General features: G+C 43.8%; 2 protein-coding genes across 8 annotated transcripts; both read right to left on the bottom strand.

The window, feature by feature from the left end:
• Positions 1 to 9,522: 9,522 nt before the first annotated feature.
• LOC117359413 (fatty acyl-CoA hydrolase precursor, medium chain-like) lies at positions 9,523 to 120,654 on the bottom strand. Its single transcript, XM_033942146.1, has 13 exons — positions 120,274 to 120,654; positions 86,333 to 86,537; positions 75,733 to 75,871; positions 70,404 to 70,537; positions 67,308 to 67,461; positions 57,197 to 57,310; positions 51,090 to 51,188; positions 40,671 to 40,811; positions 40,070 to 40,150; positions 26,539 to 26,686; positions 22,884 to 23,033; positions 10,200 to 10,272; positions 9,523 to 10,079 (listed from the first exon to the last, which is right to left on the bottom strand). Exons 1-13 carry the CDS (start codon positions 120,329 to 120,331, stop codon positions 9,911 to 9,913), a joined length of 1,665 nt encoding a protein of 554 aa, XP_033798037.1. The 5' UTR covers positions 120,332 to 120,654; the 3' UTR covers positions 9,523 to 9,910.
• A 16,038-nt stretch (positions 120,655 to 136,692) lies between these two features.
• On the bottom strand, positions 136,693 to 185,073 carry LOC117359812 (fatty acyl-CoA hydrolase precursor, medium chain-like). 7 transcript variants are annotated; one of them, XM_033943100.1, is made up of 14 exons: positions 184,933 to 185,073; positions 174,402 to 174,606; positions 171,935 to 172,136; positions 170,987 to 171,125; positions 169,684 to 169,817; positions 169,337 to 169,490; positions 155,449 to 155,559; positions 154,058 to 154,162; positions 148,727 to 148,867; positions 146,488 to 146,565; positions 141,777 to 141,924; positions 140,016 to 140,165; positions 137,209 to 137,281; positions 136,812 to 137,080 (listed from the first exon to the last, which is right to left on the bottom strand). In XM_033943100.1, the coding sequence occupies exons 2-14, from the start codon at positions 174,421 to 174,423 to the stop codon at positions 136,894 to 136,896; spliced, it is 1,644 nt and encodes a 547-aa protein (XP_033798991.1). In that variant the 5' UTR covers positions 174,424 to 174,606; positions 184,933 to 185,073; the 3' UTR covers positions 136,812 to 136,893. The 7 variants fall into 7 exon arrangements, with proteins under 7 accessions (XP_033798988.1, XP_033798991.1, XP_033798987.1 ...); XM_033943096.1 differs by lacking the exon at positions 171,935 to 172,136 and adding an exon at positions 183,952 to 184,036 and having other exon boundaries at positions 184,933 to 184,958; XM_033943099.1 differs by lacking the exon at positions 184,933 to 185,073 and adding an exon at positions 183,952 to 184,103.
• Between the last annotated feature and the right edge of the window lie 38,893 nt (positions 185,074 to 223,966).

Genomic DNA, 223,966 nt, shown 5'->3' with positions numbered 1-223,966 from the left:
AGAAAGGGAGAAATGGTGGACCCCCCTCCTTTGCGGGCACGCAGCATGGGTTTGGCGCCAGTGGCGGTGATTGATCTTACGCTTACAGAAGTCCTGTGAGCATCCCACACTGTGCGTCAGCAAAGGAGGGAGTAAGTATCTTAATAAAAAATTAGGCCCACGACTTAGCCTGCGTTTTAGATTTCAGCCCTTTATGTGATTTGTGTTTGACACCCCTGCCCTAGGCTATTTAAGACACCTGTGTGCAACTCTACTAGGCTGTCCTATACATATATATATATAAGCAACAGAATCAAATTTTAATAAAAACTTGAAAAAATTGAAAACTTCTGATCTTTGTGGAGGTGTGAGAAGGTCAGTGAACACTGGGGAGAGCATGTGGGGGTCTTTACTTCGTATCTGCAGTGGTGATCTGGTCACTTTGGATACCTTTTTGGCACTTATACCTATTTTCACATTGTCTAATTCACAACATCTAAGTTTCATTTAGGATGTCTAGTAAAAATTTTGATTCTCCCTGCAGGTCGTCTTTCTAGGTCGGCCCACATCCCGCCCAAATACTGCCCTGACCACTCCTCCAGCTACGCCCCTTTCAGCTCTGGGCACACAGTGGCATTCAGAGGCATAAGAAGTCGTACTACACGTCCAGAAAGTCGGTTTGATTTAATCGGCAGTTGGATGACCTGTCTATTAGGACGTCAAAGTGCTGACTTTTAGATGTTTTAAAGTTTTGATTATGAGCCCCATAATGGACCAAATTCTATAAACAGCATTGAAAAAAATGCACCAAGTGCTAGTTTATAAACCGCACGCATAAATTGCAAGAACACCCCTGATTTGCCCATGCAGTGCTGTAGTAAAGGGGACGGGAAATGCCTGGGGCACCATCTTCACGGGGGAGGGGTGTCGGTGCCTCTCCTCCTCTCTGCCCCCCCTTTGCACCTAACATAAGAACATTAGAATTGTCACTGCTGGGTCAGACCAGTGGTCCATCGTGCCCAGCAGTCCACTCACGCGGCAGCCCTTAGGTCAAAGACCAGCGCCCTAACTGAGTCCCTACGTACATTCTGGTTCAGCAGGAACTTGTCTAGCTTTGTCTTGAATCCCTGGAGGGTGTTTTCCCCTATAACAGCCTCCAGAAGAGCATTCCAGTTTTCCACCACTCTCTGGGTGAAGAAGAACTTCCTTTCGTTTGTCCAGAATCTATCCCCTTTTAACTTTAGAGAGTGCCCTCTCATTCTCTCCACTTTAGAGAGGGTGAACAACCTGTCTTTATCTACTAAGTCTATTCCCTTCATTATCTTGAATGTTTCGATCATGTCCCCTCTCAGTCTCCTCTTTTCAAGGGAGAAGAGGCCCAGTCTAATCTCTCACTGTAATGCAACTCCTTCAGCCCCTTAACCATTTTAGTCGCTCTTCTCTGGACCCTTTCGAGTAGTACTGTGTCCTTCTTCAAGTATGGCGACCAATGGTGGACGCAGTGTTCCAGGTGGGGGCGTACCATGGCCCGGTACAGCGGCATGATAACCTTCTCCGATCTTGCACTGGCTGCTCATGCTGGCCTCGGCTCCCTTCTGATGTCACTTCCTAGTCGTGGGACTAAGACATGACGTTAAAAGGGAGCCGAGGCCAGCGCGAGCAGCAGGTGGAAGATGCTGCTCACGCCAGTGAACATTTCAGGCAGCGGGGAAGAATTGGGGGGGGAGGGCGCATGGCCACTGCTAACCTCCCTCACTACGGCACTTTGCCCACACCTCCTTTTTGGAACAGCACGTAAAATTTATGCATGGATCCTGGTGACTAAAAGTGTGTGTGTAAATTTTAAGTAAAGCCAAGTATTGCCAATAATTGATATATTTATATCAATTATTGGCACTATTTATCTTGTTAGTCAGTTAAATTGCATACAGAAATGAATCTCCACATATAATTTTTAGCACCATATGGAGCATTAGACTACTTATGATTGATATAGCGCTGAAAGGCATACACAGCGCTGTACATTTTAGAGACGGTCCCTGCTAGGAAGAGCTTACAATCTAACTTGCACAGACAGACATGACATAGAGGGTAAGGGATGCAGAACCCAAGGTGAGAGGAGTTAGGAGTCGAAAGCTTGAACACTGCCCAAAACAGAGCCCGCCATAGGAACTCGTAGATCTTTTTTGATCGCTAGCGGCAGCAGGAAATAGAACAAGTTTACTCTTATCCTTTGTTCCCCCGACCTTGAGAAAGACTCTCGAAACGCGTCGGGAAGAGGAACCGATAAGGATTTAAAAGATAAGTTATCTAATTTTATAAATAAGTTAATAAGAGTTTAAAAATTAAAAAATTTTCACTAATAATATGGAATAATGAAGAGTACCACTACCACCGATTCTGTTTGAAAAGGTGGAATCTGAATTTCCATTCAACAAAGCACTTGGTTGAGTGTTGATTACTGTCTGGGAGCCATCCATCAGCTAGGCAGCCATCCATTAGCAAACTGGCCTGAATCAGGAGCAAAACAGCTAATGCAGGGCAGATTCTGGCAGTATTGCCAGTCCAGGTCATGCCCAATGTTCCCTCGATGGCACACAAACATTATTTTCTTTTAGCAAGCTCTCTCATCACCCTGATGCTGCTTCTCCAGACCAGCAGCAGTGGTGGCAAAACAACATGATCCTATCATGGGGCTATAGGCTCTGTGCTGGAAGCTGTTGGTCATGCCTCCTTTAACATTGCATGCCTGCTCTGGGGTAGAGACTGCAGTGGTGTATTGCTACTGGTCTAGAGAACCAGCAACAGTGGCAAGAGGAACATGGGGAAAGGAGGAGATAGAAAGAGGAGGAAAATACTGAAGACGGGACATAGAGGGCAAAGGTTGGATGTAATGGGGGTAGAGATGGAAAGGGAAGAAAGAAAAAGAGGATAGAATTAAGAGACTAGGGAATAAGAGAAAGTGGAAAAGGAGCACCAGGATGAGGGAAAGATATGAAAAGCTGTAGGTAGACAGTAGAAATAGAGCAATTGAAGGCTGGATAGGAAGGATGAATTAAATCTGGACTGAGAGGCAGAAAAATAAATTGAAGAAAGCTGAAAGGAAAAGGAGGAAAGAGAAAAATGACAAGTTCAAAAAAATCCTGGCAAGAGAGTTGAGAACACAAGGAAAGCAGAAACCAGAGACCATAAGCAACTTAGAAAAGTGAATGGCAAAGTAGAAAAATGTATTTTTTACATAGATGGCAGATAAAGGCCAAATGGCCCATCTAGTCTGCCCTTCCGCAGTAACCATTAGCTCTTCCTCTCTCTAAGATATAGTGTGGTATCTCTGTCTATAAAGATGAATACAGTAAATATAATACAAAATGGCAATAAGGTGACATCTTTTATTGGACTAATTTGATTAACTTTCAAAAACCAAAACCTCCTTCCTCAAGCCAAGACAAGATACCATAACTACTGGAAGCAGGTTTTGGTCTCTGAAAGCTAACTAAAAAGTATATTAAGTTAGCCCATTAAAATATAAAAATAGTTATTTGCCATTTTCTTTGGTTAATTTGTAATTTATTGATTGGTATATGTCAGTCTGTGAAATTTAAATCTATATCTTTATATTTTGCACAGTACAGAAGGATATGCATCATCAGTGTTTCTGTTGCTCTGGTGTTGCACTGAATATAGACTCTGGCTTCTTGGGGTTCAGTTTAATTTTAGTCTACATATTTCTATGCTTAGTTTGTGGTTATTCTATACTGGGTAAGGATCTACAGTGTTCTCCCTAGGGCCTTTTAGCCGTGCGTTCCGCCCAGCTAATTTATATGACCACCCAGCTATCATCCGCTCGTGAATTCTGCTGCTGCCCGCTGCTCAACATTAAAAAAAAAACAAAAAACAACGGCTTGGAGGTTTCATGTCTTAGCCTATAGCGAACTTATGCTCCGGGGCTCTAACGTGTGCATGCCGGCTTCCCTTCTCTTCCCTCCGAAACCGGAAGTTTTGTCCGGGGGGGGGGAGAGAAGGGAAGCCGGCACACACACGTTAGAGCCCCGGAGCATGCGTTCACTACGGGCTAAGGCGGCACTAGCCTGCAATTTGTATTTAGTGTGTGTATGCGATGGGCGGCTCCCGTTCCCGATCAGGAAGACGGGCCTGGGGAGGTAAAAAATTGCTTTGGGGAAACGCAGCACCAGCATGTTTCCTGCCTTCCTACTTCTGCTATCATTTTCTATTCTCTATACCTTGGACTAGCAGCAGCACTGCTCTCTCCTTATTGTAATTTGCCTGACAGCTGCAGTAATGTTATCGAATCGATTCCCTTCTGCAGCCTTGGGGATTTTGCTAGGCCGCTCCACCTCCAATGATGTAACTTCCTTCTTCCTCGGAGGCTGCTGGAGGGAATTTACTCGCTAAAGCTACGGCAGCAGTCAGGCAAGTTACAATTGAGAGCCTGTTAATCGGGAGGGGGGAGTGGTGTCAATGGACCTGGGAGATAAGAGGGAGGGGTGCTGATAGAAGGAGAGGAAAAGAGGAGAGGAGGGAGTAGTGCTGCTAGACCTGGGAGGTGAGTGGGTAAGTGAAGGGAGAGGAGCCCTGCTAATCAGAGAGGAGAGGTACTGCTGGCCCTGGGGGTGGAAAGGAGAGGTGCTGCAGCTAGTCAGTGGGGGAAACAGAATTAGAGGGGGGAGAGGTGCTGTTGGAGCTGAGTGGTGGAGGGAGGTGAGAGGGAGAGGTGCTGCTGGATTGGGAACAGAAGAGAGTGCTGCTGGACTTAAAATGGAAGAGGGAAATCTGCAGCAGGACTGAGGGGAGAGCAGTGGAGGAGGAGAGTGGATAGGGGAAGGGGGAAGAGCAGTGGAGGAGGAGAGTGAGAGGGGATGGGGAAGGGGGAAGAGAAATGCTGCTGCTGCTGCACCCAACTGGGGAGAGAGAGGAAAGGAAGTAGAAGGAAGACCAGGAAGGGAGAGAAGAGGAAAGAGAGATGCTAAAACCATGGGAAGGAGGGAAAGGAAAGGCTATACTAGACCATGGAGGGAGAGATGTCAGGGCATGGGGGGAGGAGGGAGATGCCAGACCAGGGGACAGGAAGGAGGGAGGGAGAGAAAGGAAGGAGAGGAGATGCCAGATAATGGAGGGGGAGGGGGAGAGGAGAGAGATGCTAGGGCAAGGGGGAGGGAAGGGAAACTAAGGAGACAAATGCCAGACCAGAGGGAAAATAAGGAAAGGAGGTGCCAGAGCAGAGAGTGAGAGATAGGAGAGGAGAGAGATGCCAGAGCATGGGGAGGAGGGAAGGGAAGGCGATAGAGATGCCAGCCCATGGGGTGGAGTGGGCAGGAAAGAAGGAAAGTAGAAGAGAGAGATGCCAGAGCATAGGGGAGGGAGTGGAGACAGAAAAATGGAGAGGGGATGAAGCTGAAATGAATCATGTATAAAGTAGAGAAAGGGCACAGGATATAGAGTTTATTGAAGGGACATAAAAAGAGGGAAGATGCCGTATTGAAGAGAGAGAGGGCGGACACTAGATGGAAAGGGCAGAGAGAGGGTGGACAGTGGATGGAAGGGGTAGAGAGAGCAGAGGCTTGGTGGAAGGGGCAAAGATAGGCAGATGTTACATCAAAGGGAGAGAGGACAAACGCTGTATAGAAAGAAAAGAGCGAAGAGAAGATGATTAAAGCAGAAACTACAAAAGGTAGAAAGAGATATTTTTTGTTGCTTTACATAGAATCAAGTAGTATTGTAACTGTATTGATAAAACTTTATAAATAGGAAATGGAAATAAGGCTATTTCTTTTGGACTAAACCCCTTTCCTCAGGTCAGGACAGGATATCATAACAGCTGTATACTGTACTGTCTTGAAGAAAGATTTGGCCTCTGAAAGCTAACTGGAAAATGGATTAGTCCAATAAAATTGTATTTTCTTATTTCTTGTTATTTGTTTTATTTCTATTTGTTTTTAAAGTGGTGATTGTTATGTATCAGTTTTTTTCAAATTTACATCTACTGTCTTTATATTTTGTACAGTATTAGGGGACATGTGTCATTGTTTCTGTGGGGTTGCATTAATTTAACTTTTGTCTACATATTTCTATTTTTAATTTGTGATTATTCCATATTGGGTGAGGGTGTTTCTATGTTCTGTGTGTATGAAAAGGACATGGTTTCCTGTTAGCACTGACTGTACAAAATCAATTGACTGTGCAGGATCTGACTTGTTTAGTTTTACAATTCGTGTGTTGGTGCTCTAGTGCAGTGTTCTTCAACCGCCAGTTAGTGGAACGGTGCCGGTCCGCAGAAATTTTCTGCCAGTCCGCAGGGCCGGCACCTCCATCGGGCCCAAGACAGTGTTCTGCAGCGATCAACGCGGCGTCTTCGGGCTGGCTCCCTGAGTGCTGCAGTGCACAAAGCCATGGGAAAAGGTTCCTACCCACATCCTACACCTCAACTGGAAGCCTTCTCTCTGTCATATATACTAGGTACACCACTGGATTTAATGACCCTATTCTAACCACCAAAATTTCCTGTCCCACCCTACCCGGTTACTTTTTCATACCACCCAGCTGGAAAAAAATTCTGGGGAGAACACTGATCTATCTGTGTTCTGCCTGTGGTGAGACACGGTTTTCTGTTAGCACTTTGTAGGATTGAACTGTGTTAATGTGGCTTGTTTATGTGTATTTAGGGTTGTCATATGTCCTCCTTTTGGATTTCTTCAGATATATCCTTCAATTTTGGAGAGAAAATATCCTCAGTTTCTTTTATGTGCCTATGACCAAAACACCTACCCACATAATGAGTGAAACTGTATCTGGCCTATTACTCAGTCTGGACACAAGTGGGTGCTAAAGAGTGAAAGGCATTGCTGATTTCTCTGTTTTAGTGCTGGTTGAATCTCTCAAAAAGATTTTGTTCTAGTTCATGCAGTATGACTTTAAGCAGGTCATGCAAAGACATTCATGTGTACCTCAAAATCCAGACAAAGTTGCTGAGGGATATTCTCTCTGCTGATAAGTACACTTGGGCTGAGGTTTGCTCACACTCAAATCCATAAGTTTTTGAAAAGTCTAGGATTACCAGACATCCAGATTTACATTTTAGATGACATGTGCAGACAGCTTTTCAAAACCTAGCACTTGTCTGGGTTTTGAAAAGCTTCCAGCTAGGAACTGCAGCAGGAGGGCATCCTTGCATGCATGGAGGCAACGCAGTGACATCACACACATGCATGTGACATGTCAAACCTACACGTGCACAGATGCCCTCCCGACACAGCTCTAAGCAAGACACTAGGTTGCGGGTGGGTCTATCGGTCCAGATTTTACAACAGTAAAATCTGATAACCCTATTTACAACTGAGTTGGAGTTAGGAGTTAAAAGAAGCCTTGCATAAGTAATCTTTTAGCCTAAATTTGAATACTATCATACCTCAAATTTGAATACTTCTATACCTTTTCAAGTGCTTTGCCAGCAGCAACTCAACCAGTACTCACATGGGCCCAGAGCTTTCCCTCCGACACTGCCCGTTTCCTCATAATTGGTACATTCAAACGTGAGCGGTTGCCTGGGGAGCGGGGGTGGAGAGAAGGCAGATGGGATTTTTGAGCCCATCCACGCTGGGCTCAGGCCCACCCAAAATTGAGTGACTGGCTATGCCTCTGGTTACAAGGTCATTTAAACATCTTAATAGACAACGTAGGTCCTCGGCTGTCTAGTAAGATATTTTAATATGCATTTTATTGACAAGATAGATTCTTGCGCTATGGATGAACGTCAACGTTTCCAGCCCTTTTCTCTGGGATTTTATTAAAAATTGTACTAACTGACTTTGGTCAATTTTAAATTCTGGCGGCAATGTTCTTTCCCTCTACAATTCAAATGTGACCAACCAACTTTCCTGCCAAAATTCTAAATTTGTTACCAGACTTTCCTCCTCAATCGCCACAAGTGCCAGCCAATCAGGTTGAAGGACCCACTTTATATAAAGACACAACTGCAGACCTCACAGCACAGCCTGAAGAAAGCCATAGCACGATGGCTAAAATGTCAGTTCTACCTACCCAGACAACTGCAATCAATCACCATGTAGGGCAATTGTATAAGAGGGTGCCAAGAAGGAGCCTATTCTAGAAAGGAGCAAAGGTGCTTCCCTTATAGAATACTTATCTAACCCAGTAAAGACACACCTATAACTTGCACCCAGGTAAGGCTAGACTCAGTTAGGGCACTGGTCTTTGACCTAAGGGCCACCGTGGGAACGGACTGCTAGGCATGATGGACCACTGGTCTGACCAAGCAGCGGCAATTCTTATGTTCTTATGTTCCATCCTACAGCTGGTGTTGTGTTGGCATTTAGGGCTGGAGATACATGCATCACTTACAGTATTCTGTAAGGTACCTATGTGAGATCCTGCTCAGGTCCCATCCATGTGTACAAATATATGCTATGTAAGGCGAGTAAACACATGCGGACATATCCACCTATATACAAGGCAAAATATGGGCAGTTTCACATGCCAACTACTTCTATATAGGTAGATATGTCCACACATGTGTGTATATTGACACCTATGTGATAGAATTTGCACTATTCTTAGGAGGCTCAAAGGAGGCAAGAGTGGCAACTTTATCTTCTTGGAAAGGACAGTGGCTAAGCCAGTGGGTGTGTCTTGAAGACTAGAGATTGAGAACACCTAGTCCAGTCAGGTTTTCAGGATACATTGAGGAAGGTGTGGCCTAGTGATTAGAGCTACAGCCTCAGCACCCTGAGGTTATGCGTTCAAGCCTTATGCTGCTACTTGTGGCCCTGAGCAAGTCAGTCACTCAATCCTCCTTTGCCTCAGGTATGTTAAATAGAATGAGCCCACCAGGGACAGATAGGAACAAATTACTTGAGTACCTGAATGTAAACCCCTTAGACAATTAATAGGCAGTATATAAATAACTAAAATAACTACGCATAAAGAAATCTACATCACCACCTCCATTGTATGCAAATCTCTTACACATTCATTATGGGTAGGGTTACCAGATGGCTTTTCAAAACCCAGCACTTTGTCCAGGTTTTGAGAAGCTTGGAACAAATCACTGTCGGGCAGGAGGACATCCGTGCATGCGTGGATGCCACGCGATGACATCACATGCAAGTGCCATCTGCGCATGCCTTCCTGCCCGACAAGAGCAAGCAGAAGGGGTGGGGCTAGGGCAGGATTGGGGGGTAGGTGGAACTGGGCGGGCCTGGGGGCAGGTCTAGGGGGACCAGATTTTCAAAACAGAAAATCTGGTAACCCTAATTATGGGTATTCTGAAAACCTCATGGGCTAGGCGTGTCCTGAAGATTGGGTTGAGAACCACTGGGTTAAAGTGAATCAGCTTCCCTGCAGACACAAAAAGTTCAGAGGATGCCTAGCAATTGGGAAGTCGAGTAAGAAGGGGGATTTGGGGTACTGTAACAGAGTTAATATGCAGGCTGAATGAGCCTTATACTCCGTCCGCTAGCACACACAGTTTCTATTATTAAGGATATAAATAGAAATAAAACAAAGGAAAAGGAAAGAAAATGAGATAACTTTATTGAACTAACATCTTTTAATTATATTTCAATGGCAATATCTTCTTCAGATAAGAATTGAGTAAATTTCATATATCAGAATATAAGTGAAACAAAATAGGCTTTGATTCAGCTATGTGGGAAAAAAAAAAAAAAGATCTGAACAGTTCCGTGGAGAAAAGCAGACTGAGGTAGTCCCATATAACAAGAGTGCATGCTCCATGAGAAGCCCAAATACTCCTAGAAAAATTCCTTGAGGTACAGTTCCATGTCATTGCCCATACTTTTCTTGGAAAACAAAAGCTGTACCAACATTGTAAAATTAAATTTGGACAAAACCATTTGTTCTGCTTTTACCAAACTACACGTGTGGCAGGTACTTGAAATTAGAGCTCAGAATGTTGTCTGGCTTGTAATTTTTCAGGCAGGATCTGAAAAAAACTCACACGATTATTTTTCAGTTTTGCTCCCATCTTCTGCTTTAAGTTTAGCTCCAAATATTGTTCTTTGTCATCATAGACTGACCACTGCACCAAATCATTGCTATTTGGGTTCCTGGGGAGAAAAAAAAAAAAAAAAAAAAAAAAAAGCTAGCTTAGAAAAATTAGGGTCTAAATTAGAGCTCAATAATGTTACATTCTAAGATCATAAAAGCATGTGTGCCTCTATTCCTACCCCCGTCGAGCGAAGTTTGCCCAGTATTTCATCATTTTTCTGCTGAGGGTTTTCTCTTCATCTGTAGCATTACCTGAAAGAGCAGAGTTTGTATCATAACATTAATGATTATGCTCCACCAGCACTCATACTCAAACTAGGAGCATGAGAAACCGATAATGCCAAGTACGGCATTTCACAAGCTCAAAGATTTAGGGGTCCTTTTACTAAGGTGTGCTAGCCAATTTAGTGCATGCTAAATACTAACACGTTCATTATATTCTATGGACATGTTTAACACTTAGCACGCACGCTAAATTGGGTAGCACACCTTCGTAAAACAAAAAAGAGGGGGTGAACCGATTCGAATCGTGAATCGAGCAAGCACTATGGAGAAGGGCAGATGTGGTCCCTGTCCACAAAAGCTGAAGGAGAAGGTGGGAACTACAGGCCGGTCAGTCTGACCTCTGTCCTAAGTAAATTAATGGAAATTCTTCTAAAACAGAGACTAGGAATCCAGTGGGTTTCACCAGAGGCAGGTTTTGTCAGACAAATGTGGACTTTGATTTTAGCAAAGCCTTTGACACAATTCTGCAGAGACGGTTGAAACTGGAGGAATTTTGATTATGAACTATTTTGGACGTTGATAACAAAGATCATGTCGTCTTGAGGTTGATGATTCATAGGACATCAGCATAATGTTTGCGGGGCTGAAGATATGGGTGTATAAGGGCATAGAGAGGGACAGATTCTTCAAACTTTCAAAACATAAAAGAACAAGAGGGCATTCGGAAAAGTTGAAAGGGGACAGATTCAAAACGAATGCTAGGAAGTTTTTCTTTACCCAGCGTGTGGTGGACACCTGGAATGCGCTTCCAGAGGACGTAATAGGACAGAGTACGGTACTGGAGTTCAAGAAAGGATTGGACAATTTCCTGCTGGAAAAAGGGATAGAGAGGTATAGATAGAGGATTACTGCACAGGTCCTGGATCTTTTGGGGCCGCCGCGTGAGCGGACTGCTGAGCACGATGGACCTCAGGTCTGACCCAGCAGAGGCATTGCTTATGTTCTTAATGTTTGAAGATTTACTTTATACAAAAACAGAATAATGATTTGGTCCAATAGCCATGTTAAAATTTTGTCATTGGTAGGAAAATAATACATTCATACCAATTGTATGTTGGTACGTTTAGTGCAACTTTCCTGGTCTTACTCCAAAGTTTTGTAATGTTTGAAAGCAGCAATAATTGTGGTGTTTGATCATTTTTTTTTTTTTCAAGTAAACTATTAATACTAGTGTTGCTGGATTAATGTAGATAAATTGTCTGGATAGGAGTTACCACTAGTGTATAACTACATAAAACAAAATTGTGAGCAGGTTCCCAGTCCAGAGGCCTCATCCAGGGAGTGGGGGGGCCAGTGATAGCTCTAGGCCTCTTGCAGTTAAGAGCCAGTCCAAGGCTGGTCTTGAGGTAATGAACAGTAGCAGATATAGAGTAGGCAACTATGGTCCAAGAAGGCCCCAACCCATTTGGGTTATCAAGATTTCTACAATGAATATGCATGAGAACCATTTGCATACATGCATATTCACTACGGAAATCTTGAAAACCTGGCTGGGTTGTGGTTCTCAAGGGAAGATATCCAAAGTAACAAAAAGAACCAGTTCCTGAAGTCCCAGGGATATGAATTTTAATATTTTAATAAACATTAAGTTTTAAGTGCAATAGTTTGTCATGCAATGCAATAGTACAACATATGTCAGAACAAAATGAAAAACTAGACCCTACATGAGCTGTGTTTTGGCAATGAAATTACCTTCCTCAGGGGTTCTGTCTCACATGGAGATTACCAATTGGACTTGAAGATTTTGAGATGCTCTTCAAGAGTCCATTCGATAATCTCTGTGTGAGACAGGACCCCTGAGGAAGGCAATTTCATTGCCGAAAACACGGACTGTGTAAGGTCTAGTTTCCAGTTTGTTCTGACATATGTTGTACCATTGCATTGCTCATAGACTGTTGCACTTTAATATACATTAAATGTTATGTATCTTTTCAGAATAAGAATTTTCCTTTTTTTGAGCCTAAACAGCTTATAGAATTTACTGAGTCAAAAGAAGGGCTGGTAACCATGCCTAATGATATATGACTTGCTATTCGGCTGTAGGAAAAGCAATCTATTGCCGTTACTCTAATATAAGATACTTGATAATTATTGGAAGTTAATTTCTTTTCTTGATCTCCTATATTGTGGACTAAATATGTTTGTTTATCCCAGGACAAGCAGGCAGCTATTCTCACATATGGGTGACTTCATCGACGGAGCCTGGATGCGGACGCCTCACAAGCAGACTTACTTGAAGAAACTAGAAATTTTGAGTTGCCCGCACTGCGCATGTGCAAGTGCCTTCCCATCCAGCGTAGGACGCATCTCCTCGGTTCTCAGTTTTTCGCGGAGCCGAGAAGTCCGTCTTTGACTCTCTGCGTTAACTTCGTTACTTCGTGCCTTCTCTGAACCGCGGTTTGTATTTTTTTCCTCACGAATCGCTGTTCTTGTATTTCTTTCATTTTTAGTTAAAAAAAAAATTTCTCATCTTCCGTCCGTTTGCAAGGACAGGCCGTTCGGCCTCAGCCCATGGGCTTCGATCTTGCGGTGGCTATCTTTCCTTCTATGTCCCGGCCTGTCACGGGCTTCAAGAGGTGTAGCAAGTGCCAGCTTATGATTTCTCTTACGGTCTCTCACCGTTGATGCCTCAAGTGCCTTGGGCCGAAACATCAACCGCAGTCATTCCTGCGCTATGCTACGCTACAACCTCGAGCCTTCAACCGTCGTTGTATTTTGGTGGATAAGCTCTTCGGGATGGATTCTTCCTGACCCCTCGACTTCAAAAGTGACTGAGGCCCCTCCTGCTTCGACAGCTTCCACCTCGAGCCTCATCAGACCTTCGTCGTTTGCAGCAGCTCTCTCTTCGATAACATCTGCTCTATCTTCCCCTGTTTCCTCAGGTCAGCTAGCTCAGCAACCACTTCCACTGGTAGTGATTAAAGTGCCTAAGACTTCCAAGTCGAAACACAATCACACTACCTCGGTGGAACCTCCAGCCAGAGTAGGTGGTCCGGTTTCAGACGCGGATCCATCCTTGCCGGCTTCCTTCCAGACCATGTTGGAGAAGCAATTCATTCAGTTCCTTACTAATATGGGACCGAAGCTTCTTCCTCTCATCCAGCCTGGGCATTCAGCAGACTCCCACGAGGTCGAGCTGCTTCCTTTGCCTCAGTCTGAGCTTACACACTCTTTACAGGGAGCAGAGTCTCTGCGAGTGTCTGGTCTGGCATCCAAGCACGTAAAGCAAGGAAAAGAATCTTTGCAAGTGCCTCGGCAGGAATCCTCACATTCTATACAAAGAGCAGAGTGTTTGGGAGTGCATTGAGGTTCCTCCACCAAGCCTCCGGAGCTTCGATCTACAGCCTCCAGTCCTATCCATTCTTTGATAGCATTGGCTGCTTCTGTCTCCGAGGTGAAGTCTCCTCGATCTTCGAGATCTGCTTCCAGACACAGTTCTCATCGACGATCGAGGCCTTCATCGAGGCATACTTCCAGGCATGATTCTTCTTCTAAAGAACGACCTTCTTCAACTAAGCCTCATTCTCTTCTTTCTTCGACACCGACTCCTTGATCAAGGTCTCCAATGCCGAACCTCAAGGATGCAGTGGTTTCGATTGCCTCGTCTAAGTCTCCGTATTCTTTTGATACCTTTTTTCATGCCGAAGCTTCATCTTCTACCCAGGCTGCCTCGACGTCCTCGAGTCCTTCTCGAGGCAAAGCATTGGCAGATCAGCTCTCTTTCTCATCTTTTCTTCGTCAGATGGCTGTGGACTTAGATCTTTGTTTAGATACTGGCTCAAAATACTCTAAGGAGTATCTAAGTCATGCATCTTCCTCAACCTCCGGCAGAGTCTCTTAAGCTTCCTCTTCATAAGCTTTTGGATCAGACTTTTGGTCAATGCCTGGAGACACCTTATACCATACCAGCTGTTCCAGGAAAATTGGACTCTAGGTATAAAACCGTGCATCGCAAGGGCTTTGACAACTCACGGTTATCTCATCAATCCATGCTTGTCGAGTCCTCCTTGAAGAGGTCCCGTCAATATCCAGAAGGGAGATAAATCCTTCTTCAGATATATCAGTGACAGAAGTAAAAACTCAGGCGGGATTGTACATCTTAGGAAACCAGATGGAGACTATGTGGAAAAGGATTCGGAAAAAGCCCAACTGTTAAATAAATACTTCTGCTCAGTCTTCACCCGAGAAGCGCCGGGGCTTGGCCCTCAGCTACAGACAAGGGTTGACTCAGTTGACCCGTTTAGTAACTTCGAGTTTACGCCCAGCAGTGTCTACGGTGAGCTGTCAAAGCTCAAGGTTAACAAGGCAATGGGGCCTGACAACCTACACCCCAGGGTGCTTAGGGAGTTGAGTAAGGTCTTGGCGGAGCCACTGTCCGCGCTCTTCAATCTCTCCCTTAGTACAGGCAGCGTCCCGTTGGACTGGAGGACGGCTAACGTCATTCCACTCCATAAGAAAGGCTCAAAGATGGAGGCTGCAAACTACAGACCAATGAGTCTAACATCGATAGTGAGCAAACTAATGGAAACCCTAATCAAACGCCAATTGGATAAGATCCTGGATGAGGAGAATCTACGGGATCCCCGTCAACATGGATTTACTAAGGGGAGATCATGCCAATCCAACCTGATCAGCTTCTTTGATTGGGTGACGGGGAAGCTGGATGTTGGGGAGTCCCTAGACATCGTGTACCTGGACTTTAGCAAAGCATTAGATAGCGTACCACACCGCAGGTTGCTGAGCAAGATGAGTTCTATAGGATTAGGTGACACATTGACAAAATGGGTTGGGAACTGGCTTGGAGGTAGGCTTCAAAGGGTAGTGGTGAATGGCACCCCCTCCGAAATGACGGAGGTGATCAGTGGAGTGCCACAGGGCTCGGTCTTGGGCCCGATCCTATTTAACATCTTTATAAGAGACTTGGCAGAAGGGCTTCGAGGTAAAACATTATTCGCCGATGACGCCAAACTAAGTAATGTAGTGGGCAAATGCACAACGGACGAAAATTCAATGCCCGACAACATGATGCACGACCTGCTCCTACTGGAGCGCTGGTCTAAGAACTGGCAACTCAGTTTCAATGCCAAAAAATGCAAAGTTATGCACCTGGGCAGCCATAATCCATGCAAGACTTATACCCTTAATGGCGAGATCCTAACAGAGAACGGTAGCAGAACGAGACTTAGGGGTGATCGTCAGTGAGGACATGAAGGCTGCCAATCAAGTGCAGCAAGCTTCATCCAAGGCAAGACAAATCATAGGTTGCATACGCAGGGGTTTCATCAGCTGCAAGCCGGAAGTCATTATGCCATTGTATAGATCCATGGTAAGGCCCCACCTGGAATACTGTGTGAAATTTTGGAGGCTGCATTATCGCAAGGATGTGCTGAGACTGGAGTTGGTTCAGAGAATGGCCACCCGGATGGTCTCGGGACTCAAGGATCTCCCATACAAAGAACGGCTAGACAAATTACAGCTATACTCTCTCGAGGAGTGCAGAGAGAGGGGGGACATGATCGAGACATTCAAGTATCTCACGGGCCGCATCGAGGCAGAGGAAGATATCTTCTTTTTCAAGGATCCCACGGCAACAAGAGGGCATCTGTGAAAAATCAGGGGCGGGAAACTACGTTATGACACCAGGAAATTCTTTTTCACTGAAAGGGTGGTTGATCGCTGGAATAGTCTTCCACTGCAGGTGATTGAGACCAGCAGCGTGCCTGATTTTAAGGCTAAATGAGATCGACACATGGGATCTATTCACAGGGCAAAGGTAGGGGAGGGTCATTAGGGTGGGCAGACTGGATGGGCCGTGGCCCTTATCTGCCGTCTATTTCTATGTTTCTATCTCAGATTTCGGGTGGGGAATCTGCATTATCAATACAGAGCGCTGCTCTTCGGCCTGGCTTCATCTCCCAGAGTGTTCACCAAGTGCCTCGTAGTGGTAGCAGCAGCTCTAAGGAACCATGGTCTTCAGGTATTTCCCTACCTTGACGACTGGCTCGTCAAGGATTTGACATCTCAAGGGGTTATTATAGTGACTCAATGGACTAACTGGTTCCTACAAAGTTTGGGATTCAAAATCAACTTTCCCAAATCCCAACTTCAGCCCTCACAGAATCTACAAGTCATCGGAGCTGTTCTGGACATTGTCCAACTCAGAGCATTCCTCCCACAATGTCGTCTGGAAGCTCTTCTTCAACTCTGTCACACAGTGTCTTCCCGGTCTTTCATCTCAGCGAGACACATGATGGTACTCCTAGGTCATATGGCCTCCAAAGTACACGCGACTCCTTTTGCCAGACTTCACCTCAGAATTCCTCAGTGGACCCTGGCATCTCAATGGACGCAGGTTTGCGACCCATTTTCTCAACACATAACAGTCACTCCTTCATTGAAGCAGTCTCTCCGTTGGTGGATGCTCTCTTCCAATCTCTCCAGAGTCTTGCTTTTTCAAACGCTTCCCCATCAGAAGGTCCTCACGACAGATTCTTCGACCTACGCTTGGGGAGCTCATCTCGATGGTCTCCATATTCAAGGCCACTGGACCAGTACGGATCGTCAGTGTCATATGAATCTGTTGGAACTCAGAGCGATCTTCTAAGCTCTCAATGCTTTTCAGCATCATCTTTACAACCAAGTAGTCCTTATTCGGACAGAAAACCAAGTCGCCATGTATTATGTCAACAAACAGGGAGGGACGGATCTGCCTCACTTTGTCAAGAAGGTCTGAAGGTTTGGGACTGGGCAATACGCCACACCACCTTCCTCAAAGCTGTCTGCATTCAAGGGGTAAAGAATTGCTTGGCGGACAACTTGAGTCGTCTTCTGCAACCTCACGAATGGACTCTCCATTCCTCACCTCTTCATCACATTTTTTCACAGTGGAGAACGCCTCAGATAGACCTCTTCGCAGCTCCCCACAACTACAAACTGCCTCAGTTCTGCTCCAGGATATACTCTCCTCATCGCCTCGAGGCAGATGCTTTTCTTCTAGAATGGACGAATCTCTTCCTATATGCATTCCCTCCATTTCCTCTCATTCTCAAGACTCTGGTCAAGTTGAAGAACGATCATTCTACCTTGATTCTAATTGCTCCTCTGTGGCCAAGACAACCTTGGTACTCCCTTCTACTTCAACTCAGCAGCAGGGAGCCATACCTACTACCAGTTTTTCCTTCTCTGCTTACAGAGTCAGGGATCTCTGCTTCATCCCAACCTGGAGTCTCTACACCTGATAGCTTGGTACCTCTCAACTTAACTCCTCTTTGGTTTTTTCAATTTGTAAGAGACGTTTTAGAGGCTTCTCGGAAGCCTACCACTCGAAAATGCTATCACCAAAAATGGACTAGATTTTCTACATGGCGTTTTTCTCATAAGGAGCCTCAGCATTCCTCCTTATCTTCTGTTTTGGATTATCTTTTGCACTTGTCCGATTCTGGCCTCAAGTCTACATTGATCAGAGTCCATCTCAGTGCAATTGCGGTTTTCCATCAGCCTATTGAAGGGAAACCCCTCTCTGCTCATCCGGTAGTTTCCAGATTCATGAAAGGACTTTTCAATGTCAAACCTCCTCTCAAACCGCCTCCTGTGATTTGGGACCTCAATGTTGTTCTTGCTCAACTGATGAAGCCTCCATTTGAACCAATTGACCTCCCCCAACTAACCTTTACATGTTGGTCGGCTGGACGGGTCTTGCTGCCGTCCAGTCGACGGGCCCGCCTCGTGGAAATGAGACGGGCCCGCCCCTTCCCGGCCCATCCCCGCTAAATCTAAGGCCTGATTGGCCCAGGCTCTAGAAGCCTGGACCAATCAGGCCTTAGGCATAGCGGGTCCGCCCATCCCCACTAATCCTAAGACCTGATTGGCCCAGGCTTGCCAATCAGGCCTTAGGATTAGTGGGGATGGGCGGACCCGCTATGCCTAAGGCCTGATTGGTCCAGGCTTCTAGAGCCTGGGCCAATCAGGCCTTAGATTTAGCGGGGATGGGCCGGGAAGGGGCGGGCCCGTCTCATTTCCACGAGGCGAGCCCGTCGGCTGGACGGCAGCAAGACCCGTCCAGCCGACCAACATGTAAAGGTTAGTTGGGGGAGGGAGGTTAGTTTTGGGGGTGGGGTCATCGGGCTTTCAGGCAGGAGGACTGGGCATCCTCCTGCCCGCGATTACCAGTTTGGAGGGGAGGGGTTTCCAGGGGGGTTCCGGCAGGAGGACTGGGCATCCTCCTGCCCGCGATTACCAGTTTGGAGGGGAGGGGTTTCCAGGGGGGTTCCGGCAGGAGGACTGGGCATCCTCCTGCCCGCGATTACTAGTTTGGGGGGAGGGGGGTTCCAGGGGGGTTCCGGCAGGAGGACTGGGTATCCTCCTGTCGACGATGGGACAGGCGGCCGCAACCACGGCCGCTATACTTATTGCAGCAGGGAGATCCCTTGCTGCCATAAGTATAGCAGCCGCGTCTACTTACAATATAGACCAGCATTTTGCTGGCCTACATTTTAAGCTTCTTTTCCTCTACTAGGGAGACGCGTAGGGCCGCCTAGGTTCGCCTAAGGCCCTTAGGCGAGCTTAGGCGTCTTGCGGGTCTCCCTAGGCTCCCGGAGGCGCCTTCAATATAGGCGGCCTGCCTGGGGAGCATTTTTTTTAAAAACGTGCATCCCGATTGGCTGATTAGACAGCTGTAGGACGCCTACAGCTGCCTAAAATCGGGACGCACTTTGGAGAATCAGGCCCTAAAAGTCCTAAAAAAAAACAACCCGACAAGGAGATAAGACTAATACAAACTAATTCTGGAATAAAATTTCTTAAAGAAGGATAAATACCTTGAAGAGCTCAGCATCCTTTTTAGATCAGGCCACACCTTTACCTCTTCCCCTTTCACCTGTTACTCAGAAAATATAAAATAACCTGGACTTGTTTTCACCATAGCCCAGAAAGACGAGCACCAGAACTCAATTTGTTTGCTGTGAACTAGAAATTTTTCAATTAAAAGCCTGGATGTGGGGAGCTCAACGATTACCCGTCCATTCCTTTGCGCTGTCAAGCCATGCCCCTGGAATAGAATTTCTTAAACACTACCTGCTGCCTCAAATAACTCTACTACAATTATGACCAGCTGGAGCACAATTGATCACACATTGGATTCAACGCTACCTCAACACTAGAACTTCCAAAACCTCCCCCTGGTTTACCAAAAAGAAAACCAAACTTGACGTAAACTTGAGGCAATGGCAATAAAGTAACTCACCCGAGCATAAAGCTGCCTGGAGAAAAGTGATCTAAGATACAAAATCAATATCACTGAAGCAAGAAAGACAAACCCTATTACGCTCAAAGTAGAAAACCATGACTGGACTCCCTGAACTAGGACTCTCTGAACGCAGCTCACAACCAACCCTTGCTAACTTCTTCCTAAACAAAGATAAAAACTGCAAATAGAGGTTGAAAAAAACAGCCATCGCTGTAACTCCAACGCATTCACCACCCCTGATAACAACCGACCCCCACACTACTGACCACTTCTAGAACATCTTTATGCCTTTAACTGCTTCTGACAGTCAAACTCCTACCAACCACTTGTAGCAGCATCCTAGATAAATTGTCCCAGCCACCTATTAGTGGCCGCCTCAAACCACATCTATAAAGCTTACATATGATGGATTAGATCAGATTGCTCCTTTGAAATTTATCAGGACAGAAACTTGATGGCAGATAAAGGCCAAATGGCCCATCTAGTCTGCCCATCCTCAGTAATCATTATCTTTCTCTCTGAGAGATCCCACTTGCCTATCCCAGGCCCTCTTGAATTCAGACACAGTCTCTGTCTCCACCACCTCTTCCGGGAGACTGTTCCATGCATCTACCACCCTTTCTGTAAAAAAGTATTTCCGAAGCCTATCACCTCTTAACTTCATCCTATGCCCTCTCATTGCAGTTTCCTTTCAAATGAAAGACTACTCATGCACATTTACATTACGTAGGTATTTAAACGTCTATCATATCTCCTCTCTCCCGCCTTTCCTCCAAAGTATACAGATTGAGATCTTTAAGTCTGTCCCCATATGCCTTATGACGAAGACCACATACCATTTTAGTAGCCTTCCTCTGGACAGACTCCATCCTTTTTATATCTTTTTGAAGGTGTGGCCTCCAGAATTATACACAATATTCTAAATGAGGTCTCACCAAAGTCTTATATACAGGGGCATCAATACCTCTTTTCCTACTGGCCATACCTCTCCCTATGCAACCTAGCATCCTTCTAGCTTTTACCGTCACCTTTTCAACTGGTTTGGCCATCTTAAGATCACCACATACAATCACACCCAAGTCCTGCTCTGTCGTGCACATAACTTCTTCACCCCTAAACTGTACCGTTCCCTCAAGTTTTTACAGCCCAAATGCATGACCTTGCATTTCTTAGCATTAAATTTCAGACCATTCTTCAAGCTTCGCCAGGTCTTTCTTCATGTTATTCACACCATCCAGCATGTCTACTCTATTGCAGATTTTGGTATCATCCGCAAAGATGCAAATCTTACCCGACAACCCTTCAGCAATATTTTTTATAAAAATGTTAAAAACTGACCCAAGAACAGAACCTTGAGGCACACCACCGTTGTAGATCTGCTTCGTTATTCTTTTTAATACTGCCTTCTGTTAAAAAGGAGTCCAATCTAAGGGTCAGGTCAAGGTTTCTACCTCTTATAGGCTTGTTTTAAATATCTTAAATACAACTGCTTGTTGGCTCACTGCTCATTTAGAACCACCATCTGTAGCTCCAACTCTTTTGAGGGGCTCCAGTTATCCGATAACTAGCTTTAAATATTTGGGAATTATTTTAGATTCTTTTCTCATTTTTAACAATACTAATGCGGTTTTTTAAGAATTTTCTTTTTGTCATCTTAGGACACTTAGACCACTGCTTACTACATAAGCAAGTACATGTTTTTGTTATCTCTAAATTGGGATTAAAGCAATCTAGTATATGCAGGATTATCAGCATGTAACCTTAAGCAGTTGCAAGCCTTTCAAAATGCAGCCATATGCCGATTCCTCTATATCTGCAGTATCATTGGTTGCCAGTTCAATATAGGTCTCAATTTAAGTTATTGTTCATCATACTTAGCATGTGTGATGGTTCTATATGTTCCAGGGAGGGCTCTTAGGTCCATTATGGCACATAAATTTGTGATACTTCCTCCTTCTAAATCACGATGGAGTGTACTAGACAAAATACTTTTTTTTTCTTTTGATAGATCTTTGATATAAGGGCAGAACATTTTAAGAACTTATAAAGATTACAAAAGACATTTTATGCATGCTTTTGGATTAGAAAGAGTACAGGTTGTTTGGTTTCGGTGGAGGAAGTTATATTTTGGTCTTGGGATGTTTTAATGCTGTGTATCCACCTTCTAAATCTAATCTAATCTTCTATTTGTGCGTCGCATGTACCTATACAGGATCAAGGTGACAAAGAGCGGAAGAGGGTCGGGAGGAGGATAGGCAAGAGGGTGGAAGTGAAGAGAGGGAGAGAGGAAAGGGGAGATTGTGTCGAAAAGATGGGTTTTCAGTTTCTTCCAGAATATGGTGCAGTTGGGTTCTGTTCATTTCTGTGAGGTTATTCCAAGCTTTACTCCTAGCAAGTTAAGTATGGAGTGGAAAACACATTTGTATTGAAGATTTTTTGTGAATGGGAGATTTAGTAGAATCCTATTGAGGGTTCTGCGAGAACTGAACCATGCAATTGAGAAGAGTTAGATGAGGGGAGCTGCTGAGTTTTCATGAAGCATGTGGTGAATGATGCATGGTATTTTGAAAGGTGTCTTCTGTGTCTGCATTTGCATGGTTTTTTCCTATAAAATTGGAGTTATTTTCTAATTACTTTATTGTAATGTAAATCACCAATATGTTCTTTGGTTAATAGTATAGCAAATTTTAAATAAACCATAGATCATTCAGGCTAAGTGCAAGTAAACATATACTGTATATTTGTTTGGAGTTCAGTTAGCTCTATTGATCTTGGTGAACAAAATTCTTGGCCGGACATGATTCCTTTTATTGGAGCATAATGTTATCTAAAGTTGGTGATCAGCATGAACTTCTAGTGTTAAGATGAAAAACTTATCTAGTGCACATCATAAATCGGATAATTTTTGGTATCCTGAAAAAGGTTAACAAAAATTCAGTGGACTTTGAAGTACAAAGTAGAGAACACCATGGTGACAAATTTTTCCTCATCCCTGCAGGAAGGAACTCAATTTTCCCATCCCTACGAGTTTTGTCACAGTCCCTGTCCCATTCCTGTAAACTCCGTCTTAACCACACAAGCCTCGAACACTTATGATTTTTTTAAAGTGTTTGAGGCTTGTGCAAATGAGGACAGAGCCAGTGGGAATGGGAATGGGGCTGGGGCAGGAAAATAAAATTGCCGGGGTTGGGAAAATAAGTTCCTTTGGGGACGGGGAAAAGATTTGTCCCCGTGTCATTCTCTACTAAAAAATTCATAGAGGAGAGAGATTTCTTTTTAGTTTAGGAAAATATGGTGTCTAAGAAAAAAAAAACCAACAACCATTATTCCTTACCAAGTACAGATACATCGCTATCCAAGAATGGGCCTCCAAACACAAAGCCAATCTCATCCGTGTGATCTGCTTTAACAAAGTCTGGTCTAGTTTGCGCCATTATACTTGGCCGATGTTGAAATTCATACAGGTAGACTGGAAAGCCAGCATCTGATAAAGAAAACATTCCACTGTGACCAGGTGAAACTTATTTCTATATTAATCACTTTCCTGGAAGGTATACAGTAAAACAGCCTGTTTAATGAAGTACTAATGACTTACTGTACAGTTAGGTCACTGAATCTAGAATAAAGGTGGCACCTAGCAGCCAGATGCACGGTCCAGACTTTCCATGTTCCAGGAGGAGCTGTAATCTGTGGCTCCTGGGAGGTGACTGTTGTGATAGCTGGGCTATGCTGGGTGGGGGGGAGGGTTTGAGGAGGAGTGAAAAATAAGAGTAGAAACTACTAAGCCAGGAAAAATAAACTCTGGTGTCTAGCTCTAGTTTAAACACTGAACTTGTACCCTGTAAGTATGACCTTGTGCCAGTGTCTAATTTGGGTGCACATTCTTGATTAGACTATACCACTGCATGCAAATTTTAGGAATGCCCTGACCTGCACATTCACCTCTCATAGCCATGTCCCCTTTTTGTTAGTGTGTTAGGGATTTCAGCACACACCGTTAGAGTAATGCATAGCAAGAAATCTGTGCAAAAAATTGGTGTCAAGTAGCATCCAATTATTGATACTCATCGACTTGTTAGCCAATTGGGTGCACAACTTAAAATCAGCACCCAATTTTGGGTGCCTTATATAGAACCTGTGGGATAATTTACAGTATTCTATAAGTTGTGTGTGTAAGTGGCATCCCTGTCTACATTCTACCCCTGTGTACGCCCTCTTACATATAGGTAAGATTCAGTGGCATGCGGCAAGGGCTTTCAAGGTCGTGAATCCCCAGCTCTACAACCCTGCTTTTATTTTTTGTTTACTTTTTACTTGATGCAATTCTTGATTCTCTGAACCCCCTGACAGTACTGATCTGAATTTGATTGACTGATCAGCAGCTGCCTATTACTTGCTCAACCAATCAAATTCAGAGCAGTACTGTCAGGGCCTTTAGGGGGGTGGGGCAAATTCCCTGAAGGCCTCGACCATGCCACTGGTGCCATTCCACCTAGGTGCACCCATACAAAAGCTTGGGGGGGGGGTGCATATCAATATTTGAGCACATGCACACACACAGAGGCAGTATCTATACTTTTAGAAACATAAGGGTATATTCTACAGTATATGTCACCAACTGGCACCTAAAAGATCAGTGCTCAGCATGATTCTACAAACCACTGCTGGATTTAGATGCAGGCATTTATGCCAATGAAACCAGTCTTAAATGCCTGTACCTAAGTTGTGCGTGATCGGGCATATTTAACAGGGTACTTCTTTAGATCCATGCCCTAGAACTTGTGCACATCACTTTATAGATTATGCATAGAAAAGTTGCATCCATAAATTCTAATTAGTGCCAATTATTACTTAATTGGTAATCAGCATTGATTGCTTTATTAAATAATAAAAGTTCACAAATCAACGTGTACAGATTTGCATGTGATTCTTTGGCAGCATTATACAAAATGTGGCCCATAATGCACAAATAAATGTAAGCCACCATTATCAAATTGCCTTCTTGAAGTTTCAAAAATATTTGTATAGCAAGTACACACTTTAGACTCTCATGAGAGATGACAAAATATACATGCAGCAGCAACGTTGCCCAAGCATGTATATCCTTGCAACACTTGGAAGTATTTTATGTAACATGAACCCGGAGCATTCCTTTAAAATATCTCTGTACCTCAGCGCCATTTACTAGATCGATACCTTCATCCCTGAGGAAGGCTTTTTATTTGAAGCTGAAACACGGACTATGTTGGGTCCAGCAGTAAAGGCAACAAACTTTGTATTATACCGATATCTATATATGCAATATGTTTTAATATACAATCATTTAATAAACTTTATTTGTTCCCAAGGCTGATGTCTACATCCATCTTTAGCATAACATTCAGCTTTCTTCCATTTTTCTGCTCTCTCAAAATCTTCCTACTTTTCCATCTCATTCCTCTCCCTCCTGCAGTCTGGCATCTCTCTCCCCTCCTTCCCTTCTGTGGTCTGGTATCTCCCTCCTTCCCATTCCAGTGGTCAGACATCTTTCTTCCCTCCTTCCATCACCCTTGTCTGGAATCTGACATATCTCCCTTTGAGTCCATCTCTCTTCTCTCCCTCCTCTTCACCACTATCATGTCCAACAATTCTTTTTCTCTTTCCAACCCCCTCCCAGCCCATGCAGCATCTGTCCCCTCATTTCTAACCCCAGCCCCTCCCCCCCTCCCCTCAGTTAGATCCTGTGGTACAACCTCTCCCCAGTTCCCAAATCCCCCCACCTACCACCTCCCTGCCACTGTAATTTAAAGTCTTCAGGCAGCCAGCGGCACAATGAAGTGAGCCTCCTGTTGTCATCCTGCCCCAGAAGTGCCACTGGCTGCCTGAAGATTTTAAATTACAGTACATTATATTACATTAGTGATTTCTATTCCGCCATTACCTTGCGGTTCAAGGCGGATTACATAAGAATTGTCATGAAGTTACAAGACATATAGGTGGATTACATAAGAATTGTTGAGAAATTAAGGTAATTAGAACATTTTAGATTTGATAGGAGTAGACAGTGTGGTAGGTGGAGCTTGGGAAGGAACTGGTCGTGTTAGATACGTTTTATGTATTTTTTGAAGAGTAGAGATTTTGTTTATTTTTTGAAGGTTTTGTAGTCTGTGGTCGAAGACAGCAGATTGGTGATTTGTCTGTCTAGTTTTGCTGCTCTGGTGGCCATTAGGTTGTCATATAGTTTTCTTCATTTGACATTTTTGGTTGGCGGGTGTGTGAATAGTGAGTGGGTTCTTCTGTGTCTGGTTGAGGTGGCTTGAATTAGTCGGTTGTTCCAGTAAGTTGAGCTATCTCCGTTTATAGCTTTGTATATTAGGCAATAGAATTTGAAGTGTACTCTTGCTTGTATTGGGAGCCAGTGTGAGGCGTGGTATGCCTCTGTGATGTGGTCATATTTTTTTCAATGAGTAGATGAGTCTTAGGGCTGTATTTTTGATTGTTTGTAGTTGCTTTATCATGGCCGCTGGGCAGGGGAGGCATAATATATTGCAGTAGTCTATTAGTCCAAGGATAAGAGATTGTACCAAAAGTTGGAATGTGGAGAGGTGGTAGGTGGGGGGGAGTCGGGAGAGCCATATTTCTGATTGGCAATTTTTGGGGCGGGGCGGCATCGGTGGCTACTCCCCCTTCCCTTGGTTTCAATGCCTATGACTGTAGGTATTTTTTAGCCTATAAGTTTGTAACCAAGGCAATAGAGTGTTAAGTATTACAAGGAACTGCATTGGGATGTGAACTGGGCTTCCCTGGTGCTCAGCTCACTATTCTAACCATTAGACAAAGGTAAGTTGGAATGAGGTTTTAAAATTCATCAGGACACTGGCTTTCCTATAACACAGGTGAATTTCAAGACAGCTTAAAAAAGCTGCTTAATTTGTTACTAACATTTCCTTTCACTCTCAGTCTGCTAGAATTGGACTTGTTACCCTACAAACACTGTAGCTGGAACTTACCTCTGTGATATTTGGCAGTTTTAATTGCTGGCATAACGAATTCTATATCTCCCATCATTTCAATAAACCGGTCTTGCAGTTCAACAGGGTTCTCTGTATCTCCCAGATACTCATCAATTATCACATCTATGAATTTTAAGACAGAGTCCTAGTGGGGGAAGAGGGGTTAAATAATTTAAGTTCAAACATTTTTATTGATTACAACTGATACCGCATAACAGCATCCCAACAGATATTAGATAATATAACCAGGGGGTTAAATAATTAAAGCTACTACATTAAGGGTCTGATTTACCAAATTGTACTTCCCACAGCCTTAGTAAATCAGGCGCTCTGCATTCTAAAGTTACCTAGATTCACAATAATTCAAGATGCATTACAAAATTAGTGCCTTGATGCATTTATGCATGCAAAATGCACAGAACCGTAAGCACCCAGCTACAGAATTACCATTTGAGACAGACAGAGAGAGAGAGAGAGAGAGAGCAGATGGGCTATTTGACCTTTCAGTCTGCCCATCCGCAGTAACCATTCTCTCTTCCTCCCTCTAAGAGATCACACATACCTATCCCATGCTTTCTTGAATTCAGTCTCCATCACCTCTTCTGTAAAAAAGTATTTCTTTAGATTACTCCTGAGCCTATCACTTCCAACTTCTGAGCCTGGAATGATAGGGCATAGGATGGAGTAATCTAATGAAATAGCTTTTTACAGAAAGGGTGGTAGATGTATGGAACAGTCACCAGGAAGAGGTGGATAGGCATGTGGGATCTCAGAGGAAGAGAGAATGGTTAATGTGGATGGGCAGACTCGATGGGCCATTTGACCTTTATCTGCCATCATGTTTCTATGAGCATTTAGGCCATGTAGGTATTTAAACGTCTCTATCTCCCCTTTCTTCCAAAGTATATACATAAACAGTGGTACCTTGGATTACGAGCATAATCCGTTCCAGGAGCATGCTCGTAATCCCAAATGCTCGTTTATCAAAGCGAGTTTCCCCATAGGAAATAATGGAAACTCGCTTTGATACGTTCCCACCCCCCACCGAGGCCAGCAGCGCTGCTTCCCTGCCCCCCCACAATAACCAGCATTGCTCCTCCTGAAGGCCCCGCGATCCGGCACCCCCCCCCGCCGCGCTCGGGCACCCCCCCCCCCGCCGCAACCTGAAGTCCCCCAGAGCCCTCTTCTTACTTTAATATAGCACTGGCATGTCGACCTCCTCTTCTGTGCTGGCCTTGAGCATGTGCGCATGCTCAAGGCCTGCGAGTTTACGTTCTCTCTGAGAATCTCGGAGAGAACGTGAACTCGCAGGCCTTGAGCATGTGCGCATACTCAAGGCCAGCACAGAAGAAGAGGCCGACATGCCGGTGCTACATTAAAGTAAGAAGAGGGCTCTGGGGGACTTCAGGTTGCGGCGGGGGGGGGGGGGGTGCCCTGGTTCGCGGGGGGGGGGGGCGCTCGCAAATCAAGGCACGCTCGGTTTCCGAGGCGCCAATTTTGCGAATGTTTTGCTCGTCTTGCAAAACACTCGCAAACCGATGCACTCGTAAACCTAGGTACCACTGTATTGAGTCTATCCCCATATGCCTTATGATGAAGACCACACTCCATTTTAGTCGTCTTCCTCTGGACTGATTCCCATCCTTTTTATATCTTTTTGAAGGTGTGGTCTCCAGAATTGAACACAATATTCTAAATGAGGTCTCATCAGAGCTTTATACAGGGGCATCGATACTTTTCCTATACATCCTTCTAGCTTTCACCATCACCTTTTCAGCCTGTTTGGCCACCTTAAAATCGTCACATACAACCACACCCAAGTTGAGAGAGAGAGAGATACCCTTATATAATGTATTGCCTGGCTCTATGAAGTGCTTTACTGGTTGTCTACCAGTTAGCTGAACTCAAGCTTCCTGATCACCCTACTTCGGGAGCTGAAACTAGCTGTGTCTAGGGCAAACCACCACCTTACTGTGGCTCAAGCCCCAGCCTATGCTGTAACTGTTGTAGTAGTGATTCATTGCACTCATTTGCAGTTGTTATATAGAGTAGAGAATGATACGGGGAAAAATTTGTCCCCGTCACTGCCCAGTCCCCACGACCACTGTCCCTGCCCCGTCCCCATAGCATCCATACAAGCCTCAGTACTGCAATATTTTGCTTATTCCTTCCTTATAAATCAAAGTTCTGGCTGCTGAACTAGAGAAAGATGTTCAGCTGGCAGGGCTTTGTTTATAAATTTTTACCAACACAACTAATATACTACTTTATCCTAAAGCAGGGGTAGGCAACTCCTGTCAGAGAGCCAAAGGCAGGTCAGGTTTTCAGGATATTTACAATGTCCATATACCATCCCCATGTATGTCCCCTTTATGTCTCTGTCCCTATGCCCCCATGCACATAATTTCCCCTCTGTTCCTGTGTCCAGATTTCCCCTCTCTTCCTCTTTCACACCAATGTGTCTCTTCTCTCCAACCCCCATCTAGCTTCTTTCCCTCTTTCTAACCCCCCCCCTCCCTTGCTTCCAACATCTGGCTCCCCTTTCTTTCCTACCTGTGGGTTTAATATCTCTCTCCCTCTTCATCCCCTTGGCCCTGCATCTCTTTCCCTTTCACTCTCTCCTTCCAAGTGTGAGGGAACATGCGCAATCACAGATCGCGCGGTCCAGCAGCCCCCCTCCCTCCACCTTACCTTAGGTGCCAACTTTAATTCTTCTCTCAATAATCCGCGTGTGCACAGCTGCTTGAATTGTTGAATCTCCTCTTCTGACGTAACCGGAAACAGGAAGTTGCACCAGAGGAGAAGATTCAACAACTCAAGCAGCCGCGTGTGGCTTATTGAAAGCGTGTGGCTAGGAGAAGAATAATTAAAGTCAGCACCTAACCTCAGGTGAGGTGGAGGGAGGGAGATGGTAGGACGTGGGATGTGAGGATGCTGGATCGCGCGATCCGCGATTGCTTCACTGTAGAAACAAGACCATTCACCACTCCACGGGGCGGTGAATAGCCTTGTCCCTGAACTTGCAGCGACCATTATTTTTTTCTCTCCCCAGTTTGGCGGGCTACCCGCAGCTAGCCAGGGGTAACAACCACCATGTCATTCTCTAATATAGGGCCCTTTAGGGTGCTATATAAAAATAGTAAAAATTGATTATGTACAAATTTTAGTTTTAAAAAAACAAACAAACCAGGTGGTTAAATCCTTCTCCCTCATCTGGCTTGCCTTTCTTTTTTTTTCTTCTTGGTTTATTTTGTCATCTCGACTGAAAGGTGATATCAAGTATAATGAGCCATAAACAATCACTTTTATACTACTAACATAAAAAGCTAAAACCAATCATATACCATTATTTGAACCAGGCATTATTACACTACTCCTGTATGTTAATACATTAAAAAAAACATTGGGGTTGATAGTCAGTAGCAAGCAATGTGGCAATTGCCTGTTGACTGGCATTGAATATCTGGATTTTTTTTTTTTTTTAAAGGCAGCTACCTAATATTCAGCACTAAGACCCAGATTCTGTATAGGACGCCCGGAAGAGGTGTCCTATACAGATTCAGGCCTACACTAACCCCGAGTCTGTAACCGGCTTCCATGTTAGACACCGGTAACAGAATCGGGTTAGAGGAGATGCGGCCGCTACACTTATCGTGGCAAGGGATAAGTATAGCAGCCGCCTGTCCGATTGCCGACAGGAGGGTGCCCAACCCCTCCTGCCGGAAAGCCGCACCCCGTCCGGAACCCCCACGCTAACGACATCCCCCCATAACCTCCCACCAACTAACCTCTAAATTGTTGGCCAGCCAGCCGGGTCTTGCTGCCGTCCAGCAGGCAGGCCCGCCTCGTTGAATTGGCCCAGGCTCTAGGCGCCTGGGCCAATCAGGCCTTAGGGTTAGTGGGATGGGTGGACCCGCTATGCCTAAGGCCTGATTGGTCCAGGCTTCTAGAGCCTGGGCCAATCAAGCCTTAGACTTAGCGGGGATGGGCCGGGAAGGGGCGGGCCTGCCAGCTGAACGGCAGCAAGACCTGTCTGGCCAGCCAACAATTTAGAGGTTAGTTGGGGGTGGGGAGGTTAGTTGGGGTAAGGCTTTCCGGCAGGAGGGGTTGGGCACCCGTGGCCGCTATACTTATTGCGGCAGGGAGATCCCTTGCTGCGATAAGTATAGCGGTCGCGCCTACTTATAATGTAGGCCAGCGTTTTGCTGGCCTACATTGTAAGCGTCTCTTCCTCTACTAGGGAGCCGCGTAGGTCCGCCTAAGACTTTTAGGCAAGCTTAGGCATCTTGCGGGCCTCCCTAGGCTCCCGGAGGTGCCTTCAATATAGGCGGCCTGCCTGGGGAATGTTTTTTTTTTTTTTAAAACATACATCCCGATTGGCTGATTAGACAGCTGTAGGACACCTACAGCTGCCTAAAATCGGGACACACTTTGCAGAATCAGGGCCTAACTGACCATTGGATAGCGCATAAAAATAAAGACTGCATAAATTGCAGTCCTATCTATGCACTAACCTAGTTGGTTAATTTTTCCCTCCATTCCCCATTTTTTCTAATTTTATCAAATATAAAGAGACTCTCTGTTGTAATTACACCACACCAGCTGTGCACCAGAAAAGTCTTTCAAGCGAAAGAAAAAGCCTCAATAACTGGAGAGGTGAAACCCACACTCTACCACCCATACATCATAGGCAAAAAATACTTTCGCTGATAGAAGACAGTGAGGTGAGAAAAAAATCATGAGATTGGTTACAAACTAGCAAATCAGTGAAACCAAAAAAACTAAATACTGTAACTGAATAGTTGCTATGAACAATGTGATCACAAGACCGAAATCTGTCTATATGATACACCTGACCATAAGATGCACGTATGTGTAGAGGAGGAAAATCCAAGGGGGGGAAGAAAAACAAACAAAAAAGTTTGGTTCAGAATTGTATTGGTTTTTCCTCCTTTACACGTAGGTGCATCTGGTGGTAGGTAGCCCGCAACCCCCCGTCCCCCCCCCCCTTTTTTTTTTAAAATGGACGGTGATCCCGTGCGGTCTCGCCAGGAGCTTTCTGCGCGCCTGCTGGACAGCTGCCTCCTTTCTTGCTGCAGAGCAGGTGCAAAAGGCAGGAGCGTGAGCATTTTGCTTCCTACCTGGACCAGCGCCACTCCATGAAAGGAGCGGCGCAGGACCAGGCAGGATGTGGAAATGCTCACACTCCTGCCGTATGCTCTGCAGCAGCAAGAAAGGAGGCAGCCATCCAGCAGGAGCACGGAAAGCTCCTGGCAAGACCGCACAGGACCACCAGCATTTATAAAAAGGTACTGGGGGCAGGGGGGAGATGTTAACAAAATTGTATTCACTCCATAAGACTCACCCACTTTTCCATCCACTTTGGGGTGGGGGGGGGGGAGTGTGCATCTTATGGAGCACAATACGGTAGTTGATTGAACATTTTTGTAAGAAAAATAGATGTTATATATATTTTAACTTGTAAACCACTTGGACCTTTGTGGTTAAGTGGGCTATAAATGTGGAATTAAATTAAGTTGTCCAGTCAGCACTAAATATCGGGGCATAACTTGACTCTGCTTTAGAATGACCCCCCCCCCCCCAATAGGTGGTTAATAAGTACTGTGTTCAATGGAGATAACTTGTTATCTCCCACTGAATATTTGGGGATAGCTGGCTAAATCTGCAATTTAAAAAAAGTCAGCCACCATTGCCAACTGGTTAAATCATTTTGAACATTAGGGGCGGCTTGTGTTTTAGTGCAAAATCTATACAGCTTGGCAACATTCATGATAATATTCTGTTTTGTGGTTTACTCCATTAACTGTTAAGGACTGTTGAGCAAAGGGGCTCTTAATCATGCCTATGGAGATAACTGGGCAGAACTGATTTCCTTTTAAGAAGGACCAGCACAATAGAACCAAGTCCAGAGTCTGCTGAAGGAACAGCATTATTCCTTGTCATGAGATTTAGGGCTCCTTTTACTAAGGTACGCTAGCGTTTTGAGCGCACGAACAAGATTAGCGCACGCTATAGTGTGTGCTAGCCATAAAATTACCGCCTGTTTAAAAGGAGGCGGTAGCGGCTAGCGTATGCTAAAACTGCTAGCGTGCCTTTGTAAAAGGAGCCCTTAGTGATTGAACTGGGTTCAAATCATACAGATTGGGCCTTATCAAACAGGTACCTAAATGGTTTACAATAAAATATATCTTTAAAACAATGAAAAGTAAAAAGAGATTAATAAAAAAGAGGAATGCATGACAAGACAGACATAAGGGGAACAAAAAGGGAGAGGAACTTGGCAAGGTCAAATACATAGATACTGAAAATAAAAATAAAGGGGGGAAGGGGTAAATACAATATAGTAGGGCTTGCTTTAAAAGTAGTGATTTTTTCCTTTTGTGAAGTCCAGTTAATGTGGAACGGGGGAAAAAAAGGAAGAGCAGTCCTAAGTTAATTGTTTAGCAATCTGGATACCCAGATGACTGCCTAATATTCTGCCAGTTTTGGGATTTTTAAGAAATTGGGGTTTCTGCTGTTCATATGTTATGTTGGTTTTAATGTCAGGGTTTTATGTTTTGACTTTGTATGTTCTCTGTTACCCGCATAGATTTTCGTATATGCAGGATTTAAGAAAACAAAAACAAAACGACGAGAGCATTGCCGATGATTGGTCGGGAGGTGCCACGTGCAAGGTTAGAGCAGGCAGAGTCAGACTGTATTTAGCGAGCCGCTCGAGCCCCCCCCCCCTGGAATGCACACTGGAGGGAAAGCTGTAGCTTCACGGAGAGACGGTAGGAGATGCTGGCTGGGGAGCGATTGGGCGATAAATGCTTGCTCAGGGGGGATAGGAAAGAGTGTAAGAAATATTAGCTAAAGGGGACAGGGATGAAATTCTGACTGGAGGGGGGGGGTGTACACAGGGCCGGATTAATCAATAGGCCCATTAGGCACATGCCTAGGGCCCAAAACTGTGAGGGGGCCCGCTGAAGGAGGACGACTCGCCTTGCCATCAACGGGCCCCCCCTCCCGGCATCAACGGTAACGCAGCCTGATCTGTTACTGGAAGGTCCCACAATGACTGCTTCTGCCGGTCCATCCCCCTCCGACGTTGCTTACTTGCTCCAGAAGAAGTGACATCTGAAGGGGATGGACCGGCAGACGCAGTCATCGCGGGACCTTCCGGTAACAGATCCAACTGCATTGCGGTTGATGCCGGGAGGGGGGCCTGTTGCTGTCAGCTGTTATGCTGCTTTCGGGCAAAGGAGCTCAGAGCTGGCAGCAATGTTTGGAGGGGGGGAGAAAGGAGCATGGAAGGGTGATGGAGGAAGAGAAAGGGGACAGGGTGGTATGGAAGGGTTGTGAGAAGGAAGAGAAAGGGGGTGGGGTGGGGTGGTATGGAAGGGTGGTGGAGGGAGAGAGGGGGCAGATGCTGATGGAATTGTGTGCAGGGAAAGGGAAGGATACTGGATGGAATTGGGTTGGAGGGAAAGAAAGGGGGCTGATGCTGATGGAAGTGGGGGGAGGAAGGGAGAGGAGAGAGTGAAATGCTAGACCATGGGGGTGTGGGAGAGGGAAGGGAAGAAGAAGAGGGGAGAGAGATGCCAGACCAATGGAGGAGGGAATGGAAGAAGATGGATGCCAGACCAATGAGGGTGAAGAGAAAGATGGAAGGGGGAGACATACAGTTTCTGGAAGTGTCACAGGACAGAAGATGAAAGGAAGAGAAGATGTGGAGAGCAGAAACCAAAGAAGACAAAAAGGTAGAAAAAAAATTTCTATTTATTTATTTTTTTGCTTTAGGAGACATGCATCGCTGTTTTTGTGGTGTTGCATTGTATGCAGAGTCCAGCTTCTTGGTGGTTTTATTTAACCTTTGTCTACGTATTTAAATTTTATCCCTCCTTTTACAAAACCGTAGAGCATTTTTTAGTGCTGGCTGTGGCCAAAAACCATACTACAGTTTTGTAATAGGGGGGAAAGGTTAGTTTGCGATTACATATTCCATACTAGGCGAAGGTGTTTTCTGTGTTCTGTTTGTATGAAAGACATAGTTTTTTTGTTAGCGTTGACCAGCCTTGTTTGGCGAAATGCATGAGGCATGGTTCTTGGGAGCACCTTGAATTAGCCTGATTTGAATCTCCTTATTTTCTGCCAGTCTTCTTTTGTTTCATGTTGGATTCTTTGGTGGACTACTTGCCTTGCTGTTTTGTTGCAAGTTAACATACATAGAGTGAAACGTACTAGAGGAGTTACAGATTTGGTTGTTTATACATACATACATACATACATATAGGTTAGAGTTGGTTAATGTAGAATGAGGCAGTTGAGGCATTAAACTTGGTTATTAATATAGATTTATATTTCGGATAGTATTACTGCTTTGCAAATATTTGAACACTTATATATGCATGGAAAAGGTTCAGAGTTAAAGTCCTCGGTAAGTAGGTGGGAAGGGAAGGAAGGGGGATTTGTTCAGAGATGTTTGGGGGTTGCATAGAAGAAAAAAACTGTGCACTGGTATGCTAATCTTTGTTTGTTTTGAATTAAAAAAAAGAAATACAAATGGAAATAAAGTAGTAAATAAGAAAACAGATAAATGGGGCGGGGCATGGGCACCCAGTGTACTTGTGTGCATAGGGGCTCTCGAAGAATTAATCCTGCCCTGTGTGTACAGCTTACTGGGGTGTACAGGGATGAGTGAGAGATGCAGACTTGATGGGGTATGGGAGAGATGCTGGCACACCAAGAAGAACATAGCAGAGAAGAGATTCTAAATGGGGACCGAGTGTAAATAGAGAGACACTGAAGTAATGCTGGGCACAGAGAAGGACAGACATGGAGAAAAATGCTTGATGGGGAGAGAGAATTGAGACGGGAGCATAAAAAGACAGCTAGACATAGGGACATTGCTTGAAAAGGGGCAATTCTTACAGAGGGATGATGGAAGCAGGGGAATGGAGAGGAACAAAGGAGAAAAGCTCAGGATAAAGATGGGAGGGGGAGAGGACAGATGAGGAAAAAATGTAAAATAGATGATCCTGGGAAGACAGTTAAAATAAAAAAAACAAAAAGAAAGAAAAGCAGAAAAGGGAATCTGGGACCTAAGTGAAAGGACTGAGCATCCTTCCTGCCAGGGGATATCTAAGAGGGGGAGTGGTGGCAGGAGGAATAGGACACTCCTACTGCATACATTCGGGGTGGGGGGCTTTGTGGGGTTCTGGCAGGAGGGACTCTGCTTCCCTCCTGCTAGTCATCTTCAGAGAGGAGGGGGGGGGGGGAGAGAACAGGTTCCCTGCTGCGGCCGCTAAACTAATCGCAGCAGGGAGATTCCAGCGCAACCGGTGCCTGTGACATGGACACCGGTTAGAGAATCCTGGTGGTTAGGCAGGCTTAAGCATCTGTCCATGAGGACAGACATGATTCTATATAGGACGCCCATGTGCTATTTTCTAAAGCTGCTTAGGCAGCTTCCGAAACTGGGCATTCTGTACAGAATTCGGCCCGCTATGTCCAGAAGTTTGAAGAGCTTTTAATTTTGGGAAGGACTTTTACATTAAGTGTTCAGTTTTATTGTGTTGAATATTTTGTATTTGAGTTTTGGTCTTTTGTACAAAACACAAAAGGAATTGACCCCAAAATATCCACAAAGAGAAAGATGGCGTCAGGAGCAGGACGCTGAGAGAAGCACTCCCGTCTTGAAAGGGAAAAATTTCTTTATTCTACTTCTAAAACGACAATTTCATGCCTAAAAGAAGAGGGAAACCGAGGGGTACCCCTCCACCTACCCCGGGCTTCTCGACGCCGAGGCAGACTGTGATAACAGCATTCACAGTCCCCTCTTCCATGTCGGGCGTTTCCGCTGCTGTGGAATCGGGAACCCATAGCTTGGACGGCGAGATGTCGCTCTCGTTGAGCCCGCGAGGACCGCATACCCCTCCCAATCCCGGAGAATCTTCGCTGCAGCGGAGCTGGCGGGAGGGCTCCCCCGGAGTGTGGGGTGAGGCTTGCTCTCTCTCCGAAGTTGACCCGGAAGTGGAACATGCAGCAGACACGCTGACCCCGACGTTGGAGAGGCAGCGTTCTGGGGGAGAGGAGCCGTTGGTGACCGGCGGTGGGGAGATTGCAGGAGCCCAGACTTCCATCTCTGGAGCAGGAGCCGTGCTTGGGTCGGCTGGAGTCCCCCTCCTTGGACCGTTGGTAAAACCACAGGCTGTTACTCTGGACTCCATTTGGACTGCAATTGAGAATCTTCACCTGGTATGTTCTAACTTTGTTACTATGACCCAGAATTCTACCTCCAGGATAAGCTCCTTAGAGACTATTACTCAGCAACACCAAGTGGAATTAAAAAACTTAGATAAAGCAACAACAGAGACTAAGAATCTAATTACTAAACAAACAACAGAAAAAATGATGATTTTGAGGAAGATTGAAAACCTGGAAAATCAGCAGAAAAATTTAAATTTGAGGATTCTTAATTTTCCGGTTGCCAAGTTTATGTCTCCTAAAGAACTCTTTAAGAACTTTATGTTGAATGTCTTAAATGTACCTGAAGTAAGTCTTCCCCCGATACAAAGAATTTACTATATAAAACAAGTGCAGAAAGAAAAAGCTACAGCAGATGAAAATGCTCAATTAGATGTTTCTGATATTCTGCAATCTTCTGACATTGAAATTCAGGGAAGAGCAACTTTATTGGTCTCGTTGGTATTTCTTCAAGATAAAGAGATGTTGCTGAAATTATATTTCAATTTAAAGCAGATTTCCTATTTGGGGGAAAGGGTATATATATTTCCTGATGTTTCAAGGTGGACGCAGTCCAGAAGGAAAGAATTTCTGTTACATAGATCAAAGGTGATTGCTTTGGGGGCAAGTTTTCAGTTGCGATTTCCTTGTAAATGTTTTATTTCCTATCAAGGAAGTAAATATATATTTTTCGAACCTTCCCAATTAGGTTTTTTCCTTGAAGGTAAAGGTATCTCTACACAGTCCGAATGATACAGGTTAATAATGCGGTTAAGTTTATTTTGGATAGGTAAGATCTGACTGCTCTATTTCTTAAAGTTTTTAGTTTCCTTTGTATATTCCCCTTTCCCGAGGGGTTTTACTTTCATCTTGTCTCTTCTCCTTAAGTTGTGGACTGTATTATATGATTTATATGGATGTTTAAATTTCAATTCTTGGTATGTAATATGACTAAGAGAATAATATATTTCTGTATTTCTTTAAACATCTTGTATAGGATGCATTAAAATGATAAATAAATAAAAAAATAAAAAAAAAAAAAAAAATCCACAAAGAAGAAAATTCAGAGAAAACCAAAAAAACTCTATGGAGTGACGATGTTCCCAAATGGACTTTATTTGAAAGTATCAAAGTTCCAAAGGTACACTAAAATCATCCACATAAAATAATTCCATCCACATAAAAGTAAATCATCCACATAAAATAATTCCATCCACATAAAAGTAAATCATCCACATAAGAGCCTTAAAGGACCTAGTCCGCTAGGGATACAGGACCCAACATGGTCCGCGTTTCGACAAACAGTCTTCTTCAGGGGTCCCTGGGGGTCCTATAAAGGTGAGTACGTGGGAAACAATTGTGTGGCGAGCCGGAAGTGAGACACTGCTTGCATTTGCCATGGACAGATGCTTAAGCCTGCCCTAACCACCATGATTCTCTAACCGGTGTCCAAGGTGCAGTAGTTAAAGAGTTACAGCCCCAGCACCCTGAAGTTGTGGGTTTGTCACTTGCTGGCCCTTACAACTCTGGGCAAGTCACTTTAGAGCAAATTCTACAAGAAGCGCCCAAAAGTTAGGTGCCTATATAGGCACTAGTCAGCGCAATTCAAGTAAAATTGGGTGCTGTTTAGTGAATCACGTTGGGCGGCACCTATCTGTGCACCTATTTTGGAAGCGCCCATTAAATAGGCCGCTCTAGGCACACTTAAAAGTTAGGCGCCTAGCTGATCGCTTAAGAGCAGTGATTCTATAAGAAGGCGCCTAAGACATAGCCACACCCATGCCTAACATGCACAACGCCTATTTTTTTAAAGGCCACCTAAATTTTTAGAGGTGCCTTGTTACAGAATCGCACTTTCTTGATAGGCGCCTCTGTTTCAATCAGTGCTGATTAAAAAGCCTAATTGGGCTTGTTATTCAATTTAGATAGGCGCCTCCGAAATAGGTGCCTAACTTTAGGCGCTGGTTACAGAATTTGGGCCTTCTTCCCCCCCCCCCCCCCCCATTGCACCCAGGTACACTAGAAAGAGTTTGAGCCTGCTGGGACAGATAGGGAAATATGATAAAGTACTTGAATGTAAAACTACTTAGTATATAAGTGGTATATAAATAAAAATCTAACTTTAAAAAAAAATAAAAAAGTGATACTGTCCCATTGGGTAGTCTGGGGCTCAGGCCCACCCAAATATATATAGATTTTTTTATCTCTTTTGGTGTGGCTGGCAGGAATTTCCAAGCCCTACTAGCCAAAAGGCATTCTCCCAGCCTAAAGAGCTTGCATGTTGGGCAGCCATCGACACTTGTCCTATGGCTACCACTGCTGCCAGCCATAGGCCACCCCTCCCTCCACACGCTTAGCTTTCATGCTTGTGTAAAACTTAGCATATGTGTGTGTGGAAGCTGACAGCAGTGGCTCCAGGATAGTGCCACCCAACATATATCGGCAGGGAGGAAGTCTTTGGCTGGCAGGACTTGAGGATCCATGTTAGCGCAGGCATGCAATCTGGACAGCGGCTCTACAAGCACGCGTTTCAGCCAACATGGCCTGCATCAGGAGCCTGAATTGTTTCTTCCTCAGCTTGGCATAAGTCCAGCGAGGTTTAGCTTATGGGGCTGTTCCTGAGGCAGGCCATATTGGCCAAAACACGTGCATGTCAAGCCACCACACAGATTCACATGATTGAAGAATAAAGTTGGCACGCCAACATTACTAAATTTCTCCACTGTGGTTAGTTCGCTTTTGCTTGGATTGTGGAGTTTTCTCCGGGTTTTTCTGAATGTTATTGGCAGGTACATAGTGATTCATAGAGGTAAACCTGTCTGTAGTAGACTGCCCTTCCTCAATGTGTCCCAACAGTAGGGTTGCCAGATTTCACAATTGTAAAATCTGGACACTCTAGACCTGCCCCCCCCCCCCATCTCCGCCCCACCCCGCTGTCTGCTTTGGTCGGGCAGGAGGCAATCTGCGGATGCACGGTTGCTGTGCATACGACATTGCATGGCACCCATGCATGCATGGATTGCCTCCTGCCCGACACGATCGAGAGGAGGCAAAGTGCTGGGTTTTGAAAAGTCGTCCGGACCCCCAGACATGTCCGGGGAATTCTGGTCGTCTCATAATCCCAACAGTATATAGGCCACATTGAGAAGGGTTCCCAGGGATGTGTTTCGGTTGTGTGGGGGAGGAGAGGTTGTGATGTTTCCTCCCAGTGCTGATGGTTTTGGAAAAAAAAGTTACCCCTTTCATTCACAGAGACCAAGCGTGGATCATAATCACATACCATTCTAAAAATACTTTGATGCAGTGATGTGTCTATTTGATATCTATCCATGCCATTCGGGAAACCAGGAAATTGAGCTACCTTCAGAATAAAAAAAAAAACAAAACAAAACTACATTTTAGTTTCTACATTACTTGCAAAACTGTTTAGCAATACTTCAGTGGACTGAAAAGTTGGCGCTTATGAAGTTGTTCATATTAACAGCATTACATTTTCTCCACTGTGCAAATTCATGCTGCGCCCAAGAGTCCAGAAAATTCTCAGTAGAGTTAAATCAAGGGCCCTTTGATTCAGCTGAAACCATTAGAGCATTCTGCACTCTTAAACATCAGCGCTATTCCGGTGCTAATTGCCTCTAGTGCTGGCATTAGGTTTTGAGCATCAGCACACAAGAAAGGGGCACAGAAAAATAACGTGGGTGATGCAGCATATTCCCTTATGTAAGACAATTAACAAAGGAGGAGAAACTTGTTCAATCCAGGGGGGGGGGGGAGAGATTTGCCAATTCAATTTAAAATAGATATGTCCTAAAATAGATATGTCCATATTTTATCATGCATTTTTAGTGACTTTGCAATACAAAAAGTCTGGCTAGTCTTACATTTGAAAGCATCCAGCCTAATTCATGGTTATTAACTCCAAGCATATAGGGGACAGGGTTGAATTCTTTATTTGCCAGTAGCTCATTAGGGTGCTTTGGAAGAACGACTTCATCCATAACAAAAAGCATCGGAAAAACATTCTGGAAGAAGAAGAAGAAACAGCAGCAGTTATGGACAATTCCTTCTCTAGCACAAGGCATTAGCAAGAGTCTAAATAAATGGGCAGGCACAAAACGTCACCCCCCACCCCCATCCCCCCACATCACTTTCTGATACCCCCTATGGTACAGTCTCCCAGCCCACTCTCTTCAGCTTTATCAGGAGTCTTTCTGGTGGCTAGCAGCTGGGGCAGGATTGATCTGCAGATGCTCTGCTCATGAGTGTCCAGGTTTAAAAATGGTACTGTTGAGCCCCTTGTGGTGTTCAGGTGAAGAATTGCAATATTTCTGTAGGCAAACAAGACAGCATTTTGTGTCAGAAGATCTTAGAGAATATCCATTGCTGGAAACATACCAACTGCTATAGCTTAGGGAAAAATATTCTGAAGCAAGGTTTGCAAAATTAATTTGATTGTGTACTTGCAAATAAATTTGCATATACCCAAAGTAAATATGCCCAAAAGTAAAATTTTTATTTTAACTTTACATGCTTTCATTTGGAAAATCTGGTAGCGAGAGTCAGGGCATTTTAAATAATTTGTACTTTCAGAGCCACTAGAAAGATAAGCAGCAACACTGTCGAGCATATTTATTCACCTTCTGTACATTTAATTAACCAAGGGTAGAGTTAAATGGTCATTTGTCTCAATGGAGGAGAGCAAACAGTGGAGTGCCTCAGGGATCTGTACTGGGACTGGTGCTATTTAACTTATTTATAAATGATCTGGAACTTGGAACGATGAGCAAGGTGATTAAACTATTCAAAGTTCTTAAGCAGGATGCGGATTGTGAAAAATTTGCAAGCAGACTTTAGGAAATTGGAAGACTGGGCATCCAAGTGGCAGATGAAGTTTAATGTGGACAAATGGGAAAAAAATAAATAAATAAGTGATGCACATTGGGAAGAATAACCCAAGTCAGTTACAGTATGCTAGGGTCCACCTTGGGGGAAGCGCCCACGAAAAGGATCTGGGTGTCATTTTAGATAATACGATGAAACTTTCTGATCAATGTGCAGCAGCAGCCAAAAAATGCAAACATGATGCTAGGAATTATTAAAAAAGGGATTGTTAAGAAAGAATGTTATGTCTCTGAACTCACCTGGAGTATTGCGTTCAGTTCTGGTCTCATTGAAGATATAGCAGCACTAGAAGAGGTTCAAAGAAGAGCAACCAAGATAAAGGGGATGCAACTCCTCTCATATGAGAAAAGACTAAAAAGATTAGGGCTCATCAGCTTGGAAAAAAAAAAAAAAAAGACGGCTGAGGGAAATATGATTGAAGTCTACAAAATCCTTGAGTGGAGTAGAATAGGTACAAGTAGATCGATTTTTCACTCCATCAAAAAAATTACAAAGACTAGGGGACACCAAGTTACAGGGAAAATACCAATAGGAAGAATATTTTTGCACTCAGACAATAGTTAAGCCAGAGGTTGTGGTAGGAGTGGATAGCATACTGGTTTTAAGAAAGGTTTGGACAATTTCCTGGAGGAAAAGTCCATAGTCTTGTTATTGAGAAAGACATGAGGAAAGCCACTGTTTGCCCTGGATTGGTAGCATGGAATATTGCTATTCTTTCGGTTTAGGTCAGACACTGGTGACCTGGATTGGCCACCAGGTTTGGACCATTGGTCTGACCCAGTAAGACTATTCTTATGTTCTTAGCTGGTTTAATTTATTCCAGACTTTGCTGGCCTAAATTAGACCACTTTGAGGGGAAGTCAAAGGGCTCCAAGAACATTAGCGTGTACTAACTGCTAAAGACACCCATTCAATTCCTATGGACTTCGGTTCATTTACAGCAGCAGCATCGCTTCTGCAGCTTTGTACGAGACCCCCTTAGCTTGCTAACAAATTTCAGAGTGGTTTGCAACATAGTAAAATAAAAGTAAAAACATGAGAAAACAAAAAACCAAGACATTGGAGCCTAAGCACACTATAAGCTCATCTTTAGCATGTTTATGAAGAGAGATTGCATCCTTACCTGATATCGTTTCCAGTAGATAGACGAGTCATTCTAGACAAGCGGGGATCTCTCCCAGTGGCTGCAAGCCATCCGCAGAAGCAATCTACTTCTGATTTTTTTTCTCCAGCTCATACTTCACAGGGAGCTCTGCTGCCACCTTCAGTTAGTACCCAAGCATAAAAAGCTCCATTGACAGTAGATGAAGTAGGGACACCCATGGGGAATTGTCCCAAGAATCAAGTCTAAGAGAAATGTGCCTTTCAAAAGTCTTGCACAGAGCCATAGTGAGCACGGACAGGACCATGTTAAGGTCCCATGAATGGAAAGGTGACTTGATCAGTGATCTAATATGAAGAGCACCCTTCAGAAATCTGTCGATATCTGGATGGGACGCAAGAGTAGGTGTACAGTCCTGAACTCTGAAACAAGAAAGCCCAGTGATCTGGACCCAAAGGGAAGCTACAGCGAGGCCCTTGTCCATACCCTCTTGGAGAAAGGCAAGTACCACTGACACTGGAGCTGGTCACTGGCGGTCCAGAGGAGAGCGACGAAAATGATAGGAGGCTTGCGCCAGAAGACGTATGAGGAGAGACTGGAAGCCCTGAATATGTATACCCTAGAGGAAAGGAGAGACAGGGAGATATGATTCAGATGTTCAAATACTTGAAGGGTATTAACGTAGAACAAAATCTTTTTCAGAGAAAGGAAAATGGTAAAACCAGAGGACATAATTTGAGGTTGCGGGGTGGTAGATTCAAATGCAATGTTAGGAAATTATACTTTACGGAGAGGGTAGTGGATGCCTGGAATGCACTCCCGAGAGAGGTGGTGGAGAGTAAAACTGTGACTGAGTTCAAAGAAGCGTGGGATGAACACAAAGGATCTAGAATCAGAAAATAAGATTAAATATTGAACTAAGGCCAGTACTGGGCAGATTTGTATGGTCTGTGTCTGTATATGGCCGTTTGGTGGAGGATGGGCTGGGGAGGGCTTCAATGGCTGGGAGGGTGTAGATGGGCTGGAGTAAGTCTTAACAGAGATTTTGGCAGTTGGAACCCAAGCACAGTACTGAGTAAAGCTAAGAAGAAAAAATTTAAAAATTTAAATTGAATCAGGTTGGCAGACTGGATGGACCATTCGGGTCTTTATCTGCCATCATCTACTATGTTACTATGTTACAAAGTTAGAAGTCTTCCAAGTCTTAGCATAAGCAGAGACTGATGTCAACATCCCAAGACTTGTCGCAATGACCACATCAGCATAGCATTTTTCTTCTATCACTGCACACTCAATAGCCATACAGTTAAGAAAAAAAGCAATTCAGATCCTAAGCAGACTGGACCCTGTGACCAGAGGTTGCATACTTTGGAAAGACGCATCAGATCTGCATACTATGTTACTATATATGTTACTATGGCCTATGAGGCCAATCTGGAGCCACCAGTCCAGAATGACACTACCCCGATATACTGCAATCCCCCGAATGACTGCCTATCAAACATACAACAGAATTCCAAGATCACTGCCGGATTAGAACTTCTAGACCCTCACTTCTGGGCTCAAGTCTGACTGAAGAATCAGTCTTTTTACTTGTTCTATGCTGTTGCCATGAGGTCGAAGTGAGGATGACCTGAGCACCGAACAATTGATTGAACCACCTTCAAGGACAGCGTCCACTTGCCTGGACCTAGGAACTATTGAGGAAGTCTGCTTGAACATCGACAACCCACTAGTTGCATGGCTGAGCGCACCTGGAGATAGTCTGCCCAGAGGAAGAGCAGATGAGTTTCCAGAGCCATAGATGCACTCCCTAGTACCTCCTTGGTGATTGACATATGTCATCTGTCACATTGTCAAGAGAAGACTGACCGCTTGGCCCTCCAGTCTCTTCTGTAGTTGCACCAGAACAAATCAAGTGGTATGCAATCTGTTGATTGACTGTTTCTGTGTGAAGTGGGCACTGATTACAATGGGCTCCCCAGCCTCAGAGACTGGCATTGGGAGAGACTACCACCCAGGAAGCGATCTGCAGAGGCATACCCATGGAAAGGATCCAAGGCTGTAGCCACCAACTCATGCTGGCTCAAGACTCCAAGTTATGCACTTCTGTAGTGTGTCTGCAGGGACCAGTAGGAGAGCAGTGTATGCTGCAGGTGGCACATGTGAGCTCTTGCACAAGGCACAACATTGAATGCAACTTCCATGGATCCCAAGACCTGGAAATAGTCCCATGCCGACAGAGCTGCCTTGTCCAGGAGACAGGAAATATGAGAGCATAACCTCTGTCTGCATGCTTTAGGTAGATAAATATGGCCAACTGCCATATTGAACACCACACCCAGATACTCCAGGGACTACATCAGTGTCAAATGGCTCTAATTCACAAGCCATCCCAGGTCTTCCAGGACTCAGAGCACCTGATCTACCATTCTGACCCTCGGAGAATGGGGGAGCCCCAATCAGCCAGTTGTCCAAGTAGGGATGGACTTGTAAACACATCTTGTGCAGGTAGTCTGCTACTACCACCATCACCTTGGCAAAGTGGCAAGGAGTCATTGCCAGGCCAAAAAGAAGATCTGAAAATGATTTTCCAGCACATGAAATCTGAGAAATTTGCTGTGGTCTGTGAAGATGGGAATATGCAAGTAGGCCTTTGTTAGATTCAGAGAGGCTAGAACTTCCTGGAGGGGAACCACCACTATGGCCGACTAAATTGTCTCCATGCAGAAGCACAGCACTCCAAGTGCTGCATTAACATTCGTAAGGTCCAGAATGGGACTCCAATAGTTTGAGCCTTTCATTGGCATGATGGAGCCCAAGTCTTTGGGTAGGATCAGCTTTATGGTCTGAATGTCCAACAATCACTGGACTTGGCTAGCACTTTGACAGTCTTTTTCAGGCATCCTACTGGAAAGCCTACAAGCCAATCTGTCAGAGGTCAGACATATGGCAACTTGTAGTCTTTCAGAATATTGCAATTCTCACCTTTTTCTTGTTTGTTCAAGTTTCTAAACATCTTTGAATGCATTAGCCACCTTAAAAGATACCTTGTAATTTTAAGTTTGTATTTTAGTCAATGTATGTTTTGTGATTACTGTACACCGCTTAGAAGCCTGATTAGGCAGTATAAGAAATTTTAAATAAACTTGAAACTCACCGGTCAGACAAAATTCAGACCCAGGCCTTAAGGAACACCAAGAATCTGCTCCCTATATAGAGCAGTGCAGCCCCCACCAGTTACTGTGATTTCTTGGCTGAGGGAGCCACTCGAGAAGTGGAGGACTGGTTACATCTGGGTCCCAAGAATCTCTGCCTGTAGCCTGGGGCAGCTCTCTGCAACGTGGAGCTGGAATACTGTTGAGATCACCTGGAGCCACAAAAATTAGACTGCCCTGAGCCCTAGATATTTTGGGTCCGCTATCTGACAAGGTCTTTGGATGAATTCATAAGATCATCCATGCCCTTGACAAACTGTCCCTGTAAGGGAAGTTTCGCAAGAGAAGCTGTAGAGGTGAAATCGCCAGCCCACTATGATCCAGAGCATTCTGTGAGCAGAGCTTGATAAGCTGATACTGTATCCAGGACCCGTAGAATATCATACAGGGTGTCGGCAACAATCCATACTAGATACAAAGGTGGAGGTGGCGACTCACCACCTCAGACTCCAAAGTACAGTCTGACAGTACAGTATAATCTCATTATAACAGATTCGTTTATAACGGAACCTCGCCTATAGCGGATGAGGTCCGCTGGTCCCAGCCGAGCGCCATTATAAAAATATAGAAAACCATCGGATTTAGCGGACTCGCATATAACGGACTTTCAGTTATACCAGACAACTTTTTGATCCCCAGAGCCGCTTTTAGCTGTAGTTTTATTCGGCTATAACAGACATGCAGGCTCCGCCTACAAGACACGTGGCATGCCGGTGATATAGTATCAAAATGCAGCCCAGAAAAAAAAAAAAAAAAAAGACAGTATTTTTCTTTCCATTACAGTGTTCTGGTTTTGCAATCATTTTGTGCCATACCAACGTTTTGCTGAGTTTTATTCTTGATGTTGCTGATATGGTTGTGCAGTGACTGTTCATCGATTTATGTTGTTTCAAGTTGCCCTAAATAAAGTTTTTTAAAAATGCAGCTCTGGATAGAACTGACTCTGGATATAACAGACCATTTTTCCAGGTTCCTTGAAGTCTGTTATGAGATTATACTGTATAAGCATGTGGGACATGGACACCGCCAAGGCAGCTTTGACTCCCAGAGCAACTGCCTCGAAAAGCCTTTTGAGAATGACATTGATCAGCGATCCTGCATGTCCCTGAGCACCATGCCACCTTCGCTCAGAAGGGAGGTGCACTTTGCAACTTGAGCCACCAGGAACTCGCTCTAGGCCGACTAAAAGCTGCTGTCACTCCTGTGCCATAGGATACAAATGGGACATGGCTCTTGCCCCTTTGAGACCCCCCCTAAGGAACATCCCACTGCTCTGAAATGATGATTCCAATATAGGGATACCAGGGAAAGACTGCAAACTGAGCTCTCACTCTACACATGAAAGAGGTAGAAGTAGCTGGCTGAGTACCTAAATGCAACTCAAGCAGGGACTCGGATAAGATCCAGTAAGGCCGCAGACTAAGTACAGAACCAAAAGGACCATCCCCCAGTTGCGAGGCTAGAGTAGGATCCCGAAAGTCAGCATATGTTCTCAGGTTCCCAGGCACAAGAACATTCAATCCTCCAAGTATTTGGGGAGGGGGCAGCATTCAGACTCCCTTCTCCTGGTCCAATTTCAATTGCTTTATGCCTTTTTGTTTTGGAGCTTAAAAGGTCAATTGGGATATCCAATTCTCCAACTAAATCAGGAGCTATCAGTTGAGCAGAGGGTACTACAGTAACCAGTGGCGTACCTAGGGGGGGGTCGGGGGGGGGCGGGCCGCCCCGGGTACCAGCCCTGAGGGGGTGTTCCCGGCCTTGCCGCTCAGTCCCCCCCCACGCCCGAAGGACCGCTCGCCCCACTGACCTTGCAGCACACCTATGAAGCAGCCCGCAGCAGGATCGCGCCGTCAGCAATCCCTCAGCTGCTTGGGCGCTGCTTCCTGCGCCGCGGTCCCGTCCCTCCTCTGACGTCAGAGGAGGGGGCGGGACCGCGGCGCAGGAAGCAGCGCCCAAGCAGCTGAGGGATTGCTGACGGCGCGATCCTGCTGCGGGCTGCTTCATAGGTGTGCTGGAAGGTCAGTGGGGCGAGCGGTCCTTCGGGCGTGGGGGGGGCAGTAGCTTAAGGTAGCCCGGCGCAGGAAGCAGCTCCTAAGCAGCGCAAAGATAGCTGACGTCGCGATCCTGCTGCGGCTGCTTCATAGGTAGTGCGGGGAGGCCAGGGGGGCGAATGGTCCTTCGGGGTGGGTCGGGGCATCAGGCCTTCAGGGTGGGGCGGGCGGGCGGGCAGGCAGACTTTCAAGGGGGAGGGGGGTGACAGGCAGGCAGGCAGGCCTTCAAGGGGGGGTGCAGGTCTTCGGGGGGGGGGTGCAGACCTTCAAGGGGGTGCAGGCCTTCAAGGGGGGACAGGCAGACCTTTAAGGGGGGACAGGCCTACAAGGGGGTGGGACAGGCAGACCTTAAGGGGGGATAGGCCTTCAAGGGGGGACAAGCAGGCAGGCCTTCAAGGGGGGGTCAGGCCTTCAAGGGGGGGGGACAGGCCTTCGGGGGTGCAGGCCTTCGGGGTGGGTGCAGGCCTTCGGGGTGGGTGCAGGCCTTCGGGGTGGGTGCAGGCATTCGGGATGGGTGCAGGCCTTCAGGGGGGGACAGACCTTCGGGTGGGGGGTACAATCCTTCGGGGAGGGTGCAGGCCTTCAGGGGTGGGGTTTAGGCGTTCAGAGGGGGACAGACCTTCGGGTGGGAGGTAAAGTCCTTCGGGGGGTGCAGGTCTTCTGGGGTGGGGTGTAGCCCTTCTGAGGGGGGGACAGACCTTCGGGGGAGGGGGGTCCTGGTGTAAAAGTACACAGAGGGAGAGAGGGAAGGGGGGGTTCAAAGATACGTGCATATGCCAGACTTTGGGGTTAGAAATAATGGGTCTAAAAACAGAGGAGTGGGAGAGAGATGGTGCATAATGGGATTTAGGGAGGGAAGGAACAGAAAGGGAGAGAACTTGGAAACAGGGGATGGTGTGGAGGGGGGATAGAGATACTGGATAGGAGGATAGTTGGGAACAGAAAGGGAGAGATGGTGGATCCTGGGGTGGTGGGGAGTTGAGAAAAGGTGAATCTGTGGATGGAGACAAAAAAAAGGAAAGATGCCAGATCTCCGGGAGAGGGAAGGGAAACGGAAGGGGAGAACAGAGATGGCAGACGGATGGTTAGCACGGAGAAAGGAGACCCTGGCAAGCAAGACAACAAGAGCCTGGGACCAACAAGATTTGAATATTGATCAGAGAACAAAAGGTAGAAAAAATAATTTTATTTTCTGTTTTGTGATTACAATATGTTAGATTTGAAAAGTGTACATGAGACAGCTTGAAATGGGAACTTTTCTATTTTTGTGAATGGCAAGGCTGAGTTCAGTTAAAATATATGCTTTATAAGAAAATATAATAATGTGTTTTATAAAGTTTATAAGCATTGCTGGCATACTCGGTGAGGTGTTCCTAGTGTTGGTGGTGGTGGTAGCATGTCAGTGTGTTGAGAGGAAGAGGTAGTCTGGGAAATTCTGCTGAGCAAACTCTGGGCCCATTTCCACCCCCAGTTAGTCCACTCCACTCAACTGGTTCACACACTGAGTGGGTCTTTGGGTGTTATTTCTGGGTAGTTGTTTTAGAATCTCTTCCAGTGGTTTGTCAGTATCTCCTTCTGGTCCAAGGAAGGAAACTTTGTCAACCTTAGCATTGACCTTCAGAATATGTTTGTAACAGCGCTGCTTGTGTGGCATTAGGCTATGTAGTGATCGAAAGAAAAAAACAGACCTTTGCACATTTTTGCACTATATGGTGGGTGTATGAGGAGATTCACATTTCCTGCACAGCTAAGTCCATGTGAAGTTACCTTGTGCTGTATTTGACATCTAGCAAGGTCTCTGTTTGAAAGGAAAGATCTAAACTTAAAAATGAAGTGGCCAGAAGTTATGGTAAAAGCAGATAGTGTAGCTGGTTTTAAGAAAGATTTGGACAAATTCCTGGAGGAAAAGTCCATAATCTGTTATTAAGACATGGGGGAAGTGTCTGCTTGCCCTGGATCGGTAGCATGGAATGTTGCTACTCTTTGGGTTTTGACCAGGTATTAGTGTCCTGGATTGGCTACCATGAGAATGGGCTACTGGGCATGATGGACCATTGGTCTGACCCAGTTAGGCTATTCTTATGTTATGTTCTCATCTGTAGGGGCCTTTGTTTTCACTTCTTATTTTAATGTATTTTTTCCTGGGAACTTATCAGTGTTTTTTTATAAATGGGAACAAAAATGGAAGAGAATTAATGTGTGTGGAAATGGGGGGGTAACTAATTTCTTCAGCTAAATAATTCAATCCACTTCAAACAGACATAGGAGAACTCACGCACCATTCACACACCCTCCAACCAAAAACGTCAAAAGAAAAAAAACTGTTCGACAACCTCCTAGCCATTCGAGCTGCAACACTTGACCCCCAACTCTACAACCTATTGACCTCGACCACAAACTACAAAACCTTAAAAAAAAGAAATAAAAACCCTTCTATTCAAAAAACACATAAAACCAAACTAACATAATCAGAACTGTCCCAAGCATCACCTGCAACTACTCCATATGTACTTCTGATGTCATGACAATTCCGACATAATTTATGTTATGTTATGTTTGGAATAATGGTTACATAAATGAGGTTCAATAAAAGAAAATTTTCACTGCCTGTTTCTATTCTGACCATTTATTCCATTTCATGGTTATTGCAAAAAAAAAAAAAAAAAAATTTTTCCATGAGGGGGGGGGGGGGGGTGTCAAAAAATGATGGGCCCCGGGTGCCACATACCCTAGGTACGCCACTGACAGTAACCCATACAGAAGACAATCTGTCTATCATTTGCTGGAGACAGAGAAATGCCGAGTATCTGAGGCTGCACAGTGCCTTTGAGGTAAAGCATGCATGGACTTTTCATCCACTGGTCAACAGACAACTCACAGGTTCTGGAATGGTCTGGTAAGCACAACGTAAAATGAATTTATATTATGAAGGGGGAAAATGCAATACACTTGTCTGCCTAAAGCACACCAAAGAATTAATCCTATCCTATAGATTACTAGTTTTTAATGAACAAAAACTGTACCTACCTGGTTGATAATGTTAAGCATCCCTTCTTCAGTTTTCATCCTTAAGCACTCAACGAGTGCAGCAGAACTCGCCTTGCAGCAAGAGACATTAGCTATTTTCTGCAGAAAACAAGTACACAGACTGTCACGCTCCAATAAATTATCTGTAAGACAACGCGTTATGTGATCTAGTAAATGTGGATTCGAAAACCACCTTTGCAAAGTTGCATTTGTGCTTTGGCAGCCCTGCAAGTGTTTTATAGCTTTGGGGAGTTTTCTAATGCAGAAACTTAACACATATAAAGCATTCTCCATCAGATATTCTGTGCTATTTAGCTAGTCTAGAACAGCTCCTGGCTGTCTAACCACCAATAGCCAACTATCTCCCGCTGAATCTCAGTCAGTGGCTAATATTCATTAGCTGCCAGATAGACCTGCTATTTAGGCATCTATCTTTGGCTGCCGTTACCTAGCTGGCCAGTTGATGAACTTTGGTTTGGCTAGCTTTGCCTACTGTGGCTCGACAGACCAGAAATTCAATGCCTGTGGCTTCGGCGTTGAATTTCTGGGGGTTCACTGCTACCATTAAAGGTAGCCAGGCTCCCTCCCCTATATCCAACTCAGCCTTGACATGTTACTACACACAAAGGAAGAATTTTACCTCCCTTTTTCGGGATATACACTCCATCCTGGTCCCACTCCAAATCGGTGTCCTTTTTAAAATTATAAACACTAGATTTTTCAGTTGAATTCAGTATACCCCTTTGTAAGGTTACCAGACGTCCGGATTTCCCCAGACGGATTTTCAAAACCCGGCACTTTGTCTGGGTTTTGAAAAGCCTCCTCTAAAAGCTACATTGGGCAGGAGGAAGTCCGCAGGCAGCGGGGGCGGGCAGGACTTGGGCATAACAGGGCGGGTCTAGGGGGTCCGGATTTTACTATAGTAAAATCTGGCAACCCTATCCTTTTGGGTTAAATACAGAAATAAAATGGTTGAAATTCATTTAGGGCTGTGATTGTGTTAGTCACTTGACTTGGGTCAACTACCATAAGAGATACAAAAGCACTACTGCCATCTTTTAAAAATGAGTTACTATATCAGAATGACAGGGCTGGCTATAAGGTTGGGTGTAGTACAACCTTATAGCCAGCCCTGTCATTCTGTTATTAAAAAAAATAAAAAATAGAAAATTAATTGTTCTAATGCATCTTTCAATTGTATTTCATTGAGAATGTGTGTTGAGGGGGGACAATCCTTGAAGCAGCCATCAAATGAAACAATGAGTCAAGTTAGAAGTGGTCCCCCTAGCTGACAGACTAAGGAACTGATATAGGCCAGAGGCTTTGGCTCACTTAATCTCTTATGGCCACCCAGCTGCCGATGTTTAATGGCACTAAGCTGGGCAGTGCCACTGAATATATTGGCTGTGACTGGCCAAAAAGTGTCTGGTCAGGAGTGGGCCAGGGGTGAGGAGCAGACTTCTGCAATATTTAGCAAGGACCCACATAATTAGGTGAATTTAAGATAGCCGTCCTATATTCACCTTCTTATCTTATGGAGTCCCAGCTGAATATCAGGCTGGTGAACCACAATTGTATTTATTTTTTATATTAAAAAAAAATCCTCCCAACCCCTCTAAACATGCCCCCTTACTCTTCCATTCGAGACCCCTCTAGAATATGTCTCCTGCCCTCTCTCTCTCCTGGACCTACCTATGTACCTGTTGTTCCATGGGGTGTGGGGGGAGGGGGAAAGGGAGCATGTTTGGGGGAAGAATATTCCCCCCCCCCCCCCACACACACATTTTATTAAAAATGAAAACAAAAACACCCTTATGCAGGCTGTCAGCCCAATATTCAACTAGGACTGCATAATTTATGTGACCCTAGCTGAATATCAGCAGTGCCTGGCCACCAAAATTAATGTCTATATATAAAATGCTGGTCCAACCGATTCTTTTCCTGACTTGTTACTTTTAAAATTACTACCTAAAAGTTTTTACTTCCTTATCAACATCTTTCATTTAACATACCGTTCCTTATGCCGTTTCCTATTTTTCAGTCGGATCCTTCTTCCACTTTCTGAAAGATTCTTTTAACTCTAATAGCTTCATTCACCTCAGTTGTTAATCACTGACTGCTATTTGGTCTTCTTTTCTCTAATACATGGAATATATCTGGTCTAGGCTTCCAGGATGGTATTTTGCAGCTGCTCTCCCGATTCTCTCTCTCAGTCTCCTCATGTTATCTGTCTTCTTTTTTTAAACAGTTAAAAGCTATTGTACTGGATTTCCTGTGTGTGTCTACTCCAGAGATTATATCAAATCTGATCATGTTATGATCACTTATGAAGGGGTCCCGTCATCATTACATCCTGCACCAATTCGTGCACTCCACTAAGAACTAAGTCTAGAATTGCTTTGCCTCTTGTTGGTTCCTGAACCAGCTGCTCTATAAAGCTTGATGGACCGTTGGTCTGACCCAGTAAGGCTATTCTTATCTAATATAATAAAACGCTAGGCCGCGCATTCGCACTCCATTTTCCGTGAGCTGTAGTGACCTATAGGAAGTGCGCATGCGCGGCTTACGGTTCTTTGAAAGACGCAGCGGTGGCTACTCTCACGATCCCCGCCTGCATCGGACTTTCGACGCAGGTGGGGATCATGAGAGGAGCCACCGACGCGTCTTTCAACTAAAAAAAAAAAATACGGCAAGGCGGATGTCGGCCGCGGCGGCTGTCGGCGGCTGCAGGACGCGGCAGCTGTAGCCCGCCGTGGCCAAGCATGGAGACGGGACGAAGTTTTTTTCAACTTCTCAAAGATGCTGCAGCGGCTCCTCTCACGAGCCGCTCTTGCGTCGGAGAAGGCAGCGATCGTGAGAGGAGCCGCCGGGAAGTTACACTGCTGGGGGCTCGGGCTGTTAGGTACGTCCAGGCTCCTCTCGCGGTAAATAGAGGGAGAGGGAATGTTGCGGCTGCTGGACAGGGAAGTAGGGAAGGAGATAGGAAGAAAGACACAGGGACAGGGGCAGGGAGAGAGACAGAAAGACAGACAGACAAAGGGGGCCAGGGAGGGAGAGAGACAGAAAGAAAGACAGCAGGAGGAAGAGAGACAGAAAGAAAAAGACAGGGGTATGGAGAGAAACAGAAAGAAAGACAGACATATATTCTACCACCAGGGGAAGGAAGGGGAGACAAAAAGAAAAAGAAGAAAGACACAGGGACAGGGAGAGACACAGAAAGACAGACAGACAAAGGGGGCCAGGGACAGAGACAAACAGAAAGAAAGACAGCAGGACAGAGAGAGAGAGAGAGAGAGAGACGGAAATAAAGACAGACAGAAAGACATATATTCTAGCACCCGTTAATGTAACGGGCTAAAATACTAGTGTTCTAATATTGGGATAGTTGAAATAACCCATTGTGTTACCAGTGGCATAGTGAGGGTAAGCTGTGCCTCTCTCCCACCCTCTTTCTCACCCCTCTGCCGCATGCACATCCCCTTCCCTGTTTCTTTTTAAACTTCAGTGCATGCAGCCACGAACTTACTGCCCACGTTAGCTTCAGTGCTCTGTCATTTCTTAGGTGTGAGTTCTTGAAGTGATGTCAGAGCGCCGAAGCTGGCGCAGACAGTAAGATGGTAGCTACTCATGCTGAAGTTAAAAAGATATGGGGGAAGGGAAGGGGCAGGGAGTGGGCAGGGAGCTGGCACCCCAAACAAGATGGTGCCCAGGGCGGACCAGCCCCTCCTTTCTACGCCACTGTATGTTACCCAGTTTGTTAGTCTCCTTAATGTCTGATTAACATTTTTTGCATCTGTCTGTTCATCATGGTCAGGTAGACATTAGAACACTATCACTATCCTTTTCCCCAATACACATGGGATTTCTACCCATAGGAATTCCAAGGTGTATTTTGAATCCTGTAGAATTTTTAATCTATTTGATTCAACGCCCTCAAAATACTACGCCTCCACCAATTTGATCCACCCTAATCACTGCAATATAATTTGTACTCCAGGTCTCAAAGATGCCTTATTATATCTATTTTTTCATTTAGTGCTATGTATTCTACTCTCCCATCTCGTTTCTGAGGCTTCTGGCATCCCTATTTAGGATTTGCTCAGCAGTCGAGATGGATAATTTGCAATCTTTAAAATCAGTCTGCTCTGTATTAAAGGAAACCTGGTCTATTATGTTCTCTATTGCAACCTCACTATTGGGATGCCCATCTTCCCTAGTGTGATATCCCTTTATTCTGTAACAAGTTGCCTAAAGTTAGGTGCCAGTGTGCACATAAGTTATAGAATATTAGCACTTATGTTAAGTGACTGTTACATGCATTAAGTGCTAGCTGCTTGCTCAGCAGTAGTTAAACTCTGGAATTTGTTGCTGGAGAACTTTGGAGAAAACAGTTAGCTTAGCAGGGTTTAAAAAAAGGTTTGGATAATTTCTTAACACAAAAAGTCCATAAGCCTTTATTAAGAAACTTGGGGAAATCCACTGCTTGTTCTTGAGATAAGCAGCACAAAATCTGTTTTACTCCTTGGGATCTTGCCAGGTATTTATTACCTGGTATTTATTACCTGGATACTGGGCTTTATGGACCTTTAGTCTATTCCAGTATGGCAACTCATTATGTTCTTATAACATATGTGCACAACTCCATAAGCATGTAAATGCAAGGGTGTGTTCCCATCGAGAGGAACATGGGTGGGGCTGATTTTAGTTACATGCTTGCTCTTGGATTCTATATAAAAAGGCACCCAAAACTATGCACCCAAGTTTGTGCACATATCCAATGGCATAGTAAGGGGGGGATGGGGGTGTGGCCCACACATGGTGCCTCTCCTCTTATCTCCCCCAGTACCACTAGCTCTCCAACCGGCTGCTCGCATCGGACTCTGCTCTCTTACATCACTTCTGGGTTGGAGAACATGGAAGCGACGTCAGAGGGAGAGCCGAAGCCAGAGTGGGCAGCAAGTTGGAGATGCTGCTCATGCCGGGGAAGATAAAAGTGGTATGGGGAAAAGGAGCAGAGAAGAGGGTGGAGGCGCCACCGCCCCAGGCTACACCACTGCGCATGTCCAAATTGTGCATGCGACTTAATTGGAGTAACAAGCCATTAACTAGCAATAATTTGGCACCAAAAACCAATTACAGCGAGTTGGCTCCAAATAGGATTTTCGTGCGCATCTTGCTAGGCGTTATTTTAGAGAGATCAGTGCACAACTCAAAAGGGGGCATGGTAAGGTCAGGGTATCGAATACTTACACACCAGGATTTATACCAGTTTCAGTTGGTGTAAATCCTCGAGCCCCAAGTCTGGCGTAGAAAGCGTCTAAGTGCTCTTCTATAAATCGCACGCAACCTGGAGCACTGTTTATAGAACAGCGCTTCGTGCAGATTTTTTTCCAGGAGCCAAATATGGGCCCCATTTACTGAATCTAGTCCTTTTTAAGTTGTGCATGTCAACTGTCACATTTTAGATGCACACAAGTCTGCTATTGATGAGGCGTAAATGCGCATGCTTATTTGTAGACTTTTAGAAGTCACGTTTTCTTTTAGAATAGTAGCGCAAGTTATGCGCCTAAATGCTGTTGTAGAATAAGATCAAGGCTTAGAAGTGGCTAGTGCAGGCCTGACAGAGGATGAAGGCGCAAGAGATCTATGAGCAGGGTGGGTACAGGGCAGGCGAAAAGAAAAGAGGAGTCGGGCGATCAAGGGACAGAGAGGCTCTAAAGGTCAAGTGAGAAGGTCAGGGCCAATCCACAGGTAATGGGGTAAGAGGAATCAAGCCAAAACAGCAGAAATTAAAAAAACAAAAATACAAGAGCCTCCAGACACTGCCATAGGCAGTCATTGCTCAGAGCCCCCTTTCCTCCCTTTAGTCATGCCCCACCCCCATCCAGAGCAAAGTTATTTCAGTTCCCCGTGCTTGAACCTGGCTCCTGCAGACAGGTCTCACGTTTTGTCATATCTTGTACAGCACTACTGATCTAAATACTGTATTATTCCTTCTTAGTTTTGCTTAACATGCCAATGTAAAAACAAAAAAAAAAACAACAAAAAAAAGAAATCTAATTCTTTCTACTGTGCATTGTTAATAAACCAGGATATACAAAACTTACATTAGCAATGGCGGCTAGTATTTCAGGATCAGAAACTAGCCCATCGGGGAAGATAGCAGTACCACTCTCAGATATAGCTTTATGGAACAAGCCTTTAGCAAGAGGAGACAAAACCTAGAAGAAAAGAATATCATTTCTTGTGCTGTGATTTCAGAGTTTATAACTACAGAGCTACATACATATATATTAAAACATGTAAACAAACTTGTAATATCCATTAGTTGCTAAATCAGATATTCCTTTTTTCATTACTTGCCTTTCTCCCTCAATTGAGGTTTCTGGTGCGTTTTCTTATGTTTAATTCTCAGTTGGCCATAAATTTGTTGGACAAAGAGCAACAACAGAAAAATCCAACTGAAGCTGCAGTAAAAAATCACCAAAACGGAAAACCCAACAGAAACTGCAGGCAATGTACAAAGATGCAGGCAAGATTTATTGTACCAAATTAAAATGCAGTAATATAAAAACCTTTTTACCAACCAAGGGACCCGACACGGTCCGTGTTTCGGACAGTACACCTTCGTCAGGGGTCCATGGTAAATAAGGTATAAGATATACCGCAAAGAATAAGGGTAACAACAAATGCCTGTGTGTTCAATTCACTAAGGGTCATTGCCAGAAATGAATTGTTACCCTTATTCTTTGTAGCATATCTTATACCTTATTTACCATGGACCCCTGACGAAGGTGTACTGTCCGAAACACGGACCGTGTCGGGTCCCTTGGTTGGTAAAAAGGTTTTTAGATTACTGCATTTTAATTTGGTACAATAAATCCTGCCTGCATCTTGTACATTGCCTGCAGTTTCTGTTGGGTTTTCCGTTTTGGTGATTTTTTACTGCAGTTTCTGTTGGTTTTTCTATATATTTGTTGGAACCAGTTATGGAAGTTCAGTTTTGGGTTTGTTTGTTTTTTGTTTGCTAGTTATCAATTTAATATTTATTCCCTTTAATGAGAAATACAAAAAAAGAATACTGGACAAAGTGGCATACAGAGCTCTCTTTGCACCCTTGTCAAATAGGCTACTTTACTAAGCTGGGTAAGGCTCTGTCCCAAGTGCTCTGTGTTTTTTGCCATCTGGGTGAGGGGGGCATTTCAGGGACAGAGAACAGACATGAAGTGATAATCAGTGCAAGCACATGCTGGTTTGGGCAGAGTAATTGCAAATTCTTCCATGGTAACTAGGGAAATTTAACCTGTAAATTTTACATTATGGGGATCATAATCTAAAGAGAAAAACATCCAAAAACCGGCCTAAGTCGGCACTTGGACGAACATTTCTCAAAAACGTCCAAGCGCCGATAATAAAACCGGGTTTTGGACATATTTAAAAATGACCTAGGCCTTCATAGTGCCGCTCAAAGTCCAAAGCTAAACGGGGCGTTTCGGGAGGTGTGTTGAGGGTGGGAATTGGGTGGGACGTGGGCCGGCTTAGACTTCGTCGTATAGCATGTATAACCGAAAGTTTAACAACAGAGCCTAGACGGAACTTGGACGTTGCGACTTAGACCATGTAAAACATGGTCTAAGTCACAAAAAAACCACCTAAACTCACCAGATAAGCACTGCAAACACATAACAGACCCCCACACACTACCCCAGTGATCACCAACCCCCCATCCCCATAAAAATTTTATTCACAACTTTAAATTTCAGCCTCCAGACCATCATCACCTGGCCGCCTGGCATAGGAAAGCCTAGTCGTCCATCCCAGAGGCAACTTAAGTCATCTTGGGAATGGGTTAGGGACCCATAGAGAGGAGGACCCATGCCCATAAGCCCCTGTAATCTCTGCATTGATACTGAAACATGTGCACTGCCCTATACACCCCCAAAACCCTTTTTTACTGGCATATAAGTGGCTCCTGCAGCCATACGGACTATTGGGGTAGTAGATAAGTGGGTCTAGGGGATTCTGGAGGTGGTTTGGGGGGCTCACCGTCACCTATAAGGGAGCTGTAGTTAGATGATTAAGTGGCACCCTTTTTGTGAAGTTCACAGTGGTGCCCTGTAAGATACCCCACTATTTAGGTGGCATGTCTGGGTGTGCAGTCCATCACTTTGCAGACCCCTCCCACGTCCAACAGGGCTTGTTCTAGGCGTTTTGGATTTGGACGGAATGTTGGACGGAAATGTGGCTTGGACGATCAGATCGGCAAGACGTATAATTAGACGATTTTCGAAAGTAATAAAAAAGTTGGACGTATCTTTTGAAAATGTGTCCTAGGCTCTTTTTAACTTTGGACGACTTGCGATATGGACGTAAACGGACTTAGACGTCCCTTTCGATTATGCCCCTCTATGTATATTGGTATTGATCCCTAATGTGTGTCCAGTTAAACAACAACTTGTATTGAACGTTGTATAGCAAATTGCAACCTATAAACTATATGGTATGTAAATTGGTACTAGACCCATTGTATGTATCAAGTTAGGATAACTGGTATTGTAATCTGCACTGTAGTTATAGCAAATTGTAACCTGTTAACTGTTTATTATGTATGTTTAACCTGTAACCCTTTGGAGCTCTTTGGAAAGAAAACTAACACAAGATACAGAAGCCCTTACCACCTCCTATGGACTCCCACAATTTTTTTTTAAATGGCTATGTGCTAATGATTTAGCATACAGATAAAATTGAAACAAATATGAAAGTCTTTTTATGGCCGTGCAAGAAGTGGGCTTAGCATGCAGGAAAGACCTGCCTAAGGGTGTGCCAAGCCGATTTCTTAACACAGCTTAGCAGTACTTAATTTGTAGACAAAGTGGAACTGTGCAGCTAGGTGCCAACAGTAAGCTGGCTAGCAATTTGGCCAGGGAACGGAAACAGAAAAGGAGCTGGATGGGAGTAGAATAGTTTCTCTTTTTTGCTCCAGGCTCCCCCCTTGTCTCTTCTGGGTAGGCTGCTTGGAAAGATGGGGCTGGTGCAGAACACCCCCCTATGACTCTAGATTCAGAAAAAAGTGGTGGAACCGAGTTCCAAGATGGTCCCCATAATTAAGTCCTGCAGCTTAGTGAGACAGGCCTAAAACCCCAGCTTGGGAAACTCAGTCACAACTAGTAAAATCTTAACCAGCTCTTCCATCTATTTTGATGAAAGACTGCTGGTCCTCCTATTCTTGGTAAGTTAAAATGGGAGAACTTTCTTCAGAGGTTGTTCCAGTCTCATGGAAAAGGTCAATAGTGAGAATTATCTTATCAGATTTAAAAAAAACCACCACCACATTCAATCTAGTTGCAACCAATAAAGTCTCCTGCTGTTATGTTTAAGATGATAGTTCAACACCACACACACAAAAAAGGAGAGCACCTCAAGTACATCCCCCCCCCCTCCATTGACTGTAATGGCTTTGGGCCAATAAGGTTGAGGCTATATTCAAAGGAGCTTCATTATGTAGTGTTCTGTAAATTAATACTTTAATCCTCCATGTGATTTGTATGAACTTCATTGTTACCAAATAGGAAAAATACAGTAATCAAAATGGGGCATTAAGCTCTGGATGAGTTAAGTCTAAAAATTTGATTTGTTGGAGGACTATATGAATATCACCACAATTTTAAAAATATTGTTTTAATTACTGTGTCTTATGTTGGGGATGCAGATCTCATACACTATTTGGTCTGTAGACATTGAGGCGATTTTTTTCGCATGATCCTTCTGACTAAGGGCAATATAACCAATATAACTGAAACCTGGCTACCCAACAATTATAGTGTACAACCGAGATGACAACTGCTTCAACAACTACCAAGCCTTTGCATCATCACATATAGGCAAAAAAAAAAAAAAAAAGGCCGGATGAGTTGCAGCCAAAGCAAAACTACATCCTCAAGTCAAACCAATCTGCCTTTGAAGGCCTGGAATGCCCAATTTTCACCATCGGCCAAAATGGAAAAAAGTGTCATTGTCCTCATCTACAGCAGTGGGCCCCAACCCTATCCTGGAGGACCACCAGGCCAATTGGGTTTTCTGCATAGCCCTAATGAATATTCAAGGAGCAGATTTGCATGCCTGTCACTTCCATTATATGCAAATCTCTCTCATGCATATTCATTAGGGCAAGCCTGAAAACCTGATTGGCCTGGTGGTCCTCCAGGAGAGGGTTGGGAACCACTGATCTACAGAGCCCTGCATTCCCCACTGAGCGCTCTAGAAACATTCTAGCCCTCATAGGGAAACTGATCATCTCCTACTAGCACATGGATATTAGGAGACTTCAACTTTCCAGATTTCCTAACTGGCCAGTCTCTGGACTTCGTTAACACCCTCTTATACCTTGGCTTCACCCAGATGTCAATCTGCCCACTCACTGCTCTGGAAACACCCTGGATAACATCTTTGTGTTGAACAGCCTACCTGCTGATGACCACCAAAATGAAACCATTACATCATTGCCATGGTCTGACCACCATCTCATTACTTTCCAAACAGCACCATAGCCCTGAAGACACATTCCATGCCTGTCCATCACCGCCAAGCTTACCCTAGACCCCTCCTCCACAGTAAACATCCCTGCCTTTAAGGCAGGACTGCTTCATCTCAGAGCAAATGGAGAAGGCCCCGCAACCCTCATCAACCCTGATTAGACACCTGGCAATCTGGAGTCTGGACTCAAGAGCCTAGTATCAACTAAGCGATGCAGACCACATCTGAACCTCTCGTCCCCTTGATTCAACCAAGAACTAAGAGTACTAAAGAGAAGTACACGGAAAGCAGAAAACATGGTGCAAAACAAAACTACCTTCAAAGAGGCCTGTCGAACACCTACAAACAAGCAATATCAAGTGCCAAGGAAAAATACTACACCCAACTCATCATGAGATTCCCAACTGATCCAGGGGCATCTCCTGTCTAACCAGGAACTTCCTCTCAACAGCCCAGGGGCCCACTCACAATTTGACCCTAGGAGTTGATGCAGAAACTTGCATCATTCTTCCAAGAGAAGATTGAAAAGATTCAAAACAATCTTGACATGTCTCCATCAGCTCACAGCAGGATCACCCCGAATCATATGCTCAACCAACAAATTCATCGGCAACACTCTTACTTCACCGAAGTCTCACTGGAAGAACTTGAAGCAACACTGGACTCACTTTGCTCACTACCTCAGCCCATGACCTGTGCCCACACTCCCTTTTATACTCAGCAAAAGGCCCATTCATCAAATCAATCCATCCGCTAATCAACGCCTCATTGCACAAGGGAGAAGTACCAACATCCTGGAAAGCTGCAGTGATCAAACCCCTGCTGAAGAAGCCTTCCCAGAACCCAAATACACCAAGCAACTATATGCCAGTCTCCAACCTCCCCTTCGCATCAAAGCTCCTATAAAAAAAATGGTACTACAACTACATTCATCAAGAACCAGAATACCCTCTCCACACAATTGGGCTTCAGAAGCTATCACAGCACCAAAACAGTACTCCTAGATATAGTAGATGACTGCTGGAGTTACATGGACAAAAGTCAGTATGTACTCCTCATCCAACTAGACCTGAGCGCAGCCTTTGACATGTTCGATCATGAAATACTACTGTCCAGATTGAGATCAGGAATACAGTACTATCCTGATTCACATCCTTCCTGGAGCAGAGGCAACTATGCATCCTGGCGAGCTCTGTACTCTCAAAGCAGAGAACCGCGCATGCTATTATCTCACCTATTATTTAACATCTACAGAGCAGCCCTTGAAATTGCAAAGAGGCACGGAATCCACATCCACTCTTTTGCAGATGATATACAACTCTACACCCCACTGAGCAAAGCATGGGTCACACAACTTTGAGACTCGCAGACCTGCCTTGCGGAGATAAAAGCATGGATGACAGCCAACAAACTCCAAATGAACCCATCTAAGACTGAACTACGAGTGGATTCACTGAGAGTCTTGCCTCGCCTCTCACCCATACACCTCTTGGGACAGCACCACTCTAGAACCCAAAGACCCAAGTGTCCAGCTTGGACATTACACTGGATTCTGGTCTATCAGCCTAAATCTCCAAGTAGTAACCGCCTCCTAACTACAAAAACTTAAACCTATCCGCCATTACTTCTCTGAAACAGACTTCACCCAATTCAACCAGCTGTTATGCCTTCGTACTGTTCCACCTGGACTATTACAATGGTCTCTATGCAGGCCTACCAGACAAAGAGCGACTACAGAGAAGTCAAAATGCAGCAGCGAGTCTTCTACAGAACTTTGGCCCTTTCAACCACATCTTCCCCGCACTAAACCAAGCCTATTGGCTTCCAATACACCAACGCTCCATCTTCAAACAACTAAATGTTAGCCTTTAAACGCTTCCACAGCATGACCCCCCGACTGTATAGCAAGAAAGCTCTCCAATCTACCACCCTCAGTGGCCCCTCCGATCGCAACTTGAACTCAGGTTGTCCAACCCTTCAGCAAACCGCCTCTACCTGGAAATGGCCCAGAAGCAATTGTACTCCTACAGCATGTCTAAACTATGGAACCAACTCCATCCTGCCATCAGGGAAATAGACAAATCTACTGCCCCTTCTGGAAGGCAGTAAAGACGCTACTGTTTAGTAACCAGCTAATTCCTGGTCTCAAACTAACTGACCGGGACCCAGCACACCATAACTTGGGGCACATGAATCTGTCAGCTATTGCTGTGCTCTTATTTATGACAGCCATGTAGATACCAATTCTGAGACAATATAGCTTGTATACTCTTAGATTCACTAAAGCATGCGTGTTCTTAGTTTGCCCGTAACATGTGTTATTGAAAGCAGTTTCAATTTCCTGTAACGTGTGTACTGATCCTGTAGCTATTGTTCCTAACATGTGTTATTGATCCTGAAAACTGTATACACTTCTCCCTCGTCATTCGCGGGGGATACGGGCAGAGCCGGACCGCGAATGCCAAAGAACTGCGATTGTCCGGCTCTGACCCACCCCACCTCCCTGCCGCCTTCCTGGCCTTACCAGGTGATCACTCCCAAGTCACGTTCTGCTACAGTCTTTGCTAGGATCTCACCATTTAGGGTGAAAGTCCTGCATGGAATTTTTTCCCCCAAGGTGCATGACCTTGCATTTTTTGGCATTGAAACTTAGTTGCCAAGTCTTTGACCAATGCTCCAGCAGGAGTAGGTCCTGCGTCGTACTGTTGGGCACTGAGCTTTTGTCGGACATTGCGCTTTTGTCTATTGTGCTTTTGCCTACTATGTTGCATAGTTTGGCGTCATCAGCGAATAATGTAATTTTACCTCGAAGCCCCTTAGCCAAGTCTCTTACAAAGATGTTAAATAGGATCGGGCCCAAGACCGAGCCCTGCGGCAGTCCGCTGATCACCTCTGTCGTATCGGAGAGGGCACTGTTTACCACTACCCTCTGAAGTCTACCTCTAAGCTAGTCCCTAACCCATGCAGTTAATGTTTCACCTAATCCAATCGAACTCATCTTGCTCAATAACCTGCGGTGTGGGACGCTGTCAAACGCTTTGCTAAAATCTAAGTACACAACATCCAGGGACTCCCCTATATCCAGCTTTCTTGTTACCCAGTCAAAGAAGCTGATCAGATTTGATTGGCAGGACCTTCCCTTTGTAAAACCATGTTGATGGGGATCTTGATGATTCTCGTCTAACAAAATCACCTCTTTCCCCTTTTTGGTATATAAAATTATTTTTTTACAAAAAAATGGATGGCAAGCTGAGCTATTGTTTAATAGCCATCAAGAATTATTTTTATGGTGTTTGTTACTTCATGTATTAAAAAATATATAACACACTTTCAGATGACTACATCTTACCGTTTCTTCCGCTTCTACGCATGTCTCCTACTTATGTGGTTTCAGGACTAAAATTCCCACAGCAAATGCCAGAGTGACCAACATAATTCAAAATATCAGCTCTCTGAATTCAGTACATTAACTACTCTATGAAAACTTTTTTAGATTAAGAGGAGACCCTCAGTACAGTACTAGTGCTATTGAGTTTTACTGGCACCTAACCTTATACAGTGGCATCTCAGTTTACGAATGCACCAGTTTGCGAGTGTTTTGCAAGACGAGCAAAACATTCGCAAAATCGGCACCTCGGAAACCGAGCTTGCCTCGATGTACGAGCGCCTCCCCATGCGATCCAGCACCCCCCCCCGCAGAAATCCGACATCCTCCCTGTACCCATCACCCACCCCAACACATCACTTACCCCCCATCTGGCACCCGGCACCAACGCACAGGACATGCCAGTGCCAGTGCCTGAAGATCTGTCGTCCTTTTTGCTGGGCCTTGAGCATGTGCGCATGCTCAAGGCCTTAGTTCCTGCTCTCTGAGTTTCGAGATCTCCGAGAATCTCGGAGAGAGCAGGAACTAAGGCCTTGAGCATGCGCAGATGTAATTTGGTGCGCAGATGTAATTTGGTTTACGAGCATGCTTCTGGAACGAATTATGCTTGTAAACCAAGGTTCCACTGTATATGAAACCAGGAGCCTTACTAGATCTGTGTTAGAGAATGACATGGTGACAAAATTTATCACCGTTCCCATCCCCGTGGATAACCGCGGGAAACCATCTTCATGTCATTCTTTAAGGAGAGAGGGAAGAATCTGAGCATGAATGGCTACAACCACTGACCCACAAGCTTTGCTCTGAAGAATGCTGGTGTAGAAGGACTGAGATTGAAACAGACACTACAGAATGACAGTCTCTGCTATCCAGAGCAGATATTGTGATGTCATAATGCCTCATTCCACCAGTGCCTAAGAGCCAATCACATCAGTGATGTCACAATGGCTTCATTATCCTTGGCTCACATAAGAATCAGAGTATGAATGGGCACAGCCACTGACCCGCAAGCTTTGCTTTGAAGAATGCTGGTGTAGAAGGACCGAGGCTAAAATAAACACTAAAAAATGACATGGGATTATTTCCCGCGGTTATCCACGGGGACGGGAACGGTGATTAATTTTGTCACCGTGTCATTCTCTAATCTGTGTATCACCAGCAATAGCACACAGACCCCTCATTTCATTTCCTTCCTCAGGGACTTATGTAAGCGTTCCTTCTCTCTGCAGCACAAACATTCCACTGATTGCTCAAACTCTCCCCAAACACTTAGGACATCAGGGTAGGCCTATATGTGCTTTTCCTACCTATGTAGGAACTGCAATTGTAGCCACTATCTGCTATACTAGCTGGTCAACTGATTCTCTTGTTTGGGCTCTGTGTCTCGATATCCTGTGAAGGATATAGACCCGCATCTTTCTTTGGTCTTCTTATGGGCCTCCTTCCCCCCCCCCCCACCTTCATTTCTAATATCTTGCTGTGTACCAATGAAATATATTTCTTCTTTCCACATGTCCAAAGCAAACCAGCCTTTTCTCTTGCTTATTATCCTTCTTCCCCTGCCAATCCAGACATATTTTGTAATCCTTCCCTGCGTTTCCCTTTCTGTAAGTCTTGTATTGACTTTTGTCCTCAGATTTTTTCTCCCCCATTTTAAAATTGCAAACTGCATAGATTTTACTTTTCTATATTTGCAGTCCAACAAATAAATCAAACTGATAGTCACCTTCAGCTCTTTCCTAAGTTTGGCTCCTATCCTTTTCACTATGGTGGCATTCCACACATCCAGCACATGGGGCTTATGTTTATAATTATTAGATTCTCAATATCCTGCCTTTCTGTGGTATAACCCAAGACACTTTACATATTATGTACAGGTACTTTCTTTGTCCCTAGTGGCCTCACTAAGTTTTTGTACCTTGGCAATGGAGAGTTGTGACTTAACCAAGATTACAAGAAATTGAACTCATTTCTCAGCCAACTGTGCCAGCCATTAGGCTACCTCTTCTCTCTCTTCCCTTCACCCTCCCACCCCCCAACCATACCCCTTTAGACCAGTGGTTCTCAAATGCACAATGAATGAATATGAATGAGAGAAGTTTGCATGCAATTGAGACGGCTATCATTTAACTGACAAAAGATCCAGTAGTAGCTAAGTCTTGCTCCTAGATATCGAAAATTCCCGATTTTGAAGAAACTACAGAATGTTGAGAAAAGTCTTAGCCTAAACAGTGAATTAATAATTTGCCCAGCGAGTTACGTCATCCTGAATAAGAGGGGATCCTTGTAAAAATATTTACCAGGATAGAAGTACTTATTGCTCCTGCAGATTCTCCAAATATGGTCACTGAATCTGGATCACCTCCAAAACATTCAATGTTTTCTTGAACCCACTGTAGAGCTGCAATTTGGTCCATAATTCCCCAGTTCCCACGAACATGTTCATCCCCAGTACTGAAAGCAGAGACAGATGACAGAATCCTGAGAAAGCTCTTCATGTATAGGGAGATAAGACATTCATTTGTTCCGTTTAATGCGTTACATTGATTTGGTACATTTTGTTTTTCCAGGCATATAATTTGAGATATTCAGTGGGCACATTAACATCAGTAAGAGGTACAGGGGACAGTGAGGAGAGAGGCGCCCGGGACGGTGGTACCCCTCCCCCCGCTCCTTCCCCAAACCCCCTGCTGCACATGTACCCCCAGTTCACTGCCACGAACTTCAACGTTCTTCTCTAACATCACTTCCCATGCAGGGCACCCAGAATTGACGTCAGCGTGAGACGATGTGGTCGCGAGGAGCACATTGATGATTTTGCTCGTAGCAATGAGCAACTAGAGGTAAGGGGGAAGGGGGATACCGCAACTTCAATGTGTCCCTTGCGACTGTCAGCTCTCCCTGATGTCATTTCCTGTGCATGGCACCTGAAGTGACATCAGCAGGAGCAGACAGTCGCGAAGAGCATGTTGAAGTTATTTGTGGTGGTGAACAATTAGAGGTACAATGGAAGGGAAGGGCAGGGCAGTGGAGAGTTCCTATGAGCGTTGGGAGCAGCGCAAAGCATTCAGCGTGCCAACCTGCACTAAAAACCATTTTTACGGTTATGTAAAAAAAAAAAAAAAAGGGGGGGGAGGATAAGTTTTAGGTTATTGCACATGCAAATTTGCATGTCAGTTTGAAATTTGGGCACCCTGAGGTAGTTGCCAGTAGATATGATCTAGGCGCTTGCCAGTGACTTTTGGCAACTTTTGGAGAATCTGGTCCTTTACAGTCCGATTAACATTAATTGGTTTACCAACTAAATTACACAACCAAATATAGCTCAAAAATACATGCAAATTTGGTTGTGTAATTTAGTTGGTAAACCAATTAATGTTAATAATCGGACTGTAAAGGACCAGATTCTCCAAAAGTTGCCAAAAGTCACTGGCAAGCGCCTAGATCATATCTGCTGGCAACTGAGGGTTTTAGCTGGTTTTTAAGTGGTGCGATAATTGGGCACGCCATTAAACTCATTACAAAAAAACCCAAAACAAAACAAAACCATTAAACGCACTCTGGCACTGGGGCCTAGGTCCATGACACCTAATGGTGACTAGTGACATCAAAGCCTGGAAATGGGCCTATTTAAAGGCAGCGCTGGATTTTGGCGTTCACAAGGCACGCTAAACGCTATTCTACAGGGACCCCTCACTGGAAACGTAGGTCTGTAAAAACTCTAGCCCAACGTGCCCGGCACTTGGGGATACCCGTGCCTAGCAAGGACCCTAATTCTGGAAGCAGTGCCCATCTGTGACCTGACATGTGGCAGGTGCCCGTCATGGTGGGTGCTGCTTACAGATCGGCATTAATTTAAAATTTTATGCAGTTCTAAAAGGGGAATGTGGCCATGGAAAAGGTATGGGAGGATCAGAGGTATTCCTGGAATTTGCATGCAGTGTTACAGGATTAGGAAGATCTGTACCTAGTGTAGATGCAAGGATTTACACGTTTCAGATGGTGTAAATCCTCATGCCCACAACTGGATGCAGATCCTGTTGCCAAACACTGTTCTACAAGTGGCATTTAGGTGTGAACCTTTACACCATCTCTATGGTTGGTATAAGGCAGGGGTGTCAAAGTCCCTCCTCAAGGGCCACAATCCAGTCGGGTCTTCAGGATTTCCCCAATGAATATGCATGAGATCTATTTGCATGCACTGCTTTCATTGTATGCTAATAGATCTCATGCATATTCATTGGGGAAATCCTGAAAACCCAATTGGACTGCGGCCCTCGAGGAGGGACTTTGACGCCCCTGGTGTAAGGGCTAGATTCACTAAGCCCATTTTACCTTGCCGTTCCATGTCCAGGCTCTCTATTCACAACGCGTCCTTATGCTAATTAGGCCGATTGGAGGCACGCCCCCAAATCAACCACATGGATTGCGGAAGAGCGATCCTGATGCATGTGCAGACTATCTTGCTTGTAGATTGTCTGCGTATGCATCTAAGACCCCTCTGAGCCGCGACTAAATCCACAGGCTCGCAGTGCGGGGAAGGGCAGGAGAGATCGAGGCAGAGCAGGGCAGCGATTCAGGGCAGCAGAGAGCAAGGCTTCAATGGAGCTGGAGAGTTGGAAAGACGTTTACGACTGGTCCCCAGCAGTCGCTTCTTGGGTTGATCGGCCAGCCCAATCAGTTTCAAAAACGTCTTTGGTGAATCGCGTCCCTGTCTACTTTGCATACGTTTCCCCTCATTTGCATGCACAGATTAAAAGCGGATCGCAGGAGAGGTTAGTGAATCGGACCAGAGGGAAATCTGGTTGCAAAGGGGTTGCAAACCAATCAGTTTGCTTAGTGAATCTAGCCCTAAGTACGTACACCTAACACCCAACAGCATACATGTGTATTCCTGTTTTCTTTTATCAACTAGGCTCCTAATTGAATTGCCCTCTACATATTAGGTCTCCCCTTCCCCCCCCCAACGTTCCCATGGGAAATGTGGTCTTTTGGAACACGCTTCGTCCTGGCAGATCCCAGTTCCCCCTCCACAGGGCAGTGCAAAAAGCAGACGCTGCGCTAGCTCAACTGCTTTTCATTTTAAAATGTGATAACATAAAATTGTCATATTGCCAACTCAGTATCCTCTTTCCAGCAATGATTAATTCAAAACAGAAGCAACTGCAAGAGCCCAAAGTAGAAGATTTTCATCTGCTTATCCTAGAATCACTAGATTTTCCCAAATCCATCTCAACAATGGCTTATGGCCTTATCTTTTAGGAAATTATCCAAACTTTTTTTAAACCCTGCTAAGATAGCTGCTTTAACCACATTCTCTCTGGCAATAAATTCCAGAGTTTAATTACACAACCAGCACAAGATGTTCCTAAAAGAAGAAATAGAAAGAAGCATACCTTAAAAAGCCCAAGATACCTAGTCTGTACTGAATTATTACCACCACCACATTTTCATAGGCAGCTAGAGCAGAACCATCATAGGTGGAAGCATCGCCCACCAGCAAGCCACCTCCATGGATCCACACCATGACCTACAGCAGATAACAAAAGAAAAACTATTATACCTTATTCACCCAAAGGGAGTTTAACTCAGTTTGGACTGCAGGTGCTAATACATTCGACTTTACAGTGATCAGCTCATGACATACATAACAGGCAGCAGCTGTGGGTAGTTTTAGGGTACTCAGGAGGCACACCCGACAGAAGATAGATGAATCACCCTGATGGTAACATCCAGAGATCTGCTGCTTTTAAATGTTTTATCACTATGGCAACTAATGATCTCTGTGGTGGATGCAGAAATATCACCTCCAGTGGTGTAGTAAGGGTGAGGCACGCCCAGGGTGGTGGTGCTCTTCCCCCACCCCCTTCCCTTAATTTCTCCAGCATAAGCAGTATACTCATGTCAGTGTCGGTTCACCCTTTGACATTACTTCCTAGACGCGGTCCCAGAAGTGATGTCAGAGCACCGATGCGGACATCAACCTCATGCCAGGGAAATAAAGGTTTGGGGTAAGGCAAGAAGCAGGCACGCAGCGAGGAGAGGAGCACCACACCTGGGGCATACCGCCCCCTCACCACACCACTGATCACCACTAAGAAAAAAAGAAGAAGGAAAGTCGCATTCAGATACAGTAGGTACTTCTGTCCCCGGAGGACTTACTATCTATGGGAAATGTTTACTAAGGAGCATTAGGGTTCAATGGCGTTGCGAGGGTTGGGCACCCAGGGTGCCAACTGCCCTCTTTTCCACTCCTTTGCTCCTTCCCCACCCCAATACCTTTTAACTCGTTGCTTGCGCCGGCAAAATCTCCAACCTGCTGCCTTCGCTAGACTTGGGTCAGTTCCTGATCGTGGGATCAGGAAGTGATGTCGGAAGGAGAGCCAACTTCAAAGGGAGCGCTGAGGTCAGTGCCAGCAGCAGGTTGTAGATGCTGCTTGTGCTGGCAAAGAGCCAAAAAAGGTACAGGGTGTGAAGGGGGGAGGGAGGTGAGGCACTGGCACCCCCCACCATGACAGCTTTTGTACTTAAATGGAGGGTGAACAGCTAAAAGCAGTAATGTACCTAAAATGCAAAGGTTGGGGGGGGGGTGTGGGGGGTTCCAGCATCCCTTGCAAATGCCACATACAAGTAGTCTAACAATGGTTCACAACCCTGTCCTGGAGGACCACCAGACTAGTTGGGTTTTCAGGATAGCCCTAATGAATACGCATGGAGCAGATTTGTATACCCGGCACCTCCATTATATGCAGATCTCTCATGCATATTCATTAGAGCTATCCTGAAACCCTGACTGGCCTGGTGGTCCTCCAGGACAGGGTTGGGAACCACTGGTCTAACACACATTGTTTTCAGATGCACCGGGTATGGATACACCCAACACTACCTATTGATGTAATATTAGGTGAACCCACAGACTGTACATTTGACAGCATACACTACCCATTACATGCAGACTGTGATGTGAAGTCCTTGCTGGGCTCCACCTGTACCCTGCTCAGTCCCTATCCCGCATGATTCAGTTAGCACTGGTTTACCGCATTGGCTCTTTCAATGTGTGCCAAGCATTAGTGCAGGGCAACATTTACAGTTAACCTGCACTAAAAACCCGTGCTAATTGCCCTAAACTTTTTACCCAAGGCAATGGAGGTTTAAGCAATTTGCCCCAAATCACACGCAGCCACAGTGCATTTGGATGTGAGCTCAGGAAAGGATAGGTGAACAACTTGAATCCAGCCAGGTTACAGGGATCCAAGGCAGATCACGTCAACCACATTGGTAGGCAGGAAATTTCCAGTTTTGCGCAGCTTCCTTTGTATTTGCAACAAACTACGTTCCTTGAATGGCAAAGCCCTGCTGGTTCCCATTTGTTTCGGAAATTCACCATGAAGAATATAGGAAACCTATATTCTATGTGCATGGACCACAGTTATGGAACCAATTACCTGAGCAATTGCATAGGCTTGGTGATGTTGGCTTAATGTAGGGAGGTTTATCAAATACTGAATTTTCAAGTGTTTTGAAGATTAATTGCTGTTTTCATGTACGGTACTTTGTTTTACAAGACCTGACAATTAAGTTCATGAACTTGCTGTGTGCTTACACTGGCAGCACAAACAGCTGAGTAAGGATTCATAACCTTGGTACATCGGTTTCTCACAGCTGTGCTCGTGCCATGTGATGGTGTCATGCTGAGTGGCGTTCATTATTGTTGAAAGTTTGTGTACCATCATGAGAATGTCAGAGCTTGAATTACAGCAAACATTAAATCTCTTGTTAAACTTGGCAAGAGTGGAAGTGAATTGGGGGACATGTTAGCCCGAGTTTATGGGGATAATGCCATGAAGAAAATGGCAGTTCACAAATGGATTAAATGTTTTTCTGAGGGGAGAGAAAGTGTCACTGATGGAAAGATCAGGGTTGCCAATAACTAGCAGAACTGACAAACATTGCAAATATTTGTTGAATTGTGTATCAAAATCGTCAGCCGACTGAGAAATATAACAGACCAAGTAAACAGAGAAAACTAGTTTGGAATATCTTTGCATGAGAAAGATGTGTGCAAAAAGCAAAGGAGATTTGAAGTTTGGCAAGATAATGTTTTGGGCCTATCACTGGTGAAGAAACATGAGTGTCCCAATACAACCCTGAAGCAATAGCGTCAACGTGCACAATGGAGAGAGAAGAGGGAGAGGAGTTGCTAGGCCATAGGGGGGGGAGGAGAGAGAAGAGAGGGAGAGGAGTTGCTAGGCCATGGGGGGAGGGGGAGAGAAGAGAGGGAGATATGTTGGGTGTGGGATTGAAGGACAAGATTTATATATCTGAGGGAGGTTGGAAGTGTCTATCCAATTTAACTCTTGGCCCACCCAAGATAGCAGGTCTGGCTAGGGGATAATTCCAGATAGGGGATAATTCTCTGAGGGATGCTGCAAATGTGTATAATTGCCATTATAGAATACAAGTTAAGTGCACAGTGGCACGCCTAACTTAGGCTGATGTAAATGTGTGTATCTGTAGGCAGTTAGGCACATAATTTAGCATTCTATAACCTGTGTATGTTGAGTTCTAGACACATCCTGACCCTTTCCCCGACTTCCAGATCCATACCCTACTTGCAGTTGTGCGCTATATGTTTTGTGCAAGCAATTTGCAGAATCTCAGTGCCATTATGTGCATAACTGATTAGTGCCCGTTATATATTGGTTTATTAATACCATTTAGCAGCTAATAATCCAAGTTTCCAAGTTTATTAATACATTTGATGAATCGCCTATTGAAATTGCTAGGCGATGTACAAAATTCAAGTAAAGAATAATAAAGAGAAACTAACATTTAGCAATATAATTACATGAATTACAGACAAGAGTCGGGAGGGAAAAATTAAAAGTTACAATCTTAAATATTTGGTAGAAAAAAAGGAAAAAACAAAAGGTAGGGGTTGATTGAACCATAGCACGATTAGAGAATTCTCTAAAAGATGTTAAAATTTTAGATATTAAAAGCATCATTAAATAGATAGGTTTTTAAAGATTTTTTAAATTTTGTAATGTCATTTTCGATTCTAATATATTGAGGCAGAGCGTTCCACCATTGAGGTCCTATCACTGTGAACATATCAGATCTTCTTGTTCCTATGATTTTCAGAGAGGGAACTGAAAGCAGATTTTGACCAGATGAACGAAGTGGACGTTGAGTACTGTGTGGAATTAGAGACCTAGATATGAATTGAGGTTCGTTAGTTGCTAGTGTTTTAAAAATAAGCAACATTATTTTAAAAGTAATCCTGTGACCGATTGGCAGCCAGTGTGCGTCTATCAACAATGGTGAGACGTGGTCATATTTCCTCGCGTTATATATTAATTTAATAGCCGTATTTTGTATTAACTGAAGTCTCCTTTTTTCTTTCTGGGTAATGTTAAGAAGAAGTGCATTGCAGTAGTCAAGTTTTGCTATTATTAAGGAATGAATAAGAATCTTGATCGAATTTGAACTGAGAAATTTGGCGATCGAACGAATCAGATGTAATTTGAAGAAGCAGTTTTTGACAGTAAAAGAAATGTGTTCATGGTAAAACAATTTGTCGTCTATCTTAATCAAATTAAGCTACATGTAACAGTTCAGTGGAACCTTAGTTTGCGAGCATAATTCGTTCCAGAAGCATGCTCGTAATCCAAAGCGAGTTTCCCCCATAGGAAGTAATGGAAACTCAGATGATTGGTTCCACATCCTAAAAACAGACACCCCCTCCCCCCCATTAGGCCACTGATGCTGCTTGCTTTCACCCTACCCCATCTCCAAAGATCCCACCACTCACGAGGCCACTGGTGCGCTTCCACCCCACCCCCAAGAACCAGCATCGCCCCCGCCCGTGAGCTCCCACCCCCGAGAACTCTCATCGCCCGCCCAAACCCTTACTACAATCTGGCACCGGTACTCAGCACCAACCTACAGGACGTGCTGGTGCCGGAAGAGCTTGCTGCTTACCGCTGATCTCATTAGAATCTTGGAGAGAGCGGGAGCCAGAAGGCTCCGAGCATGCACAGATGCTCAAGGCCCAGCCCAGCAGAGATCAACAGCAGGCTCTTCCGGCACCGGCAAGTCCTGTGGGTTGGTGCTGTATGCCGGTGCCAGATCGCAGTATGGGTTTGGGCGGTCAGGCAATGCCGGTTCTCAGGGGTGGGGGGCGTGATGCCGGTTTTTAGGGGTGGAGGCTTGCAAATCGAGTCAACGCTTGGTTTGCGAGGCACGATTTGCAAGAGTGTTTTACTCGTCTTGCAAAACACTCAAACCACGTTACTCGCAAACTGAGGTTTGACTGTACAGTACTCTAATTTTTGCAAGTAAATTTGCACACTAAGCATAAATTTGTGCCAGCAAATGTTTCAGCATTAGCTCACTAATTCTATAATCTGCAAGAATAGTCAGCAGCTTCGTCCAGGTACTTCTGCTGAATATCCAGACAATCTCAGTCAAATGCAAATATTTGGAAAACTTATGAAGTTATCCAGATATCAGTATTTGACTATTGGGACTTTGGGCACTTTTCAGGCCCAGTATCCTGCAATGCTCCAAGCACATTTCTTCTGCAGACTGTTTTCATGTTAGGAAATTAGTCCCAGGGAAAATTTGTCATTTCAAAACTTGCAAGCTTCTTGCCCAAACCCAAGATCTGCCCATGTTATTCCACTTTAGGAAGATTAAGAGGTACACTCTAAGTTGACTTACAGGAAGTCTGGACTTTTTGTTGGCATCTGCAGGTGAATAAACAGCTAGGTACAAACAGTCTTCCGAAATAGAGCGGGGGTAATTTTCTTTCTTCAGAACATATGGCAAATCGGAAAATGATTTCACGTTCTGCAGACACCTGAAGAGTATAAAGGTATACAGTTAGTGATGAGTTCATTTTTGCTATTTGAAACAAAAAAACTTTTTCCACTTCTTAATAGTCTCTTACTCATCCACCCTGATAGCATGTCCAGATGACTCACGGTAAATTTCAAGGACATAGAAAAATGAAGGCAGATAAGACCATATGGCCTATGTTCTGATGTTTCTACTACTATATTTCACATCTTAAGATGCTTTTACTACTGTTGAAAAGGTCAGTGTTTCCGTTACATGTTGGACTAAGGCATTTAAAAAATATTTCCTGGATACTGATCGCTAGTCATTATCACCCAACTCAAACTTATGTGCACAGTTTTATATGTATCCCCTAATTCTATAACAGTGCTGAAAATTGTGCATGCAAATTTTGCTGGGTACCCAATTTACATGGGCAGTTTAATTGAATAAGCTAATTAGAGCCAATTGGCATTCCAACCAGCAATTGTCACTAATTAAAATTGCAAATTAAGTACCGTATTTGCCGGCGTATAAGATGACTTTTCAGAACCTTAAAATCCTCCCCAAAGTCGGGGGTCGTCTTATACGCCGGGTACTGTTTACATGCAGTGGCGTACCAAGGGGGGGGCGGAGGGGACGGTGCGCCCCGGATGCCAGCCCTAAGGGGGTGCTCCCGGCCTTGCCGTTCAATCCCCCCCCCACCCCTGAAGGACCGCTCGCCCCACTGACCTTCCTGCACCACCTGTGAAGCAGTCCGCAGCAGGATCGCGAAGTCAGCGTCAGCGATCCCGCCCCTCCTCTGATGTCAGAGGAGGGGCGGGACCGTGGCGCAGGAAGCAGCGCAGGGATCGCTGACGCTGACTTCACGATCCTGCTGCGGCTGCTTCATAGGTGGTGCGGGGAGGCCAGGGGGGCGAGCGGTCCTTCGGGGTGGGTCGGGGCATCAGGCCTTCAGGGTAGGGCGGGCGGGCAGGCAGGCAGGCAGGCTTTCAAGGGGGAGGGGGTGACAGGCAGGCAGGCAGGCCTTCAAGGGGGGACAGGCCTTCGGGGGGGGTGCAGGCCTTCAAGGGGGAGACAGGCCTTCAAGGGGGGGAAAGGCAGGCAGAAGGTTGTGCAGAAGGTGTGCGGAAGAAGGGGTAGTCTTATACGGCGAGTATATAACAAACCCTATATTTTAACTGTAAAAGTTGGGGGGTCGTCTTATACGCCGGCAAATATGGTATATAAATTTAGGCATGGGTCATGGGAGAATGGGAGGGGCATTCATTTAAGATTCATGCGTGGAGGAATATTTTCAAAACATACATCCCCAGTCAAATTTGGACATATGATGCTAGATGCCCATGCCCAAAGTGGGCAGTGAGAAAATACCTACTTTCGAAAAGCAAACCACCATATGTCTTATTTTAATTAATTAATTTATTTTTTTTACTCCTCTTATCTGGAAGTCCAGGCTTATTGGTACACCCAGACTGCCAGGACATCTATCTTTATACCACATGTTCAACCAAAATTTCATCCAAGTCTCAAACACCCAGAACAAAATCAGTTGGACATGAGGGGCCAGTCTTGTAATGGACTAGCCACCCAGACATGGCAACAGAGTAGTGGGGCACTTTAGAGGGCACTACTGTGAACTTCACAAAGGATGCCAGAATCTCATCAGAACTCCCTTATGTGGATCATGAAAACCCTATGCAATATGCTCCAGTTATTATAGAGACAAAAAGAAAATAGCTGCTGATAATTTCAAATTAAAGAAATAGAGCACTACATTTCTCAGCGTCCCTAAACACAGACACATCAACCAGGAAGTAGCTATGTATGTTTGTGTAACGGAAAAAAAAGGAGGAAGCATAACTCATTTCTTAAACTTTGATCACAAACAAAGAATAAGGTTTGAAATCGTTGTGGTGAGTAATGAAAAAATAAGTTTTCTTCCTTTATATTGATAATTATAGTGAGCGCTCATAAATGGAAATCCACTCGTATTTCCAAACACTGAATTTGACATATGACATAATACAACAGATAATAACTCACTTGCTGGAAAACGGACAGACATTAATTACGTACTAGCAAGTATTAAGGTAATGCCCCTCTGGTATAATTTATTTATTATTATTTTTTTTTTTTTACGAGTACTCATAAAAATCAATAGGTATTCTCTTAAAGTGCACTGTAGAAAGTCTGCAGTTTTTCCTAACTTTAGAAAACAAATAATCGTTAATAATGGGAAAAAGTGAGGTGATGGGAATTGGGAAACGCCCATATCAAAAATCCCAGGCCTAGAAAAACAAAGGGTGTGTTTATTTTTACATTGCCAGTTATCATACTTAAGACCCGTTACTTATTTGGTTAGATATAATCATGGCGTATATATTACTGTGCAAACACTTATCACAAATCCTTCCTATCTACGTACACTATCTTTCTATGAACTTCAATAATCTGCTTATATATTCCCTTCATTGCCAATCTAACATAACACTTTCTATTGACTTCCGGTATTTGTCTCTTATCCCTTCTTTCCAACACTGTCTTTATATATAAAAACAACAGTGATCCAAATCTTTTCTGTAATTTTTTTTCTCTCTTTCTCAAAAAAAAAATCCAACAATCTTTTATAACCCAGCAAACTTATGAGATAAATAATTTTTTAATGAAAGCTTATGGTAACATTGAAATGCAGTTAAAATATACTTCCTCTTTCAGTCTCATCCCCCTCACCCCCCCCCCCCCCCAATATGTTACAGTATTTTTTTTTTTTTTTTTGTAACCACAAAAGAACAGGAAACAAGAACCACGAGAGCAATGCTTTCGCTTTCCCATAAAGTGCTGTACATTACACAGGCCAATACACAAGGCGACAGCTAAAATGTAAAGCAAACAGCATAAATGGAAGAACAAAGGAAGCCGTCTGGCAGCATGACAAGCTGAAAATATAACAGTAAAACACAGACTCAGAGCTGTACCAAGGCTGTAAGACCCCTCTTGTCAGTAGCGAAGAAAAAAAACCCATAAAAACAGAACTAATAAGCCAAAACCCATACAAAATAGTGGCTACACATGACAATACCACTTACACTAATAAAATCCAGGAAGACAACATATCATGCGTAAATAAAGAAAGCTGGGCAAGGTAAGATGATATGTCAGTGAAAGCAACGTCATAATCAAGTAGTATTGCAACATCATTAGGGGCTACGTAGCACAAGGAACAATGCAGAGAAGTATATACTTTCTGTTCAACAATGGCAGGAAATATGGGTGTAGAATGAGGAACAGTAAAATAGGATCGTCTAAGTAACGGCTTAACAGAAGCCCGGTGAAAAACCCACAGAACATGAGGGAAGGGAGGAGGAAAAATAGCAGGAAGGGAAAACCGAGAATAGCAATGCTGGCTTGGAGGCAAAGGGATAGGTATAGGCGGAGAAGTGGTTTCTTGCGAGATCTTGGGTGGGCCCTGGGTGGGCCTTGGGCAGGCAAAACCGAAGGCTGAAATGCAAGAGTAGAAGAAGTAGGAAAAAGGGATGAGAGGCAGATGGAATCAGGGGGTGGGGAAAGGCAAGAGAAAGAAAGGCTAGGGGCACAGAACAAATAATCAGGGCTAGCACTGGCAGCCAGAGAAATATAAGACAGGGGATTCCTAATGTCAGCAAAACTAGCGTGAGAAATTGGACATAGCGGGCATTCCTGTTCAAGATGTGGGTTCCCGAAACAGGAACACTGCCTAACCATAGTTTCCTGTAAAGTGGGGGAAGGTGGGGACGGGGTGCATTGCTGTTGAATGGTTTCACAGATATCATCTAATGCCTGAGAGATAGTGGCCCATGTGACAGGAGAGTAACGACCAGTATGTGCTGTAAGAGTGCGATCTGCCTGCCATTGCACTTGGTGTGCAACGGGAGGTAGAGAGACAGGAGGTGCAGGAGTATGCGCTGGGGAGATCAAAGGGGCAGTTGACAGTGGCAGAGAGGGGTACAAATGGGAGGACTGAGATGCTAGCAGCAAAAGTGGAGAAGCATGAGAATAAAGGGGTGGGTCCAGAACAGTGGTATCAATGCAATCATGTAGCATAGGAAATGAGGCTGGGCGGGAGACTGCGGGAGCAGACAACATGGGAGAAATAAGCAATATATCCAACTACAAACTCTACGATTAACAAAATAATGAGTCTAAAAATAAAACTAATAAGGCCTTTACTAACTAATGGAAGAAAAGAAAGAATACTTACAAAATAATGCAATGTGATCACAGAAGAACAGGTACCTGTTTAGTGTTGAAGCATGCGTGGTACAAGACCAATAAGTCATAAGTGTTATTTGATGCTGATTCCATGTTAAGAAAAATGGTTAAATATCACTAAAATCAAAACCCTAAAATTTTTATAGTCCTGTCGTTGGTCTGAGCTAACAACTGACTGTCAATCCTAAACCTATAGCCTCTGTCGTTAGTATTAGCTAACGACTTGCTGCCAAATCTAAACCTATAGCCCTTGTTGTTAGGATTAACTAACAACGTGCTGTCAAACTAAATTCCTTTAGTTAGAGACAGGTAGTAAATGGCTGTCCTTTAACAAGCTAAAATAGAGGAAGTAATTTTAAAGGGGGAAACAAATGATGATTGCATCAAGATAAATCAAAATTGCATCAACAACAACAAAAAAACCCAGAATAAAAATAGTTAACAGTCCCAGGCGCAAGTAATTACCCCTAGTTAAGTAAAGTCTTAAGTAAACAAGCCTTAAAGAATCCCAAATAAGCGGGGAGGCTATCTGAAAGACATAGGCCTTCAACCCACTGCCCATGAAGCCTAAGGCTAGCGTAATTCCCTATTTCACAGTTGGGAATGTCACCACTGAAAAGCCGCCTGTTTACGGCCTTTCAATACCACTGACTTCATGGAAACTCAATATGCTGTTATAATCAATATATATTTATTTTTAGTAACAATCAATAACAGGTTACAAGAACAAATCTTACAGCATATGACGCTGACAGATAGTTTGCCTCAAGCGCTTGAGTATACCTGGATGTCTGTCCTGCTTTCATAATCACAAAGGCTGTCTCGTATACAATTCTTGACAGCTTGAGGCCACGTTGGTACATATCATATTGTTAGTTTTTATTGGTCACTTACAAACGTCATTACATTTATCAGTTTATTAATTGGTTCATAATATATGTGTCATACCATACGCATGTCCTGTTTACCAGAAAATCTATCTTTTCCTGCATTTGCCATTTTAATCATCACTGTCAGCAATTTCAAGCCATCGGCCAGTAAAAGCCTGTTTGGCACATGATATTCTTGCAAAATAATGTACTTTTATATTCTTGATCAAAACATGTTCTCATCCTTCTTAGATTCACTTCTCTGGCATTACAGCAGATGTGACACCAGTTACCTTGTAAAAGAATAAGTTTCATTTCACTCAGCTTGCTGATTTCAGCAAGCATAGATTGTGCAAAGGCTTGACAGTTTTAGTCAGAGCATTCTCAGCCATCTTTGGCCTTTAGTTGCGTTTATTGGCCTAATATGTTAGCGGATTTCAGGGGAGGCTCTTCACTTGTACAGAACTCTCACTCTCTCTCTCCTCCCTTCTCAATATCTATATACAGTGGTACCTTGGTTTAAGAGCATAATTCGTTCCAAAAGCATGCTCTTAAACCAAAACACTCGTATATCAAAGCAACTTTCCCCATAGAAGATAATGGAAACTTGAACAATTCGTTCCACGTTCCACCAACCCTCCCCCCCCGAGGCTACCGGCGCTGCTCCATCTCCCCCTCCCCTCGCTCTAACCAGCATCGCACCCCCCCGAACTGGCATCGCAACTCTCCCCCCCCCGTGAGAACCGCAAAACACCCCCGTGCTGAAAGCGGCATCCGCCCGCCCTTCCTCCCAAGCACGGTCCTTACCCCTTCTGCTCATTGTAAGGGTGAATGCAAGCTCCCGCCTCTTGCCTGGGCTGGGCCTTGAGCATCTGCGCATGCTCAAGGCTGGCTCTCGTTCTCTCGGAGATCTCGTTCTCTCCGAGAGAACGAGAGCCAGAAGGCCTTGAGCATGCGCAGATGGCAAGAGGCGGGAGCTCGCATTCACCCTTACAACGAGAAGGGGTAAGGACCGTGCTTGGGAGGAAGGGCGGGAGGATGCCGCTTTCAGCATGGGGGTGCTTTGCGGTTCTCGCGGGGGGGCGTTCGCGGGGGGGGGGGAGTGGTGGTTGCGATGCCGGTTAGAGCGGGGAGGGGGGGGGAGGTGCTCGAACACCAGAACATGCTCGGTTTGCGAGGCAAAAGTTTGCTGAGTGTTTTGCTCGTCTTGCAAAACACTCGCAAACCGGGTTACTCGCAAACCAAGGTTCCACTGTATATCGATATATATCAATATATATATCTATATGACCATTCAGAAGTTGCCATTCTCAGCAAATCTATACACCAACAACTAGTAACCAACTATCACCTTGTGAACACCATTTCTTCACAACATTATTCATGATTGAGATTTCATTCTTAGTAGAAAATAAACTGACCCTTAAAAAAAAAAAAGGATAGACATCTAAAAGCGTTTCACAAAAATGCGAAAATCACTATTTATTTATATACCGCCTATCAATTTTTCCCCATTTTTCCTGGTGGGCTCACTATCTAATGTACCTGGGGCAGTGGAGGACTTGCCCAGGGTCACAAGGAGCAGCGCGGAACTTGAACCCATCTCAGGGTGCCAAGGCTATAGCTCTAACCACTAGGCCCCTTGCCGACATAGCTACATTTTTGAATACTGTTATCCGGGCAAATGGACTCTTCAGCATGTTTCACTTTCCTCAAATGAACAGAAAACTTTGTGTGGGCATTTGCACCACATATTCATTGGTGCAAGTGGCAGTGTCTAAAGTTAGGCATGGTTCCCAGGTGTAAGCGCTATTCTAAAAACTGTGCCTAAGCGTGGCTTATAGAATAGCTTTTTTGGTGCCATATAGAGAGTTTACCCTGTAGCGCTGAAAGTTGTATAGAATAGTGTCACAAATGTAACTAACCGTGTTTCCCTGAAAATAAGACCTACCCTGAAAATAAGCCCTAATCCCGGGACTCATCAACCCGGGCCCCCCTCCCACCGTGCAGTTGAACCCCTGCTGACCCGCCATCTTTCCCTCCCTGCCAACCGCGAGCGAGCCCCACCTTCAACCGAAACAGCGTCGGGCCAGCAGCACTCTAAACAGGCTGCTTGGCCTTGTCCGTCGGGGATTTCACACTGCCGCATTACTGATGACGTCATCTTGGTAGGGGTGCAGCACCTGTCTTTTTCACACACACACACATGTGCTGCTTCACTTCCCCTGTACCTCTAACGTCCCTGGCATGAGCAGCAACCGCCAACCTGCTATTGTGCCTTCATCAGCTCTTCTGATGTCACTTCCTGGAGCCACGCCCATGAGGTGACATCAGAGGGTGCTGCTACCCAGAAGTGTTCAATACCAAGCCACCACCTCTGTCGAAACTCTTCAATTTTTCATCAAATCCCCTTCCTCTATTAACTTTAACTTTCTTCTTATCTATCTTCCACCTCCCGTAACAAAAACTTCACTCTCGACCCTAATCTCCATTATATCTGAATTAAACATCACTTATCCAGATTCTATTATACTCGGTGATTTCAATATACACTTTAATTCCCCTAACCACCATAACACCTCTGAACTTTTAACGTTGATTTCTGATCTTTCATTAACCTCTCTCATTTCTTCGCCTACCCATGAAGCTGGTAATACCTTAGACATGATCTTCTGCCCTACCTCCGCCACCCATCTTTTTAAAAACTTTCAATTCCATCCGCTACCTTGGTCTGACCACTTTCTAATTAGTTGGCACTTTGAATCCCCCCCTAAACTACTTAACTCCCAAAAACAAAACATAAACAATACTCACTCTATTCGCAATACTAACAAAATTACTCTCACAGACATTCAGAACTTCTTCGATTTAAACCTTACAGATTTTTCTTCCCTCTCCCTCGATGAACAAACCTCTCTCTGGAATACTTCTACAACATCCCTTTTAAACTCCCTAGCACCCCAACAGGAAAAAAAGAAATTCACTTCAAACTCAACCCCCAAAAATAAACAACAACCATGGTATAACGAAAATCTCACCCTTCTTCGTAAACAACTTCGCTCAACAGAACAAAAATGGCGAAAAACACCCTCCTACAATCTCCTCACCTTATATAAAGAAAAAGCAACTCATTATAAAACCACTATTCAACAAGCAAAAAAAGATTACTACACTAAACTTATATCAACCACCCGTAATTCTTCCACTCTCTTTAATCTTGCTCAATCTCTCTCAAAATACTCAAAAAAAAAACTACCCATAACTTCCACTCCTCCAGCTAATGAACTAATTCTTTTTTTTGACAAAAAAATTAAAGACATCAGAACTCATCTTGGACCCACCCCCTCTTCTCCCTACATCCATACACAAAATAATTCCTCATCTCTCCCATTTAGCTCGTGTTCAACCTTCAAAATGCCATCGCTAACAAACTTACTTCCCATCCTGCAATCTTTAAATACCTCTAATACTCCTCTAGAGAGTATTCCTCCTTTTCTCCTTAAAAAATTTTTCTCTCACTTTGGGCCGTATATCTGGGAAATGATCTCTAAATCTCTTTCTGACTGTATCGTTCCTTCAGGTTGGAAAACTGCTCTTGTCTTTCCAAAAATCAAACAATATAATTCTGATCCCTCTCTTCCAGCAAACTACCGTCCAATTGCTAATCTTCCATTATTATCGAAACTGACGGAAAAAATCGTCCACACTCAACTGTCTGAATTCATCGAAAAAACTCACGCCTTACATCCCTGTCAAACCGGTTTTCGCTCATCTCATTCAACGGAACTGTCACTGCTAGGCCTCTTATCAACTATACACTATTATCATGAACACCAAAAATCCGTTCTTCTTATATCTCTCGACCTCTCAGCAGCCTTTGATACCATTGACCATTCTCTCCTTCTAAATAGACTCAAAGACTGCGGTATCACTGGATCTGCTTTTTCATGGTTCATGTCCTACTTCACAGAACGCAGTTTTAAAGTTCAGGCTATGAACGAAATTTCGATTTCTTCAGCTCAAATCTATGGTGTTCCACAAGGTTCTATTCTATCACCTTTACTATTTAATATCTTTCTATCTCCACTTCTAACTTTAGCACAATCTATTGGATTTACGATCTTCGCCTATGCAGATGACATTCAACTCCTTCATCCAATCGACACTTCTAATACTTCTGACATAAAAGATATTAACAATAAACTGGATTTCATAAACGACTGGCTCTACTCTAACAAACTTTCCCTTAATGTTAACAAATCCCGTGGACTCTTATTCTCAACCAAAAATACTGAATCCTTACCGGAAAAAATAGCTATTAAATCAGTTCCTATCCAAATGGAAACAAAAATAAAACTTTTAGGGGTAATTATAGATAAAGATTTATCATTCCACGATCACATCAGCTCTATAATAAAAACTTGTTTCTATAAACTCCGTATCATTCGTTCATTGACTTAAATCTTACAGACCGAATCAATCACAATCCTGGTTCATTCTTTGATCATCTCTCACCTAGACTATTGTAATTCCCTTTTTAACGGTCTCCCACAAAAAGAAATCCGACGTCTTCAATTGATTCAAAATACAGCAATAAAACTCATTTACAAACTAGGGAAACATGATCACGTCATTCCAATTCTGAAAGATGCCCACTGGCTTCCTGTGGCCCACCGAATCACATATAAAATTATTCTCTTGACCTTTAAAATAAAATCCTCTCATTTGCCTTCATTTCTACATAAACTTCTCATCCCCCAATGTTCATCTCGTACTCTGAGATCCACAAATCAAAATCTTCTTCTGATTCCCTCTATTAAAAACTTTTATTACACACGGAAAATAAATTTCTCTGTTACTGCTCCAACACTATGGAATTCTTTACCACAACCTCTTCGTGACGAACAACAACTGGATAAATTTAAGATAGGCCTAAAGACTTTTCTATTCCGTGATGCATTTATTTCAGTTTAGTATCTATTTCTCAGTTATTTTTAATTATTTAACTTCAAAAAATTATTTCAAAGACTTTTCCCCACCCAAATGTTTTTTTCCCATCACCTCTTTCTCCCTTTTCTCTCAACATTGTAACTTTACCCTACCATAAACCTCTTCCCTCACAATCAAGTTTGTCTAGTCTATGTTTTAATATACACTGTCTGTACCTCTAAATATTGAATATGTTAACTCCTCTTCCTTTTTTATATTTCTATTGTAATGTACACCGGCCAGATATTTATTTGATGGTCGGTATATTAAAACCTAATAAACTTGAAACTTGAAACTTGAGAATATTCAAGTTATTCAAGTTTAATAAAGACTACAACAGAAAAAGGCAAGGATAAAAATTGTACAGATCCTACCATGGAGGATAGGATGTAGCATCTCTAACTCTGTTCCAGGGCTCAGCAGGCTGTGGGGGAGAAAATCTCAATGGTCCAACTGGTGGTTTTGCAAATGGAATCCCGAAATAAACTGCAACATGTCTGTCTGTTCCTTTCACTTTCAGCAGTTTTCCTTTCAGTTGTCCAGATTTTGTGGTGATTGTAGGCTTTGGAGCCTCTTGCCCTGTAATGAGAATATATAGGAGTTTTATGGTTATATCATGACAAGCCTTGAAGAAAAAAAAAATAGTAATAAATTTACAAAGACTAGCAAAAGGCTTCAAAAAACAAGTCAATGTTCTCAGTATATGGCACAGTCACTTTGAAGTTATACAGCTGAGTTTTTCTGGGAATTGAGTAGTTTGGGTGATATAAATCAGTGTTTCCCAAGCTGGTCCTGTATTCCCTTTTGTGTCAGGTTTTCAGGATAAACCAAAAAACACTGTGGAGAGAAGATGTACCTAAAATGGACTTCTATGAATTTGTACTTTTGGATTGTTTAGCTTTTCCATGTATCTTCCGCCCTAGGATTAGCAGGGACCCCTGAGGAAGGCTTTCTTGTCGAAAGATGGACAGTGTTGGGTCCAACGCTCCCAGCAGACTAGGTCCTGAAGGTTTTTATGTGGATCGCCATGACGACTTTAATATACATTTTCTAATAAAGTCCATTTCAGGAACATCGTCTCTCCACAGGTTTTTGTTTGTTTTGCTTGGACTTTCTGTGGATTTTCCAGGGTCAATTTCTTTGCTCAGGTGCTGTGTGGCGATGCCAAGGAACAGAGAGAGAGAGGGAGGACCCTACATGGTCTGTGTTTTGGTGTGTGAAAGTGCCTTCATCGGGGGTCCGATAATGATATATGTACTTGAATCATATGACATTTTAGATGTAAGGAAACCACATATTGCTTAAACAAGTCAGTAATAGGAGTAAAATGATACAATGTCGAAGCACTAAAAATTAAAAGGTCAAAATTAAAGGTTTCTCAACCGACGCCAATGCTGAGCCTAAATGCTAAGAGCCCTAAAGATTTGGGGGTCACTAAAATTTATTTTTTAAATGATTGAGAAATTTTTCTCAAATTCCATATTTACTGGTGTTACAGCAAGGGTCCCGAGACTCATCATAGTATCCGAGGGGATGCTGAAAAGTTCTCAGTCCAACCAACCCGTTGCTGCTAGTGTGCTATCAGACAGACGCAGCACTGTACAGTCAAAGGAGATGGTCCCTGCTCTAATCAAGAGAAAAAACAGGGCTCAAAGATTTCTGTGGAGCAGTTCTCTCTATGCTTCACAAGATGGGCACAGGCCGGGACCACATAAATCTGGTAATCTGTAAGGTCAATCCTGGTGCCTCAATCATAACTTTTGGCTCTCCTGACTGTTTTCTCAGTAACAGAAACAGCTAAGTCCAAAGTGTGTAATTGATAACAGAAGCTCTAAATTGTTGAACTTGATTGTAGCAGTTCTAGAGCAGTCTTTTTCAACCTTTTTACACCTGTGGACCGGCAGAAATAAAAGAATTATTCTGTGGACCGGCATTGGTCCGTGGACTAGTGGTTGAAGACCACTGGGCTAAGTTGTGGGCCAGACCCCGCCCATCTCCACACCAGACCCTGCCCCCATAATAGTACTAATTGCACCTTGCACGTCCCATGCCTCATCTGGAAACCTTCCCTCTGACGTTGCAACGTTGGAGAGAAGGCTTCCGGTTCAGGCGCAGGACGCGCGTAGGAGCCACTGCCCGTGGCTTTGTGCACTGAATCAGTTAGGAAGAGGGAGCTGGCTCGAAGATAACACCACATCGATTGCACCGTGGACCAGCGGTTGAAGAACACTGTTTTGGGCCTGATGCACGTGCTGGCCCTGTGGACTGGCAGGAAATTTCTGTGGACCGGCAATGGTCCATGGACCAGTGGTTGAAGAACACTGTTCTAGAGGATACTTTGAAACTAGTTCAGTAAGTTGCCAATGATAAAGAGTCATAAGAACATAAGCCGTGCCTCTTCTGGGTCAGACCTGAGGTCCATCATGCCCAGCAGTCCGCTCATGCAGCGGCCCATCAGGTCCAGGACCTGTATACTAGCCCTCTATCTATACCCTTCTATCTCCTTTTTCTTCAGAAAATTGTCCAATCCCTTCTTGAACTCCAATACCGTACCCTGTCTTATCACTCCCTCTAGAAGCGCATTCCAGGTGTCCACCACCCATTGGGTGAAAAACTTCCTAGCATTGGTTCTGAATCTGTCTCCTTTTAAATTTTTCGGAATGCCCTCTCGTTCTTGTAGTTGTCGAAAGTTTGAAGAATCTGTCCCTCTCCACTTTCTCTATGCCCTTCGTGATCTTATAAGTCTCTATCATATCCCCTCTAAGTCTCCGCTTCTCCAGCGAAAAAAGCCCGTCTCTCTAATCTTTCAGTGTATGAAAGGTTTTCCATACCTTTTATCAACCACGTCGCTCTCTTCTGAACCCTCTCGAGTATCGCCATATCCTTGTTTAGGTACGGCGACCAATATTGGACGCAGTACTCCAGATGCGGGCGCACCATCACCCGATACAACGGCAGGATAACTTCTTTCGTTTTGCTTGTAATACCCTTCTTGATAATTCCTAGCATTCTATTTGCTTTCTTAGCAACCGCTGCACCAATGGCTTCATTGTCATGTCCACTATTACCCCCAAGTCCCTTTCTTGGGAACTCTCACCAACAGCCCTCCCATTGTGTAGCTGTACCTCGGGTTTCTGTTTCCTACATGTAAGACTTTGCATTTCTCTACATTGAACTTCATCTGCCATCTCGTCGCCCACTCCCCTAGTTTGTTTAGGTCCCTTTGTAAATCTTCGCAGTCCTCTTTAGTCATTGCCCCATTGAATAGCTTGGTGTCATCTGCAAATTTTATTACTTTGCTCTTCGTCCCCATTTCCTTCATGCACACGGTGAACCACTTGGGTCCCCACTCTCTTTCTTCAGCCCAGGGCCACTAATCTTCTCCACCAAGCCAAAGCACTCCATAGGCACTGCTTAGCACAGGGTCTTTGCACACTCTTCAGTCTATCCTTTCCTGATGACCCTTGAAAAAGTCTTTTCTCTCCCTTTTGGCGAACCTCATGAGGCCCCCCTCTTTCTCAAACTCAGACTCCCCCCCCCCCCAACAAGCAGTATGTACTGCTGAATTGCCCTAGGTACTAGGACTCTGGCAGGAGAAACAGGAGAACCAGAAGCCTTGAATTGTCTCCTCACTCTCCTTTTATAAATTGTTCTCCCTCCCCTCAGGAAAAAGGGAACCTCTTCTTCCACTATTCTCTTCTGTGCAAAGCACACTGTTCAGCGACTTCTTAAAAAAATAAAAAAAAATATAAAAAACAGGGCTCTCTAAAATCCCCCGAATAATGTTATGTTAATCAGCTCTTCTACATGGCAGATGAGGTTCAACGTGGATAAGTGTAAAGTGATGCATGTAAGTAACAAAAATCTTATGCACGAATACAGGATGTCCGGGGTGGTACCTGGAGAGACCTCCCAGGAAAGAGACTTGGGAGTTATGATTGACAAGTCGATGAAGCCGTCCACGCAATGTGTGGCGGCGGCAGCGAAAAGGGCAAACAGAATGCTAGGAATGATAAAGAAGGGAATCACGAATAGATCGGAAAAGGTCATCATGCTGCTGTACCAGGCCATGGTGTGCCCTCACCTAGAGTACTGCATCCATGGTACTATTCGAAAGGGTCCAGAGAAGAGCGACTAAGATGGTTAAGGGGCTGGAGGAGTTGCCGTACAGCAAAAGATTAGAGAAACTGGGCCTCTTCTTCCTCGAACAGAGGAGATTGAGAGGACATGATCAAAACATTCAAGGTACTGAAGGGAATAGACTTAGTAGATAAGGACAGGTTGTTTAGCCTCTCCAAGGTAGGGAGAATGAGAAGGCACTCTAAAATTGAAAGGGGATAGATTCTGTACGAACATAAGGAAGTTCTTCTTCAGTCAGAGAGTGGTAGAAAACTGAAACGCTCTTCTGGAGGCTGCTATAGGGGAAAACACCCTACAGGGATTCAAGCAAAGTTAGACAAGTTTCTGCTGAACCAGAACGTACACAGGTAAGGCTAGACTCAGTTAGGGCACTGGTCTTTGACCAGAGAGCCGCCGCGTGAGCAGCCTGCTGGGCACGATGGACCACTGATCTGACCCCGCAGCGGCAATTCTTATGTTCTTATAATTCAGTTCAAGATTGGATTAAATTACAAGAGATTATAATTTCCTGGGTTAACTGGCTCAATGGACAGTTTGACATGGACTTCAATAGAGCTGCTCGTACAGGTAGATCAGTACAGTTAATACGGTTGTGTCATAGTTACAAATGTGTGCAACATGAAAAATCCGCCACCAGGTTCAAGGGGCATAGAAAGTTTAGTTATAAGACACTGGCATTAAATCCTTTCATCTGTGACCATTGCCAACTTTAAAAAGGCAGAATACGAAAAGTAACAGCCCTGTGTATGTGCTCCCCCCCCCCTCCCAAATAGCACATATCTGCAATTGAACTGGAATGTTCTGGGTAGAAATAGCCTCACAAAAACTGTGTTAAGGAAAGTTATTGTGAGGCCAATATGAGAAGCAGAAATAACCAAATAATGTAGATTCATACTGAGCAGCTGATCCAAGATCCAATGCATTTCTGTGACCACTGGGAGAATCTGTTCCCAGCTTCATAGAATATTTGCATGGAAGCCGAATACAGTAGGTATACGTAGGTGTAAAATAACGTTCTAACATTCACAGTTAACACCATACTACACTGAACAGGTGATCCAAACCTCAATGTGTTCTCAGTCACCATCAGGGGATCAGCTGCTGGTTGCACAGGACATCTGTTCAGGTATCATAGGTTGTGTCATACCCAATACCATCAGCAGATATTTATATGCTCCATCTTTGCTTACACTCCATGCTATTAAAATGTTCTACCACATAGTATTGTACATTACAATGTCTAAACAAAAAAGAATTGGTAGTACCCTGTATTGAGCTCAGAGCATACGCACCCATTGGCATGTTTTTCAACTTCATCCAGCTTTTCAAGACAACCCATGTATTGCGTTCTCTAGAGGAAACAATTTATCTGAATATTTGGCGTCTTCTTTTTGCGAGACTTCTGTTATGGGAGCTGAATGGATTCATCCTATCACTGGGAGGTTGTATAAATTACATCCTGTGACATCATGAACCTACTTTTGTAATCTATGTGATTTTGTGCCCCTGCAAGTTGATATATGTGGGCTGCACCTCCCGGGCGGTTAAGACGAGATTGATAGAACATTGTAGCTGTCTCTCAACATTCAACAGCATCATACATTTGCTGATTTGAGCTGGTGTGTATTAGAACAAATACCTGCCTCCTTCAATGGTGACAAAATTTCCTATCTTTTGAAGAGAAAATTTTTGGATTTTTCATCTTAAAACCTATTCTCCAATTGGTTTGATTGAAAACGTGGATATGTTTTTCTGCCTAATTTTTTCTTGTTTTTCAGAGCTTTTGTCAACTTTTGCTGTTTTTATGTTGCGACGCCAATTGTGACATCATCACGTTTCAGAGTATGTTGCCTATGCAGAATCTCTAGGGCTTCTCAAAGCTTCAGGCACAAGCAGGAGAGAGCAGCACAGAGGGAGAAATTAGAAGGCAAAAGGAAAAGGAGGCAATTCAGAGCTTGAGAAGGGGAGAGAAGGGAAGAAAAGAGGCAAGCAGGAGAGAGCAACACAGATACTAACACAGTAACACCAGCAGACTCACAACAAACAGGAAGACAGCAGACAGGAAATCAGAAATCATCCAGTCGACAGATACAGAAGGCTCACAACAAATAACTCAGAAGAGAAACAAGAAACGGAAGCCCAAGGAAGTCAGAAGATGAGCTTTCCAGTCTTCTTTACTGGCTGCAATATGTATGACTACCTCCCTTCGGGAATTCGGGCATACATTTGCAGTCGGTGCATGGAGCTGGATAGCTTGAAATGGCAAGTCCGGCTACTAGAGGAGACAGTGACGGAACTAAAAGAACTCCTCACCTTTGAAGATAGAATCTGAACAGGAGAAGTTTCTAGTGGAGTTCAGTGCAAACGAAGAGGTACAGGAGCCAGAAAGATTTATCAAGGAAGCTCACCAGCAACATATGCAGATCCCAGGGCTGGAGAACTGTACCCGGGCAACCCAGGAATATGGCCTGGACAAGAGGAGAGAAGACACCCCTACAAATTCAGAAGAGACTGAAGCTGAGATAGGACGACCGCACACCAGGAGAAAGAGAGAACGCATGAAGACATCCCCCCCCCCCCACAAAGAGCCGAAAACAACTTCAAGCATATCGCAGGAGGAAGACTGGCCCTACACCATGGACGTGGATTTACAACCCCCAAGGAACCTCAGAATAAAGAAGATGGGGATCATCGTAGGAGACTCCATTATACATCATGTAGACAGCCACACTGCAGGAGGGAGAGAGGATAGAATCGTTACCTGCCTGCCTGGAGCAAGAGTGAAGGATGTGGCAACAGGATCTCCAGGATCATAGACAGCACAGGGGAGAGGACACTGCTGTGCTTATCCACTTGGGAACCAACGATGTGAGCGGATGGAAGTATGACAGGGAAGAGATGAAGAGCCAGCTTCACTCACTCAGAAGAAAATTGAAGATCAGGGAGGCTTTCTCCGAGATCCTCCTGGTACCAAGAGTGGATGGAAAGAGACAAGGGGAATTGCAAGCGATCAACGCCTGGATGAGACGATGGTGCGAAGAGAAAGGCTTTGACTTTGTGCGCAACTGGATGGCGTTCTGGGAAAAAGCAAGTACTACACCTCAACAAGGAAGGAACAAGAGTATTGGCAGGCAACATGAAGAGGGCCATCAAGAACGCTTTAAAATTAAGGACAGGGGAAAGCCGACAGTCGACCACCAGTCAATGGCCTTAGCGACAGGATGCCCGAAGAAGGAACTATGGACAACTACTCAAGACACGGGAGGGGACGACCACAAAGCAAATAGGGAGACAACGCAAGAGCAGAAAAGGATACCGTGAAAGAAACAGTAGAGACTGCTAAGCTTAGAAAGTCCAAGAAGGTAACAAAGGGAACTCAAATGTATGCTAGAAGTCTGAGAAACAAAATGGGAGAATTAGACAATAGCAAGACACAATGAACTGGAAATCATTGGCATAACAGAAACATGGTGGAATGATGAAAACAAATGGGACACAGTACTACAGGGATACAAACTATACAGAAGAGATAGAGTAGGGCAGAAAGGTGGAGGTATTGCCCTTTATGTTCAGGATGGAGTAGAAACTGTTAGAGAGGCTACGACAGAAAGGACAGAGAAGCTGGAGTCCCTCTGGATCAAGATTCCTAGACACAATGGTGCAAACACAAAAATTGGCCTTTACTATCGAACCCCAGGACAGACGGAGGAGACAGACTCAGAAATGATAGAGGAAATTAAACAAGAATGTAAGACAGGTAATGTAATAATCATGGGAGACTTCAATTTCCCGGGAATAGACTGGAACCTGGGAAATTCGAACTGCGGCAAGGAGACCAAGTTCCTGGAAGCGCTAAGGGACTACTTCCTGGAACAAATGGTGGGAGAGCCGACGAGAGGAAACGCCACCTTGGACTTGGTCCTAAATGGCATTACGGGACCGACGAAAGAAGTAGAAGTCACGGTCTCGCTGGGGACAAGCGATCACAACATGATCAACTTTAAACTTGACATCAGGAAAGTGAAACGTACCAAAACCTTAACCACGACCTTAAACTTTAAAAAGGGAAGTTACGATAGCATGAGAGCCATGGTGAAACAATGGCTCAAGAAAAAGATGGACAAAGTTAAAACGGTAGATCAGGCATGGTCCCTACTGAAAAATACTATCACGGAAGCACAAAATCTCTACATTCCGCGGATTTCCAAAGAAAGGAAAACCAAAGGCAAAGGAGAACCGGCATGGCTTACTAGAGAGGTGAAGGAAGCCATAAAAGAAAAGGACTCCTTTAAAAAAATGGAAAACGCACGAAAACAACCGAAGCTTGGAACAAACACAAAGATGATCAGAAGAAATGTCACAAGGTGGTGAGGGATGCCAATAAGGACTACGAGGAGAAAATAGTGCAAGAGGGCAAAAATTTCAAGCCCTTCTTTAGATACGTAAAAGGAAAAAACCTGCAAAAGAGGCGGTGGGACCGCTGGATGATCAGGGAAGAAAAGGGTACATAATAAGAACATAAGAACTGCCATCTCCGGATCAGACCTTCGGTTCATCAAGTCTGGCGATTTGCACACGCGGAGGCCCAGCCAGGTGTACATCTGGCGTAATTTTATCCCTCTTGTAAGGAGATGTGCATCTAGTTTGCTTTTAAATCTTAGAACAGTAGATTCCGCAATAACCTCCTCTGGGAGGGCATTCCAGGTGTCCAATAGTTGCGTGAAGCAGAACTTCCTGATATTTGTCCTGGACTGAACCCCCCCTTAGCTTCAGTCCATGTCCTCTTCTCCATGTCACATTGGACATAGTAAATAATTTTTTTTTCCTGCTCTATTTTGTTGATTCCTTTCAGTATTTTGAAAGTCTCAATCATATCCCTTCGCAGTCTCCTTTTCTCAAGGGAGAACATCAAGGAAGACAAACAAATTGCAGACAGACTAAATTCCTTCTTTGCATCTGTCTTTACGAAGGAGGATACCTCAACAATACCAGAAGCAGTGAAAGTGTTCAAAGGAGTAATAGAGGACAGCCTCACCACAGTAGAAGTGGACTTGGACCAAATATACTACCAGATCGACAATCTTAAGTGATAAATCCCCTGGACCTGATGGAATTCTCCCGAGAGTCTTAAAAGAACTGAAGGTTAAAATCAGAGCTATTGCAAAAACTTGCAAACCTGTCAATTAGAACAGGACAGATACAGGACGACTGGAAGATAGCGAACATCATGGCAATTTTCAAAAAAAGGATCAAGAGGAGAACCGGGCAACTACAGACCTGTGAGTCTTATGTCTGTCCCTGGAAAGATGGTTGAAGCACTGATTAAAGATAGCATAGTCCGGCACTTGGATACTCATGACCTGATGAGAGCCAGTCAACATGGCTTCAGGAAAGGGAAATCATGTTTGACGAATTTACTTCAATTTTTTGAGACCGTGAACAAACAAATTGATAGTGGAGAACCGGTGGACATAATATACTTGGACTTCCAGAAAGCGTTTGACAAGGTTCCACATGAGACATCTCAGGAAACTACAAAGCCATGGAATAGAGGGATATATACTAAGATGGATAGGCAAATGGCTGGAGAACAGAAAGCAGAGAGTGGGCATAAATGGGAAGTTCTCAGACTGGGAGAAAGTGACTAGCGGTTTGCCCCAGGGCTCGGTACTTGGGCCCATCTTATTTAATATTTTCATCAATGACCTAGAAGAAGGAACATCCAGCGAGATCATCAAGTTACATAGTAGATGACGGCAGATAAAGACCCAAATGGTCCATCCAGTCTGCCCAACCTGATTCAATTTAAATTTTTTTTTTTTTTTAATTTTTTCTTCTTAGCTATTTCTGGGCAAGAATCCAAAGCTTTACCCGGTACTGTGCTTGGGTTCCAACTGCCGAAATCTCTGTTAAGACTTACTCCAGCCCAACTACACCCTCCCAGCCATTGAAGCCCTCCCCTGCCCATCCTCCACCAAACGGCCATACACAGACACAGACCGTGCAAGTCTGCCCAGTAACTGGCCTAGTTCAATATTTAATATTATTTTCTGATTCTAAATCTTCTGTGTTCATCCCACGCTTCTTTGAACTCAGTCACAGTTTTACTATCTACCACCTCTCTCGGGAGCGCATTCCAGGCATCCACTACCTTCTCCGTAAAGTAGAATTTCCTAACATTGCCTCTGAATCTACCACCCCTCAACCTCAAATTATGTCCTCTGGTTTTACCATTTTCCTTTCTCTGGAAAAGATTTTGTTCTACGTTAATACCCTTCAAGTATTTGAACGTCTGAATCATATCTCCCCTGTCTCTCCTTTCCTCTAGGGTATACATATTCAGGGCTTCCAGTCTCTCCTCATACGTCTTCTGGCGCAAGCCTCCTATCATTTTCGTTGCCCTCCTCTGGACCGCCTCAAGTCTTCTTACGTCTTTCGCCAGATACGGTCTCCAAAACTGAACACAATACTCCAAGTGGGGCCTCACCAATGACCTGTACAGGGGCGTCAACACCTTCTTCCTTCTACTGACTACGCCTCTCTTTATACAGCCCAGCATCCTTCTGGCAGCAGCCACTGCCTTGTCACACTGTTTTTTCGCCTTTAGATCTTCGGACACTATAACCCCAAGGTCCCTCTCCCCGTCCGTGCATATCAGCTTATCTCCTTCCAGCATATACGGTTCCTTCCTATTATTAATCCCCAAATGCATTATTCGGCATTTCTTTGCATTGAATTTTAGTTGCCAGGCATTAGACCATTCCTCTAACTTTTGCAGATCCTTTTTCATATTTTCCACTCCCTCTTCGGTGTCTACTCTGTTACAAATCTTGGTATCATCTGCAAAAAGGCACACTTTTCCTTCTAACCATTCAGCAATGTCACTCACAAACATATTGAACAGGATTGGCCCCAGCACTGAACCCTGAGGAACTCCACTAGTCACCTTTCCTTCCTTCGAGCGACTTCCATTAACCACCACCCTTTGGCGTCTGTCCGACAGCCAGTTTCTGACCCAGTTCACCACTTTGGGTCCTAACTTCAGCCCTTCAAGTTTGTTCAACAGCCTCCTATGAGGAACTGTATCAAAGGCTTTGCTGAAATCCAAGTAAATTATATCTAGCATATGTCCTCGATCCAGCTCTCTGGTCACCCAATCAAAAAATTCAATCAGGTTCGTTTGGCACGATTTACCTTTTGTAAAGCCATGTTGCCTTGGATCCTGTAACCCATTAGATTCAAGGAAGTACACCATCCTTTCTTTCAGCATCACTTCCATTATTTTTCCAACAACTGAAGTGAGGCTCACCGGCCTGTAGTTTCCTGCTTCATCCCTGTGACCACTTTTATGAATAGGGACCACATCTGCTCTCCTCCAATCACCAGGAATCACTCCCATCTCCAGAGATTTGTTGAACAAGTCTTTAATAGGACTCGCCAGAATTTCTCTGAGCTCCCTTAGTATCCTGGGATGGATCCCGTCTGGTCCCATCGCTTTGTCCACCTTCAGTTTTTCAAGTTGCTCATAAACACCCTCCTCTGTGAACGGCGCAGAATCTACTCCATTTTCTCATGTAACTTTGCCAGACAATCTCGGTCCTTCTCCAGGATTTTCTTCTGTGAACACAGAACAGAAGTATTTGTTTAGCACATTTGCTTTCTCCTCATCACTCTCCACATATTTGTTCCCAACATCTTTTACCCTAGCAATTCCATTTTTTATCTTCCTCCTTTCACTAATATATCTGAAAAAAATTTTATCTCCCTTTTTTACATTTTTAGCCATTTGTTCTTCTGCCTGTGCCTTTGCCAAACGTATCTCTCTCTTGGCTTCTTTCAGTTTCACCCTGTAGTCCTTTCTGCTCTCCTCTTCTTGGGTTTTTTTATATTTCATGAACGCCGACTCTTTCGCCTTTATTTTCTCAGCCACTAGGTTGGAGAACCATATCGGCTTCCTTTTTCTCTTGTTTTTATTGATTTTCTTCACATAAAGGTCCGTAGCCATTTTTATCGCTCCTTTCAGCTTAGACCACTGTCTTTCCACTTCTCTTATGTCCTCCCATCCTAACAGCTCTTTCTTCAGGTACTTTCCCATTGCATTAAAGTCCATACGTCTGAAATCTAGGACTTTAAGTATCGTGCGGCCGCTCTCCACTTTAGCCGTTATATCAAACCAAACCGTTTGATGATCGCTACTTCCCAGGTGAGCATCCACTCGAACATTAGAGATACTCTCTCCATTTGTGAGGACCAGATCCAATATCGCTTTTTCCCTTGTGGGTTCCGTCACCATTTGTCTGAGCAGAGCCTCTTGAAAGACATCCACAATTTCCCTACTTCTTTCCGATTCCGCAGACGGAACATTCCAGTCCGCATCCGGCAGGTTGAAATCTCCCAACAGCAGAACCTCCTCTTTCCTTCCAAACTTTTAGATATCCACAATCAGATCCTTATCAATTTGCTGCGATTGAGTTGGAGGTCTGTAGACTACACCCACGTAGATAGAAGTTCCATCTTCTCTTTTCAGAGCAATCCATATCGCTTCTTCCTCTCCCCAGGTCCCTTGCATTTCGGTCGCTTGGATATTGATCTTTACATAGAGAGCTACTCCTCCACCTTTATGACCCTCTGTCCTTCCTAAAAAGTTTGCAGACGACAGAAAGCTATGTCAGGCAATCAGATCGAAGAAGGATAGCGAGGAACACCAGAATGACTTGTGTCAGTTCGAGAAATGGGCGGAGAAATGGCAGATGAAGTTTAATGTGGAAAAGTGCAAAGTAATGCATTTAGGCAGAAAGAACAAGGAACACAAGTATAGAATGTCAGGTGCAACTCTGGGTAAGAGCGAACAAGAAAAGGACCTGGGTGTACTGATAGATAGGACCCTGAAACAGTCGGCACAATGTGTGGCAGCGGCAAAAAAAAGCAAATAGAATTTTAGGCAGCACCCAATTGGGGAGAGAGAGGGGATAAGCAACACCAGGGAAGGGAGAGGAAAGAGATGCCAAGACCATGGGAGGGGGGGATGTCAGGGGGAGGAGGCAGATGCCAGACCAGGTGGAAGGAAGGAAAGAAAGGAAGGAGAAGAGATGCTAGATAATGGAGTGGGAGGGGGAGACTGAAGGAGAGGAGAGAGATGTCAGGGCATGGGGGAGAGAAGGGAAGGAGATAGAGATGCCAGACCATGGGGTGGAGTGAGTGGGAAGGAAGGAAGGAAAGGAGAAGAGAGATATGTCAGAGCATAGGGGAGGGGGTGAAGCCAAAATGAATTATGTACAAAGGAGAAAAAGGGCACAAGATATACAGTTTATTGAAGGGACATAGAAAGAGGGAAGATACCATATGGAACATAGAGAGGGTGGATAGTGGATGCAAGGGGCAGAGAGAGGGTGGACAGTGGATGCAAGGGGCAGAGAGAGGGGGGCACAAGCTGGGTGGAAGGGGCAAAGAGTGCAGATGTTGCATGGAAGGGAGAAGACAAACACTGTATAGAAAGAAGAGAGCAAAGAGAAGATGATTAAAGCAGAAATGACAAAAGGTAGAAAGATTTTGTTGCTTTACTTAGAATCAAGTAGTATTGTAACTGTATTGATAAATTTTATAAATAGGAAATGGAAATAAGGCAATTTTTTGGACTAAACCCTTTTCCTCAGGTCAGGACAGGATACCATAACAGTACTACTGTTCTGAATAAAGATTTGGCCTCTGAAAGCTAATTGAAAAATGGATTAGTCCAATAAAATGGTATTTTCATATTTCTCATTATTTGTTTTATTTTTATTTGTTAATTTGTAAAGTGGCGATTATGTAGTATCAGTTTTTTTCAAATTTACATCTACTGTCTTTATATTTGCACAGTATTAGAGGACAAGTGTTACTGTTTTTGTGGTGTTGTGGTGTTGCATTGGATGCAGAGTATGGTTTCTTGGCGGTTCAGTTTAACTTTTGTCTACATATTTCTAGTTTGTGATTATTCCATATTGGGCAAGGGTGTATCTCTGTTCTGTGTGTATGAAAAGAACATAGTTTTCAGTTAGCATTGACTGCAGATCAGTTGATTGTGCGGGATCTGGCTTGTTTAGCCTAGCAATTTAAATAGGCAATTCATTAAGAACAAATAAACTTGAAAACTTGACTTGAAAACTAGTTTTACAATGTATGTGTTGGTGTTCTAGTGCTCACTGCAATGTTTAAGATGCTGCCTTTTCCTAGGTACATTCTTGTTGTGCAATATGTGGATTGCTACTAAAAATCATATTTTTCATATAGATGGGGGTGTCAAAAAAATGATGGGCCCCGGGTGTCACATATGCTAGGTACGCCACTGGTTATATTATAATTTTGGTAGTTTTGTCAGAGTTTTGGTTGTATTACAATGTCAACACAATATGCCCTACTTTGATTGTAATTTGAATATTTTTACTGCTGTAATTGTCTGTTGCTTAAGTTTGACTTAATTCTTGCTATATACTGCCTTAAGTGAATTCCTTCAAAAAGTGGTAAATATTTATGCACAGAACATTCCAGTTCAAGCACACAAGTATGTTTTCTACAAGTTCTGCAGATGCTTCAAGTCCTTTAGCATTCAGCAGACGTTTTTCATTTTAAAAGACCCATAATAACACCCCCCCCCCCCCCCCGAGGCAGGCCTCCATCTGCAGGCAAAAGCACAGACCACGTCAGGTTGTCCACTGGATCCTTCTACAATAAGGACATTCTGCTTATAGGACTATTAATTATATATGGTTTTATATGTACTATTCTGTGTAAATTGGAGTAAAGATTGTTTATTCCCAAGGTTGATGTGGTCTATCCCACGCTCCACTTATTTTTCTTTAGACATGAGCACAGTGAAGCTACCCTTATTGCAGAACTTCTGTGCACGTGTCCAGCAGACTCTCTCTGACTGCCAAGTTGTGTGATTGGAATTTGCATCGTGTTGGCTTACTGCATTGCCACGGAATAGTTTCTCACTAATTTTGTGCTCAGCTTTTGCTGCATGGCTCTAGCAAGTGGCTTTCTTCCTTGGCCTCTCAGGACCCAGAAAGAAGGTAGGAAGGACGCCATTTTGAGCCTGTTCTGCCTAGATGCCTGTCATAAAAAGGGGCTGAATTATCAGAAATGTGAATCTTGTGAGCAATAATGCAAAAAAAAAAAGTCAGGCTGAAGTCTTTAAGGCCAAATTTGTAAACAGGAGTGCTAAATTTAATTAATTAAACCCGTTTGGATGTCAATTGTTTGCTCTGAGTCTGTTTTAGAATCACATCCTCTCCAATTCTGTGGTTTACTTGGAGGGAGGTTTGGAAGCAGATCAGAGTATTCCAGCTGCTTTGCCTCAATTGTATTCTCAGAATTAATCCCAGGCATATAGTTATAATGAAATACAATATTGTGCTGCATATAACCTCAATTCTATACATTGCACATAAGTTAGGAGTGCAACTGGGAACCCAGTTATAGAATAGGATCAGTTGCGTGCAATGTTAATTAACTGGTGCTAAATTAGAACTTAATTGGCTAAGGAGAGAAGGGGAAAGGGATTGGGACTTGTATACCGTCTTTGTGCTTTCTCATATACAACCACACTTTTACATACAGGTATTTTTGTACCTGGGGCAATGAATGGAGGATTAGGTTCATTTCTTAAATCAAAATTTCCTTATTCTTTTTGAACAGCTTTAATTAATGCACTTATCCGAGCGCCGTTTGCATCCATCAGCTGGGGACTAAGAAGAAATGTGAACTGAAAATGTTTAAAGACTGTTTTTGTAAGATAACAGTGATTCAGCTGGTCATTGAGGAGTGCAGGGCATAGATTGTGAACATCGTTGCCAAATGCAGTGCACACTCCCGATGGTATAAATACAACCGTTTGGAAAGCACATCTGAAGACAGCTTAAATAGTGTATTCTTATGTCTATACATCATTTGATATTGCCATCTTTTGCCTTTTGCTCATATCTGATCTAAAGAAGGTTCTGCCTTTAAAAACTTGCTAAAAATGTATTGTTATTCCAATAAAAAGGCATCGCCTTGTTTTCATTTCTTTTGTTATTTTTCTATTTATTCCCTTAGACCAGGGGTGTCCAATGTCGGTCCTCGCGGGCCGCAATCCAGTCGGGTTTTCAGGATTTCCCCAATGAATATGCATGAGATCTATTAGCATACAATGAAAGCAGTGCATGCAAATAGATCTCATGTATATTCATTGGGGAAATCCTGAAAATCTGACTGGACTGCGGCCCTCGAGGACCGACATTGGACACCCCTGCCTTAGACAGAATATTGGCATCTACATACCTACATGCATATAATGTACCATATTTTTTTATTTATTCAGTCAATTTTCTATACCATTCTCCCAAGGGAGCTCAGAACATTTTACATTAATTTATTCAGGTACTCAAGCATTTTTCCCTGTCTTGGTGGGCTCAGAATCTTTCTAATGGATTAAGTGACTTGCCCAGGGTCAAAAGGAGCAGCATGTGCTTGAACCCACCACCTCAGGGTGCCGAGGCTGTAGCTTTGACCACTGTGCCACACTTATACAGTGGTACCTCAGGTTACGAGTGCACCGGTTTGCGAGTGTTTTGCAAAACGAGCAAAACATTTGCAAAAAACGCGCTTGCCTCGATGTACGAGCGCCTCCCCCCGCGATCCGGCACCCCCCCCCCCCCGCTCATGTCGCCCGCCCTCTGCGATCCAACATCTTCCCCATACCCATCACCCACCCGAACACATCACTTATCCCCCATCTGGCCCCCGGCACCGGCACCAACGCACAGGATATGCCGGTGTCGGTACCCAAAGATCTGTCCTCCTGTTCGCTGGGCCTTGAGCATCTGCGCATGCTCAAGGCCTTAGTTCCTGCTTTCTCCGAGATTCGAGATCTCCGAGAATCTCAGAAAGAGCAGGAACTAAGGCCTTGAGCATGCGCAGATGCTCAAGGCCCAGCGAACAGGAGGACAGGTCTTCAGGCACCGGCATGTCCTGTGCGTTGGTGCCGGTGCTGGGTGCCAGATGGGGGGGTGAGTGATGTGTTCGGGTGGGTGATGGGTACGGGGGGGATGTTGGATCACGGCGGGAGGGAGGGTAATGCCGGTTCTCGGGGGGGGGGTAGAGCAGTGCCACTAGCCTCGGAGGGGGGGGGGGAACGAATCAAGCGAGTTTCCCTTACTTTCTATGGGGAAACTCGCTTTGATATACGAGTAATTTGGTTTACGAGCATGAGTTGGTTTAAGTGGAGAGTAATTATGTTAAGGAGTGTATTACAACTATGCTACACAGTACACATGTAACCTGTTTAGTGAATGTGAATACCTAGTCTTAGAATTGCCCTCTACATGGTTCAGCGCTCCAACCCGAGCTGCAGCATAGTGAATCTCAGCATTGCCAACCCTGCAGCTCAGGTTGGAGATGCTGAATTTACCATTTGGTCAAGAGTTGGATTTTTGCACCAACTAGTATTTTATAATGCCCCTGAAGCAGCCCCAGGCGAAACATGACCAAGTCAAGTATCTTGTTTAACTTATTTACCAACAAAGTATTTAAGGAAAAACAAAGAAATTGGTTGAGTTCCATTGAACCCAAATCATTCCTAACTAAATTAGGACATTTAGACATTCCTACCCTAATTCCTCATCAATAAATGAAAAAGAAAAGAAAAGAAATCTCACTTCTGTTCTCGAGCTACCAAAAAGTGCTGCAGTTGAATGGGATCCCAAAAAACAAATTCAGTGTCTTGTATCTTAACCAAATATTTACAAGGGAACTTCAAATAAAATGATGCCTCAAGTGTCAATACTCTAGTTCTCAATTTCAGAAATTCTTTTCTCATAAACTGGTTGGCTCTTGAGACATCAGGAAACATACTAACCAAATCCCCACAGAACTTGGTCAATCTATTTTTAAAATAAAGTTTCATTAACAGCATTTTATCTGTCTCACTCATACATATTAATATCATTGTGGACCGAGTCTGGATAACATCTTGAGAGTAATGTAATGTAATTTATTTCTTATATACCGCTACATCCGTTGGGTTCTGAAGAAAATATACATTAAGATTATAAATGAGAAGTAAGAAGGTACTTAAAAAATTCCCTTACTGTCCCGAAGGCTCACAATCTAACTAAAGTACCTGGAAATTAATAAAGAAGAGAAAATAAAGATGATTGAAAAAAGAAAAATTCTATGTGAACTTATAGGATGGAAATTAAACTGACAGTGAAGAACTGTATGAAAAATACATATGGAATGCAGTTAGAGAGGGTAGGTTACAATCTATTTATGGTATTTGTTTAATTGGAAGGTGTTAAGGTGGGTAATTTGGGGGAAGGTTATCTGAAGGTAGGTGAATCTTCTGGAGGTAAAAGAGGAGGGGTTAGGATATTTGGATGAATTTTTTGAAAAGCAGGGTTTTGATTTCTTTTCTGAATGTTTTGAAGTTGTCTGATATTGTCATAAGATTGGAGATGGAATGGTTGATTTTTGCTGCTTGTGTTGCCAGAAGGTTGTCAAACATTTTCTTGCGTTGTGTGCCTTTGAGTGGGGGGAAGGCGAAAGGGTTCGAGGTTCTTCTGTGTCTTGAGGTGGAGATTTGGTTTAAGCGGTTGTTTAGATAGGAGGGGGAAGAGCCGTGTAATGCTTTGAATATCAGGCAGTCTTCTAAAAACTCTGTCAAATTAACATCATCCGTTACCAGATGGTCCACATCTTGTACAGTTTCCTTTTTCTTCTGGGGAATATGATAACAATTATTTATTGGAAAAGTATCTGCATTGGGTAATCCCAGTATTTCCTTAAAATATTTTCTTAATAATATTATGGTAGTAACAAATGAGTCACTGGGAAATTAACCAAGCAATATGCTTCCCTTTTAGTGGGCTTGTAAAGGATTGTTTTTAGTATTATTTGTTGTACTGGAACTTGTATGGAAACCTTTTTTTCTTTGATATCTTTATGATATTGTAAATGTACTAAATCCAATTTAAAAAAAAAAAAAGTATCTTGTTTAACAGCTTGGAGCAAAGATTTGGTGAAAATTAATAAACTATCTTCCCATCAGCTTGCTGTTATCATTGTATCCTGAATACCTGGCTGGCTGGGATTCCTCCAGGACAGGTGTGGGAATCATGGCACTACATGCATAAGTCCCTTCTTTATAGCAGAAGTGTCAAAGTCCCTCCTCGAGGGCCGCAATCCAGTCGGGTTTTCAGGATTTCCCCAATGAATATGCATGAGATCTATTTGCATGTACTGCTTTCATTGTATGTTAATAGATCTCATGCATATTCATTGGGGAAATCCTGAAAACCTGACTGGATTGCAGCCCTCGATGAGGGACTTGACACCCCTTATCTAACCCAAAGGGGATGTTAAAACCCTGTGATACACACTGCAGTAGATCAGAATGGTTGTATCTTCGTATATGATCACCAATAGTGCCCCTTTCTGTATTGTATTTCCAACATAACCAAAACACTAGTAGGGAACATAACTTTCAGTTTTACAGGGGTGTCATGTTATATCAGGGGTGTCAAAGTCCCTCCTCAAGGGCCACAATCCAGTCAGGTTATCAGGATTTCCCCAATGAATATGCATGAGATCTATTTGAATGCACTGCTTTCATTGTATGCTAATAGATCTAATGCATATTCATTGGGGAAATCCTGAAAACCTGACTGGATTGCGACCCTTGAGGAAGGACTTTAACTCTCCTGTTTTATAACATCCATTCTCCTTTCCTCCACATTCTAAAATCAGTGCTTCTTTTCTTGCGTGCATACATTCTCTTTTATAATGGTATCCACTGCTATTCCAGAGTAGAGAATGACATGGTGACAACTTTGTCCTCCTAGGAACTCAATTGCCCTGTTCCTGCAAGTTTTTGTCACCGTCTGTCCCTGCTCCATTCCTGTAAGTTCTGCCTTAACCACTCAAGCCTCACACACTTATGATTTTAAAGTGTTTAAGGATTGTGCCGATGAGGACAGAGTTTTCAGGAACGGGGCAGGGACAGGAAAAGAACTTGCCAGATGGGAAAATGAGTTCCCGCAGGGATGGGGGAAAATGTGTCCCGTGTCATTCAATTCCAGAGTACAGAGTCTGAAATGTCCTTCCAAAAGCTCACGACCTTTTACCTACATAGTGAGGGGTGTAGCTAGACAGCTAGTTATGGGTCAGCCTGAACCCAAAACAGGTGGATATTAAACAGCTGATTCTATGAATGGCATCTAAATCAGCCAGTGCCTTAAAAAAAAAAAAAGCACCAGTCGTATGTCACACTTAAGCATCGTTTATGGAATCACGGCTAGTGGCACCTATGTAAAAACTTAGGCGCCTGAAACATAGGCCTCTTAAAACCCCCTTCAAATGTTTCAGGCGCCTAAATTTTGGGAGAATCGTGCTTAGTGGTGCCTAACTCACTCTGCCCATAGAAAGGCCCACTTATGTTTCAGGTTTATTTAAAATTTAATATTGCCTATAAAATTTCTAAGTGATGTACATGATAACAGTCATATTTCAGCTTAAAATTTAGACTTACTTGATACAAAAGGAACTGGGGATAGAACTACATTAATTATAGGAAAGGAACAAATATGGGACAGTACAATTAGGATTATAGGGGAAAAGAACTATGGCCTCCTTTACTTCAAATTTTAAGGCACTTATCCCTAAAGTTGAGCAGGTGCATCTTGATATAGGAACACTGGATCATCTGCTGTCTTTTGATACTCAATTTTTGGAAGTCGATATGGGGAAAGATTAATGCTATACATGAGTCATCAATTCCATTGACATATGAGGTAGTCATATGTGGGATGATATTACATCTGAAGCCCTCATTGGACAGATATAAGGTCAGCTTTTCCTTATGACCGGATAGCCATGCAAATGGTTGCTCACAATTGGAAGAACTGGGATCGCCTTAATTTTTCCTTTTGGTGGGCAAATTTATGTTTAAGTTATAGGTATGAAAAGATGAATGCGGATATGCTTGGGCATACTAAGAGATTCGAGTTCATTTGGGGCCCATTGACGTCTTTTATGGATTCATTATAGTTGTCTTTTACTTTATTTCTATTGGTATAACACACACACACCCAGGGGGAGGGAGGGCGGTATTTCTTTTGTATGGTTCTATTCCCTTATGAAAATGTTGGTTGGGTGGGGTTTTAATGTTATATGGATTCTGATTGATTATAAGTGCATATATGATTACTATTTACATAGATATTGTATTTTTGTTAGCTTTAGAAACTCAATAAAGATTAAAAAAAAATAAACTATTCTCAGACTGAAATTTTTTTCCTCCTACTGGTTTTAAAATTATTTCCCTGTAGCTTTGCTTATTCCCTAGTCCTTGTCATTTTTGGCAAAGTGAAAAATCAATCCACTTGTACCCATTCTACACCACTCAGGATTTTATAGACTTCAATCATATCTCCGAGACGTCTTTTCCAAGCTGAAAAGCCCTAACCTTTAGTCTTTCCTCATACGAGAGGAGTTCCATCCCCTTTACCATCTTGGTTGCTCTTTTTTGAACCTTTTCTAGTGCCGCTATATCTTTCTTTTTCTTTTTTTTTATAATTCTTTATTCATTTTCACAAATTACATTAAGTGTTAATATTTTCATTCACAGTAACAATAAATACATCACTTATAAACAATCATTGGTATATTACATATATTCTTATCCCTATCCCTCGCCCATCCCCCCAACCATATACTCTATTATTGTATGATATATGTAATAATAAAATACCCCGCTATATCTTTCTTGAGATAAGGAGACCAGAACTGAACACAATATTCCAGGTGAGGTCATACCATAGAGCGATACAGAGGCATTATAACAAGTCTTGTTAACCATCCCTTTTCTAATAATTCCTAACATCTTGTTTGCCATCTTGCACATTAGGCGGAAGGCACCCTTTATAGAATCAGCCCCTAAGGGCTTAGGGCTAGATTCAGTAAAAGGTGTCCAGACACACTGGGAAGATCCATGTTGAAACAATGTTTTCTAAAAGGGCACTCTGTTTTATTCAGTACCAGCTTAGTGTGGATTTTGTGCCTAATTTTGTATGCCACCAATTAAGCCTGCCAATACCTGGTGTAAATGCTGGCACCTGATTTACAGCAGTTGGCTGTATTCTATAACATTGCACCTTACTTCTGGGAATGCAAACCCCAGCTGTGTTTGCCAAGTTGCTACTTCAGGAAGCCAAGCACTGTGCAATTTCTTGTACACATCCCACAATAAGATGCTCCTTAGCTCTTGGCAAAAACTTTTAACAGTAGTTGTACCTTTTTGTTTAAAAAGTTTTTGCTACAGCAGGAACTTGGCAAAACACAGCCTGTGTCGCAGCTGAGGTTTGCATTCCTATAAGATAAGTGCCCTTACATTTATAATTGGTTTTGATATATTGGGACATTAGTACATGATGAAAGTACACTTTTGTGCAATTATAATTAGAACACCAGAGATGACTACTAGTTCTTTGTAACTTCATGGTTCTTTGCAAAAAGTTGCTGTATGAGCACAATTAACATCTTGCATTTTATTTTCACATTGGGAGATATTATGTGATTTATTGTTCTGTAGGATTTTGGCTTTTTGGCCTTGAATACCACCAGAGATGGAACCTGTTGTACCAAAAACAGGTAGGTTGTTCCAAGCGTAAGGCGCAGCAAGGCAGAAGGGATGAGTTAGGAGTTGGCTTAGAGAAGGGTACAGACAAGAGCGACTTATCCAATGGAGTTCCCGGGGTGGAGAATAGGGAGAGAAAGTAAAAGATAGAGGAGCTGCAGAGTGAATACACTTGTAGGTCAGTCAAAGGAGTTTGATCTGTATGTAGACGTAGACAGGGAGTCAATGAAATGACTTGAGGGGGGCAACTAGCATATCTTGGTGGAATACGAGGCGTGCAGCAGAATTCTAACAGACTGAAGGGGAGAGAAGTATTTAGATCTTCATTGAGGACGAATGATAGATCAACCAGTTAAACTTAATTTTGGTGTACCAATTAGAACTCACATCTGCTTGGTATGTGCACCCCAATATGACAATATTTTTCTCAGGTGTAAAAAAAGGGTGCTTTGTTTCATTGATATTAGGGTTTATTTACTGCCTTTTTGAAAAAAAAACCTCACTCAAGGCAGTGTACATAAAGAATAAGTGAAACACAAGCAATAGATGGTTACAACAGTAAAAATATTCAAAAATTACAACCGGTGGCGTAGTAAGGGCGAGCGGCGTCTGGGGTGGTAGTGCCCCTCCCCTGCTGTTTTCCCTGCAGAACGAGACTTAGGGGTGATCGTCAGCGAGGACATGAAAGCTGCCAATCAAGTGGAGCAAGCTTCATCCAAGGCAAGGCAAATCATAGGTTGCATACGCAGGGGTTTTGTCAGCCGTAAGCCTGAAGTCATTATGCCATTGTATAGATCCATGGTGAGGCCCCACCTGGAGTACTGTGTGCAATTCTGGAGGCCGCATTACCGTAAGGATGTGCTGAGACTGGAGTCGGTCCAGAGAATGGCCACCCGGATGGTCTCGGGACTCAAGGATCTCCCGCACGAGGAACGGCTGGATAAGTTGCAGCTGGACTCACTCGAGGAACGCAGAGAGAGGGGTGACGTGATCGAGACATTCAAGTATCTCACGGGCTGCATCGAGGTGGAAGAAGATATCTTCTTTTTCAAGGGCCCCGCGGCAACAAGGGGGCATCCGTGGAAAATCAGGGGCGGGAAACTGCACGGTGACACTAGGAAGTTCTTCTTCACTGAAAGGGTGGTTGATCGCTGGAATTGTCTTCCACTTCAGGTTATTGAGACCAGCAGCATGCCTGATTTTAAGGCTAAATGGGATAGACACGTGGGATCTATTCACAGAGAAAGGTAGGGGAGGATCATTGGGGTGGGCAAACTAGATTGGCCGTGGCCAGGGCCGCCATCAGAAATTTCTGGGCCCCTTACTGAGCAATCCTATTGGGCCCCCCACACACCCCTTGACGCCCCCCCCCTTCTTCCATGGGCCGAATACACACATACTTTTCTGCTAATGCTCCACCTAAGCCAGTCCCGTAAAATCTTCTCACGTCCATTGGGTGATTTGGCATAGAGGAGATATTCATAAAAAGAACGTCCGTCAAGATCTTTACTCATAGACTGTGCCATTTGCTTTAAATCATCTTCCATCATTAATCCAAATTGCACAATTCTTTCTCTGTCTTTGTCCTGAATGGCATCTGGCCACATTGCTGGATCCTTCCAGTCAACAAATTTATGAGCAGGCGCGGAGAACGCATTTTTAAACAAATGTAGTTTATTCTTGTACTCCTTATGTAATTTTAATCATCTATGGATATGTTTGTATGTTTATTGTTCAAATGGTTTTATTTATTTCCCCAAATTTATTTTTGTTATATGCATTGAAAATATTTGATATTGCGTTTAAATCAAAATCTCAATAAACTTGAAACTTGAAACGAGTGCCCGTGAGGGTGAAATACTCAAAACTTAGAAGAATAACAATTTACTTAAAGTTTTTGCTACGCCAGCTTTCTGGTATCTTTACATACAGTGGCGTCTGTAGCATATGTAACACCCGGGGCCCATCATTTTTTGGCACCCCTCCCCATCTGTAAGAAAAACATGATTTTTAGTAACAAACCACATGTCACACATGAGTACCTAGGAAAAGGCAGCATCTTACATATTGCAGTGAGCAGTACATCAATACACCCATTGTAAAACTAAACAAGCCAGACCAATCAATCCTACACCGTCAATCCTAACAGAAAACCATGTCTTTTGAACACACAAAACACAGAAAACACCTTCGCCTAGTATGGAATATGTCATCACAAACTAACCCCTCACTCTTTTACAAAACTGTAGTGTGGATTTTAGCCACAGTGGTAACAGCCCTGACGCTCATAGAATTCTGAGCATCAGAGCTGCTACCACCACGGCTGGCACTAAAAAACGCTCCATAGTTTTGTAAAAGAGGGGATAAAATAGAAATACACAGTTCAACGCTCTAGCTCAGAGGTGCCCAAACGTTTTGAGTTTGTGAGCTACTTTAAAATGACCAAGTCAAAATGATCTACCAACAATAAAATTAAAAAACACAAAGCACACTATACGCTGAGAAAATGTTAATTATCATTCCTATTCTGGATTTTTTTCAAAGAGGTCAAGGCAGATGACTCTATACATTGTCACCTCAGTAACAACCATACAAAAATAGACAAATATACCCTCCATCCTTTTTATTAAACCACAATAGCAGTTTTTAGCGCAGGGAGCTGCGCTGAATGCCCAGCGCTGCTCTTGACGCTCATAGGATCCCTGCGCTAAAACCCACTATTGCGGTTTAGTAAAAGGGGACCATATTGTAAAATATAGACAGCAGATATAAATTCAGAACTGTGCATAGTAAGTGAAGGGAAGTTTTCATCTCTGGGAATTTACCCAGTTAACTATTAAGTTATTTGGGCAAATTCCTTTGAAAACTGTGGTAATACTGCCTCCACTTTGCTAAATTTAAAATAAAATCATTTTTCCTACCTTGTCTGGTGATTTCATGAGTCTTTGGTTGCACTTTCTTCTTCTGACTGTGCATCCAATCTTTCTTCCCTTCTATCAGCCTGTATGCTTTCTCTCCTCCACACCTCATTCCCTCCCCCAACTTTTTCTTCCTCTCTCCCTGACCTTTCTTTCTTTTTTTCTGTTTCTCTTCTTTCCTTCTGTTTCCCTGCCTGCCCCCTTTATTTCTTTTTCCCTGCCGTTCCCCAAGCCACTGCCACTGCCGCTGCCATCGGGGAACAGGACCCACCAATAGATAACAGGCCCCAAAGCTGACGCCAACGCATGCTCTCCCTGCTTCGGGCCGATCAGTCTTCCTCTCCCCGACGTCAATTCTGCCGTCGGAGAGGAAGTTCCGCCCAGCCAGGCAGCGATTGGCTGGCCTGAACTTCCTCTCCGACTGCAGAATTGACGTCGGGGAGAGGAAGACTGTTCGGCCCGATAGATTAGATCGCCAAGACAAAGTGAGTCCTGGGTGATCGACTCACTTTGCCTTGGCGAGCTACTGGCGCCCCTGCCTTAGAACACTGCCTAGGACCCTGGGGGAGCCCGGGCCCCCTGTCAGCTCCGGGCCCCTGAATGCAGGACTGGTAGTACTGCCCTGATGGCGGCCCTGGCCGTGGCCCTTATCTGCCGTCTATTTCTATGTTTCTATGTCCTGCCACCTGTCTCCTTCTCATTCCCCGGACCTTTATAGCCTCTCCAGCACAAGCAGCATGCCCTTTGACGTCACTTCCTAAGCACAGGTCCCAGAAGCGACGCGGGCAGCAACCTCACACTGGGGAAGGCAAGGGGAGGAGCGGGGGAGGGGGCAGAGAGGTGGAGGTTGCCACACCCTCAGCAATTCTGTGCCCAGGGCTAACCGCCCTTCCCACGCCACGGATTACAAAGTATGGCATAACATGCTGCATTACAATGTCACTACAGCGTGTAATTAAAATGTTATATAAACATAGGGTGTAGGACCTACCCCCTCCCTTTACTAAGCCACTGTAGAGGTTTCTACCACAGCTGAGCACTATATGTTCCAACCTCACAGAATTCCTATGAGTGCTGGAGCATTTCGTGCGCCGGTAGAAACCTCTACAATGGCTTAGTAAGAGGTAGAAGCTTTTGCCTCCCGATGAGAACACCACCAGCGTCAAATACATTACATTAGCGATTTCTATTCCACCATCGCCGTGCAGTTCAAGGCGGATTACAAAACAATTGCAAAAAACGTATTACATGAAGAAGATATCTGGTAATTTCTAGAGGAGATAGAATAGAAAAATAATAATAATAATAATAATGATGGGATTTTAGTACGGGCTCCGTCCACTCTTCAATTCGCATTTAGCCCCAGGCAAGTGTTTATTGATGTCTAGCAAAAGACCGATGAGGTCTAAATAACCACTGCCCTGTGCATAAAATTCCTAAATTTCAAGGAAATATGATACGAATAAATGTATAACGCTGAGTGTAAATTCAAAGCGGGAGGAAAGAGCTGAAAAGGCGCTTTAAACCCCCCAAAAGCAGGCTTAAATATAACAAATAATAATGAAAAATTCAAAAGTCATAGTTTGAAATCAGAAAAAACAAGGAAGGCAACCAAGTCACATCAAGGTCTGTGAGGGGGAAGCTCAAAGTGCCTAACTTGGCTCACAACTTGCAAACCAAATATAGTGTAATATGTCAAAGAACATGTCACATTATATGATGATATAGGGCGCTCTCAGTGTGAACCCTCAGTGATAGGAGCACAGCTCCGACACTTCACTTCTGGGCCAAGGCCATAAGCCTCCACCCGCACACCATCATCGAGCGCCCTGTGTGTGCAGAAATCAAACCAATCAACAATCAAAGTGAGTAAATGAAACTCAACACAAACAACCTGAGCGACCCCCACACAAACCCTGCCAGCCAAACCCCCTCAAAAAACTCACACAAAATCACAAACAAAGTCAAAAACCATACCAAAAAGTGAAAAACATGTCCAAAAGAAACAATACTTATCCAAAACTGTCACACAAACGGAAAAACCGCGCCAGGAGGAGAGGTACAACCGCGCTGGTTTCGGGAGGAACCCTTCTTCAGGAACCTGGCCTCCAACAGAACACAAGCAGAGAGGAAGGCTTTGATTGTTGATTGGTTTGATTTCTGCACATACAGGGCGCTCGACGATGGTGTGCGGGTGGAGGCTTATGGCCTTGGCCCAGAAGTGAAGTGTCGGAGCTGTGCTCCTATCACTGAGGGTTCACACTGAGAGCGCCCTATATCATCATATAATGTGACATGTTCTTTGACATATTACACTATATTTGGTTTGCAAGTTGTGAGCCAAGTTAGGCACTTTGAGCTTCCCCCTCACAGACCTTGATGTGTCTTGGTTGCCTTCCTTGTTTTTTCTAGTTTAGGATTTGTTTGGCAAATTAGGAGTGTGTTGTTGTTGATAGTTTGAAATCAAGCAGCTAAAGTGCAGTTCAACTTAAGAGTGGCGACATGAACTCGAGGGGATCCAGCTATCTCCACTCGACAGAGCCTCGTTTCAGAATCTTCATCAGGAGTAGAAAATGCTGGATAAATGAAAAAGCAACCAGTCTGCTCAATCAAGACGGGAAGTGATAAATCCTGCAAGAGACAGCTTGATATAATCACACTGGAACTGAAGGCAGTGAAGAGCAATGGCATCCGGAGTATTTAAAGACACTCGGGAGCCCTGCCAACGGCAATGCACTCTAAGCGTGATGACGTATCAGCCGACGTCAAAATGCATACAGCTGTTAAGACACAAAAATCCCTTACGTCAAAACGCATTCAGCTATTGGGTGTAAAAATTCCTTAGGAAAAGTTTTTGTATTTTGAAAAGAATATGAAAACATGAAAAAATGAGTAAAAGTTAAAAAAAACAATGCAAATGCAGAAAGGAAGAATTGTTCCCCAACGGAGCAAAAAAATAAATAAATCGCTAACAGTAACCTATGCTGAAAAAAATTAACATTTTCATTCAGTCCAAAGGGAGGGAATGCCCTGAGATGAAAAATCCTAAAATTTTCCCTTTATAAAAGGTAAGTGCTTTTATCACCATTAAAAGTAGTGGATATTTGTTCCAAAACACACCATTTGAGTTGGGAAATAGTATGATGAGATACGTTGTGGGAAGCCATAGGAGCTGTGTGTTTTCCAATTCTCAGACAACTGCAATGTTCTATTAATCTGACTTTTATTGCCCGGGATGTACAACCAACGTAAATCTGGCCACAAGGACATGTTATTACATAGATTACAAAGCTCGACTCGCATGAGGTAATGGACTTTAGATGATAAATCTGCCTAGTAGCTGATATATGAAGTGTCACAGAGAACAGTGGCCACTTGGAGAGTGGAAACCATTTTCAGCATGGTAATGAGAATTCCGACGGAAGTCAAAGGAAACCAAATGTTCCGACAAGTTTTTGCCTCATGTGAACGCGATACAGGTATTGTCTCTGAATACTAGATGTAATTGCAATACATGCCAGTGAGATTTTGAATGCTCCTGGTCACAACCGAGGACTGAGTTGAGTGAGAAATGACACAAACTTGATTGGACGACGTTTCCCTTCTACTCTGTCAACAACAGGTCTCAATTGGCATGTCAAGCTCTTAAATAAGCCTTCTGAATCACAGATGCAGGATAGCCCCTTGTCAGAAATTTATCCCAAAGGATTTTAGCTTCCTTCCTGAAATCTAGGTCAGTGCATATTCTTTTGGCCCATAAAAATTGGCCAATGGGAATGGCTGCTTTTAGGCATTTTGGGTGACAACTAGAATCTGACAGAAGGTTATTTCTTTCAGTGGGTTTATGGTGAACTTTAATAAACAGTTTACCTCCTCGTATGATTACAGTTGTATCCAGAAAATTAATAGACTCTTTATGGCTGGTAAAGGTAAACCGCACACAAGTAGTGAGAGAATTAATCCAAGCGACAAAGGTGGTTAAATGTTCTTCAGTGGAAGTCCAAATGAAAAAGATATCATCGATGAACCGCATCCAGCACAAAATGTGCTGGAAATAGGTGCTTGAATAAAAATAAATAAATAAATAAAAAAAGTCTTCTTCAAAATTGGGACATGAAGAGGTTTGCATACTGGGGACAGCTGCTGTACCCATGGCCATCCCTTGACACTGTTGGTAAAAAGCATCATTAAATCTGAAGTAATCTCTAGTCTCTCCAGTATTTTCTACTCTCGATGAAGATTCCGAAACGGGGCTCTTTCGAGTGGAGATAGAGTGGCGACACGCGCTCAAGGGGATCCAGCTAAGTTGAACTGCACTTTAGCTGCTTGATTTCAAACTATGACTTTTGAATTTTTCATTATTATTTGTTATATTTAAGCTTGCTTTTTTCAGCTCTTTCCTCCCGCTTTGAATTTACACTCAGTATTATATATTCATTTGTATCATATTTCCTTGAAATTTAGGGATGTTATGATGTACAGGGCAGTGGTTATTTTAGACCTCATCGGTCTGTTGCTAGACAAACACATTTACCTGGGGCTAAATGCAAATCGAAGGATGGACTGAGCCCGTACTGAAATCCCATCATTATTATTAATATTTTCTATAGAATTTTAGACGCTGGTGTTATTCTCATCAGGAGGCAAAAGCTTCTACCAATTGTTTTGGATTAGTTTCTCTATTATATTGGTGGTTATTTTTGGGTTTTTGAAGCCTATTTAGTAAAAAAGAAGGCCATAGATAGGTAAGAAGGTTAAGAAACATGGGACTAAACTTAAATATTGCATCTAAAAAATCATTACCATAAAAGCCCACCTAAGTGCTAGCCTATAAAACTGAACCTAAAGTTAGGCACCACTTAGAATGTATTTACATGGTTACCACTATGGACTCCTTTTACGAAGCCGCGTTAGCGGTTTAATGCGCGTAATAGCGCACGCAAACAGCATTGAGCTGGCGTTAGTTCTAGCCGCGTAGCGCGGGTTTAGCACGCGCTAAAAAGCTGCGTGTGCTAAAACCGCTAACGCGGCTTCGAAAAAAAGGAGCCCTATATGTTTTATTACCGAGAACACTACTAGCCAGTTATAAAATGGGTGGGCCAAATATTCCGCTAGCGGCAGTCAGCATTTTGCCGACCACCGCCGGCATGATCCCTGCAAATTCAATGACCGCTCATATCTGGCCTCTACCTTGAATTTCCAGGGATACGGGGAACAGTGAAAACCTTGCCAGTTAAAAGTGTGATAAATCAGTACTTAACAGGCTGTGGTGAACCACAAAGATAGGATTGACTAATGTGGTTACCTTGGCAGATTTTAAGTGCTGAATATTGGCACTGAAATAGCCAAGTGCTGACGCCACTCTCGGAAAGCTCCCAAAATAGCTCGTTTTGGGTTGGGCATAACTGACATTTTCAGCAATAGTATCCAGTTAAATGCTACTGAATATGCCCCACACAGACAATATGAACAGCCAAGAGCCTCTCCTGGCCATTTAAATAAGTTTTAAATATTGGGACCGGCATTTTTTTTTTTTTTTTTATACCTCACATAGGTAACAGTGTGTGTATGATTCCCATGCTCAGATTAAGGGTATAAATGGTTCTCTATATTAGGGCCTAAAACCCCTGGTGTCAGGTATGCATGAGGGGAGTTAAAAAATCAGTGCCTAGATTTTTCAGCAACATCAAAGCCAAGGAAACAAAACAACGTCATTGGTTACTCAATTTACAGCTTGTTTGATTTGTTTCAGGTTATCAGGCCATGCCAACAATGTCAACAGAGGGAGTCCATGTCCAGGGAAAAATAGCTGGAGCACTAGCAGCAGCAAACCCACCTGCCTTTCCCTCCCCCCCACCCCCCAAAAAAAAGGCAGCCTCTTCCCAAAGCCTTTTTCCCTCACCACCAACTGCAGCCCCACCAGAAAGGATGCAGCTGCTAAGGCAGGCAATGGGCATCAAAATCTGTCCCTGCCTTTCTGTGCACATCACCAAAACTCTTATCCCTGCAATCTCTTTATTGGCTAGTTGCCAAAATCTGTTCAGAATATACTCTTGCAGCTTTTACCAGCTACTGTAATTAGTAACTTGCTTTATATAGTCTTGAGCATGGTACGAGTGTGCGATTCATAAGTAAGCATAAATATAAACTCACATCGGTCCAAATCCGACTTCTAGATAAGAACATAAGCAATGCCTCTGCTGGGTCATACCCGAGGTCCATCATGCCCAGCAGTCCGCTCACGCGGTGGCCCAACAGGTCCAGGACCTGTGCAGTAATCCTCTATCTATACCCCTCTATCCCCTTTTCCAGCAGGAAATTGTCCAATCCTTTCTTGAACCCCAGTACCGTACTCTGCCCTATTACGCTCTCTGAAAGCGCATTCCAGGTGTCCACCACTTGTTGGGTAAAGAAGAACTTCCTAGCATTCGTTTTGAATCTGTCCCCTTTCAACTTTTCCCAAGAAAGTGTATTGGAGATATGTTCTACATGCCCTTAGAAAGGTTGGAATTGCAATAATCAATTTAAAGCATGAGCACAAATCATTCTACCAGCAAAAAAACATGAACAGGGACAATCTGCAGTGAACTATAAGGAGTGCAATATAGTTACGCATTCATAACCACAATTATCATAGGTCAGTTTGGTTTTAATGCACTGTTTTCACAATTTAAAAAAACTGTTCTTATTGGAACAATGTATCTTTTCTTTCAGAAAGTGTCAATGAAATTCCAGGAATAACTAATTATCACCACTTAGCATGCAAGGTGTTCCTCAGGCTATTCGCACATAACTATATCACACACCTTATAATTCATGACAGATGGTCTCTTATTCATGTTTCTTACTGGTAGAATGATTTGTTGGCACGCCTTGTGTGCTTAATGAACTGGTGTACTAGTTTGACCTCGTATGTTCTAAGGGAATTTGGCTCATGTAAATTGATTTATCATGCAAAGGACAGAACAGAAGTAGAAAGGGTATCCATTATATCCGTTATGTAAATATTCTTGTGCACTTGTGTTCCATTAGTTTTTATGCTGACATTAAAATCTGCAATTTGGATTTCAATGTTGTTAAAAATGTGTATTTTTAAAATGTTTCATGGTAGTCCTACTAGGTTTCAGTTTGCTGATTTTCAGTTTATACTTGATTATTTTGCTACTGTTATGCAGTTAAAAAAAAATTCTAAATATTATGTTAGACTATACCTTTGTGGACGCCTTGGGCGATTCTCTTCAAGGCCAATTAATATGTGCAAATAATAAATGGAGAGTAGAGAGTTGCGTGGGACAGAAATCCCACCCATCCCCTCCAGGGTCCTCTCCGTCCCCACCCATCCCCGCAAGGAATTACCTCCATCCCTGCCCCATAAAAAGCAGCAATTACTTCTGACAGGATCATCAATTCCACAGTTTCTTTTGTGTTTGCGCTGCTGTTTTCCTTGTGGAATCTCTTTGGTGGAACCCTTTTTGTGTTTTCTGTTCAGGTAATTAACTTATAAACCCCCTCTTTTACTAAGGTTGACGTGTCCATTATATTATAGTAACATAGTAGATGACGGCAGATAAAGACCCGAATGGTCCATCCAGTCTGCCCAACATGATCCAATTTAAATTTTTAAATTTTTTCTTCTTAGCTATTTCTGGGCAAGAATCCAAAGCTCTACCCGATACTGTGCTTGGGTTCCAACTGCCGAAATCTCTGTTAAAACCTACTCCAGCCCATCTACACCCTCCCAGCCACTGAAGCCCTCCCCAGCCCATCCTCCACCAAATGGCCATATACAGACACAGACCGTGCAAGTCTGCCCAGTACTGGCCTTAGTTCAATATTTAATCTTATTTTCTGATTCTAGATCCTTTGTGTTGTGTTATATGGATGAACTCTGCTTCCAAAGCCTTCCATCCCCGTGGGAGTCCCATTGGCTAGAGGGGGGTCCCCGTGGGAGTCCCGTGGGTTAGGGGGGATTCCCGCAGGACCCGCGGGATTCCTGAGATCCCTGTTCCCATGCAGACCTCCAATGCAGAGACCCATATACATGACGTCACACTTAAAAAGTACACGGCTAAATTGCTCGTTAAAAATAGCGGGGTGGCCTTGCTTGTAGCAGGCTACTTTGTTAGACAGTCTTTGCAAATGGTTGCAAGGATAGTCCTCGAAAACTATAATTATCTAGGACAGAAATAGCTTCATTAGATGACCTTCAATTAGTTCACTCTCTTGCACATTGCCTACTAGAGCCAGTGCCTTTATTTTCCTGGAACCTTCTCTTTGGAACGTCTGTTCCTGAGACATCGTTTGAAAAGTCCTATAAAAGCCAAGACAGATCTTAAAGAAACAAAACCCCCAAACCCTTCACCTATTTTCTATGGCATTTAATCCTCAAAGAACACTGGGGGATGGAGGGTAGGAACAGTCATGTTTCTTTCTATGCTTCAATGATTGCTATTCTAACTGGAGCTCTTTCCTTATGCCAATTAGATATTATATTGTGTATTTTACCGAGACTTGGCGAGAAAACGGGGTTTTCTGGTATTATATTAATGGAGCAACATAACAGACGCGTTTGTTTACAAATCAATAAATACTTTTTATATCTTACCGGTAGTTAAAACAGCGGTGAGCCAAAGCCACAGGATCAGCTTGCGACAGGACAGCATTACAGCAATTAAGTGACAGAATGGCCACAACTATGCAGTCTAAATACCACTCTGGTGTTCCCTAACTGAATCTACTTCTGGAGGTTGGAGGAACTTGGCGTAACTTGGCGTTCAGCTTTTGAGGAAGAGAGAGGCGTGAACTTCTCTTGGTTATAAGACGACCCGAGCTCTGTCAGTCGCAGGAGAAAGGAATCGAATTAGTCAGAGAAGAGAAGAGGATCATTTGGAACAACCGGTTCCAAATCACTTGGCTTCACCTGCTCAGCTGCTCACCTTTTTTTTCTTTTAACTAGGGAAGAAGGACCTCCTCTTGGCCAACCCAAAACTTGCTCGGCGCACACCCAAAGCTGAACTCCATCCAGCATCGGTTTTGCCCACAACAATGTTGCTTTGTTCCAAAAACACGCGAGATGATTTTAACATTTGTTCTTCTGAGAGCGATGACCGCTGAAAAAGGGAGTGGCGGGGCTCAGGCAGGATTAAAGAGATGGAGCTGGCGGGGAGCCTAGAAAGGAAAACTTGGGCAAGCTCCTAGACCCAGAAGCAACCCTGCTCCTCCGCACCCTGAGGTTGTGAGATCAAATCCTTGTGAAGTGCCCACCGCTTTGAATGTGAGCTTTGGAATGCCAATGTGACAAAAAGGCGGTATAAGAGTCTCCCTTCCCTTTCTCTAGAGGGCTGTGTGTGAGATACCAGGGCTGGTACAGGGGGGGAATGAGGTGCCCTGCACCCCCTCTCGATTAACTTTCAGATCCCAACAGCTTCTCCTTAATATTTTAATAATTAAAGTGATTCATCCCTCCCAGAACCATCCTGTCAACACACATTTGGTCAGCCTTTTGTTAAATATTAAGCTCTGTTTTTGTAAATATGGTACCGTATATACAGAACAGGAGTGCGATTTTGGAAAACCATTTATAAACGAGCTATTTGACAATGCCTAGTCTTCATGTAGGTGAAAGTGGGCAAACACGAGTCACTCAGGGCATAGTGTGCTGCTTTGACTGCAGCTGTTTGGTGGTGATGGTGGTGGTGGGGAGGGGGTGCTGTCCCTCCCCCTCCCCGGTTATGACTGTTTCAGGATCGGGTAGCTCATATGCAGGAAGGGGTAAAACACGGACCTGACGGACCTCGCGGATCTAAAACCGTACGTCCTTAAAAATCTGAGGTCCGTGTCCGTGCCGCCCGTAGTTTCTGTCTCTTACAGACCTCTATGAGATTTTAGCGCTGACGGATCCGTCTCAGCAAAGGGAAGGAAAAGTATTAGAATCTGGTCAGCGCTAAATTCTATGTCGGGCTTAAAGGATAAGCAGAGCGCAAAAAGGTTAAACAGCCCTGTTAAGCGCCGGGTTTTCTGTATCTCCTGAAAGAGACCTCCGATTTGCGATCCAGGAAGCCTGATTCACTATAGTATACCCTTACTTTAAACTATAATAAGATCCGGCAGACTTAAACCTATATATAAGAAGTCTTCTACTCTGCCGCTCCAGCACTAGTCTCTGGCTCTGACAGACCTGGAAGAGATTTTTAGCGCTGACGGATCCTAATACTTTTCCCTCCCTATGCTGAGACGGATCCGTCAGCGCTAAAATCTCATCGAGGTCTGTAAGAGACAGAAACTACGGGCGGCACGGACACGGACCTCAGATTTTTAAGGACGTGCGGTTTTAGATCCGCGAGGTCCGTCAGGTCCGTGTTTTACCCCTTCTCGGACTGTCGCAATTGCCAAAAAGCAACTAACCAGCTGGGACATTCTCTTGCACCTGACTAGAACTGTAACATGGGTACCGGAGAAGAGAATCTCTGAGGGCACATCTGGAATGGAACATTGCGTCACTAACAGCAGTCGGCTCTCAGAAATATTCGATAGTAAATTGTTCCTCCTGCCCAGAAAGTCGATAGGGTTTCTCACTAGGCTCTGTTTTTCTTTTCTGCTTTTCCCTTTTATATTTAAGTGAACTCTGTAAAGAAGTTGTTTCTCCACCTGCCTGTTTTGTATTTGTCGGTGTGGTGAACGGTTGAGGGTAGAAATTAAGAAGGTCCCCCCCCCCCATCCCCTCTTCTCCTTGTCCTCCCTCCCCCTCTGCTATTTTTTTTTAACTTTCCACCAAACAGGAGGACACAAGTCACTGTTTCTCTTTCTGTGCTGTTGCATTGTGTGCAGTCTGGCTTCTTAAAGAGTTCAATTTAATTTTTGTCTACATATGTTGTATATCTTTTTTTAAAAAAAATTATTTATTTATAAGTACATACACAAACAGAATCACCTGCAGTACAACAAATCGAAAATCAAGAAAACATATTAGTGTGATAGCCATCTTTGTAATTTTAGGAGGCTTTACACTACCAGTGCCTCGCTTCAAAAAACTGTGAATCAAGTCCCATATTTCATCTTACAGAAGAGATGTTTCTTCAATATTTTCTTAAAACTACTCAAACTTGTTTGCTGTCCTAAAGATCCTGGAAGCTTATTCCACTCCCGAGGACCCACACAGGAAAATATGCTAGCTCTAGAGTAGACAAAGCTAGCCGCAGCGGGAAGGGGTAAAACACGGACCTCGCGGATCTAAACCTGCACGTCCTTAAAAATCTGAGGTCCGTGCTACTTGTAGTTACTTTCTGGCTCTGACAGACCTCGGTGACAATTTAGCGCTGACGGATCCGTCTCAGCATAGGGAGGCAAAAGTATTAGGATCCGTCAGCGCTAAAATGTCACCGAGGTCTGTCAGAGCCAGAGACTAGTGCTAGTGCTGGAGCGGCTCCAAAACGAATCATTTCAACTGGTTTCCTGCAGCCCCAGTAAATCGGCTCTGACAGACCTCGGTGACATTGTAGTGCTGACGGATCCTAATACTTTCCCCTCCCTATGCTGAGACGGATCCGTCAGCACTAAATTGTCAACAGGTTTGTCAGAGCCAGAAAGTAACTACAAGTGGCACGGACCTCAGATTTTTAAGGATGCGCGGGTTTAGATCCGCGAGGTCCGTCAGGTCCATGAGGTCCACGTTTTACCCCTTCCCAGCCACAGCTGTTTCACTGTCGGAATATGTGGTTCATATGGCATATTGATCTGAGTGGAATAACACAGCTATGACACTATTTTGTTCTAAATTAAAAATAAAATTATTTTTTCCATCTGTGTGGTCTGGTCATTTAATTTTTCTAATCAGGTTGATTCCATTCTCTGGTTTCAGCCTTCCTCTATCTTCTCTTAACTTCATTTTGTCAGGATTTCCTGTCCATTTGCTATTTTTCTTTCTTCTGTCTTCTTCCTCCAGCATTGATCTTTCCTTTCAATTTCTTCCATTTATTTTTCTACCTCTCTGTCCAGATTTCATTATTACTCTCCAGTCTCTTTCTCTCATCTTGACACTCCAATTCCTCATATTTCTTAGACTTTCATTAACTGTGTCCTCTCCTCCTTCCATATTCTCTCTCTCCTCCTATTCCATCCAGTCTCCTCCCTTTCCCTCTCCCAACCAGTCTCCCCTTCCATCCACTATTTCCCCCTCTCCATTTCCATTCAGTGTCATCCCTTTCCCCCCTTCCATCCAGCATCTATTTTCTTTCCCCCCTTCTCCACTAAAGCCATCCAGGATCTCCTCTGTCTCTCTCTCTTATGTCCCCACAATCCAACATCTTCTCTATTTCTTCCCCATCTAACATGCCCGTTTGTCTCTCATCCTCCAACATTACGCTGTCTGCCCCACCCCCAATACTCCTGTCCTGTTCTATTTTTTCTCCCCCCCCCCCTCATCATCCCACATGGTCTCATCTCTCTTCCCCTTACCCTATTATTGTCCCATTCTCTCCCCCTCTTCATCCTGGTCACTCATGGAAGACTCTTCCTGTTCCCTTACTTCTGGAGTACCCTTGTCCCATTCTCTCCATCCTGATCACTCATGGAAGACTCTTCCTGTTCCCTTACTTCTGGAGTACCCTTGTCCCATTCTCTCCATCTCTTCATCCTAATCACTTATGGAAGACTCTTCCTGGTCCCTTCCTTCTGGAATTCCCTTGTCCCATTCTCTCCCCCTCTTCATCCTGGTCACCCATGGAAGACACTTCCTGGTCCTTTCCTTCTGGAGTATCTATAGGAACTGGGAGCTCACTTCCCTGTCTGTCACCCATGCTGCAGGGTCCTAACCCTATGCATGTCATGGCCAGCTTCCCACCCTTCCCTGCTTGTCAATCACTTGCTCTCCCTTCTGCCACTACCGCTGCATGCAAACAAAAATAACCTGTATGTGCCACTGATGGCTTCCTTCCTCCTTCCTCCCTGCCCCCTGATTTAACTTCATATTTCCTGGCAACAGCACTGGTTAGATTTGTTTGCATGCTGCCAAGGCAGTGGTAAGAAAGAGAGAGAAGCCAGAGAGTGATAGTCAGGGAAGGTATTAGGGAAGCTCACCTCACCAGGAGCTGTTGGAACCAGGGTAGGGTTACCATACATCTGGAGTTCCCAGGACATGTCCTCCTTTTGAGGACATATCCGGGGTTCCAGACGGATTTTCAAAACCCGGCACTTTGTCCGGGTTTTGAAAAGCATCTCGTCAAAATCAAGATGGGAAGGGGCATCCGCACATGCATGGAAGCAGTGCGGTGATGTCACGTGCACGTGACTTCATTACATTGCGTCTGCATATGCATGGATGCCATCTGGGGGTGAGGCTGGGGGGGGGGGGGCAGAACAGGGCATGGCACAAGTAGAATGGGGCGGGACTGGGGGGTGTGGCCATGGGACTGGATTTTCCTTTGGGAAGATCTGGTACCCCTACTTGACATTGCTTGTACAACAAAATTTTTTGCCAGATGAAGTAGAACTGAGGCTTTTTCTCCACTTCTTTTTTCTTTTTGGTTTTTGTCCTGCTGTTCTATGTTATGTTGTGTGGATGATGAATGAGTGTGATTAAGGCCTTTTAGTGTTGCAGAGGGTGTATCTATTTCCGTGTAGGGTTCTGATTTGAGTTGAATATTTGAAGTCTCCACTGCCCACATGCGAAGTATGTGGCGTTTAGCCAGCAACAAGGCAATAGATAAAAATGTACATTGATCCTGAGACAATCCCTGGTCCACCATGTCCCCCTCATGCCCCAGTACTAGTATAAGACCATTGAATTTCCCTTTGTAGGAGCTGGGCCAGACACTCTAGCACTCCATTCCAATAGACCCCCAGTTCAGAGGGCTCAGCCAACATATGCGACAATTACAACTAGTGCAAAATGCAGCGGTCAAACTGATTTTTGGGCTGAAGAAGTTCGATCATGTGACACCTACCTACCGACAGCTGCATTGGCTGCCGATGGAGGCACGTGTGAAGTTTAAGTTTGGTTGTTTTTGCTTTAAGGTACTATTTGGTCTAGCCCCTAAATATAACACTGACCTTTTCTCTTTCTCAGACAATGGACATAAGAGAAGCTCACATTTGAACTTTCTTTCCCCTCCAGCAGGGGGGTCTCAAAGTCCCTCCTTGAGGGCCGCAATCCAGTCGGGTTTTCAGGATTTTCCCAATGAATATGCATGAGATCTATGTGCATGCACTGCTTTCAATGCATATTCATTGGGGAAATCCTGAAAACCCGACTGGATTGCGGCCCTCAAGGAGGCACTTTGAGATCCCTGGAAACTCAAAAGACATCATCAACACCTTTCCTCACATCAGGCAGCATTATGGGGTAAAGATCTAGAACAGTAGTTCCCAAACCTTGTCCTGGGGGACCCCCAGCCAGTCGGGTTTTCAAGATATCCCTAATGAATATGCATGAGAGAGATTTGCATATAATGGAAGCGACAGGTATGCAAATCTCTCTCATACATATTCATTAGGGATATCTTGAAAACCCGACTGGCTGGGGGTCCCCCAGGACAGGGTTTGGGAACCACTGATCTAGAACAATTGCTTACGCCTATTACTTATGGGGAATTTAGGAAACGCCTAAAAACATGTCTGTTCCTTAAGTATCTAGGCAGCTGACCCGTACAACTCTTTCTCCACAATAACTGATCCCTAGAGCTGTTAATCACTAGCTTTTAACTCTGTTAAGTTCACTCATTCTGTACCATCTTTTAATCATTGTAAACCGCATAGAACTTCACGGTCCTGCGGTATATAAACTGATGATATTATTATTATTATATGCAACAACGTACTTCTGCTATGCTTACACCACACACATTCAGCAGACTCCCATAAGCCAGCTAGTACTCCCTGGCGTCTAGTAATGTAGGCACGATTCATGATCTTGAACTTCATCTCCTGCAGGAGAGCACCACAAGAGTCGTGAGCAGCAAACACAAAACTTCCTGCATGAGAGATGAGGAGATTTGTTCACCCAGATCTTCCGACCAGGAGTGTGCAAGGACAGGTAAAAAAGGAGATGGGGCGCTCGTCTCTGCCTATCCGATACCATGCAGAGACCGAAATGTTAAGCATAGGGAGATACAAAATACTGGTAATTTAGGAGTATTCACTAAGATAATAATGCCTAAGCTGGAGATATGTGAAAAAAGGCTGTTTCGGCACTCCCCAACGGCGCCTAAGTTTCCCCTGAGATCCCCTCCACACAATGTCCCAGATATCGCCCCTGCCCCAACCACTGCTTCATTCTGCTGGTCCCGCCTATCCCAGCAGGAAAGGAAGGATTCCCAACAATAGGAGTCATCGCCCAGTTAGTCACAGGCACCCCGATTTGTCCCCGCCACCAGCGCCAGGCCCTGCGAAGGAAATCAAGCCAAGTTTTGCAATCCATGGGCAAATGTAGCTTATTCACTTAGTTGGGGAGAGACTGCAAGGTCCTGCTTTCTGCAGTTACGTCTGTAATTACCTAAGAAGGAATTTTCTGTAGATGGAAACACCCAGAGGTGTGTCATTGTGAGTTCAGGAAGGGCCTCTCTGAACACTAAAGAGGGTTACTGGACGATCCTGACATAGATCCTAGGAACCCCCCATGACTGAGCAAAAGTATGAGAATGTATGGAGGAACAGTGTACCTTCCTTGGGAAAAAAAATCAAAGTTGGACCCAAGGCTCTTGCTTTGTGGGTACAGTGTGTGCTGAGCACCCCAAATATTCAACACCTCTTTTATTAAGGCTAGTAAGAAATAATTTTTGTTGTTTAGACCGTGAGCTCATTTGAGTAGGGACTGTCTCCTTCGTGACTCTGTACAGTGCTGTGTATGTCTGGTAGTGCTCTAGAAATAACAGTAGTAATAGAACCCAGAAAAAGCGCTGTCATGACCACCTTGGGAAGAACCTTCATTGAATCGGAAGTAGAGTTCTGCACGGGAACGGGGATCACGGGAATCCCCCTAACCCATGGGACTCCCACAGGGACCCCCCTCTGCCCAACGGGACTCCCACGGGGACCCTCCTCTAGCAAACGGGACTCCCAAAGGGAGTGGAAGGCTTTGGAAGCAGGGTTCGTCCATATAATATAATGGATACGTCAGCCTTAGTAAAAGAGGGGGTTTATAAGTTAATTACCTGAACAGAAAACAAAAAAAGTGTTCCACCAAAGAGATTCCACAAGGAAAACAGCAGCGCAAACACAAAAGAAACTGTGGAGTTGATGATCCTGTCAGAAGTAATTGCTGCTTTTTATGGGGACGGGCGGGGATGGAGATAATTCCTTGCGGGGATGGGTGGGGACGGAGAAGATCCTGACGGGGACAGGTGGGGACGGAGAGGATCCTGGTAGGGATGGGTGGGGACGGAGAAGATCCTGACGGGGATGGATGGGGACAGAGAGGATCCTGGCAGGGATGGGTGGGGATGGAGAGGATCCTGGTGGGGACGGGCGGGATTTCTGTCCCCGCGCAACTCTCTATTCGTAAGTCCTGTGTCAAGTTACATCTGCCACCACTGTTCAGCAAGAAACCTCAACAATCGCTGTAGCCTTACCACCCCACAAATGGGCTAGCAGAGTCCACTGCCTAACCAGCATCTAGAGGTGTAGCCGGACATGATAATTTGGGTGGGCCTGAGCCCAAGTTAGGTAGACACACAATTTTTCCCACTTTCGCCAACTCAAATGCCCAAGCCCCATCAGCCGACGAAGACCTCTTCCAGAAGTTAGAACAATCCTGTACTCTGCAGCCAGAACACTCCCATACTATTCTCTATATGCCGCTGCCGCTGCACCACTCTGCCCCCCACTTATGTGCAAAAATTGATGGGGGTTGGGGAGAATGCAGGGGCAGCACCTAGACAGTAGAAGTGTTCTGGCCGTGAGCTGCAGAGTACAGATTGTTCCAAGCTGCTAGAAAAGGCCTTCTTCAGCTAGTGGTGCTTGGGGATTGCCACCAGTCTTAAAAAGGGTGCCACGCCACTGCCAGTATCCCTCAGACACCCCCCCCCCCCCGAGACCAGCGCCAGGGATGTGCTAAAGCCCTAACTTGAGAAGGGGAAGAACCCGGAACAGGTGGAAAACAATGTAAGATCAAAGGTATGGCAGATAGCAAGCGGGCAAAGAGCACACTCCCTTACTTCAGTCCAGGAGTCAACGCCTCAGCTGTTCCAAAAGCAACATATGCAACAATACAAAGTGGCCACTCGCTGACACTACAAATTAGATTAACGATACTGAGCTGCCCAAAATGAATTGCCATGAGAATTGCCCAATTGTTAAACAGTCTCAAACCGTTGCTAGTTTCCCCCAGGGATAAGTAAGGGCTTTCCATGTTTGCTGTAATAATGGTTTATAGACTTTCTCAAGGAACATGTTCAAACCTTTTTTAAATTCAGCTGTTAACTGCTCTTACGACATCTTTTGGCAAAGAGTGAATAGTCTGTTATTTGTTTTAAAGGTATGTAACTTCAAGGAGCATTTCCTAATTTTTGTACTTTTTGAAAAAGCAAACAATTACATAACATTACATTAGGGACTTCTATTCCGCCTATACCTTGCAGTTTAAGGTGGATTACAAAAGAGCTAACTGGACATTTCCAATGAAGTTACAACAGTTTGGGGTTTTGTGTTTTTTTTTTTGGTTACAAGGGAGGAGAGGTACCTGGATTAATTCCGGAAGAACTTGCAAATTGGATATTAAATTGACTGTACGTTACTGTGTGATATAACAAATAGATTACAGTTAGAGTACAAATAAGATTACGTTACATTTCAGGGATCTGAATACTTGGTTGGTGTTTTGGGGAGGAAGAGATTATTTAAGTGGAGGTTTTGGGGGAGAATTTATCTAGGAGGAGGGGGAAGGGTTGGGTTAAGATATCTGGATACATTTTTTGAAAAGTAGGGTTTTGATTTCTTTTCGAAAAGTTTTGAAGTCGCCCGTTGCCGTCAACAGGTTGGAGATGGAGTGGTTAAGTTTTGCTGCTTGCGTCGCCAGAAGGTTAGCAAACATCTTTTTGCGCTGAGTGCCCTTGAGTGGAGGGAAGACAAAAGGGCTCAGAGTTCTTCTTTGTCTTGAGGTGAGGCTCTGGTTTAGGCGGTTGTTTAGATAGGGGGCGGCGGAGCCGTTTAATGCTTTGAATAATAGACAGTAGAATTTGAATTGAATTCGTGCTTGCATAGGTAGCCAGTGAGAGTCAAGGAAAGCAGTTGTAATATGATCATATTTTCTCAGGGAGTAGATCAGTCTGAGGGCAGTGTTTTGTATAGTCTGAAGTTGTTTTATCATGTTGGCAGGACAAGGTAGATAGAGGGAATTGCAATAGTCCAGTAGACCTAAGACTAGGGATTGGACAATTAGCCTGAATTGTGCTTGGTTGAAGAATTTTCTCATTTTACGTAGATTTCTTATAATTAAAAAAGCTTTCTGGGATGTTTTATTGATTTGAGACTGCCAGCATCTGCCTATCGTTACTCCTAGGAGTTTGAGTTCGGGCTGTATTGGGTATTTGGTGTTTTTAATTTTCAGTTCTGTAATGGTGGGAGTTTTGGCCTTTTCGAGCAGAAGGAATTTTGTTTTATCTGAGTTTAGTTTCAGTTTGTGGTTTACCATCCATTTTTCCACTGCATCTAGGGTTATTTCCAGTTTTGCTGTAGTGGTGGGCTCTGATGGGTCGAAGGGGAGGAGTATGGTGATGTCGTCTGCGTAGCTGAAGGATGTAACATTTAAGTTATCTAAAGTGGCTCCAAGGAAGGAAATAAAGAGGTTGAAGAGCTTAGGTGATAGAAGTGATCCTTGTGGAACTCCGCATGGGTTGGACCATGGTTCTGATTTGATATTATTGGACTTTACCCTGTAGGTTCTTGATTTGAGGAATCCTTTCTCATTCTCGTTTCTCTCTCACACACCACTCAGGATTTTATAGCCCTGAATCATATTTCCACTTAACCATCTTCTACAAACTGAATAGCCTCAAACGATTCAGCCTTTCCTAAGATGATGGCTGTCACATCTCCTTGATCATTTTAGTTGCCCTTCTCTGTACCTTTTCTAATTTTGCTGTATCTTTTTTAAGATGTGGCATCCGGAATTACACAGTCAAGGTGTGGTCTTTAACTGAAGACAAAATTTCTGATTAGATGCAGTGGCGTACCAAGGGGGAAGTGAGGGGGGAGGGCCGCCCTGGGTGCACGGCCCAAGGGGATGCACAGCTGGTCACTCACCGGGAATAGGTTGCCGCCAGGGAAAGGCTGCCACTGCCGCAGTGGTGTACCAAGGGGGGGGGCGGTCCACCCCGGGTACACAGCTTGGGGGGTGCACAGCCGGTCAGGTCCGGGTCTTCCTGCCCTTCCTTTCCCCCGGCCGCACTGCTACGATCCTACCTCCCCCCGCCGACAAGAAGTCTTTCCGACGTCAATTCTGACATCGTAGAGGACGTTCCAGTGATTGACTGGCCCGGAACGTCCTCTCCAATGTCAGAATTTACGTCAGAAAGACTTCTTGTTGGCGGGGGGAGGTAGGATCGTAGCGGCGCGGGCTGGGGGAAAGGAAGGGGAGAGGTGCTTTTTTTTTTCTGCAGCAGGGAGGGCAGGATGTAGGCAGGCAAGCTGGCTGGCTGGAAGGTAATGGGGGGGGGGACATAAGGAGGCACTAGGGGCACTATGGACACAGGATGGAGGCACTGGGGCACTAAGGACACAGGACGGGGGCACTGGGGGCACCATGGACACGGGCCGGAGGCACTGGGGGCACTATGGACATGGGACGAGGCACTATGGACACGGGACGGGGCACTATGGACAAAGGATGGGGGCACTGGGGGCACCATGGACACGGGAAAGGGGCACTGGGGGCACTAAGGACATGGGAAGGGGGCACTGGGGGCCTTATAGACACGGGAAGGAGGCACTGGGGGCACTATGGACACAGGACGGAGGCACTGGGGGCACTATGGACACAGGAAGGAGGCACTATGGACACGGGACGGAGGCACTGGGGGCACTATGGACACGGGACGGAGGCACTGGGGGCACTATGGACACAGGATAGGGGCACTATGGACACAGGACAGAGGCACTAAGGACATGGGAGGGAAGGAAGGAGAGAGGGAATAGAAAGGGACAATTGTTGGGCCTGAATGCAGAAAGAAAGGATACACAGTCAATTAATAATGTCCCTTTTTGATGAAAAAAATAAATGGTCACGTTACCTCTGACTTACTTTCGCTACAGCAGAGTCGGCAGCCGTGCTGAGGTGCAGGAAGGTCCCGTGCTGACTCGTCTGCCAGCTCTGCTCCGGAAGAAGTAAGTTACGTCAGAGGGGGTGGACCTGGCAGACGCAGTCATTGCGGGACTTTGCCACAACTCCCTGCATCTGCCGGGTCCACCCCCTCTGACGTAACTTACTTCTTCTGGAGCAGAGTCAGGAGACGAGTCATCGTGGGACCTTCCAGCATGCAGCTGCTGATTCCGCTCCAGAGCAAGTACGTTGGAGTGGGGTGGACTATCAGCCGGCAGCTACAGTCATCGTGGGACCTTGCTGCATGAAGGGAGAGAAAGGAGCAGGATTGCTGGAATGGAAGAGTGGTGGAGGGAAAGAAAGGGGGCAGGGTAGTATGGAAGGGTGGTGCTGATAGAATTGATGTACAGAGAAAGGGGAGAGACATAAGGGGGAAGGATATTGGAGGGAGAGAAAGGGGGCAGATGCTGATTGAAGAGGAGTGGATGGCGAGAGAAAGGGCAGACATTGGCTGGTAGGGAGGAGCCTATTCTGGATGGAAGTGCAGATGAGAGAGATAAGGGAGCAAATGCAGGAAGGAAATGGGAGGAGAGAAAGAGGGGAGCAGATGCAGGATGGAAGTGGACAGAGAGAGGAGAAGGTACTAGATGGAAGGGTTGGAGAAAGAGGGTACATGATGGAAGGAGGGGATAAATAAAAGGGGGGGCACATGATGGGGAGAAAAGGATTGAGTTAGGGAAACACTGGATGGGTGAGGGAAAGAGGTGGCAAGCTTTAGGTAGAGAACATAACATAAGAACATAAGAAGCGCCATCTCCGGATCAGACCTTCGGTCCATCAAGTCCGGTGATCCGCACACGCGGAGGCCCTGCCAGGTATACACCTGGCTTACCCTATAGCCAACCATATCTCTATATGCCTCTCTCAAGGAGATATGCATCTAGTTTGCCCTTGAAGCCTAGGACTGTCGATTCTGCAATAATCTCCCCTGGGAGAGTATTCCAGATGTCAACCACTCTCTGTGTGAAGCAGAACTTCCTGATATTAGTCCTGAACTTGCCCCCCCTTAGCTTCATTTTATGTCCTCTTGTCCGTGTCAAATTGGACAATGTAAATAATCTTCTCTGCTCTATTTTGTCGATTCCTTTCAGTATTTTGAAGGTCTCGATCATATCCCCACACAGTCTCCTTTTCTCAAGGGAGAACAATCCGTGTTTTAAGTCGATCCTCATATTCCAGTTTCTCCATACCCTTCACTAGTTTAGTTGCTCGCCTCTGCACCCTCTCCAGCAGTTTTATATCCTTCTTTAGGTAGGGAGACCAATGTTGGACGCAGTATTCCAAGTGGGGTCTGACCATTGCCCTATAAAGCGGCATTATAACTTTCTCCGATCTACTTGAGATTCCTTTCTTTATCATGCCCAATATTCTATTTGCCTTATTTGCCGCTGCCGCGCATTGTGCCGACGGCTTCAGGGTCCTATCTATCAGTACACCCAGATCCCTTTCTTGTTCACTTTTTCCCAGAGTTGCACCTGACATTCTGTACTCGTATTCCTTATTTTTACTGCCTAAATGCATTACCTTGCATTTCTCCACATTGAACTTCATCTGCCATTTCTCCGCCCAGTTTTCTAACCGACACAAATCGCTCTGGAGTTCCTCACTGTCCTCCTGCGATCTGATTGCCCAGCAGAGTTTTGTGTCGTCTGCAAACTTGATGATCTCACTGGATGTTCCGTTTTCCAGGTCAATGATATAAATATTAAAAAGGATCGGCCCAAGTACCGAGCCCTGGGGTACACCACTAGTCACTTTCTCCCAGTCGGAGAACTTCCCATTTATGCCCACTCTCTGCTTCCTATTTTCCAGCCATTTGCCTATCCATCTTTGTATATCTCCCTCTATGCCATGGCTTTGTAGTTTCCTGAGAAGTCTTTCATGTGGAACTTTGTCAAATGCTTTCTGGAAGTCCAAGTATATTATGTCCACCGGCTTTCCACTATCAATTTGCTTGTTCACGGTCTCAAAGAATTGGAGTAAATTCGTCAAACACGATTTCCCTTTCCTGAATCCATGTTGACTGGGTTTCATCAAGTCGTGTGTGTCCAAGTGCTGAACTATGCTATCCTTGATCAGTGATTCAATCATCTTGCCGGGGACAAGAGAGTAAAGAAGGACATTGATGAGAGGGTAGTAAGAACGTAATCTAGACAGATGCAGAAAAGGAAAATGAGGGAAAAAAGGGAAAGGGATTGCAGAGGAGAGGTATGGGAGAGGGAAGGAGAGGAGAGGAGAGAGATGCCAGACCAATGGGGGTGAAAGGAGAGATGGAAGGGGGAGGCATACAGTGTCTGGAAGGGGCATAGAAGGAGAGAAGATGCCATATAGGGGAAGAGAGACGGCAGACAGTGGATGGAAGGAAGAGAGTTATAAGAAGATGAGGAAAGCAGAAACCACAGAAGACAAAGGTAGAAAAAATTTTTCTATTTATTTATTGCTTTAGGAGACATGTGTCACTGTTTCTGTGGTGCACTGTATGCAGATTGCAGTTTCTTACTTGTTCAATTTAACCTTTGTCTATGTATTTCTATTTTATCTCCCCTTTTACAAAACTGTGGAGCGTTTTTTAGCGCCAGCTGTGGTGGTAGCAGCTCTGATGCTCAGAATTCTATGAGCGTCAGAGCTGTTACCACAGTGGCTAAAATTCACACTACAGTTTTGTAAAAGGGGGAGGGGTTAGTTAGTGATGACATATTCCATACTAGGCGAAGGTGTTTTCTGTGTTCTGTGTGTTCAAAAGACATGGTTTTTTTTTATTAGGAATGACTGCAGGATTGATCTGTACTAGTCTGGCTTGTTTAGTTTTACAATGGGTGTATTGATGTTGTATTGCTCACTGCAGTATGTAAGATGCTGTCTTTTCCTAGGTACTCATGTGTGACATGTGGCTTGTTACTAAAAATCATGTTTTTCGTACAGACGGGGGGGTGTCAAAAAATGATGGGCCCAGCGTGTCACATATACTAGGTACGCCACTGATTAGATGTACTCTATGGCAATGTTTTTCAACACGCGGTACATGTACCCTTAGGAGTGCGTGAGACGCTTGGAGGTACGGCACTGCACGATTCTCCTGCCCCCTTCCCTCTTAATGGCTGCTGCTCCAGCTGGAGATTCCATGCCCTCCCTCCTACCCGCCCCCCTCTGCTGAAAGCCACCGCCGCCGCAACCCTTAATTCCTGCTCGCCCCCCTCTGCCGAAGCCGACCTGGAAAGCTTCCCTAAAATGTCAGAGCGGACTTCAAAGGGAAGCCTTCTGGGTCAATGGGGAATCCCAGTTACCTCCTTCCAGGCACTTGGTTGCAGGGATGCTGCAGCAGCTCTTTGCACGTTGCAGTGCCTCACCCGGAATCCTTGAGCTGACGTCAGAGGAAAAGCTTGAGGGTCAGCCAAGTGCAGCGTGTAAAAGCCGCTGCATGCATCTGCCTGCAAACAAGTGCGAGTGAAGGCAGGAAGGAGGAGCCCAGCTGGACGGCCCTGAAAGAAGCGAGTGCGGCTCTGTGAGCAAGTAAGGGAGAGAGGGGGCATATCCACAATAAATATGCATGAGATAGATTTGCATCTCAAGGAGGCAGTGCATGCAAATCCATCTCATACATATTCATTGTGGATATCCTGAAAACCTGACCTGGCTCTGGCTCTCAAGGACCGGAATTGCCTACCCCTGCCCTAGGCAATTTTGCCAGTGCCTACTTCTGGCCCCGATGCTCAAAGCTTCGGCACTAAAGTGAACGGCGCAAACCCCACAGCAGAGCAGAGCAGAAATCTAGCCCTGCAACACTTAAGTAAACTGAGAGCAAAGGGAAGAGACATGTTTGGCGCGCGCACGCAGAGGTTCTGTAGTTAAGTGCAGTCCCTAAGCACGCGCCCAGGCAAATGTCAGTGCCATTCTTCTGTGCCTTTTAAATATAAGCTCCTTAACAACTGGAGTGGAGGAGTTAGTGGTTAGGGCTGAAGCCTCAGCACCCTGAGGTTGCAGGTTCAAGCCCAGCGCTGTTCCTTGTGACCCTGGCAGGTCACTTAACACTCCATTGTCCCAGGTATGTTAGTCAGATTGTGAGCCCACCAGGGACAGGTAGGGGGAAATACTGGAATACCTGAATGTGAACCACTTAGGCTATAAGTGGTCTATAAATACTAAAATAAATAATAAATAAATTGTTTGCACAGAAAAAAAGAAAAAAAAAAAATTCAGGCACTAATGTGTGTTTTCACTTTCACTTCTGTTCGGACTAGCACGCATGATGGTTGCTTAGCTTCTTCCAAAGCACCATAAAATGGCAATTTAATGTCAGAAATTCAGAAGAATTCCTCTTCTTAAAACCTTCACCACCAGCCCGTGAAGCTGGCGGTAAGTTTTCAGCGCTAAGGCCAGCATTTTTTTCTGCACCGTTGTCCGCGCATTAGGAGGGAACACCAAATAACATCATTAACACCCATTTTTAACACATTTAAATACAATTTGAGGCCATCTTTGGCATGCATGCAATCTGTGCTAGAGCCCTTTGAACATTCAGGGCTCGTTAATGTGTATGCTAGTCTGGCGCTATTTGCCTTTTAAGCTGGTGTCAGGTTTTGAGAATTGGCCCTACAATGTACAGAACTTTAAACCTTTTAGTGCAGAATTCCCCAGGACAGATATACATAATTTGAACTACTAAGATATCAAATGTATACAATAGTTGGGTTTTCAGAACACTCAGAATAGCCAACATGATGGTCAGACATTTTTATTGAATCGTAAAAGGTGTGGTCAAAGCTGCCCTACGAGCCTCTTCCCCTTCACTAACCTCAGTCGCTTTACATGGTGATAATCTAGCTGAATGTGAAATCAATAAACATTAACAATGGAAAACTTCATTTTGAGGTAAAACACAGCTTTCTCTTAAGCTCCACTTTTTACGTACTATAGGAATTATAATTCTGAATGTTCTTTCTTTTCTTTGATTATCTGTTGGATTTTTTGCGGCAGGGTCTCCGTCCAGAATCGCATTCGGTGGTCTTTCAGTTTTGTTCCTGCCTTCTGCTTCAAGTCTATCTCCAGGTACTGTTCTCGGTGGTCAAAGACTGGCCATTCCACTAAGTCATCACCATTAGGATTTCTGAGAAAAAAAAAATTAAGAAGAATTATATGCCCAATCGTACACTCTCAGTCATTTACAGGGTCAGATTTAAATACGACAAATCAGCAACTTACAAAAATTATCATCAAATAGACTTTCACTCTTACCCAGTTCGAGCAAAGTTAACCCAATACTTCATCATCGCTCTACTTAAATTTTTCTCCTCATCAGTGGCAACACCTGAAAGAGAGAATATAAAATTACATACAGGTGTTGTCATAATTTATAGCATGGAGCTGTGCATTTCTTTCCTGTTCAGCTGTTGCCAATGCAGAACTAATAAGACAGTAAAATAGAGTTCAGATTTAGTGCTCAAACTAGAGAGTTGCGCGGGGACAGAAATCCCACCCGTCCCCGCCAAAGTTCCACCCATCCCCACCCATCCCCGTGAGGTATCCCACCCGTCCCCACCCATCCCCACGAGGAATCCCTCCGTCCCCACCCGTCCCCGCGAGGAATCCCCTCCGTCCCCACGAGAAATCCCCTCCGTCCCCGCCCGTCCCTATAAACTTCAGAAATAGTTATTTCATTTAATTATGCTACTGGTAGAAACCCATTTACAAATGAGCAAAAAGACTATTAATTTGGAAATATTAATTGGGAAGAATACATACTTTGTAAACGGCTTTCTACCAGAGCCTCTAATGTTTATAAATTTTTATCAACACAATTAATATACTACTTTATCCTGAAGCAAAAAAAAAAAAAAAAGAAATAGAATTCTTTTCCTACCTTTGTTGCCTGGTTTCTGCTTTCCTCATGTTCTCATTCAATTCCTTCCATCCACTGTCTCTCTTCCCTCTGCGTCTTCCATTTGCTCTGTTACTGTGCCTCTCCCTTTCTCCCCCTTCCAAATTGGTCTGGCACCCATCTTCTTCCCTCCGCTCCCACCATAGTCTGGCATCTCTGTCTTCTTCCCTGCCAGCGTCTTCTCCCCACTCTCTCTTCCCCATTTCCTTTCAGCGTCCTTCTCCCCCCATCTTACCCATGTCCTATCAGCGTCCTTCTCCCCCCTCTGTCTTCCACATGTGCTTTCAGTGTCCTTCTCCCCCCTCTGTCTTCCCCATGTCCTTTCAGCGTCCTTCTCCCCCTCTGTCTTCCCCAGTGCTTTCAGCGACTTTCTCCCCCCTCAGTTTTACCCATTTCCCTTAAGCGTCTTTTCCTCTCCACTCCACCTTTCCTCCCTTTCTCTCTCCCTGCCCCCTTACCTTCGTGGCGCTTTCCCGCCCAACAGAACAGGCCCGGTCCGACAAACCTCCCTGCCCTTAACCGCGAATCTAAATTACCTTCTTACAGCTGCTGTAAGAAGGTAATTTAGATTCGCGGCTACAGGGCAGGGAGGTTTGTCGGACCGGGGCTGTTGTCGGTCGGTCGGGTCGGGGAAGCGCCACAAAAGTAAGGGGACCTGGCCGGCTGTACTGCACCTGGGGCGGACCGCCCCCCTCCCTTGGTAGTCACTCGAGCCGCGAGGCTACTCTCCTTCTCCTTACCTGCCCTGCCTGCAGCACAGAGAGCCGAACGGAAGTCTTCCCGATGTCAGCGCTGACGTCGGGAAGACTTCCGTTCGGCTCCCTGTGCTGCAAGCAGAGCAGGTAGGGAGAAGAGGAGCCGTGCGACTGAGTACATCCAGCCCTGCAGGAACCCCGTGACCCTCGGAGGCGTCCCCACGGGATCCTCGCAACCCTATGGGGCGTCCCCACGGGATTCCCGCGACCCTAGGGGGCGACCCCACGGGATCCCCATGACCTGAAAGGGGAACCCGTGGGTCCCGCGGGATTCCCGTCGTCCCCGTTCCCGTGCAGCTCTCTAGTTCAAACTTCTTGCCAACTTATTTTAAGCTGTGTTACATGGAACGATCCTGTTTACACAAGTTTTCTCTGTATTGCCAAAAAAAAAAAAAAGGAAGATATCTTATCAGCCTTTTGAAAGTAAATTTTAACTACCACCTGGTTCTTTTTAACCAGTTTCAACCAGCACAGAGAGCCTGACAAATTGTGTACTAAAATTGGCACACTGACTCATGCACCAACAGAGAATCAAATCCCAATTCAAAGCAAATGGTTTTCTAATGGATCTGGAGCTTAAAAAGCTCTTGGTTTTACATCAGCTTAGCTCTTGGTTTTACATGAGCTGCATGGATCTGGAGCTTAGCTCTTGGTTTTACATCAGCTGCAGGGACAAGTGACGTTCAGCCACACGAGATGGATAGGAACATGGGATCTCTTAGAGAGAGAAAGAGAAAATGGTTACTGTGGATGGGCAGACTAAATGGGCCATTTGGCCTTTATTTGCCGTCATGTTTCTATAAGGTATAAAAGTTTGAGGAAGAGAACCATTTAAATAAAGCACACTGGCCCATTAGGGGCAGTAGGAGATCCTGCCAAAGATTTAGCTGATGTTAACAGTTTATCAATGAGATTAGTGAGTTTTCATTCCCCTCTCTCAAGCTTTTGGAGGTGTGGGAGTTTGAAAACTCAATTATTTGTCAAAGTCTAAATGTAAGAGATATAATAGATTCCATGCTGCTTTGGATATGTGTTCATTACATGTGCACGAACTGTGAATGATGGTCACGTTCATGTACTTATTGGAATGTAGATATTGAGTGATATCATGTTTGTCTATTTTGTGGAATTTTTATGACTGTTTTGATACTGGAAACTGCCTAGATTTAAGGCGGTATATAAATGTATTAAATAAATTTACATTTCTATCTAAAATTTGTTTGCTTGTTTCTTATATGTTGTATGAATGCTTGGTTTGAATTTCCCCCCTTTTTATTGGAGTTCTGTTTTTCAGTGATTTAATACATTTGTGAACTGTTATGACCTGTACAGCTGGGCGGAATAGTAATTTCTCTAATAAATAAAAACATCCATTTCTTTGAATAGAATATTCCACTTTGGTTACTTACTTAGCATGGACAGGTCAGAAGCCAGGAATGGAGATCCTAACACAAAGCCAATTTCATCGGAGTGGTCCGCTTTTACAAAATCTGGTCTCAAATCACTATATTTACTTGGTCGATGCTGAAATTCATAAAGATAGACAGGAAGGCCAGACTCTAGCAGAATGTAGAAAAGGAGACAGTTACTGTACAAGAACAGACTCATCTGCTACAATGGCATTTGACACAGGAAATCTTTGCAGCTCTGCGCAGCGCTGCGTGCGTATGGCAGTGCTATAGAAATAATTAATAGTAGTAGTAGGAAAGCGGAGGTGTGGATCCACAGCAGTGGGCCTTAGAAATGGAGACCAAGGAAACAGAATTCAAATTTTAACAATTTTATTAATGAAAAAAATTACAAATTTCACCTAGGTAGACTGCATCATGGATCATCAAACATCAAAATAAAAGCCATTTATTGAAGTCACAGCAGCAAAAACTAAGGGCTCCTTTTATTAATGTACGCTAGCATTTTCAGCGCGTGCAAACTGCGCGCTAAATGAAAAATACTAACGCAAGCTCTAGGGAGGCATTAGCATTTAGCGCGCGCTAAAACCGCTAGCGCACCTTAATAAAAGGAGCTCAAAATTATATTTCCAACTCCCTCAAAACCTTGCAGTGATGCAATGCCACTTATGCGTGCTCTTACAGGACAGCGCTTAGGTGCCCTGCTGGCATTTTCATGGGTATGTGTATACCAAAATGAATAAAAATTAGCTAAGCGATCCTTTACCCCTGAAGGGAGTGTATAAAAAACTGACTGACAACTTGTCACCTCAATAATAAAAGTTATCAAAATGAATAATAAATAATAATGCAACTCAATAAAGGACCTCAGTATGAGCCTTAAATAGGTAACGTGCGATGCATAGGCTCAGGCTATTTCTCATAGGTGACTAGCACCATAACCTCAGTCCAAATGAGAATCGCCTCATACATCATTAAGTCCTTTTGGAGTGACCAAGAGGTAAATAAATGTGTAGTGCTGGAATAGGGAAAAAACTTATTCTCAGGGGAAGAATCTTAATAAATAATTAAAAATAGAAAAACTCCCAAAAACATCACAATGTGAAAAAATGTGCTTAAAAAAGAAAAAAGGAAAAAACATCAAAAAATGCTGACTGTGAACATTCCTATCGAGTAAAAAGCTATATAAATAACATCAAAAATTCATAAAAACTCGAAGTTCTTAACATCATATAAAGTTCATAACATTGTGTAACAGGCATAGCACCAAACAATCAAAAGCACCACAGAGTCCTAGCGCCATATAGGGTTACAGATCCTTTTTTTGTGTATACCACCCACAAAAGGACTGAAAATGCAGGTGCCCAGTTACAGAATCAGGAGGTTATTGTGTATCTGCATCCCAAAGAGAAACAAGGAAAGTTTGTTTCTATTGCATAATTTAAGTCAGCTATTGTTCATATTTCCATTTAAAAACTGGAAAAAGGAGATCCAGATAAAAGGAAAGGTGAATTAAAAAAAAAAAAATGAAATCCCAGGTCATTCTTTTCAGACTGTGTTCCAAATTTTTCATAACCACTCCACCCAAGTAGGCGGGTAGGCCTGTTGTGGCATTTGGTCAGACTTTTATATTTCTAAAACCTTTGCATCCCCCTGACCCTGGCATCTTTATACATCTACGCTTTAAATCACCCCCAACAAATGAAAACATCTCAAAAGAGCTGAAATGGGTCATCATTCTTTTATAAACTGGAGCCTCACCTCTGTGGAATTTCGCTGTTTTAACTGCTGGGAAAACAAATATCATATCCCCAAATAATTCGAGCACCAGTTCTTTCAGTTGGCTGGGGTCCTCTGTCTCTCCAAAATACTCCTCAGTCGCCAGATGAAAGAATTCAGCAAACTCACCCTGATACAAATGGTAAGAGCAAACATCAAGTATTAAGCTGTCTGCAACAATCAGAGTATTTCATTCAATAAAACCAGTGTTTGGGAAATGGAATGTGTGGTCATTTTTATATATCTAATATAATAAAACGGTAAGCCGCGCATGCACAGTTCCTAAGCGTGCGTCCGTTTTCCGTGCGCTGTGCATGCGCGGCTTACGGTCTGCCCTTTCCTGCTTTCCACCTGCGGAGCTGCGGCTGCCAGCCGCTAGCACCCCCTGCCCTCTCCGTCGCCTGATGAGCCGCCAGACACGCTGCTGCTCCAGTGGCGTACCAAGGGGGGGGCGGTCCACTGTTATCCTCCCTGCAGGGCTGACCAACTCTGGAGGCCCGACGTCAATTCTGACGTCGAGAGGACGTTCTGGCTAGCCAATCGCTGCCTGGCTGCCCGGAACGTCCTTTCTGACGTTAGAATTGACATCGGGCAGAAGAGAAGCAGGGAGATGGCCTGTTCCCGATAGTGGCAGCAGCAGCAGCCTATTCCGTGGCGGCGGTGGCATGGGGGAGGGCAGAAAGGAAGGAAGGAAGAAATAAAGAAGGTGGGGTGGGGACAGGGAGCCAGAAAAAAAAAAAAATGGGGCACGGAGGAAGGAAGAAAGGAGGGGGACAGGGAACCAGATAATACTAGTCTTTAAGCCCGTTACATTAACGGGTGCTAGAATAGATGTGTATGTCTTTCTTTCTTTCTCTCTCCTTGACCGCTTTCTGTCTGTTTGTCTTTCTTTCTTTGGCTGTCCACCACCATCTCTTGCCTGCTCCCCCTATTCAGCAGTAGTCCTTCTCTCTTTCTTTTACCTTCCCCTGTCCAGCCAGCACCCCCTCTGGCCCACCTGCACAAACCTCATGTCCATCTCTCCCTCTTTTACTTCCTCTGTCCATATTTCTCCCTCCCCCTTCTGTCTCCTCCCTGAATCTCTCTCCCTCTCCCCATCTTGCCTCCTCCACATCCATTTCTCCCTTCCCCTCGCTTCCCTTATGTCCATCTCTCCCTCTCTTACTTCCTCTGTCCATATCTCTCCCTTTCCCCAGTCCCACATGCTCCACCCTTCTACACCTAGCTATCTGCCAGTGTGCTTGCTGGTCGACATCTGTAATGCACCCCTGCTGGCATCTACTCCTCTCCCCTCCTTCCTCCCACCTGCTCATCCGCCCGCCGTGTTTAACTTCATAGAAAAGTGCTGCGCTGCGCAGTTGCTGGCCTCAGCATCTTCTGTCCACTGCAGCCAACCCTAGCGGAAACAGGAAGTTGTCAGAAAGGGTGGGCCACAGTGGAGAGATGAGGCCAGCGGCAGCATGGCGCAGCGCTTTTCTAAGAAGTTAAACGCGGCAGGCGGGTGAGCAGGCGAGAGGGAGGAGGGGGAGAAGTAGATGCCGGCAGGAGCGCGTTAGAGAGGCACATTGACTGGTAGCAAGCTCCCAGCCTCGGAAGAAGTAGGGGATTTTCCTCCACACTGGATTACGTACAGGAGGGGCAATTTTTGGGGAGGCCACGGCCCCTGTGCCCCCCCCCCCCTGTTCCGACGCCTATGGAATCATCTACGTCTATGGCGTGGGAAGGTGATATATTACTTCGCATCTGCCCTCCTCTTCAAAGCAGCTTGCTTTGAAGAAGAGCAGCAGCGGCGGCAGCGGTTTGTCTGGTGGTGAGTGAGGGCGGGAGGGGGGAATCGCCGGCATGTTACCTGCCTCCGTTTTCGAAAATGGAATTCGGCACGGAGGGACACATCATGCTGTCAGGGAACACGCCGTCCTAAGTGCGCATGCGCGCTTAGGATTTTATTATAGAGGATTCATGCCACTATTTCACCTAAAATCAAAAGGAAGAAATGCCTCTTCACCTGGTAAACTGTGGACTGAAGTTTTTTTTTTTTTAAATACATTACCTGTATGCCATGTTATATGTTTAATTACTTATGCAGTTATTACTGTAAAGAGCAGTAAATTCTCTATAGTCTACAGAGGCTTATTAGTTACTATTAACCTTAATTAACTGGTAAATGCAAGATTTTAATGAAACCGATTTATTATCTTAATTCTCAGCTGTTCAGCCATGGAACCATTACCTACCTCTGTATGTATGCAATTTCCTATATGACCTATTCCTAATTAGTGTTTTATTGTTATCTTAAAGCTAACGCTTAACAAAACAATCTAGGTACAATTAATACAGAGCTGAAATATTTTGTTTCTCTAATAGACCGAGTTTATTCGGGGAGTGTTGTAATAATTTTGTATCCGTTTTCCTTCAATGCCTATTTCTTTAATGTTTTCTCTGTTCTTTCTCCCTTTCCTTCTTATATTTGCCACGCTGGGAATTGCTACCCCTAAACTGTACCGCTCCCTCGGGTTTTTGCAGCCCAAGTGCACGATCTTGCAGTGAGTGAGACTGGGTGAAAGCTGAGAAGGGGAGGATAGGAGAGAATCACTATGAGACTGGGTAAAGGACGGAGAGGGGGGGGATACGAAAGAGAGAATATAAATGGGTGAAGGTTGGGGGAGGAGGGATACGAGTGAGTGAATGAGACTGGGTAAAGGCTAGGAATTATGGAATATGAAAGTGAGTGAGCAAGAGAGCCTGGGTGAAGGCTAGGGAAGGGGGATATGAGAGAGACACAATGAGGACTGGCTGAAGGATGGTGGGGGGCATAGATGAGATCCTGCATGCTGGGGCAGGGAGAGAAAGAGAAGAGGAGAGGCTACAGGACAGGTGGAGAGGGGGTAGGGGGTAGGGGAAAGGGAGAGAGAGAGAGGAAATTCTGCACAATGGGGGCAGAGAAAGAAGAGATGCTACATGGAAAGTGTAGAAAGAGTTGGAGATTCTGGATGGGAAGGTGAAATAGGAGATGCTGCATGACTGGTGAAAGGGACGAGAAATATAGAGGATATGTTGCATGGATGAGAAAAAGAGAGAGCAAGACCAGACAGGAGATGCTGTATGGCGGGGAGAGAGAGAGAAACATGGAGAAGAGATGCTGCAGAGCAGAGAAAAGAGAACAGAGAGTTAGTGAAAGACTAGACAATAAAAGAAGCAGAATGAGAGGACCTGGATGAGGGAAAGAGATGGAAAGTTTGAAAACTTGCCTATCTAGTTAACTGAATATCCACAGTGAATACATGAGAGGTCTGCATGAATTATGCAGATTGCTCATGTACATGGATATCCTGAAAACCAGAATACTAAGGTTTTGCGACTGGATTGAGAAACACGGGTTTAAATGATTGAACTGTACGTAGCCCCAAGACAGAGGGCAAAGCTTGGGATGTGGGGGATGGACCTAAACCAAAATTGGTCCAGAGCGCCACAATCTCTTGAGCTGGCCTTAAATAAAAAGTAAAAAAAAACAAACCAGCAAAGAGGGTGAGCATTTTTCAAACTGCCCGTTTACCCCAAATTATTCTGGGAGGGGCAATATTGAGCTGATCAAGACAGAGTATTTTTGTCTGTGTGTGTGTGTGTGTGGGGGGGGGGAGGGTGTCCAAGGGGCTTGCAAGTAATTTGAGTGGAAGTGAGTGTGCAAAGCTAAAGAATTGCTTAGGGTGCCTAATCCCATCAAATTGGTCCATGCACACCTTCTAAAATCACCCCCTTTCTGTCGAAATAGTCATGCTCAGGCTCCATATATTAGAACATAAGAAGTTGCCTCCACTGGGTCAGACCAGAGGTCCATTGCGCCCAGTGGTCCGCTCCCGCGGCGGCTCATCAGGCCTATGACCTGTGAAGTGGTTCCTGACTATTCCTATAACCTACCTCTACTTCTATCTGTACCCCTCAATCCCCTTATCCTTTAGGAATCTATCTAAACCTTCCTTGAACCCCTGTATTGTGCTCTGGCTTATCACAACCTCTGGAAGCGCGTTCCATGTGTCCACCACCCTCTGGGTAAAAAAGAACTTCCTAGTGTTTGTTCTAAACCGGTCCCCTTTCAATTTCTCCTAGTGCCCCCTTGTACTTGTACTTCCCCACAGTCTGAAGAATCTGTCCCTGTCTACCTTCTCTATGCCCTTCAGGATTTTGAAGGTTTCTATCATGTCTCCTCTAAGTCTCCGCTTTTCCAGGGAGAATAGCCCCAGCATTTCCAACCTGTCAGCGTATGACGTATTCTTAAACACTTAATTTAACTTTGTGTTCTCTCTGTTTTTGCTTCTATGAAAAACTAAGGAATACCGACAGAAACAAGATAGAGAAAAAGTTGCTTGGATTATGTCTTCTCACTGCCATATTTCGCGCCACTCTGCTTGTTTCAAGCCATGTCAAGTTTTATGCTCAAAGACACGTACATTGCTCATATTTTTATCTTTGTACCCCTGAGGAAGGCGGTCTCACCGAAACACGGACCGTGTAGGGTCTGTCAGGACAATCATACGTGTATTACTAATTCAGACTTTTATTTGTATTTTTATTGTGAAGAGTGAATAAAAATCAACTTTCTGAACATCCACATCCAAAGTCTGTTGCTTTTATCTTTGGATTGTTTTTACTGTAGAACATTGGGTCTTCCTTTTTGTTTTTTTGGATTATGTCTCACCATGAGCGGATTTGATTTCATCAGGAAAGCGTCAATCTGTTCTCTGTCTGTTCCTTCCATAAAGTCAGGCTGCAAGAACTGTACAGCAAAACATATCAAGTTATTACAATTTGATTTTCAAAACAGTGTCTCGCAAACTTTCTGGCTGGTGGCACACTAAATCCAGTGCCCTGGACAAAAGGCACCTGGAAATGCACGGAAGCCTATCCGGCTGCGACCCGCTTCAGTGGAGGGATCTGGGAGGTACGGGGAGAGGAGAGACGCTGGCCAGGAGGAAAGACATTTTCACTGGCTGATTCCTACAGGATGTGCCTCTCGCCGCGAGACATGTCCTGTAGGTAGTCAGCCGGCATAAACGACTCTTCTCCTCGCCAGCGTGTCGTGGCACACCTGAAATCTCAGGAGGCACACTGGTGTGTCACGGCACACAGTTTGCGATACACTGTTCTAAACAATTCAATCATGAATATACAAAACACACAAGGCTATTACAAAGATTGGTTTCACCAACTAATTAATTATCTATCCTCAGCGCTGGAATACTGTCATTGCTTAGAGCAAAGGCTCCATTAGTCTCTAACAAAAAAACCCCAAAACTTTACACTGGACCACTAAGAAGGAAGAGAGGGGAAGAGCTTCAACTCACCCAAATCCAAGATTTGTAAACTATTCTAACAGAAGGGGTAAATGCAACTCAATTGTTTAGTCTTTCAAAAAAGTACAAAGGACTAGGAGACCCTCCATGAAGTTACATAGTAATATATTTAAACAAATAGGAAAAAATATTTTTGCACTCAACACATTCCCAGAGGATGGAGTAAAAGCAATTAGGCCCAGATTCTATAAACGAGACCTAAAACACAGGCGTCAAGGAGTGCAGCGCAAGCGTACGCCAATCATAAGTTGTTAGGTGCCATAGACTCAATGAATATCAAGTTTTCGTGGCAGAGGTAGCTTGCCTAGCCTTTCTTATTTATTTATTCAATTTTCTATACCATTCTCCCAGGGGAGCTCAGAACGGTTTACATGCATTTATTCAGGTACTCAAAAGGTTTTCCCTTTCTGTCCCGGTGGGCTCAATCTATCTAATGTACCTGGGGCAATGGGAGGGTTAAGTGACTTGCCCCGGGTCACAAGGAGCAGCATGGGTTTGAACCCACAACCTCAGGGTGCTGAGTCTGTAGCTTTAACCACTGTGCCACTCTAGAAATCAAAATGTAGTAGAAGTGAGCCAAGTAAGGGACAATCAAGCCATTGTGACATCACTGATGAGGTTGGCTCTTAGGCATTGGTGGAATGAGGCATTATGATGTCACAATACCAGCTCTGGTTATCAGGGGCTGAAACTTTTCACACTCTTTATGTGTTCAATTTTCTATACTGTTCTCCCAGGGGAGCTCAGAACGGCTCACAATCTATCTATCGTACCTGGGGCAATGGGGGGATTAAGTGACTTGCCCAGGGTCACAAGGAGCAGCGTGGGTTTGAACCCACAACCCCAGGGTGCTGAGGATGTAGCTTTAACCACTGCGCCACACTCTCCCTTCTTCTAAGCAGTATAAATTCGATGTTGTCGCATCAAAAGCGATCCTCCGCCTCCAACACGGCCCATCTGCTGCTGCCCAGTCTGGCATCTCCGCTGAAACCTGTTCACCTTGGGAGGCCCCGCTGGTAGTGAAACTACCGACGGCATAGCTTTCAGCTTTACAGATGCGCACAAGCCCCAGTGGCACGGTACGCCAATGTACCATGACTGGAGCAATCATAAGTTAAGCGCAGTTTACAGAACAGTACTTAGTAGTGCCTGAAGTGGACTTAGGCGCACCCTATATATTGCCTAAATGAGCGTGCCTAAGTCCAAAATAGGTGCCTACATGCCAAACCTGCCCACGATCCTCCCCTACATCCAATTAAGTGCAATTAATGCCAATTATGAGGTGCTAATTGTTCATTATCAGCACTAAGCTTTTTAAATAATTAAGTTGTCGCCTAGATTAGTTATGTGCACCAATATAGGCATCTTTCACAGAATCAGTGTCTAAGTATAGATGGGTTTAGTAAAGATCGGGACAAGTACCTTGGATCCTGCTAAGTATTTGTGACCTGGATTATAAACAGCTCAGGTAGGAGTTCACTTTACCTCAGGTAAATATTGAAAAGCTTATCACAAAAAGTCTTTGAACCCCCCCCCCAAAAAAAAAAAAAAATAAAAAAAAAAAATAAACAAACAAATACTTACATTTGGAATTAACCAGCCGAATTCATGGTTATTAACTCCTACCAAAAAAGGGACAGGATTGCCCTCTTCACCCGGCACAAACTCTCCAGGGCTCTTTTGAAGAAAGAAACCATCCACAACTGCTGGTATAACTGGGATCTTCTAGAAGGAAATGACAATGCGTTAATTATAAAACTGAATTTCCTGGTTGAGGGGTGGAAAACTCAAGTGCAATGTATGGAAATTCTTCTTTACGGAGAGGGTGGTGGATGCCTGGAGTGTGCTCCTGTGAGAGGTGGTGGAGAGGAAAACGGTGACGGAGTTCAAAAAAGCATGGGACGAACACAGAGAATCTCGAATCAGAAAAAATTAAAACCAGTAATGGGCAGACTTGCACGGTCTATGTCCGTATATGGACGTTTGATAGAGGATGGGCTGGGGAGGGCTTCAATGGCTGTGATGGTATAGATGAGCTGGACTGAGCTTGATGGAGACTCCAGTAGATGAAACCTATGCACACAGTGCCGGGCAGAGCTTTGGGTTCTGGCCCAGCAATAACTATGAAGAAGGACGATTTAAATTAAATCAGTAATTTAAAGAGTAGGTAAGGTTGGGCAGACTGGATGGACCATTCGGGTCTTTATCTGCCATCATCTACTATGTTACTAAGATAATCTGGTCATCAAAATAGTAGCAAGCTTCCCCACTATTTTACACGCAACCCAATGTAAAACTTAGAGCAATGAGATTTTATTGAGCTCTAAGTGGTGCCGCTGAGGATCCTATGAAGAAGTTATACTTATAAGGGTTGCGTGTAAAATAATGGGGAAGCTTGCTACTATTTTGATGACCTATTGTGAGATCTGGCACCCTTGTGTTAAATTTATTATAAAGTGCAGACTATATGACGGACTAAGATAATCTGAACACACCAAACCAACAGCTAGAGCAAGTGCAAAGTGATCCATGTAGAGAAGAATGCAAAATAGCTATGTGATCCAAGGAGTCACTTTGAAAACTCTCTGCTCAGTGTGCAGTGGCAGCTAAGAAACCAAATAGAATGTCAGAAATTATTAGGAAGAAAATGGAAAACCGAAATGAGATTATTATCCCTCCCCCTCCCCCCTTTTTGCTAAGCCACGGTAAAGGTTTCTACTGTAACCCGGAACGCTAAATGCTCCAACACTCATAGAATTCAGTAACGCGGCAGAGTGAAATCCCCAACAGACAAGGCCAAGCAGCCTGCTTAGAGTGCTGCCGGCCCGATGCTGCTTCGGTTGAAGTTAGGGCTCGCTCGCGGTCAGCAGGGAGGGAAGGATGGAGGGTCAGCAGGGGTTCGGCTGCGTGGTGAGGGTGCTCAAGGGTTCTTCTGCACAAGGGATGGGAGAGAGGGAAGGATAGAAGCTGGGCAAGGGTTATGCTGCACGAGGGATGGGGGAGGGCAGGATAGAAGCTGGGCAAGGCTGAACAGAGTGATGAGAGGAAGGGAAGGATAGAAGCTGGGCAAACATCTGCTGCACAGTGACAGGATGATGGGAAGGGAGGGAGGGAAGGATAAAAGCTGCGCAAACTTCTGCTGCACAGGGTGATGGGAGGAAGGGAGGGGAGGATAGATGCTGCATCTGTGGGGGAGAGAAAGGAAAGAGGAAGAATTGGGGTGAAGGAGAGGGAGAGAGAGATGATCATGTGCATACCCCGAAAATAAGACCTAGTGCCTTTTTTGGGCCCCAAATAAATATAAGACACGGTATAAGAACTAAGGGGCATGACACTATTGTAATTTGCAGTATATAAAGACATTAAATCTAATCTAATCCAATCCAATGAAGCTACTGAGTAGCAAATTGAAAACAAATTGGAGAAAATATTTCTTCATTGAATGTGTAATTAAACTCTAGAATTTGTTGCCAAAGAATATGGTAAAAGCAGTTAGCTTAGCAGGGTTTAAAAAAGGAGGTTTGGCTAATTTCCTACAAGAATGTCCATAAGCCATTATTAAGATCGACTTGGGGAAAATCCACTGCTTATCTTTAAAATATGCAACATAAAATCTGATTTACTCTTTTGGTATATGCAACATGAATTGGCCACTGTTGGAAACAGGATACTGGCTCGATGGATCTTTGGCAACATTTGTGTTACCATGTTAGTATGCGTTGATACCATCAACATACTGTGTATCATTTTATACATTGGATCCAAATTAAACATTTGTTAACTGTGTTAGCGCATGCTAATATGGACAGTGCAGGTTAGTAACTCAAGCTGCAGATATAGGGGTAGATAATTTAGCCAGCAGCTGCTGGCATTATTCTTGGATATTCAATTCCAGGCCATGTGAGGGCACCAGCAATAAATATCTGGATCTCTCTTGGAGTAATCTTAGATCAAGCATTCACTTTCCATGAACAAATTTCAAAGGTTCTAACATCTAGGTTTTTTGCATTGCGCCATCTTCGTCCATTAAAATCTTTTTTAGACCATTAAAAATACTCATTCATGCATTTGTTATGTCACATCTTGATTACTGCAATGCAATCTATGCAGGCATTTCTCAGGCTGAGTTAAACGCTTATAAACCCTCCATAATAAAGCTGCAAGATTCCTCTGTGGAGTAGGTCGATTTGATCATTGCACACCACTTAAAGTCATTGCACTGGCTTCCTGTCTCTTACCGCATTAAGTTCAGGTTACTTGCTTGACCCATAAAGCATTTCATGTAGGTACACCCCTGTACCATTCAAATTTAATATTGGCCAATACAAAGATCCCTCCGATCAATAGATGTGCACCACCTATTTCTTCCTCCTCCTGCAAAAGCTTACTTTTAATCTACAAGAAACCGGGCCTTTTTCTTCGTCTGCCCTAGGCTGTGGAATGACCTGCCACATTCTTTGAAAGGACTTTTGCCCTTTCCAGCATTTAAAGTAGAAATGAAAACTGTTTTTTTTTTTTTTGTGCAGCATGTGGCTCGACCAGCTGAGGATTGCGTGTTAGATCCTATTAATGTTTTGATGAGTTTTTGTGTGATAATTTTGTATTTTTTTTAGATTCTTACCCCCTCTTCTACGAAACTGTACTAGCGGTTTCTAGCGCGGGGCGCTGCGCTGAATGGCCTGCGCTGCTCCCGACGCTCATAGGGATTCAATGTGCGTCTGGAGCAGTGCGGGCCATTCAGCACGGTTCTTTGCGCTAAAAACAGCTAGCACGGTTTCGTAGAAGAGGGGGTAAGAATGAATGACTGCTATTCTTTTAAATTTATTGACAGCGCTCTTTTGAGGATTGCGCGTTTGATCCTATTAATGTTTTGATGAGTTTTTGTGTGATAATTTTGTATTTTTTTTTACTCTTACCCTCTCTTCTACGAAACCACATTAGTGGTTTCTAGCACGGGGAGCCACGCTGAATGGCCCACGCTGCTCCCGACGCTCATAGGGATTCAATGCGCGTCTGGAGCAGTGCGGGCCATTCAGCGCAGCTCTCTATGCTAAACACAGCTAGCGTGGTTTCGTAGAAGAGGGGGTTAGAACGAATGACTTCTATTCTTTTAAATTTATTGACAGCGTTCTTTTCTTCCCTTTTATTAGCCTGTACACCGCCTTGAACTTTGGAAAGGCGGCATAGTAAGTGCAATTCAGCGCTTAACGGCCTAAGGCCTCCTCCCCCAGATCACTCACAAAATAGCCAGCTTTCACTTTAGTAGTCTGTGATGATATTCAGTGGTGCTAAATGATTAATTGCCGCTGAAATATCAGTGGACAGCCTCCCACAAATGATTTAATCAGCCCGGAGCTATTTCTGGCTGCTTAGATTGCTTTGCATACTGACCCCCATAGAGAATATCTTTTAGGTCTAATAACCTATCTGCACAGTAAAGGAAAATGCCAGTTGGTCGATCGCTATTAACACTTGTGTTTGCAGGTGTCGAGGGCAACGATGCTTTCTTTTAGAGGCCCGCAGTCATGGAATGAGATTCCTCTATGCATCCGGGAGCGGGGAAATTTGCACAATTTTAAGAAATTACTGAAAAAGTATTTGTTTTGTAAGATGAAATATGGGAACGGAAGTTTTATGATAACTGTAAGCACTGACTGCCGATATGTTTAGTTTGTTTGATTTCTTTATACTGTGTGTGATGTGATAATATTATGCAAGTACTTTCTGGATAAAAGCCAACAAACTATAAACTATTCTAGATTTAAGTTCTAGTTATAACCCTTATATACAATGTTAGACATCATTTTGCACAAAATGTGCTGCTAGCCCTGAAGTGCAGTTGTAAAAGGAGATTTTAATTGCTTTTTTAATAATAATTTATTTTTATATACCGCCATACCCAAAAGTTCTAGGCCAGAGGTAGGGAACTCCGGTCCTCGAGAGCCATATTCCAGTCGGATTTTCAGGATTTCCCCAATGAATATGCATGAGATCTATTTGCATGCACTGCTTTCAATGCATATTCATTGGGGAAATCCTGAAAACCCGACTGGAATATGGCTCTCGAGGACCGGAGTTCCCTACCCCTGTTCTAGGCGGTTCACAACATTCAAGCGCAGTACATACAATGCAAATGCATACAACAGATTAAAAGCTTCTGAAGATTCAGCAAATAAAATGCTAACTATATAAAGAAACGCAAACAATTTAAAATAGGATAAAAAGTTAGGTTAAAAGAATAGACAACATTAAGAGTCTAGCCCAGGGGTGTCCAATGTCGGTCCTCGAGGGCCGCAGTCCAGTCGGATTTTCAGGATTTCCCCAATGAATATACATGAGGTCTATTTGCATGCACTGCTTTCATTGTATGCTAATAGATCTCATGCATATTCATTGGGGAAATCCTGAAAACCCGACTGGATTGCGGCCCTCGAGGACCGACATTGGACACCCCTGGTCTAGCCTGTTAAATAGTTGTGTTTTTATCTGTTTTCTACAGTCAAGGTAAGAGGAAGATTCTAACACCATTTTGGCAAGCCATATATTCAATTTGGCCGCCTGAAAGGAAAAGGTTCTCTCAAGGAACCTTTTGTAATGACAGAGTTTTATTGAAGGATATGCAAACAGGTGTACTCTTTGGGAGCTCTTATTAGAATAACTCAAGGTAAAATGAGGGATGAGATAGCCTGGAAGTATGCCATAAACTGCTTTAAAGCAGATACATAAGCAACCAATGGAGCTTTCGATAGAAGGGAGTGATATGCTCCCATTTTTTTTAAGACTAAAAATGAAGCGAACAGCCGTATTCTGAAGGACTCAATTTATTAAGAGTTTTCTTGAAAGCACCCAAATATATGATGTTACTGTATGCATGCTACTGTAAATTCAACTGAGCTGATGAAGAATTTCACCTACTTTTGTTCTGATGGGCTCCAGAAGCTCCTCCACCGATTTCTTCCTTAAACAGTGCACCATGGCAGCAGAATTTGTCTCTTCACAGCCAGAATAGTTTGCAACTCTCTGAAGTCAGTGTGAAAACAGGGAAAAGAAAGGAAACAGCAGAGGTTATCATTTGTCACTCACGTATCAATCACTCTCAGGGAAATCAAAACCAAAATAAAAGTAACAAGAACTGTGAGGGTGTTAAGTCTAAACATGAATTGCAATCATACACGCTTGGCCAATTAACACTGAACTATTGTGCTTTAATTGAACCATCTTGCATTTCTGAGAGAGTAATGTATTATTTATACATTCAAGCCTACAATGTCATCAGCACTAGTCTGTTGTTCTTTTTAATGATCTATAATTTCATTAACAGATACATTTCACACCTGCCCAAATAATAATAATAATAATAATTTTATTTTCTTGTATACCGCCCAGCCAGCAGTTCTAGGCAGTTCACAACAGAAGAACTAAACCATTTCAGTTAAAAAATACAATTTAAAAACACACAACTATTATAACTACTATATCCATTAAATACAGTATCAGATGAAAAGTACATTTAAAATACAGAGCCTAATTTTAAAAAAAACCTTCTTAAATATCAACATTCTTCTTTATCAAATAGGTGAGTTTTCACTAATTTCCTAAATGTAAGATAAGAATAGGCTTGAACAATCAGCGGACTCATCCAGGAGTTCAACTTCCCCACCTGATATTCCAATGTCCTGTCCAAAAAAGTCTTATAGTGATAGGCCCTTGGGGTAGGGAAGAGGAACATACCTGAATTTCTGGTACATTTTAATGAATTAAACAGTTTCAGGTAAGATACCAAATAGGAAGGTAATAAGCCAAAAAGAGGCTTATAACAGATACACCCAAACTTAAAAAATACTCTGGTCTCAAAAGGCAGCCAATGCAGTCTAGCATAAGAAGGACTAACATGATCATACTTCTTAAGACCAAAGATTAAATGAACTGCTGCATTCTGAACTAATCGAAGCCTTAATAGAATCTTTTTTAGTAGCCCCAAATAAATAATATTACAATAATCCAAGTTGACAGTACAGTAGAGTGGACCAGCAACTGAAAGGCCTATAGATATGTGCTGATATTGGAGCTCGCTTCCTCTCCAACAGAGTTGCCGAGAAGCAAGCAGAGGTGATAGCATTTGGAGGACCTAAGAAAAGTGGACCTCTGCTGGTTCCTCAAGCCACATGCCAGCAAAGGGACTTGAATCGCCTGGGCTGTTTTGCCGGGAGGTGCAAAATCAAAATTTAAGGAATGGGAAGATGACGGCAAAGTAAAATAAAACAAAAAAGATGAACTCCACCACCAAGAAAACTCTAAAAGCTTACGTTTGCAAAGCGAGCTATTTCAGGATGGGAAATGAAAAAACCAGGAAGGTTTGCAACTCCACTCTCAGCGATGGCTCTTTGGAACAAACCCTTGGATAAAGGAGATAGAATCTGGAAAAAAAAAGTAGATCACAATGAGCATCAGTGCCTGGAAAGTTTAAAAAGCAGGGTTAAACAGTCAGTCGCAATGTTTATTTGAACAGGTGACCTTTTTTAGATATATGTTATAGCTTGTCCTAGTGTTCATAAAATACCTGTGGTTTCCAATGTGTAATTCTTTTTCTCGCTTTCAAAGTTCAATCTAATCACATTCCCTCATTTATAGACAGATTCGTAATCCCATATGAATCTCTGCGATCACGCCGTTCTTCACAACAATATCTTCTAACGGTCCTTTCCGTCCGGCAGTTGTTCAATGATACAACATGCAAGACTATCTACTCAGTAGATAGTCAGGAAGTCCAGTGACTAGAGGGCAAGATACAAGAGCTAGAAGGACTTTATATCACGGAGGACCCAATCAGGACAGCTGATGACTTCATGAATGAGAGACACATCGAGGAGGAAGTCAGGGAACTCGAGAAATTCATTGAGGAAGCATACAGGATGAGGGTGGAAGAAAACGAACCTCAGAGGAAAGATGAAGTTATACCAACTCCAGCATGGAAGGGTGAATAAGTAACAGATGACCTCAAGGAAGACACCCACAGAGGAACACCACACGAGATGGAGGAATCGGCTACTCGATGCCCAGAAGAAGGAGCGGAGCACACGGAGGACATAGATCTGAGACCAAAGTGAAATTTGAAGAAGGGAAAGTCAGCGATACTAGTGGGAGACTCGATCCTGAGGCATGTGGACAGCCACATAGCAGGAGGGAGAGAGGATCGACTGGTGACCTGCCTGCCAGAAGCGAGAACCAAGGACATCGTGGACAAAATTGGAAAGATCTTGGAAGGTACGGAGACGGAAGAGACTGCAGTAATGATCCATATCGGGACGAACGATGTCAGCAGAAGGGACTATAGAAGAAGCATGCTGATAGAACAGTTCAAGATGCTGGGAAGGAAGCTGAAGATGAGGACCCAGAAGATAGCGTTTTCAGAGATCCTACCAGTACCGAGGGCGGATGTGAAAAGGCAGGAGGAACTACAATCAATAAATGCGTGGATGAGGAGATGGTGTGAGGAAGAAGGGTTCTACTTCGTGAGGAACTGGACAACGTTCTGGGGCAAGAGCAAGCTCTACAGGAGAGATGGACTGCATCTGAGCACAGCGGGAACAAGACTTCTAGCAAACAACCTCAGGAAGGGAATAGAACAGGCTTTAAACTAAGAAGAAGGGGAAAGCCGACAGTCGACCAAGCGTCGACGATTCGGAAGAAGGTATCCCATGAAGATACCAAGGGGAAAGAAGGCTGGGAAGAAGCAACAGACAAATTACAGGAGTCGACTAACCCAGAAGAGGAGATTAGAAGGAATATAATAAAAGAGAAGAAACTAAAGACCGAAGCACAGGGAAAGGAAATGAAGGCAACAAAATACCAGGACCTAAAGTGCACATATACTAATGCAAGAAGCCTAAGAAACAAAATGGGAGAATTAGAAGCCATGGCCAATATGGAGGACATAGACATCATTGGAATCTCTGAAACTTGGTGGAATGAGGAAAGCATTTGGGATACAGCACTACCGGGGTACAAGCTCTATCGCCAGGACAGGTCAGGACAGAAAGGCGGTGGAATAGCACTATACATAAAAGAAAGCATACAATCGACAAGAATGGGCACAACAGAGACAACCAACAAGCTAGAATCACTATGGGTTAAAATATCAGGAAGGAAAGGGCCCGAAATAAAGATAGGCCTATACTATCGTCCACCCGGACAAACCAGAGATATCGATGAGGAAATGGAAGCCGAGATTAAGCGAGAATGCAAAAGTGGTAACACGGTCATTATGGGGGACTTCAACTATCCCGGGATAGACTGGAGTCTTGGAAGCTCAAGATGCGCTAGGGAGACTGAATTCCTGGAGGCTATACAAGATTGCTTCATTGAGCAACTTGTTAGGGAACCGCCGAGAGGAAATGCCACTCTGGATCTAATCCTAAATGGACTAAGGGGACCTGCAAAGGAAGTGGAAGTAGTGGGACAGTTGGGAAACAGCGATCATAATATGATCAAGTTCAAGGTTGAGGTAGGAATGTCGAAAGGAAAGAGAACCACAGCAACAACTTTTAATTTCAGGAAAGGAAACTACGAAGCAATGAGGGGAATGGTAAAGAAGAAACTTAGGAACACTTCCAAAAAATAGCAATCGGTAGAACATGCCTGGTCATTTTTCAAGGACACAGTGTGCGAGGCACAAAATCTGTATATCCCCAGTTTCAGAAAAGGATGCAACAAGAGTCGAACAAAAGACCCGGCGTGGATAACTAAAATAGTGAAGGAAGCGATAGGCAATAAGAGAAATTCATTCAGAAAATGGAAAAAAGACAAAACTGAGGAAAACTGGAAAGTGCACAGGAGGTATCAAAAAGAATGTCACCGTGTGGTTCGAAAAGCCAAGAAAGAATATGAAGAGAGACTAGCCAGGGAAGCACGAAATTTCAAACCATTCTTTAGATATGTTAAAGGAAAGCAGCTGGCCAGGGAGGAGGTGGGACTGCTAGACGACGGAGACAGGAAGGGAGTGGTGAAGGAGGAAAAAGAGGTCGCAGAAAGACTTAACATGTTCTTTTCATCTGTATTTACAAACGAGGACACAACAAGCATACCGGAACCAGAGCAAATCTTCAGTGGAAATCAAGCACAAAAGTTAACATCCATGGAAGTGTGCCTTGACGATGTGCGCAAGCAGATAGAAAAACTAAAAATTGACAAATCCCCGGGTCCGGATGGAATCCATCCAAGGGTTCTGAAGGAACTAAAGGAGGAAATAGCGGAACTACTGCAGCAAATTTGCAATCTATCCCTGAAAACAGGTGAGATCCCAGAGGATTGGAAGATAGCCAACGTTACGCCCATCTTTAAAAAGGGATCAAGAGGTGATCCGGGAAACTACAGACCGGTGAGTCTGACCTCGGTTCCAGGCAAAATGGCGGAAGCACTGATAAAAGAACAAATCGATGAACATTTTGAAAAAAATAAACTTCTGATAACCAGCCAACATGGATTCTGCAAGGGGAGATCATGCCTTACTAACTTGTTGCACTTCTTCGAGGGAATTAACAAACAAATGGACAGAGGAGACCCCATAGACATCATATACCTAGATTTCCAGAAAGCCTTCGATAAGGTGCCTCATGAACGTCTACTCCGGAAACTGAAGAACCATGGGGTGGATGGAGACGTGTATAGATGGATCAGAAACTGGTTAGAGGGTAGGAAACAGAGGGTAGGGGTGAAGGGCCACTACTCGGACTGGAGGAAGGTCATGAGTGGTGTTCCGGAGGGCTCGGTGCTCGGGCTGATGCTATTTAATATATTTATAAATGATCTAGAAACAGGGACAAAGTGTGAGATAATAAAATTTGCAGATGACACTAAACTATTTAACGGAGCTCGGACAAAGGAGGACTGCGAAGAATTGCAAAGGGACTTGGATAAACTAGGGGAATGGGCGACGAGATGGCAGATGAAGTTCAATGTTGAGAAGTGTAAAGTATTGCATGTAGGAAGTAGAAACCCGAGTTTCAATTACACGATGGGAGGGATGTTATTGAATGAGAGTACCCAAGAAAGGGACTTGGGGGTAATGGTGGACATGACAATGAAGGCGACGTAACAGTGCGCAGCGGCTGCTAAGAGGGCGAATAGAATGCTAGGTATAATCAAGAAGGGTATTACAACCAGGACGAAAGAAGTCATCCTGCCATTGTATCGGGCGATGGTGCGTCCGCATTTGGAGTACTGCGTCCAATATTGCTCGCCGTACCTTAAGAAGGACATGGCGTTACTCGAGAGAGTTCAGAGGAGAGCGACACATCTGATTAAAGGGATGGAAAACCTTTCATACCCTGAGAGATTGGAGAAACTGGGTCTTTTTTCCCTGGAGAAGAGGAGACTTAGAGGGGATATGATAGAGACTTACAAGATCATCAAGGGCATAGAGATAATAAAAGTACAAGAGGGCATTCAGAAAAATTGAAAGGTGACAGATTCAAAACAAATGCTAGGAAGTTCTTCTTTACCCAACGTGTGGTGGACATCTGGAATGCGCTTCCAGAAGATGTAATAGGACAGAGTACGGTACCGGGGTTTAAGAAAGGATTAGACAATTTCCTGCTGAAAAAGGGGATAGAAGGGTTTAGATAGAGGATTACTGCACAGGTCCTGGACCTGTTGGGCCGCCGCGTGAGCGGGCTGCTGGGCACGATGGACCTCAGGTCTGACCCAGCGGAGGCATTGCTTATGTTCTTATGTTCTTATGTAGTTGCCCCTACATTGTGGAAAACCCTCCCTTTGGCCTTGAGACAGGAAACTAACCACAACAATTTTACATCTGGCATCAAAACCTCTCTCTTTAAAGATGCCTACGAGATCTGTTCCTAAGATTAATTGCTTATGAGACTCCGACAAATGGCCGCACATCAGATAGTCTCTGTTTCCCTCTCGTTTTTACCATTTCCCTTTCTTTTTATGAAATGTATCCCACCCATTTCCATTTTCTAGCATGTTTTGTCTGTAAAGACCGTGTAAGTCTGTCTTTTAACCCTATTTTTTATATTTTAAAATTTTGTACAAATGTTGGGGGGCGCTAGTGAGCCGCACAGCTAAGGGCAGCATAACTTCTTAGCTCCTGGAGTACACTCTAAAGCATCAATTAATATTACATATTAAAATAATTTTGCTTACTTTATTGCTCCCTGTGTGTGCAAGACAGAGGCTGTACCATGCAACCACAAATCAACAGAATAATAAAAGCATCATTCGCAACCATGAGAAACCTAAGACAAGTCCGAAAATTCTTCGACAGGAAACAATTCCAACTAGTGGTTCAATCACTAATACTAGGCCTAATAAACTACTGCAACATACTATATCTCCCCTGCCCAGCAACCATGATAAAACTCACTAGCTCCACACATTGCCACATCACAAATTAACAAAATTGCAATTTTTGACCATGCTCCCATTATCTTACAACTTAATAACATTTGCAAACCCCCCATCCAGAAACAATGGAGATTTAATTCCACTATATTACAAGAACCTGGCTTTATCCCATACCTTATGCAAAACATAGAAGAATACTTCTTCTTCAATAAGACCTCAGATACCAACTGGTTCATACTATGGGATGTCTTTAAGGCATCGGTACAGGATGCTATTATTTCCTACACAATTTGTGTTAAAGGCTTGAAAATGGTGAAGTCTCAATAGAAGGGTGAATCATATGCAATACTTCAGAGGGTTGTTATGGTTCAAACCTCCCTTGAACCCATCCTATTCCAATACAGTCTTATCAAACGGTTACCCAGGCCCTCAGCGGTGCCACCAAAGGTTCAATAAGTTTTCATAACCATTGGATTTATGCCCCTAATCGTCATCGGGTACCTGGTGTTCTAGAAATCTGGTATTTTATCTTTTTTTATATATTTTTCTAATAAGTTAAATAAGTTAAATACTTTAAACAGTAGAAATGCTCAGATAGTAAATACTATGCACTTAGCTTGGGTGGATAGCCAAGAGGGACAGAGTCGCCAACATGTTTCACCCGTTAGGGTTTCCTCAGGGCAAAATCCCTGCAACAGAAGACCAACTTTAATGACCTATAAAATTGCAAAACATGCCTAAAGATTTTACTAATAACACTCTCTTACCTCATAACTGACACTCAACATGATGCGGCCACCCGTAATGTGATCAAAGATGGCCGCGGCATGTACTGTAGGTTCTTAAATATTCTCTCTCCCAGCTGAGACTGACATCATCGGGTAAGCCCGGATGCGCGGAGTTGACCGTGTAACCGGGGAAACCCGTGGGAGAAATTTCAAAGAATTCTACCCACTCCTGCTTGACTGACCGTAGACAGGGAACACTAGTGAAACCTCACCAGAGAGACTGCCATTCTAATTCTAAATTCAACCCGTGAGGGGTAACAGAATTGAGTTAGTATATCCACTTCTGTTCCAGGAAATTAAGTTTAGCCTCCAAATTGCCTTCTAATCCTTGAAAATCAATGGCGTCAATCACCTGCCATCTAATGTGATCAGTAGTGTGTTTCTTAGACAGCCAATGGGCCACAATAGGGGCTGTCAGAGTTTCAGTGGTGATCCTAGACTTGTGTTCATTAAGTCTAACCTGGATGGCCCGTTTAGTGCGCCCCACATAAACTAGGGGGCATGGGCAAATGATGATGTATATAACCCAAGTAGATCTACAGGTGGTATGGATTCTGGCCCTAATGGTGCGTCCCGTGAGGGGGTCCCGCCAGGTACTACCCTCCACGGTCTTATCACACCATTGGCAGTGGGAGCATTTCATGTGGGCTGCCTGATTGTCAATGGGGCGAGCTTGACGAGTAAGTAACTGACCTATCGTGGTGCCCCTAGTAAACGCTATAAGGGGAAATTCTTGCAACCCCCTCAGGGTCCTCAGGATGGGCCAATGTTGTCTAATTGAGCCCACCACCCCTTTGGCCGCATCCGAAAAAGGAAGGACACAAACTAATCTGGTATTTTCTGAGTCTCAAGGGGTATTATCACCCTTCTCTTGGAGCAATAAATCACGATGGGCGTAACGGGCCCGCAAATATGCCTTATGAATGGCTCTCTCAGGGTAACCCCTAGCCCGAAATCTATTGGTGATGTCATTAGCAGCCCTCTGAAACTGAGACAAATCAGAACATACCCTCCTGGCCCTCAAAAATTGGCTAATGGGGAGGCTGTATTTGAGCTTGTAGGGGTGAAAGCTTGAGAAATGCAACAACGCATTCCTTGCTACTGGTTTCCTGTACAGGGTGGTAAGAAGAGTATTTTCCTCTCTGTAGATGAGAATGTCCAAAAGTTCGATTTTAGACAGGCTGTAAGTGGCAGTGAATTGAAGATTCCTGTCAATAGTATTAATCCAGTGGATGAATTGTTGAAGTTCATGCTCCGTACCTGTACATAAGAAAAGTATGTCATCCAAAAACCTTTTCCATATCAAGATCTTTTGAAGGAAATACATGGATGGATAGATGGTTTGCTCTTCAAATTTCCCAACATACAGGGTGGCGACCGAGGGCGCAAAAGTAGCCCCCATAGCCACCCCCTGTATTTGTTTGCAAAAGTTATCTTCATACTTAAAGTAGTTATCCTGGATGACCCATTTCGCCAGTGCCATAAGAAAATCCGTTGAGATCCGTTGTGGGCCTTGTCTGGCCTCCAACGTGTCCCTAATGATTTGCAAAGCCCCTTGTTGTGGAATCTTCGTATATAGAGAGATGATGTCCAATGTAACCAACCAGCAGGGGGTAGGGATATTCTGTATGGAGTCCAATTCCCGAAGGAAATGAGAAGAATCCTTCAAGTATGACTTCACTCCTGTGACAGCTGGCTTCAAAAAAATGTCCAAAAATTTTGACAAGGGTTCCAACAAGCTGGTCCTCGTGTTCACAATGGTCTCCCTGGTGGACATTGCAGATCTTTGTGTATTTTAGGAACAAACTGTATTTTAGGGGTGATAGGAAACTTTTCCAATAAAAATTTGTATTCATGCTTTGTAAGATGTCCCTTCTCATAGGTAGCCGTAACAAAGTTAAAGATTTCCCCAGCTAATACCCCCTGCTGGTTGGTTACATTGGACATCGTCTCTCTATATACGAAGATTCCACAACAGGGGGCTTTGCAAATCATTAGGGACACGTTGGAGGCCAGACAAGGCCCACAACGGATCTCAACGGATTTTCTTATGGCACTGGCGAAATGGGTCATCCAGGATAACTACTTTAAGTATGAAGATAACTTTTACAAACAAATACAGGGGGTGGCTATGGGGGCTACTTTTGCGCCCTCGGTCGCCACCCTGTATGTTGGGAAATTTGAAGAGCAAACCATCTATCCATCCATGTATTTCCTTCAAAAGATCTTGATATGGAAAAGGTTTTTGGATGACATATTTTTCTTATGTACAGGTACGGAGCATGAACTTCAACAATTCATCCACTGGATTAATACTATTGACAGGAATCTTCAATTCACTGCCACTTACAGCCTGTCTAAAATCGAACTTTTGGACATTCTCATCTACAGAGAGGAAAATACTCTTCTTACCACCCTGTACAGGAAACCAGTAGCAAGGAATGCGTTGTTGCATTTCTCAAGCTTTCACCCCTACAAGCTCAAATACAGCCTCCCCATTAGCCAATTTTTGAGGGCCAGGAGGGTATGTTCTGATTTGTCTCAGTTTCAGAGGGCTGCTAATGACATCACCAATAGATTTCGGGCTAGGGGTTACCCTGAGAGAGCCATTCATAAGGCATATTTGCGGGCCCGTTACGCCCATCGTGATTTATTGCTCCAAGAGAAGGGTGATAATACCCCTCGAGACTCAGAAAATACCAGATTAGTTTGTGTCCTTCCTTTTTCGGACGCGGCCAAAGGGATGGTGGGCTCAATTAGACAACATTGGCCCATCCTGAGGACCCTGAGGGGGTTGCAAGAATTTCTCCTTATAGCGTATACTAGGGGCACCACGATAGGTCAGTTACTTACTCGTCAAGCTCGCCCCATTGACAATCAGGCAGCCCACACGAAATGCTCCCACTGCCAATGGTGTGATAAGACCGTGGAGGGTAGTACCTGGCGGGACCCCCTCACGGGACGCACCATTAGGGCCAGAATCCATACCACCTGTAGATCTACTTGGGTTATATACATCATCATTTGCCCATGCCCCCTAGTTTATGTGGGGCGCACTAAACGGGCCATCCAGGTTAGACTTAATGAACACAAGTCTAGGATCTCCACTGAAACTCTGACAGCCCCTCTTGTGACCCATTGGCTGTCTAAGAAACACACCACTGATCACATTAGATGGCGGGTGATTGACGCCATTGATTTTCAAGGATTAGAAGGCAATTTGGAGGCTAAACTTAATTTCCTGGAACAGAAGTGGATATACCAACTCAATTCTGTTACCCCTCACGGGATGAATTTAGAATTAGAATGGCAGTCTCTCTGGTGAGGTTTCACTAGTGTTCCCTGTCTACGATCAGTCAAGCAGGAGTGGGTAGAATTCTTTGAAATTTCTCCCGCGGGTTTCCTCGGTTACGCGGTCAACTCCACGCATCCGGGCTTACCCGATGACGTCAGTCTCAGCTGGGAGAGAGAATATTTAAGAACCTACAGTACACGCTGCGGCCATCTTTGATCACATTACGGGTGGCCGCGTCATGTTGAGTGTCAGTTATGAGGTAAGAGAGCGTTATTAGTAAAATCTTTAGGCATGTTTTGCAATTTTATAGGTCATTAAAGTTGGTCTTCTGTTGCAGGGATTTTGCCCTGAGGAAACCCTAACGGGTGAAACATGTTGGCGACTCTGTCCCTCTAGGCTAACTACCCAAGCTAAGTGCATAGTATTTACTATCTGAGCATTTCTATTGTTTAAAGTATTTAACTTATTTAACTTATTAGAAAAATATATAAAAAAAGATAAAATACCAGATTTCTAGAACACCAGGTACCCGATGACGATTAGGGGCATAAATCCAATGGTTATGAAAACTTATTGAACCTTTGGTGGCACCGCTGAGGGCCTGGGTAACCGTTTGATAAGACTGTATTGGAATAGGAGGGGTTCAAGGGAGGTTTGAACCATAACAACCTTCTGAAGTATTGCATTATTTCCTACACAGCATCTCTATCAAAACAAAACACGGCCTAGGAGAATGAAATAAAAAGACTAGAATCCTTGCATCAAAGATCCAACCAATATGAAATTCTTAAAACAAATACAATGCACAAAATTTACATGCAATACTATATTATCTAGGTTCACTGTACGCCAAATTTTCACACAGAATGCAAAGTACTATTCCGAACAGAATAAATGTGGTCACCAATTAGCTTCCTATTTAAAAGGTAAACTAGAGAGGAATGCAATACCATTCTAGGAATGTTCTTCTTGACCATAAAGCTTACTGGCAGCAGAGACAAATAAACTTCCCCTACCTAGGCTAGCGTCCAACCTCTTGAGTTTCAGGTGGTGCCCACACACCTGATCTTTCCCATGAGCCATGAAGAGACAGACCTGTTCTACCGCTCTCCTGGGGTACAAGACAAAGGCCTCTGAAGTTTTACAGCATTTTTGGACAGTACTAATGTAAAAAGGAAGATACTACATACAACTGAGTTGCGATTCAAATGCATGTATAATCTTATCCTAACAAAACAGATATTAAAATATATAAACAAAATGTAATTCTTGTATTCCACATGGTACCTCTGCAGTTCAATGCGGATAACATAATCCAAGACGCTGGAATAGCCAGGATAGACGCAAATTATAAAATTCTAACAGTTCAATATGAGTACAAATCTGTCATTTCTTAATTTACATCCTTTATAACAAGCATTAATACCCTTTCAATAAGAATTGCCACTGCTGTGTCAGACCAGTGGTCCATCGTGCCCAGCAATCCACTCACGCGACGGCCCTTAGGTCAAAGACCAGTGCCCTATTTGAGTCTAGCCTTACCTTCGTACATTCTGGTTCAGCAGGAACTTATCTAACCTTTTCTTGAATCCCTGGAGGATGTTCCCCCCCTATAACAGCCTCTGGAAGAGTTCCAGATTTCTACCACTCCTTGCTTTTGTACGGAATCTATCCCCTTTTAACTTTAGAGAGTGCCCTCTCGTTCTCTCCACCTTGGAGAGGGTGAACATTCTGTCTTTATCTATTAAGTCTATACCCTTCATTATCTTGAATGTTTCTATCATGTCCTCTCTCAGTCTCCTCTTTTCAAGGGAGAAGAGGCCCAGTTTCTCTAGCCTCTCATTGTACGGCAACTCCTCCAGTCCCTTATCCATCTTTGTCGCTCTCCTCTGGAACCTGTGTAACATGAAGATGCTTACACAGATCCCACATTTACTACTACTATTACCGTATTTTCACATAGATAACGCGCACCCGTGTAAAACGCGCACACGGGTATAGCGCGCGAAAAACACAAATTTATGTACGGAAATTTTTATATACCGCGCACACCCGTATACCGCGCATGCTGCCCGACTCTCCCGTCGCCGCCTGACTCTCCTTTCGCCCGCCCCGACTCTCCTCTGGCCACCCCGACTCTCCTTTCGCCCGCCCTGACTCTCCTCTCCCCCTTGAAGTCCTGTCCCCACCCTGAAAGCCTGATGCCCCCCCGACGTCCGATTCACCCCCCCCGCAGGACCACTCGCACCCCCACCCCGAAGGACCGCTCGCACGCACCCGCACCCCCACCCCAAAGGACCACTCGCACGCACTCCCACCCGCACCCCCACCCTGAAGGACCGCTCGCACCCCCACAGCCTCCCGATCCCCCATCATGTAGAAGCTCCTACCGGTGTCCTGCTGCTTCCTCTTGGCGGTCCCGACTCCCCGACACGATCGGGACAAGAGGGAGCTTAAGCCCTCTTGCCCTAGCCAACCGTGGCACCCCCGACACGATCGGGGCAAGAGGAGGCTCAAGTCCTCTTGCCCCAGCCAACCGAGGCACTCCCGACACGATCGGGGCAAGAGGGAGCTCAAGCCCTCTTGCCCCCCCAACTCCCCGACACGATCGGGGCAAAAGGGAGCCCAAGCCCTCTTGCCCCGCCGACTCCCAAACTCCCCGACAATATCGGGCCAGGAGGGAGCCCAAGTCTTCCTGGCCCTGGCGATCCCCTCCCCCGCTAGTTGTTCGGGCTAGGAGGGAGCCCAAACCCTCCTGGCCACGGTGACCCCCTACCCCCACCCCGCACTACATTACGGGCAGGAGGGATCCCAGGCCCTCCTGCCCTCGACGCAAACCCCCCTCCCCCCAACGACCGCCCCCCAGCCAACCCGCGACCCCCCCTGGCCGACCCCCCCACCCCCCTTCCCCGTACCTTTGTGTAGTTGGCCGGACAGACGGGAGCCAAACCCGCCTGTCCGGCAGGCAGCCAACGACGGAATGAGGCCGGATTGGCCCATCCATCCCAAAGCTCCGCCTACTGGTGGGGCCTAAGGCGTCTGGGCCAATCAGAATAGGCCCGGGAGCCTTAGGTCCCTCCTGGGGGCGGGGCCTTGGGCACATGGTCGGGTTGGGCCCATGTGCCTCAGGCCCCGCCCCCAGGTGGGACCTAAGGCTCCCGGGCCTATTCTGATTGGCCCAGGCGCCTTAGACCCCACCAGTAGGCGGAGCTTTGGGACGGATGGGCCAATCCGGCCTCATTCCGTCGTTGGCTGCCTGCCGGACAGGCGAGTTTGACTCCCGTCTGTCCGGCCAACTACACAAAGGTACGGGGAAGGGGGGTGGGGGTGTCGTGGGGGTCGGCCAGGGGGGTCGCGGGTCGGCTGGGGGGGGCGGTCAGAGGTTCTTGGGGGGGGCGGTCGTTGGGGGGAGGGGGTTTGCGTCGAGGGCAGGAGGGCCTGGGATCCCTCCTGCCCGTAATGTAGTGCGGGGTGGGGGTAGGGGGGTCGCCGTGGCCAGGAGGGTTTGGGCTCCCTCCTAGCCCGAACAACTAGCGGGGGGGGGGTCACTAGGGCCAGGAGGACTTGGGCTCCCTCCTGGCCCGATATTGTCGGGGAGTTGGGGAGTCGGCGGGGCAAGAGGGCTTGGGCTCCCTCTTGCCCCGATCGTGTCGGGGGTGCCGCGGTTGGCTGGTGCAAGAGGGCTTGAGCTCCCTCTTGCCCCGATCGTGTCGGGTGTCGGGACCGCCAAGAGGAAACAGCAGGACACCGGTAGGAGCTTCTACATGATGGGGGGGGGGTCGGGAGGCTGTGGGGGTGCGAGCGGTCCTTCAGGGTGGGGGTGCGGGTGGGAGTGCGTGCGAGGTGTCCTTCAGGGTGGGGTGCGGGTGGGAGTGCATGCGAGGTGTCCTTCGGGGTGGGGGTGCGAGCGGTCCTGCGGGGGGGGGGGTGAATAGGACGTCGGGGGGGGGAACTATGTAAAAAAAATTTTGTACAACGCGCTCACGCGTATAACGCGCAAGGGTGTGCGCGGTACGTAAAAACCACATATAACGCGCGCATTATATGCGAGAAAATACGGTAATTATTTCTATAACGCCACCAGATGTAAGCAGCACTGTGCAGAGTCATAAAGAAGACAGTCCCTGCTTGAAAGAGCTTACAATCTAAACAGATAAATGAGATGTCATGGGTACAGTTAAGGGGGAACGGTTAATCTGCCTGCTGGGTTGGTGGGCAGCGGGGAGTAGGGTTATGGATTGAAGGCTATATCAAAAAAGTGGGTTTTCAGTCTGCTTTTAAACAAGGGTAGGGGCTTGGCCGACAAACTCAAGTAATTTATTCCAGGCGTAGGGGGCAGCTAGATGAAAGGAACAAAGTCTGGAATTGTTAATGGAGGAGAAGGGGACAGCTAGGAGCAGCTTATCTTCCATTTAATGGAAAACTGTTCCACACTGCAACTGCTTGATAGGAAAAAAATGAACATTATTCTTATACTCTTAACCTCTCTAACAGTTGAATAGTTTAACTTCATATAATTGCTAAGATTGTAATTAGAAGCTTTAATAGATGGCAAAAGTGATTCTATCAACTACTGAGGAGCCAATCCACGATAAATCTTAACACATCAATGTGAAAAGTTTAAAGCGAATCTGTGCAGTGATAAAATTGTGCGACGTTCAAGACCTTTGATAAGAGTCATAGAGTAACCCTAATACATGAGGTTCTATAAATTAGTTTATTCAAAAACTCTTGGTAACCACTTACCAGTGCAGAAGCACTTAGCCCACCTGCGGACTCTCCAAATATGGTCACAGAATCGGGATCACCACCAAAATGTTCAATGTTTTCCTGAATCCAATATAAAGCTGCAAGCTGGTCCAGAAAGCCCCAGTTGCCACGGGCGTAATCATCCCCCGTGCTGAAGAAGAGCAGAAAGAGAAATGCTCTAAGACCAACAGACATATGTCATTATTGCTTGGAAAATATATCACAAAATGCAGTTTGAGAGGAAACGTGAAGTCTCACTTTCAATATTTAAAACTGACGCCCACTCTACTTTTAGCAGAATTCAAAGTGTTTTAATGTTTGCAAGGCAGAAGATAAGGTCTTACCTAAAGAATCCCAGGATCCCTATTCTGTACTGAATTGAAACCATCACCACGTTTTCGTAGGCAGATAATGCAGAGCCATCATAAAAAGATGCCCCTCCGCTCGTTAAGCCTCCTCCATGGATCCACATCATGACCTTAATATGACAGAAGATCAGATGCAAAAATATATTTTCAGCATATATCACACTTTTTTATCCATTAACCCACTTGATCCTGCTATAAGCTAATGATTTGAGTGAGAGAAGAGAAAGGCAAACAGATCATGAATCCCGAGTATCCTCCACCAGACAGGGTAAACTGCAGTGGGACCACTGGAAGAAAAACAGTTTGGGCAGAACACAGTAAAAATAAACATGTAGATTGTAATTTTGTAAGTCCAAAAATGAACTGGATACCAGAGATTGTCATTCTTTAGTGTCTATCTCAACTGCAGACCTTCTGCACCAGCATTCTTCAACGCAAGGGTTGAGGGTCAGTGGCTGTGCCCATTCATCTTCTGATTCTTCCCTCTATCTTTAAAGAATGACATGGAGATGGTTTCCTGTGGATAACCGCGGGGATGGGAACGGTGATGAATTTTGTCACTGTGCCATTCTCTAGTAGGCACCTACCTTAGGCGCACTCATTTAGGTCAAGAAAACCCTGGCCTAAATGGAGCGTGCCTAGGAATTTTATGCCTCCTGGTCTCTAAGAATGCTTAGGCGCTGCCAAGCATGGCTCTAGAACTGAACAGCACTTAGGGATTAGATGCCATTATAGAATCAGGTCCAAGGAGCCTTACGAGTATTTATTAAGACATTTTCTTTATTCTGGGGGTCACTATTCAGCTGGTGGCAAGAGCATTTTGCTGACCGCCACCAGCATTATTCCTGGATATTCAATGCCAGGCTGTTAGGGCTTTGGCACTGAATATCCAGTTTATGCATAGTCAGTTAACTCAATATCCAGCATTTAACCATGGGTTGCTGCACAAAGATAGGACTGTGGTTTTTTTTGCAGCCCCATTTAAGTGGTTACTCTGGCCAGTTAAGTACTGAATGTTGGCATTTAACTGGCCAAGTGCTGATTCCACTCCTAAAGCATCTCCAAGAGAGCCAGTTTTTACTTAGCCGCTAACTGGTCATTTTCAGCAACGATAATCAGGTTGCCACTGAAACGATAGCCCCGAACAAGTAGTTTAAGTAGACAGCAGCCATTTCTGTCCAGTTAAATCATTCCGAATATTAGTCTATTTTTAGGGAGAAAACTTAATAAAACCATGCCCTAATGATTAAAAAAGAATTATCCCAATAGACTTACTTACGGGTAACTTGGAATTCTTGCTGCGGTGTGCAGGTGTGTAAACATTTAGGAATAAACAGTCCTCTGAAATTGTCAGTGTAGGTAATTTTGCATTAATAGCTTTAGCTAATGCTTCTAAGTTCTCCAGTACCTGTGGGCAGCTTGCAAAACAGAATAGAAAAACACCGTGTCAGTCAGTCAGTTTGCGTGTACTTGCTCACAAAAGTGATCACAGCCACTCTCCAGGACACTCCCAAAGCACAGATTTGAATTGTTCCAAAGAGGGATCATAGAGTCCTGCAGGAGACTCACTTTTGCAGCCCTTATCCCACTGACGATCTGCAATCGCCCGCAAAGTTGTCTCTTGGTGCCAAAGCAACAGGAAAGACCGTATAAAAGGTTATTTCCCTACTGCCACTAATCCCAGGGCTTCCCTTCAAAACCAACCCCATATAAATCCTTTGTCACAAGTACTTTACTGCATACCTCTCAAGTCAAGTTCTGCAAGTGTTTAGAAATGTTTCAGCCTTATGAGTTTCAAGGATCCCTTGCGTTTGAGCTGTCCCTCGGCTTCCTGAGGTAGCATCAGCGAAACATGGCTCATGTCAAAGCCGGGGTTACTTCACCATGCTAAGTGTCCAAGCAGTTAAGTGTGTTTTGAAGTATAACATGTATGGAAGTTTATTTACGTATAAGCGATATGCTCTTATATTAACGTACTATGATTAGATTTCTTTGTGCACCACTGGTGGGAGATAATCCTTTACCGCATGGTGCCTTGTGAACTGGCATTCTATGAGCAGACGGAATATCTATTACTTGATTTGAGAGGTGTGCAATAAAGTACATGTGACATAGGATTTATGTGAGTTGGTTTTGAAGTGAAGCTGTTTGTACTTACTCCTTCATTATTTACTTGGGATTTCCCCTTGTTTGAGTTTGGACTAATCCCAGGGCAGCAGGAAATTACCTTTTATGAAGGCCTTTCCTGCTGAACAGTACCAAAAGGCAACTCCTTTTGCCTCTGGCTACCAATAGGCTGGTCCAGGGGTGGGAGAAACAGACAGAGCTGGACGGAGCAATGGGCGAGCCTGGGGCAGACCTCGACTTTCCCGCTGAATGGGTTGGTCCCCATGGCAACTCTGTAGGACTGCCGCCAAATTTAAACAAAACTAAAATAGAAGCAAACCAAAAAGAACACAGTACATTTTATAATTAAAGTAAATAAACTGACTTGACTGTAGAGCTGGACTGAATAGCAACATATTTTATTATTCAGTCAAATACCGAATATGCAGTCCACAACTGAACTTTGCCACCTATCCCATGATTCTTTAATTTTCTCAGGAGCCTCTCATGAGGAACTTTATCAAAAGCTTTCTGGAAAATCTAGATACACTACATCAACTGGCTCACCTTAATCCACTCTTGGCAACCTCAAACATTATTTTTTTCTCCCTCTCCCCTCGTTCTGCCCTTTTTATGTTTCTTTCCTATATAAATTGTAGTTCTCCCTTTTTTCCCATCGTTCCAGTTCATCAATTAGAGTCTTTGTCTCTCGTCATGTTTTAGATGATTACTTGTATTTCCCCATTTTAATTGTAAGTCGCTTAGAATTTTATGTAAAGTGATTAATCAAATTTGAAACTTCAAATTTGAAACTTTATTCACACCTTCAAAGAAGTCAAGCACATTGGTGAGGCAAGATCTCTCTCATCTGAACCCATGCTGACTCCATCTCATTAAATCATATTTGTCTATGTGTTCCACAATTTTATTTTTTATAATTGTTTCTACCATTTTGCCCAGCACTGAAGTCAGGCTTACCGGTCTGTAATTTCCCGGATCTCCCCTGGAAGACTTTTTAAAAATTGACGTAACATTGGCCACCCTCCAATCTTCAGGTACTACAGAAAATTTTAGCGACAGGTTACAAATCACTAACAGCAGGTCAGCAATTTCATGTTTGAGTTCTCTTAGTACCCTGGGAATATATACCATCCAGTCCAGATGATTTATCATTTTTTAACTTGTCGATTTGGCTTGGTACGTCTTCCAGATTCACTGAAATTTCTTTCAGTTCCTCTGGATCTTCACCCTTGAAAACCATTTCCGGTTCAGGAAGATCTCTTACATCTTCTTCTGTAAAGACCGAAGCAAAGAATTCATTCAGTCTCTCCACTATGATGATTAAGGAGCACCCCTTTTGCTCCTTAATCATCCAACGGTCCCACAGATTCCCTCACAGGTTTTCTGCTTCTGATGTACCTAAAAAAATTTTTTATGAGTTTTTGCCTCTTTTGCAAGTTTCTCTTCATATTATCTCTTAGCTGTCTTTATCAAAGCTTTGCATTTAAGTTGCCAGTGTTTGTGTCTCTTCTTATTTTCTTCATTGGGATTCTTTTTCAGTTCTTTAAAGGATGTTTTTTTGGCTCCAATAGCCTCTTTCACTGCACCTTTTAACCACTCCGGCTCTCGTTTCCTCTTCTTTCCACCTTTGCTGATATGTGGAATACATCTGGTCTGGGCTTCCACGATGGTATTTTTAAATAACATCCATGCCTGATTTACAGTCCTAACCTTTGCAACTGATCCTTTTAGCTTCTTTTTAAACATTTTCCTCATTTTATCATAATCGCCCTTTTGAAAATTAAACGCCCCTACAGTAGATTTCTTTTGTGACGTCACTCCCGGTATCAGCTCAAATTTTATCACCTTATAATCACTGTTTCCCAGCGGACCCAATACAGTTAACTCCTGTACTATGCTTTGCATTCCACTAAGGACCAAATCTAAAATAGCTTCCCCTCTTGTGGTTCCCGGACCAGTTGCTCCAAGAAGCAGTCATTTATGATGTCTAGGAATTTTACCTCCCAAGCGCGTGCTAGCCGAAAAATTACCGCCTGCGCCTAACGCGGCTAGTGCGCGTGGCAATTTAGCGCGCTAAGGCCCTAACGCACCTTTGTAAAAGGAGCCCTTAAACAGTCAATGTTAGAGTAATTGAAATCACCCATTACTGTTGCCCAATTCTCCAGCTGTAGGATGCTCATTTCATTCTTTAAAGAAAGCTATTAGATAAAAACAAGTGGGGTGGCTGGACTAACAATCAAGCAGCATCCATTCATATGAAAAATTTCTAAGTTCATTTTACATTTTATATACCGGAATGGAAATACATCTATGTGGTTTACATATAATTTTAATAAGAACTAAAAATTAAACTAAGATAAAAAAAAGATAGAACTACAATATTAATAGTAAAGAAAATGAAATAAAAGATGATTATGTGCTCTTAAATTCAGGTTGATCTCTGCTAAACTCTGTATTCCATCCGATAATAGAATGTTACCCGAATGCATCTGTAAACATAACATAAGCTGTATAAGTGTACAAACTGTCTAATGATTATCTGACTTTTTATTAATTTAAGGTCTTACATTGGGGGGTAGCTTGTTGCATCTCTCACACCGTCCCAAGGCTCAGCAGGCTGTGGGGGAGAAAATCTCAATGGTCCAACTGGTGGTTTTGCAAATGGAATCCCAAGATAAGCCTCAACATGTCTGTCTGTGCCTTTTACTTTGAGCAGTTTTCCTTGGAGTTTCCCATATTTGATGTCCACAGTGGGCTGGAAAACCTCTTGTCCTTTGAAAGAAAAATTTATAGCATTACAAACAAGGAAATTAAATTACAGTTCTCTCTTAACTCTTTCCCCAGTATCTCCTGTCCATTTGGCATTTCTTCTCTCTCCATTTCCACCATCCATCTTCCTCTTGACCCAAATTCTCCAAAATACACCATAAGTTATGTGGTTATGTGATCACGTCTATGGAGGCACCTAAGGTCGAAGTAGGCGTGGTTAATGCCGGAAATGACCTTAGGGAAGGGCTGCCCAGATCCTGGAGTCCAGGGTCCTGGAGATCTACTGGCAGGCCAGGTTTTCAGGATATCCACAATGAACATGCACGAGAGAGATAATAATAATAATAACAGCTTATATACCGCAATACCGTGAAGTTCTATGCGGTTTACAAAGATTAAGCAAAGGTACAAATTGATTGACTTTAAGAGGGGAGGAAGAAAGAGGGTTAATAGGACAGGAAATCCATTTTTGAGGAGAGAGTGATCAATAGAACAAGTTAATCGCTATAGAGGGGAGAGAGAAGAGAGGATCAGTTGTCTAGATAGAGATTTGCCTGCACTGCCTTCTTGGTATGCAAATCTCTCTTGTGCATGTTCATTGTGGATATCCTGAAAACCTGGCCTGCCAGTAGATCTCGAGGACTGGACTTGGGCAGCCCTGCCCTAAGGTCATTTCCGGCATTAACCACGCCTACTTCGACCTTAGGTGCCTCCGTAGACATGATCACATAACCACATAACTTATGGGGTACTTTGGAGAATCTGGGCCAAGAGGAAGATGGATGGTGGAAATGGAGAGAGAAGAAATGCCAAATGGACAGGAGATACTGGGGAAAGAGTTAAGAGAGAGGGACACAGAAACCAGAGACTGGGACAACATAGTGATTGGAATATGTCAGTTTTGGAATGTATAGAGCTGGTTTCAGTCTTGGCTGGGGCCCAAGGCAGAAATTTGGGAGGGGACCCCCCCCCCCCAAACCTGATAAGCTGTGCCTTCTTCAGCTTCAGGCAGGCTTGAGGCCTACTTTGGCCTAAAGACCCATTGTATTTGCCCTAGTTGCAACTATCTCCCCTCCCCCAAGCCCTCATCCTGATAATCTAACTAAACTAAACTAAACTAAACCTTGGGTTTATATACCGCACCATCTCCACGAATGTGGAGCTCGGCACGGTTTACAGGAAGAAGGATGAGAGAGGAACTACAGTGGAGAGATTAAAGAGTTAGGTGTAAAGGGGAAGGTGAGAGGCCTAAGAGGGGGGAAGTGTTACAGTTTTGAGAATAGCCAGGTTTTTAGGTGTTTGCGGAAGAGTTGGAGGGAGCTTGAGGTTCGGAGTGGGGAGGTAAGGTTATTCCAGATCTCAGTGATTCTAAAGGGGAGGGATGACCCAAGTTTGCCTGCATGGGAAATACCTTTTATGGAAGGGAAGGATAGTTTAAAAATTTGGGAGGATCTGGAGGAAGTAGGGGTTGGGGAGTCCAGGATAGAGGGATAACGGCAGGAAGGATGCCATGTAGGATCTTGTAGGCCAGACACGCACATTTGAAGTGGATCCTGGGGATTACTGGGAGCCAATGGAGCTTAGACAGGAGTGGTGAGATGCGATCAAATTTGCTTTTCGCGAAAACAAGCTTAGCTGCGGCGTTCTGAATCCACTGAAGTCTGTGGAGGCTTTTCTTGGTTAGGCTGAGGTAGATAGAATTGCAATAATCCAATCTGGAGAGGATGATGGATTGTACTAGGACTGCGAAGTGTTTTTGGTGAAAATAGGGTCTGACTTTCCTTAGCATGTGAAGGCTGAAGAAGCATTTCTTCACCAGGGATTGGAGATGTTCGTTGAAGGATAGAGAAGAGTCTAAGGTGACACCCAGAACTTTGCTTGAGAACTCTTCCAAAACCCCCACCAACCTCCAAAAATTTAAAGATACTTCTCTCTACTATAAACGTGAAATTACCCAGGCAAAAAAATCTTACTATAATAACAAAATCCAAAAGGCCAAAAATACTGCCGTCCTCTTTAATATTCTAAAATCGGTAAATCCGGAAAAAAAAAAAAAATACATCTAATCAAAAATCAGTATTAAAAGCACAAGAACTAGCAGACTATTTCTGCCAAAAGATAGCCAAAATAAGACAAAAATTCTCAACTATCACATCAATCTCACCTGCATTTGAAAATGCAACCACAAATAACTATTCCTACAGCCAAATGTATAAACTTCAGAATTCCAACCATAAACGACATTGAAAGACATCTTAAAACAATCAACTTAAAAGGTTCTCCTATAGAACTTATTCCGCCGTTCTATCTAAAGAAATATTTCTCTTACTTTGGTCCTTTTATTCTGTCGCTCATACAAAAAAGTTTCTCTTCTGCTACTGTCCCTACCACTTGGAAAACCTCTATTGTCACACCAATAATAAAAAACTTCAAATCCAGTCAAGATGACTCCTCCAATTACCGCCCCATTTCAAACTTACCATTCCTAATGAAACTGACTGAAAAACTAGTTTTTGAACAGCTTTCAGAATTCATCGAATCCTCTAACGCGTTACATCCCAACCAAACAGGCTTTCGAAAACATCATAGCACTGAATATTCTATGATCGGTCTCGTCACAAATATTCACTACTTTCTTGACCATCATAAATCTGTAGCACTCTTTTCTCTAGACCTATCCGCAGCTTTCGATACCATAGATCATGAAATTCTTCTCAATCGTCTGCAATCATTAGGGATAGATGGCCAAGTCTTACAATGGTTAACATCTTTTCTATCGGATCGTATCTCGAGAGTCAAATTCAATGAAACCTATTCTGAAAACTTCTCATCATCTTTTGGAGTTCCACAAGGATCAATATTATCTCCTCTTCTATTTAACATTTTCCTATCCCCGCTTATCACCATGTCACAGTCACTAGGATTTACAACCTTTTCATACGCTGATGACATTCAACTCATGCACCCTTTCAACCCAGAAAACACAGAAGAAATAAAAATTATTAATGACAAATTAGAAAAAATGAAAAACTGGTTAAACAATAACAAACTGGCCTTAAACACACAAAAAACAAAAACTATGCTTTTCACTTGGAAAGGAGACATATTTCAAAAAATACCATTCACACTTGATAACACTCCTATAGAATCAGTATCTAAGCTGAAAATCCTCGGTGTAGTAATCGATGTAGATCTTTCATTTCATGACCATATTAGCGAAATAGTTAAATCATGCTTTTACAGATTACGGCTCCTACGTTCAATTTCTACTTTTTTAGATGCTAAATCACTCAATATTTTAGTTCATTCTCTTATTATCTCTAAATTGGACTATTGTAATTCTCTCCTAATCAACATAACCCAAAAAGAAAATAGACGTCTCCAAATCATCCAAAACACATCAGTCAAATTAATTCACAATGCAAAAAAATTTGACCACGTTACCCCTTTACTGATTAAATCACATTGGCTCCCCATAACTCATCGAATTACCTTTAAAATTTTATTTTTGGTTTACAAAACATTGATCTTTAACGAACCCCAATATATTGCAAAAATGATTGTCCCATACAAATCTTCTCGTTCTTTAAGATCCTCTTCATTACAATTGCTCTCAATCCCTTCGCTAAGAATCATAGGCACAAGACGTAATGATATGTTCTCTGTGAAAGCCCCTACATTGTGGAACTCCCTTCCAAATTTTATTAAAAACGAAACAGACCTCGTCGCTTTTAAGAAAATTTTAAAAACATATTTATTTCAAGATGCATTTGATTTATGAAACATAACATTTTAGGCTCCCACATTCCTCTTTTCTCACCTTAACCCATTACTACCCAATGTGCTTTCCTTTTTATGTCAAATTCTAATATATAACAAAATTGTAACTTTCCCCCTTCCTTCCCACCCCTTCCTGTTGGTCCAATTTTGTCTGTCTTTTAATTGACTTTTGTAAACTAAATGTATTACCACATTCTGATGGTTTTTAACCTGTACATCGCTTAGATATTGTTATAAGCGATTCATCAAATGAAGATTAAACTTGAAACTTGAAACTTGAACTTGAAGGTAGATGGTCTAATATTGGGCCGAGCCAAAGGAGTTTTGTTTTGGACTCGTTTAGTTTCATATGCATTGTGAATGCCCAGGATTGGAGGTTCTTTATGCATGATATATCTGCTATCTATATTTTTTCACAGTAAAGGGGGAATATTTTTTGTTTGGTGTTGTACTACATGCAAGAAGTGGGTTTCAGATGAATTTCTAACTACATATTTCTATTAATTTACAGTTGCTGAGGGCAGGATGCACAAAACTAAAGCAGCCCAGTAAAAAATACCAGGATGGGCGTGATTCTGTTTTGCCCCCACCTGTGTTTTGATTGCAGGCTTGTTTTGTGGTTGTTTAACGCTGGATATGGGCGCAGTTGTGTATGTGTTGTGCAAGTGTGTGTCCTGTGTAAAAGGTGCGGGACATACACTCACATAACACACTCACAAACACCTACTGGCACCTCTGGCTTGGCCGGTAAATTTTTCCCAGTAAGAGATGGGCATTCCCTTTTGAGCATTACAAGGGTGATGGGATAATCGCGCGCGAGACACCAGCGCGCCGACAATCGAGCGCTGACAATTCGGCGCAAGAAAGAAGCGTGTCACGGGAAAACTTAGTTTTAAAGAGCCCTGAAGCAGGGTGTGAGTGGGGAACCCCCCCCCACTTTACTGCATAGTGTTCATGCTGCCGTTGGGGGGGGTGCAACCCCCCACATTATAGAGAAAACGGAACTTTTCCTGAAAAAATCAGAAAAAGTTCCGTTTTTTTCTATAATGGAGGGTTCCAACCCCCCCAAACCCCCCTCCCAACAGCAGTATGAACACTATGCAGTAAAGTGTGTGTGTGTGGGGGGGGTTCCCCACTCACACCCTGCTTCGGAGCTCTTTAAAACTAAGTTTTCCTGCGGCGCACTTCTTTTTGAATGAAAGTATTTTTTTACAGCTTAATAAAAAGTACAATATTCAAATTATAAAGTGAAATATTTGACAAAATGAATACAATACAACTAACGCAAAACGTGATTATAAACAACAATTTTAGTTTCACCTCCTGGAGCAAGAACATATAAATTCTTGGGTGAACCCACCCTTGAGCAAGCAAAATAGAGTTGTGGGCCATGAGACCCCCAGAACATATCACCCCAGGTAGTGAAAGATCTGCATACCAAGTTTCGTTCAAATCGGTCAAGCCGTTTGTGAATTACTGTGAGAATGGCAGCTTTTTACATTTTTTCCATTGACATGAATGGGTGAAATCTGATTTTCAGTTTGTAGCTCCGCCCACGTGTGCAGGTGGGCTGCGAGACCCCCAGAACATATCACCCCAGGTAGTGAGGGATCTGCATACCAAGTTTCGTCCAAATTGGTCACAGTGAGAATGGCAGCTTTTTACATTTTTTCCATTGACATGAATGGGTGAAATCTGATTTTCTGTTTGTAGCTCCGCCCACGTGTGCAGGAGGGCCGCGAGACCTCCAGAACATATCACCCCAGGTAGTGAGGGATCTGCATACCAATTTTTGTTCAAATCGGTCAAGCCGTTTTTGAATTACTGTGAGAATGGCAGCTTTTTACATTTTTTCCATTGACATGAATGGGTGAAATCTGATTTTATGTTTGTAGCTCCGCCCACGTGTGCAGGTGGGCCACGAGACCCCCAGAACATATCATCCCAGGTAGTGAGGGATCTGCATACCAAGTTTCGTTCAAATCGGTCAAGCCGTTTTTGCGTGATCGCGGCACATACACACACACATACCTCCGATTTTATATATATAGATTGAACTGAGAAATAATTTCTGTTTGTTTTTTGTTGTTGTTTTTTTTAAAAATACTTAAATATCTTTGGTTCTGGATATCCTGGAACAAGGGTATTAAGCTGAAATGCATGAACTGTAATCAATGTAAATTCAATCACCCATGAATGGAAAATTCGCTTTGCTATTCATTCCTTTTTAAATTTACTTTACTTTGTTTAAATAACATCTGATAATTGTTGGAATACCTATTTAGGTATTGGGTTGTTGGTTGTTTGGGGGTTTATTTTTGCAACTAATAAATACAAATATTTAAATGTTTAACCTCTGTGATGGTGTGAATTGAAGGGGAAACCTATTGAAACATTTGATTATAACATACATTAAATTACATCACATCACCACTAGGGGTTTATACAAGAGGGAAAGTTGTGAAATACTGTTTTACTTCCAGTGGACCTAGTTATAGCTGTGGGTTTATTGTGTATGCTTAAGGTGATCATACGTCCCGTTTTGAACGGGACAATCCCTTTTTCACTTCCCCTGTCCCATTGTCCCCACTCACAGCTTCGGGACGCCCGAAATGTCCCGTTGTCAGAGAGGGCGTCCCTTAGCTGTGAGTGGGGAAAACGGGACAGGGGATCGCAGCCTCCTATCTCTCCCTCCCGACCCTCCCAGCGAGTTGACAACCTCCCTCCAGTAGTGTCGGCAGCCGCAGCAAGCTAAACAGGCTGCTTCGCGGCTTTCTACTGTCGGTGAAGCGTCACTGATGACGTCATCAGTGATGCGGCAGAGGGATTTGCAGGCAGGAGAAAGCTGTGAAGCAGCCTGTTTAGCTTGCTGCGGCTGCCGACGCTACTGGAGGGAGGTTGTCAACTCACTGGGAGGGTCGGGAGGGAGAGATAGGAGAGTCAGCGGGGGTTCGGCTGGGAGGGGGGAGAAGCGGTCTGCCTCGGTGCTCCATTACCTTCTTCGGGCAGCAGCAGCATTTACAATTCGCTGCTGTTGCCGGCTTCAGGCCTTGCTCTCTGCCGGGTCCTGCCTACTTCCTGTTTTCATGAAGACAGGACCCGACAGAGAGGAAGGCCTGAAGCTGGCAACAGCAGTGAATTGTGAATGCTGCTGCTGCCCAATGAAGTTCTTGGGTGACAAGGAGGAAAGGGAGCAGAGGGGGAGAGAATTGGGGAGAGTGTTGAAGGAAGATAAGGGAGGGAATGAAAGGAAAAGCCATGGCTTGGAGGGAAGGAGGAAGGTATGCCAGCCCAAGGGAAAAGGAAGGAGGAGATGTCAGAGAATGGAGGGGGAGGGAGAGATGGAAGAAAAGGAAAGGAGAGAGATGCCGGGAATCAGGGAAGGGATGATGCTAGACCATGGAGGAAGGAAAGAAAGGAGAAGAGAGAGATGCCAGAGCATAAGGGAGGGGGTGGAGACAGAGAGAGAAAAACAGAGAGCTGACAGAGCTGAAATCAATCATGTACAAAGGAGAGAAGGGGCACGGGATAGATAGTTTATGGAAGGAGCATAGAAAGAGGGAAGATGCCATATGGAAGAGAGAGGGCAGACACTGGATGGAAAGAGCACAGAGGGCAGTGAATGGAAGGGGCAAGATAGAGGGTGAACAGTAGATGGAAGGGATAGAGAGAGGGAAACAGACACTGAATGGAAGTGTGAGGGACAGGGGGAACAGACACTGGAAGGAAGTGGGGAGGAGAAAGAAAAAAGGGCACTTGCAGGATTGAGGGAAGAGGATAGAGTTAGTTACTGGAAGGGGTGAGGGAAAAAGGTGGCAAGCTATAGGTAGACACAGTGAAAGAGGGAAATTGAGGACTGAATAGTAAAAAAGAATCTAGACAGAGGCAGAAAATAAATTGAGAAGGAAGACCAGGGAAGAACAGGAGGAAGGGAGCGGAGAGAGAGATGCCAGAGCAGGGGGGAAGGAGAGGAGACAGATAGCAGACCTGGGAGGAGGAAAAGAGGAAGGAGACAGATACTAGATCCGAGGGGAAAAAAGGAGGAGAGAGAAATGCTAAAATCTGCTGGGAGGGAAGAAGGAAAGAAGGAGAGAAAGAGGCAGAGAAAGGAGGGGTTGTAAGCACATTAGAAAGACTACAGAGAAAAAGGCTTTGACGAAAGTGGAAAGACAGGAGGCAGATGCATGACTATGGGAGGTTCAAACAGAGGGGGAGAGAGAGGGAGACCTGGAACAAAGGTAGAAAGGAGAACTGACACTGAATCTGGGGAGGGTAACAGAGGGAAAAGAGAGAGAGACCTGGACCCAAAGGGGATGGGGCTGGATTCTGAAAGAAATGTTGAATGCAAAAGAAAGAAAGATTGGATGCACAATCAGAAGGAAGTGCAACCAGAGACTCATGAAATCACCAGACAACAAAGGTAGGAAAAATGATTTTATTATCAATTTAGTGATCAAAATGTGTCTGTTTTGAGAATTTATATCTGCTGTCTATATTTTGCACTATATTTGTCTATTTTTCTATAGTTACTGAGGTGACATTGCATATTTTAAAGTAATCTGCCTTAACATCTTTGAAAAAACCCTGAAACTCGTAAATGATAATTAATATTTTCTCTGCTGTACAGTGTGCATTGTGGTTTTTTTTTTAAAATATTTTATGTTTACCATTACGAATTAATAAGATATTGTGTATACAAAAAAATGAATGGAAGAAATTGGGGGAGGGGCTAGGCTAGGGCGGGGCTGGGGGCGGGACTGAATATTAATAGATGTCCCGTTTTGATGAAAAAAAAATAAATGGTCACATTATGTATGCTGGATGTGCTAGATTCAGTATTTCCTTTGGTGCATTTACAAAAGTGATTTACCGCTTTGGGCCTGCCCTGGGAGCACTCAGGAATTCTCTCTCATTACTGTACTACTACCGTATTACTATTAATACTTCCGTTTTCATTGCTAGGAGTATAGATTGAACATTTTAGACAAATACTGTAAGCAAGAGACGATGAAAAGAGGGGGGAATTAAAAAAAAAGACAAGCCTATCGTCTATCTAAGCAATCTGAAAGGAAGCTAAAAGCAAGTGATGTTCCCCACTAGGTTTTCACTGAAATGGCAGGAAGGCGTGAGCTGTGGAGTTGACCGAGAGGCAGGGAAGGACAAGGAAGGCAATAGAGGGCCTGCACTACCTCCTTCCGCCATCCAAACTTTCTCCCGTCTCTCCTCCCAGTATGAAGCCCGCGGTTGTTTTGGTTTTTTTTTTTTTAAGCTAGGCAAACCTGTAAGGCCTCGAATACTAGAGGTGATTTCAGTTCTTGCACGTCTTGAGCCGCGGGTAAAACGACGATCTGGCCGGCGGCGGAGCGATTTTTAAGGCCGTGCGGCTGAGATCCGCAAGATCCTCCTTTTACTCACTTTGCCAGTGCCGTTCGTGGGGTAAAAACCAGATCGTCCACACGTGTAAACCCCAAGACTAGCACCGCTTTCCTGCACCCGGTGAAGGTGAACGTTCAATCAGCTCTATGGCTTTCAAAAACATCCGGGCTGAGCAATTAACGATGACCTTACCATCTGCTGCAAAACCAGCAACCCCGATCCCGAAAAGCAGGTGGAAAAGCAGCAAAGCGGCGTCACGGGGAGCCATCCTCGAGATCTGCGGGGATAACAAAAGAAGCCGAGCTGATTCGCCTTAGCGGAGCTACTTCCACGGGGGATCCGCCCTTTACCCTGTTGCGACATTTTGTATCTGGTATCAAAGTTTAAAACCTAGTGCAAACCGCAACTGACACGGCTTCTGGTCTCAAAACGGTTTACTTTCAAACATTATCCCCAATATTGAAATTATAATTCATCCTGCACACTGGCTGAATCCCACCTCTTTTTTTCCCCCCTCTGTTTAAGGGCAAAACTCACTGCTTGGAGTGACCTAAGTCACTGTTGCTTACAATTCCTTCATTCACCTAACCATGAAAAAACCCCACAAAAATCATTGAGCTTCTTACCCCCCCCCCCTCCCCCTCCAAACAGAATCACAGTAAATCAGTGGTCTCAAACTCGCGGCCCGGGGGGCCACATGTGGCCCGCCAGGTACTATTTTGAGGCCCTCGGTACGTTTATCATAATCACAAAAGTAAAATAAAACAGTTTCTTCATCATATGTCTCTTTAGCTATAAATGACAATATTATTATTAAGACTTAGCCTAAAGGAAAGATTTATAAACTATAAAGCTTACCTCATGCAAAATTGTCATTTCTTTAATAAGGCATTAACTATTTTCTCTGAGGCCCTCCAAGTACCTACAAATCCAAAATGTGGCCCTGCAAAGGGGTTGAGTTTGAGACCACTGCAGTAAATGATTTGTAATTGCATTTTCTGCCTTGCACTGTTAAACCACAAACTGTAAGAACTTCAGATTTTCTAAACAAGTATTACTCCTCAAAGCTTTAAAACATATATTTCCCCATTCTTTTTCCCTCTCTCTTGTTTCCTGAGGGGCGTAATGGGGGGGGGGGTTGTTTGACCCGAGTTATTGCTCGCCAGTACTGACCTGCACCGTGACAGCCTTAGGAAGAGTCGTTTCAAGTGCTGCTTTCTTCACTTTAACGTGGAAGGGGGCTGGTCCTTGTGCCCTTTCCTCTTCTGGATTTGTCCAGAGCAGGGCACGATTCTATTATTTATACATTTTACCTGGGGCACACAGTAGATCAGTGGTTTCCTGTTCTCTTTCTGACACTATAAAACCTCAAAACTAGTCCTTGTACTATTCCCCCAACTTTTCTTAGTCTTTGCAGTCCTCGTGCAAGCTGAATAAGATCTAAGTACATCACCATTAAAACACAAACTGCAGTACTGTGTTTTCAGGCCTCCCTCTTTCCGAAAACCATTTATTCTCCATGGACAAGCATGCTGCGTCGGCCACGCTTGGATGGAAACAGCTCTCCTGTTACTCAGAAAGCCTAAGTTTAGGAGGGGAGCTAACTTTTGAAAATGCTTGGGGGTTCTCAACTCGAGTTTCAGGCAGCAGAAACACAGGGAAATTACCTCTTATAGAATACCAACTTGCAGAGAAGCTTTCACTATGTTACTCATACACATAATTTATACATGTTCGCTGGCTAACATTTAGGCATGAGAATTTACAGTATACCAGCCATAGGGCTGGTGGAAGTGGTCATACCTTAAATTTAGGAATATTTTCTGCTATTTATCATATATTACCTCAGACTGTATGTAGATAACTTTATGTAGCATATATAATTCTTTACAGCATATAAAATTCTTTGTAACATATTTAACACAATACAAAATTCTATGTAACAATGTTGTCTGAAACCCGCCTAGAACTCTAATTAATGGGGATTCGGCAGGATATTGTCAAATATATTTTATTGAGCTCATCAAGAACAATAAACAGAGAGCACAGCAGAGCATGAAATACAAGCTCATTTAGTCAACAAATGCCAAGCCACCCCCCCCCCCCACCCCCAGTCCTTCTTCAAGCCATAATTCAGAGAATGCACCCTAAAAAAAATAAATAGATACATGTACTAGGTCAAGGAACTCAGCAACATGCTAAGAACAACAGGTCAACGGTTTAACCTTTTCCTATCTTGTGTCCCGGATGACAGGACATTCCAAAAATGTCATTGCCATCGTGGATAAACAGTCTGTATGGACTAATAAAGAGCCAGGAACACAAAATATTTGAATTTACAGACTTATGACTTATTTACATTATGTTTACAATAGCCGTAAATGATAACGGTGAATAATACAAAACTTTGCTAAAATAATTACGATTGGAACCAGCGTACCGTAAAATTTATTACGATAGCAAAAGGTTAATAAGCGACTACGAGCCACTAGTGTCATAGTAGTCCAAAAAAGGTTGATTTGGCAGGATATAAGGTTGCACATAATATATGATAGAGGTCTGTAAAATGCTAAGGACCTGTTTTACAAAGCTGCGCAGCAACAGCCCCGAAGCCCTTTAAATCTCTATGGGCTTCGGGGCCGTTACCGCGCTGCAGCCGCTAACGCGGCGTTGTAAAACAGGCCCTAAGTGGAGTGGAATGGGTAGATGTGAATCGCTTGTTTCTACATTCCAGAAATATTAGGACTAGGGGGCATGCAATGAAGTTACTAAGTAGTACATTTAAATCAAACCAGAGCAAATTTTTTTTTTTCACTCACCATACAAGCTACGGAGAATGTGGTGAAAGCAATTAGCTTAGGAGGATTTATTTATTTGTTTTTCTATCCCATTTTCCCCAAAGAGCTCAGAACGAGTTACAACAGGTTAAACATACATAGTATGCAGTTAACATGTTACAATTTGCCATATTTACAGTACAAGTTTTGCCATACAAGTTTGCATCCTAACTTGACACTTACTAGGGATCTAATACCAATAAAAAGGTTTGGATAATTTCTAAAAGTCCATAAGCCATTATTAAGATGGACATGGGAAAATCCACTACTATTAATCATCCACTGCTTATTTCCAGGATAACAATCTTCCTATCCGTGATTACTCAAACAGCAATTTGAGCATTTCCAGGATAAGCAGCAGAAAATCTGTTTTATTCTTTTGCGATCTTGTCAGGTACTTGTGACTTGGATTTGGCACTGTTAGATACAGGATACTGAGCTTGATGGAACTTTGGTCTGTCCCAGTATGGCAAGTCTTATGTTCTGTAAGTCAGACCCAGTAGCTAAGCCAAGAGGAAACCAAAACCAAGAAATACATATAGATTGGATCAGTGCACCTCTAGCCTCCTTCCAAACTTCACCTATCTCTCCTGTCGCCTCTTCTTGCTGCTGCCATGCTATTTCTTTGGTCAATGCAGCGTAATGAGCTCACTGTCTCCCATGGATTGAGAATGATTGCTTTATTTTTGTGAAAAAGGTAAATCATCCATTCCTCTTTAAATTTGAGATGATAGATTTTCTCCATTATAGAAAGGCCAAAGAGGAACAATATTTAAGAGATTTTTCAGACCATGACCTCGCATAAGCCACAGCTCCCCCAGTGGAGTGAAGGAGTAGTCTAATGATTAGTTAAGCAGCCAAAGAACCTGACTTGATTCCCACTGCAGCTCCTTGTAACTCTGGGTAAGTCACTTAAGACTGGATTCTCTAATATCACTGGTAAAATCTGACGGGTCACTTTAGTAGTCTTAAATCTAATGATAAAAATTATTTCTCAAAAGAACCGTGCAAGTAAATAAGGTTCATGGAGGTTTGCCAAATTTACATGAGTGCAATTGACACATGCACATAGTCCATGGACAGAGGCATGGGTGGACAGGAGGGGTGAAAAAGTACCAGCAAATGCTATATCGTTGTGTCAATCATAGGCGTGCCAGCGCTATTGGATGGAGGGGAAGTGTAATGGTCAGCTTTCAACAAGCACGTATAAGACACGCCTTTAAATACACATGCTCGAGATACGTGCTTTTGAGATTTTTTTCCCATCACTCTCACTATATTACTATAATTTAAGTGAAGAGTATGTTTTAAAATTTTTTTTATCATGAGCAACAACCAGAAACATGTGCCTGAAACATGCTTTTCACAGTATCAGCTGGTAATTTTTGGTCACTAAAAGCTGGCACTTTGTTTGGAGAATTACTCAGCGATGATAGAGAATTGCCTGGAGTGCTCATTTAAATATTAATGAGCCTATTTTACTACCATTTTAATGTACTGTACTATATTTTCATGGTAGAGTCAGAGGTTGCTAGGAAGCTCAGAAAAGACCACCGTGTTCTGTTCTGATAATCAGGTGCTAAAATACTGGCATGCTACGGCTGGAACCAGTTTAGTGACCTTTGTTAAAGGCATGGTAAGTTTTGAGAATCTGGCCCCCAATCCTCCATTGCCCCAAGTACAAGTGCCCGTATATAATACAAGGGGGTGCTGAAAAGAAAGTTCTCAGCCCAACCAAGAAGAGAGAGACATGGATATGGTTCGGTCAACAATCTAAAACATCATCAAAACATAGAATTTCTTTTTTGCAAATTAGGCACTTAACGAAATAAGATAACACCTTTTTCAGCTACAGTGGCAAAATAAAATTCAGAATTTAGGAAGTTGGTTGGTTGGGCTGAGAACTTTTCAGCACCCCCTTGTATGTAATAAAAGTGAGCCAAGTATAGGTCAATCAAGCAATTGTGACATCACTGATGAGGTTGGCTCTTATTGGTGGAATGATGCATTATGACATCACAATCTCAGCTCTGGTTACCAGAGACTGAAACTCTTCACACTAGGAAGGTGTGCTTAAAAGTTCTCAGCCCAACCAAGAAGAGAGTGACGTGCAATCAGTGATCTGAAACAATGTCAAAACAGAATTTCGTTTCTGCAAATCTGCACTTAACGAAATAAGATAACACTCTTTTCAGCTGCAGTGGCAAAATAACATTCAGCATTTAGGAAGTTGGTTGGTTGGGCTGAGAACTTTTCGGCATTCCCTCGTATGTAAATCGCCTTGATTTGTAACCACTGAAAGATGGTATATTAAGTCCCACTCCCTTTTCCCTTTCCTTTGTTAACCCACTGTCTTTTCCAAGGGCATTCTGCAATTGTCCTTCCCATGCCCTGCCCAACAACATACATCTCTCTAGCTCTCCCAATTCCTGCTCAACAACATTTCTTCTCACTTCCTTCTGCTTTGACCAACAGTACCCCACCCCCCCTCACTCCTCCCTCCACCTAGCATGCATTCTATGAGCCTCCATCTATTCACAGGTTATGTTGCACTCACACTCCTCCCACACAGGCTCTAGTTACTAAGTAAAACCATACAAAGACTGTGGCCTCTGGAGTGGAAGTCCTGCGGTATGCGTAAGGTCTTTGTCTACCTTTACTGATGCTGGCATCACAGTCGCTGAGAAATTGTGAGACTAATCTCTTGCACATAATGCCCAGGGCAATTTCCCTATTCATGTTTGCACCTCCTCCTCTAGCCCGTGGAGGTCAAAGTACTCCGTTTGGTTGGTTCTGATTCAAACACTCCTATAGAAAATTAGCTTTTTTAAAAATCATCATAGGTTTATGGCAACATGGAGTCAGTATAATAGTTCAATTTGTTTATTGAGAGCTTCTATACCGCTACTAATGACTGGGGAGTCAATTCAGAGCAGTCTAAACGAGCCTCTGCAAAGATGCTACAATACATGAGCTTCTGTAAAGGTGTTATGATACATTAACTTCTGTAGAGATGTTACCATAAGGAGCTGTGGGATGTTACAATATATGGGCTCTTTACTGAAATACACAGAGCTCTGTGGTGGTATTACAGAGTTATATGCACATGTTTATACCAAATCAATTGTCCTATGTATATACACAGGTAATACTAGGTTTACTCTTGCAGCTAAATACTCTATACACTATTTTTTTTTTTCTACACACCTCTCAAGGAGGTTGGCCATTTCAGCTAAATATAATCTATTTACATGCATCTGTGAAAGTTCTAGTTTCCTCTTTCTGGGGAGAGTGTGGTGCAGTGGTTAAAGCTACAGCCTCAGCACCCTGGGGTTGTGGGTTCAAACCCACACTGCTCCTTGTGACCCTGGGCAAGTCACTTAATCCCCCCCATTGCCCCAGGTACATTAGATAAGAGTGTGAGCCCACCGGGACAGACAGGGAAAAATGCTTGAGTACCTGCATAAACTCATGTCAAACCGTTCTGAGCTCTCCTGGGAGAACGGTACAGAAAATTAAATAAATAAATAAACTTCAAACACTGATAGGTTAGATAAGCTGGGGCTTTTCTCCCTGGAAAAGCGGAGACTTAGAGGAGACATGATAGAAACCTTTAAAATCCTGAAAGGCATAGAGAAGGAAGACAGAGACAGATTCTTCAGACTGAGGGGAGCCACAAATACAAGGGGGCACTCGGAGAAATTGAAAGGGGACAGGTTTAGAACAAATGCTAGGAAGTTCTTCTTTACTCAGAGGGTGGTGGACACATGGAACGCGCTCCCGGAGGCTGTGGTAGGGCAGGGCACGCTACAGGGGTTCAAAGAAGGTTTGGATAAATACCTACAGGATAAGGGGATTGAGGGGTACAGATAGACATAGAGATAGGTACAGGAAAGACAGGGTCACTTAACAGGTCATGGACCTGATGGGCCGCCGCGGGTGCGGGCTGCTGGGCGTGATGGACCTCCGGTCTGACCCGGCAGAGGCAACTCTTATGTTCTTATGTTAAGAACATAAGAACATAAGCAGTGCCTCCGCTGGGTCAGACCACAGGTCCATCCTGCCCAGCAGTCCGCTCCCGCGGCGGCCCGAACAGGTCACGGCCTGTCTGAGTCACCAGAAGGGGCCCCCTTGCCACCTTGGTTTCCCATTGAGTCTTATCTTCCCATCGAAGTCCTAACCCTCCGGTCTTGCACATGCACGACCTGGTTGGATTTCTATACTTATTACTTGGTTTGCTTTCTATACCTGTGTTACATCCCAGCACCTCTCTCAGTATCCTATGATCCCCCTATCCCTCAGGAATCCGTCCAATCCCTGTTTGAATCCCTGTACCGTACTCTGCCTGATCACTTCCTCCGGTAGCGCATTCCAAGTGTCCACGACCCTTTGGGTGAAGAAAAACTTCCTTGCATTTGTTCTGAACCTATCTCCCTTCAGTTTCTCCGAATGCCCCCTCGTGCCTGTTGACCCCTTCAGCCTGAAGAATCTGTCCCTATCCACCCTCTCTATGCCCCTCATGATCTTGAAGGTCTCTATCATATCTCCCCTGAGCCTCCTTTTTTCCTTTCATACCAAGAACATTATATTTCTTCTCTGACACATACCTGTAGTGTGCTAAATCAAGCTACTGCCCATCAAATAGTTACATGTCACAATATACCAAAAATGTGATTAGAAAAATGAGTAAAAAATATATATTTTATTATATATAGACCAGGTAAGTAAAAGAATAGAAAACCACAATGGAAATCATACCACACTGCACAGATAAGTCACAGCACAATTCTGCATCTCCTGGCTAGGGGATCCATTATCAGCTGGCAGCAGGGCCATTCTTAGGGGGTGACAAACAGGGCAATTACCCTGGGCCCTCATATCATAGAGGACCCCCAAGTCTGCCTCAGGCTGAAGGAGGTATCCCAGCTTTCAGGCCCCCGCCCCGGTTTCTGCCCTGGGCCTCTGAATGTCTAATACCAGCTCTGGCTGACAGAATGATGTTTGGGCTCGGGGGGTGGGGAGGGGGGAGAGTCGGGTCCCTGGCACCTACTCAGTCTGAAATTAACCCCATTCCCAATACAGTTTAGCACTCATATGTTACATAATTGTGATTCTTGGTTGGCAGGCTTTTGAGTTGCTTCACTCCTCCCCTACATATCAGATGGAGCTGAGAGTTGTTTATCATATGCCAGGCAGGGTTGAGCCGAGGTCATCCCTTGTGCAGAGCTATTCTTTCACATACCTCTGTTTATATGTCATATTGAGTTTGCTGATAAGGATTCATATAAGCAAACTCATGAATTTCAATTGTGAGGAAAATACTATGGATCTTCTTTCACACACAGCATGGTTGTAGATATAGCAATGTGTGCAAAAGGAAAACTAAAGAATGATCACCTTCTGAATGACTTGAAGAGCTTGCAGGGATGGGCAAAATGTATAGGCTCAGCTCGAGAAAAGTGAGATAGAGAGAGAGAGATAAACTCAGGACTGGAACAAGATCTGTGTAAGCAGTATAGCCGCACGGAATGCGCCCAACCTCGTGCCCTTCGCTCGAGCCAGGAGTCTCTACTGCTAATACCCTCCTTCAAAGACATCAACTACAAAAAGCACAAGGGCGAGAGTGTTCCCTCTAATGGCTCCTATGTGGTGGAACGCCCTACCGAAGGAATTAAAGCTAGAAAAGGACACCGGAAAACTCAAGAAAGGGATTAAAAACTATCCTTTTTTTTTAGAGTATTTCAACTGAAACTGTGAGCTGACAGAGGGAGGAAGCAACATAGATGAACATAGCAGGTTGTCATTGACCCCCCTCCTCCCCCAGTCACACTAGGAACATGATAGGACAGGGGTGTCAAAGTCCCGCCTTGAGGGCTGCAATCTAGTCGGGTTTTCAGGATTTCCCCACTGAATATGCATGAGATCTATTAGCATACAATGAAAGAAGTGCATGCAATAGATCTCATGCATACAATGAAAGCAGTGCATGCAAATACATCTCATGCATATTCATTGCTAGAACTATTTTGGGATGTATGTACAGTGTTCCCCCGCAAATTCGTGATTCATGGACTCGGTTATTCGTGGTATTTTCCGACTGCCTCTTCCAGTCAGAAAATACAGGGAATGAGTCCGCGAATCAGCCTTCTGCACAGCCGATTCCTCCTCCTCTCCCACCCCGGTCAGGCAATCAGCCTTCTGCACAGCTGATTCATAAAAATATAAGAACATAAGCAATGCCTCTGCTGGGTCAGACCAGAGGTCCATCATGCCCAGCAGTCCGCTCACGCGGCGGCCCATCAGGTCCAGGACCTGTATTGTAATCCTCTATCTATACCCTTCTATCCCCTTTTCCCTCAGGAAATTATCTAATCCTTTCTTGAACCCCAATACTGTACTCTGTCCTATCACACCCTCTGGAAGCGCATTCCAGGTGTCCACCACCCTCTGGGTTAAGAAGAACTTCCTAGCATTGGTTCTGAATCTGTCCCCTTTTAATTTTTCCGAATGCTCTCTCGTTCTTTTAGTTTTCAAAAGTTTGAAGAATCTGTCCCTCTCCACTTTATGCCCTTCATGATCTTGTAAGTCTCTATCATGTCCCCTCTAAGTCTCCGCTTTTCCAGGGAAAAGAGCCTCAGTTTCTCCAATCTTTCAGCATATGAAAGGTTTTCCATACCTTTTATCAAACGTGTCGCTCTATTCTGAACCCTCTCGAGTATCGCCATATCCTTCTTAAGATACGGCAACCAATATTGGACGCAGTACTCCAGATGCGGGCACACTATTGCCCGATACAACGGCAGGAAAACTTCTTTCGTTCTGGTTGTAATTCCTTTCTTGATTATACCTAGCATTCTATTCGCCTTCTTAGCGGCCGCTGTGCACTGTGCCGACGGCTTCATTGTCTTGTCCACTATTACCCCCAAGTCCCTTTCTTAGGTACTCTCACCCAATAACAGCCCTCCCATCGTATAGCTGTACTTCAGGTTTCTGTTTCCTACATGCAAGACTTTACGTTTCTCTACATTGAACTTCATCTGCCATCTCGTCGCCCACTCCCCTAGTTTATTCAGGTCCCTTTGTAAATCTTCGCAGTCCTCTTTAGTCCTAAATAGTTTGGTATCATCTGCAAATTTTATTACTTCGCATTTCGTCCCTATTTCTAGATCATTTATGAATACATTGAACAGCAGCGGTCCGAGCACTGACCCCTGTGGAACACCACTCGTGACCCTCCTCCAGTCCGAGTAGTGGTCCTTCACTCCTACCCTTTGCTTCCTACCTCCCAACCAAATCTTGATCCATCTGTGTATGTCTCCTTCCATCCCATGGTTCTTCAGTTTCCGAAGTAGGCGTTCATGGAGTATCTTGTCAAAGGCTTTTTGGAAATCTAAGTATACGATGTCTATGGGGTCCCCTTTGTCCATCCGTTTGTTAATTTCTTTGAAGAAATGCAATAAGTTCATTAGGCATGATCTTCCCTATCAGAAGTCATGTTGGTTTGTTATCATAAGTTTATTCCTTTCTAGATGCTCATTGATGCTGTCTTTTATCAGCGCTTCCGCCATTTTCCCTGGAACTGAGGTCAGACTTACCGATTCCTCCTGCTCTCCCTTCACCTCCCCCCCCCCACCGGAGCATACCAGGTATGATTTACTGCACCCGCTGGCACCCCAGCTGCCCTCTCCTGCCTTTTTACAGACTCAAAACCGCATTCGCAGTTTTTTGAAATTCCTGGAACGGAACCCCCACAAATTTTGGGAGAGTACTGTAAATATGGATTTTACATAGTTGTAACAATTAACCTATTTAAGAGGGTGTAAATATAGTGTAATTATGTGGTCTTTTACTAAGGCGCACTAGCCGATTTAGCACGCGCTAAATGCTAAAGCGTCCATAGAATATAATGGGCGCGTTAGCATTTGGCGTGCACTAAATCGGCTTGCATGCCTTAGTAAAAGGACCCCTTAGTTAGAATGGTTAACTGTGATCTTGTGTAAACATAGTACACATATGTAATAGTGTAATAATGCAAATGCAAACATGATACTCTAGCTAGGCAGCTAGGAGGCCGATAACAATCACAGTGGAATCCACCTGGATCTGTATTTAAAATCCATTTCGGATGTCTTTGAAAACCGCTCTGAATTGACTCCCCCAGTCATTCGTAGTGGTATAGTACCTTTAAATAAAGATAAAGAAGATAGGGGGTGGCAAAATTGTTCCCTGGCTGTTGTCTCTCTGTCCTGCAGTGCAGTGGGCAAGGAGGTGATTCCAGCTCAGTGCATTGCTGAAATGATTGCCACTGTATCCCTAGGCTGTGGTGTACTGGGGGGGTCATCTCCAGGCACCATCTTGGTGGGGGTGCCAGCACCCATCCTCCTCTCCATCCTCTGCACTTTCCCCACCCCCCACAACCACGCGCATGCACCCCCACCCCTTCCCTGTACCTCTTTAACGTTCCTGGCGGGAGCAGCAATCCCAACCTGCTGCTCGCGTCAGGGTCTGCTCTTTCTCTGATGTCACTTCCTGGGCCCGCGCCTAGGAAGTGGCATCAGAGGAAGAGCCAACCCTGGCATGAGCAGCAGTTTGGGGTTTGCTGCTCGCACTGGGAATGTTAAAGAGGTGCGGGGGAAGGGGCACTTTCAGCAGGAGGGGACAGGGAGAGAGTGGGGGGGGGGGAGAAGAGGGCAGGGACTGGCGCTGCCACCCCGGGTGCCTCTCACCCTTGCTACGCCACTGTCCCTAGACACCAATAACCTAGCATACGACGATCTATTAAAGATGCAGAAGAGACTCAGCAAAGCTATTCAACAGGTAGCTGAATCTGGGGCCCTCTGTGAAATATTGCTCACCTATAACAGGAGATGGAATTGTCATAAAAGAGAAGTTTAATTAATTGTTAAAAGAGATTAGCGTGGAAAAGAAAGTTTGGGGAACATCAATGACTAGGATGTGCCTGAGAAGTCCAGGATATTTATAAATAGGACAGCTTACCTATGTACAAGGACAGTAGTACTGTTATTAGTAATTGTTTCAGGTATACCAGGTAAGTAAAGTTGAACGTCCATTATAGAATAGCATTGAGTGCCAATTTCAGTGCCCACATTTGGGTGCCAGCATTAAACCTGCTGAAACCAGATGCAATTCTCAGGGCGCAAGTTGGACACATATCCTCCGTATTCTATAACACTGCATGCAAAATTTAGGAATGTCCTTGACTTGCCCATGCAACTCCCATGGCCACGTCCCTTTGTGGGTTGCACACTATGGGATTTGAGTGCACTTTGAGGATGGTGAAGAACCATTGGCTGGGCTGGAAGCCAGGCAGTAGGGCTTTAGAAACATGATGGCAGATAAAGGCCAAATGGCCCATCCACAGTAACCGTTATCTCTTTCTCTCTCTGAGAAATCCCACGTGCCTATCCGAGGCCCTTTTGAATTCAGACACAATCTCTGTCTCCACCACCTCTTCCGGGAGATTGTTCAACGCATCTACCACCCTTTCTGTAAAAATGTATTTCCTTAGATTACTCTGTAGCCTATCACCTCTTAACTCCAGTGTGCTCCAACTGGAAATACTGGTGACTGAGCTGGTTTCTGATTGTGCTTTCCTGGAGTCAGAGGGCAAATATGGAAATAAGATGATTTTTTTACTACTAAATCATTTGTATAGCGCTATTGGACACATGCAGTGCTGTACATCAAAACACAGAAGAGATAGTCCCTGCTGAAAAGAGCTTACAATCTAGTCAAGACAAACTAGACAAGAAGGTGCATCATGCACTGTGCTCAGATGGGGGAATTACAGATATTGGTGCTTAGAAGGTGGGTTGGAGTTTGGAACTGAAAGTATCTTCAGAGAAGTGGGGTTTTGAGTCTGGATTTGAACACTGCCAGAGACAGAGACTGATATATCAAGTCAAGCAGTTAGTTCCAGGCATACGGTGAAGCAAGGTAGAATGGACAGAGTCTGTAGAGAAGAAGGGTACAGATTGGACTTATCCAATGAGTCCAGGGGGAGGGGGTAGTGTGGGGAGAGATAAGAACATAAGAATTGCTGCTGCTGGGTCAGACCAGTAGTCCATCCTGCTCAGCAGTCCGCTCATGCGGCGGCCCCTAGGTCAAGACCAGTGCTCGAAATGAGTCCAGTCTCACCAGTATAGCAAGAATTTGTCCAACTTTGTCTTGAAACCCTGGAGTGTGTTTTCCCCCTATAACAGACTCCGGAAGAGCGTTCCAGTTTTCTACCACTCTCTGGGTGAAGAAGAACTCCCTTACGTTTGTACGGAATCTATCCCCTTTCAACTTTAGACAGTGCCATCTCGTTCTCCCTACCTTGGAGAGTGTGAACAGTCTGTCTTTGTCTACTAAGTCTATTCCTTTCAGTATTTTGAATGTTTTGATCATGTCTCCTCTATTCAAGGGAGAAGAGGCCCAGTTTCTCCAATCTCTCACTGTACGGCAACTTCTCCAGCCTCTTAACCATTTTAGTCGCTCTTCTCTGGACCCTTTCGAGAGATACTGAGGAGCAGCGAAGCGAATACACTTGTAGGTCAGTAAGTGGCGTTTGAACTGTATGCGAAAATGGATAGGGAGCCAATGAGCTCGGACATGTTTAATTATAGATGGCGGTGAAACATCTAGGTAGTGATGTCAGACAAGCAGGTTGAAACCTGGGATTGAATATCTGCAATTTGTCGGCATAGAGATGATACTGAAAGTCATGGGAGGAGATTAGAACGCCAAGTAAAGAAGTGTAGGTAGAAAAGCAAGCGGTGCCAGGACAGAGCCCGGAGGTACACTGACCCACAATGGGATGGCAGTGGAGGAGGATCCATCACAGCATATGCTAAAGGTGCAATGGGAAAGATAGGAAGAAAAACATGCAGTAACAGAACCCTGAAATCCAAGTGAGGACAGTGTATGGATGAGTAGGTGGTGATTTACCATGTCAAAAGTTGCAGATAGATCAAGAAGGATGAGGATGTAGTGGAGGCATTTGGATTTGGCCAGGAGCAGTCCATTGGAGACTTTTGTAAGGGCAGTTTCTGTAGAATGAAAACAGCGAAAGCTTGAGATGAAAAAAAGTCAAGACAACGGTGGTGAACGGCATGTTCAAGTAGCTTAGATATGAAGGGGAAGAGGGAGACAGGATGATAGTTAGAAGGGCAGATAGGGTCAAATGAGGGGTTTTTGAGGAGTGGCGTCAGGCACAGTTGTGGTAGAGAGTAATAGGTTGAGGATATAACAGATAGAGGGGATGACAATAGGAGAGATAGTGTTAAGTAGATAGGTGGGGATGGGATCAGAGGAACAGGTGGTGTGAGTTTGGAGAAGGAAAGAAAATGTGCAGTTTCCTCACTAATTTCACAAAAGAAAGATAAGGTGGCAATGGACAAGGGGGTAAAGCGGCTGGTGGAGGTGGTTTCGTTGAGAACTGAAGGTTAATTTTGTGAATCTTGTCATAGAAGTATTCGGCCATAGTCCGGGGGGAGAGTGAAGGAGGGGTTGGAGTTGGGGGACCTTGAGTAAGGAGTTCCGTGTGGCAAAGAGGCAGTGAGGGTTGGAGCCGAGTAATCTTGCTTTGACAAGTGAGAGCATGGATTGGAAGGTGGTCAGGAGGAATTTGAAGTCAGCAAGAGTACAGGATTTGAGCCAGAGCCATTCAGCACACTTGGCACAGGAGCATAAGTTTCAGATACTAATTAGGCCAAGTGTAAAAGATAAAACAAGATATGGCTAATTACACAAGATATAGGCCTACTGCCCATTTATCATTCAAAGTCCAGGCTGTTAGCTGCAAAGGTAGCAAAGCAGCTACAGGGTTATTTGGATGATCATGATGTGTTGGCTCTCATCCAACTGGAATATAAATTGAAGTGTACAAAGGGCGTTCAATAATTTATCTACCTGAGTATGAAAGAAAGTAGCAAACGTGTTGAAACACGTCTGTGAATGTTGTGACATGTCTCAAGTCATGTGCAGTTGTAGCTCAGTACAAGCCTAACGTTCCAAGAGACAGGATATCAGGAGAGTCCTTGTGCGAATCAAGTAAGAAACTGCTAGATTTGGAGCACCGTTCAATGATAAAGTTTCTCACAAAAGAAGGGATAAAGTCAAAGGAGATCCATGAACGCATTACTGCAATTTATGGTGAGTCTGCCCCATCATACTACAAGGTAAAATTTTGGAGTAAGCAGTTTAAGTGGGATAGAGAGTCCACTGAAGATGACCCTCACAATGGACGGCCTATAGAAGCAACTTCCACAGAAATGTGCAAAAAAGTAAAGGATTTAATTCTAGCAGACAAATTAAGGGTTCCCGAATAGCTGAAGAAACAGGCATCTCAGCAAGTACAGTTTGGAAAATAATTCATTAAAATTTGAGCATGTTCAAGATTAGTGCAAGATGGGTTCCAAGAATACTGACGCCATGTCAGAAGGCCATGAGGCTCCAGTGCTGTCAGGAGAACTTGGAGATGCTCTGTGAAGACCTAGTGAATTTTTTTTTCATTTGGTGACTGTAGATTAGACTTGGGTCTATCACAGAGATCCCAAGTCCAAAGTGGAGTCAATACAGTGGAAACACAAGTCATCCCTCACCCAAAAATGTTCAAGATAGAAAAACCTACAGGCAAAGTCATGGCAGCTGTCTTCTGGGATGATGAAGGACTTTTGCTTCTGGAGTTCATGCCACATAAGGCAACCATAATCGGGGAGAGTTATGCCAACACAATAATCAATTTGCAGGAGTCAATTAAGGAGAAAAGACGAGCAAAACTCACAGCAGGCGTGCTGCTTCTTCATGACAATGTGCTGGTGTACATGCCATGATAATCACTGGATGCCATCCGAGAACGTGGGCTTCAGCAGCTGAACTATCCCCCCTATAGTTCTGACTTGGTTCTCTCAGATTATTTCCTGTTCCGAGTTATGAAGAAATCTTTCCATGGACAGCGGTTTTCAAGTAATGAAGATGTCAAGGAAGCTGCAATGTCCTTTTATGTAGGTCAAAACAGAATAATTATTTTCAAAGGTGTTAAAGTCATTGCAGGAAATGAGGATGACGCGTATAGAGCTAGCAAGGAACTATATTGAAAAATAAAACTTTTTTTAAAAAAAACTTTTCTTTCCTTCTGAGGTGGATAAGTTATTAAATGCCCCTCATAGTTCAAAGATAATACTTACTGTGAGTTTTGATGGACCAGGAAGTGTCAACAAGGGCTGCTTAAACGTTTGAATTTAAGCTCCCTTTATTTTTCCCAGATTAACCCTGCCCTCCTGCTTTCCCTGTCAATTATCCAGTCCCTGCTTTTTCCCACCCCAATTTCCCATGCTTTATCAACTCTCAGTGCCCCCTCACTCCTTCCCCTTCCCCCCAACCCTAAGTCCCTGTTCTCTCTTCCCCAGGCATCTTGTTCCACCATCACTTTTCCCTACACTTGTTCACTTCCCATCCCAATCATTCCTGGGGGTTAGAGGGTTAGAGCTTTGGACTACAGCAGCCAGTAGGATGGAAAAACAATCAGTATCATATCTCTTTTCTGCATAGTTACTTCATGCATCAAAACAGCACCGTATGACACAAAAAGCAGAAGTGAGCTGCATCTTGATGCAGTTGCTACTGCTATAAGGGCTTACATCAATCCATGTCACTTGGATTGTTGCCAGGGCTATTGGTGTGAGAATGCGCTGTGATGGTCCCTAGGGCAGTGGTTCCCAACCCTGTCCTGGAGGAACACCAGGCCAATTGGGTTTTCAGGCTAGCCCTAATGAATATGCATGAAGCAAATTTGCATGCCTATCACTTCCATCATATGCAAATCTCTCTCATGCATATTCATTAGGGCTAGCCTGAAAACCCGATTGGACTGGTGTTCCTCCAGGACAGGGTTGGGAATCACTGCCCTAGAGTGGTGGCCCTCTTAAATCATTTCTCAGTTTATCAGAACTTAGATGTCTGTTGTGAGATTTGTCAGTCTTTGCAGGGGCAGCTACTGCATCATGTTCAGCCCAGAGATTCAGTATTCACCTGCTATATGCCCTAAGACAGGGGTAGGCAATTCCGGTCCTCGAGAGCTGGAGCCAGGTCAGGTTTTCAGGATATCTGCAATAAATAGGCATGAGATAGATTTGCATCTCAAGGAGGCAGTACATGCAAATCCAACTCATACATATTCATTATGGATAGCCTGAAAACCTGACCTGGCTCCGGCTCTCGAGGACCAGAATTGCCTACCCCTGCCCTAGGAGGAGCAATTGCCAACAGACTTGAGGGGGTTGGGGTCTAGCTTCAGGCGTTGTTGTTGCTGGCACCATTGAGGAGGAGAGTCTGAGGGCACAAGAGTCCTATATGTTTTCCCTTGTTTTGAGTACAGTGTGCTCTTCTGGACTGGATGCTGAGATGTCAGTCTCTATGGTGAGATAGTAGAGTAGTTGGTGAATGTCAGCTCTGGATCTGTGAACAGAGGTGAGTATGTTGATGCCTCAGCTGTATCAGAATTGTACCCTACCCAAAGTCTGCAGTGGTTACCATAGACCAGGGGTAGGCAATTCCGGTCCTCGAGAGCCACAGGCAGTTCAGGTTTTCATGATATCCACAATAAATATGCACGAGATAGATTTGCATCTCAAAGAGGCGATGCATGCAGATCCATCTCATACATATTCATTGTGGATATCCTGAAAATCTGACCTGCCTGTGGCTCTCGAGAACCGAAATCGCCTACCCCTGCCATAGACCAGCGCTAAATTAGATGGAGAGCACTTTGGGTAGCTCAGATAGACTCTGCCACAGGCAGGTTTACTGCTTTGAAAGATCCCTTTCTTTCTTTGGAACTAAAGCATTATGCCCTGAAGAGTGGAAGAGAAGAACAGGAGCAGAAGAATGCAGGTACTTTTCTCAGTAGCTACAGTATGTCTTCTTTGGTGCTGGAGATGAGCGTTGTATCATCTGCATAGTGCAGGTTGTTGATATATCGGCCACCAACTTTGAAACCAATGCTTTTCATCCAAATTTGCTTTTCTGAAGATGGCTTTGCGATAAAGGTTGAACATGTAAGGTGACAAAATGCATCCTTGCCTGATGCCAAGTTTTATTGGAACCAATCAGTGTTGCCATATTCTGCTCTCACTGCAGCTTATTGATTTTCATAGAGGCTCTTTATCAGCTGAGTTATGTGTTTGGATGTTCCCATTTGTGCTAGAATTCTCCATAGTTTGATTGTTTACTCTTTCCAAAAATACTATGCCTAGGGGGGCATGCGATGAAGCTACTAAGTAGTAGATTTAAAACAAACCAGAGAAAATATTTCTTCACTCAATGTGTAGTTAATCTCTGGAATTTGTTGCTGGAGAATGTGGTGAAAGTAGTTAGGTTACCAGGGTTTAAAAAAAGGTTTGGATACATTCCTAAAAGTTTATAAGCCTTTAAAGCCACTGCTTTTTCGTAGGATAAGCAGCATAAAATCTGTTTTCTCCTTGAGATCTTGCAAGGTACTTGTGACTTCCATGGGCTACTGTTGGAAACATGATATTGGGCTTGATGGACCTTTGGTAATTCTTATGTTTTTAATTCCAGAAAGGAGGGCAAGAGTGCTGGAGGTTGGCTGGGGAGGAGCAGACAGTGCTGTGGTCAAGGAGAGGAGGGTTAAAAATTTTGAGATTATAGAGAGAAGAGTGAGAAAGAATGTTGGGATCAGGTGGGTCAGAATGCTGGAATTAGAGAAAGGAGTAAAGATACTGGGCTTAGCAGTTAGGAATCTTCAGAGAAGAAGGTGGAGGACATCACCTCTAGTGCTTTTGGAAGGGGGGGGCCCTATACATAATTCTAAAACAGCTTTGGTGCTTGTTGAGCCTCAGTGATCTAATACTGATGCCCTCCAAAGTAAGGACTGACACATTTTTCTTCTAGATGTCAATGGTAAGGATATTGTAGGGCTGGAATGCTCTGGGTATTTCAGATGGAGAGGATATGGCTGCTTGAATAGGAGGACTTATGGAGATATGGAATACAGAACAAAAATGAGAGAAAATAAAAGGAGTGACAAAAAGAGGAAGGGGCAAAAGAGATACATCAGTGCACACTTGATTACTGCAAAATATGCAAATAATTGCTGGTATTGGCACTTTTAGTAACATCAAAGACTGGAGGCCGAATAGTGATCTGGGATTCAGAAACGTCTTTGCTGTATGAGAATATTTTGTATATGTTCAATTGTTTTTCAATATTGCCTCTTTGCAACTACTTCTAGTTTACAGAGGTTGGAGACGTATTAAGGAGATTCTCTACTGACTATATAAAATTCTATTAAAAAAAAAATTACAAGAAGACTGTAATTATTTCTTGCACAATTTGTCCAAAGAACAGGTTCAGTTTATGCTTGTTCCAAAAAAAAAAAAAAAAAAAAACCCAGACAAGACATGAAATTGCCCTGTGAACTTCCTCTCTGCGTCTGTGTTTCTTAACTAAGCATTTGACACAACTCTCATGTAAACAGACACTTATATATGGTAACTTCCCTTTCAACTGTTCCACCAAAGCTGGCAGATTGCAGCTCATTATTACAGCTTTCTTTTGTTTAGCTTTCTCTTTCTGGAACTCACTCCCTCTCGTTTCAAAGCATTACTTAAGACACATTTTTTTCACTCTTTTTTTTCTAGTGGCTGGGGCTAGGGGGGTAGGTTGATATTGGCAGATGAGTTGGCTGAAATCAAATGATAGGTTAAACGTTCTATTTTTATTTGTACATACAGTCATGTGAAAAAATTAGGACAGCCCTTACTTGGATGGCCAGACCTAGGCATGTTTGGAAAGTCCTCCACTTGTACACTATTTTCCGGACCGTGGAATGGCTAATGTCAAATTCTTTTGAGATCTTTTTAAATCCCTTACCAGACTTACAATGTCAACACAATATGCGATAAAACATTTAAAAAAAAATTCTTTATTGATTTTCAAATTTTGACAGTGCAATACAAATATATTAAACATGAGCATTGTACATAATGCACTTAAAATACACAAAATTAATACATTACCAATCCCTCCCTTCCTCGCATAAGTATAAAACATGCGATATAACATTTTAATAATCAGCATAAAGTATAAGCAAAGATGGAGTATATAGACAGGAAAGATAGAATAACAGGAATTAGAAAATAAGGGGACTAATTTTAAAAAAAGTTACACACAACGTCAGAATTAGAGATTGACATGGGGACAAATTTTTCCCTGTTCCTGCAGGAACTCATTTTCCCATCCCATCCTTGAGAATTCTTTTCATTTCCTTGTCCCATTCCTGTAAGCTCTGTCCTCATCTGCACAAGCCTCAAACACTTTAAAATCATAAGCAGCAACATTCTAGAGCTCAGATTGTGATGTCATAATGCCTCATTCCACCAATGCCTAAGCTCCATCCTCATCTGCACAAGCCTCAAAACACTTTAAAATCATAAGTAACAACATTCTAGAGCTCAGATTGTGATGTCATAATGCCTCATTCCACCAATGCTTAAGCTCCGTTCTCATCTGCACAAGCCTCAAACACTTTAAAATCATAAGTGTTCGAGATTTGTGAGGTTAAGACTAAACTTATAGGAATGGGGCAAGGGTAGTGACAAGACTTGCATGGATGGGGAAACTGAGTTCCTTTAGGGATGGGGAAAAATTTGTCCCTATGTCATTCTGTAGTCAGAATGATACTTGAAAATTATCTTTGCTAGTGTAGGAGTGGATATACTAAACCTTTTGTAGTTTCAGCAGTTGAATCCTATTACCTTTCAACATTTGACCCCAGGAGTATCATTCAGTATATATCAGGGATCTCAAAGTCCCTCCTGGAGGGCCGCAATCCGGTCGGGTTTTCAGTATTTCCCCAATGAGTATGCATTGAAAACAGTGCATGCACATAGATCTCATGCATATTCATTGGGGAAATCCTGAAAACCCGACTGGATTGCGGCCCTCCAGGAGGGACTTTGAGACACATGTAAGCAGAATGTACTATTCTATTTTTGCCTATCATACCCTAAATTTCCAAGAAAAGACAATACATCTATATAAAGTGATCTAACACTTTGGTCCTGATCCACCAGGACTCATCTCCCAATTTATGGGAAAGACCTTGATCATAGGAGCAGATTATGGGGTGGTGGGCAGTTATGAGAGAATAAACAGAAGTATTTAAAAGAAGGAATTCCCTAACTGCAATGTTTGACTGTCTAGACCAGGGGCAGGCAATTCTGGTCCTCAAGAGCCACAGGCTGATCAGGTTTTCAGGATATCCACAATAAATATGCACGAGATAGATTTGTATCTCAAAGAAGCAGTGCATGCAAATCCATCTCATACATATTCATTGTGGATATCCTGAAAACCTGACCTGCCTGTGCCTCTCGAGGACCAGAATTTCCTACCCCTGGTCTAGACCAGTGGTTCTTAAAACTGTCCTTTGGGACCCCCCAGCCATTCAGATTTTCAAGATATTTCTAATGAATATGCATAAAGCAGATTTTCATGCCTCACCTCTGTTATATGCAAATGTGCCTCATGCATATTCATTAGCGATATCTTGAAAACCTGAATGATTGGGGGGTCCCCCAAGACAGGTTTAAGAACCACTGGTCTAGAAGTCTCTATGCTGTAAAATTAAACTCCTTTCCCGTTAACAATGCATTGGTTCATATATTTTGACAGGAAGAAGGGAGGGAACTATTTCTCTGGAGCCTCTAGATCAGGGGTGTCAAACTCAATCACATAAGGGGCTGAAATCTAAAACACAGGCTAAGTTGTGGGCTGTATTTTTTATTAAGATACTTAGTCTTAGTAGAAGTATAGATCCTTCCTCACCCTCAGACATCTGTGGTGGGGGTCAGGCACTTGTGTGGAGTGCCCTGCTCCAACCTAGCTTTTACACTGGGACTGGGTCCTTTTGCCTGCAAATGGATACTGGGGCAGCGCGGTGAGGAGCTTGGAGCACTGCTGGGAGTGGGGAAGTTTGTTCAGGCACTTGGAGCGCCACTGGGACTAGGGCTGCACGGTCAGGCGCTTAGATGCAGCACAGTCAATGTGGGCCATATAAAACGGCCAGGCGGGCCGGATTCGTCCCCCCCCCGGGCCTTGTGTTTGACATGTGTGCTCTAGATCAGTGATTCCCAACCCTGTCCTGGAGGACTACCAGGACAATCGGGGTTTCAGACTAGCCCTAATGAATATGCATGAGAGAGATTTGCATATAATGGAAGTGGCAGGCATGCAAATCTGCTCCATGCATATTCATTAGGGCTAGTCTGAAAACCCGATTGGCCTGGTGGTCCTCCAGGACAGGGTTGGGAACCACTGCTCTAGATCAACCGGGGTTATTTTTTTAGCTCAACTGGATTATTCAACTGGATCTCTCCGCAGCTTTTGACCTGGTGGACCATGACATCCTTCTACAAATACTAGACTCTATAGGAATCACTGGCAAGGTGCTATCATGGTTTAAAGGATTCCTACAATCCAGAACCTACAGAGTCAAAACAAACAAAGAAAAATCAGAACCATGGTCCAACCCGTGCGGAGTACCCCAAGGATCACCTCTATTTCCCACAAAATTCAACCTATACATTGCCTCCTCAACTCCCACCTAGATAAACTAAACTTAACCTCTTACAGCTATGCAGACGGCATAACCATCCTTCTTCCTGTCGACCAACCAATACCCTCCATGGCAGACACAATACACAGAACACTCGAAATAATAACAAAAGGATGAAAGAACACAAATTAAAACTAAATCCTGACAAAACAAGCTTCATTCTACTTGAAAACAGCAAAACCACAATCATAACAAACCTAGTCATAAACTCTATCTCATACCCCATTCAACCTACTTTAAAACTCCTGGGAGTGCTGATAGGCAGACGCTGTACCATGAAGCCACAAATCAATAAAAAAAATAATTTGCAGTTATGAGAAACCTAAGGCAAGTTCGAAAAGTCTTCAACAGAAAACAATTTCAATTCGTGGTTCAATCCCTAGTCCTAGGACTAATAGACTACTGCAACATACTATATCTCCCATGCCCAGCAACCATGATAAAACAACTTCAAACAATACAAAACACAGCCCTAAGACTTATCTACTCGCTAAAGAAATACGACCATATCACAGAGGCTTACCTCAAAACACACTGGCTCCCAGTTCAAGCGAGAGTACTCTTCAAATTCTACTGCCTACGATTTAAAGCCATAAACGGAGGCAGCCCAGAATACTGGAATAACCGACTAAATCAATCCTCCTCAACCAGACACAGGAGAACCCACAAACAATTCACGCACCCGCCAACCAAAAACGTCAAATGAAAGAAACTGTGTGACAACCTCCTAGCCATTAGAGCTGCAAAACTGGACCACCAACTCTCCAACCTACTAATCACGACCACAGACTTCAAAACTTTCAAAAAAGAAAGAAAAACTCTACTATTCAAAAAAAAAAAATGCATAAAACTAAACTAGCACAACTAGACTTGACCCAAGCGCCACCTACAATACTCCCTAATCCTTACCATCTTAGTAAATTTCCAGACTACTTCTTATGTATCTCCAAAGACCTAATACCTCATATGTAATCCGTAATACTGTAAACTGTAGTAATGTAATCCGCCTTGAACCGCAAGATAATGGTGGAATAGAAATCACTAATGTAATGTAATGTGTTTTTGCTGGTTTTCCCCTTTTGTAAAAATTCTTTCCCAATGTTTGTTGGATTGGAAAATAATAATAAAAATACCCCCCCCCCCCCAGTCCTGGATACACCACTGGACTCAGTACTTATATGATACAATCTGTCACTTAACAATAAGTAGGTTAGTACCGACATTGGGCGTGTTAATGTAGTCCTGATGATTGAAAATGGGATGGGAGAGTCTTTGTTTTTGTTTCTTGTTTTACTGTTTTCATTGTAAACTGCTTAGGTAAGAGGCAGGCTAGAAATAGAAGAAATAAAACAAACACACACGTCCTGAATGTCACAAGAGAGCAGTTCCAGTGGTACACAGGCAGAGCTTTCAGAATCTAAAGACTACTACGGCCTCAGAAACAAAACTGAAGAAAAAGAGAAGTCAACGATTTTGCTAACTAAATTATCACGATGGCTTTTTCTCCTTATGCCTTGGGCTATTCTGCAGTTTAGGACTACATTTTCTCAGAATCTGTTTTATTCTGTGCAGTCTTTTATGCAGAATAGGAGTCCAGGTAGTTTAAAAAAATGATCCTTAAAGAAGAGCATTACAATACACTTCTCCCTCTGTATGTGCTGTGATAGGGGATTAACAGAACCGCAAATACAGAAACACCGCAAATAACTTTTTCATATGTTATTCGCTGTTTTCTATTAAAAACCATCGTGAATATGGTGAAACCGCGAATAACATGGTGGGAGACCTGACCTGTTCCTGAAGGAGAGGCAAAACACGGTGAAGAAAATGCTGGGAATTGGCAATTTCTCTATGCAAGCTGATGTAATGTAATTTGGGGGGAGGAGCCAGCAAGCTAAAAACAACGAATAATCGAAACCGCGAATGCTGAAACCGCGAATACAGAGGGAGAAGTGTACATTCTGCTTCTTACTCTGCAAGAGAGAATGAAACGGGGACAAATTTTTCCCTGTCCCCACAGGAACGCATTTTCCCATCCCATCGAGTTCTTTTCCTGTCTCTTCCCCATTCCTGAAAGCTCTGTCCTCATCTGCACAAGGTTTGTGCGGTTAAGGCAGAGCTTACAGGAATGGGACAGCGACAAAACTCACGGGGACGGGGAAATTGAGTTCCCGCGGGGACGTGGAAAATTCTCTACTCTGAAAGCCTGGCATGCATCTGAAGGGGCTGGGTTAGCAGCTAAGACAACACCCTTGGGCAATATCAGTCAGCGGGAGAGAAAGTGAATACACTAAGGCAGGGGTGTCCAATGTCGGACCTCGAGGGCCGCAATCCAGTCGGGTTTTCAGGATTTCCCCAATGAATATGCATGAGATCTATGTGCATGCACTGCTTCCAATGCATATTCATTGGGGAAATCCTGAAAACCCGACTGGATTGCGGCCCTTGAGGACCGACATTGGACACCCCTGCACTAAGGGATCCTTTTACTAAGGTGCGCTAATGGTTTTAGCGCATGCTGCCCTCCCCGCGCTACACGTAAAAACTAACGCCAGCTCAATGGTGGCGTTAGCATCTAGCGCACCAGCGCTAAAACTGTTAGCGCACCTTAGTAAAAGGAGCCCTAAATGCTAAGTCGCTATGAGATTTGTTTTCCCTACAGTCTATGGTACAATAATATAGAACGTTTTAAATTATTTACTAGCTGTAGAATAATCAGAGCGAGGCCAAAGTTATGTCAGGGGTCAGCAAACACGCAGCTCTTTCACCACGTGGTTGCTGCTCTTCTCTTGTTTCAACGGGTTAGCCGCAGCGATTCCTGGTAAGAACGTGTTAGTAATAGGACCCCTAAAAGTCATGTGGATCAGTGAAGCTACTGGGGATACTGAATCCAGAGCAGAATGAGGCCCCTTGGGTCAAAAAGCAGGGCTGGCTAAAGATAATCTATCATCTTAGATACAGGTAAGACTTTCCAGCAGGATTTAATTTAGCTAAATAGATTTAGATCTCAAAATGTGTAGAGTGCTTTCTAAGGCTTCAGAATGGAAGTTTAAGCACTTTTTTTTTTTTTTACAGGCCATAGGACACTGTTTAAACATACATGGCAAGCCCCAGACAACTGCAACAATCATGTCTGAACATAATTATCAAAAACCCGTATGCACCATTTAAGCAGCGGATCTCTTGCTCACTAGGGGTTAGTCCTTCCTCAAGAGGCAGAAGAGATCTACCTGCCAGCTGGAGGTTGCCTTTCACCCTGAAGGTTGCAGATTTGAGGTTGATTTGTGTATGACACTGGAAATTTAAAACTGAAAGAAAACAGGCTGACATCTCTAATTGGACGGGTGAAACATTTTTGGAAGGTAGGAATAAAGGGTGCTGGCTATTTTGAAATCTAAAACTTAACAAAAGGGCTTTTAGGACTGCTCTCAGTATTGTGTAGATCAAATCTAATACTAAAGTGTAACCTGTACACCCAGTCTTTTTATCTGTAAGATCACCTGAAAAGGCAAGTGAGAAAAGGCTGCTTATATAATTAACATGTAGTTGGCACATACACTGTTTTAGTTAGATCAGATTACCTTAATTGATTTTGTAACATGCCACCTACGTGCTTAAGTAAACAATTCCCTACACTGAATAATTCTCCAAATATTCCCACATGAATCTGAAGAACGAAAATGGAGCCCTTTCCATGGATGGAGGCAGGTTAAACAATTTCTAATTTATCTCATGTTAGCAAAAGCAACTACCATATTTCTTTTGGATCGCAGGTTTAATCTCCTTATTTTATAGCCTCTTCACCCCTTTTAAAGCCTCTTTACTCCCTTTGCCTTCTCCTAACCACACTGGCGCTGTGGTGTAAACAAAATAAACAAACAAAAAAGACTTTTCCTCTCTCTCTTAAATCCTAGCTCACATTTGCGGTCTAACACCAGCTCTGGCAGGATACACGTTTCAAATCTGACATATTGTAATCACAAAATGGAAAATAAAATTAGTTTTTCTACCTTTTGTTGTCTGGTCATTATTCAAATCTTGTTGGTCCCAGACTCTGGTTGTCTTCTGATAACTTGCTTGCCAGGGCCTCCTTCTTTCTTCTTTCTCCGTTCTAACCATCCATCTGCCATCTCTGTCCTCCCCTTCCGTTTCTCTTCCCTCCCCCGGAGGTCTGGCATCTTTCTTTTTTTCGTCTCCATCCACAGATCCACCTTTTCTTAACTACCCTTTCATCCATCATCTCTCCCTCCTTCCCCACCACCCCAGGGTCCACCATCTCTCCCTTTCTTTTCCCAACTACCCTCCTATCCAGTATCTCTATCCCCCCCTCCACACCATCCCTTGTGTCCAGCTTCTCTCCCTTTCTGTTCCTTTCCTCCCTAAATCCCATTGTCCATCATCTCTCTCCTTCTGCTCTATTTTTAGACCCATTATTTCTCCTCCCCCCCAAAGTCCAGCATATGGACGTCTCTTTGAACCCCCTTCCTTCCCTCCATGTACTTCTACACCAGGGTCCCCCTCCCTTGAAGGTCTGTATCTCCCCCCTGAAGGCCTGTATCCCATCCCTGAAAGCCTGTCCCCCCTGAAGGCCTATGCCACCATCCCTGGCTTGTCCCCCCTTTGAAGACCTGTTCCCCCCTTTGAAGGCCTGTCCCCCCCTTTGAAGGCCTGCCTGTCCCCCCTTAAAGGCTTGCTCCCCCCCTTTAAGGCCTTTGCCACCATCCCTAGCCTGTCCCCCCCTTTGAAGGCCTGTCCCCCCTTAAAGGTCTGCACCCCCCAAGGCCTGCCCCAGGCCCCAAAGGACTGCCCCCCCGGGAAGGCCTCCATGTTCCCTCTGGCCTCCCCGCAGCGTTTACCTTATAGCTGCAGCCTGCAGCGAAGATCGTGGTTACAGCATCTTTACTAAGTGCTTTAAGCCGTTTCCTCTGCTGCGGTCCCGCCCCTCCTCTGACGTCAGAGGCAGGATAGGGGCGGAGGAAACAGCTGAAAGCACTTAGTAAAGACGCTGTAACCACGATCTTTGCTGCAGGCTGCAGCTATAAGGTAAACGCTGTGGGGAGGCCAGAAGGAACACAGAGGCCTTCTGGGGTGGGGGGGATGCGATGCAAAGTCCTTTGGGGAGGCCAGGGGGGAAGCCGACCACAGCACTTCCCAACTGACTCTCCCTCCTGCCCTCTAAAGCAGATGCGGCAGCGGCTGGCAAGCAAGAGCAGCGCTGCCGCTCCTGCTTTAGGGGGCGAGGGGGGAAGGTCCGAATTGGGAAGCCGATTTTTTTTAAAATTTAAATCGATTCGAATCGATTCACCCGATGTGAATCGGTGAACCGATTCGAATCGTGAATCAGGCAGCACTACTAAGTAGCCCCATTGTGGGCTGCAAGTCTTTTGAGTAAATTAAAATCAATGCTGTCCCCAAATGTTTTTATCTTGTAGTTCAGAGTGTTGTATTATTGTAATGCACTGTATTTGGGTATATCATCTAAATGTAGATCTTTACAAGTGGTTCAGAATGCTGCAGTGCATTTAATCTTTGGTGGCAGTAAATTTGAGGATGTGACACCTTTACTATGAAAATTGCACTGACCACCTTTTAAATCTCGAGAAGAGTTAAAAATGTTGGTATTGATTTTTCAAGCAATTCACTGAGGGATACCACAGTATCTTACACATGCTGTGCTATTATATCAGCCCCGTCAATCCTTAAGATTGGAGAACATGAGTTACAGCATGTGATGAGTTACAGCATGCGAGATGTGCTAGTACCAGAGCTATAGCTATTTTGGTGGCAGGGGTGAAGCTCTGAAATAACCTGGTTGGGCCATTAAGAATGAATAATAACTTCCAGAGTTTTTAAAAATTATTGAAAACATCTCTTTTTGTAGAAGCTTTTTAAGTGGTTATGAAGCAGTGACTGAAGGAATGACGTGATTAATGGCAATGTTGTCTGTATAGTTTTATACTGTTTTTTGGCGTTTTTATCTTATGATTATGTTTTGCTTAGGTATAAGCAAAATGTAAGATTTTCAAATAAATACATTAAAATAAAATAATATTTTGATTTGTACATATTGGACTCACTCCACTAATAATCTTCTTTTTGATCTAATTCTGGATTTGATTCATGCTGACCTGAACCTCATGCCTAGACTGTACCTGGGACAGGGACAGAGCAGGGCATCCTGGGTCCTGGATGCCCTGCGACACAAAAGTGGAGGAGGCAAAAGAACCAGTTGACTGGTGTGTGTGTGTAAGGGGGGAGGGCAACCACAATATCTCTCTCTGTACATAATGGTAGCCCATTATGGAATCTCATGTGCGCAGGATCAGATTTTGGAGTGCAAAGGATTGCCACTAAGCCCTTCTGTGATAGCTTCTTGTAACACTACTAACAGTTTCTCAGGCTCTATTTTCCCCTTTGCGTTGGGAGTAGCTGTGAGGCTTCTTACCAAAGGCTGCTGCTGCCTCTCAGCTTCATTTTGAAATCAAACCATATATGAAACCATATGATCTTGTGAGACCTGCTGCACCACATAGTTAAAATCTCATAGCTATGCTGGTAGGGAGAAGCAGACAGTAAGAAATACTATTACTACTAATCACTTCTATAGCGCTATACACCAAAATACTGTGATTTGTTCCATTAACTAGTGGAGATCATTGGTGAAGTGGGGGGGGGATGAAGAGAGTTAAAAAAACTTGGAGGGACTATTATGCTGGTCAGTGACTAAAGAAATTGATTTGGTAAATTACAGAAAAAGTAGACAACATAGGCCCCTTCTCATATGAAATCCAGGCCTTCTCTGAAAAAGAAGCTGTAAAGATTGCCTTCGCCATGCCCTTTTCCAAATGCAGTGATAAGACTCGTATATGGATTATGGAAATTGGAACACCTAAGGCCCTACTATATGAAACTACATTGGCTGCTCATAACTGCAAGGATCAAGTTTAAATTAGGGGAGTGTTTCTACAGAACGTTTTCAGAAGATGGCCGCCTAATTACTTAGCTACCGACCTGGGATACTGAATCTGGCTGACTACACTTATCACTTACAACATAATATTATTTCGGCATCCTTATTCTGTGCCAGACAATATACCTCATAAATCTGCAAAATCAAACTCTAAACATCCGATCTCTCTTGCCTCTAAAAAGCTGAGACATGATCTCTCATCATTACATGGTGCTACAGAAGTTAACCTGACTGAAGAAATCACCTTACAATGTCCAATGGATGAGATCTTCTCAATTAAAGGTATTCTGCAGGATAGCCATAACACCTTCATTGAGTCAAAAGAAGAAATTAATGAAATTAAAACTACCTTATGTCAAACTGAGACTTGGTTAGAAACATTGGATCGAACCTGCACTAAAAGTTCTAATAATTATTTTTGGGGTATCTTGTCATCACGATTCTATAAAGTCTAACAACATTGTGTCTCTTAATGTCAAAACAAAAGAAATCACTAGCCTTAAAAAAGAGTTAGAAGATTTAAATAATAGTTTGTGAAGAAAAAATATTCAAATTCATAGTAACATAGTAAATGATGGTAGATGAAGACCTAAATGGTCCATCCAGTCTGCCCATTAGTCTTATCCATTAAAAATACATGATTAAATTAACTTGTCTCTTCTTTGATATTTCTGGGTCATAGACTATAAAGTCCACTTGGTATTGTCCCAGCTCACTCCAGCCTATCAACTATCCTGTTTGCAGGATATCTACCATAAAGTCTAGCCAGTAACATTCTCATGTTCCAAGTTAGTGGAGTCCCGTCCCCATTGATGCCCTCCCCAGCCCAATCCTACACCAAATCATCACATATGGGGACACAGACCATGCAAGTCTGTCCAGTACCAGCCTTAGCTCTTTAATTTACATCCGTTTTCTAATTAGAGATCCTCTATGTTTATCCCACGCCTTTTTGAATTCCATCACCGTTTTCCTCTCCACCACTTCCCTTGGGTATTAAGGAGGGAGTAGAATGATCAGATCCCATAAGATATTTAGAAAAACTCATATCTTCACTCTTGGATCTTCAGTTTGAAATGCCATTTGAAATTGAAAGAGCCCTCAAATCTCCTTCCAGTGTGCTCGTCAAGCTTCAACAACCCTGCCCTTTTGTAATTCGAGTCCTCCGATATCCTCATGCTCTCACTATCCAGCAAAAAGCTAGAATACAATCTCCAATTCACCATGAAGGAACGAAAATCTTCTTCCCAGACCTCAATAAACAACTGTGAAGAAAAAGAAACAGTTTTTTGCAATGAGGGATCATTTCAAATTACTCAGAGCTCAGTATAGCCTGATGTATCCAGCTAGAATGAAGGATACAGTCCATAATAAAACTCGTTCCTTTCAAGATCCTGAGGCTTTAAACTTTTTGGTGATACTCTATAATGTATTGATATTTCTTTATTATTCACTATTATTGTTTCCTTTCGATTGAAATATCTTTCATGTTAATTGCATATTTTTAAAAATTAGCATCTGCAATCAGCATGGATTGGTAATTTTTGCTGTAAACCTCTGTTTACCCAGTCACATTTAAATATTTGGTCTTTTTTTTTTTACCAGTGACCAATTTTACAGCTATGCATTCTTTCTTGTTTGAAAGTTAAGTTTCTCAAGGGCTGCAATATATATGATTTTTAAATGTGCTCTATTTATTAGTTATCTAGTTACATTTTATAAGAGTAATTTCAATATTAAGGGTTAAATAATCCCATAAAGAAAAAAATGTTTTCATATTTATCTAATATAGTCTTCATCCAAGAGACCCATTTAAATGATTCAGCTTCTAAAAATTTATTTGACAAGACCTATAAATTAGCTGCATATTCAGCAGATTTAATAAGAAAAAAGGTGTAGCAAACCTACATCGCAAATCATTTCAGCTATCTATTCTATTCTACTCTACAGCAATCTCAGAAGCTAGAGGGTAGATGGACTATTTTAAATAACTCCATAAATAATTCTCTCTTGACACTTTGCAATATTTATGCACCAAATCAAGACTGCCCTGAATTTTTTCTTAACATCACTTCTGAACTTGTTAATTATACCCCATCTGTCATCATCGGGGGTGGAAATTTTAATCAAATTCAGAACTATATCCTTGACAGGCATTTCTCAGGCAGATATCATCCAACTAGGTAATCCACCGCTATACAAAATTTTAAGCAGGACCTAGATCTTATACACTCCTGGAGGCTTCTTAATCCCACAGATCCCTCCCCCCTTTCAAGCTACTCTAGAATAGATTTCTTCCTTATCTCTAAATCAATTCTACCCTATATTTCAGATCACTCTGCTATTTGTTTAACTCTTTCAAATATTAGTCCTCACACACATGATGTAGCTTGGAAATTTAATTATTCCCTTCTTGAAAATACTTCCTTTATTCAAACAAGGTTATTAGCCATTGAAGACTATTTTTCTCATAATCCTATCCACAATTACCCAGTTCATATATGGTGGGATGCTTTTAATTATTCTGCTGGTATGAATAAAACTAAAAAACGCAAACTGAGAACTTTGGAGGAAGAAATTAAATCAATTGAGACCCTAATAATCTCAAAAACTATTAAAATTTATTAGCCAAAAAGTACAATTATAACACAATTTTAAGTAAGGAAGCACATTTGTCTATCTTTACACAAAAATTGTCATACAATGTTCAAAGTAACAAATCTGGGCATATGTTAGCACAATATTTAAAAACCAAGCGTGAATGTATTTGTATTAAATGATGCTCTTGGTCTGACTTATATAACCAATTCTCATATAACGCAACAATTTCTCCAATATTATACAAAGTTATATGAATCAGAAATAACTCCATCTGAAACTCTATTCCATACCTTTGCAGAGAATCTAGGTCATCCTACATTAACACATGATCAAAAAATGCCATTAGATAAGAAATAACTATTTCTGAAATTATTGAGGTGATGAAACAATTACCAAAAAACAAAGCACCAGGTAATGATGGTTTGACCACAGAATTTTATTTAACCTTTTCGAATCTACTTGCACCTAAACTCTTAAACTTTTATCAACATCTGCTTACTCAAGTAGATGATCACCTAACTAATAAAGGCTCTTTCCTAGAATCTAAAATAATAGTAATGCCTAAACCAGGAAGAGATTGTACCAGTTTCCAATTATAGACCAATATTCCTAATTAATTCGGATAATACAATCTATGGTAAACTACTGGCATATAGACTCACTGATATACCACCTTCACGTCCATAGAGATCAAAGTGGTTTTATATCAAGAAGGCTACCTAATGATAATTCTCGCTTATTTTGAAATATAATTTCAATAGCTCAGACTTTAGATGATTCTTATATAGCTCTATCACTTCATGCCAAAAAAGCTTTCAATAGAATTTAATGGTCTTTTTTATTTTAGATATTACACTGGTTTGGTTTTGGGGGGCAATGTATTAATATGATACGCTTACTATATGCCTCTCCTCAAGCAACTATTTATAGCAATAACAAACTCATCTAGGTTTACTTTAAGGAGAGGAACTAAGCTTTCTCTAATATGTTTTAATTTAGCAATCTCCATTAGGAATAACCCTTCTGTTAAAGGCGTATTAAATAATTATAAAATTAGCCATTTATGCAGATGATATTCTCTCTCACTGTGAATTCTATACCACACCTTCTATCTTGTTTAGACTTACTTACAAATATTGGGTTATAAAGTTAATTGGCATAAATATGGTGTTATGCCACTTTCAAAAAACGTGTTATTTCACAATACCCATTTGTTTGGGAACATTTCAAATTAAAATATCTGGGTATTCGGTATAGTAATACTAGAGAATCATTTCTCCAGGTACAAATTTTTTTTATACAGATCAGATCCTCCTGACTGAAAACCATGAAAACTGTTTATGTGTAAAGCAAAATGGCGTCAGCATGTATCTTGAGGATGGTTGATAAGTGGTGGTAATGTCGGTTATGTTGGGACGTGTCGAAGTGGAAGATGATATTTTCTTTCTCAAGGGACCCTCGGCCACAAGAGGGCACCCGCTCAAACTCAGGGGCGGAAAATTTCATGGCGACACCAGAAAGTATTTCTTCACAGAGAGAGTGGTTGATCATTGGAACAAGCTTCCAGTGCAGGTGATCGAGGCAGACAGCGTGCCAGACTTTAAGAATAAATGGAATACCCATGTGGGATCCCTACGAGGGTCAAGATAAGGAAATTGGGTCATTAGGGCATAGACAGGGGGTGGGTAAGCAGAGTGGGCAGACTTGATGGGCTGTAGCCCTTTTCTGCTGTCATCTTCTATGTTTCTATGTTTCTAAGCTTATTACAAATTTATTCAGGTTGATATATCCCAACCATCTGGCAAAGTAGGTAGTCCCTTTGGGAAGCTTGTTTCAGTGGTGGTAGGGGGAAGGGAATGTTAGTAAAGAGCAGCTGCAGCACAAACTGAAAGAACCATCAGGGTGGAAGATGGAAAGTTTTCAAATAGCCAATTTATCCAGTTAAATGGCTTTTGTAAAGTACCCTCAGAGGATAAATCATAACAGAACACATACAATATAAAGGCCTATCAGTATTACCCAACACATAATCTGAGATGAAAAGATAATCACTCATTCATCAAAAAGCACCACAATAATTTTATTTTAGGAAAAATGGACCATCAAAAATGGGAGTACACTTCTGTGTGAATAAAGCTATATTAACAGTCTTCGACAACAAAGATTTCACTGGTACTGTACATCTTAATTTCTATATTTCACATATCCTCATTTGTTATCTCACATAAAATTAACCCCAACCATCTAAGGTCCCCATTTATCAAGCGTTTTAGCGCAGGCCAGTGCGGTAAATGCTCCGGAGTATCGGAGCATTTCCCATAGTAGTAGTGCTACCTCAACTTGATAAAAGAGGGCCTAAATTTTATATAATGTCGATTTAATATTTCTGATTCTGAAGAGTTGGATCAAGGCGGTATAATGCGTGCTAACTAAATAGAAGAGTATATATTCTTGAAACAGATCTGATTCAAAAACATGATGAAATTCCAGGTATTGGGAAACAGAACTCCAGTAATCTTCCTATACACAGCCCCATCTCCCCAATCCCTCTCTCCCTAAGCCATCCTCAAAGTTACCCCTATCCCTGGCACCCTCAACTTCCCCACCGTTATATATGATAACGTAACACCTTCTTATCGAGTACTGCTTTGGCTGCCAATGGAGGCGCGGGTGAAGTTTAAGTTTGGTTGCTTCTGTTTTAAGGCTTTGGTTTAGCTCCCAATTATATAATTGATCTTTTCTCTTTTGCAACCAATAGACATAAGAGAAACTCATATCTGAATTTAGTTTTTCCGCCTGTTAGAGGATATAAACCTAAAAAACATCATCAAAATCATTTTTTATATCAAGCAGCGTTATGGGGTAAGTATTTAGAACAATTTCTTTCGCTTGCTGACACTTATGGGGAATTTAGGAGACATCGAAAAACATCTGTTTTTGAAGTATTTAGGCAGCTAATTCATAAAAATTTTATTATGCACTATTTTGATCATTTTATTGTTTGTTTGTTTTTTAAACTATTGTAAACCGCATAGAACTTTATATCCTTGCGTTATATTAACTGATTATTATTATATTCTGATTACTTATCACCAACTCTGACACCTGTGATTCAGAGACATTGGGATGCCTTACTGGGTCAGACCAATGGTCCATCAAGCCCAATAGTCCGTTCTCATGGTGGCCAATCCAGGTCATTAGTACCTGGCAAAAAACTCAGAGTAGTAACATTCCCTGCTACCGATCCAAGGCAAGCAGTGGCTTGCTCCATGTCTTTCTCAATAACAGACTATGGACTTTTCCTCCAGGAAATTGTCCAAACCTTTCTTAAAAGCAGCCATGCTATCCGCTCTTACGTGTTCCAGAGCTTAACTATTCTCTGAGTGAAAACAAATCTCCTATTGGTTTTAAAAGTATTTCCCTGTAACTTCGAGTGTCCCTGGGAAATTCTATAAATGGTGCTTACTGGTAGGTGCCTAATTTAATTTTTATTAAAATTGGTTAATTGAAAGCTCCATTAAAATCCGACTCAAATAAAAAAAAATAATTAGTTGGTAGGCGCCTAACTGGTAAGCGCCTACCACAATGTGGTAGGCTGTCTACACTGAGTGGTCTATCAGCTTGAACAACAATGTATATACTGTGTTTGAAGGGACCCCTACCCTGATGCAGGAAGTGAAACACTGGCCGTATCGGCAATGATCCGGTGAAGTGGTTGTTACTTAGTTTTGTTTCTTTAAATTTATTTAAGAAATTCATACAAATTTAGAAAAGTTTTTCAAAAGTCTTTCAATACTACCGTATTAAAATAATTTGGTGAAGATGAGAAACCAATGATGAGGTGGATGGTCTGGGAGCCTTTCACAGCGATTCCACATGACCAATGCAGAGGATCTCTAATTGCCATATCACTCATTCACTATTTGAACTTTTAAGTTGAAATATGTTTTTAGTGTTGAGGATATTGTTGAGGTTTTGTGATGTAACCCCACAATATAAATGTTTTGACTCAGGTAAAATCGTTATAAAAAAAGCAGGCATGGTAAGGGGCGGAGTTTGGCCATGGATTGAGTTAGGCGCTTATTTTAGATGACGGTATTTTAGGCAAAAAAAAAAACATGGCCTAATATACCAGTGCCTAATTTATTCACGCCTACTGGTGCCCAACTCGATTTAGGTGCAATTCTAGAAACGGTGCCTAACTTTGAATAATATGCGGTAGATGCCATTTTCCTATGTGAATACTGAGTTAGGTGCTGTTTATAGAATCAGGTCCTTATTTGATTGGTCGTTTCCAATGCAAATGCTGCTATGAGGATCAGCAATTTTCAATGTCAAGCTTTTATCAACCTGGTGTCCTTATTGAGAGTTTGGTAAATCCAGGACCTCATATTTCTAATTCTTCCCCAGATGCAGTCTGCTGAACCGAGTCTAAGCTCTTCACACAGATATGGGCACTAATTGCTAACAATGTCAGTGTTGACAAAGAACAAAATGAAGGGAGAAGTTTCAGGAAACTTAGAAGACAGAACATGAAAGACAGATGTTGTTATTCACTCTCAAAACAATTTGAATTTCAGACCTGTATTAGCCGCATTTCCCAATCTGAGCTCAGGATGAGTTACATAGAGTCACAACAGCTACTCCCTACTCGAAGAGCTTACAGTCTAAGCTGCCTTTAAGGTAGGACATTTTAATGCAATGTTAAATAATGAGCTGCAAATGCATGGGAAACTGCTCATTATTATGCAAGATAAATAGCATAGCTTGCTTTCAATTTCATAAGTTGTGCTGTTCATAGAAAATTAGCACCACCCGAAAAGGCTATGTCAAAATTTCCCCAGAAGTGGGTGGGAGAGGGGAATATTGGCCTGCTAACGCATGAGCCAGTGACAAATCCCCTTCCCTCAATGCTTTCGAGAAAATGAGGGCAGCTCTCATTCCACAAAGCTTAAAATAATGAGGGTGCCCCGTGGTATTCCCCACCTTGATAACCACAATGGAATGGAGACAGTCACCTCTGCACAAATAATATCAAATTCCAATGGAAAAGAGCAGAGCAAGCATAGTTAACGTGACCATAGGTCCCGTTTTGAATGGGACCATCCCGTTTTTAGGTAGCTATCCTGTTGTCCCCAAGCACAGCTTCGGGACTTTTCATAAAGAGAACAACCCACTGTAACAATTTCAAAAAAAGGCACTGTACTTGGTGGACAACGGGATGCGACTTTACAAGTGGCGGGCCCACAAGCCTCCTCCCTCCATGTCAATTCTGACATTGGAGAGGAAGTTCTGAGCCCAGAACTTACACTCCGACGTCAGAATTGACGTCGGGGGGGAAGGCTTGTGGGCCCGCTGTTTGTAAAATCACTGCACATACCTGGCCTTTTGTTGTGTCGGCTTTGGGGAAGTAGGAAGAAATCGGCAGGGGGGGCAGGGAGAGAGGAAGAAAGAAAGACAGATATCTACAATGTTATTACCTAAAAATTAGCAATGTCTCGTTTTGAGGAAAAAAAATAAATGGTTATGTTAAGCCTAGCTCAAACCCACTTTAATAGCAACAAACAATAAGAGCCATGCATATAACAGTCTTGTCAATCATAAGAACATCTGGCAAATCATGGACTCGACACGGACTGTGTTTCGGCTAAACCACCAGCATCAGGAGTCCCAAAAGGTTATTAACAAACCAAAAGTGAAAGTCAAATCCGTGAGGATACTGGCAGATTTAGGAGTCTCCGTCTGAATCTCGAAAGCAGTGGTGCCAATTTTCATTGGTTTCCCACTAAACCGAGCTACTTTGGAAGGCCACAACTGGGTTTGAAGACTAGGCTTGCTCTGCTGTTTTCCATTGGAATTCCCCACCTTGATCCCATTTTTACAAAAGGTCAGGGTCTCCCTGGTCCCATCCCTATCACCCCCAACAGTTTTTGTGGAGGCAGAAACCCCCGATTGTTCCTGCCCCCAACTACCTCTTCAAAAACAGCTGTTACAAGTCCCTAGCAGTAGTATCTCATCCTAGATCCTAAGGGTCAGAGGCATCCATTTTTAAAGAGGCAGTCCTTGAAAGATCAGTTCTGCCCCAGTCACTAACACCAGTGATAACTGGATATGTACGAGGATACTGGGCAGACACATACTTTTTAAAATAAGGTAGGGAATACCATGAGCATTGAGGGTACCAGGATGGGTGTCCTCAATTTTTTTTAAAGCTTCAGGGAATGGAGGTCCTAGGAGGGATGCTCTTCTTTTTGTAATAAATTGAGGACTGGGGTCTAGGGTAGGTGCTTCAGTTTCATGACATCAAGGGGAGGGGGAAGGTTTTCCAAGATTACAGCCCAGTTCATTAAAAGATGACAAGCCTAACTTGGGGGCCTGCTTTCTTACCACTACTGCAGCTGGGAACATGATGGGAATTAATTAACTCACAGAACTGAAGCAGGATTTGAACCTGGGGCTCACTGCTTTCTAGCCTAAAGCTATGCTAGAGATTTGACATGCATTTGATCTTCTCAGTTGCACTAGAAGGTGTCCTTTTAGATGAATATGAAATTCATCTATTTGATGAATTAATTAAGGGGTTCTTTTACAAAGGTGTGTGGTAAAATCTGGGTTTATCACACTCTGATGCAGGACTTTCCTGCGCATCCATTCCAGATTTAATGCAGCATTAAAAAATGAGCTAACGTTGCTGTTTAGGAGGGGCTAAGTGCTTCTGCGTTAACTCTGCATTATTTGGTTAGTGCGTACTCATCAGAATGCGCTAGATGGATAATACAGAAACACCCACAGCACACCCCTTTTCAAAAAATATAGTTAAAAAATAGTTAATACGCGCTTAGGGCCAGATTCTGTAATTGGGTGCCTAAATTTAGACAGCTAGTGCATTTCAATCATACTTAGGCGCCCATAGCAGAATCGTACTGAGTGGCGCCTAACTTAAAACTTACACTACAAAGCAGGGTACAATTAACCAAATTACCTATCTCAAAAAGTATTTAATACAAATAATATAACTAGACAGATTTTTCATTTAAATATACTGTATTTTTATTAAATAACCCAAATCTTAACACTATATTATACATTAAATTTAAATGAATCCATATTGCACTTCCAGTTACTAAAATCTGTATTATCCCACAATGCAGTGGAAGAAAACCTGGAGCTTGTACTCAGTCCATTCCCAAGTCTTTTCTGATGAAAATAAAGCTGTTCCACATCATAGTCTGGGTGTATTATTTCATTTCTCCAGTATTCTCCAATGTTCCAACAAGCATACATTGATTCTTAGACAAAGCTGTTATAATGCCTTCTCACGCCAATTCAGACTGTGTCCAGCCAGCCCGACGTAGCACCACGTTTCGCTATTACAGCTTCTTCAGGAGCTGAAACTGTGGCGGGTTTTCAACTTCTTTAGTGCTTCATTTCATTATAGAATAGCAACTGCACGGGTACACAAGCTCACTCTCCCCTGTTTGTATCCTGTCTGAGGGGGGAGTGGGCTTGTGTACCCATGCAATTGCAACGCGATTGATAAAAGGCATGGAAAACCTTTCATATGCTGAAAGATTAGAGAAACTGGGGCTCTTTTCCCTGGAAAAATGGAGGCTTAGAGGTGACATGATAGAGACTTACAAGATCATGAAAGGCATAGAGAAAGTGGAGAGGGACAGATTCTTCAAACTTTCAAAAACTACAAGAACGAGAGGCCATTCGGAAAAATTAAGAGGGGACAGATTCAGAACCAATGCTAGGAAGTTCTTATTCACCCAAAGGGTGGTGGACACCTGGAATGAGCTTCCAGAGGTTGTGATAGGACAGAGTATGGTATTGGGGTTCAAGAAGAGATTGAATGATTTCCTGAAGGAAAAGGGGATAGAAGGGTATAGATAGAGGATTACTATACAGGTCCTAGACCTGATGGGCCGCCGCGCGAGCGGACTGCTCGGCATGATGGACCCCTGGTCTGATCCAGCAGAGGCACTGCTTATGTTCTTAAATGAAGCAGTAAGGAAGTTGAAAATCAGCTCCTGAAGACGCTGTAATAGCGAAAGTGGTGCTACGTTGGGCTGGCTGGACACAGTCTGAATTGGAGTGAGAAGGCATTATAACAGCTTTGTCTAAGAATCAATGTATGCTCGTTGGAACATTGGA

This window comes from Geotrypetes seraphini, chromosome 4, assembly GCF_902459505.1.
Source record: "Geotrypetes seraphini chromosome 4, aGeoSer1.1, whole genome shotgun sequence".
NCBI classification, from domain to species: domain Eukaryota; kingdom Metazoa; phylum Chordata; class Amphibia; order Gymnophiona; family Dermophiidae; genus Geotrypetes; species Geotrypetes seraphini.
The sequence above is the reverse complement of the archived record's forward strand: the minus strand, read 5'-3'. Positions and strand labels throughout refer to the sequence as shown.

What these genes read in the sequence shown, in the direction of transcription:
- LOC117359413 (XM_033942146.1), bottom strand. Translation starts at nt 120,331, where the DNA reads ATGCTGTCCTGTCGCAAGCTGATCCTGTGGCTTTGGCTCACCGCTGTT. An exon ending in TACTAGCCGCCATTGCTAAT is followed by an intron (nt 51,189 to 57,196) that starts GTAAGTTTTGTA and finishes TGTTTTCTGCAG; the next exon opens with AAAATAGCTAATGTCTCTTG. An exon ending in TAGGCTGGATGCTTTCAAAT is followed by an intron (nt 40,151 to 40,670) that starts GTAAGACTAGCC and finishes TTTATTCTGAAG; the next exon opens with GTAGCTCAATTTCCTGGTTT.
- LOC117359812 (XM_033943096.1), bottom strand. Translation starts at nt 184,027, where the DNA reads ATGGCTCCCCGTGACGCCGCTTTGCTGCTTTTCCACCTGCTTTTCGGG. An exon ending in GCAACAAGCTACCCCCCAAT is followed by an intron (nt 171,126 to 174,401) that starts GTAAGACCTTAA and finishes CTGTTTTGCAAG; the next exon opens with CTGCCCACAGGTACTGGAGA. An exon ending in TGAAATCAAATCCGCTCATG is followed by an intron (nt 141,925 to 146,487) that starts GTGAGACATAAT and finishes CATTTGTATCAG; the next exon opens with GGTGAGTTTGCTGAATTCTT.